This window comes from Ambystoma mexicanum, chromosome 1p (assembly GCF_040938575.1).
Source record: "Ambystoma mexicanum isolate Mex_15411 chromosome 1p, UKY_AmexF1_1, whole genome shotgun sequence".
Taxonomy (NCBI): Eukaryota; Metazoa; Chordata; class Amphibia; order Caudata; family Ambystomatidae; genus Ambystoma; species Ambystoma mexicanum.
Window position 1 is genome coordinate 171,642,935 of NC_090921.1, and position 288,358 is coordinate 171,931,292.

Here is a 288,358-nt window from a genome sequence, read left to right on the forward strand (position 1 = left end):
ATGCCGAAAAGTGCTGGGGCCAAAAGATTGCTGCGCCTGACTGATTGCGCCTAACATGTCACACCGGACAGGCCCGCGCAGAAATGGGGTCTACCGTGGAGGGGATTCTTCTCCCACCAGCCCTGGATAACCATGTCAATAAAAGGAGTTACAATACAAGGCCTCTGAGGGGCTGGTTCTGAGCGAGGAAATAGGACCTTCTCCCCTCCAGTTTCCGGCACCACCATTCTGAAGTGGGTGGACATATTGGAGGGGAGATGTTGTGCTTTCCAACAGCAACAGTGAGAGGAGTAACCAGGTGGGGAAAGGACAATAGAGAGGAGTAGTGAGAGCAGAGTAGAGGAGTGTCAAGAGACAATGAGGATAGGGAGTGCAAGACTGTCACCAATGAATGGGTACGACAAGACTGTGGGATTATCTTGGGTTAGGTCAAGCAGGAAGTCCTCGAGGGAGATAGATAAGGCTGCAGGCTTTATGCCTCCCAAGACCAGGGAAAGCTTGGATAGTACAGGTACCCTGGCTATAGTGAACCATTCTCGTAGCGCGCCTTCTTGGAGTAGGAAGCCATAGCTTCTAAAGTGGGGCTCAGTTTAAGGTCAAGGGAAAGGGCAACAAAGACCCACTCCTAGACTTGGAGCTGCAATTGCCTATTGTTGTATGGTATTTTTTTAATAAAAAGAAAACACTTATTTTTGTTGTCACGTGACATATTGAGAGCTTTGTCACAATGACCTATGAAGTGATCCAGCAAGCTCAACTTGCAGACCTAATGGAGACCCACAAATAATGATGTAATTTCCTGCTGAAAGAGTGGAAGACTATGGTTATGAACGGTAGCATCCTGTAAAAGGAAAGCCACATCAACAAAGACGTCTTCACAAATGAGTGCTGCCACAAATGTAACAGCAAGGAAAGTACATTGAAACTGATCATAAAGAGTTTCTATTAGCCAAGACAACCCAGGGCTGTAGCAGACAAGTGCCACCACTGTAGCAGATGCATCGTCTACAAGACCACTGCTAGCCCTTGAGCCTACCTGCACCACCTGGAGAGCACTGGATCTAGTCTGCATTGATTTCCCGGGCTTGAAAATGGGCAGACATCCCATAAGTCGCCAACCACTCCACATGGTCAGGTTTGCTCCACAAAGTAGCAACAGTTGTCCAGATGCTGTGGGAGAAGTGGCTTGGTCATCGTGGCTGGCCAGCTCACACCCATTCTGACTAAAGTGCTGATTTTGAGGACATGCTTATTAAGCTAATCTTGGTACTGGTGGGGATCAGGAAGACCTGAACAACTCCTCTCAAGTGCAAGGAGATGTTCAAGATGTTTGAGTTAAACGGTTCAACAGAAGACAGATGGACAAGAGAAAATCTGGTGGGGCCAATGTGTTGTCATACTGGCCTTCCATACAACTGCATCCAAAAGAACATCACCTGGTACTCACCATATTTTCTGAAGTTTGGTAGAGATGCCAGACCTCCTGTAGACTTATTTCCGACCTTCTGTAGATTTATGTTGGGGTGTTTCCAAATGGGGAGGCCCATAAAGTTACATCAGAAATGTTCAACAGCTCTGACAGCAAATGGATCAAGCCCACCAGCTTGTCACGTCTGCCACAGAGAAAACGTCTGAACACGGTAAACCCAGACATGACAGATGAGAATTTAAGTTCTCCAACTCCTAGATCGATTCTGATCCAAAGGTCTGGAAAACGGGATCGGTGCAACTTAGGAAATGACTGCGATTGGGAGACCTACATTGTTTAACACCAACTGCCCAATCTGCGGGTGTTCCAAACCCAAGAAGAGAGTAGACCCCCAAATGTACAAAGTCTTGTATGTAGATCATCTGCTGCTTATAGAAGTCCTCTAAGTAGCCTTTCCAATCCAGCTGGACTAGATCATTCAAGGACACCTTCAACTGTGAGACATCAGGTTCAGCAACATACTCTTGCTGTGTGTCACCAATGCAACCAGCAACCCCAGGAAAGGATATGAATGCCAGTAGGCCCATGACAAGGACATAGTCTCCAGTGACACTAGTAAACATTCTGAAGGAGGGGTTCCCTCCTGGTGCAATGTGCCTGAATATTCATAACGTAAACCCCCCTAATAGTGCTAAAGATTGCTTTTCCCTGGCAGACATGGGTGAGCCCATGAGAAGTGTATTACGGGATTTTACTCCACTCGCCAGCAAGGCCCAGGTCCAGAGGAGACACCTGAATCACCCCACACTTATAGCAGAGTGGGGAGACCTGTAAATGAACTAAGTGGTGAGGCACTTGAAGTGCAGTAAAGCTCCTGCAGGGCCAGTGAGGCTGCCTTATGGGACCTAATGGTGAAGTCTACAACCTGGTCTTTAGGGCATGTGTGTGGGGCATGGCCATGTAGAGGGCAGGCCACACCCACCACCTGCCACTTGATGTAGGGCACAGGGGGGCATGGGGAAGATCTCTTGAAGATAGCTTGTGGGCCTAGGGCAGTGGATTATGGGACAGTGCCAATACTCCCATTACTGGCCCTTCAAAGTTCTCCCTGAAAAAGGGGTGTGACAGTTTCTGCTGCTCTCTCCTCGGAGGAGCCATAGAGATTAATCAAAAGGGGGAAGAAATCCATTTCACCAGAGTAGACGCAAAGCAGAATTGTATTTCCGCAGCTGCCGCAGCCATAGGTCAGGCAGGTATACCAGCCCTACCATTGCTCCCTGTCAGATTCTACGAATGTGCCCCAGTGCGCGTGACAAAACAATATCCAATACGGCAGAGCAGCCTATTCAAGGCTCAGTCCACAACAGAGGGCAGACTGGGATGAACAGACGGGAACCCCCTGATGCCTCACCAGCCCACCAATCCCAGGTTCATCACAGTCATCACTGGCCTTAGCTGAAAGACAGAGCATAGAGCCCGGTGCTGGGTGAGTGCTCTGGGCCCTATATAAATACAGGGAAGGTGAAATACAATGTAGGCGTATGGGCCGGTGGAGGAGCAAGGCAGAGAGTGGGACGTGCAGGAGGAAGGGGTGTGGAGAGAGATACAGGTGCCTGAGAAGGTGAGGAGAGATCTTAGGGGGCAGGAGGTATGGAAAGAGGAACAGGGGCGTGAAGGTAAAGGAGAAGGTGTGGACATTCCTCAAAGTGTAGGAGACAGAGGAGGCGGAGAGAGAAGTAAATGTGCATTAGTTGGGATATGAAAACATTTGATACATCTGAACCTTTAATTATGAGGTTATTTTCTACTAAATAACAATCACATCATATGTGTATGTGTTGAAGCCGACTGGGATCAAAAAGGGGTATACATTGAATTGCAGTTACTGGGGATATTTACAGGATTTTACCAAATGAAAATAATAAGCAACTTAATAGCATTTTCCATCAATAAAAACAGGATCACCTCTCCAACAGTTCTTAGTTCAGCAAACCACAACCCAGACTCCCTACCTGCAGAGGATAATAAATCCACAGTCACTCGCAATCTCGGGAGGAAGTGCCCCTGACTTTCATGTTGGTTTCCTAGCTCCTTCGGTTCCAGTTGCCTGCTCCTCATTTCGGGATGTCGCAAGAGGCCGATTCCACGTATTTTGGGACCCACGTGCACCTGCACACTAGGCTTCACAAGGGGAAGGAAACGAGAGACTCAGTAAGGTCTGCAAAAACCCCAGAGCTTCTACCAGCGATGAGTAACCTGCCTTTCTTTGCAGCTTCTTGCTCTCCTTCTCCCTGTATTCAGGTTCTACCTATGTTCCACTAACCCCAAACATTATCTGCAGTTGGAAAAGTTCTTGGTCCTAAGGGAGCATTCTCTTTTCCTCCTCACTAACCTTTCTTTTTTTCTGTACCTCCTTGGTCCTGTTTCCTGTCTGACTGCAGCATCTGGTGTGCCGCCTCCTTGCCATAAGGGACCAAGGACAGGAAACCATCCCTCATCTCTCCCACCAGGACGTACCAAAGGCCGACAGAGAACTTTGGCATGGCGCAAGAGGTATTCATGACCCACAGTGCAAGATTGCCCTATGCAAACACCTTCTTGCCCCATGCGTCAAACCTTACTCTCCCTGGTGGAAGAGACGGGAAAGTGGAAGTCTTCAGGCTAGCCATTGTGACCTGAACCACCGAACTTTCAGATGAAGCATGGGAGGAAAGAGAAGCTGGGTCCGATGGAGTGGGACTGTGCTTCCTCATCAGATCCCAGTGCACTGCCAGAACAGAGGCAGGTTTCTCCAACACTTCCAATACAGAGACCACCACTGCCACATTAAGGGTAGGAGCGTTCATCGCCCAGAATATCACAAAGTTCATAGTGAACCTTGGACCTGGATGGAGCAGATAGCCCCACAGAACTGGCCTCCTTAGCCATCAAACAACAGAAGGAGGCGTGAGGCTTACATGGAGTGGTAGCTGGAAAAAGAGCTGGAAAAGTGTCTATCTCTGGGAAGGTGTCGAGACCACAGCCCCCTGCAAGTTTTTTGCTAGGTCCAGCACATCCTCACCTTCCCTGTAGAATTCCTCTGGGAAATCCCTCACCTACCTAGAACCCAAAGATTTGAAGAGGGAAAATGGGAGAGCCCCTTCCCCCCATTCTCATCCAAACCCTGGCCTAAGACATCACGGCCCAAGCACCCCCCGCAAGAGGAATTTGACCAGCTCACTTCCACACCAGATGGCAAGATCCACTGTGGCCACGCCCCACACGGCCAGGGAGCCTGCCAACTAATGAAACGACGTCCGGGCACCTCAAGTGGAGCCAACATCAACTTCATGGAGCAACTCGATTAGACGGCAACCATAAACATCATCATCGTTAGAGATGCCATGACGACATAGCCAACAGCAAAGAACACACGTGCCACCATGCACATTGGTCACTCACACACCAACCTACACGAAGAACATACTCAGTGCTATGACACAGAGGACACGTACACCCACGGACATGCATCGTTGTTATTTTTCACATAGGTCACCTACAGCACCGCAGAAATGCAAGATGCCAGAAGAGCTTGTGTATATGCTTGCAGACGCCTTCGCCATGTAGTACCACGAAGATGCCACCCTATATATATGCTAGTACACATGACACTCTGTCACTCCAGCAACCTCCATATTATGGACTATGTACCGCCACCCAGAAAATAGGCCAAAGTAGGCCGCAAAGCAAGAGTCCCGAAGCAGAAGCCTCTCAGACAAACACTGCAAAACGCTGATCACGCAGAACGACCTCCAACGACAACCCAAAGGCGAGGCCGCAATGTTGCCATCTGCATGCCGCGCTCCCCGTGCCAAGGTTACACCGGCCACTGCCAAATGCTCCTCAGAGCCGAAATACAAATCAAATGCTCATAATTCTGCTCCAGCTACGGTCTCTCCACACAAGACCAAGCCGAACTGACAAGATGCCAAGCTTACGACAAAATCGCTGGGGTCCCACAGCTGGGACACAGTCTGCAACAATGAAGTGACAAGTTGGAAACCTACAGCGATGGGAAAGACATGCACATCAGCCACTAGTCAGACCTGTCCATTGTCCGCCACTGACACATAGTTGCACATTGTTGCCAGCACCAGGTGCACCACGAGCTGGGAACGGTGATGGTCCCAGGCTTGGGGGCTCACGGGTGAACCAATCAGACTACGAGGGGCTCATCACTGACGCCATTACAATTAGCCAATCACCAAGTGTCCCCGTGTAACAAATTTGGTGTAGCAATTGTTAGGGACTGCCCAAGTGTACCACCTGACCGGTCCTTACCCAATAACCCTCTTTCCTATATGTAACCATACTGACCCTACCACTCAGGGAGCCAACCCGAAGTGGTGATAGGTTTTGGGGAAAATGTTCCCAGGTGACGCAGGTAGCACGTCATACAGCGGTAAAAAGGGCCTGCAAGCCCCACTGATGATGAGAGCCTCCCGGATGCCTATGTTCTGCGAGTTGTCCCTGCCGTAATAAACAGCAGTATCTACCTTGCTCTTGGTGTGTGCCTCATACTCGTTTTGGGACGCAAGAGGACTTAGGGTCTCCCCAGCCCCGGAGGTCCACAGATGGCCCTGCCTGCCCCCGGGAAATCACCCCGACAAGTTGGAGGCACTGCTGAGATCTGTTTGAGGTCTACCTAAACGAAGGCAATAACTACAGGACCCCTTGCGTCGAGGTGGCCCGGCAGCACGGCACCCTCTGCCGTTGCCCCATTTTGAGGACTACAGGACCATCGCGGAACTGCGAGAAGACCGGACAGCGCAATCCGGATACTGGCCGTCGGAAGCCGACTTGAGAAGTATCCCGCCCGCGGTTGGCGAGTGTCCAGACATGGTCCAGACGAGGGGAGGTGGCGAGCTGCTTTAGAGGGGTGCCCGCGGTGGAGCGGCCTCGGCTCACGAGGACTTGATGTGAGTATGGCACAACAATGTAATGTTGTATGGGAGGGGGGAGGAATTGTAACGCGGGTGGCGGGAGGTTGTTAGTGTGTTGGGGAAGGTTTGATTAATAAGCAACGATAGATGTGTGAGGTGTAGCGGGATAGGCACGAGGGCCGTCTCCTACAGCGTCACAGGAAAGATTGGGTGGGGCTGTGAGTACCCACGCAAGGCTAACGGGTTGCGCTGATTGGTCTAAATCGCGGGCACCTGTATCAAGGGGGAGGGTGTGGCTTTCCTATGAATTGATGTTGCAGATCAATGAAAAGATGAGGATCCCTACTAGTTGAGTGTTTCAGCTCGGCAGGTAGATGACGTATTCCCACAGGAGGTAGCTAGATTGTTTCCCAAGTGCAGAAGATATTTGGCTGGTTAAGCTCCTCTAGAGAGGGGCCGTGTCACATGCGAGGCGACGCAGCATGCGCAGACCGATTATAATTGTTGTTGATTACTCCAAACCAGACGAGGTGGGAAGACAGCTGTGGGATTAACGGGGAATAAAAGTTGAAAGAATATTGCACGATCATTTGTCTTGTAATTGTACGTACCAGTAGTGTCATTTTAGAGGTTGGTGACGTGACCCATAGGGCTTGTATAGGACACAACCACCATCTCGTTTTCATTCAAGGGTGGTGGAGGACAGGAAGTACGACTGGGGAGGGGCGACGGGGGAGAGGCGGCCGTGCACGGAGAACGCCGGCCACGCTCGACAAGGGGGTTGCACCAGAAGGCGGAACGGCCAGCGGGAGGAGACTGCGCAGGCAGTAGGGAAGGGGGAGGAGGAGCTAAGCTGAAGGTGTGCCAAGTAACGACAAAACGGAAAAGGTGGGACAGCTCAAGAGCACGCCGCACAGGGCAGGTAGCCGCAGGGGGCTTCGTGCGCCACGGCCGAAGGGGGCCATAGGTGGGGCAGCTCAAGAGCACACTGCACGGGGCAGGTAGCCGCAGGGGGCTTTGTGCGCCACGGCCGAAGGGGGCCATAGTTGAACATCAGGAAAGAAGGACAGTAAAAGCATTGCACGCTGCACGGGGCAAGTAGCCGCAGGGGGCTTCATGTGCCACGGCAGAAGGGGGCCATAGTTCAACATCAGGAAAGAAGGACAGAAAAAGCATTGTAATATCAAGATTGCCTTCCCTTGCAGCGGACAGTCGGAAGTCTCCAGTTTACAGAGCCAGGTAAAAGGGTGACATTGAAAAAGCAAAATTGTAATATGTCCACGTACTACGGGTCAGGGGCGGGAGCGGGATTAGGGCCCAGAGCAAGCGCTTTCACGACACCACTCCAACACATCTGCACGACATTAACACCACATAGAGATAAAATAGTAAAATACTGCATTGAATGGACACAAGGAACAGATAACAAAGTAAGGGTGCCGTGGCCGCCCAACGGCAGCTTCAACATGTTTACCCAACACTCCATGCTGGCATATCTACACAATACATACAAAGGAAAGAAGTTAGCAAATCATTTAGAGATTTTCAACCTCTGGAAGATGTTCCAGGGGTGTGCACCAGGAGTACCAGGAATCTTCCCAATGCAGGGGGTAAAGGAGGAGAAGGCAGTAAAGGAGGTGAAGGTGACTGGGGGAGGAGGGAGTACGGCGCCAAATAACCCATCCAGTACTGAAGAGAGTGAGGATGAATCAGAAGGATTGTTCGCGGTCTCAGAGGGGAAAGTGAAAAAGGAAGGGGCAGAGGAAACACTGATAGCCAAAGTAATAAAGAAGGAGGAAGGGGTGCTGTACCCAATAACAGAGCTGAGAGAAGCTGCAAGATCACAACTAACAGCCGCTGAGGGATATTCAAACCCTTCATACAGCCCACCACCATACACTCCAACAGATAGCTACCAAGAGGGGGTAGGGGCGAAGAGCAAGCACGGGGGGCACGAGGACCCTGGGAGATCTAGCGCACGTAGGACCAGACAAATGGATAGTGGCAGAGGTACTTCTGAAGCTCCAAGGGACACTGACAGGGGAAGAGGAAGGAGCGTTGAAAAAGGTAGGAAAGGAAGAGATGTTGGAAGAAAGGCTGGCAGAGTTAAGAGAAGTGCATAGCACGCCGATCAGACAGTTCGAGCAGGAAGCGCGGGAGAGAAAGGAAGAAAAGAAAACGAGCAAGGAAGAGAAGGGGAGGATAAAAGAACAAGAAGAGGAAAGGAAAAAGGAAGAAGTGCCCATAAGGGCAATAGCAGAAAGAGTGGCACGTATGGAACAACGGGAGATTAGAAGGAAGGAGGAGGAACGAGAAGAGAACGAGAGGGAAATGAGATTGTGGAAGAAAATTATATCAGAAAGCACGTGAAAATACGAAGAGGGAAAAGTTATAGAGAGGATAATGAAAAGGGAGGGAGGAATATGGGGAAGTAAAGAAGAGGAAGAAAGGATATTAGAAAAGGTGAGCAAGGAGGTAATGGATGAACTTTGATGAACTTTGTAGGAAAAAAGCAGAAATAGGTGGTGAAGTGGTAAAAAAGAAGTTTGAGGAAAGAGGAGAAGGGAGGATGGAACATGGGGCAAAAAAGTATACGCGCCAGAATAAGGAAGTAGCGACAACATCAACGCAAGGAGCCGCGGGTAAAGAAGGTGAGTAGACAGACATAGACTTAATAGATCTAAAGACAGTAACGGTGGGGGGAAAACGCACAGAGTGGGGATTGACATTCCCAGATGGATTTTGCAGCGATGAGGAGGAAGGTTTGTGCGGGATTAGGAGCGATGGGAAAAGGGAAAGTTTAGGTAAACTGTACATAACACGCACTGACTGCGGGTCGCCCTGCGAGTGTGAGAAAAGCGGAGAGCAAAACACATAAGGAATGAAAAGCAAGCAAATAGACAGAAAAAAACCACGGCCACTAACACCTACCCCACTACACACACCAAACACGCCATATGTCAACAGACTTAGAGACCTCCTGGGGCGCAAACAAGAAGAAGGAGCTCACCCAAATAGGATGGGGTAGGAGGGTAACAGAAGAGGTACCAGGAGCATAGGAAGTGACAGAACAGCATATTGTAACATTGACAGCATTGAAGAGTTACACGATGGTGGTGGTGGAAGAAGAAGATGAGTACCATGACATTACCACACACAGACGCACACTGGGGGAAGTGAGGGAGTACAATTTGATGCCTCTACTAGAGAGGGGGGGGGATCTAGACCACAATATGTCCCATGGAAACATGCCGACAAGGAAAATATAAAATGCAGACTTCCCTCTCTGAGTAGAGGAGCCAGGAAGTGGATATACGAGATGGAAAAACACACTGCGGGACAGAGGTTGGCGGTGGGGGACGTGAAGGGGTTGCTAATATCAATATTGGGGGATGCTGCGGACGACATTTGGAAGAGGGCGGGATTTCCAGGGGTAACGATAAGTGACACGTTACATGACGGGCGCCATTCGCCAACTGTAGGCACGCCCTACGGCAGGCATTGAGGGTCCAATACCCAGACACATCAGACATAGGAGCAATAACATCTCGCAAAATGCGTGAGACTGAGGACTCTGTTGATTACATCCAGGAGATCCAGGAGAAGTGGTGCCTGGAAACGCGGGAACCGTGGGACAAAACAGTAGCAATATTTTTCACATACTGATACAAGGGCTCCCGGAACAAGTACAGAGACAGTTAAAGAAATTAGTAGGAATGGAAGCTAAAGCATGGCCAGAAATACAGCTAACAATAGTGCACCACTGCAGAATGTGGCAAGAAAAAATGAAACAGAAAGAGGAAGACAGTAAGGCAGAGGAAGCGAAATTAGTTCAAAAAAAGTTATCCAAATATGCCATGGAGAGCGCACTGATAACGGCCCCCACACAGGTCACAGTAACTCAAGGCACAACACCACAACAGATAGCCCCTCCACAGACGACACAACAGATGCAACTGACACAACAGATGCCATCACCACCATTATACACAGCACAAATGGGAGGGTGTTATATGAACATGGGGAATGGGTACTTGGCCCACCCGCACAACAACAAGGGGGAGGGTTCCGGGGTTACAACCAATATGGACAGCAGGGGTACCAGGACAACACAGGGGGATTTCCATGGCAAGCACGGGAGCCACCGACATGCTGGATATGTGGAATGGTGGGACACATGTCACGCACTTGTAGAATGAGGCCAGCACAAACAGCTTGGGGGGGAACAAGGACAGCAGGGACAAAGTGGGGAATTATTAGTTTACCAACAGCAGCAACAACAGGGCACACTACCACAACAACAGGCACAACCGCAACCCCAGCTACAAGTTCAAACATACACCCAACAACAACCGCAACCACAGGCACAGCAAGCACCACTGCAACCACAGCTACAAATGCAAACATACACACCACCACAACAGGTACAACCCCAACCACAGCAACAGGCGATTACAATACAACAACAACAGGTCCAACCAGTGCAGCAGCTCACACAAATACAAGACAACGCAATATCATCCACCGACATACCCATACAACAAACACAGCTGGGAAGGGTGACAATATTGGGTCACAACCCTTACACAGGGAGCGGACAGTCACTATACCCACAATAGGACAGCCCACAGATGTCTTTGATGTGTCCCATCCTATCAGTAACACCTAACCCTGCGGAGGAACCACGCATACAGGTGGTGATAGGTGACAAAACATTTTCCTTCCTAGTTGACACAGGGGCTACTAGGTCTTGTATCAGGGAGGGAAAGTTCAACTTGTCAGTTGAAGCTATGCACACTCAAGGATTTTCTGGGGCTCGAGGGTTGGTTCCATTCACTGATAACATCTCCTTATCTGTAGGAGATCACAACATGTCTCTCCCACTGCTATATTCAACAATCACCAGTAAACATATTAGGAAGAGACATCATGAGCAGGTTGAACATGACCATCTCCTTTACTGAAAAGGGAATGGTATGCTCCACACCAGGCATCAATATGCTCACAGCACGTCAAATATTGCAGGCTTATTGTGGCAAAACAGTGGCCAGGGCAGAACCAGTAGATGGAGACATCTTCCAATATGGGACAGACATGGCAATAGCATGGCTACCAGGAATTGAAGGAAACATTTGGAGTAGACCAGCAGCTTACCTTTTTAGGCCCCAAACCCCAGCTAGTGAAAAAGAAGGGGCCATGATATCAGTGAGCATTGAGAGCATTGTGGCAATAACAGACTACATTGCAGTGCATGCCCAGGATGGGGAGGGGAGAGCATGGAGGGCGGTAATAGCACTAGCTGAGGGATGCCGACTAACACAAGTATCAGATGAGGAGCTATTCTAATACGACAATGGAGAGGGGGAGATGGTATTTGAAATGAGCGTCAACATCTAGTTAAAAGTGACATACAAAGAAGTAGCACAAAAAATAGAGGCACCAGCCACTACAGAAGTGCCATTTTACGTGGATGACCTAGCAGCAGTACCAGCATCTCTATGGACCACCAGTCCATATGACGTGGGCTGAATAAAAAGCATTGGAGGAGTACAAATAAAGTTGAAAAAAGGAGCAATGCTGCCCAGAGTGAAACAGTACCCACTATCTAAGGAAGCTGATGAGGGAATATATGAAACAATAACAGCACTAATAAATAGAGGTATACTAGTATCATCCGAGTCCCCATGCAACACTGCTGTGTACCCTGTGTGCAAAGCAAAGGGAGGGTCTTGGCGTTTCATCCAGGATTTAAGGCCCCTCAACCACATTGTAGAAGCAGAATACCCTATAGCGGCTAACCCAGCCAATATACTATGTGGAATACCAGCAGAGGCATCACAGTTTACTGTGATTGACCTCAAAAACACCTTCTTCTCAATGCCACTGCACCCTGACTTGCAAGACCTGACAAGTTTCACATACCGCAACACAAAATGGAAACACACAAGACTGCCACAAGGGTACTGTGAATCACCATCCATCTTTAACAGAGTGATACAAATGGATTTGGGTAACATTGACATGGAGAGCACGGTACTGCAGTATGTAGATGACATCATCATCTGCAGTGACACAGAGGAAAAGTGCAGGAAGGACTTGGTAAAGATGCTCACAGTGCTAGCAGAGAAAGGGTACAAGGTAGACAAAGAGAAATTGCAGTACTGCCAAGAGCAGGTGCTCTACATAGGCCAACTCATTTCACAGCATGGAAGAAACATTGCACCACAAAGGGCACAGGCCATAACAAACACACCACAACCACAGACAGTGAGAGAATTGCAGCAATTTTTGGGCCTATGCAACTACTGCAGGGCATGAGTTTTTGACTACAGCTCATACATAGGACAACTACTTAAGGCCCTCAGAGAAGCACAGAGGGGGGAGAAGAAGTTGGGATGGACAAGAGAAATGACAGAGGTGTTCAATGAAATAAAACATGCCATCTCAACCGCACCAGTACTGGCCACCCCAAACTATGAAGAACCATTTTACATATTCTCACATTGTGACTCAGCAATGATGATGGAAGTGCTGACATAAAAAACAAGCATGGGACACAAGCCAGTAGCATTTTGCAGTGGACATTTGGATCCTGTAATGTTAGGTCACTTCCCGTGCGAACAGAGCCTGGCCGCAGCAGCATTTGCGGTAGAAAAATCATCCTCAATAACAATGGGGTGCCCTACCACACTATATGTGGAACACGCCCTTTTTGCAATACTAAATAAACCTAAATCCACATTGACCACCCAAAGGGCAACAGGTTACGACATAATACTTTCCAAACCTGAATTAAAAATTGTGAGATGCAGTAACGTAAATCCAGCAAGATTAATAGCAGAGGTAGTAGAAGATGGCAACTACATCCATGATTGCACACAGGCAATTGAAATGTACTCAAGCACAAGGAAAGTTGAGAAAAATGAGGGGGAGAGGTAATGGACATTTATGGGTCCTCAACAATTGACCGGAGTGATGGGGTAAGAAGGACAGGAGCAGCAGTAGTACGACTAAGGGATGATTGGACTTACATCCCAGTAAAATGTGTCCAACTACCACAACACTATTCAGCACAAGCAGCTGAGCTGCTGAGCTAGTAGCACTGATTTTAGCACTCAGAGAGTAATGACAAGAGGGTGACAATATATTCTGACAGTGCATGCATCACATCAACAGTGCGCTCAGGGTTAATAAAATGGCAACGAAGAGGGTTCAGAAGAGCAGACGGCACCCCGGTGCAACATGCTCTACTACTCGCTGAAGTAATTGAGGAACCCAAAGAAATAGCCCTAGTGAAATGTCAGGCCCACACAAATGGGGATTATCCAATATCAAAGGGTAATGAAACAGCAGACGCACATGCTAAATATGCTGCGTACTTTGGCGAGACGTGGACCCTCCCAGAAAAAACAAAAAGATAAGGGGGGGGCAAGACCGATGTTGATTACGGATGGGTACACACACATCCCTGAAACTCAAATAATGGAATTACAAGCAGCAGCACCAATGGCAGAAAAGGAACTATGGGTCAAAAGAGGTTGCACAATGTCCCCCACAGATGCATTATGACAACAGAGTAATACAGGTAAAATAGTGATGCCCCTGGCCCTATTAAAAACAGCATTGGCCCAACTACACCACCCCCCACACACACAGGAAAAGAGGTGATTGCAGCACGAATAAAAGAAAACTGGTTCTGCCCAGAACTAAACTCACACCCTACAAACTTCATTAGCAATTGTCTCACATGCCAACAATTTATGGCCGGTCACATGCTGCAAGTGATCAAAGGTACTATACCCCAGCCTGAAGGACCCTTCCTGCACTTAACCTGACCAAACCTGAATTAACCTCGAAACACTTGTGTATAGGCGCGTTACAAATGCCATATCATATCATATCATATATCATATCATACCTACACATAGACTACGTTGACATGATCAATGGATGTCAAGGGTACAGATACATGATTGTAGTTGTATGCCCATTTTCTAGATGGATCGAGGCCGGTCCATGCTCCCATGCAGATGCTTTCAGAGCAGCGAAGTTCCTGGTGAGGGAGGTGTTCCCGAGGTGGGGAGTATGTGAAGTGCTACGGTCTGACAATGGCCCGCACTTTGCCAATGAAATGTTCCAACATATAACTGCGCTTTTGGGAGTAAAGCATAAGTTTGCATGCACGTATCATCTACAAGCAAACGGCGTCTGCGAATGCCTCAACGGCCTCCTAAAAGAAGAGATAGCAAAAATATAGCAAACAACAAAAAAGAGCTGGCTCTACTGCCTCCCCTTGGCCCTGTTTCAATTGAGAAATAGACCAGGGTCGGACCACCACCTCACACCCCACGAGGTGGTGACCGGATGCCAAATGCACCACCCACTCACACCACCCTCAAGAGCAGCAACAGATTGTCATAGTACACAAGATGTATTTGGTGAAGAAAGGTACGAATATGTCTCTTCCTTGGTTACTAGTGTAGCAAAACTTCATCTCTCAACAGATCGAAAGGACACGGGTCGGATCGAAGAACACTCAACAAGAAGAAACAACGACCGAAGAACAGGAACACACAGCACAGTAGACAGTAAAAGAGGGGGACCAAGTACTCCTAAGGAATTTTAATAGGCGTTGGAATAACCCGTGCTTTACAGGGCCACACCAGGTGGAAAAAGCAGCTCCTAGAGCTGTTAAGTTGAAGGACAAAAACATTTGGTCCCAACTCCATGACATCAAGCCCTACAAAGCACAGACCCCTCCGCACGTCAACGAAAGCGCCAACACATCAGCAACGACAACTAACAACGACACAGCCCAGACACCAAACCCCCTAAAGACATAAATAAACAATCACCCATAGCCCACCCCATGGTCACGAGATCCCAGGATAAAACAAACCCCGCTCCAGCCACCACCTAATAAAGAACATTGTCCAACGACCTGCAAATTTGCACCACACTGTGTAGACACGTGCATGCTCTCTTTTTTGTCTCGCACATGCAGGTACCGCACAATAATGTTGTATATGTAATGTAAAAAGAAGGAAATATACGTCACTAACGCATATGTCATTGCCCAGAGGTAAATGCTGTCCACAGAATATAGCACCCCAGAAGCACTGTCACACCAATTTGTTTACGTCATAAGGAGACCTAAACACTTAAAGAAAAGAAGAATACGTGTGTATTATAACACGTTCATTTTGATCATTGAGCAATCATTCCCACATCTCCACAAACACTTACCCGCCCTAAGAGATAGGACGGTAAGGAAAGCGTGGGAACAGCTTTTCGCCTGGGCTTTGACGATCATCTGATAGGGAGAGCTCGAGTAAAAGACACTAACAAATAACACATAGGGCCTCATTACGACCCAGGCGTTAAGGGTTAACGCCGTCGTTAACCCTTAATGCCTATTCTGATTTTAACGGCTGCTCTTAGCAGCCGTTAAAATCCATGGCGCTAACCTGCCATGATGCTAATTACGCCACCGTAATTTACGGTGGCGTAATTAGCGCCTTCCCCACTCCCATTATGCCCTATGGGGCAAAAATGGGAATGGGGAAGGGAAAATGGGAAATGGGGATTTACCGCCCCACTCACCTTGGAATGGGGCGGTAAATCCGCCATCAACCATGGTGTAAACATAGTTTACACCATGGTGGTAAAGTTGGCGCAATTAGCGCCTGGGTCGTAATGACCCCCATATTTTGTGAAATTTTCAGGCGGGCATCTATATCAACAAAGAGTAAAGTGGCTGCAGGACCGCAGCAAAGGTAAGAGTGATATATCAGTGATATTAGCAATTGTATTAAAAATGATAGGGATATTTGTCATCACTGGTCTACTTGCTGCCACTGTCTGGCAGGCACACTATGCCTCCTATGCTATGGCACCACCCTCTACTAATACTCCCCCTACCATGGCTGCAACAGGTACGGTATCAGGCGGTACAAGTAGTACAAAACACAACATAAGGAGAGATAAATGTAGTATCTATATTGATACCCACGGGGTAGACACATACCTTACAGAATCCACACACGTCTCGAATAACATGTGGTACCAGCACATGTCCAAAATTGGTAAGGGGACAACTAAGGACAACTGCTACGTGTGCTCGTTAATCCCATACGCCATGAGCGCATCGAGAACATTTGTGGCAACTGAGGTACCTGCAACATCAATGGAATGCTTGATATACTTGGCCCTGTTCAAAATACAAGGTAGATTTCAAGGAAGAAAAGCAACACTGAGATGGGAATCAAGATCTACGTACCCATATGAGGACAACTTCATCAAAACGCTCCCCATGTACGACAACTACTGGCAACATTCACAAGGGCTCAAGTACATGACAGATAGACCCGACAAAGGAGACACTAAGGAGGTTACATTGAACTACCCACCATGCGAATGGCACGCACCAGAAGTTGCTAGTGAACCCGGATGATGGGAGAGACCACTAATATTAATATACGGCAAGGTATACACTAAAGAAGGATGGATGGAAGGAGTTGTAGGAAGTAACAGTGACGTTGAAGAAAGCATCAGGGATGACAGTTGAAGAAGAAAACGACAAATGCTATACTGAATGGACAAGAAGTGCAGCACTGGTGACATGGTTGGATAAGGACGAGGAACCGATAGCAATACTTCCACTGACAGCACCAACTATGTGTTACCAGCATGAAGGAGAAGTAGACGTTGGAAGAAATAACGATTGTAAAAGAATAGTAAAGATTCCTGAGGGGGGTGCTGGAACATCAGTTCTGATGGATCACTATTGGGCCTGCGGAACAAAGGCCTACCACAGCTTGCCACCATTGTGGAATGGAGTATGCACTATAGTACACAAACGTACCATCCCTGGTAGTACCGCAAAAGCATGTCAACTTGGGGAATTTCCCTAGGATGGACGAAGGAAATAGAAGGAAGAAAAGGTCAGTGAAGGCAGGAGGAGGAAGGGAACGACACGGCAAGCCTGTCAAGAGTAAAAAGACAAGGAGAACCACTGACGGGGAATTACCTATACGGAAGGTCAGAAACAGCTTTGAGTGACATCCCACCAGAACACAGACTGTTTAGCAGAGCAGCAATGTTCTTCTCCTCCATAATACATCCAGGGATGCAGGCATATGCAAATGCGAAGTGGCTTCAGATTACCAGATGGGAACTAATGATGACGATTAACTCCACCGTCAATGGATTCAACCAGATAAAAGAAGAACTGAGGGCAATAAGGATGGTGGCACGCCAAAACAGATATGTGCTGGATCGCCTAACAGCAATGGAAGGAGGTGTTTGTGCAAAAATTGGGAGCTCGTGTTGCACATTTACCCCTGCCAATGACGCAGACAATGGCATGCTTTCTGAGGCAGTATTACAGCTTGCCAAGATGGAAGAAGTAGCAAAGGGAGTGAAGAAAGACGGTAGCTGGTTTTCCTACTTGTGGTCATGGATGCCATCATGGCTATCAGATGGTCTTAAGATTGTGGTGGAATGCATAATATTGGGAATGGCCGCACTGATGGGAATGAAGTTATGGAAAGCAAGATCAGCACGTACTACTGAAGAAATGATCGAAATGATTGGCATGCACGCCTTAATGCCAGCCGAATATGACAAATATGCAGACATCATCATAAAGGAAAGAGAAAGATTACGCCAGCAGATAATAGAAGTGGACTTATATCCACAATCAGTGAAAGTAGAGAACCCAAGGAACCCGAAGAGCTATGTTGGAAAGTGGGTCTATTGCAAACCCGGTGGTGGATGCATCTACATGTACTGGTCATTTGAAGACCACGTGAACCAGTACGGACACCTGGCAGGTATAACAAAGGTATGGCGAGTATGCAGAGACAAGAGAGTGGATAATTTTTTGGTCGACAAGTCGACCAGAGGCGGGACTGAAGAGGGAAAATGGGAGAGTCCCTTCCCCCCATTCTCATCCAAACCCTGGCCTAAGAAATCACGGCCCAAGCACCCCCTGCAAGTTGAATTTGACCCACTCACTTCCACACCAGACGGCAAGATCCACTGTGGCCACGCCCCACACAGCCAGGGAGCCTGCCCACTAATGAAACCACATCCGGGCACCTCAAGTGGAGCCGACATCGACTTCATGGACCAACTTGATTAGACGGCAACCGTAAACATCATCATCGTTAGAGATGCCATGACGACATAGCCAACAGCAAAGAACAAATGTGCCACCATGCACATTGGTCACTCATACACCAACCTACACGAAGAACATACTCAGTGCTATGACACAGAGGACACGCATCGTTGTTATATTTTTACATAGGCACCTACAGCACTGCAGAAACGCAAGATGCCAGAAGAGCTTGTGTATATGCTTGCAGACGCCTTCGCCATGTAGTACCACAAAGATGCCACCCTATATGTATGCTAGTACACATGACACTCGGTCGCCCCAGCGACCCCCATATTATGGACTATGTACCGCCACCCAGAAAGTAGGCCAAAGTAGGCCGCAAAGCAAGAGTCCCCAAGCAGAAGCCTCTCAGACAAAAACTGCAAAACGCTGATCACGCAGAACGACCTACAACGACAACCCACAGGCGAGGCCTCAATAATGTTGCCATCTGCATGCCGCGCTCCCCGAGCCAAGGTTACACCTGCCACTGTCAAACGCTCCTCAGAGCCGAAATACAAATCAAATGCTCATAATTCGGCTCCAGCTACGGTCTCTCCACACGTGACCGAGCCAAACTGACAAGATGCCAAGCTTACGAGACAGAAAATCGCTGGGGTCCCCCGGCTGGGACACAGTCCGCAACAATGAAGTGATGAGTTGGAAACCTACAGCGATGGGAAAGACATGCACATCAGCCACTAGTCAGACCTGTCCATTGTCCGCCACTGACACATAGTTGCACATTGTTGCCAGCACCAGGTACACCGCGAGCTGGGAACGGCGATGGTCCCAGGCTTGGGGGCTCATGGGTGAACCAATCAGAATACGAGGGGCTCATCACTGACGCCATTACAATTAGCCAATCACCAAGTGTCCCCGTGTAACAAATTTGGTGTAACAATTGTTAGGGACTGCCAAAGACTACCACCTGACCCGTCCTTACCCAATAACCCTCTTTCCTATATGTAACCATACTGACCCTACCACTCGGGGAGCCAACCCGAAGTGGCGATAGGTTTTGGGGAAAGTTTTGCCAGGTGACGCAGGTAGCGCGTCATACATCAGTAAAAAGGGCCTGCGAGCCCCACTGATGAGAGCCTCCCGGATGCCTATGTTCGGAGAGTTGTCCCTGCCATAATAAACAGCAGTATCTACCTTGCTCTTGTGTGTGCCTCATACTCCTTTTGGGACGCGGGAGGAGTTGGGGCCTCCCCAGCCCCGGAGGTCCGCGGACGGCCCTGCCGGTCCCTGGGAAATCACCCCAACAGGTTCCAGCCCAAAGGGGACCTGGTCACCTTCCTCGTCACAGATGTCGTACATCTTTGACATGAAGGCGTCCCTAGTGAATGGGACATATTCCCACAGAGCCATGGCGTCCATAACACTGGTTAGTAGTGACGACAAAGAAGACGCTGGTGCCAAGGCCGCCGCTCCCGAAGGCAGGGCCTGTCAGCACTGAGAGACCTCTGTCTCTATCTGGTTCAGGTCCAAGTCCTTAGGTTTGTGGGAGTGGTCCCCAGATGGTACCCAGCCAATCGCAACTGACGCAGTGAGACCCTGCTGCGCCGTTCCCTGCGCCTTAGGCTCCCAGGCCAGAGCCATCAGTGCCTTAGCAAAGAAGTCCAACATCAGGCAGAATTTCTCTTTTCCTACGGCGTGGAGCATTGGGTTGGAATAGGTACCTGCACCGGATGCTCAGGAGCCTCCCTGGAGAGGTGGCTCTTCTTCTTCAAAGAGGAAGACAAATGTGTGTGGGAGGCCTCACTCAGAGAGCGGGACCTCTTCCGATGTTTTTTCTTCTTTTCCTTGAATGGAGCTGCCTGTTTCTTGGGGCGTTGTTCTGCATTGTGCAACCTAGACCAAGGCCGCGGAGCATCACCCTTCGCCTTGTGGATGAATGTGAAGATCTTCGCTGCCTTTTCTCATAGGGTCATGAGGTGCATGGACAGGCATGACCCGCAATCTTGAGTGTCATGGTCCTCGCTCAAGCAGTATAGACAAATCAAGTGCGGATCAGAGACCGACATCTCCGGCTGCAATCCGTACATGGCTTGAAGCCTCAGACCTTCGACGGAGAATGCATGGTGTTTCCGAAAAATAAAAGCTTGATGAGCGTGTTCACAAGTAGCGAATAGAGTGCACTGAAAAAAAGCAACTGAGGCCACAGTGCCGCTATATATACTGACCCCTCAGTCAAGTCCGGCATAGGGCATGTAGAGGTATCAGTGAAGAGGACGGGAAGCCGCACTGATCCCCCATAGCGGCAGAAACTCTGCATTGGGATAGGGATATCATAGATGAGGAATCCTTGGGAGGAAAGAATCCATTAGAAAGCATACATGAGTGTTTTCCTTAATTACATGCATGAGATCCATTCAATTTCTTCTGAAAAAAGAGACCGGGTGACTTAACACCTTGTTTTGCTTTATTCTCCCTGTAAATGTTTTCTGCCACCGTTCTTCACAAGTGTTCCCTTGGGCATCCCTTAGATAATCCATTGCTCTGGTGGCTGACAACAAAGCTGGGCACACCCGTTTTCTAGAAGCTGTGCTTACTTGTAACAGAGAACCAGCTCACCAGCTGTCTCTGGGCTATGGGGCGGGGATGGTCCCCTGATGTGTTCCAAATGTAAGGTGGGACAAAGTAGAGTAGTTCCTGGTTACCTGGTTCTGCACTCTTACACTCTCCTCGATTCACTGAAAAGCAACTAAAGGGTATAATGAATTGAATATTAATCAGCAATTATTGACGGTTACAGAGCTTTACACCGTATCCATTATAGATTTACAAAGGTCTCAAATGGAATCATAGAAAAGATCAGAGAACCCAAACCATTCTACATATATGTAGACAAACCAAAAAATGCTAATAGCTTGGTACGAAAAAGTGAAGAAACAAACTGCATAAATACCTAGTGATCCATCACACCTCCAGGGATAAGAGATGGGGAGCAGTAGGTGTAGATAGTGCTGTCGGAGGGTATTTTTCAGCGGATCAGGAGATAGAGTTACACGCTACTTTCAGCGGGAATGTGTGTGACCCTGCAGGCATTGGAGTGCATGCGAGGTATTGCTGAAGAAGTAGGGTGCCCTCAGTGAGTCAGTGATAGTTTGTTGTTTTTGGCAGGTCTATGTTCCTCTTTAGAGTACCAGCAAGGTCTGTGGTTACCTGATGAGCTGGAGATGCGATCCCTTAAAACATGGAAGCAGTTATGATATTGAATAGCCTGTTCCCAAAGACAAAAGACAACGCTGTGCCAGCTTGCGACTGCTTATGCTGCCGGTCACAGCTGTGTCAGGAGTTGAATGCATGATTAGATGAAGAGGGGGACAGGGAAAACACTGGAAAACAGAAAAACAGGCAGCTGTGGAAGGAAAGTCAAATAATTAGTGTGCCAAACATGATTGGAACAATCCTAGGATGGTCTTTGGGTGGGGGTGGAGACGGGTGTGACGGGCAAATGCTCTGGTCCCTTGGCCCCTTACCAAAGCAAGTCATAAGTTAAGGCGAACCTTAGGATCGAACTCTCAAAACATCAATGCATATTGTGTAATTAGTGAGCCCATGCCCATCGCGCGCGTGCGTTTGATGTGTGTGAAATGAGAAAGCTACCATGCACAGAATTTTAAGTTGTAGAAACAGATCTGCTCACAGCTTTGTCGGTTTTAACCTTGTGACCTAAATGTGGTTGAAATGTAAGTGCACGCAGTAAAAAAAAACTGTAATTTCCTTTAAGTTTATTCATTTACACATTGCTATTACCAAGCACCAGAAGCCTACAGAGAGGGATAGCTGGTTAGTTACTATGCGTTCCTCCAAAATGTCTCATCAAGACTCTTCTCTACAATCGGTTAGTAAGAAGATATGTGTAACAGGATAAACAATGAAACACTGACAGAGAACATAGGACTACTACATTTCAAGAAAGGGAATACACATGCTCATTGCAGACTGAATATTGCAAAAAACAACCAACTACATACAAGATTTCAGGTGAACGAATAGCAAATATCCTCCTAATTTCTTCCATCGCTAGAAAATCATCACCTTTATGACCTCCTCTCATCTGAAGGCCCCGATATCCTCTTCATCACCGAAACCTGGTACTCACAAGACTTTCAACCCATTGCACATGAAGCCTTCCCTCCAGGCTACAATCGTATTGTGCATAACAGGACCAGCAGGGCAGGAGGCATTGCCATCCTGTACAAATCCTTCCTCTCCAACTCAGACTGTGAATCCCTCCTGGTATAATCTCTGCTCACCCCATCTCACACCCACATGTTCCTGTGCACATATGGACCCCCGGGGTACAATAGATGCTTCATAGAATCCTTTAATGACTACCTAGCAGCCATCTATGTCTCCCACCCCCTCCTCACAACATTAGGGGAATTTAATATCTGGTTTGTAATGCCACACAACCCCATGACATGATCCCTACTGGACAACCTAGAAACCTTACATCTAACACAACTAGTCTCAGGCCACACCCTTGATGCAATCTTCAGTTCACCAGACTTCATGACCACACTGCCACCTCACCCATTCAGCCATCTTATTCACTCTTTCAACTATACATACTCCCTCCCCTCAGCAGTCCAGTGGCCAACTACCCACTTCCACCTTTGGAGGAAAGTCAAAGTAACCCCTGACCTGGCAGATTCCTTACCTGTCCCCCTGGCCTCCATACACCTTCATTCGGGCCAGATCTCCCTCCGCCACTTTGATCTCTGGGTTTTGGAAGCACTCAGTCCACTCACCCCAGTTAGATCCTTCTCTAGCAGAGCAGACCTCTCTCCCAGATAATTCACCTCAGCCCTTAAAACTCTCAAATCCCACACCCACATCCTAGAATGCAGATGGCATTCAGACCCTTTGCCGTCGAACAGAATGGCATACTTCTGGCAGCTCAAAGTGTACCGGGCAGAAATACGCAACGCCAAAAAACCTATTACTGGAACGGAATCATCAATGTCCGAATCCCTCTAGAGAACTCCACATGCTTATCTCCAAATGCAATGGCCCAGCATGCTCCGCCTCCTCCCCCTCCCACACCCAACCAATCTGCGACTCAGATCACTTCCACAACATATGCCTAAAAAGAAACACTGACATCACTAAAATGGCATCGCTCGCCCCTCCCTCTCCTGTGGCCTCGACCAGGACATCAGAACCGCCATACACCCTTCTGCTCATCCTTGTCTCCTCTCTCACACGCTGCATTTCTAAAGCTATTTAATAGCCACCCCTCAGGATCCCCTCGATACGCCTGTCGCCTTACGCTAGTAAAAGAAATCCTAACTTCCACCTGTGCCGGCGACATCACAAAATCTATCGTCGGCACATCTCTAATTTCTGGCAGAATTCAAGACTTCTAAATAAAGCCCCTACTGAAAAAGCCTTCACTTGACCCCCTTGTCCCGACCAATTATAGACACACCTCAATTACAGACACACCTCAAACAACTGATTCATAGCTAAATTAATGGACAGAACAGCCTACTCTCAACTATGCCATTTCACAGAACCCAACCAAATCCTCAACCCCACCCAATCTGGCTTCAGACCCTTAGGAGGAACTGAATAGTCTCCATCTGAGATGTTCTTAGATGACAGACGGAGAAGGCGGCTCCAACCTAATTCCACTCGACCTCATGGCAGCCTTTGACAACATTGACCACCCCACCCTCAAAGACTCCACTCTCTCGGAATGAGGGACACAGCTCTGAAGTGGATACCCTCCTTCCTTTCCAATAGATCCCAAATAATACACGTCTCCTTCCTCCTTGAATCCCAACACATTTGCCCATGGCGTGCCACAGTGCGCCTCCCACTATTTACCCTCTGAGTCCTCTCCCGCACTCATTCGATCCTATGGCCTTCTTGCTTTACCTACGCAGACAAAACCCAAATCGTCTTCAAAATCCCAAAGGGCCCATTCTCTAACTCCCCCTATTTCACATCATGTCTCTCAAAAATAGAACACTGGATGACTGACAACCAACTCCTTCTCAACCCAGGAAAAACCGAGATCATGCTCTGCGGGAAGACCGCCCTCTTTCCCCAACCCACCCTTGGCCGCCCTCTCAAGGCCCACCACCTCCAACACAGTACAAAACCTCAGCTGCATTATGGATGCTGAACTGACCCTATCACATGAATTCCGTGACAAAAATCTGCTACCTACTGATGCACATTCTTCACTGCATCTTTCCCTACTTAACCTTCCCACACAGTCTGTGATCACTGCAGTCTTCCTTTCACGCTTAGACTATGCAAATGCACTCAATTGATCAATCAGATATTTTATTGTTTATTTTATTTTTATTGTTTTATGGTTTATTAAATACCTTTAACAATTTTACATCCACTTCCAACCGCGTCAATGAACAAACAAATCACATAAAATCATCACAAAACACATAAATAATCATATTTCCCCACATCCCCCAGTCCCGCTACTCTCAACCCTTCATCACCTCATGCTGCAGGGACAGGATTTCTTGCACAAGCCCCATGGCAGCAATAACAAGACTGTAATTTCCACCAATTAGGAGCCTTTCCCACCATTCTCGGTCAGATAAGGAGGTTAGGTTTTTCAGCTAAGTATCTGTTCTTATCTCTGTTAGAGATCCACAGACCACCATCAAATGATATGAAGACTCAGTGATGTTTCCCATCCCAAAGAATCTACATGTCGGAGTTGGAGCCTGTTTGCGTACATGTTGCACTTCTCTTGTTGGTAAGATGTTTAAGGGCAGTCTCATAAAAAGATCCTGCTAGAAGGTGGATGGGAATTTGGACAGATATGTAGGTGCTCCCACTCCAAAAGATAAAACTAGTGAGAGTTTATATTTAGATCTGCTAGCCAGCATATCAATCCAATCCTGGGATTTTAATTTGGTCTTAACCTTGTCAGGATTTGTTCACAAGACCTCTAGTGATGCAATTAGATGCTCCAACCTATCGCCACACTTTCTTTGCCATTTTTTACCAACCAATTCTGATGGGATCTAAACACATTTCTCAGTATCTCAAAGGGGAGGGAAATATCCAACATAACACATTTCCTGAAAAAAGAAATCAACTTCCACCTCACAATCAATTCCATGGTTTGGAGCCCCTTTGGTAAGTTCAATATTCTCCTCCAAAACCACCCTTCGAGCAGCCCCCAAACTGCCCATGAAAGGTTTACCAAAGCTTCCGCGCATACGTTAAAATCTGGATCACTTTTTGCTTATAAAAGCTCACCAGCGGGGCAATTGTAAATTTCATGTAATGTTTATAAAGGGCCAGACCTTGTGTGGCAAGTCTTTTAATTTTTGTCCTTAGAATTAGATACCAGGAACTCCTGCTTCCACTCTGGTTAATCAGTCGCTGAGTTGACCACTGGTAATCTCTTTCCCTTCAAATACCCAGCGGGCTGTTGTTTATTCCCTTTCATTTTTGCAGATCCTTTATTGGCTGATGTTAGAACCAGGATGTTAGGCTTCCCAATGTTAACTCCAAGGTTGTTGGATGCTGTATAATCCATCAATTGTGTTTGTCTACGCTGGAGACCTACTGGCATTTGGTCGATAAAGACCAAATCGTCTGTGTATAGAACCCATGGAATAGGCATGCCCTGAAGTTTCGGGGGAAAGGCTGAGATGGACTTCTGTGCCTCAAAAAAATGAGAGACATAAAGGCTAAAAAGTAGCGGCGCCAAGGTGTATCCCTGTTTTAATTCCCTATAAGTCTTGATTTGGTTAGTCAAACCACCACTTGACCGTCTCACCTCAATTGAGGTGTGTGAGTATAAATCTCTGATGGCATCTACCAGGGCGGGAGGGCAGCCCCAACAGTAGAGTTTAGCACAAAGACATTCTCTATCAATACTATTGAAAGCCTGCCCTAATTAGGAATTAATATATGAGCTTGGTAAAGATTATTCATTGTTTTTATAGTATACAGCAGGAATGGAACCAAGGAATATTAGACCAATGATCGCTGTGATTTTAATATAAGTCACACCGAGGGTTAGCAACATGAATAAAGAAATTTGTTGACTCCCAATGGCGTGCACCTCTTTTTAGAGATCGTAGGAAAGTAGTGAGCCAGGTTAGGGAAAGTCCCCTCTGGCTGTTCCCTGAATCCAACCAGGAACAGATTCCTTTTTCCTCATTAGGGACATTTAGTTAGAGCTCAGGACTCAAGCTATAGGTTTAAATTGTTTGAACAAAACAGATTCTGCCCATGATGTGTTGAAATGTATTGGGGAGGAGACAGAATCCAGACACCCATGTAACTCCAACTGCATTGACTAATTCGATGAAAGCCAAATAGTAGCTTGACTGGGTCTTAATTACGGTCATCTTCAGCAGGTTCAACAGAAAGATATTTAGGTTGGTGCCCACTCCCTTTACAAAACCTGACTGTCTAGGCGCCCCAAATTAATGGCCCATCTGTTCAGGTGCCTTAATAAAAGTGAGGCAAAGGTCTTGCCCATAATATCCAAAAGGGTTATAGGCCTCTAGTTCCTAGGGTCCTCCCTCATTCCCTTTTTACAAATAGGTACTATAGTGGTGGACCTTCAGGATCCAGGAATCGTACGCGTAGCCACAACCTGTTTGAAGACCATAAAAATGAACACTGCCAAGGGCTCCACGGCCTCCTTCAGCATAAAATCGGTCAAGCCATCCGGACTCGGGGCTGAGGAGGTGCTCAATCCCCTGATCCTAGATGCAATATCCACCACGTCAAACCCAATAGACCAAGAAGAGGTCAACAGTGGACTTATTAGATCAGGGGCAAGGTTACCTCCCGCAAAAAGATTTGAGAAGTGTGAAATCCAAGCACCTTCAGATACTGAGTTTAATTGCAGTGCAGATTGAAAATTACTGTTATCATTTATCAGGTCCCATAAATATCTAGTTATATGTACAGAGTGTTTTTAGCATGGCTTCCTGGTCCTGTTGATATATTAAGCCCCTAGCCGCAATCTGATAATTCCTAAACCTTTGTTTACGTTTTTTAACAAGGCGTTCCCAGCCCTCGCAACTTCTCCTCTTTAGTTTCCTTACATCGGCACAGAGGAGTTTCTTAGCCTCTACCACCAAACGGTTGAATACGTGCATGGGCTTAAATTCAGCCTTGTCATGTGGGATGGATTTTACCATGAAGTCGTTCAAAATCCATGCATATTCTACCTCAGAGCTGCCTCCCACCAAATGCCTTCCCAACCTAGATGCAAGGGATGCAACGTCCCCAGGCCTAATTCTGAATCTGTTTTCTCCCTGCATGATTTCCACACCCGATTGTGATGACATTTTAGGGTGGGTGGTAGATCCTGCACATCATGATCAATAAAGAGCATTGGGTTCACCATCAATTGGGCCACAGAGCACAAGATGTTAAATGATACAAAACAGTAACCCAAACACGCCCTCTGGTTCCCCCCCTAACCCACGTACACGTAGCAGGGGAGTCCCCCTTCGTTAATCCATTCAACATGTCAAGCCCTCACGTTGAGGTCTCTTCAATCAAGCAGCTGGCTCTTTTTGTTAGAGCATTTCTGGGAGCCAATTTTCCCTCTCCATCTAAAAGTTTGATATTTAAATCACCACACAAGACAATGTGCGGGTTGGTATATGTAATAAGAGATTAATCCAAGAACTTAATCACAGAATCAATGAAAACGTCCTCATCATATAGGTCCGTATTCCAGTGAAGGTTGACAACCACAACTATGGTAGCATTGTGGTCCCCATCCTTTTTTTCCAAAATCAATGATCGCACACAAATATTGGGATGATTTCCCAACACAACAAAACCCTTGCCTATTTTTATAAGGTTCAGGAACTCCAAGTACAGTCTGCCCATCAGGCCCTTCTGAGCCGAGTTTATCTAACACTCGAAATCGTCACAGTAGGGATTCTCCCTCAACCAGGTCTCCTGGAGGTACAGAATAAGAATATCAAATAGACCCAAACAAGGCTCATTGTTATTGAACAAATGGACAAAACCTCTAGAGTTCCAGGAGCCAATATGAAGACAACACAAGAGTGGAGCATCCTGGCTCTAGTGGGCACCTGGAAGCTTCAGAGCGCTGGTTAGCCACGGCCAATTTTGTAGGCCGGCAATGGAATGGACAGTCTCTCGGACTCTTTCACCCTCCGACTTAACTTGGAGGCCGATTTCACGCCCTCAACCGTCACCTTCAGGAGCACATATTGTAGAGGGTCTTGAGCTCCTTCCGGTTTAGTTTTTAGCTGTGATCCCAGGCATTACCTTGGGACATTTATCAGGCCTATGGAGGTCTCGGATAACGGCCGAAGAAGCATTCTCTAGGCACTTTAAAATGGCATCAGAATGATCACCTAGCTCAAAGCCCAGAGGCCACAAGTCAAGCCCGACCTCCATTAGAGCAGATTTAATAAGTGCTGAGTTTAAATGTAAAATAACCCTGTCTTTTCTTGTTTCGTTAACAAACTGAACCACCCTGATGTCATCTGAGTTAATATATCTCAGTTTCGGGGTGTGGTGTAACAGTTTCAGGACATTTCTCCTATTTAAGATTAGATTATCATTTGCAGGTAGTATATGCTCCAACATAATCAGATTTCCTTTTATCACCAATTCTTTATGTCTGGCCAAGTTAATAGCACTAACTCCCGTTTTATGGGGCTTCAGAGGGCCACTCTCATTATTTGCAATTTTTCACTTTGCGTTTAAGGCAGACCTTTTATGTTCCAGTGTTTCAAAAGTATCTGCTTTCCCCTGCGTATTGCCAGTTGGCCTCGAATGAAACGGAGAGAAGTCTACATACCACTCCCCAGCACAGGATAAATCACCTTCACGCAGTGAGGGTCTGTCGATCTCGGGCTCCATGTCTCCCGATGGCCCCTCATCTTCGTAAGTGCTGACTACCTCTAATAAATCTGTTATCCCTCTGTCGTTCAATGTTAAGGTTTCGCCTTTGTCTGGCAGTTCTGAAACCGGGGGCAAACAACGCACCACAGGCTTTGTAGCAGGGGGGACCGGACTTGGCAAGACCCTGTACTCCTTACAGTACTCTGCTGGCTTTTCGGAGGAGTCTTTAGATTTCTCAAAAAGGTGCTCGACCCATTGGATTTAGGTCTTGCCACAAGTTTTTGATGTTGGGATTTCTGTTGCACGGGTGGTACAGGCTTACAGGCTTAGGGTGTATCTTCACAGGGGGCAGTTGTTCTGGCTTTTTAAATATTGAAAAGGGCCCCAGGGAAATCGTTGTTGGTGTATTTGATGTTTCTAAGTGGACCATCGTGGAAGCGCCCACAACCGTGGTCTGTGAGGATATCCACAACCTTCCATCACTCACCGACTGGGGGTCCTCTGGAGATTTCTCACTTGGTGTTAATGCAGGAGGCCCGACGGGGAATAATACTGGGGTCGGTATAGTGGAATCCACTTTTGTTACCCATACGGATCTAGATGTGCTGGCTGCCTGCTGATTAAACAGAAATTGCCACAAAGGGCCCTCTGGCTCCATTATCTGGTTACAGGATGTTGTAAATTTATGGTAGGACTGCATCCAGTTGCAATCTTCCAACAAGGCCACATTAGTGTATTCTTATCCCCTTCCTCATGCCTGGCCAAGTCACACAATCTATTTTGCCATGCTAATGAGGGTTCAGCCTCTTTATCCAGTCTATTGTGGACCACATTGGCTAGATTTTACAAACAGATTAAACCGAATGAATCATAGCCAAAGAGTGTCTTGATCCTTTATAGTATCATTTAATGTGTTACACTGGGCACATAGACTACAACCAGATATGATACTAAAGAGAAATATGGCTTACCGGGACTGCAGCTTCGTCCTGGTTTGGATTGCTGTGCCTTGGTGTGAAGGACGATCCTTTGATGTAGTAAGACCTTCCTAATGATCAACCCCACTAGCTGAGAGGAACCTAAAGCTAGCGCATTGGATTACTGGAAAGGGAGCAGCGTTCCCTATTCCATGGAAAACCGGAGTTGTAGTGCTGCACGTTCTTACAGGTCTGAATCTTCTCCTAGAAAGAAGAGGACTGGACTCAGTATAGAATCTTTAACCAGCTTCCCCCCAAACTTCCTACTTTCCTTTGAATCAACCAATCCTATGAATCCCCTACCTTAGACTGGAATGAAGGTTAGTTTACAAAGGTAGCGGGCGCCCCTCTCTCGACAGAACAAGGCCTGATAACCTGTTCAGTGGTTATTAACCACTTGAGAGTTCGCAGCCACTGCTTTTACTCACTGTGCGTTTCACAGATGGGAAATATCCATTTGCATATCAGTCTTTGTCCTGCCCAGGGGCAGTCCAGCACCGAAATGCAATGGCAATTCCAACCTGAACGAGAGTACCACCAGCAACCCCATACACGTGTTTCACCCTTGTTGGGGATCATCAGTGAGGTGAAGCTGATGCCTCTCTAAGCACAGTGAGAGGGAGACCACGTCTGGTTGCCCCCAGGAGACCTAGGGTTACCAATCCCAGGTTCCTTGAAATTTAGTTTACAAAGGTAGCGGGCGCCCCTCTCTCGACAGAACAAGGCCTGATAACCTGTTCAGTGGTTATTAACCACTTGAGAGTTCGCAGCCACTGCTTTTACTCACTGTGCCTTTCACAGATGGGAAATATCCATTTGCATATCAGTCTTTGTCCTGCCCAGGGGCAGTCCAGCACCGAAATGCAATGGCAATTCCAACCTGAACGAGAGTACCACCAGCAACCCCATACACGTGTTTCACCCTTGTTGGGGATCATCAGTGAGGTGAAGCTGATGCCTCTCTAAGCACAGTGAGAGGGAGACCACGTCTGGTTGCCCCAAGGAGACCTAGGGTTACCAATCCCAGGTTCCTTGAAATTTAGTTTACAAAGGTAGCGGGCGCCCCTCTCTCGACAGAACAAGGCCTGATAACCTGTTCAGTGGTTATTAACCACTTGAGAGTTCGCAGCCACTGGGCAGGACAAAGACTGATATGCAAATGGATATTTCCCATCTGTGAAAGGCACAGTGAGTAAAAGCAGTGGCTGCGAACTCTCAAGTGGTTAATAACCACTGAACAGGTTATCATGCCTTGTTCTGTCGAGAGAGGGGCGCCCGCTACCTTTGCAAATTAGACTGGAATGAATTGGCCTCGATGAACCAATTGAAATCCAGGGAAACGAATCAGGAAGGGAAGTTAGTTAGGGTCTAGAACCCGTACGGCACGAGGGACGCACTAGTGTTGGGTTGGTGCACTAAATCCTCTGCAAAAAGTCTACGAGTCAAGTGCACGGGAAATGTAGGTAAGCAAGAGTCAAGTTCCAAGTAGTAATAACACAAAAAGTCCTGTGATGTCGAATGGAAGGAGAACCTAATTAAGAATGAAAAGCACAAAGTGTTGCGGTGTACAGAGTGGCTGAGACTGCAAAGTGTGTGCTCCCAGCACAAAAAACAAACATAGAAGCTGTACCTCCAGCAGGCAATTGGAGGAAGCAGTAACAGCAGCTGGGAGCTGTGCTACAGATGGTGCAACAGCACAGCCTAGTATATGAATATGCAGATTAAGCTAGATGCAGCAGAAGCAAATAGTTTGTAGATGCCGCGGGAGCCGTGCAGCTAATAATGCCGAGGAAGTCCGTAGATGCCGCAGGGACTATGCGGCTGGTAGTGCAGGCAAATAGCATCCGCAGCGGAAGCCACGTGACAGAAGAATTTGCTGTAGCAAAAAACCGCGTGGTCCGTGCGGCTGGAAGGGACAGTTGAAACTGGAAGTCCCAGGGGGAGGACGCGCTGCAGAACGAGCAGTTACTGTGACTCAAACTCAGTGATAACTGAATCGAGCGAAATACTGAATGCGATGTCAGAACATTTTCCTAGGAATGGGAGAAAACAACTGGAACAAGTTTTTGGCTGGTGCGGAGCAACCAGAGCTTCACGTTTAAAACACTAATTCAAAGCACCGGGCTCCCGCCACAGCTGTACTTATGTACGAACACACACACCCCCAGACACGTGTTCAGACTCACGTAAAGTGCTATTCTTGGGAAAGCAAAACCTAACAGTGAGAGCGGCGTCCCAGCAACTAGCACCGTCTCCGTGGGAACCACCCGGTGAGCCTGTAACGGGAATAGAATGGCCTGGCTGCCGTTCTATGTGCAAACTGCTGTTTTAAAGTGAGTGGATTATTTCTCCTGGAGGGAGAAGGCGAGTGAGCAGCTGGGGAAAACCTGGCAGGCATGACATAATGATTCATATAATTTAGAGAAGGGTGCTAGATAGATCATTAGGGCAGCCATAATATTGCTCTGCATTTGTAGACCTGCCAAATTAGAAAGGGATGCTACACATTCGTGGGTATTTTATTTCGCCCGGAGCTCCGAATCACTACCCTCTTCATCCACCAGGGAGACTGTAGCAGTCATGTTGTGTTGCAGAAGAAAGAGTTTTCTTCCATTATCAAGGAACTTTCAAGCTGAAATAGATTAGACAGATGTCTTCCCGGGACTTTTAGGTACCGGACAGTGACTCAAGTACAAGAGGAATTGTGGAGGGAGCTGAGATCAAGTGGCTTGTTGCTAGTCTTTTTGTGGCTTGAAATTTGTGTATATAGGGCCTCATTACACGGAAGGCGGTAAGGGTTAACGGTCATCGGTAATGGTACCGGTGACCGTTAACCCTTACCGCCTTATTACGAGGTCCCTTTGTGGGTAGGTACTTTAACGCCTGCTTTTTGCAGGCGTTAAAAACCAACCCGCAAAGGGACTTCGGTGCTAATTACGGCACCGCAAATTTGCGGTACCGTAATTGGCACCTTCCCCGTTCCCATTATGCCCTATGGGGCAAAAATGGGAACGGCGAAGGGCAATGTGGAAGGGGGAATTACCGCCCCGCCAACCTTGGAATAGGGCGGTAATTCCCCTTTCCACCAAGGCGGTGCCGGTATTTTACCGGCATGAACCATGGCGCTAACAGCGCCATGGTTCACCGCCTACCGTGTAATGAGGCCCATAGTTGCTCAATAGCACGGGATGAGCGCGCTGTCAAAGTCGAGGGGTGGATTTCATTTGTGGGAGAAAGGGTCTGTTGGACAGTTAATCCATACACCAATACTTGGGGTGTTTTATTGTCACCCCCCCATTGAAGACTCTTGTTGCATTCAGTGCTGACCTGGTGTCCACGCACATAGACGAGATTGTTTGGAGGGGTCGGGTTTGTACTGGCACAGTAGGAAGAGGCAAGTGATCATTTGCAAGTAAGTCCCGCGTCGACCTCATAACCACCCTTGCCTCAAATACGGCTCCTCCCCTTGCTTCCATGTTCCGACCTGAAGGACTGGACATTTGTTTATCTTCGATCATAATCCCGGGTATACTCTCAGCATGTTTACCACACACAGAGGAGGTTGGGGTGACAATGAAGTTAGAAGTTTTGGGGACCCATGGTTGGTTGGCTGCAGCTCACTCACCTTAGCCCGAGTAGCTGGATTCAGCAGATAGACCTCCTATAGTCTAAGCTGCTGGCGGGTGCATGGGCCTTCAGATGACATCCCTTGGAATACCAGGATCCGACTTCGTTTCAAAGTAGCAGCTAAATGGCTGCTTCCACTCCACTGACGATGCCGGAGACACGAGACACACACTGTGCGTGCTACGCGCTGCTGGTGGGTATTTGAGGTAAAGGTCTGCCTCCAAGCAGGAGACCGAATAGAAGACAGACTTCTCAGGATCAGCTCGAGCTCCAAAAGGGTGTCTTGCAGACACGAGACACATACTGCACACACCGCGCACGCTTCTCGCTGCCGGTGAGTATTTGAGGTAAAGGTCTGCCTCCAAGCAGAAGCGAGAATAGAAGACAGACTACTCAGGATCAGCTCAAGCTCCAAAAGGGTGTCTTGCAGACACGAGACACACACTGCACACAATGTGTGCCCTCCACGCTTCCAGTGGGTATTTTAGGTAAAGGTCCACGTCCAAGCATGAGAGAGAATAGAAGACAGCCCGAGAGCCAGAAGTGTGTCTTGCAGACACGAAACACACACTGCACACACTGCTATCAATAAGACATTTGTAGTGCGCACTATCACCAAAGGCATCATGGCACAATAAACTACGAGCGAAAGGAAACTCTATCATGCAAATAAGTAGGTTTTCAGTTCACATCTGAACAGCTCAAAATTTGAGGTACAACGTAAGGCTAATGACGGAGTGATCCAGAGTTACGGCCCTGCAATGGAGAAGGCTCTACCGCCCACATGCTCTTTACAATAGTTGGGTACTCACAATAGCACCACCTCCATAGATCTGGGTGGCCGACCTGGACAGTAACGCTGCAATTTATACTGAATGGCGAGGCAAACTTTTTCATTCAGGGCTCGATGAATAATAGAGGAGGCTTTAAACTTAATTTGTGCAGAGACAGGTAGCCAATGCAAAGATTTTCGGGCCTTCATAACATGATGACCAAACGGAATACCTCTAATCGAACGAACCGCAGCAGGCAATGAATAAGGTTTACCGGCTGGGAGAGATAAATGGCATAGCAATAGTCAATACTACCATTGAGGTATGCTGCAAAAACCTGAACATAACATTCTTTGGGAATAAAAGCATGAACCTTGTTTAATTGCTTCAGTTTAAGGAAGCCAAGGCCACAGACAGAATTGATCTGGCTACCCATCGCTAGCAAGGAAGAAATCTTAACGCCAAGAACACGGACCAGCCCCGCTGGAGTCGGCAACGGTCCCTGTGACGGTGGCCAGAAATCAGATGTCAAGTTTGCTGAAACACCTTGCGGTGAATGATTGAACAGTGCATGTGCATATCTTTTGGAAAATATAAATGGCACACTACACTAGCACGGGTCTAGACCATGGGGTCAGTAATATATATGTGTTACAAGATTATAGAAACTGGGCCAGCCTCCTGCTAAAAAAAGGCATTCATCACACTGCGTGAAGAGCTCAATGTGTGATGTCACAAGCAGTATTAAAAACACACACTAGGTCAGTATACTCATGGTAACAATTCAGCACTGGCCCCGATATCCCTGCACTTAGCAGTCTAGATACAAGAATCCCATGATCAATGGTGTCGAAGGGGGCCAACAAGTCTAAGAAGATAAGACCTGCCGTGCCGCCTTTATCCCTGTTCACGGTGAGATCATCCAGTGCTGCTACAAGGACTGATTCTGTCCCCATCAGGGGGTGAACACCCATTTGACAAGGATCAAGAAAGTTCTGTCCTTCCTGCAAGGATCCCAACTGAGGGGGCGACAACCGCTTCTAATACCTTTGTCAAGACGGTAGTAGAGAAATATGGCAGTAGTTGGATAAAACTGTAGCATCCAGTGATGGCTTTTTAAGCAAATAAATCACTAGAGTTCTTTTTAGTACAGCTGGAATCTGCCTGAAAGACATGTACAGCTTTGACAATAATTGAACAAAGATTCTCCAGCACCCGTTTGAATAACCGCAAAGGAATATCATTGAGGGGCCAGGCTGATTTAAGACCCGCCACCACGCAACTGATTTGAAAAGTGTTTGTGGGTGTAAAAAAATGAAAAGGGGTGTTCACAGTCTTCACAGGGAGAGATTGGGGGTCTCAACCAAAGCTTGTTCCGAGCTCTTTGCTCCTGCATTCACAATGTTCTCCGTAAACCCTTCAATAAAAACAGACAGATTGTTGCACAGCGTCTGTGAGTTAGAAGACACCGAGTCCATACTGGGTTCAGAGAGGTTTTTCACTATTTGAAAACGTTTTTTTGTGGCGCATTTGCTGTAGATTAAATGGCGGTCGTGAATTAGCTAATTTGGGTTCTTTAGGAGTTTTGTGATAGAAAGCACAATGTTTCTTAAACTCAACTAACAAATGCGGATCATATTGCCTTCTCCACCTATGTTCCGCTTGGCGGACTGAAATGAGGAGAAGGCGTAGTTTTGCTGTGAACCAAGGGGCTGACGGCATGGAGGCATAGCGGCCCACTTGAAAGGAGCCAACTCATTGACCACTATGTTCTATGTTAAATGTCGAAGTAAGTCTAGATATTTGCAATGGTGCCGGCAACATTCATGCTCTGTCCTACAGTAGTAGGAATTAACCTTAGAAAACAGGTTAATGAGATCGACTCTTGCCCAATTCCTTTGATAGCTTTTAGTGGGATATTTAAATTGTTCAGGGAACCCTGAAACCTTTCTAATAAAAAGGAACCACCCGATGGTCAGACCAGATCACAGGGTGGGAAGAGAACACGCACAAAGATTGTAGAGGTGTGACGATCGATCAGATATAAAGTGTGGCCCTTTATATGAGAGGCCCCCAGCACGTGTTGCACTAGCAACAGCTGGTTCATGCCATTCAAAACAGAACTATCAACTTGATTTGAATCTACTAACAAATACTCCATCTCAGCCGCAATGGATATTGGCAATAGGGAGCAGTTGAATTCCAACCTATATATAAGAGCCACCCCCACTGCCCGGATGCAACATATTCCTATCAACATGCAACATAGCATAACCGACTGGCAAAATGTGCACTATATAGGGACCGGACGAGTCCGGGAACCACGTCTCGGTTGCAAAGATAAAATCCAGGGCATGATTTGCAATAAAAGTACACGTATATGTTTTGTGTGCCACTAAGAACCGAGCATTAATTAAACAGGCTTGGGGTGAACTTCGGAAATAATTGTCCGAAGAGGAGCATGTGTATGATGCCAGCCTGCAAGAAACTGCGTAGTCGCTGGTACTAAAGCCAACAGCAATGAACGCGACATACCCTTACCGGCATTAGATCCCGCCCAGAGCTCGGGCTCTGCGTGGACGAGCGCAGACGGGCCAGACTTTGGGCTGTGCTCCATCACTGTGCTCCTGGCGTTGTATGCTTAAAACAAACACCATTGTATGGCAGAGACCAATCCCGGAAAGAGATCGGGAACAAAATGAAAGCAAGAAGGTACTTGATCCCAACTATGCATGTATGTGTGAAAACACAGACATCTGGGAGATGGAGTCCCGGCATGAGCCACCAGTGTCCCCCAAGTCCAGGCACACTTGGCGCCGCAAGGCGGAGTACAAGGAAATTAAATGAAAAAATGGGGGAAACAAGAAACTTTTAAGAAGGGAAAATGCTCATAAAAACATGGCGTCCAGTCACCAGCCTGGCGCAGAAGCGTATCAAAGGAAATGAAATGCAAACACACAAATATAGCAAATGATGAGAAATAAAACCCACACTTTGACGTGTGTAGCCATGTCCCTCACAGTAGCCCGATATCGGGGGCCCCGCATCACAACCAAGAATACTCCAATGGGTACAAAACGCTTCTTCAAGGCTCCTCCTTGCCCTCGGCCCTAGAGAACACATCACACACGCTCTATGCCCTTCACTGGCTGCTGATCGAGCAACGATAAACTTTAAAGGCAACGTACATCACCCACCAAGCTCTTCACAACTCAGGACCAGAACATCTGCAGCATACACGTTCACATTATAGACCTATCAGAAACCTCCTATCAGGCGCTGCGCTCCTCCTCATCATTCCAGTGGCAAAATCAACCAAATAGGGGACTCCTCTCCCTCAGTACAAGCACCCACCATCTGGAACTCAATCCCATTTACCATCCGCTGCATAAAACTAGGTGGCAGCCTTGCTTCGCTGGAACGTCAAGCACTCCATCACAACAGAACATAGCTGTATCCCGCCCAGGGCTTGTCCTTCCCACCTCCATATATCTGCAATAAACACTGCTCGACTTCACCCACCAAAAACACACATCACCACCTCCAATAGAACACAGCTGAGTCCCATGAAAAAACTCAATCCAGCTGTTCACATCATCATCAGTCTCCTTGACTCTCCTGCTCCCCTGATAATCTGTCACGGCACCCATCCTCTCATCTGATATCTATGGGCTACTATTAAGGACCCAGCCACTTCCTACCTACCTTTGTGCTGGCTATAAAAGGTACACAGGCAATTTCAAAATATTTCCTTCACATCTCACATGTCGGACTACAGTCCTCTGAAAGGCGTTCATCCCTGCAGTGCTTTGAGGACAGACTAATGGCAGTAGGCGCTATACAAATGCCATGTAACATAACATGGGACCCAAATGGACAGCAGGAAAGCTGGGTAGAAATACGAGCACACTTAATTGAGTAGGGGGGTGGAGGGGCTTTGAACGGTTACTCTTCGAGGAGGAAAGCACTGGAATGAGCTTTCTGAGGATGGCTATGTGGACGTGGGAGGCCGGGTCCTGCCTGGGCTGAGCTGGTCACTTCTGGATCTTATCTGCGTAAGAAAGGCTTTCCTCTCCCTTTTCTACCTCAGCCACAGTAACGTTTTCCAGCAGAAAGGACATCAGGGAGATCTTGGGCCATGCAAGAGTGTAGAGTCATCTTGCCATAGGACGTTTGCAGATCACTTTCAGGCAGCGTGTGCCCTTTCTGGGCATTGCTTATTCAATTGGGTATTTTGTGGAATAGCCTGTCTGCTTCAAAGCTTTTGCCGTTCTGGAGTCCTGCTGAGAATATCTCAGCCTCCTGCTGGGCTGGAGCTTCCGCCACTGTTGGAACAGGTTTCTCAAAATGGCCGTTCAGTGGGAAGCACTTTGTACTTATTCTGGAGGCAGCCTTGCCAGCATGAGCAGAGCTCTGTGTCTCACCCACTGTGGGTCAGACACCAGTGTCCGTCCAACAATTGGCTGTCTCGGTCAAGCCGGCTTTACCCTCTAATTCCCTCCTCCCCTTCCATGGTCACTGGACTCATCGAGGTACCGGGCCCGATGAAAACTGCCCGTCTCTGGTGTCCTCTAGGCTGCATGACCATCCATTCAATATGCAGAAACATCCCCAAAACTGGCCCCAGGACGCAGCCACCATCCAGACAAAGCAGTAGTGCCAAAGGCCTGCCTCGTTCCCAGAGGGGAGAACCCGGCAATGGGATGGGAATGCTAGGAAGAACGGGAGAAAAGCACATGGCCCAAACACACCTACCTGTCCCTTAACTCACTGTTTGTCAGAGATTGCGAGTGACATGCCAGACCCTAAGAAGAAAATGAACTCCCGCTTCCCTCCATAAGGACCTATAAGGGCCCTCTTGAATGGACCTTCCCATCCTACAGAATGGAGAAAACCCATCGGAATCTGCATGGTTGCTCGCTCTAGTGGCCATCAGAGGAGTCTGTAGATGCCGCCACCCTGGACTCAAGCCGCTACAGTAAATTGTGCCCGATCTTGACTGTCAATCGCATTTCATAGAGCTATGGTTTCAACGTATGCAGCGCCTAGACACTGCCAAACATTCCTTCTCCATTGCCATTTGTTCCTCATGTTTTTGCAAAATTGTGCAAATCAAAAATATGATGTGGTCTCACCTACCCTATCTGGCTATGTTTTTCGAAACGGTACCCCCCTCGTTAGTGACATCACTGGGCAATATATATTTCCATCCCCAGCTAGGGCTCCTTGAATAAGATAGCACATAGTGCCTATTTCAAAACCTTTCAACAAAGTCTCTTAAACGTGACTTGCAAGCACAGCCTTTGGTTTCATTTTCTTTAGCAGGCTGATACATGGACTGTGGGTGTCCCTTTCCCAATAATTAGTCACGGCAGCTATTGGACATGTTCTTATTGGTGCTCAAAAGAGGCACTTGCCCCTCTTCCAATGACCTTTGTAACAAAGGCAGTTAAGTGGTCTCCTGTTTCTGATTCATTTTCGCCACTAGGATGGCATTATTAGAGGAGCCTTGCTACTTTGACAGCAGCAACTACCAGGAGCTACCTTGGTATCACCAGACCCAGTGGTGCGATACAAACCTACCTATGTGAAAAGAACGCTCCTGCTTGTAGCATTGAGGAGCCCTGTTCACAAGAAACCAGTGCTACCAGGAGCTACCTACCAGACCCACTGGTGCGATACAAACCTACCTGTGTGAAAAGAACGCTCCTGCTTGTAGCATTGAGGAGCGTTGTTCACAAGAAACCAGTGCTACCAGGAGCTACCTACCATACCCACTAGTGCGATACAAACCTACCTGTGTGAAAAGAACGCTCCTGCTTGTAGCATTGAGGAGCGTTGTTCACAAGAAACCAGTGCTACCAGGAGCTACCTACCAGACCCACTAGTGCGATACAAACCTACCTGTGTGAAAAGAACGCTCCTGCTTGTAGCATTGAGGAGCCCTGTTCACAAGAAACCAGTGCTACCAGGAGCTACCTACCAGACCCACTAGTGCGATACAAACCTACCTGTGTGAAAAGAACGCTCCTGCTTGTAGCATTGAGGAGCGTTGTTCACAAGAAACCAGTGCTACCAGGAGCTACCTACCAGACCCACTAGTGCGATACAAACCTACTTATGTGAAAAGAACGCTCCTGCTTGTAGCATTGAGGAGCGTTGTTCACAAGAAACCAGTGCTACCAGGAGCTACCTACCAGACCCACTAGTGCGATACAAACCTACCTATGTGAAAAGAATGCTCCTGCTTGTAGCATTGAGGAGCGTTGTTCACAAGAAACCAGTGCTACCAGGAGCTAGCTTAGAGTCCCCAGATCCATTGGTGGGATACAAACATAACCAATTGAAAATTCAGTACAAAATAATATAGTTATCATCTCCCAAGAAAGTTAGGTTTGCGGCACGTTTGGTATTATCTCCTTGCTCTTGCATACTGGGTGGTGACAGATACCCAGGAGCTGCTTTTGGATCCTGCCAATCATATCTTTATTTGTTCATCCCTGACGTTGGAAACTGAGACAACCCGTCACAATGGAGGCACAGCCCACAATAGTTACATTTACCTAGGCATTCCTCCATGTCCATCTCCAACCTTGAAAATATTAGGTGGGACTTTGCAACCTTAGATTTCTGTGCATGTGACTGGAAGGAAGGGAGGCGTTGCATCCTGTGAATGAGTGCAGCTAGAATGCAAGCTAATATTTCTGTGCATGCGTCTGGAAGGAAAAGAGGAGCTGCATCCAGCGACTGATTGCAGCCAGAAAGCAAGCTAATATTTCTGTGCATGTGTCTGGAAGGAAGGAAGGCTTTACATCCTGTGAATGAGTGCAGCCAGAATGCAACCTAAGATTTCTGTGCATGTGTGTGGAAGGAAGGGAGGTGTTGCATCCTGCGAATGATTGCAGCCAGAAAGCAAGCTAATATTTTTGTGCATGTGTCTGGAAGGAAGGGAGGGAGGCTTTGCATCCTGTGATTGAGTGAAGCCAGAATGCAACCTAAGATTTCTGTACATGTGTGTAAAAGGAAGGGAGGTGTTGCATCCTGCGAATGATTGCAGCCAGAAAGCAAGCTAATATTTCTGTGCATGTGTCTGGAAGGAAGGGAGGGAGGCTTTGCATCCTGTGAATGAGTGAAGCCAGAATGCAACCTAAGATTTCTGTGCATGTGTGTAAAAGGAAGAGAGGCGCTGCATCCTGTGAATGAGTGCAGCCAGAATGCAACCTAAGATTTCTGTGCATGTGTGTGGAAGGAAGGCAGGCATGGCATCCTGTGAATGAGTGCAGCCAGAATGCAACCTAAGATTTCTGTGCATGTGTGTGGATGGAAGGGAGGCGTGGCATCCTGTGAATGAGTGCAGCACAGCCTTAGATTTCTGTGCATGTCTGTGGAAGGAAGGGAGGTGCTGCATCCTGTGAATTAGTGCAGCCAGAATGCAACCTAAGATTTCTGTGCATGTGTGAGGAAGGAAGAGAGGTGCTGCATTCTGTGAATGGGTGCCGCCAGAATGCAACCTAAGATTTCTGTGCATGTGTGTGGAAGGAAGGGAGGCATGGCATCCTGTGAATGACTGCAGCCAGAATGCAAACTAATATTTCTGTGCATGTGTGTGGAAGGAAGGGAGGCGGTGCATCCTGCAAATGAGTGCAGCCAGAATGGAAACTTATATTTCTGTGCATGTGTGTGGAAGGAAGAGAGGCACTGCATCCTGTGAATGAGTGCAACCAGAATGCAACCTAATATTGTGTGGAAGGAAGAGAGGTGTTGCATCCTGTGAATGAGTGCAGCCAGAATGCAAGCTAATATTTCTGTGCATGTGTGTGGAAGGAAGAGAGGCACTGCATCCTGTGAATGAGTGCAACCAGAATGCAACCTAATATTGTGTGGAAGGAAGAGAGGTGTTGCATCCTGTGAATGAGTGCAGCCAGAATGCAAGCTAATATTTCTGTGCATGTGTGTGGAAGGAAGAGAGGCACTGCATCCTGTGAATGAGTGCAACCAGAATGCAACCTAATATTGTGTGGAAGGAAGAGAGGTGTTGCATCCTGTGAATGAGTGCAGCCAGAATGCAGCCTTAGATTTCTGTGCATGTGTGTGGAAGGAATGGAGGCGCTGCACCCTGTGAATGCATGTGTGTGAAAGGAAGGGAGGCGCTGCATCCTGTGAATGAGTGCGGCCAGAATGCAAGCTAATATTTCTGTGCATGTGTGTGGAAGGAAGAGAAGCGCTGCATCCTGTGAATGAGTGCAGCCAGAATGCAAGTTAATATTTCTGTGCATGTGTGTGAAAGGAAGGGAGGTGCTGCATCCGGTGAATGAGTGCACCCAGAATGCAACCTAAGGTTTCTGCACTTGGGTGTGGAAGGAAGGGAGGTGCTGCATCCGGTGAATGAGTGCAGCCAGAATACATGCTAGGCTGGCATGGAGCTGCGTGGAACGTAGAGTGCTTGCCAGGGTGAATGCCCGAGTGAAAGGTTCATGAGATTAGCTGGTGCATGGGAGCTGAATGAGATTGTGCACCCGGTGTGCGTCTCCCTTCATTTTCTACCCACCCTGTCCTTCCTATCAATCATCCCAAACCTGTGACATGAACTGGAAAAGCAACTTCAAGAAGAACACAGAGGCTCCCGAATCCTTCATATTCCTGACCACCTCTCTAAACAAACTTTCAAAAAAGTCTACATTTAAGTTAAGAGACATAATTGATTGTTTGAAAATCTTCTGTTCGACTTGGCAAAAAAGGATCCTATCAAACTTTAATTAAATAATATATTGAATTGAGCCGTCATAATCGTACACCTATTTTCAGACCAAACATGTATTATTTAGAGGACGCAATTAGTTTGACATGGAAAGACCATGTCTGAGGGCTCTTAATAAAGTTGTACCTACGTGTCGACGTAACGTGAACCTTAGTGACCCACAAAGTCGGTCTCTCAGGCCCACAAAGCGAGAGCCTCAAAGTCAATAGTAGAGGGCCACAAAGTCAGAAGCAGGAGGCCACAAAGTCAGGAGCAGGGGCACCCGACAGGAGCAGGGGCACACGTCAGGAGCAGGGGCACACGTCAGGAGCAGGGGCACATGTCAGGAGCACTGGCCTACTTGCAGCTTCAGCGCCCCCTGCGCGTGCATCTGAGAATAGATGAAGAATTCCTTGGGCATTGCGTGCATATAGTTGTTGGCCGCAATCTGGTCATAGTAGTGGTACCCAATAGTTCTGCCCTCCAGGTTGGTGTAGAAAGGCCAGAATCCATAGAGGGTGATGCTGTCGCAGACTTCCATGGCCGCACTGACCAACATGATCCCCGATGACAGCCTTCTTACGTTCAGCCCTTGGGACATCCAGTATGCTGCTAGCTTCTCCAGGTACACTGGGTGGAAGGACACCATTCGTGAGCCCAGCCCAAAGTCGTCCAGTGTGTACTGCACCTTGAAGGCCAACTGGGTGCCAAACGTGTGCGAGAATGTAGGCATCAGAATGAGGGCACCACGGTATGCCCTCAGCATGTCTACAAAGGCTTTCCTTCTGTGGTTTAAACTTTGAAATCTGAAAGAGAGATGAGCAAAAAACAAGCAAGTCATTATTCTTTACGGGTATCTATAGCACTTCTGCTGCAGTTATGGGTGTGTGGGTGTGTCATTTGTGGCTTCTGTGGTGGAACAACAAAACACATGACACAAGGAATGTGTTCACATTATTTTACAGAAGTATTGAATTGGTTGAGAGAAAATCCTATAGAGAATAAGCGTTTACGTACAGCGAAGAAGAGGTGTCGCCCAGGACGAACTATAAAATGGCAAGAATGAGATTCGAGTAGTGTCTCAATCTGTGAGGAAAGCTTGGAGCGACTGCGCTTAATCAAATCTTGGCTAGCTCTGGACTGCGGCTCTTAGACAGTGCCTACATGAGGTATCCCCCTACCTGAGAAGTAACAATGAGATTCTGCTGGCACCTCTGGTTGGCGTATGTCCTAATGCTTCTTGGGGGAGAATAGTGAGTCAAGCCTTAGTGGATGGGTTGACATTTTGATTTATTTGTTGCAATTAGGTTCTCATACAAAGTGCCAATTTGCACTAGCCTGTTCTCCCGATGCGTGTTTCGACCAGTACTTGGTCTTTCCTTAGGCTGGGCTAAATGACATACAAGTTCTTGTAGAATCGTAAACTGTTTGATTTGCTACTTTGATTAACCATTTATAGTGTTATTACATCACACATTATCTATGTACAAAGAAAAGGAAATAGTATGTGACAGATGGTTATATTCATCGATTTATCAAACAGTAGCAGAGGGTTGGGATGTGAGGGATTATATAAGGGTTGATGTCAAAATAAAAGAAAAATGAAAAGAGGCACCATACAGAATTATCAGTAAGAGTAGCGGAGGATAGTCATAGCATGCAAGTTACATTTGCAATATACAGTGCAATGGTAAATTGGTAAATACATTTGTGTCTTTCTCACATTCTATTGTACACACCGGGCCTAAATTGTGTCTAACCTACTAATACATTGTATTTGGTGCATCCCGTGTCCGTGCTGTTATTTTCCACTATTGTTTCACCACGGCCCTTGATATGTTAATTAGAGGTTTCATTAAGGGACTAAGTGCCGCTTGTGACCGTTTAACCAAGGATTGCAACGGTATCTTTGCATGAAGAGGTCACCAGTGAACAGATATCTGTACATCTTGGTGTCACGTGTCATGATTAAATGTTATTAAAGTGATTCCTCACCTCATAGGAACCTGTTCCTTTAATGGTCTGTAGCGCGTAGCCATCGTGTTAAAGTGCTCCTAAAATGATAGTAGCCTGGGTCATATTTCTATTACATCTTCAACGTAATAGCCATCGCTTGATTCACAATATATCCATTACCTTAGTTGTCAGGTTATTGAAGATTATGCTGTCCCCGTTTTACCGAAGAACACCATCGGCGCGCCGCATGGTCTCAAACGCGGGCGCCATGTTCAGCGTTTGTTTATAGTGCTACGTCACGTTTGAGTAGGGTTGTCAATTCTATCCATGGAAACAAAGGTAACTCCTCTTTTCCAGGGAAGGGCCTACAAACCTGTTTCTTCAACAGCCTATCCTGAATAGCAGGGGATAGTGATACAAGCCTATGGTGTTAGGGGGTTTATCAACAGCAGAAATGGAACTATTGTCAGAACAGGGATCTGCAACCTTTGGCTCTCCAGATGTTGTGGACTACAACTCCCATCTGCTTTAGCCAGCATAGTCAACGGTGAAGGTACAAGGGAGTCATAGTCGAAAACATCTGGAGAGCTAGCAGATCCCATATTTAGAGCAATCTATATATAAGGTGTTGTTTTTGTCAAACTATAACGTGTTGGGGTTTCCTTCTTGGTAGAGATACTGCTGCCCTTCAGGTCTCTCAATGTAGGCTCTGTTCTACAGAGGCTGGCATGCTACTTTATCAGGTTCGCAGTCGTAGGATTATAGCACCCAGCCACTTCCTGATTCACAGACACAGTCCCAAAGACATAGTGCTTCGCCGCTTTATGTGTAACTCACAGCAAAGGTGCTAGAATGGTTTACTTTCACTCAGCAGTAAAAAGGATTGCATCCTTTGTTTGGCTATGAGAACCAACTCCTGGGTCAGTGGGGTAGGCTGTGTAGCTTTGGGGTGAGAGGTTTAAGGATGTATACTGGTAAAGTGTTATGTCACCTTCCCGAATGAGGGTCTGGTCTTCTGGTTGCTTCCTGTGCGACTGGAGACTGAGCGAGAGAGTGTCTCAGAGCAGGCAGTCAGACATGTGATTGGTTGCTGTAGTTGTCAGTTGAAAGGTTAAAGGGAAATTCGGAGTCAGTCCTTCCTTGATGTTTCCAGGGAGGGAACTCGCCTCTCTGGCCCTTAAGTTGATCCCCATCGGTCCTGGAATGAGTATCCCTTTGGTGAAGCTCACCTACGAGCGGAGAACAGGAATAGGTGCAAACCCGTGTCCCCCCCACCCCATATTGGAACCGGCCTCCGCCGAGGGCTCAAGGCAGAAGTAGTTGAGAAAATGGAAGGTGGCATTCTAAGCTGCCAGCTCATATTGCACGGCTCCCTGGATATCTCGGCATAGAGTGGCCCTGTATCATATATAATATTGCAAAAACATTAACACTGCATGTTGCATCCGGAGGTGCCTCTGTCAAAAGTATGATATCACTCATGGAATGTTTTGGAGTCAGAGTTCTGGTTTAGAAAATCAAAGCAGAACTGGTGTGGAATTACTATAAGCATCGGGGTGTGCTTTGATCCTATGCCAAAGGGAGGATCTGTATCCTTTTTTGGGATTCACCATTAAAATTGATTTCTTCGGGAATGTGTGAATTGGAGGGAGACCCTTGGGGCACAGGTTTTGAAGGCTTGAAGGGTGTACTTTACCTGTTTATCATGATGCTGGGGTTCGCAGTGACCAGATCAACCTTCTTCCCTGAGTCTTTCGTATAGTTGAGAGGTGGCAAGTTGAATCTGTGAGAAGAGACAGAGGAAATACGAATGAGTAATTCCTATCTTCGACAGCACCCTAAGAAAGGGGTTCTTAGCAGCCCTCATCAACCAGCACTCACAGCTGGGGGAATGTTATCTTGACATCTAAGTTGCAGGAAGGAGGCCCCTTCCTTTTGTTTCTTCTGTGCAAAAGGTCCCTTCTGTGCAATTGTCAACCTTTTCCCCATAGTGGAAAAGTAAATGAAAGAGTAAAACCAAAGGTGAAATTGCCTTTATGCTTTACTATTCAAGTGCACGATTGGAAAAGTGTAATGTTAACGCTTACAACGGATTCCTAATAAATCTGACTGCATCTACCAGTTAGATTCCCTAGGAATCCACGGATTCTCCATCAGTTGGCAGGCAGGCAGGATTGGCGGGGTAAGGGGTATTAGGGACATGTCAAGTTCGCTCTTCAACTCCACCTGCCAAATGTAAGAAAATTCAATGAACCCAAAAAAGTGGCTGTACAAGTTTACCTTCCCCTTTTACTGTTCCACATTACCTGAACATAACTTCTTCTTTCCCTCACAAGAGCCTGGAAACGAGTGTGTAACCCCCTTTTAAAACCACAGCGTTTTCCAACACAACCGCGTTGTGTCTGCCTGAATCTGCTTTACCATTTGGGGCTCTCGGGGGAGCCCGAGAGCCCCAAATGGAAAAGCAGATTCAGGCAGACAACGCAGCATTTAGCATTTCCCATTTGGGGCTCTCGGGCTCCCCACGGGGAGCCCGAGAGCCCCAAATGGGAAATCAGCTGCAGGTAGAAACACTACGCGGCATGTAAACATAACCGCGTGTGTTTCTGCCTGCTGTGGCTTTCACTTTGGGTCTCCGGTGCTCTCCTGGGAGCACCGGAGACCCAAAGTGATAGCCACAGCAGGCAGAAACACACGCGGTTGTGTTGGAAAACGCTGCGGTTTTAAAACCGCAGCGTTTTCCAACACAATAACGTTGTATTTATGTTTGCGGTCGCTTCAAAAGCGACCGCAAACATAAATACAACGTTTTTAAATCTGCGGTTTTATTTCTAAGTTTTCCGGGCTCCTCCAGCCCGGAAAACTTAGAAAAAAAAACGCAGCTAGTGCTTATTTTTTGTAAAAAAAATAAACAGCACTTACCGAGATTCAGCTGCAGCTTTCCTGCTCTGGTCTCCGGTCCGCGTCCTCCGAGTCCCGGCACTAATGAAGGGAAAGCCACCCAGCGGTAGACTTTGTTTACTACAGCTGGCTGGCTTTTCCTTCATTAGTGCCGCAAAAGCAAAAGCCAGCACAGGAGGGCCTCCATTTCACCAAATGGCTGCGCCCCTGTGCTTGCTTTTTCGAATTTTGACGTCAGTACTAATGGCCAAGCCTGACAATGAACTGAAATAGTTTCATATATTTTAAAATCGTTCTCAAAGAAAATGCAGCGATGGATGCGTTTTGGTTCCTTGATGTTTTTCTGGGAGATCACCTATTTCTTGTATGATTTTGGGATATTCCAATTTCTATGATGAACTGCACGTTTTGTGATGTCAGAGACAGTAACCAAAAGTCATGACTACAATTACTGGATAATTTGTGAGGGCCTTTCAGTTATTTTTCCCACCCTTTAGTTTCTAAGGTTTCTTGTTTTTTTTGGCCACTTAAAATTCAGGAAAACTACCATTCATAGAATTCCAAGCAAAAATAGGACTCGTTGGTGTTACCTCCTTGTCCTCATCCTAAGATCTATGCACGAGGTGACCCACCTATCTTTCAGGAACATCTTTTCTATTTTTACTATTTGTTTCCGGCATGTCCCTGCCTGGGAGTACAACACTCCCATCTTTCCGGCATGCCGCATGATGATGCCATGAGCCAATCCCGGTCTTACACTTTGCATGCTGATCCTTGTAGGCCCATACTTATAATGGGAGGAACAAAAATACCAGGCCTAGCATTTAACAGGAAGTGCCTGGGCTAGCACAGTTTCATGAAGTACATGGAGCGACCTGGCAGGTATGCAAAGGAGCCAAGAGCCAGAGGTGAGCGACGAATCAAGGACCAGTTGGACGATGGACCAGAGAAGCCAAGGATCCAAAATGCCAATGATGTGCTTTTATAAGTAACACCAAAAGTTGATGGCTGGAAGGGTTTGAACGAATCATAACAACGGGCACAGCTCTGTGCAACCCACCAGACCATCGTTTTTCAGCCTATCAAGCCATTACAGAAGGGGAAAGACCATATGCAAATCAGGCTTGGTTCCAACCCAAAAGGGGCAGGTCACACCCCTTCTGCACGAGACCACAAGCATCCCCAGACATGTTTAGGCCTTGTTGGGCATCATCAGTAATGAATAGCTTGAGTCTCTAGGCCCCGCAGGCTCAGGACCCACATCTGGTCATACCCGTTTCACTTGGGGTGACTAAAGCAAAACCAAAAGTTGATGGCTGAAAGGTTTTGAAGAAATCCTAACCAGAGGCACAGCTCTGGGCAACCCACCAGACCGTCGTTTTTCAGCCTATCAAGCCATTACAGAAGGGGAAAGACCATATGCAAATCAGGCTTGGTTCCAACCCAAAAGGGGCAGGTCACATCCCTTCTGCACGAGACCACAAGCATCCCCAGACATGTTTAGGCCGTGTTGGGCATCATCAGTAATGAGTAGCTTGAGTGTCTAGGCCCCGCAGGCTCAGGACCCACATCTGGTCATACCCGTTTCACTTGGGGTGACTAAAGCAAAACTAAAAGTTGATGGCTGAAAGGTTTTGAAGAAATTCTAACCACAGGCACAGCTCTGGGGAACCCTACAGACCGTCGTTTTTCAGCCTGCCAATCCACTATCCAGAAGAGGAAAGACCATATGCAAAACGGTGTCCTCTCTTCAGGTTGCTCTCTCGCAGCTCCTGTTGCAGAGCACAATTTACTGATGTTCCCAGACTGTCACGACTTACACGGCCCCTTGGCAACGGGCTGTGTAAGTCTTCTGGGTAGTTTGTTCCTTGACCGATCCCACCACGGCTGTCTCCAGGATAAGGGGATACCATGGGCCTCATTACGACCCAGGCGGAGGACCATGGTACTAATAGCACCACGGTCCATGCCAGTAACTTACCGACTCCGCCATGGAGAAAGGAGGAATTACCACCCCATTACAAGGTTGGCGGGGCGGTAATTCCCCCTTCCTCCATGGCCCTTCCCCATTCCCATTTTTGCCCCTTAGGGCTCAATGGGAATGGCGCTTGCGGTACCGTACTTAGCACCAAGGTCCCTCTGCGGGTCCCTACTTTAACGGCTGGTAAAACCAGCCGTTAAGGTCGGGTCCTGCAAAGGGACCTCGTAATCAGGTGCTAAGTGTTTAACGGTGCCGCAGCCTTTTACGGCGCCGTTAAACACTTAGTGCCAGGGTCGTAATGAGGCCCCATGTCTTGCCAGTGGACTCCTTACTCTTTCTTGCTCTCCTTCTGCGTCAAGGCTTATCCTCCCTGGAGCTAGTCTGCCCAAAGGAAATTGGGTAACAATATCCCACAAAGGCTTCTGGGACTGTGGGTTCACTCTGGAATGGGAAGGGGAAATACTGTGTGTCATTAGAGGATATCTCATTCCCACTCCCCAACTAAGTGGGGATCCAAGAGTCGGGATCCAAGAGCGATGGCCTTTCCCATGCCACCTGAGAAGAGAGGCCAAGGGGTTTACATGTGAGGACACCCTCACAATACCTACCAGCAACTCTGACACGGAGGTGCAACATATATCAAAGGGGTAATTCCCTCGGGGAATGCAACGGTCCCGTTGGGGCCGGATTAAGCAGTCACACCTCTTTCTGGGCAGCAAAGAGGCAAGCAGGGGCACCCCTGCCTGCAGACCCTCAACGATTGCATGTAATTTCTACAACAGTGGAGCGTGTTCTTGAGGACACTCATGCAAGTTAAGCATATCTGTTACACCGGCAGGGCAACCGGAAACTCGTGCAGCAAAAGGGCAAACAGCCATAGTTGATATACGCCCTGAGATAGCCCACCAACAATCAGGGGGGACGATAATGCAGCAAGGAACCCCAAAGGCACATCACCAATAAGCAGGCACGCATGCAACAAGGGGCTGAAGAAGTACCCCAAGGCTGAAGAAAGCGATTTGTTCTGCGGCTTTAAGGGGCTTTAGAATCCCCTACGCAGATCCTGCGACAAAAAAATGCCAGAAACTTAAAGTCAGTAATCGAATTACCCGATACCATAGCATATAAAAGTGAGAAAGAGTAATGAATGGGCCACATTTGTGGCTCCTCTAGCCACCCCCCCCTTCTCGACAACTCATTTTCTGATGCTATTGAATCTGCTTAGAATCACAATGCTGTGCATAAAGTCCGACATCTAGTGGCAATCACAGAGTATTGCATATTTATTTCAAAGATCGAAAGGGACTTCGACATGGGCCTGAATGTAACATTATCCCTAACCTAACTTGTAGTGTACACAAAATCTTTCACGCAACGGGGTTCCACTAGATCGTTTTTTTCCGCCTAACTAGTTGCACATAATGCAGAGCTTCTAAGAGTTTTATATTGCTGTTCCTGTTTCTTCAGCGACTTGCTTGCCTTTGACGACTACTCAACGGCTGTTCGATGCCTGATACCGTCTGTCGACGATCCATCCCTTGACTGCTCGGCGACTGTATTCCACGTGGCCATGGCCCTCAGGCCCAGTCTTTACAGTAGGGATAGTGGGGCCCTGTTCATACTGTCTTCTCTTGACAATGCCTTTTCTTCACCCATTCTCTCCCCTTTCTTTTGGTCTGGCTGCTATTTCCCTCTGCTATGGAGAGGATGCCTTTTAAATTGTGCCTGTCTTGCAACAGCAAATTTCCTTGGAAAGACACACACTTCTGATGCAATCAGTGTCTCCTTCGTAATCACAACAAGCATAACTGTAAAGCCTGTAAGCTCTTTCGGCTCAAGACCCTGAAAGACAGGTGTATGAAATGATGGGCGGCCTAAGCAATGCAAGCCGGTAGCCACTCGCTCCCGGTCGCCTCAGACGAGGAGCCTGTTGGCAGCCGCGGCTCGAATTCGGAGGCCGCCAACATTATTCTGGAGCCCTTGTGCTCCCACATTTCCATCCCTGACAATCATGTCACCAGCAGTGCTCTGGGAAAGCCACAACCCGATGACAGCGACACACACGAACCACCTGCTTAACCTTCTCTCGGCGGAGCTGTCGGGGAAGGCCTCTGCGCTCACTGGCCCGTCAAAGTCTTCGGCGGGTCCTTCTGACCTCCGCGGTTGAACGCCCCCTACTAAATCTGTTGCCTCTGACGAAGTAGCATCGAAAGCCGCGGTATCGCCAAAAGACACGCCCAGACGGGTCCACTCATTGAAAAAACTCCTGAGCTTTGGGAGAAGCTTTCCAAAGCTACTTTGTACATTTCAGACCCCAAGAACACCTCTTTGTCTGAGGACTATTCCTTGGCCTCTAATCCTCTTTCTAAAGCCCTGCACCAGGACCCAACACCTTCTGCACAGCCCTTTCACCCTCCTGATCCCCAGACTCCTCTGAATGGACCAGTAACAGGTTTGAGGCTTGTATGAATAAAATGGGCGAGTTCATTAATTTTTCATTTGATGATATTTTAAAGAAAGATACTGATGTTGACCCCTGTACTGTTCCCCCTAGGTGACAGAGGCTCCACTCCCCAGGTGCTCAATTCTCATCCCTGGTTGAGTCCCATCAGGTCCCCCAGGTGGATGTTTTCCTCGATGACCCAGGGTACCCTACTCAAGAAATGTTTTATGTCCAAGACTCTGAACCAGGACAACCAAGATCCTACTTATCAGGACCCCGACTGGAACCCAGTAGATGACCAGGGCACGTAGCCTACCACCTCCCACCCCCTGCATGACCCTGACCCGGTAAACATTTTTCTGGATGCTCCTTCTACTCCCCAGACCAGGTACTCGCCTCTTGACGACCAGATGATGTTCAATAACCTTCTAAAGAGGGCTGCTGAGAGGTTAATGGGACCTCCTTTTCGAACCCATGCACAAGGCTAGCCTTAAGGCCATCACCTGTAAGACTGCCTTCCTAGAGGCCATCATATCGATAGGGAGAGTTAGCAAACTGCAGGCCCACTCAGTTCAAGACCCATTTGTAACACAAAGACAAGGTGGTTCTGTGCACCAACCCAGGTTTTGCATCTAAATTAATCTTGAAGTTTCATGTGAACCAATCAGTCAAACTTCCCACTTTCTTTCAAAACCCCACACACTTGGCAGAAAGAAGCCTCCATACACTAGATGTGAAGAGGGCAGTAATATACTACCTTGAAAAGACTAAACCACTGAGACCAATTATTTGTCTCTGTGGCAGCTGGTAGAGAAGGGACCCTGTCTCTACATCAGCTATTTCCAAATGGATTGTAACATGCATCACAATGTGCTACACTCTTGCCAAAAGAGATCTACCCTTTAAGCCTAGAGTTAACTCTTCTCGGGGCACAGAGGCTACAATAGCATACTTTGCAAATGTTCCTCTAGATTCCATTTGCAAAGCAGCAACCTGGAGTTCTGTTCATACTTTAAGCCAACACTACTGCTTTGACACACACACTCCAAGTCTTAAAGGGCCTCATTACAAGATGGGCGGAATGGGATTAACAGCACCGGTAATGGTGCCGGCGCCGTTAATCCCATTCCGCCCTATTACGAGGATCCCTCGTGGGACCCGCTCTGGACGTCTGGTTTTACCAGACGTTCATTGCGGGTCCCGCGAGGGGACCAGGGAGCTAACAACTGTCCCGTTATTAACGGGCCAGTTGTTAGCTCCCTCCCCATTCCCATTGAGCCATATGGGGGCTCGAATTGGAATGGGGAAGGAACGGGTCCGGGTTCCCTGAAGGAGGAAATACCGGGCCCTCCAAAGTCGGAATGGCCCGGTATTTCCCCATTCAGGGAACCCGGACACAATTTTGGAGGCAGCCATGCCATGGATGCCTCCAAAGTCGTAATGAGGCCCTAAATCTCAGGTGGGACAAGCGTTGCTAAGACATCTCTTTGCTACTGTTCCTTCACATATCAAACCACCATCTCCTGGTACTGCTCACTAGTCTATGCACAGCATGTGAATCTAAGCAGATTCACAAGCATCAGAAGACATACATTACTCACCATAATCATATTTCTGATGATTGTATCTGCTTAGATTCACATGCACCCACCCTTACTCCCTTTTGATGTAGAAGGAACTGTGAGACAGGGATGGTATCAAGAGACACAAACTCAAAGGTATTCATTTTAAAACCTTTATTTACTAAGGTACCTGGATTGGTGTAATGCCCGACTGGCCATAACTCTAAAGGGATGGTTCCCTTAACTGAGGTTTCTAAAGGCCGTCGATGTCTAACAGTCCAAAATAAAAGTCTGTCTGTGTCTAAATCTATGCTTGCTCTCACTCTTTACCAAAAATGTGATGGGAAGTCTTTAAAAACAAAAATAGTGGTTCAACAAAAAATTGGAAACTGAAGTTAGTTTCAGGTGGTCTTCTCACCAGGTGTAGTTTGGTCAATGTCACAAAAATGAGTTCAATCAAAAAGGGCTGTTTGTAAGACCTTCTCCACAGAACCCTTGCAGTGATCTCAAATGCCTTCAGTGTCTTTGCGTTCGTTGGGGTTACCATAAAAGAAATATGACAGAGTTACCTTTTCAAGCTTCTCAGGGTTCTCTTCCCCAAGCTTCAATCAAAAATAACAGGTAAGGCCTTGCAGGGTTCCCTTTCCCAAGCTCAGGCCCCTTTCAACTTGTCCAAGTTCAAAACACCCCAAACCAATTAGAACAGTTCCTTGTGAGGCTTATCAGGGTTCCCTTCCCTGAGCTTCAAACCTTTCAATACTCCAAAATCAATACATCTCCAACTTGGTTGGGCCTCTCAGGGTTCCCTTCCCCAACCTTAGGCCTGTTTCAGTTTCAAACACCAGTTCCACTTGTCAGTATGTAGCTTTCCTTTTCAACACAGTTCTTTCACACATACTTCACTTGTGGGGTACAACCAGAGACCTCCAAAACTGCCTGGTTCTTTGTTCCTCCTAGGCGTGACCACTCTAATATGCAACCCCTCTCTTTATTTCTTACTCTTCGTGTAAACCATTCACCTAGAGGTGCTTCCAGCACCTCCTTCTTGTTTTCCTTGGCTTCTTGCTTCCCTTGGCTTCTTGCCCTTTCCCTGTTCTGTTCCGTTTGTTTCACCGTGCACTTTTGCACCTTTTTCACTGTGCACTCTTGCACTTTGCTTTTACTTTCTTGTGCTTCTCCTGCACGCCTAACTCATTGTCCTTTCTTTACCATGTATGTTTCGCATTTTCTCTTCCTCGCGCACGCTTTACACTCTTTAAACTCATGCCTTTTGCTTTTCTCTTCTTCCACACAGCTAGCAAGCTTCCTTTCTTCTATTTCGTTTCTTCTGCTTATTTCTTATACTTTGTCCTTCACACACTTTCCAACCTTTCCGCTCCGTGCCACTTTAAAATGGTGTCTTTCTCTCGCTCCGCTGAAATCCAACGCACGCTTACGAATTTCTCTCTCTCACCCACTGGGCAGCATTGTGTTGACAAGTGGATCCACTGGATACACAGATATAGGCTGCCTTCCTCCGGCTCCTTGGAGGCACTGCTCCTAGCCACGCTGTAGCCCCTCTCAAACCTTGGGCCAGCATCTCGGCATGCCGTTCTTCTCCATGCTGTTTCTTCTGCTGATCTCCACACCCTGGCTTTTCGGGTCTTCACAGCATCCCCATAGCTCCCAACCTTTTTTGTCACCAAGGCGGGTGAAAACACCCGATTTTCTTTTTGGCGGGTGAGAGGCCCATAGAAGTGAATGGGCGTAGGAGGGGCTTGGCGGGTGATTCATCAGCTTTCAAGGCGGGTGACACCCGCCAAAAGCGGGTGAGTTGAGAGCTATGCAACCCCGGCTCTCTCACTTCCTTGTGTGAAACCACACCTTTTATAGTGGAAAAAATAGTGAAGTGGAGTCAGTTGTGAGTGGTCATTATTATATGCCTGACCCTGTCTGATCGTATTAGTGGGACAACTTGAGGTCTTTCTATGGTAGGTTGCCCTTACTTTTCCCATGTTGTTTCTATGGGTAATCGTTACTATTAATTGCCTCCTCTCGTCTCAGTAATGGTTGGAAATGCAGAGGGAGAGATGGGGTGAGATTGAAAATACCCCATGGAGGCTGAGGGAGAGTAGGTTGGGGTATTATTTGGAGTGAGGGAATACCATGTCTCGCACTTGGGCATCCTCCGCCCAATCCCTCGTGACCCTCCACTTCTCGCTTATCCACCCCTAGGGTCGGGATCCAAAAGCAATGGCCCTTTCCTGGCCACCTGAACGGAAGGTCCTGAGGGAATCGGTGGGAGACTACCGTCAGGTTTCTCACAGAACATAGACATCTTACACCTTCTTTCTTCTGTACGCACTCACGCTTCTGTAAGGCTCCCTCCAGGCAGAACAAAAACAACCGGTGGGACCTCGACATGTGAAGGATTTTGGGTACACTACACGTCACGTTAGGGATAGTGTCACAGTCATGCCCATGTCGACGTCCCTTTTCGATCTTCGAAAAAAAGATGCAATACTTTGCGATTACCAGTAGATGTTGGACTATATGCACAGCATGTGAATCTAGGCAGATACAATCATCAGAAATTCGATTATGGTGAGTAATGTATGTCATATCGCTCCTGGGAGTGGTACAAAAAAAAAACAGAACAAGGGAAATACAGAAAGGCAGACATTAAGTCCACATTCAGGCTCCTGCCGGTCCACTCCGACAGCATGCCATCTGTTGGGGTTCCAGTTCAACAGGGACCTCTATTACAAAAGATGCATGTGCATAGGTGGTTCTATCTCATGCTCCTACTTCGGAACATTCTGCATATTTTGGAATGGGCGGTTTGGGGGACAGAGCCATTGTGCAGCAAGATACATCACTTGGACAACTTCCCTTTTGATGTTAGGAAGGACACAGTGGAGTATCAAACAGACTTAACTGCTTCCGTGTCAGTGGCAGCTTCACAGGGCGGACCCTTGCTCCTGACGAGACCTAGGCCCGACTCATTGCAAATACAGGTTTGCTTAAGTAACATAATGGGCCTGGAACTACCTATGGGCCGAGAAGTCCAACAACAATAAGGGATATTTTGGCCCGACAACATCATGTCATACCGTCTACTAGGGCTGGGCGATATGGACTAAAGGTCATAGCTCGATATGTTTGGGGTGAATGGCGATATATGATATTGTCGGAATTGAAACAATATTATGCCTCCTATCATAACAATTGTATGTGTATTGGCCTACGCCAAGTTGTCTAAACATCATATGCGAACAAACTCCACGGCAAGGTCTTGACCTTAGAGAAAGTAATGTAAGTCGCCATCTTGGATTAAGCCGCCATTTTAGGTTCTCTTGTAATATGGAAGTCACCCTGAATATCAAAATGGAGGCCGAATGGCATTCTGAGTAAGATTCTGGCCGTTGTGACCTCTGTACACATGAAAAATTAATATGCCTGCAGGCCACTTGTCGGGGTCGCGAACTGAGACCTTGTCCTACCGTTGACCTATATGTAAATGTACAACTATATCAGTGAAATGGATATATTACAGGATTGACCTGGTAAGGAACCCATAGACCTGTTTCACAGAATGGTTAACCCGCGAGAGGGTTGGCCAAGGGCTGGACAAATCGTATAAGAAGCCCGGGTATTCCAATGTGCGGTCTCTCACTAACACATCGAACCCTCGTTGAAGTTCGTTATTTTACTCTGAGAGCCGAATAGCTATCCGTTTGTCAATTGACTTGGTAACTATTGTAGCTTTTAAATAAAGCACTTGTATGTTTCTTTGTAACCTGTGTTGGTGTGTTTCTTTTTGGGCTTTCCGGCCTCATATTATTTCTCTGTTTTCACAGTTGGCGCCTGAATAGGGACCCTCAAGATTGATGCCGGATCATTGAAGAATTGACGCAGACTATCGAACCGGGATCGGACGGTGTGATACTGCAGGCCCGACCGAACGAGACGCGATAGGTCGGCAGCGCCGCACGATCCGATCCTTGGACGATAGTCGTGTGGTCTGACACGGCATCTTGACGAGGGTCCATTTTTGAGGCGGGCAGATTTGTCGAAACCACCAAACACAAGGTAAAATTCGTTAGGTAAGTTCTTTGGTAAACCGTACGGTCCTCCTTAGGTTTGGTCAGGTGTAGTCGTGACCCGATTCTTAATTTAACCCTGACAATTTGAATTTGGCGTATTGTATCTGCAGACACAATTATTGACCAGGTAACACCAATTTTTTGTGAAATGCCTGGGAAATTGTCTAGCTGCTTTAGGGCTTTATTCCGCAGCGATCGACAATCTTTGGAATGTAGCCGCCCGGCACCACAGGAGGGGTCGCCGGCGTGTACTATGTACTGTAAATATGGCATTGGAAGTATAGTATTTAATGATATTTGGCACAGACAAACCAGACATGCCTCCGAATTTCAGTGGCCAATCAATGGTAGTTTCGAGATCCCCCGTATTGAATATTTAGAATCGGTCTTGCTAAAAATGAAGGCCAGACCTGCAGCAATTGATGTTTTGCAGAACTGAAAAAAAGACAAATTCCGAAAAGGCGTTATTATATGATAAATAAAAACATTCAGAGTCAGTCAAAAATATGGATAGGGCTTTCTCACTCGGTATCCAGAAAATCTACCCCTCTAAAGATTTCCATGTTTCAGAAGAATTTATTGAAAAGTTGTTAAACGAACGCAGGCCTGGTGCCTCTGCGCCACCTCCGTATGATCCTCTCCCTGGTCCTCTGCCCATTCCTGTTGTTATTCCTGCTGTTATTCCTGTTCCCCCTGTACAACCTATTGTTCCTATTCCTCTAGTTGTTGTTTCTCCACCTATCCTACCACCCCTTCCTCTTGCACCGATAGTTGCACCTCCATTGAATTTGCCCGCACCTCCGCTCCCGAGTGGTTCTGTACTGACTGAAGTTGATCAGGGTGTGGGGTCAAAGATTGTCACTCGAAATACTGTTTCTACAGAAAAGAAACGGGAATTATTTGCACGGGCTAAACACTGTATGGAGAAAGGCGATCAAGCTGACGTTTTTTCCACATTATCCAATATGGGCAATTTTCCCGAGAAAAATGTTCTTATCGAAGGTTTGGGGACTCGTTTGTGTGTAATGTAGGGTAGATTACATAATACGGATCTCCCACAAGGGTTGAGGGATCTGAATACTTTAGTGCTTTCGAGGGACACAGAGGAGAAAGTACATGGTCATGTTGAGAGATTGTTTGAGTATAGGAGGGACTTTGAAAGATTACGGGATGAGGATGGTGACGACGACAGTATGTATGTACAGAAACGGTTCCTTCCGTGTCGTAGATCGGCATCTGAGGAAGTACGAATCTGTACCAAAGATGCAATACGATGGATCTCGGATTCATCGGCATCGCCAGATGAAGTATATGACACTTATAGTCAGTATACAGTAGAAAAGCAGAGGAAAGTGATTCAGGTAATGGTACACTACCTGCAGGATGAATGTGTAAGGAAGAAGGTTAGTTGTCCTATAGATTTATTAGGTATTTATAAAAGGGCTTTTTCGCCCGACACTTCTTTGACTGCCTTAGCGCTCGACCTGGTTCTGTTGCTCAGTAAGCGTTCAGAGTTACCTATATCTCAGCTGCCAATGAGAGAGGTTCCTCCGACATTTGTCCCAAAGGTTGAGATTCCCGCTAATGCTGGGACTGGTGCACCCGCTGTGGACATCCCTGCACATGATGTATTGCAATTTGTTCACGTCCCGTTTTCACGACGTTTTGACTATTAGACAATCAATTCCCGATATTAGGAAAAACCCGACAGGATTCTACAAAGAGATAGAGTCCGTTTTGCAGTCCTCTGTGTTCACCTTAAGTGATATTGACTTGCTATTCCCTGTACTCCTGCCCGTAGATTTATGGAAGCAGGTTCGAACAATAGACGATCTGCCAGAGTTGGGAGATACTTGGGCTAACATGACTAGGTTTGATGGGGAAAGACCAGCTGGTGAGAAACCACCTCAGGTAATACTTACTTTGCCTGATAGAATTGTCGCCAAATTGAAAACCATAATTCCTGAGAAAAGAATTATTTGGGACAAGCTTACGGCCTGTGTTCAAGGAAAAACTGAAGGTGCCACCAAATTCTTTAATAGATTCGAGCAGGTATTCTCTGACTTCAGTGGACAGGACTTGGGCACAGAATCTGGGAAAAGGTTGTTTGTGGACAAATGTGTACGTGGATTGTTGCCAGACCTCCAGTTACAGATTATGTCCTCTGAGAGCGCTTGGCAGGCGAAATCCCAATCTGAAGTTTTGCACATGGCTCAGTATTATGAGAACCGTGTTAATAATGAAAAACAGAAAATAGAGAAGAGGAAAGGAGATTTGAAGACTAAGGTATTGTTAGAACAAATTGTTAGAAATCCCAGAGGAGGTAATTCACAGACCAGAGGTCAGTATGTTCCAAAAGGGAACGTTCCCTTGGGTCCTGTGAATGTTAATCAATGTGCCTATTGCCGCCAGGAAGGTCATTGGCGTGCACAGTGCCCCGTCCTTCGACAAAGGTCAAACAACGCATTTGGGGGTATGGGTAGACGACCTAGAGGTCGCCCCGGAGTGGGGGGCCCTGATAGAGGTCAGTTCTCGCAAGATCCTCAGCAACCTTTTTCACGGGAAAATCAGGCTTCGAGTGTGGACACGAGAAATATATTTGATCACCCTTCTGCTGCCTACCTTTCTGAAGAGCTTTCTTCCGACGACATTTTATTTCGTTAGGATTGCCCGAAGCAGGGTTTGGAACCTTCACCTATTCCCGTTAATCAGAAAGGTCCCTACGTTGAATTGTTAGTGGGGAATAGGAAACATCAGTTTTTGATAGACACTGGAGCACAGAAGTGCTCCATTGATCATTCCCGGGTTCCAAACATTCCATTGTCAGGGCAAACAAATGTTTCTGTAGGGTTTTCTGGCGTACCAATTGCTTGCCCGGTTTCTTCGCCGGTGCCTGTTTCTTTGGGTCCCTTCATGGACCATTGTCCTTTCCTCCTGACTTCAAACTATGGAGAGAATTTGCTGGGGTTAAATTTGTTGAAGAAACTGAATGCAGTAATTCATTGTTCCTCTGACGGAGTGCGACTGACGGTTTCACCACAGCAACTTCCCAGTTCTCAGTTTTTGACTCGACCATTGCCTCCTGAGCTTAGCGTTGTCCCGGAATGTTTGTGGACGGTTGACGACAATGATGTCGGGGTACTGCAGGTTGAACCCGTTAAAATAGTTTTGAAACATGGAGTTAAACTACCACGCATTCCGCAATATAAAATATCAGTTGAGGGCGAGCGTGCTTTGAAGTGCATTGTCTCCGATTTTGTGCATCGAGGAGTGATTGAAGAGATTGCATGTAGCTTATGTAACAGCCCGATTTTACCCGTATACAAGAAAGGCGACAATGCAATCCCATACCGTTTCATAATTGATCTACATGCAATTGTGCCTCATGTGACAACGATACTAACGATGATCCCTGCTACAGCTACGCACTTTAGTGTTGTGGATCTGAAGAATGCTTTCTTCAGTATTCCTATACACAAGGAGAGTAGATATTTGTTTGCGTTCACCTTGGGGGGACATTCATTTACATTTACTCGTGCACCTCAAGGGTATACTGAAAGTCCAAGAATTTATAGTAGGGCTTTGAAAGAGCAGCTTGATACCCTTGAATTGCCACCAACTTGTACACTGCTTCAGTATGTCGATGACTTGCTTTTAGCTGCAGATTCTGAAAGTGCTTGCAAAGAAGGCACTGTATTGTTGCTTATTAATCTGGCTGAAAACGGTCATAAAGCTTCGCTAAAAAAAATTCAATATTGTTGTCAGGAGGTAGCCTATTTAGGCTATCTCCTTTCAAAGGAGGGGAGAAGATTGACACCTGAGAGAATAAAACACATTTCTGGCATGTCTGTCCCAAATACACAGAAGGAAGTCAGAGCCTTAATAGGTATGGCTTCTTACTGTAGGCTGTAGATCCCGAACTTCTCACTAGTGATAAAACCGATGTTGGCTTTGACAAAGAAGGGCATTTCTTCGCCGCTGCCATGGAAATCGGAACATCAACGATCATTTGAGCTTCTCAAAACTGCGTTATGCTCTGCACCGGTTCTGGGTACTCCAAATTATGACAAGGCCTTTGTGTTGTTTGTGCATGAATGTAATGGATGTGCTTTGGCTGTGTTAACACAGGAACACGCAGGGAAGAATAGACCGTGCGGCTACTACTCTTCCGCCCTTGATCCTGTCGAATGCGCTTTGCCAAGATGTTTGCGAGCTGTCGCTGCCCCGTCTGTAAAACAGAGTGAGGGAATGGTCCTAGGCCACAATTTAATCCTGATGGTATCTCACTCTGTAGATGTACTATTGAATAAAACCCAAACGCAACACCTCACCTCTGCACAGATGACAAGGCATGAATTAATTCTGTTTGCCCCTCACATTCAAATTAAGAGATGTTGTGTTCTTAATCTGGCTGAACTCCTACCTTTCCCGCAAAATACTGTTTGCGGTGACGAAGAATCACATGACTGCCTGTATACTACTGAACAGGAAACGAAGGGCAGGATAGACCTTATAGATACTCCTTTGGCCAATGCGGAAGGGGAGCTGTTTTGTGATGGCTCCTGCTTCAAACTCCCATATGGTACATCTACAGCTGCCTATGCAGTTACTACATTGAGTACGGTTGTTGAAACTAAGAATTCCGCATAACTCCGCGCAGGCCGCAGAGATTATAGCGTTGACCCGAGCTTGCAAACTCTCCGAAGGGCATACAGTAAACATATATACTGATAGCCAGTACGCCTTTGGGGTGGCTCACAACTTCGGGAGGCTCTGGTCGGAAAGAGGGTTCCTAACCTCACATGGGACCAAGATTCAACATGGTCCCCTGATAGTGCAATTGCTCTCGGCACTCTCACTCCCTAGGCAGTTAGCAATCATGAAATGTGCAGCATATCGTATGGTCATAGGTGATGTGGGAAAAGGGAACGCTTTTGCTGACCAGATAGCCAGGCAAACGGCCACAGACCTTAGCGCAGACATGTATGCTCTAAGGGAAACAAAAGATGCCTATGTAATGGATGAGGGTATTGGGTCTGTGCGAGATATCCAAACTGATGCCACAATAGAAGAATCTAAAGGGTGGGCCGAAGGGATGGGGAAACTAGATGACGATGGGTGTTGGGTGGATAAATCTGAAGGGAAATGGTTGCTCCCTGATTCATATGTGCTGGCGATGGTTACGATGGCACACGGTCCTACGCATGTGTGTGCTCAGTAGATCATGAAAATGTTAGAGCAAGTCTGGGTGAATGATAACATTTTGAAGATCGCACAGCGCCATGTTCAAAATTGTATGATTTGCTTACAGCACAATGTTGGGAAAGGGACAGTAACTCCAAGGGGTAGTTTTGGGCCTCCTTCTGTTCCCTTCGAGGTCATCCACTTTGATTTTATTGAGATGGAACGGTGTAACAATCTAAAATATGTCCTTGTGATCATTTGTGCTTTTAGTAAATGGGTTGAGGCTTTCCCCGTTAAGGATGCTACTGCCATGACCACTGCAAAGACTATGGTAAAGGAATTCTTTCCACGATTTGGGCTGCCAAGGGTAATTTGGTTAGACAACGGTCCCCATTTCTTTGCAGCAGTAATTTTGCAGATATGCACAGCGTTACACATTGAAAAACGATTTCACTCGGCTAGACATCCTCAAAGTGCTGGGTTGGTAGAGAGACATAACGGTATCCTAAAGAACAAGCTTGCCAAAACATGTGCCGGCACCAAACTGAAATGGCCTGATGCCTTACCTATTGTATTGTTAGCCATGCGTACCACACCTCAAACTAAGACTGGGCTCTCTCCATTTGAGGTAGTGATGGGGAGACCTGCTAACATTTGGGGCCTTCCGAAGCCCAAAACTCTGAGGGAGGTTGAAAATGTATTGCTTTTAGACTACTGTAACCAATTGACTAAAAATCTATATCTCATTTATCATCAGGTCCAGTCAGCTTTACCTGTACGGTTTACGGGCCCAGGACACAATATTCAGCCTGGCAGTTGGGTCCTGGTGAAGGCCTACGAAAGGTCTTCCTGCCTCGCGCCTCGCTGGCGGGGACCCTATCAGGTGCTGTTGGTCACCCAGACAGCAGTGCGGGTGGCTGGAAAGAAGCATTGGATCCACGCGACGCATGTCAAGAAACTTCCTCACCCGACGCCACACGTTACAGAAGAAGCAGAACCCCTCGCTGATGCTACAATCTCTGATCCTGGAGTAGCAAATAGCGCTGTGAGTGTGTCGGAGAATTTCTCTGACCACGTGGAGCTTGGGGAACAGTCCATTTCGTCTCCGCACTCTTTGAAAAGGTCACTTCCGGAAAACACTGTTTCAAGTTCTGCGACTTCTGTCGCCTCCGATACGTTGCTTTCCTCAGGAAGTGACGTTACCTTATTTCCGGATCAAACAGTACCTGGTACCACCAGGTACGACCTTCGACGAAGAAAATAGAACTACGGCACGGGTTTTGCCTGTGCATCTGGAAAGAAAGAGTCATTGAGAGTTTTTCTCTTGCAAAAGAAAGTTTTTGAAAAAAGGAAAAAAGGGATTCTGCTGGCTAGGGTTGGGGAAGGACTAAGAAGTTGCGCGACCGTAGTGTCACCAGCAACGAAGATTGGGGTTGTCGATTGAGAAACTACGATGCCTGCCACCTCCACCGCTGCTGCCCGCATTGAACTTGTAAATAAGGGGGTGACCAACTCGGACAACGAACAATGTGCCTGGGCCCCGAAAACGTATTGCTGTGTTAATAGTAATTGGAATTTGTATAATTACTGCTGTGGGACTTTGGTACTTCGAAGAGATGTACCCTCTAAAACCTCTACTGCCAATTGAAATTGTACCTACTGCTTTGACTCCCTCTGTACACCTTCATACTTTGTCACCTAGGGACTCCCAGCATAGACAAAAGTACCATAATAACACTTTAATGATAATAATGAATTCAACGTATGCCATTTTTAATAAGAGTAATTGCTGGATTTGCACCCATTTACCGCAACATGGGAACAAGGGGCTAGGATGGTATATTCACCCTTTACCTTTAACAACGGCTTGCTATGCCTCTCTTAGAGCACTATTCTTTGGCCGGTGGAATGACAGCATCTCGGGGAACTTTGATGGAACTAATTTAAATGATTTTGAGAAACGTGAATTGACTCCCCTGGGATGCTCGCTTTTTGCAAATAGAAGTAAACCTAATGTTGCTTCTATTAGGCCATCTGATAAACTATCTCTTCCTTTTCAAACTCTAATTGCCTTTAAAATGGCTCCGATAGGCAATAAGGACGCTGTGCCTCCTTCCTACTCTATTAACCATAGCCCCGATTCAGTCCCCTTTTGTGTACAAAGAAATGGCACTCGGTCAATGGGAGACTTTGAAGGTTGTGTGAACATTGTAAATTTGACCGGGGAGAACAGGCCTCTGTATGTAGGGGGGCCTGTCTATTTCATTTGTGTTAATACAGCATTTCCCTGGTTGCCCAGGGATTGGCAGGGAACCTGTTATTTAGGAATCCTGTTACCTGGGGTATTCATAGCTAGTACATTGGAAGTTTCTAAGGCTCGCCCACGGCGGGACGAGAACGGAGATACCCCTGGGCAAGTATTGGGAGATATAGCAAAATCAGTTGTGCCATTTTGGGGACAGATAGCAAATTCTGAAAATATTAGGGGGCTAGCAAGGGTACTGGAGAGAACCATCAACCGGACCATGGATATACTCTACAATATGACACTGGAACAGAAAGCAATAAGATTGGTAGCACTCCAAAACCGGATGGTATTAGATGTCATCCTGGCAGAACGTGGTGGAGTATGTAAATTAGTGGGGTCCGCTTGCTGTGTTTTCGTACCAGATTCCTCACCGACAATTTTCAAAGCAATACAGAACTTGCACATCCTTAGTTCAGAAGTGCATGTTGCTGTGGGAGATTGGAGTATTAGTGCTTGGTTCTGGGATTCTCTACGATCCTGGAGTTGGAAGGTGCTTTCTGTTATACTGGTTATTTTGTGAATCCTGCTATTCCTTTGTTGCTGTTTCCGATGTCTACCTAGTATATGTGCAATGCTAGGGGGATGTTGTGCTCAGGCAATGAGCACAATAGGGCACAAAATGTATGCCCCAGATACAGCATCTAAAGAGTTTGTGTTACAAGAGGTTCTGATGAACGACCTAATGGCTATAGATATTACAGATAATGATTCAGGATGTATGGACGACAATGCATGGAGTTATTTACAAAGACATTAGAAATGATATTAGCACTTGGCATAGGCCAAAAGGAGGGTTTGTCGGAATTGAAACAATATTATGCCTCCTATCATAACAATTGTATGTGTATTGGCCTACGCCAAGTTGTCTAAACATCATATGCGAACAAACTCCACGGCAAGGTCTTGACCTTAGAGAAAGTAATGTAAGTCGCCATCTTGGATTAAGCCGCCATTTTAGGTTCTCTTGTAATATGGAAGTCATCCTGAACATCAAAATGGAGGCCAAATGACATTCTGAGTAAGATTCTGGCCGTTGTGACCTTCGTACACATGAATAATTAATATGCCTCCAGGCCACTTGTCGGGGTCGCGAACTGAGACCTTGTCCTACAATTGACCTATATGTAAATGTACAACTATATCAGTGAAACTAATCGAAATGCATATATTACAGGATTGACCTGGCAAGGAACCCATAGACCTGTTTCACAGAATGGTTAACCCGCGAGAGGGTTGGCCAAGGGCTGGACAAATCGTATAAGAAGCCCGGGTATTCCAATGTGCGGTCTCTCACTAACACATCGAACCCTCGTTGAAGTTCGTTATGTTACTCTGAGAGCCGAATAGCTATCCGTTTGTCAATTGACTTGGTAACTATTGTAGCTTTTAAATAAAGCACTTGTATGTTTCTTTGTAACCTGTGTTGGTGTGTTTCTTTTTGGGCTTCCCGGCCTCATATCATTTCTCTGTTTTCACAATATATGTCTCGATATTGTTTATGTGGGTTAAATGCTCAGTTATGAGCCGCCAACTACATGTGAGATGTCACAAACACCTAAAGGCATTGATCAAAATAAAGTGCAAATACAGGGTTCCTCTTCCTGTTTCTAGACTACAAACAGCTGTGTACATATCAACTGTAAATAAAACAATATACGTAATAATGTGTGCGCATACAATATATATATATATATATATATATATATATATATATATATATATATATATATATATATTGAGGTTAATGATATTGTCTCATTCTATATTGAATTTGAAATTAAATCGATATATCTCTAAAACTCGATATATAACCCATCCATACCGTCAACTCTGAATACGCTGTTACAGAGCGCATGGTACATTAAGGGACCTAGTAAAAAAAAAGGTGTTGTATTTAGGAGAAGGTGTGTTTAGAGCAAGCCACATTGCTAGGGTCAAGAATGTGGCAGTTGATGCCCTTTCTCGTTTCCAGTGGACGAGGTTCTGTACTGCATGGCCCTAAGCCAACCAGGCGATGACTCCCTTTCTGAACGAACTGTGGACCTTTGCGCTTTTGACACAAGAATCCGGGCTTTAGCAGAGCTACCACTCACCCCGATAACAAAGATCCACCACCAAAGGAACAACGGTATGTTTGAGAATTTTAACTCACTAAATTAGAGGGGGCGTTGATCACAGGAGGGACTTTCCTATCGGGACAGCAATGAAAGGCCGGGCCAGGGAGGAACCATGGCAGTGGGACCACAGGGCCCCCAACAGATTTTACACAGCGAAGTTGCTATTAAACAGCATACAGGCTACTTGCCGCACGCCACTCAAATCCACGCAGTATAACGTAGACTACCCCACCTAAACATTTGGAGCACTTAGGGTTAGCCAAGACCCTCAAGTCGTCTTGTATGGGAAGTACCCCGCCCCGGAACTGAGCAAGCATGGTTAAAACCCGAACTGCGTCAAAGTTTGAACAACGCACTGTAGCATTCTAAAATAAACGTTAAGTGCATGTTGTGTGAGTGCACAGGGAGTTCTTTGGATTGGGGATCTGAGACCGAGCGATACATTTTAGCTGGGTGCCAAGTCCAAGAACGATGACTGCCGCAGGGCACCCACATAGGAGAGTGTAGGTGGTAGTACACATGTTAACATCACTGTCAGGCATGCAAAAAAATGGATAAAGAGGGGAAACACTGGAGTTAGCTACCCCGGGCAACGGCCATCAATGTCCGGTGATAAAATTAGCTCAGCTCATGCAGAGCAGACCAACGGGCGCAGTCTACTCCTTCACTTTGCTGCGGGCATGGAGGGGGAAGGAGTTCGTGCCAGAAGCATTTTGAATACTAGCGGTGGGGGTCACAGCGCAGGAACCACAAAAAATCGACAAGTACAAGCAATACGTCCGCCCCAGAACGGGCTACGACCCTGCATCTGTAATGTGTGTGGGTTTTTTAAGGGAAGAAGCCTGCCCGCCTAACCTGGCCGTTGGCGATGCAGAGTATACGCCAGAGGTCTTTACATAGAGCACAGGGGCTCCCAGTATAGGACAATGTTATCCCGAAACACTATGTGTGGCAACCACCACAGTGACAAGATCATTGTAAATAAAATAAGTATGTTTGTCATAGACAATTAATATCCAGGTACTACAAAAAGAAGATGTTGTTGCAGTGATTGTTGATATCAAATAAATACTTGAACAAACTTATGAATGTCCTTTTAATTTCCCCCAGAAATGATCCGCGTCTGGGTGATTGGACGCTCTTGCTGGTCACATGGGTGGGAGCACTGGGCACAAAAGCCAATTAGCCACTGTTCAAAGAAAGCTATTAGGTGACCCCGCACGCCTCCCAAATAAATATAATTAATTTAGGGGGCAACGACCTCACAGAGCTTGGTGGGGGCGTTCCTGTTACATAAGATAAAGGTCTCCTTACATAAGATAAAGGTCTCCTCAATAGAAATTGTCACCTTAATGGGGAATACAGAAGTAATATGGTCAGAAATACCACAAGGGGTTCCTGGAGGGGGGAGCAAGGTCACACAAAGCATGCGAAGGCTCCAGGAGGTGGATAATTGTAGCATTGGGAAAATGCACCAGGAGCCAAGGGTTGGTTTCCTGAGGCATACCTTCTTGAACTTGCGAGACCTACCTAACCGCGTGTCTGACAGGGTGCACCTCTCAGAGCAAGGCAGCATTTCCTACTCAGCACACGCGGGCACTTGAGGAATTGGATTTTAACTAGGATGGGTATATGGCTTAGGCGGGAGGGTTGTGGAGGGGGGGCTCTTAGTCATTGCTTACCTTCCTAAATCCGTGGCAGTGTTTCAAGATGATCCGAGCCATGATGGCTGCCATCAGGAAGAAGGCGACTGCACTCTTTCCGTACAACGGAGGGCAGTCAAAAACACTGACTGACAAATGGGGCAGAACATGTTGGTAGAACTAACTTTGCCCCAGAAGCTATCCATTCAGAAGTGACCTGAACCCCTCTACCCCCCTGGAAATAAATTGGCTGGGAGTGAAACCTTTCTCCCGGAATAAATAAAAAACGTCAGAAATTATTTGATGTAATTTAATATGCTGATTGTTTATAGATTGCTTGCAATAACTCTAAACAAAATGAATAAAGAACCTGCTGCCTTTTTAATATCCCATCACGTTTGTGTCTTGCCTTCTTTTTGCTCATGGGGATCAGAAATTCTGGTTGTCACGGCTATTGTATAATATAAAATGACCATGCAGCAGCCAATAAGAGGAAAAAGGCTGGCCAAAGCCCTATCCTGTCCACCCTCTCTTCCTCTACCTCCTCTTCCTCCTCAACTACCACCCCTGGCCTGCCTGAGGCCGTCTCTCCCCCTCCTTTCTCCTGTTCACCCCTGACAAGTCCCATCTATGAAAGTCTTGTCAAAGCAGTTTCTCCTCTGCTCTTCTAGCACCATCAAGGACCATATCGACACCCTTGCTCCAGCCTGGGCCGATTTCTGCATCACTCCTTTGCCACTGGAACTTTTCACTCCCCCCTTAAGCATTCTCTTGTGCGCCCCCTTCTAAAGAAGCCCTCAGCCGGTCCTTCCTCTCCAGCTATCGCTCGATCTCCATCACTCCTTTCCTGGGCAACCTCTTGGAAAAGCTGGCCATCTCTGAGCTTAATCTACATTCTGAATCTGTTGGTTGCCTCCAAGACCACCAGTCTGGCCTCATAGTTGCCAGAAGCACGGACACTGTTCTCCTGAACACCCTTGAAGACTTGCGCTCCAATCTTGACTCTAATCTCCCTTCTGTCCTCATTATCTATCCTCTGTTTTTGACGTGGTCAACCATGCCATCCTGCTCAAACATCTCTGCGTTTACTTTGGTATTACTGATCAGGCCCTGGCCTGGTTGACCTCCTTTCTCACTGACCGACCCTTTCAGGTACAACTGGGGTCTTTCCTCTCGTCTATCCCTCTCGCTCTCTACAGGGGTCTAAACTCTCTCCCTGGTTCCTCAATCACTACCTGGCCCCTCTTGCCCACTTAATCGCTACTTTCTGCTCCAATTTCCAATGTTATGTGGATGACACTCAGCTATCTTTCAGGCTCCCCTCAGCCACCCCTGCTTCTTCTCTCATACCAGACTGTCTGGCCACCATTCAGGAATGGTGTGCCGCCAATGATCTCTGCCTCAATGCCAGTAAGACTGAGATCTTCCTGATTGGGAAACCCGCTACCGCCTTTCCTCTCCCTCTCTGACCGCCTGCTCTGGGCCCTCTTCCTGCTCCTTCCTTTGAGGCTAAGAACCTTGGTGTCTGTAAAGCTCACCTGATTCCCGTAGAGGCGCCGGTCTTGACTGGGCATATACCGCATCTTCAAAGGTGATGTGTAACACACGGCTGGCTCTTTGGGCTGGACCTCTGTGCACTGTATGTCTGACTCGAAGGGTAAGATGTCTGCAGATAGAAAATATGGGATTAATGAACTGGGTTATTGAATGTCTCTCTCTTCTTCCCTTTCTCTTCTCCTGTAGAACCCCAAAGGTTAACGCTCTCACCTTAGGTAAGTGAACGCCGTGCTCTCCATCTGCCTCGGGGCAGGGTGCTGTAACCAGTTTCTTCACTGGATAAGGGGAGCAGGCCTCTTGACTTCAGAGGACTGCTGTCCGTCGTTTACTGCACGAACGGTAAGTTTCGAGTAATTCTAATGTCTTTAAAAGTCTGTAGTAATGATGTCTCTTGTTTTGCAGGGTTCCGGCGATGGCGGATGACGGGCCGAAGTGAGTTGAAGATGGAGCCCGTGTGATGAATAGAAGCGCCTGGAAGCACGTAAGTAAGCGCTTGTTGCCTGCTTCACGATGCGCTCTAACTGTCTTTTTATTTTGCAGGTACAAGTTCGGAGCGGCTGCAGGGTGCCGGAATACCCACTGGGTTAGATGTGGAAAGGAGTAATGGCACGTGAGTATTAAAGTTCCCCAATGTCTTTAAACGCACCTTGTTTTGTTTTTCAGATGCGGGATGCAGCGCCGAAGGCCTCCGGAGCGTGCGAAGAGTTGGTAAGCTTTTGTCTTTCAGATGCCGGAATGCAGTGCGAAGACCTCCGGAGCGCACGAAGAGTAGGTAAGCCTTTGTCTTTCAGATGCCGGAATGCAGCGCGAGGCGTTGTTGACAGCCGATGGACCAGGTAAGTGAAGCGCTGTCACTGAAGACCTTAATGCTAACCTGTTCTTTCTTGTCTTTATAGGTGTTGCTGAAGACTGGATTCAGGATGGTAAGCCTTTTTCCTTAGGCCCAGGATCAGATGCAGAAGACACGATGAGCGTTCTGCTGCAGAGGATGCAGAATAACGCAAAGCAAGATTCATCCATCGGGTGTGGTTTAAATAGCCTCCTGTAGTGCTTAGGTGTCTCCTTCCACAGCCACGCCTAGGTAAGAAAAGAGTTCCTGCTTTCCAGAAGAGTTCCAGTGTTCTGAACCTAGGGAGTGGCTCCTGCCCCACCCAACAGGAAAAGTAGTTCCAAACAGAAGAGGATCAGAGGCTCAACTGGCAGGCAAGTAAGCAGCATGGTCTGCTGCAGGTAAGTCCACCCAAGCATTATGAGCCCGGCGCTTCCAGCGCTGGGACTGGGCATATTTATGAGCCTGGTGCCACTGGCGCCAGGACTGGGTCCAAAAGGTCCCAATTGGGACTGGTTGGCACTCGGAACATGGGTTATGGATCTGCTTCCAAGGGAGTTGGGAAAACCCTGACCTTTTGGAAGCAGAGATCATGACAGTGTCATCTTCGACTCCACCCTCTTCTTTTCTCCACACATCTCTGACGTCTCTAAGAAGTCAAACTATCAGCTGCACCTCCTCAGAGGTAGGCTTCCTTTTGCCACTTTCCCCCAAAAGCTCACTGTCTCCAGAGTTCTGGTCCCCTGTAGGCTGCACTATTGCAATAGCATCATTCTAAATCTTCCTGCTTCTACTCTTTGACCTTTACAACTTATCCAGAACAGGACTGTGAGACTTGTCCTTGGCCTCAAGCCCAGGGATCATATCTCTCCAGCTCTGAAAAACTTGAGCAGAACCACCTCCGGTTCGGGAAGCAACTCAAGACCTTCCTTTTTGCTTCCGCTTTCTCTCTTCCTCTCCCCTGCTGATACACCTGACTGCTCTGCGCACTGGTCACCTGGTCACCCTCTGAATTCGGGCCCAGGCTCCTGCATATCCAGGTGCCCTTTCACTGCCTCTGGGATCCCCAGCACTTAAGGGTCTGCATTTACAACCCCAGAGTCATTTCTCTCTACACTTATGAGCCACCCGCTAGCTGCACTTGTGAGTTAACTGCACCTCCCCCTTCCCCTCCCCCCTGGCACTTCTCCTCTTCCTGCACGTGCGTGATCTGAATGACACATGGCCTAATGAGATTGTTATTTTGTCCTCCCTTTGGTTCCCCCTCCTTTTCTTGTCGTGCCTAGAAACTCTTGTGTACAGGCGCGTTATAAATGCTACATCATATGACATGCATTACTCACGTAATAGCATTTCTGATGATTGTATCTGCTTAGATTCACATGCTGTGCATATGGTCGGACATCCAGTGATAACCGCAGAGTATTGCATCTTGTCTTTCGAGGATAGAAAGGGAACGTCGGCATAGACGTGTCTGTAACTCTTTCCCTACAGTGACGTGTACAGTACCCAAAATCCCTCATGCACCGAGGTTCCTCCGATTGTATTTTTTACTGCCATGAGGGAGTCCAAGGCTTATCGTGAGTGAGTACATAAAAGAAAGTAGTAAGACGTCTATGTTCCTTCCATCCAAGCGGGGAGGAAGGGTGGGCGCATGTGAATCTAGGCAGATACAATCATCAGAAATGCTTTCACGGTGAGTAATGCATGCCTTCTGATGCTTGTTAATCTGCTTAGAATCACATGCTGTGCATAGACTAGCGAGCAGTACCCGGAGTTGTAGGTGGGTTGTGAGAAGGAACAGTAGTGAAAAGATGTCTTAGTACTGCTTGCCCTACCTGAGAATCAGACCTAGAATGAGTGTCTAGGCAATAGTGTTTTGTAAAGGTGGGTACAGAACTCCAGGTCGCCCCTTTGTAAATGGGGAACATTTGCAATGAATGCTATGGAAGCCCTAGTGCCTCGAGTAGAATGTGCTCTAGGCTTGAAGGGCAGTTCTCTCTTAGCAAGAGTGTAACAAAGTGTGATGCATTTGGCTATCCACCTTGAAATAGCTGACTTAGAGACAGGATCCCCTTCTCTGCCAGCTTCCACTGAAACAAAAAATTGGTTTGTTTTCCTCAGGGGTTTTGTCCTTTCCAGGTAAAACATGACTGCCATGTGCACATCTAATGTGTGTAGGCTTCTTTCGGGCATGTTAGTGGGGTTCTGGAAGAAAGTGGGCAGTTCTATTGACTGGTTCACGTGGAACTTGGAAATAAATGTAGGCGCAAATCGAGGGCGAGTGCACAGAAACACCTTATCTCTGTGAATAGTAATGAAAAGGTCTAGTACTGAGAGGGCCTGTAGTTCAGTAACCCTTCTTATAGAAATGATAGCCACTAGGAAGGCTGTCTTATAGGTAAGGTCCATTAGACTTGCCTTGTGCATAGGCTCACAGGGGGACCCATGAGCGTAGTTAGAACCACATTTAAGCCCCATCCGGGAGCTGGGTTTGAAATGGGGGGATGAATTCTCTTAACCCCTTCCATGAAAGCCTTGATAACTGGTATTTTCCACCACAACACTTTTTGTTGTGACATAGTGTAGGCTGAGAGAGCAGCTAAGTGAACCTTTAGTGAATTAAAAACTAGGCCTGAATCCAGTAAGTGGGTCAGGTACAATACAATGTGAGTAGGAGAGCAGGCAATTGGATTGTCGCCCCTGGCATTACACCAGATAACAAAGTGTTTCCATTTACTGGAATAGCAGTATTGGTTGTTGGGTTTTCTCGCTTCCCTGAGTATGTCCATACATCTCTGAGGGAGTTGAAGGTGTCCGAACTCTAGGACCTCAGGAGCCAGGCCGCTAAATTCAGAGTTTGCGGACATGGAGGCAGTGTTTCCCCTCTATCCTGAGACAACATGTTGTAGGGGCTGGGCAGTTTCATAGGAGGGGAGAGGGACATCTCCATCAAATGAGAGAACCAGGGTTGGCGGGCCCACATGGGGGCCACCAATATCATGGTGACTGGTCCCTGGTGCATCTTGTGCACGAACTTGTTGAGTAAGGGAGTCGGGAGGGAAAAGCGTAAACAAATTTCCCTGACCATGTTATCCAGAGCCCGTTCCCCTTCGAGCGGTTCTGTGCGTACCTGGATGCGTAATCTTGGCATTGAGCGTTCTCCACAGTTGTGAACAAGTCGATCTCTGGAAGCCCCATTCTGCGAAAACGTTGGAGACGATGTCTTCATGTAGTCGCCATTCGGACTCTACAGGCAGTGGGGAATCTCTGCTGAGCACGTCTGCCAGAAGATTGAGTTCCCCTGGAACGTGTTGGGACAACAGGAGCATCCTGTGTTTGAGAGCCCATATCCAAATGTTTTGGGGCAGCCCTGGAGAGTGTGCCCCCTTGTTTGTTCAGGTAGTACATGGCTGTGGTGCAGTCTGTCAAGATCAGGACTGCCTTCCCCTGTAACTGTATCTGAAAGGCTTTCAGTGCTTTGAATACCGCTCCAACAGATTTATGCGGTTGGACGCTACTTGTGGGGATCACACGCTGTGCACCGTCTGCTGAAGCAGGTGAGCCCCTCAACCTGTGAGAGATGCGTAGGATGATGAGAGCAGCTTCTACTGCGGGGGTGGTCAAGGTTTTCCCCTTCAGGAGGCTTTCCCTCGACCACCACTGCAGAGTGAGAACGAGGGCTGGCAAGACAACTACCAGATCTTCCCATTGTCCGCTGGCCTGACACCACTGGCTGTTGAGCCACTCTTGCATGGGATGCATGCGCAGACACGCGCGAGGAACTTGCAGGACGCCATCATTCCCAACAGTCGCATGGCCTAGAGCCCCTAGAAACTGTTTGACTTGACTGGGGTCTAGGCTGGATTTCTGCTTGTTGATGGAGAATCCCAGACTGAATAAGAGGTCTATTGTCTTCTGAGTGTTCAATAGGTACGTTTCGTAGGACTCCTCTGTTATGAGAAAGTCATCGAGGTAAGGGTAAGCCGGGACAGATAGTCTGTGCAGGTGTGCTTTCGCTACTGCCAGTACCTTTGTAAACACCCTTGGTGCTGAGGCAATGCCGAAGGGGAATACTTTGAACTGATACTTGTCCTCTATCATGAACCTTAGGTATTTTCTGTGCACTCGCAACATTGAAATATGAAAGTATGCATCTTTTATGTCCAGTGTTGCCATGTAATCCCCATGTTTCAACGGTGGGATTACTTCCTGTAAAGTGACCATACAAAACTTTTGAGGTTTGACAAACTTGTTTGCTGGGCGCAAATCGAGCACAGGGCGCACGGTGAGATCCTTTTTGGGTACAAGGAAGTACGCTGAATAAATACCCTTGTTTACCTGTAGAATATGGACGACTTCTATGGCGTCCTTTCCGAGAAGGGTCTGCACCTCTTGTAGTAGGATTTGCAGGTGGTCCGGCATCAGGCATCTTGATCTTGGCGCTCTGAATTTGGGTGGTCGGGCAAATTCTATACAGTACCCGTGGACGACCATCTTGAGTACCAACTGGTCTGTTGTTATCCCCTCCGGGGTTGCATGGGAGGGCACCTGGATCCACAGGCCATTTCTGACCAGAGGCCGGATGGGCGCCTGTGAGGTTGGAACCTCATCCTCTACCTTTCCCACGCCGCGTTCCTCTGGGTGGATAAGTGGTGGAGGTATTAGACCCTTGTCCTGAATTCCAGTTGTATCCTGCACTATACTGGTTCTGGGAAAAATGACACTGCCCACGAAAGGACCGGCGAGAGCCGCTTCCTCTCTGAGGAGAGGGTTTCTGGGTAATCTGTTGAAGGGACTTGATTGTTTCATGTTCTTTCTTTCTTTCTTTTTTGAAGAGCATCGTTCACTGCCTTGCCAAACAGGTTGGTCTCCTCAATGGGTTTGTTAATCAGTGCTGCTTGGGTCTCTGGTTTAAAATCGGAGATCCTCAGCCATGCATGTCTCTTGAGGAAGATATCTTGTGCCAGGGCTCTCCCCGCTGTCTCAGCAGCGTCCAGAGTGTTTTTGAGCATATTCTGGTTCACCTGCTTGCCTTTGGAAGCGAGCAACTTGGCCTTTGTAGGTTCTGCCACTTCCTGAAGGCCTTCTTGCAGAAGGTTCCACTGGACAACTGCATAGCTGGCCAATAGCTTTGTGTTATTGGCTATATGGGTGGTTATTGGCTATATGGGTGGTAAACGCAGCAGCCGTTGTTACCCTTTTTCCCAGTGCATAAAGTCTGTTGGATTCCTTATCGGGTGGTGCCTCTCCTGTAGACAGGGAAACACCAGGCTGATTTCTAGTAGTGGTAACCACTAACAAATCTGGAGTGGCATGACCCTTGATGTAGGCAGGGTCGGTCGGAGAAGGCCGAAACAGCTTCTCCACTCTAGGGTTCACCGCCCTGGTCTGGGCCGGCCTCAACAAAGAAGGTGACAAGCTCCTCTTGATTGAGTTCAACAAGGGGATGGCCTGGCTGGCCGGAGATTTTTCATTGAGTATATCCTCCATGAAATCAGTATCTGGTAAGGCATCTTGAGTGGCGATCTGAAAATGGTCAGCCGCCTTCTTCAAGATGGCTTTGAACACCATCTGGTCATCCACTGGGGAGGCTTGCTGAGCCGGAGTGGTGGGGAGTAATCTATGCACAGGACATCGGGTCATTGGTGGGAGTAGGGGACGTCCAGGGTTCAGCATCAACCTGAAGGCTGTCCTCCCAATAGTCCATAAACCCTGTCTGATCATCCACATTGTAGTTTTCCAGAAAGGTACCATCTTCATACTGATCATAACATCCTCATTTTTGAGGACACAAGTAAACTCTTCATATGGATCTTCCAAGGTCCTTTGAAACTTGGATACAGGAGTAGAAGGAAAATCTTCGAGGCTTCTTGGGAGCAAGGGCCTCAGAATAAGACACATTTTTCTAATCTGTCCATACATCCCTCACATTTCTCCCTGGTCCATGAGGATGACCCACAGGGGTTCAGGGGAGGAAAGGGTTCATCTTCTTCCCTGTGACGGCGAGATTTTTCCCCTAATGTGCCTGAAAAAGGCACACGACTCTCAACGTAGTCCTGGCGTGGTTCGGAGCGATGTGGCGTGTCCCTCGACACGTCTCTCAGCCGTTCTTTGTGCTTCACCGCCTCCTTCGACGGCTCCTTCAGTCTAACTGCCAAAGTAATTTTTGCGATGTTATCAGCAATGGTCGGAGAAGCTGGGCGGTCTACCGGCTGAACCGGAGGCTGAGCGGTGGATTTCGAAGCCACAGGATGAACCGGGGGGTGCACCGGCGGCTGAGCGGTGGATTTCGCCGCCACCCAGGCCTTAAGCAGGATCTGTGCGTCCTCCTGGAGCACCTCAACGTCCGCATTTCTTTTAGTGTGAGCGCCCTTTACTTTGGATTGCCCAGTCGCAGGCCGCGACTGCGGTTGCGGGGAAGGCTGCCGATCAGAGGATCCCGTTGATCCCGTTGGCGCTTTGGTATGCTTCGACAGTGCTGTGGAAGCTGTCATGATTCCTGCCCATCATGTTCCCAGCCCTCCAAGATGTCAGGCTGGAGCCAGGCCACGATCACCTACATGGCCCTCAAGGGCCTCTCTATCCCTCCAAAGACCCACTTGGAGTCAGACTTGGCGCTTGTGGCACCAGACTCACTCACTCCCATAGGATAACATTGGGGATTGGATTTGTAGTGCATTGATGGGGACAAGATGGATGCCCCCACATTTTTCGGTTCCCAGATCTGCATGTGCAGTCTAGTCTTTTGGGTGTGGTTTAGCCCAGAGACACCTGGGATACCCAGAGACTATTTAAGCCATGCCCAGGCTGAGAAACATGCTTTGTGTTTTCTGCACCTGCAGCGTGACACTCACCGTGTTCGGATCGGTCTCCAGTAGGACTGCATCTTTCTTCTGCGCTCAGTTCCTGCAAGAACAAGAACACTGTTAGAAACAGCCTTACCTTGCGTCGCTTCTGCCCATCATTCATCGCTCCTTCTGTTCTGCGGGCATCTTCGGCAGTGTCATTCCCATCCCGGCACGCCGCTTGCTAAGGAAAAGGGAAAAGAGCAGAAAAAAGGCATTAGTAAGCATTCTGCAAATCTTCGCTTATTTTTAAATACTGTACGAGCTTCAAACACTTACCTGAATCCCAGCCGCTCTGGGGGAACTCTGTCTCCGGAACTTCTCATCCATCTGCAGGAGGGAAAAGACACTCCAGGTTAGCGTGGAAACATCCATAGGCGCCGCATACCGCGCTTACTCACCGCATTTGTTCTTCATAACTGGCATCCATGCTGAAAACGTTGCGGCACCTAAAAGACACAGGAAAAGAACTCAGTTCAATACAAATACGAAAGGGGTGCATCGAGCATCGCGCTCTCACTCATCTTCAGCGCTACTCATCTCAGCAGCACGCCCCCTTCCCCGGACGCCGGCCATCATCTAAGGAAGGAAAGGAACAAAGTTAGAGAACTGTTCAAAAGACTCATTATACTTCCCTGTCTGACTCTTGCCAGTGAAGTAACTAGGCAGCAACGAGCCCGCATCAATGAACACACCCCTGCGCTGAAAGCAGGACGGAGAGCACACAATCCAAGAAAACAAGGTGAGCTGTGGATCAAAGGGAAGGGTTGGACCCCGGGGAAGAAGGGGTTCAAGCACACAGAGACAATAGGGGGTTAAACTCTACCAATCCTGTGTTTCAGGCCCAGTCTCCAGTCGAATAGCCTCCAGGGAAGGGTTCGAGGTCGTAAGAACAGACTGAGTGATGTCCCCATGGATACCAGGTGAGCGTTACAAAGCAGAACTTTGGGTTGTGTGTTTGGTGTTATGATCGGTTGCGCCCCTGTCGCCGGGTGTTTTCCCATAGCGTGACTCACGTCAGACCTTGTGGGGTCGGGGATGGGCGTCGCGGACCGAGAGCATTCCGCAGTTAGGTCAAAGGCTTCCGACATGGAGGCCTGGTCATCGCTAGCTCCCCAGTCACTTTCGGTGGTGCAACAGCAGGGGAAGAAATTTCGGCCTGCGACATGCTGTAGGCCACCCACTGCTTTAAGCGGCGTTCCTCAAGCGCCTTAGAGCGCAGGAATCTACAGGCCGCGCAACTTGCTTTGTTGTGATCGAGGGGCACACAATTGTTGCACCGAGCGTGCTCATCCTTCCAAGGATATTTGGCCCTGCACGAGGGACAAAATGTGTCTTTTCCATAGCAAAAGACAATTAGAGCGATGACAAAACACAGGGAGCAGAGAGGGTGAAAGAGGAAAGGCATACTTGTAAAGGATATGTCCACCCCGACCCCACTCTACCTACTGTGTAGGCCGGCCAGAAGGCCTGGCAACGTGGACGGCAGCGCCGCCGGGATCAACAGGCCTCGAAAGTCTCCAGCAGTTTACGGCGTTGTTTCACAGGATTCAACAATCAAAGTGACTTAACAGGAATAACGACAAAGTCGATAATAATGACAATAACGCTATCTCTATGTAAGAGCTCCGCATTAGGACAACCAGTAATCTGGGCGGAAAAAAACAAGCTGAGGGACTTTGGCGCATGAGGGATTTTGGGTACACTACACGTCATGGTAGGGATAGTGTTACAGAGACGCCTATGCCAACGTCCCCTTTCGATCCTCGAAAGACAAGATGCAATACCCAGCGTTTACCACTGGAAGTCGGACCATATGCCTAGCATGTGATTCTAAGCAGATTAACAAGCATTAGAACATATAATTCTAAATAAAAGTGTGGGTTGAACTAGCCAGTCATAATTTCAGTTTGGTTGGTAAAGAAGCTCAGTGAGTTAATGCATGAGTGGCAGAAATCTGTGTCTAACCTGAAGGCCATGTGCATGAAACCCAGCACGGGACAGACTCCAATGCAGTCAATAAAAAGAGTACCCTTGAGTTTAGTAGAAGGAGTACCTGTTATGTACGTGCCAGGAGACTATCAACATTGCACTGTGCACTATATAAAAGGTACAAATTATCATTATTGAGAGGCACCACTTGGATTTGACTAGATTCTTCAGAATTTACCTGAACACAAACTCGGCTTGGTCGATCTGCTGTCCACAGCAGCTGTCCACTAAGATGGCTCCATTCCCGACCACCGCACATGTCTTGTAGGCCTTTCCAGAAAAAGGGGATTCCTAAAGACTCGCAAGATGAAGCACAAAATATTAATCAGCCCGTGGCTTTGTTCATTAAAGACATTAAAACACGAATACTATATCAATTCACCTTCTTTCTTATCTTTTTTTTTTAAATCATTCCTTACATAGATAACCTTGATAATAAACAAGGAATCCATATCACAGTTTTTGGAAAAGAGACTCCATATATTGCCTAAAGAGCTCCAAGATTCAACGCAAAACTCACAGGAATGTGCTAAATTTTAGATAGGTAAGCATGAACTTCAGGCCTTTTCTTATGGTTCATACCCTCCCTCCATCATTACTGCCATACAGCTCAATGAAATGCCCTCATTTGGTACTCCACATGTAACAGGAGAAGGCTGATCTTATTACACAGGTGTTGATTACATGTGGTTTAGGATCCTTCACAGTGAGGGTTGAGTGAACTTCAAGCCCTCGTCCAACCTTCCTGCACTACCTCCACCTCCAGGAGTTGAGCTCAAGGAACAAACAACACACCACAACTCAAGATATAAATGTCACTTCATGAGGTAAGTGTACCCCAACGCATTCACTAAAATGTATACATGACATCGGAAGGACTATTGCCCTTCCCATGTAGGCGGCAAGAGCGTGTTTCAGCGAGCTGGCCTGTTGTGTTATGACTGTAAGATCACCTAGCACTAATCAGCTGTACCTGCAACCTCACTTTTAGGATTAATGACCCTTCTACAGCTCTAACATTAAAGCCCCTATCCTCCCGTCCTCCAATAGCACTGCAGCCTTTCACCCCGGGAGGTTTCCCTTGTTACTGACACCTCTTCTGGTGCCTGTTTAACAGTTCTTAACCCCTGAATAGCGGCCAAGTTGTCCTTTGTCATGACCAATACTCAGTGGCATATGTAGATTTTCAGCTGCCCTAGGCCCAAATAAGTGCATGCACCCCCCCCACAACTTTACTTCACCTCTGCACCTTCACCAGATTCCGCCCCTTCAACAAAATGTGTCCGCGTTGTCAAAACTATGCCCCTTCAGCCTCATCTTGTCCCCCATTTTGGATCCAGCACATTGTAAGGGCGTTTTTAAGGTTGCAGAGATTAGAAAGTTATGGCTTCACTCTTCTATGTTATGTTAGTTGAAAGAGTTTTTTCTGATCTCTGCTGCCTAAGATTTGGAGAAGGCAGTTGAGTGCATTAGAGGCAATTGTTACGGCTAATTGTCTACTTTTGGATAAGTCCGAATACAATCTTTTAGACGAAGCGATAAGAACATAAGCTGTCTGCCAACTAGATACAAGTGAGACACGATTGGCATTGGTTTCAATGCTAATATCTGGTTTCTCTCACAAATTGCCTGCTGTCACTCTGTGAGAAACACCTAGACTGGTCTGCAATATTAATGCAACATATCTAAATATCTACTTCCGGTCTTGTCAGATGGTAAAGTTTACATATGAAATATATGCACGTGGTGCAGGCACATCTTATTAAAATGTTGAATAAAAAGAACTCAACCCCCCTTTCATGGTTATAGCTCTGGTGTTAGCAAGGGACAAAATGGAAATAAGGCAAGGTACCTGCTGCAGCCAATGTTCCAAGGCATAAAATAAGCAGTGTTGCATAGCAATTTGCTATGCAATTCTGAAGGTTTGCTAATCACATAAACACTTGTGTAGCAAAGTTAGCTATTTAAGTTGCCCTCTTCAATGAAAGTACAGCTCACCCTGCATTCTTCTCTTGCCCTCTGTGCTATCTTCACCCTCTTTTCTCTGTTCACTTCAAGTGCTAATGGAGGGGAAAGTGCAGCAGTAATCATCTCATCCACTCGTAAGTGCCAAAGGCATGTGTAGTAGTGCTAGGCAAGAATTTCCTTTTCAAATAATTGCAAACCTGAAGTAATCGGGTTGATACTTTTATTAAGCGTTCTTTATCCTGCCTGGAAAAGACCAGTATGTGTCAACATTATATCTTTTAAATTGACGGTCATGCAATTCCATTCCTAAAATGTAAGTTATTACATAATGCACAATTACAGTATTGATACTGTAAAACACTGCATCATCTTCATGATTTACTGTACAGTTTAGATAAGTGTATCTGAATTTCATAGTGTCAACTATATTTCATTTTGGTTGGTAAGATACATCCTGTTGACTAGTACATTTTTGAGAATTGTACATGATCACATTATCAAATGATCACATGCTTTTGATGGCAAAAATAGTTCTGTAACCTGCAGGTTGCATACATCTTGCAACTGGTGCTCAACTCATGACCAAACCCTACTCTTTGACATTCTATATCATCACCCTGTTGCTTTATACCAGGTACCCTGAAAGTGAGATGACCACAAACTACAATATTCCACGTAGTTTGGCCAGTTCTCTGCCTGCTAAACAATCCACACTGCTTAGTCTTTCTTTCCTCTTACATAATAAATACATAAAGCAAACTAAATGCTTATACAAAGTAGTAATCAATAGTTCCATCCAATCTGTACATCTACCTATCTACTTCAATACCAAACACTGCAGTTAGCCTCTAGAGCTCGCTTTGTTTTGAGTGTATTATATATTACCACCTGCAGTCGACAACTAGCCAAACAGCCTTTTTTTAATCATATCTATTTATTTGTGTCCATTCATGTGGCAAACCTTTTACATTTTACAGACACTTATCTAAGGCTCGCAAAGTCTTTTCACCCACTCGCACAGTCGATTACATTTTATGAAGGGTGAGTAGCATTTACAAGAGATGTTTGAAACTTATTTAACATTTACTTTGGTTGCAGAAAATGTCAAATACAAGTTTCAGTGTGCATTGCTGGCTCCTGGGTTGCAGCATTGTGCTAAATGCAGCATTTTTGTAATGACATGCACCATTTTACAGAAATCACATTTTAAATATGTTGTCCTCCGTTGCTATGGGTCGAGTGCATTTCTCTTAGGTTGAATAGGTAAACTGAGTTACCCAACCTGGAGGTTTAGCTGAAGTTTAATGAATTTGCAAGGCCTGTCTCCTCTCAGTAATGTCCAATTTCAGCAGTACGCAAAACTGCTGTATTGTTGGTAATTTCATGTCTTTGGTACAAATAACGTCTGGTGACATTAACAATATTTGTACAAAATTGCTAATCAAATGGGTCGGTTTGCTAATCAAAAATATTTTAATTAGCAAACTCTGCTAATCAATTCTTGAAAACTAATTTATGCCATGATGTTCCTCCAACCCCTTGGCCTGGAATGCCATTAAAATATAGTAAAATCACAAGTGAAGTTCGTAAACTCTGCCTGGGCATAAACACATCAGTAGAGTAAAGGCAGTTAGAGAAGATTCTTGGAATCTTTGGCTGTGCATTCTCTCTGTGAAGTAATGGATAAGGGCGACTCTGAACATTCATGTGTGGGAAGCAACAGCATTCCTCGTAGCTGCACAATGCAGGCTGCTTTTATAACAAATGAAGTGGTACATACTGTTTACATCATTGCTGTTTGTGCAATTGCTCAAAATACCCAACACTCCAAGATTAAAATTGAGCAATGGATTGGGCGTTTCAGCACAATATTACCATTGGGGGTGGGGTTTAAGCAATGGGTTTTACCAGATTGCGTTTAAGGTAATTTTAAATATTTGTTAACTCAATCGAGTTGGTTGGACTGTAGAATACCTAGGAACATTTTGAGATGTCTGGGTATTGATATAGATGTCCTGCTGTTGTTTGAAGTATTGTTTCACAGTAAAGGTCCTACCTCGTATTTAAAGATTAGTTCGAAACATCGCAGTTATGTATTGTGTGACATACTTTGCAGTTTGTTGTCCTGGTAGTACTGAGCGTGCAGCAGAATGTTATGAAAGACATATGATAAACCCATTAGGGATGCCATTTGCCTGCTTAGCACTGAGCAGCTTCTGTAAAGATAGCTGAATGAATATTTTTATGGGACACCTTTACAGCTGTGAAACAGTGTGTACCTGTGGCACATAGTTCCTGTTCTCACCTTTCTATGGCTTTGGGTATCCTTTCACAGGTTTCTTGATGCACTTGCACATTCAGATTTACCCTTCGTCATTTTAACTTCTCTACGATCTATTTCATGCTTGCAACTTTTGGGCGACCACATACCTCTGAAATGTGGGACCGGGACGGAAATTAGTGCTTGCTTCTGAACATCATTTTAATGCCATCTGTGCTTGACTTAAGCATTAGGCATACGTTGAATATTGTAAAATGAACCTTTACTTTTCTGAAGAGAAAACCCTCATTTTTGCAATGGTTTAAAAAATGCATGTCGTATATTTGAATATAAAAAGGGATTGCTTAACATAATGTATGTGTGTATTGATTAGAAAGAACTCTAAAGATAATGTGACGTTGCACCAACAAAACCAATGAGGTTTGGGCTGTTTTGCATATTAAAGAGCATTTTGGGAGGATAAGAATGACCAAAGCGCTTTGTATCTGCCATACATGTCTGTGAGAGTTGTATGACTTAATCACTAAATATCTAAAGCATGCTGGGTTTGGTATGCGTTTCATTTTTAGTTTTTTTAAACAAAAGTCACCCTAATAATAAAGCTTTTGTAAATATCAAGCATATATAAACACGTTTGGCCATCACCAACTTCAGCTGTCAGAATGGAATGGCTACTAATATATCAAAATTACTCACAGGGGGTCATTACGAGGTGGGCGCTAAGGGATTACCGGCACCGGTAAGGGCACCGGTGCTGGTAATCCCTTACCGCCCTACTACGAGGTCCCTTAGCGGGTCCCATCCTTAACGCCTGGTTTTACCAGGTGTTATGGAAGGGACCCGTTAAGGGACTTCAGAGCTAATAACCGGCCCGCTAATTGCTCCATCCCCATTCCCATTGAGCCCCCTGGGGGCTCAATGGGAATGGGGAATGGTTCCCGGAATGGGGATTTACCGGGTCCTCCAAGGTCGGAATGACCCGGTAAGTCCCTATTCCGGGAACACGGACCCGGAATGCGGTAAGGGGGTAGCCATGGCATTAATAGCGCCATGGCTACCTCCAACCTCGTAATGAACCCGACAGTTTTGTGAATCAGCCATAAACAAAACTAGCGTTAAATTTAACAAAAGACAACCAGTAAATTGAAAATGAAATGCCTCTCCTCTGGCAATCTGCAGGCCTAGCAGGCCTTGTTGTAAATACGTCTATGCCAGTGCTGGCTTTTCGCCCGACAGAACGAATTGTGAAGCTTAATATGTACAGATATTCTCAGTATGAGCCTACAAGTTAGGTCATGCGCACTCCTGTTGGTTAAAAGGCAAGGACGATCGAAAAGAGTCACACATGATTTGGGACCACTTGGTAGCGCTGTAGTATTTCTGTTTGCAAATGCACTCTGTGCCATCTGATGAAGAAGTTTGAGGGACTACGAAAGCTAATGCATTATTCCATTTCTGCATAGTATTTTCAGTAAGTCCAATAAATGGTACACCTTCTGTAATTTTCAACCTGGATCAACACGGCGCCAAAGTTTTCTTTGCAAATGGAGAAAGGAATTCTTACCATGGTTGAGAAGTAAAACACACTAGTGGGCCTCATTACAAGTTCAGCGGTGTAGTAAAAAAAAAACATGGTAATGCAGTGTTAACAATGTTACCACTGCATTACAGTGATATTACCACACGGCCGAACAACATGTTTGGAGTTAAGGCAGAGGAAACAGCTCCAGCAGAATGCGGGAGCTAATTCTTTTGCCTTACTGCCCAAAAACAGCCAAATCAGCGGTAATACCATCAATACCCCCATGGAGTCCTATGGACTCCCATTTATAGGAACTAACACCACCTACCACCACTTGGTAAGACCGCCGGACCAAGTGGTAGTAACGCTAATATCGTTTGGTGGCATCTCAGTGGTATTACTGTTGAGATACCACCAAATTCGTAATGATGCTGTCTGTGTTATGTTCCTGAGAAACATATGGGCAGGCCAGGGGCGCGGAGGGGTGCACCACAAAGACTAAAAACTGCTGACGAGTGTGTCCTTGTCCCATGACGCAGGATCTTCAGCGCTGGCACACCAACATTGTCTGAGTGAATAGGGGCACTCTCTTCCACCCTCCCCCTCAACATAATTGGCCTGGTGACTGGCAGTGAGGCCCTTGGTCACTACACATGACCCAGCCTTTGTACTGCACTATATTCAGGCAGACCCACTCACCGAGGTGGGTCTGAGGCATTGAATAAATCAATCCACTAAGGGCAAAGAAAATAACATGTTTTTCTTCCTCTATTGTTAAAACTAAAAATTGGGTGCCCTTGAAGATGGTAGTAGGTGGGACAAGAGAGACAAAAGAGGCTGCTACCAATGCTGACACTTGGTTGGTTATTGATTTACACTAGTTGTGTCAAAGTATTGTGACAATAAAGCTTCCGATAATTTGTAAGCCAAAACTGTCACAAAAAACACTGATACAAGATGTGAACAAGAAATGTAATATTGTTTTTAGAAAAAGGCGAAAAGTCTAGTGCAGTTAAAATTTCCTTTTGAACAGGAAATGGAAGAAAATACAATCGAAGCGAAAAAGGGCAGAAGCCGGTGTCAAGGAAAGGAAGGACCCAGTGAGGACGTGAAGTAAGAAGAAGAGAGATGGTGGTGGAAGGCCAAGAGACAAGGTGAATACTATTAACCATTAATAGTTCTAAAAAGCTATTTGGCACATATATTGATCATCAAATATTTGTGGACATTTCATAAGTGACAATATAAATTCCTAGGTTTTTACAAACAAAGTTTTTTGCAGCGTAGTCATTTTAACAATGATTGTTTCAAGTGGATAACATGAAAAAAGAAAAAAACTCATCATCAATTTGAATGGTAGGAGGTAATTATTCCCAACTCATATTCATTTCTGTCCTTTGAATTCTAAAGGGGTTTCTTCAAAATGCAGGGTCATTGGGTCTGCCTACGTGACATGAAATGAAACTTAATTCGGGCTGGGGTGAGATTGTCTTGAACGTGGTACAGACAGGCCCCAGTGTAGGTCACTTTTCTGCGGCGTTCAGGTGTACATGGCCGCCTTCTTCAGGGCGTGGCTTATAAGACCATGTGGATACATTTATATGTGTATTAGGACTAGGCATAGGTCGGTAAAATACTATGAATAAATCAAGAGGGGATGGGTTTCGGTTTAAAGAAATGTCTTCAAGGGGTAAACTTACCCTGGGTAACTGAGCACCAAATCTCCTATTCCGGGTGACTTGGACGCAATGTCAACGGTTCGTGGGGGAGATACACATAGAATACAATTCTGGGGATACACGAGAATCATTCAGGCCACCCAACCCGACAAACAAGGGGGAGTGTTGTTAGAATTAAAGGATGGGCTTGACCTATCTATTCTGAGAAAGGAAACAGATGACCAGAGGAGATACTTAGCAGTAGCTCTGCAGGGGTCGGGGGAGGCCTACACGGTGGCGACACTATACGACCCCAACACAGGCCAAGACGCCTTCATCCAAAAAGCCCTCACTCGCCTTGAAAAGTTTGCTAAATCACACATTATACGAACAGGGGACATTAACATGACCTGGGACCCCACAACTGACAGGAGTAAGTTCCCTCAGCGATCACAAGTGTGGCCCTGCCTGGACTTCAAGCGGAAACTTCAGGACCTGGCATTAGTCGACACATGGAGGGAGATGGAGGGGGACAGGGAGGGCTATATCTTCTATTTACACGCACAGCGGTCACACTTAAGGATCGATTACACCTGGCTCTCCAGAACCTTGCTCTGGAAATCGATTGACATTACAATAGGAGCAATCATTATTTCAGACCATGCCCCAATAACCCTTGCCTAACAAACAAACCCAAACCCGCCAAGCCTCTGAAGGTGGCGATACCCGACCCCGCTCTTTAAAGATGTAATACTAGCCCGGGAAGTAGCTGAAGAAGTGGAGAATAATAAAGTTGAGGATACCACTCCGCAGACATGGTGGGACACCTTCAAGGCAACACTATGAGGGAGGATCATATCTATAAAAGCAAGAAGGGATAGGGAGCTGAGACTGGAAGAAGGCAAATTAGAGAATAAGCTAAAGGACATAATGGCAAAGATGGGCTTGGCACAGACACCAGCCATTAAAAAGGAATACAGGTCGATACGAGGGCTGTTAGACCTCATCCAGACAAGGGCAGCAGAATGCAACTTACTGTGCCTTAGGCAAACATATTATATCAAAGCTAACAAGTCGGACCGGCTTCTAGCTTGAATGTTGAGGAGGGAGGAAAATAACAAAACAATCCTAAAAATTAAAGTTGAGGGAGGGATGACTAGCACTAACAATAAGGTCATTGAAAGAGAGTTTAGGAACTTCTACACCAAGTTATACAGCTCAAACAATCCATCACCGACACGACAGTAGGCCTATTTAAACAAAATCGAGATGCAACAAATATCAAAGGAGAAGAGGGAAGTCTTAGAAGGGGAGATCACAAGGGATGAGGTCAGGGCCGCAATAAACTCCCTTCCTATGAATAAATCCCCTGGACCGGACAGCTTTGTAGTCGAATTTCATAAAACCCACAAAGAAATCCTAATACCACACCTCACGAACCTATTTAACCACACCGGAGAGTGCAAAACTCTACCAAAATCCATGGAAGAGGCAAAGGTGATCCTAATACCCAAAAGAGGCAAGGACCCTACTGACTGCGGTTCTTATCGCCCCATCGCCTTGATAAATGTCGATGCAAAAATCCACACGAAAATGTTGGCATCCAGACTCCAACGGATCGTCCCTAAATTAGTTCAAGCCGACCAATCAGGCTTCATTAGAGGTAGACAGACAGGGGACAACGTTAAGAGAATTGCACATCTAATCGAGAAGATCCAGAAGAGAGGACTCCCTGCTCTCCTCGTGGTAGTGGACGCGGAAAAAGCTTTCGATTGGGTTGAGTGGGGATTCCGCTTTGAAACCATGATCAAGATGGGATTCGGGCCCAAATTCCTGGGCTGAGTCAGGGCCAAATACCATCACCCGCTCCTCCGCCTCTCCATTAACGGGCAGATCTTTGACCCTGTAGCTGTCACGAGAGGTACGAAGCAGGGATGCCCCCTGTCCCTTATACTTTACACCTAGAACCCTTTCTAGAAGCCTTAAGAGCCAATGAGGACATAGCAGGTATACCTTTTGGGGGGGCGGGGAGGGGCATCCACAAAGTAGCCGCCTTCGCAGATGACATGCTCATGACGGTGACCCAGCCAGAGACCTCCCTGAGGGCAGTGGATAAACAAATCTGAAATCCTCAGCCTCACCCTTATGACCACAGCAGAGCAAAATCTCAAAAAGACTTTTCAGTATAGGTGGGTTGAAACCTCCATAACATACCTAGGGGTAAAACTGGCCAAAAAGGTGGGAGAACTATACCAAGCAAACTATCCTCCCCTACTGGAGAAGCTCAAAAATAAAATGATCGACTGGGGCCCACTGTCAATATCATGGATGGGGCACATGCATGCCCTAAAAATGGTAGTTCTCCCACAACTATTCTACTTTTTTACGGCCCTTCTGATCCGCAATTTTTTAGAACCCTCCACAAAATCACAAACCAATTTGTCGGAAATAATAAAAAAAACGAGAGTAGCTGCCAAATTAATGAGAACCCCAACTTCCCGAGGAGGAACGGGGGAACCAGGCTTCAGGGCCTACTATGCGGCCGCCCAAAAGAGGTTCATCAGAGACTGGCAAAAGCATCACCGAGGGAAAATATGGAGACCCATGGATAGGGCTGTAGCGGGGGGGGGTTTGGAGGGTATCTAATGGAAACCCAAAGCAAACAGCCCGGCGCAAATGTACGGTAGCGCAATCCTAGCAGCGGTGGGCGACACAGGGGACTACGCAGTAAAAAGGACATGCATAACCACCTACCCTTCCCCATATACACCACTATTTGACAACCTGCAATTCTCTACGGGAAATAAAACACATGCCTTTGAGGTCTGGCAACAAGGGGGATGCCAGAGGGGGGACCAGGTTAAACTTTTTGAACAATGCAAGGCTGACTTCGGCCTGTTGGCAATGCAGAGGTACAGCTACACCCAACTGAGGCATTGGCCGCTACACCCCACCATGAAAGAAGCCGGGACCCATCAACTAACCCCATTTGAAAAGTACCTAAACACAGACCCTGGGGATAGGAGAGTGGTTACGTCAATATACAAACACATAAAAGAGGGAGAGGACCCCCGACAAGAGTATACATGCATAAATGGGAAGAGGCCACAGGAAGCACGACAGAGGAATCGGAGTGGTCAAGTCTGTGGGTGCAGGTCTCTAAACTATCAATATTCGAGATCCCTACAAATTAGAGAGATATGGTTGAAACTAATATTCCAGTTGCACTTAACACCGGTCAAGCTACATAGAATATACCCAGGGACCTCACAACTATGCTGGAGGGGTTGTGGAGGAGAGGGTACCTGGGGCCACAAATGGTGGGAATGCCCAAAAATAGACACCTACTGGGGAGGTATTCAGGAAGCTATCGAGAAAGTCCTAGGGGTCAAGATTGGAGGGAACAGGGGACTAGCATTGATAGGTCTCAACGGGGTACTAGAGGACATCACCTCGAAGTCAAACCGCAAACTCTATATCATTATAATGATGGCGGCAGCGCCCGTGCTGGCGCGCAAGTGGAAGGCAAAGGACTCCCCAAAGAATCACGGGTGGGTAACGAAAATCTGGTCATTCGTAGCTATGAAATGGCTTACCTACTCGATACAATGTGAACTTAGCAGATTCTGCACAGACTGGTCAGGTTTACTAAGATACTTACGAGAGGGTGCTTGTCACGCATGGTGTCCTAAGTCTATGTGCCTCCTGGGGATTACAGAAACTCCGGGGGAAGGTGATCCTTGAAAGACTTACAGCAGTGATCTAACCCGCAGGAAGACTCAGAGGAGAATGTCAATACCACACCATGACCACCCCGAGGAGCAGTGCCAGAGCAAGGACAGTACCCGGATCAGGGAGGGGAGGGAGGAGGGTCAAGGGGGAGGGGAAACCCTCATGTTGGAGATGTTAATGTTAAAAATGCAAATAAAAACTTATTGGAAAACAAATTACAATTACATAGCTCACAATGGCATTAAAATGTTGTTCAGCTGCATCCCAAACTGATTAATGCCTGTTGCCTTCCAAGCCGGCAGGGGTTTCGGAGAGGGAAGGAGGATGGCAACAGAGGGTGGCAGGGAGGGCCACCGTGGGCAGGGTCGCAGGTATATTTCTTTGGCCCAGGTTGTCTATGGGTCTCTCAAGCTTCCCTTATACACCCCCTGTATAAATGGTCCATGAAGGCAATGCAGGGAGTTGGAAAGGTCATAGGAGGGTAATTAAAAAGAAAGTTGCAGATGGACAGGTATCAACAATTGGGTTTGGTTTCATATGGTGGCTCATAGTGACTTGAGATTTTCTATTTTAGTGTATCAGATGTATATGTTTATGCATTCTGCTGCTTTTGATATACCAGAGTGCATGCAGGAGCAACATACTCTCTACTTCTACTTCTTCCTCCTTCACTAAGACTGATTATCAATGGTCCTCAGCTTGTGCCCATGTTACCAGTGTGTGTCATCAGCCTGTCATCAGAACAATTGCATTCCACAGTCCCTATCTAGGAAGGTTGCTGACTTCCAGTTTCCAAGCCCCGTCTGTCCGTGTTAAGTCTTGTCATCCAACACAGCTTTAACGTGAGCATCATTCCAGGAAGCAGGAGGCAAATTAGTCGTTTAAACGGTGTACAGTGAAAAAATATCAAATTGTTTGCTAAAAATATATATAGGGTGGGGTAAGGGATTAAAACTGGTGGGGAGGTATTTAGGGTAGGGTAATATAGCTAGGGACACAAGGGCTTGTGGGGACCCCCCAAACAAAAAAAAGATAATTGATATTTTTTCATTATTTTAAATTAGTTTTAAATGTTTTCGTTATTTTTTCATTCGTTATTAACACATGGAACTGTTTAAACTGCTGAGCTGTTTATTTATTTGCGCCAAATATTAGTAAGATCCCCTTGTGAGTGGACACTGCAGGACACTCTTGCTTGAGGCATATCAAGTATCAGTTATATTTAGATATAATGCACAAATAAAATGTTAAGTCTGTTTAACTGCCTTATAGATAACTTGGTTTGGTTTGTGGTGATTTGAAACACAATTTACTTGCTGTATAAGCGCCTTACAAATGCATAGGAAATAAATAAATTGGTTACGGCACACATTGATTGAGATTGTTATTTTCTGCGAGATGCACGTACTCTCTGGTTGCCATAATGGGTATGTTTGTTAACAAATGGGAGCAGATCCTTAATAAATGCTCGGTGGATTTGATATTACTCACCATAAAAGAGTTAGCAGTGAACATCGACACCCTCGAGAAAGAGATCAAAGAACCTTCAATAGAGATCACAGCACATTGATAGCTTCAGTGATACACTATCCGTCATCAATAATCGCTTAGAGTCATACAAGAGTGATGTAGAAGCAAGGAAGATCAGAAATTTCAGAAGAGACACCTACGATTACTTGAACAACAAGTTTTACACATGGACAGATGAATACCAATTCCAACCTACAAGTGGTAACAATCCATTGACTAATAACAGTAGCCCAGATTCTGACGCGGTGTCAGAAGAGAGACCTAAAACAAACACCAACCCACTGCAACCATCAGGCAACACAGGAACAAACACAAGATGGAAAAAGTGCGAGCACTTCCGGCTCTACATTTTTAGGCACGGGCCCCAGAAGAAAAGAACAAGGAGGGGGAAGAGGAAAGGGCCAAAGGATGCAGATGAGATTTAAAATGCAACAAACCTAGTGGTGAACTTATCCATCAGAGTTATGACAGTTCATGAAACCAGGATATTACAAAAGGGTCTTAAGTTTGTTCCGACTTACAGTACTAACATTTTTAGCACAAAGATCGAACTTCATAAATATATTAGGAAACTTAAACTAAAGGTTTTCTTTGCAGAACTAGACACTACAGAAGAACGTCCTGCGGACGAGCCAGAATTTATTGAATTCAAACCCAGAAGTACATTTACTGCACCTATTAATGTACTTTCGAAAGAGGTTTTCAAAAAAATGGTTTTGGCAGATATAAAAAAACTGCATTTTGGCAAAGCTAAACACAAGAACCTCAACAGAGGAGAACTGTCACACGTTCGTAAGCTATACACAGACCCTGATATTACCATACAACCAGCTGACAAAGGAGGAGCATTGATACTACTGAACACAAAGGATTACCGCAATGAATGTGAACGGCAGCTCAATGATAGATCTATCTATGTGAAATTACAGCAAGACCCAACCATTGAAATTATGAAAAACAGATAATTCTCAAAACAGCCAAGGAGATGGACTGGATCTCAGATAAAACCAGGACATTCTTATTAACTACCCATCCACAGACAACTCACTTCTACTTACCTCCAAAGATACATAAGAGTCTCATCAATCCGCCGGGGCTACCAATAGTAGCAGCTACAGGCAGTATTCTCCAACCATTAGGTACTTACATAGACTTTTTTCTCCAACCGATAATTCAGAAAACATCAACATATATCAAGGACAGTACCCACTTCTTATAGATACTGAGCCAACACAACTGAATTAGCAGAACATCCTCTTTACTATCGACGTATGTAGTTTATCTACTAGCATTCCCCATGATCTTGGCCAGGGAGCTGTTGAATGGATTCTCTTACAAGAAGAAACAATTGGTGCAGCAAAGGAATGTTTGATGATATTACTGGAGTTTATTGCCAACAACTCTTATTTCCAACACAACAATACTTTCTATCTCCAAAAACCTGCACAGCCATGGGAGCTACCACGGCGCCGGCCTACGCAAAGAGCTTTATGTACAGATTTGAAACCCAGCACATTCTAAAACATCCAGTATGGTCCAAGAACATCAGTAAATGGTTTGTTACATAGACAATATTTTTGGAATATGGTAAGGTGAGTACGAACTGGAAGAGTTTTTTGCTTATATCAACACCATCGATCCCAGAATTCAAATTAGATCAGAGATAGGGAACCCAGGCATACATTACTTAGGCGTTTTAATTGACGTACACGATAATCAGATCTCAACAACATTGTTCACTAAACCTACCGATAGGAACAATCTACTGCATAGATTAAGATTTCACCCACCACAGACTCTTGAATGTACCCTACGGTCAGATGTTAAGAATTAAAAGAATAGTGAGCAATCAATCTGAATGCGATTCACAATTGGCTAAACTATGCACCAAATTGAAGGAAAGGGTATACCCAGACAATGGGCCTCATTACGAGTTTGGAAGTAGCCATGCCGTTCTTAGCAGCATGGCTACCCCCAAACTTTGGTCCGGGTCCTGCAAAAGGGGATTTACCGGGCATACCGACCTTGAAGGGCCCGGTAATTCCCTTTCATGGGACCCGGACCCAGTACGTCCCCATTCCCATTTGAGCCCCCATAGGGCTCAATGGGAATGGGGAGGATGCTAACAACGGGCCTGTTAATGACGGGCCTGTTATTAGCATCCTGGACTGCTAGCGGGTCCCGCTCTGCACGTGTGGTCTGGCCAGGCGTCCAGAGCGGGTTCGCTGCAGACCTCGTAATGTGGTGGCCTGAAATGAACGGTGTCAGCCTTGTAATGAGGCCCAATGACTTGATATTGCCAAGATCCAAAACTGAGATAAAGAGACGGAAGACTTCTTGAACAACAAAACGACACAAAGTGCACCTCCAATAGTGTTCATCTTGAAATTCTCTACCCAAAGTTATCAAAGCAGGAAATGCATCATCAGATACTGGAACATCCTGACCAGTGATGAAAGGACAAAAAACCTATTTAGCAATCCACTTACCTTTGCTTACCAGAGAAGGAACAACCTAAGGAACGTACTGGTCAATAACAGAACTAATGTCAAACTGCAACAGAAAATCAGGAACATAGGAAACTTCCCCTGCATGAGCTGCAGAAATTGTAATAACATCATTAAAGGACCAGCTGTATTTCACCCCAATACAGGAGAAAAAACACCATTAAAGACCTACGCAACCTGCCTCACGGAAAATGCAATATATTGTATTCAATGCCCTTGCAGCATTTATTACATTGGGGAAACAGGAAGAAAAATCAGGAATCAGGATGAACGAGCACAAATCGTTCATAAGAAATAAGAACAATGCCTCAGCAGTAGCTAGACATTTTAATGAAAAGGGACACAGTGTCCCACAATTCAAATTTCAAGTACTTGAAGACAAGATCAACACAAGAAGCCAGAGAAAGTACTTCAAAAGGCTCAGGGCACAGAGAGAAGCCGCCTTGGGTCCAAATGTGATTAATGGGACTTGAATTGCTTCCTTTGACATACTCTTAGTATGATAACTTGCAATTTGCTCAGAACATTATAAAGTCAAAGACTATGATGTTAACTGAGGTGTACCAATAGTACTGGAGTAGATGTAGTTACTGTCCTTCCAATCAGAATAAGAGTTAGGTATCAGTTAGAAAGGCTCAAGCATTTATTGGATAGAGTTTATCATACTGTAAATACCAGATAAATTGTTCAAGATGTATTCATCTAGGAGTCACAGAGTGTGACGTTAAGATTAGGACTGATATAGGTTTAGTGGTTTAAACGAAGCACACCCAAACAAGACTGAGGTTGTTACAACTACCATTTAACAAGCCATAGGCTAAAGGAGTTAGCATTGCAGAGGTTTACCGCATAGTTGAATCCGTTGCATGTGCTTTAGAACAGACACAGCCGAACGTGTAGATCACTTCTCGGATACAGCTCCTTTGAAGAGATTTTCGTGTATGACGTTGCAGACCGACCTTCAACCACCATCCACAGCTGGCTCAAATGAAGACTTTCGCCATGGCGTTTGCACAGTAACCTAGGTGCACACCCACCCCATGCAACATCGTCTTTACCACAACCAATGTCCTGAAGACGGTTCGGTGCCTTTAGCAGCGCTGCTCAATCAAAACAGCCACTGCCTTGTTTCTACTACGCACCGAACCAGAAACACCAACAACAACCAGTGTGTCGACAATGTTAGCGCATTGCTACTTGATTTAGCAATACATGAAGTAACAGTCACTTGTTTTACTAACCCACTCATATGCATACCACAGTGTATTCTACTATGCATAGATCCAGAGCAAAAAATAATAGTTGTTGTCATAAAGAGAAAGTTTAATTCAACATAACATAAGAGACATATTTACATAAATAGACACGTGCTACCTGAGGCACATGTCTATTTATGTAAATATGTCTCATGTTATGCTGAATTAAACTTTCTCTTTATGACAACAACTATTATTTTTTGCTCCCGGTGATCTCTTTTGAGCTAGCATTTATCTAGCTCCACTGCTACTACAAAGGTGACCTGCCCTTACATCAATGACAAGGGTAGCCTTTGACTCTAAATCTCCTTTGAGAATAGACACATACATATTATTTATTTTTACGACTAAGTGTCACAGTCTGCATGGTTGAAACATGCATAGATGCCATTAAAATGCACTCTTTTCTTTCCCTTAAGTATATCTCACAATAGTGTATGGATGTCCATCTACGATTTTCTCTAACATAGTGCCACAACCAGCTATAAGCGGCGATGTACCTTCACATTGAGTATCTGTTTATATATATAGCGTTCAGAGTTTGTCTTTGAATTCTAGTATCACAAACAGAATGAGTATTGCACCACAATCACTCCCTCACAAGATGGCCACCCATTTTACTCATGCAGATTGCAACCAATGTCTTCTTTGTCCATGACTATTGTCATCATTACCGTACAAACAAGGGCTCACACAAGCCCTCACCGGCATTTCATTCAGGACGCTGTGCACATATACCCTCTGTACAAAGGACAGTTCCTAGATGAGTGAATTTATAGGACTGGAAAGGTAAGATTTGATAGTATCAATTATAAAAGTGATCTCAACCGCGCATTTTGTTGCTGACAAAGATCTAGCAACATACTTCCTTATGTTTCTGTCATCCACAGAAGGCATCTTTAATTATCTCTAAGGTCAGTACATACAAAATGGTAAGCTGCATGATCTGCACACAATAGACCACTGTGGTGTGTTTTTTTAGACATGTAGAATATGCACAGAGTAACGACCAGTCCTCACTTTATAAGTTTCCAACCGCGGTTTGTAACAAGCACTGAGTCTCTAATGAAAGTCAAGACCTGTAGCTCCAACACCCTCATCTTGGCACGTAAAATAGAAATTGTAAGGCTGTAAAACAACCAGTTGGTAATGCTTTAAAATCCAGATGAACATTTTGGAATGATTTAAATGATTTAAGGATTGTTACAGTGGTTGATATATGCTGCCATGTCTTTTTCTGATGTTCTCATTTTTTGTTTTCTTTTCATTAACCTTCGTCTATGTTGTGTTTGCTCTTGTCACGTAGCCTGCATGCATTCATTATTTTATTTGACACTTATGTATGGTTGGAATATGTACCTGATTGGTAAAATGATGTGGTAAATTTACCTAAAATGGTGTGTCTCTATCAAATTAGCAACGCCCTGATGAAGGATTCATTACAGTCCGACATCCATTGGCATTTTTGCATCTGCAAATAAAATATGGATATATTTGTTGTCAAGGAACCATTTTGAACTTCAACTTCAGTGGTCTATAGCGTGTGCAGCCCACACCGATGGCTATCTAGCCTAGATATTTTTCCTATGTTATGGGTTGAGTCAAGGAATCCCTAGTACTTTTACAGTTTCCCAATCATTCCCTGTTCCAGCTGTCAATGATGGGGTGAGAAGATCTGCTTGATGATAGATGACATGATGATATCATCTGTGTAGCTAGTGGCTTTCTAAGATCCTATATATTGGTGAGCAATAGATGAGGAACGAGCACCATGTGAGGATGAGTTAGGAAGGAATAGAGAGTTTTTGGAGGAATTCCTGTTCAGGTCTATTTGGTGTTTTTTGTATCTCATTGATAAAGAATATTCTGATGGCTATGCATCTTTCTACTGAGTGAGGTGTGGGTGGTTCACGTAATGAGATTATGTTTTTGGCTGATGACCTAAAATATTTACTATCATCTTGTGACACAGCATTCAAGTACTGCTTAGATTTGGCAGTAGATATTCCCTTTATTGTTGTAGGTCTTTTTTTGGGAAGGTGATGTCCATGGCAGCTGGGTTATGCAGCATATCATGTTCGTTTAGATGTCTATTTGGTCAGCATTTCTGCCGTGGGCATTCCAAGATGTAGAGGGTTTTGGCTTGCTTGACTTTATGTCAGAGGACAGGCAGGTAAGTACTTGGTAAAACAAAATCTGCGTGTGCGGCCGGTACAAATATGGAGAGGTTTGTTATATCTTGCTAGAGTCAATCTCTGTTTCTAGAGTTGTATTGTTGAAAGGGATGCAAGATGCTCAGAACAATCTAAAGGGAATGGTTCCTGGCAGGATAGTGCTGAAGTGAGGTTATAAAAACTGGGGTGTTGCTTTTGATATGTGTTGGAAATAGGCAGTGTAAGGGCAAGGAATGACTGATATTTTGGGGTTTTGGGATCACCCTCAGAAATGTGTTGTTGGAGTGGTAAATAGATGCAACTTGTTCAGAGAAATCCTCTGAAGAGCTTGTGGCAGCTGTGAAATATCTAGATTAGATGAAATGTGGGTGCCTTTGTTGAGGAGAGGGGAAAGAGGCAGGAGAGTCTTTTAAATAAGTGTATGATGTTGAGTGTTGTACATGCAGCAGAGCCACGAAGCTAGGTTGATAAAACGTACTCAATTTTCTGCTTTCCTTGCGCGGCCACATTGTTCCACAGAGAAGCTATCCAGGGAACGTTGAGAGAATTTGGTGATTTCTTGCTAATGTCATCTGGGGGTTGTAAGTGCTGATGGTGTCTTCGAATCCTGGTGCACAAAGAATTTCCGACTTTATGGAGCATGGGGAGAAGGATTTCAGGTGTTGGGAAGTATGAGGCAGGATTTAAGTTTATTCGTATTTGAGTGGAATTTTGTGAAGGAATACGTGCATTCCGAAATGGTTGCTTCAGCGCGCTATACAGGTAATGGGGAGGGATGGGAAGAAGACATGAATTCAGTCAGCTTTGGGAAGAAGGGAAGTTTGAGAAGTCCAGACTGAAATCACTGTCCCAGTTACCTTAGGCGAATTGAAATAGGGACGTTTCCGGTGATCTTCTGATCTCTATAGTGTCTCTTGCTTTTGGTGGAGGGATTGTAGAGAGAGTTCCACAGGGATGAGCACTGTTAGTGGCAGAATCTGCCACCAAAATGTTTGTGTCAATGTTGGTGGTTAACCGGCAGGATTTTGGGAGGCTGAGCATAGGTGTGTGGATACCGGGTATTGTGGGAATAGATTAGTAAGCAAATCAGGCGTGTGTCTATTCAAGGCTTTATTGACCGAGCAGAGAGTCATGAACTGTATATGTGGCTTGGTTTTCAGTTAGTGTAGAGTATTCAGCATTGGTGTGAAGGGATCTGATTTCTTTAGGGCAAAGATGAGGCAGGCTGCAGGGTTTGACGCTTTTGCAGGATTTGTCCATGTTATCCAGCATAGGTACCACCGCATTATTTGAGACATGACATGAACTTTAGGGCTTGTCACAGGTTGTGAGTGAGGATAGTTTTACCTGGTGTGAGCTGTTATAGGGGAAGCAAGAGATGAAGATGGAGATGGATGGAGAGGAAGGCTTAGCTACAAGTTCCCATGAGCAATGGATTTATTCAGTTCTTTTGTGGTGACATTATCTAGTGATCAGGTGCCCTTTCATGGACATTTGCTCCACCTTTTACATTTTAATGGAATTTTGAAGTCAATTTTGGGATTGGAGAGATTGTCACTTGATCAGGGAGCCGCTGACATATACATAAAGGAATCAATATCAGAGAGAGCGGAATATTTGTATCTGTTTAACTATATATAATTGGAATATTAGGGAATCTGGAAGACTCCAGTCAGTGCTTGATGGTGCAGTAGAACATGGGTTTATGCATGATGATGTAAAGCTCTCAAGCTGCGGGGGGCCCTCATGTGCCATGCTCAAGATGGCCACAAAGGTCTAGAGCTAGATGGTCACTATAATGTGTTTATAGCTTGAGACGTGAGCAAGCTTTTGCTATTAGATGGAGAACTGCTGATGTGGATCTCAACATGAGCATTTTACAAATTTAGTGATCTGGAATCTCCTGGAACATGGAACTGTTGTACGGCGACTCTGGCATACTGCAGGCGGTCAGCAATGTGATCCTGTGTAAGTAACTGCATAGTATATTCTATTTGTGCAGTGCTGAGGATGATCGCGATCAGTGTTGCAGTGAGAGCCACAGCATAAAGACCCTGTCTCTGGTGCTCCTGTAGTGTGTCTGCATAGCTAATGCGTGGCTTAGGGGACCAGCCTGATCGGGGGCGTGTGCTGCAGTGCTGCACACAAGGAAGAGTGGAAATTATATGTACCTGGCCTGATTTCAGTGGCATGCCCCGCTGCCAAGTATCCTGGCCTACTACGTTAGTGGAACAGCGGCGAACAGACTATCCTTGCACTACAGATTTTCGGGTAAAGGTGAGATTTTCCTACAGTGAGGTTATATGACCCGCCTATACTCCATCTCAATAAATTGCTGCAATTTGCCTGTATCTACACACTCTTCGGTTGCATCAAGCTATTGTGTGAGTGTTCCACATGATAATTATCATTTCTGTGGCATCATCTTTGGAACTAACCTAAATTTTCCCCTCAACCAGACTACCCAGCATGTTGAATTCATGACAGGAGCAGCGTCAATCCAAACTAGACAGTTCAGCAGTGAAATCAACCAAGATGAACACCCCTCTCTCCACCCGGGTCCAGGGACCCTCTCAGAGGACCTCACAGAGGAAAGGGATACTGATGTCAAGTCACTTCTGAGTGAATTGAAGGTGGCTAGCATGACTGTAGACCAGAAGATTGCTGCATTGGCCATAACATTGCAGGTTTCACAACATAAAGTGGAGCAAATATTTTGGTCAGATGTCGGAATTAAAACAACAACTTAGTGATGCCGTCGATATGGTGAACAGACAAGACACAGGTATTATGGCACTGCAGAGAGAGCTGGGAGCAATACAAGAAAAGAAAGAAAACCTGGAATAAAGCTCAAAGAGGAATAACATGGATTCTGACACTCCCCAAAAATGACATTCGAAGATCAGCCGAGCAATTCTCTGTGAAGATTAATCCAAAAGCCCCAGGCAAACCTGATTTCTCTCAACATTTTCTGCTGGAAAGGGCATACAGATCACTCGGGTCTATGCCTGCCCTAGGACAGCCACCAAGGCCCATCATTGCCCTCATATTTAATACTATGATCACAACCTGATACTTCAAGCTGCCAGGGAGATGGAAGAAGTTCTTTATCTGAACGCATTGTTGTAGACTTTTTGTATATAGACTTCAGTCTGAAAGTGCAGGCTGCACTTTGCACCTTTTCTGAGGTGAAAAAGGCTTTGCATCAGAAAAGGAGACACAATCAGATGCTCTTTCCATCAAAGCTTAAAGTCATTTATGGTGATGAAGTCCACTTCTTTACTTCTTCTCAAGATGCTCAACAGTTCATCACCTCACAACTGTATGCAAACTGATCTTCCCCGTCATCTGGGCTTGATAAGGGGATTACATGTCTTATGCTGGATCATTGAAACCAATATTACAAAGATACAAGTTGTCAGAGCATCGGCTCACTGGTTATCTTTCTTCATTGGAGAGTGGCCAATGGCCACATGGCTAAATGTGTTTTTTTGGCTACTGTTTGTTTCCCATGAGGTCACTTATGACTTTTGCTCTATTTTTGTGGTGGAAATGCTTACACTGTTTGGGGCATTATGAAGTGAGTGTGGGTGCTTCTCAGAGGGTGTGATGGTGTTTTTGTTTACAATTTCTTATCATGAGACATAGCAGGGCTTGCTTATTTGAACTTTCTTGAGAATCTATGATGTAGCCTAGTTCATGATGCATCTTAAATGTGTCACGTGGAATATCTGTTGGTGGAACAAAGGGATCAAGAGAAGGAAGATGCTGGCTTACAAATGTAGGCACTCCATTAATGTCCTATTCCTACAAGAAACTTACCTGACTGACACAGTACATGGCCTAATAGCAAGCGACTGGGGTCCGCCCTCTTGGTGCTCCTCCGTTAAACCAAATCACTCCAGAGGATTTATGATTTAAATCCATAAAAGCATCCCATTTGTTGATGAATATTTTTAATCAGACCGCAAGGGTAGATTTGTGCTTAAACACAGACAACTCAGGAATACTCCATGTACTTTAGTGAAACTGTATGCACCTAACTTTGACTTTCCAGAATTCTTACAAGCTATCCTTGGGCAATGTGCATCATGGTTTAAGTTGCTTACCTCTAACTATTGTTCTCCAGCATTGGTCTGGCATAGATTAACATAGTCATGAATATTCTCAGTCGTCAGGCTGAGAATTCCCGGTAAAAGAAAATACAGTTTTACTTGCACTTAAAAACTATTTCTCCTCTAAACCAATCACTGTTCTCTGGGTCATACTGCTCCCATCCAATGGCAGTCCTCTCCTTAAGCCCCGCCTCTGGCAGCCATCTTCAGATTTGGTAAGCATGTAAAGTGGCAGTATGACCAAGAAGAGCAGCAGAGGGGCCAGTGGGAGGGTTCTCATGTGAATCCATGAAAGAGCCATGCTGGAGATCAAAAGTTACAGGTAAGTAACTTGTTCCTTCTCCAGCATGGGGATCTGGCATTGATTCACATGCTCATGAATAACAAATACATAGCAGTACAACATTACACAACCACGGGAGGTGGCAAGGCACAACAGAAGCAATAACGCTTACCTCCGGAACAGACTCACATCAAGCGAACAGGTTGCGTAGCACGTCTAGGCCGTGGACCGCCAGGTAGCAGCCCTGCAGATAACTATAGGGGCACACCAGACAGGAACGCCATTGTTGCAGTGATCGCTCTGGTCGAGTGGGTTCCCGGACAGCTGGACAGCAGTCAGATGGGCAACCAATGACAGTGTAGGATTCAGCCGGAGAGCCACATTGAGATGGAAGCCTTTGGCAAAGCCTTCCCATGCTTCACAGGACCAAAGTTCACGAACAGTTGTGACGTCTTCCAAAACCTCTTCATGCGTGTCACGTAGAACTTCAGGGCACGAGCAACGGCCAGAGAGTGCAAGGCCCTTTCCGCTGGCGACAATGATTGCAGGAAGAAAACAGGTAACACCAAAGGCTCATTGAGGCGGAATTCCGACAAAACCTTTGGCATGAAAGAGGGGTGCATGTGCAGTACCACCCTCGATTCGTGGAAAGCCATGTACGGTTGCTTGCGGGATAGGGCCTGGATCTCCCCTAAACGTCTGGCAGAGAAGATGGCCACATGGAAAGCCGTCTTCCATGAGAGAAACTTGAGTGAGGCCTGATGCATAGGCTCGAAGGGGCCTCAAAGAGTCTCGTCAGAACCACATTGAGTTCCCACGTTGGGGCAGAAGCCTTCACCGGCGGGAAAGATCGGAAAAGCCCTTTGAGAAACTCCTTGACGAGTCTGTGGGGCCAAAGCTAGGATCTTCCTGGAGATCTGGTGTAGCTGGAGATAGCCGCCAGATGCACCTTGATAGAGGCGTGCGCCACATCAGCTTTTGCCAAGGATAGCACTTATGGAAGCATCTTTGGAGCCGTGACCCCCAGAGGGGTAATCTTCTGTGACCGGCACCACGTAGCAAAATGCTTCCACTTATGGCCGCAGCACTTTAAGGTCGACGACGACCTGGCCTTGGCGAGGACCTCTCTGCAGTCCGATGGCACCAAATAACCACCAAACTTTAAGGCTGCAGTAGCCAAGCCCTCAGGTTCAGAGATTGCGCCTCCTGCTATAGTGAGAAAATCCGTAACCACCGACAACTTCACTGGATGCAACGCTGACAGGCTGAGATGGTCCGGATACCATATCTGCCTCAGCCACGCCGAGGCTATTAATATCATCTTACATTGACACTGTCGGAGTGTGTTGATGACTCGTAGCAGGAGAGGGAACGGAGAAAACGCGTACAAAAACAGTCCTGGCCAAGGGAAGGATAACAAGTCCCCCAGGCTCCTTGGCTTGTGGAATCTGTTGGAAAACTTCTGGCAATTGGAGTCACTTGACGAACAGGAGGTCTACCTGATCCAGACAAAGCTCCCACTAGTGGCAGGAGCACAGTTCCCTGCTGAGGGAGTCTGCAATGATGTTCTTGACTCCTGCCAGGTGAAGAGGGACGAGGAACATCCCCTGTCCGACGACCCAGTGCAACAAGAGACCGTAGGAACGACTTGAGGGCCCAGAACACTGCCCATAGCTCTAGGATGTTGATATGCAGATCTTTCTCCTCCAGCAACCACATGCCTCTGGCGTGCAGACGTCCGGTGTGCACTCCCCAACCCTCCAGGGAGGCGTCCGTGATGACCATCTCGTGTTATGGGTGTTTTGAAATCCCGTGACTAGGGCGATGTTGGAACGGATGCCCCACCACTCTATCACCCATCGGTACTCTTCTTTGAGAGGGATCTTGTCCGTGAAGCTTCCAGAAACTTGTATCCAACGGGTATCCAGGAATTCCTGTTGGGGTCGCCTCTACAACCTGCAGAGACGGATGAGGTACATGCAGGATGAAATCACGCCCAGTAACGATTTGACGGCCCACACCATTGCCGTCTTCATCGACGACAGCCATTGCAACTTCCTTGAATGGCTGGCAGCCTCTCTTCTCAAGGTGATGCCAGGCAAGACATTGTATGGAGTCTGGCGCCTAGGAAGAGTGTGTTCTGCAATGGCGTTAAACAGGAATTCGGATAGTTGATGGAGAACCCCAGATCCATCAATAGTCGGACGGTTGTCTCTGTGTGGTCGCCGGCTAGCACCCACGAGTGGGCGCGTACCAGCCAGTCGTCCAAGTACGGGTATTCGTGTATGCCTTGCAGACATAGATGAGCTGCCACTGGCGCCAGGCATTTCGTGAACACTCTTGGGGTCGACTATAAGCCAAATGGTAGGGCCTTCAACGGGTAGTGCTGGCCCTGCACAACAAAACAGACATTTCCAATGGTTCTTGTGAATGGGGATGTGGAAATAGGTGCCCTCCAGGTCCAACGATGTTAAGAAGTCTCCTTTTTCCTTTTGGCCGAGCGCATACTGCAAAGTGACCATCCTAAATTATTGGGACTTAAGTCTCCAGCCACCTGTCTTCTTTCTTACTAGAAAGTATCTGGAATAGACTCTGGAGCCGAAGGGGAACTAGCTCTATCGCCCCTTTTCGTAGCATGACTTGTACCTCTTCCAGAAGCTGAAGAATGTGCTGCTCCTGACGGGGAAACGAAGGAATCCGCAGACACCTATCTGTCAGTGGTGATCTTTCTCCACTGGCTGACGAACCACGTCAGCAGGCCTCCCACCAGGGTGCACAAGTGGGGGCCCAACGTCCTGGACGGTTCAGACTTGCTTGGGCACCGGTGGCCTGCCTTGTGGGCGACGGCAACGCTGTTCTCTGCTACCGTAGGCCTGGAAGCAGCCTCTGTAGGCTTCTTTCGTTGTAAGGCTGTCTGTATGACATTGAGAACCTTTTTGAAGACCTGCTCGATTTTCCCCTGGAGGAGCCAAAAAGATGACGAGAAGTGCACATGGAGAGTGTCGAGGGAATAGGCCCTCTCCAATTCCGTCTTGATGGCCTGGAGGGACTCGTTGACAGCCTTCACAAACAGATTTTCCCTGTCAAAGGAGCATGTCCAGCACCTTCGCTTGGACCTCGTGACGGAAATTAGTGGCCTTCATACATCCCTGTAGACAAAGGCAGACACTGTTCCCCATTTGCCAGAACCCTGTGTCGGTGACATCCACTGCCACTGTGAAGGCGTGATCTGACGCCACCTCCCCCTCATGGAAGAGGGCAAGGGCTTCCATCCTCTTATCGTCGGGGAGAAAATCCAAGATCGATCCTAGCTTGTACCACAATTCCTTGTCGTACCTGGGCAGGATTGCCAGCTCGTTGGCTGCTGTGATTGTGGCCGCTGTGGTGTAAAGCACCCTCTTCCCCAAGGCAGCCATCCTTTTCCCCTCGCTGTCTGCAGGGACCAAAGACGAAGACGGGTTAACCAACCGTTTCCTCGTGGCCCCCCGACACCACTCAGTCCGGCGATGGTTGCGACCTCAGGCACTTGGGTGCGCAGTCAGGCACCCTATACTTCTTCTCCGGCCTATCCCGCTTGGCCGAAGCTGTGCAAGGGCTCATGAGGGCCAGTCCCCCTTCCCAAATATCATCCAGAAAGGGCACCACCATGATAGTCTTCCTCTTGGCCTTGCGCCTTTGATACAAGAAGCCCTCCCTCTTGGTTTCCTTGTGCACCAGCTGGAATAGCTCAGAGGCCCTGGTGGTCATGGAGTGGAACGAACCCACCTCATCCGATGGGGACAACCTATGTGGGGCATCCAAATAAGGCGATTCACCGTCCGCTGCACCGATGTCCTTGTCATAATCCGTCATCATTGCTGTATCCGTTCCAGTGTCTGCATCTGATGGGGGATTTGGGGGCCCGACATGGTGAAGGAGGTTAATATGGGGGCATCAGATGACGCTTCCTCTTCTATGTTGGAGGTTGACCGAGGAACTGGGGGACCACAGGAACCGGCGCAAGAGGCACTCTCATCTGGATCTATGACACCAAGGTGTGTAGAGTCGAAAGTATATCAGAGGAAATGTCCCTTGGCCAAGAAGGCAGAACAGGAAAACTAGGCCCTGCGCCCTCATCGCCGCTGTTCTCCTTGTCCTCATAGACCATATGCAAGGACTCCTGATCTTCGTTGTCCATGGACAAGATCTCCATAGTTTGGGCGACGACCTGGGAGGGCTGTTTTGGAGTCTCCTGCCGCCCCGCCCCCTTATGCCCCTTTTTCCTCCCTGAGGGCTTTGAACTGGGACCTGGGTCAGTTTCAGCCCTTCTGGCGTGCTTGTCGACTTTGCTAAGGGCCCTGCGGTGGTGTCGCGCCATAGGCGCAGGGATACTTTCTGCACTGTGGGAACTACCTTCGTAGAATCAGCCCCCGTAGCTGAAATGTTCATTGTAGCCATCGACGGAGCCGCTGACGAGGTCTTTGTGCCACTTGAGCCTGCTTGGGCTGCGCTGCCTTCTCCTCTGTACGCGGCTTCTCAGATTTCTCCCGTAGCTTAGCCAGGGAAGATGACTTGCTCTATGAAGAGGAGCCTGATGGTGGGCTGGAAATGGAGGCGGAATGTGATGCTGATCACGCCCTATCCACTTGGGACTCGCTACGGAGGCGAACCCGGTGGACTCGGACTTACGGATCTTAGCCTTATCATGGGCCCTCACGGATGAGGCGCCCTCAAAAGACTTAGGGCATCATTACACGGTAGGCGGTAAGGGTTTACCGGTACCGGTATTTTACTGGTACGGTAAACCCTTACCGCCTTACTACAAGGTCCCTTTTCGGGTTGGAGAATTTAACGCCTGCTTTTTGCAGGCGTTAAAAACCAACCCGCAAAAGGACCAGGGAGCTAATTACGGTACCGCAATGTGCGGTGCCGTAATTAGCACCTTCCCCATTCCCATTATGCCCTATGGGGCAAAAATGGGAATGGGGAAGGGCAATGGGGGAAGGGGGAATTACCGCCCCACCAACCTTGGGATAGGGCGGTAATTCCCCTTTCCACCAAGGCGGTGCCAGTATTTTACCGGCATGGCCCAAGCTGCTAATAGCACCTTGGTCCACCGCCGTCCGTGTAATGAGGCCCTTAGAAGTCTGCTCCTCAGATCGGCCGGTCCTGGACGAGGCATTACCCTGCTCAGAGCAGGGGTCAGAAGCCTTGTTCGTGTTAAGTGTTAAGCCATACCACCAGCCTGCTATGCCTGTCCTTTGCCATTTTGTTAGAGAAACCGAGGCATATCTCACACTCTACTTCCTTATGATCTGGGTGAAGGCAGTAAAGCCATTTTAAGTGCTTGTCGTCCACAAACACATTCGGAAGCCCACCATTGATGTAGGGCATGAAGAGTGACCTTCCCGAAGTAGGCCCAAGAAGAATCTTGGATGGATCTTCGACCTTGAGGGGCGTTGAACTTCACCGAGAACGGGACCCCGCTGTCAGCAGATGAAAAAAAAGCACAGAGGCTCTTCAAAACAAAAATTTAACTTTTAAAAAAAAAACGAAAAAACAAACATAGTTTGGAGAGCAACTCGTGGACTCCTAACACTGAAGCGTGCAGTAAAAATCTGAAGCTGGCAGCCAGAGGCAGGGCTTGGGGAGAGGATTGTCGTTGGATGGGGGCAGTATGACCCAGAGGACAGTGATTGGTTTAGATGAGAAATACAGTTTTAAAGTGAAAATGAAATTCCCAGGATTCCCACCCTGCCAACGGGGAACGTTCATGAGCATGTGAAACAAAACTAATATTATGGTTGTTGGGGAATTTAATGCTGTGGCAGACATCTGACTGGATAGATGCCTTTTTTGCGCTCTACAAGTCTATATACAATGCAATACAATAGATCATCTACAAAGTCGGTGACCATCGAAATTAGCTATAGTGTTATCTGACGCTATGGCTTTTTATACTTTAATGGATGATTGCAGGTGCAGACATGGCTCTGATTGGCAGTACACATAGCATTCTACAGTTCATGACTCTCACACTATAATCGATCATTATATGTCATTTATACCGTGCCTATACACAAGTGTTTCAAGGTGCGATGAGGCAAAGGAGGGGGAACAGAGGGAAGACAGAGACAACGATCTTACTAGGCCAGGTGATATTGAGATTGCGCAAGTGCAGAGGAGGGGTTATGGGGAAAAGAGCAGGGGAAAGGGGCAGGGTGCAGTGCAGCACATAGGATAACCAGTAAAAATAAATAAAACAATAAATAAAAAGTGCGGCCAGCTTGTGACAAGTGGAAGGGTACGTGTAGACATCAGGTGTCAAGTGCTGGTAGGGGGCTGTGGGGATACAGACACAGCCCCACGGTGCAGGGTTTGCCAGGGGGCAGTGCAGGTATGCAACTGGTGAGGAGGGGTACTGGGCGCGAGATCGGAGTGCAGTTTCAGTTTCAGCCTGGCAATCAGCAGCAGAGAGGAGGAGAGAAAGCGGAAGCAAAGAGGAAGGTCTTGAGCTGCTTCGGATCCGGAGATGGTTCTCCTCAAGTTTCAGAGAGGTAGGGGGCCTGTTCCAGAGGGAGGCCCCAGCAGAAGAAAGAGATCTACCAGCAACTCGTTGCTTGGAGAAGCGACTGGCCCTGAGGGAGTTGGAGGCAGATGTGCGAAGAGCTCGAGAAGGAAGATATTTAGGGAGAGAGAGTTGAAGGTATTGAGGCCCCAGGCCCCAGAAGGCCTTATGGACAATCATTTGGTTGGTTACCCATTCCCGGAATCTCTTGGAAACGGAATACTTCCTAGAATATGTTCAGCTCATCCCCAACTATTCAGTTGACTGACCTACCATTTTGTAAACAACCTTAAAGTTGAAGAATAGCACACTCGTGGAACCCGATTTCATGCATCCATATGTGAAGAACTATAATATTTTAATAGAAATGAATGACAATGCATTACTTACCGTAAAAGCATTTCTGATGGTTGTATCTGCTTAGATTCACATGCTGTGCATAGGTCTGACATCCAGTGGTCACTGCGGAGTATTGCATTTTGTTTTTCGTAGTCGAAAAGGGGACGTCGACAAGGCGTGTCTGTAACACTATCCCTATAGTGATGTGCGGTGTACCCACAATCCCTCACGCGTCAAGGTCCCTCTGTTTGTATTTTTTCTGCCCTGAGGGAGCCTTCTAGACATGAGTGAGTACAGAAAAGAGAGAGATATATAAAGGATGTCTATGTTCCTTCCATCCGAGCGGGGAGGAAGGGTGGGCGCATGTGAATCTAAGCAGATACAACCATCAGAAATGCTTTTACGGTAAGTAATGCATTGTCTTCTGATGTTTGTTAATCTGCTTAGAATCACATGCTGTGCATAGACTAGCGAGCAGTACCCGGAGTTGGAGGTGGGTTGTGAGAAGGAACAATAGAGAAAAGGTGTCTTAATACTGCTTGTCCCACCTGGGAATCAGCTCTAGAGTGGGCATCTAGACAGTAATGTTTTGTAAAGGTGTGTACATAACTCCAGGTTGCCGCTTTGCTGATGGACTCAAGGGGAACATTTGCAATGAATGCTATGGATGCCCCAGCGCCACGAGTAGAGTGTGCTCTTGGCTTGAAGGGTAGTTCTCTCTTAGCAAGAGTATAACAGAGAGTGATGCATTGAACAATCCATCTAGATATAGTGGACTTTGATACTGCATCTCCTTCTCTTCCTGCTGCCATCGAGACAAAGAACTCATTAGTCTTTCTCAATGGTCTAGTTCTTTCCATATAAAACATGACAGCTCTGCGCACATCAAGTGTATGCAGGCTCCTTTCTCCTAGATTTGAGGGATTTTGAAAGAACGTTGGTAGTTCTATTGACTGGTTGACATGGAACTTCGAGATGAATTTCGGTGCAAACCTTGGGTGTGTGCGTAGAACCACCTTATCTCTGTGAACTGTTACAAAGGGGTCTAGAACAGAAAGAGCCTGTAGTTCACTTACTCTCCTAATGGAGGTGATAGCTATCAGAAAAGCAGTCTTAAGAGTGAGGTCTTTAAGAGTTGCCTTGTGCATGGGTTCAAAGGGTGAACCCATGAGCCTGGTGAGTACCACATTTAGGTCCCAGCCGGGAGCTGGGTTTGCTATTTGAGGGTGTATCCTTTTTACCCCTTCCATGAAGGTCTTGATCACTGGGACTTTCCACCATGACACTTTAAGTTGGGAAGTGGTGTATGCAGAAAGTGCCGCTAGGTGGACTTTAATAGAATTGAATACTAGACCTGAGTCCAGCAAATGGGTCAGGTACAGAACAATTTGTGTGGGAGAGCAGTCAACGGGGTTGATGCTTCTTCCTCTACACCAGATGACAAATCTCTTCCATTTGCTAGAATAACAGTGACGAGTGTTAGGTTTTCTAGCTTCCCTGAGGATGTCCATGCACCTTTGTGGCAGTTGCAAATGTCCAAATTCTATGACCTCAGGAGCCAGGCTGCTAAGTTCAAGGTTTGAGGGCATGGGTGCAGTGTCCTGCCCTTGTCCTGTGACAGCATGTTGTACGGGCATGGCAGTTTCACTGCTGGAGACAGAGACATCTCCATTAGATGAGCGAACCATGGTTGCCGGGCCCACATAAGGGCCACTAGTATCATGGTGGCTTGTTCCCGGTGCATCTTGTGCACAATCTTGTTGAGAAGGGGAGTCGGGGGAAAAGCGTAAACAAATTTCCCTGACCATGGAATCGATAGACAGTTCCCCTTGGACTGGTTCTGAGGGTAACTGGAGGTGTAATCTAGGCATTGTGAGTTCTCCAGAGTTGCGAACAGGTTTATCTCTGGGAAACCCCACTGTGTGAAGACGTCAAAGACGATGTCTTCGTGTAACCGCCATTCGTACTCTGCGGGCAGGGGGAAATCTCTGCTGAGTTTGCCTGCTAGCAGATTGAGTTCCCCTGGTACATGTTGTTACAGTAGGAACATGTTGTGCTTGAGAGCCCACTTCCAGATGTTCTGGGACAGCTTGGACAGTCCTGGAGAGTGGGTTCCCCTTTGCTTGTTGATGTAGTGGCTGTGGTGCTGTCCGTGAGGACCATCACCGTCTTTCCTTGTAGGTGTTCCTGGAAGACTTTCAGTGCCTTGAACACCGCCTGTAGCTCCAGTAGATTTATGTGCTTGGATGCTACGCTCGGAGTCCACACTCTGTGAGCAGTCTGATGGGATAGGTGAGCCCCCCATCCTGTGAAGGATGCGTCTGTGGTTAGAGTGGCTTCCACTGCGGGTGTGGCAAATGGTTTCCCCATTAGCAGGTTTTCCTTTGTCCACCACCGTAGCGAGAGAACCAAGGCCTGCAAGACCACCACTAGATCCTCCCATTGTCCGCTGGCCTGACACCACTGGTTGTTGAGCCACTCTTGCATTGGGCGCATGCGCAGGCGCGCGTGAGGTACCAAATAAATACATGACGCCATCATTCCTAGCAATCGCATTGCTTTGCGTACCGTCACCTCTCGACCTGCCACATATTGGGGGATCTGAAACAGCATGTTTTGGACCCTCTCGTTGGAGGGGAAGACAAGGCCGTCCTTTGTTCGAATTAGAGCCCCTAGGAATTGTTTGATCTGGCTGGGGTCTAAGCTGGACTTCTTCTCGTTGATGGAGAAGCCCAGTTGGAACAAAAGGTCTACAGTCTTTTGGGTATTGGAGAAGCATGTTTCATAAGAATCCCCTGTTATGAGCCAATCGTCGAGGTAAGGGTATACTGGGATGGACAACCTGCGCAGATGGGCCGCTGCCACTGCCAATACTTTCGTGAATACCTTTGGTGCTGATGCTATCCCGAAGGGTAGCACTCTGAACTGGTAGTGTTTGTCCTCGATCATGAACCTGAGGTATTTTCCGTTGCGCCGGCAACATTAAAATATGAAAGTATGCATCTTTCATGTCTAGTGTTGTCATGTAATCCCCTTGTGATAGCAAGGGAATTACTTCCTGTAAGGTTACCATGCAAAACCTTTGGGGCTTGACAAATTTGTTCGCTGGGCGCAGATCTAACACAGGGTGCATGGTTAGGTCCTTTTTGGGTACAAGGAAGTACACTGAATAAATACCTTGCGTTACCTGAGATAGAGGCACGACCTCTATAGCTCCTTTTTCCGGTAGCTGTTCCACCTCCTGTAGAAGGATGGCGAGGTGTTCTGGTGTCATGCGTCGTCCCCGTGGGAGTCTGTACGTTGGGGAACTGTTAAATTCTATACAGTAGCCGCGGGGTATGGTTGAGAGTACCCAACAGTCTGATGTTATTCCCTCCCATGCTGGAAGAAACTATGTTCACCGGCCCCCGACCGGCGATGCATGGGAGGGGACCCGAATCTTCGGATCATTTGCTGTTATTGGCCTGGGAGCCTCTAGGGGTAGAGGCCCGACCTCTCCCCTTGCCACGGCGTTGGCCTCTCTGATTGTACTGGCCACTATTACCCTGGTTAGAGGACCAGTGTTGGCAGAGTATTGTTGTTGTTGATTCTGCTGCTGGCGTTGGCCACGAAAAAGGCGCTTATTGCCATAGCCGCGTCTATTAGGTGGCCTAGAAATCTGGTCAAGGGTCTTGATAGTGTCAAACTCCTTTTTAGCATTTTCTAGAGCCTCATCAACTGCCTTACCAAAGAAATTGGTATCCTCTATAGGTTTGTTGGTCAGGGAAGCCTGAGTTTCAGGTTTAAACCCCGAATTGCGCAGCCAGACATGGCATTTGAGGAGAATCCCTTGGACTAGGGAACGGCCCGCAGTCTCTGCAGCATCTAAAGTATTTTTAACGATGCTTTGGTTTACTAGTGTCCCTTCCGTGATGGTGGCCAGAAGGCGTTTACGCAGGGGTTCTGGTGCCTCTTCAGCGTCGCTACGTAGCTTGTTCCACTGTGCGTCTGCGTAGCTTGCTAGTAAAGAGTTATTGTTAGCGATCTTTGCTGAGAAAGCGGCGGAAGCTGTGATTCTCTTCCCCAGGGCATACAGCTTTTTCCCCTCCTTGTCTGGAGGTGCCTCACTGGTGGACAGAGGCACCCCTGCCCTCTTCCTTGTATTTGTTACTACAAGGGAGTCTGGTACAGAGTGGCCCGTGACGTATAAAGGGTCAGAAGGAGATGGGCTGAAGAGTAAAAGAGGGGTCAACCCCTCTGACCAACGCAGGAGTGGATAGAGAAGGGCTGATTCTTCTTTTCACTGAGGCAAGGAGAGGAATGGTTTGACTGACAGGGGGCTTCTCCTTAATTACTTTTTCCACGAAGTCAATGTCCGGAGAGGTCTCCCCTGTGTCTAATTCGAAATGCGCTGCTGCTTTGCGCAACAGTGCATTAAACGTAGGCTGGTCATCTACAGGAGATGTGTTCCTAATAGGCGAGTCTTTGGGAGGAGACAGGGTTATGGCATCAGGGTCAGAGTATGCTGATGGGGACTGCCAGGGGTGTGAGGTAACTATTTCTAGTTCTTCTCTGAAGCCCCCTGCACCTGTATCTGGGTCTTCTTGAAACCCCTCCTCCTCTAGGTTTCGTTCTTCCTCTACACCCAAAAACTCATCCTCTTCTTGAAAATGTTGTTCCTCTTCAGTGAGGTCATACACATTTAATTTGTCATGTGAAGGATTAAACAACCTAGGAAATTTGACCCTGGGGTCCTCCTGGGGTCCTTCCCTTGGTCTTTTGGGTGTTGGTGGGTTTTGGGTTTCCATAAACCTTTCCATCTTCTCCATGCAGAAATGGAGTCTCTCCAGAGTTTCATGGGGTACCCCTGAGTAGTCTGGGGGGGGTGGGGGTGGGTGGAATTAGTGTTTTCTGCCTAGAAACTCTTTGACCTCTTCCTCAACGTCGAAGAAAGGTTTCCGTCGCCTTCTGAAAAGCCTTCCGGTAGGTCAGGAGTCCCTCTAGATGAAGGGGGTAATTCCTGGCTCCCCTTCGGCTTTTTCGGCGTGTCTTTAGCCCTTTGTGCGGTATCCGACGTGTCTTTCGTCGTCCGCTTATGGGTTTCGGCGGAAACAATCCTCGCTAGGCTCTCGACAAGTAAATTGTCTGTGGAGGTTTCTGGTCTCGACGTTACTGGCGTTGCGCGTTGAACTGCGACGGGCGCTCTTACATGGAGCGTTACGTCAGATGTTTTTGGGGGAGCGCCTTTATTTGTGGAAAGCCCAGTCGCTGGTCGCGGCTGCGTTTGCAAGTGGGGCTTTAGACTCTTACGGTCTGAGGTAGACGCCGGGGTGCCCTGCGTCTCCTTCGGCGCTGATGGATTCTTCGTCTTCGACGAAGAAGAGCCGTGGGTTGTGTGCTTATGGAAGTGAGTCTTTTGTGCGTCTTTGTCGCCGGCGTGTTCATCCCCATAAGCAGGGCGTGAGCCGAGCCCGTCGGGGCTGGGGACGGATGTCGAGGAGCGCGAGCGCTCCCTCGAGAGGTTTAAGACTTCCGCAACGGAGGTCGTGTTATCACCTTCCTCGTCACTTTCGGCGACGGTGGCGGCGGGTGAGGAATCGGACATTCCTCATGGCATAGGCCGCCCACCTCTTGACTCTACGTTCTTTTAGAGTTTTGGGTTTTAAAAGCTGACAAGCCACGCAGCCGTCTTCTTTATGATCGAGGGGCAAGCAACGATTATAGCGTTTATGCTTGTATGTCCAGGTGTACTTGCCCTTGCAGCGCGGGCAAAATCTAAAGGGTGTCCTCTCCATAGCTGAGGCAATAATAGGTGATAACAACCCCGAGGGAAAGGGAAGGGAAAAGGAAAGGCATTCTCGAAAAGAAACAAGATAGTTCCACCCCCACTCTCCCTACTGTATGTTGGCCGGCGAGGCCAGGCCACGTGTTCGGCAGCGCCGAAGGATCTCCTCCGTCTCGTCTCCTCCGTCGAAGATCTTGTTCGGCGGAGAAACAGCTTTGCAGCTACGTTGAGAGGAGGGATCTATGTGTTAATGTAATAAGTCAGGACCAAGGTCCAGGAAATATGTTTTGCAATCTCTCTCGAGGAGCTCCGCGTAAAGGCGACCAAAAGCCGGGCGGAAAAAAACAATCTGAGGGACCTCGACGCGTGAGGGATTGTGGGTACACCGCACGTCACTATAGGGATAGTGTTACAGATACGCCTTGTCGACGTCCCCTTTTCGACTACGAAAAACAAAATGCAATACTCCGCAGTGACCACTGGATGTCGGACCTATGCACAGCATGTGATTCTAAGAAGATTAACAAACATCAGAAATTCAGTTTCAGATTACGACACATTCTGGGTATCCTTTCAGGTTTGCCTGCGCGGTGCCTCAATAACCAAGGAAGTTGGGATCCTCAGGTGTGTTGGGAAAATGCTCTAAGATAAAGGGTCAGCTTAGGGCTCTCGAGCATCTGCCTACTGTGAGCAAGGAGGATTCATAAAGGTAACAAGTTAAATGAGCTTGCTGAAAGAGAAGTCAAGTTTCTCTATAAGACATCTGCAGCCAGGAGGTATATAGAGAGTCAGACAGACCAGGGAAGCACCTTTGGTACTTATTAAAACATGAAAGGGACATAACTATCATTTGTGGTTAGGGATGAACATGGGGTGCTGCTGCAAGACATGTCCTCCATTGGAGAGTTCTTCAAGACAGGCCTCACAATCTGCACCACTGAGAGTAATAAATGGGATTCTGGGGGTATGTGGAGAATTGAGGGGCAAGTTACTTTTCATGGTTGGTTCGTAGCTTGCAACTTGAAATGTGTACCCCTGCTTTAAGATATATTATGAGTCCTTATACATTTCTTTGCTTTCTCGCTACACATCTGAGATCTGATTCCACTGAGAAGATATCAAGATGGTTTGGCTGGAGAACTAACAGGTCCCGATGGGCTGTTAGACACATTTAGTATGAAATATTAAGATATTCTGGTCCCTAAACTATTGAAGTTATATCAAGGTTCATTAGATAAGGGTGACCTGCCTGTTATGACTAGGTAGGCTAACATAAAATTGTTGTTTAAACCTCACTAGGATAACAGTTTGGGTCCTCATACAGACTCCACTCTATACTAAATACTGATAATACCTTAGCAGACATTTTAGCTCACTGGCTACAACCTCCAACAGCAAATGCTGTGCTGCCTGATCAAGAAGGGTGTATTGCAGGGAGCTCGACTAGCCACAACTTATGCAGATTGGTTACCATACTAGACCACCTGAAGGAAACAGCACTGCTTCTAGACATTCAAAAGGCATTCACTTGGCTGCAAAGGGTTTGGACGCTGCTTACGATGGAAAAACTCTCATATACCCTGAGGGGAGGGAATGACAGTTATGAAAAAGACTGAGGTATTGTGCTGGAATACCTCCAATCTGACTAAATGTTGCAATGGTGCCCGCACAACACAAGGATTTTGGACCTATTTAAGGCATGAGATGCTTAGACGACTCCGAGGGGAACCTCTGGCGGGTAGAGGGAGGGGTGAGGGGTATTATCTTTGCTGTTTGTTTGAAAATGGAAATAAATAATTTTAAAAAGCATTGGACTCGGTTGAGTGATAATTTATAACTGAAGTCCTGCGTACAATAGGGACAGAGAACTTCATAGAAATGATGGGGTTGCTTTCCACTAACCGTTCAGTTAGTATAATCACAAACTGAACTCTCTCAACCAAATTTATATTATGGGCCTCATCACGAGTTTGGCGGTAACCCTTAAATCCAACGGTAGCGCTGTTACCGCCGGATTTAAGGGTCCGCCAAATCATGGCCTTGGCGGATTTCTCCCCAGCTCTGAACTGGGGGGAAATCCGCCGAAAATTCGCGCTCATACCGCCGGCGGGAAATCCCCATTGAGCCCAATGGGGAATGGGGCATTCCCGAATGGGCTCAATGGGGAATGGGGATTTCCAAATCCGCCAAACCCGTGATACGGCGCTAATAGCGCAGGTGGGTCTGGCGGTAGGGCAGATAGCGCCATCGCTATTAGCGCCGGCGTTACTGCCCAACTCATGATGAGGCCCTATATCTGAGCATACGCTATCACCACTTAGTTGCAATAGAAATGGGGATTAATATTGATGTCAGGGTCTTTAATGTATAAGAGGAGGTTGTCTGCGTTAAGGGAGGCTAAAAGAATTATGTTACATATATATATTTTTAGTGTCCCTATACGCAAACAGCTTCCTATTATACATTAGAGATATCAATATTAACCCCATTCTAGAGGGAGTTGTTAGACATGGTGAGGTTTCAGGACTGAATATAAATAAAAGTAAATTGGAACTCTTCCCAGCTACTCCTAATACTATAGTTACTACAAACTGCAGTGGTCATCCAACTGATATACTCTTCGTAACAGAGTTCTTGAAGAATATGAGAAAAAGGCAAACAATTGGGCAAGCTGCCTACTGACATATTGGATAGTCTATTTATTGCACATACATTTTCTCCCTTAACATTTATACCACTTCTTGAACATTCCAAATAAACTGCTAACTTTCCCAACTTAGAAGAAGAAAACTTTCTTGGGTGTGGTGTGAGGCAATACGGAAGCTCGGGGTAAATGGGAAGTTTTATTTTTTATTTATTTGCATTTTTACTTTTACTTGACCCCCTTAATGCCAGAGATATGGGTATGCCCAATTTAGTATTGTATTATTTGTTGACTCAAACATTTTTCGCATGATATTGGTATGCAGACTCTAAAATGCCAGTACATGCATGCATAGAAAAGGGTCTTACACTCATTGGCTAGAGCCTTCACTGAAAAGCTGCGAGGTTACACTTGAGATATTGACGCAGCAGATACGACAGTGTGGGCTTTTGGAGACTTTATAAGCAAATGGTAATGGGCAGATGTTTTTCATCTCAGTGCTTCCTTGAGAAAATAGATGGCATCCTGTAACCTGGGACATTACGTTGAATAGAGGCTTTGCAGCACTGGGTCTGGTTAAGTAAGAGGATATATATTCCCAGATGGTATGTTTATTGCGTCCGAACTACATGCACAAATGTCATGTATGCTATGTGGTATATGAGGTGCCATTATTCATTAATTTCTGCCTTCCTTCCCCACGGCTCCCCCAGATAGCACTATCCTTCGGCTTATCTAGAACTCAGAAGAAGCTCAGGGTCTCATCTCGATGTGATATAAACTGGCTAACTCTTGCAGACAAGCATGTCCTGTGCTTAGGAGATGCTTGGAACTGCAATTGGGACACAGTGGAAAGTACCCACTAAGCATGCGAGGTCTATTTCCCTAAGGTATACATGCAATATCAGGCAATTTATGTTCTTGCTCCAGTACCAGTATTATGACACACCCATTAAACTTGCCAGCCAGAATCACCACAATATGAGACATGGATATGGATATGTTGCTTTTAATCTGCCTAGCTGAATTTGTGGGACGTGGGGATAGAAGGCTTATTGGTCTGGCCTGTCTAATTGCTTAGGCGCTGATCTCTAAAGCATGGATGAAAGGTAAGGCTCCTCTGTTACAGTGTGGATGTTCTGATTAGTATGGGGTAATGAACTTGAAACGACTATCAGAAAGTGACGTTGATCCAAGAAACCTTAGATCGACCCAGTGGGTAAGTTAAGAACATACCTGGAAAGTAGATCATAAAATAATGGATAGGTGTTGATGTTTATTTTTATATATGACCTTGTCTTTTATCCTTCCATCTGTATGGATGCACAGATACTACCAGGCTTGGCAAATTCCAAATTCTGAAATATCGCACTAGACCTGTAAGGAGAATTTCTTAGTTTAAATACTCGACCTAAGAGAAATGTACTCTCACCTCCCCCTCTCACCCCCCCCCCCCATTCCGCCACCCCCCCAACCCCTCATGGTGTCAGGTGAAAAAATACTTGCCAGTGCTTTCTGTAAAATAGTAAATGCCACAATATGCACACTTCATATTTGGTGCAATACTGTCAGGTAGGAACAGTGAAACCTTTCTTTGCCATTTTCTGCAAACAATGTTTGTTTGAAGTAAATGTCAAATAAAAGTTTCAAATATCCCCACACTCGTCTGCAAGGTCGAGTACCAGGCAAATGGTACTCACCCTGCATAAAATCTTCTCACCAATGCAAGTGGGCTAGTAGATTTTGCAAACCCCCATTTCATATTCTCATTTGTTGGGCTCCATTGCCTTCACATTTACTCACCTTTTAAATACAATATGGTATGTCACTCAAACCTCCTCACATGTTAATATAATGTATATACTTTCTTGTGTATGTTCTTTCTGAATTTAAACATCAATAAAAAGAAGTTTTAAAAAAAAGGCTCCCAAAATGCTTTGTCTATTCCATTGGTGGTTTATTAATACCCATACAGCCATCAAACATGGATTAATCTATGTGCCCTTCCTCTCTGTAATGTTCTGGGGGTGCTTGTGGGCATGTGTTCACTGATGCTACCTTTGGAAACATGTTGAATATCTCTGTTGTCACGTTGATTTTTACCGACTTCTGCGTTTCGTAGACAATGTTCTCGCCAACCCGGGTGTTCTCTTGGGTCACGATTAACCCATGAGAAGAGTTGCAGCATTGGTTTATCTCCGACCTGTAGTGAATGGAAAGGACCAGGATATGTTTAAAGAAATTAATGACAGAGATTATTTCCATTTATTAAATTATGCTACAACCCCCTTATCATCCAAATGAGAAATCAAGGCATTGTAAATGTACACATTGCTGTAGTAATTAAGGCTCGGTACTTCTATGTCAGGACAGTGGGAGTACTGCGTCCCCTCATGTCATTTTTCTGACATAAAATCACTGATTCGTTCTTTTGTGTCGACGTGTTTAGACCCCAGGAATGCCGCCTTTCTAAAGCTAACCATGTTTTTTTACATATCTGCTCAGTCACTGCGACCTGCACTGGCTACCTGTGGTCTATAATAAACGGAGCATGCCTGTTATGGTCTAGAGCACTCTGCAGACACAAAGAACACTATCTGGAATCTTGTGTGGAGCGACAGAACAATCTAGCGCAACATTGGGTCCTCCTAGTGGATGCGCCTCGCAGTATAATCTGATGCCGAGAGGTTGCTCATTCTTGCATACAGACTTTGACAAAGTTCTCTGTCTGACTGTGGGGACAGTTAATGGAGTGGCCAAGTGCGCTGGGGACTCCACATCTAGATCATGATGTACCGGTAGGGGAAATATGGGGAAGATTTCCTGGTCAATGCCACATTGTCCCAGCCACATGTGCCCGGTAGAATGTGAGATCCTGGCCTAAACAGTAATGATGCTGCGGTGGCTGTCACTGTCATAAAGGAACGTTTTAGAAACACTTACACATGCAGAATAGAACGTTGAGCAGGTTGGAAACATGCCTTGGTTGATGCACATGCTAGAGAAGACGTGGCTCTAACGTAAGAGCTGGGCACTGGGTCAGAGCAAGTTGGGTCAGAGCAAGTTGGGACCATTCAAAATGGCAGACCAGGTTCTTAGAGCCTCAGTCTGTGCCCCACAAAACACTAATCTGATTTTTGGCCAATACACCTGGCATAGGGGGACTTAATATGAACTGCCAATAGACAGGAAATGGGAAGAGGCTAAGCAGGATAAGCAGGAAGAACCCAGCCGATTAATACAGAACTGCCAATCTCAAGTTCCCCATACCAAGCAGTTGGCAGAGTAAGAGCTGTATAAAGGGAAGCAGGGAAAACAGGGGAGTGTGGGAGTTAGTTATTCATTTGGGAACTGATTGTGGAAAGAGCTGGACCTGAGCCTGAACCAGTAGACTGAGAGAAACAAGAGACTGGAGCACGGAGCAAGTAGAGCAAGGTGTTGAACAGTGGCAGTCAAAGAATGTGAAGGTAGCCAGAAGGACGGAAAGAGATAGGGAATTGTAGATGATACTGTATGTGGTGAAGGATTCTATGAGGTTATCCAAAAGAAGGGAAACAGAAAGAAGAGATTCAGCAGATAAGACGATTTAAGGAGATCAGAAGAAGTGAACCCCAGGAGTAAGGAGAGTTGACCAAAAGGGGTGAAGATGAGGGATGCAACATTGGTATTTTAGAGAAAGAAAGTCCCCAAAGTGGTGAAAATGAAAAGACACACATAAGACAGATGGAGGAAAATAATGAGACATCAATTCACAAAGAGTGTCAATAAGAGAAGGCGTTGGAGAAAAGAGACAAGGAGGAAGTTTATGAAGGAGTTAACGAGAAAGAGGTTCTACGTGAAATCACCATTCTTACTAAAAACCACCCAATGATGAAGTAGAAATAATGTTTTTTTAATTTCACTTGTGGTAAGGCTGAGCAATGACTCACGTAACATCACATACATGTGCTTTAAAAAGATGGTTTTATTTAGCATCCTAGTCTACAAAAGCATCTATAAAGAAGTGGCCAACAGAAAGCCCCAAAGCCTAATATTAATGAAACATTAGCCTCCTGGATACACTGAGCTGTAACATAAAATTCCAAAGAATGACAAACAGAAAGTTTCACACACCCTGCCCAAATGTATAATCTTAGTGTAGCACAACAAAATGGAAAAGGTCTCCTGGGAAGGCTCGTCCATTAGCCCTCTCATGACTCCTCAAAGGCTTTCAGGCTTTTCTGGTTTCTCTTCTCAGGCTCCACCTCAACTTTGTAACTTTTCTTTATAGGTTGACATTTGGTTTCGGACTTTCCCAGACTTTAGTTTCTCTGAATTCACTTGAGGTCTCTCCCAGGCATTGCGTTTCTCAGCATTCACTTTAGATCTCACCCAAACATTGGGTTTTTCACGATTGACTTCAACAACAATGGGTATTCTTCCCCCCTCATTCTTGGTCATTTCTTTCTTCTTCAGGAAATCCTTCGTTTTGAGGCTTCCTTTTAGTTTCACTGCTTGTCTCAGGAACCCTTCACATGCTGCCTCCTTCATTCAAAATAGCCTCTTGTGGGTCAAATCTCTGTTATACTTTTCTCCAGTAACTGCTGGTCAATCGCTAAAATAGGCACTCTCTCTTGACCCAAGGAGGAAACTTGTTGGCTTCCTTCCAATCTTCTGTCTCTTCCCCCGTTTCTGGGTTAACCCGTTCTCTTTTATCGTCCCTCTGAAGGCTGAGTATCCGTCCTTCGGAATAGCTGGGGCTGCAGTGGGTTAGTTTTGGTGTTTTGTTTATTTTAATCACTCGTGGTGTGCGCTTCCCTATTGGATTTTCTAGTCCACTTGAATGATCCCTTGGCTTTTGATAATGAGGAAATTCCTCTAACCTGTTCTTTATGCATCTTTATATGTAGCTCGTAGCATTGCCATCTTGGAATACATTGTGCCAGAGTTTAGGCGTTCAGTGTTCGACTGCTGCATCGCTGTCTATCTATCCATCCACTTGGATGCAAGTTAATCCCCTCTGTTCTTTAGTGAGTTTTCAAACCTCTTCTCATGGGCTTCAGTTTACAAATGATGTGCCAATCTGACAGAGTCTAAATAGCACGTTGCCTTGCAAGGTTTTACTCTGGGGAACAAGTAAAGCAATCTGCTCTAGACATGCCCTGGATAGTCGACAGTTACCATTCTCATTTTACGGTGCATTCGAATTTAGTAGCAAGGTTTTCTGATAGCCTCTGATGGTACGGTTGTAAGTGGCTTTAAGGAAGGCATCTGCGAGGGGCGTGGCTAGCTGCCATGTAGTGAGGTTGTGTCTCTGGTGAGCTCCGCTAGATGTGCCCAACATAAGCTGTTTTTACGCCGAATCCTGGAACCCTGGAGCACGTCAGCTACCCTGAATGTTGCAGACGTTCTTTTCGATGCAGTGAGATACTTTTACTGAACCTGGGAGAGCCAATAAGCGCCTCTACGCCACAGATTGGAGGCCGCTAACTGAATGCCAAGATGGCGGCTCCCACGCGCTAATCCCCTGGAGGGGCTCGAGAGCATACGCCACCATTGAGTTCGCCTGAGACCTGTAGGCGAGACCGCGGTACAGCTGATCCAACTACAATGCTGCTGCAGCGGTTATAGACTTGCTACGGTCGGAGACCTGAAGGCGTCCTGAGATCCTGTTTCGGAAGATCCCATCGGAACGGGTGAACTGCCGAGAGGAGGAGCGGAGGCGCACTTGGAGTGTGTGCGGGCCCGGCAGCTGCGAGATGCGAAGGCCGGACCCGCCTGGGGGAGCAGCTCGGATTGCGGGAGACACCGGTGGCAAGCCAGCACCGCAGAGGTGAGCGGGGTGGGTGTGGGCCAGGCTTGACATCGAGGCGCTGAGCCGGGCGCGGCGGCCCAGGGCACCCTCTCCCCCCCCGGCTCTACCAGCGTGAGAGAGGAGGAACCACTCGACCTTGCCGGGAGTCGGGCACCCCCGTCCCCGGCTTGCATAGACTGCCTAGGAGGGGCGGAGAGGCCTGGAGTAACGCAGGCACCGACCCCGGGCATCGGAGGCCCCCTCTTCCTCCCATTGTACCACAAGAGAGGAGTCAGTTGATCGAGACCCCCGGGGGCTGTGATCCCGATCCTCCCCTGCGTGGGATTCGACTTGTTGACTGAGTCCTTCCATACGCCTGCATTCTGATGAGATTTGCATTTTTTCTGCACTGGGAGCCATTGTAATGCTGGATGCCACGCTCAGATATTAGATAGACACAGCTCTGCCAACCGGCTTGCAGCCAGGATCCGCAATTTGGCAGACGCAACGGCAGCAGGACAGGACATACGCTCAATGCGCGGTAGCACATACTGCCAAACCATTATAGCCTAACTCGCGCAGCTACCCACCCGCGTAGGCTACCTACTGTGAATTGCTGCGTCCCTTGCGTCCACAAAGTATTCGCCTAGCTGCACCGGACTGAGCCTTCCCCCGCCGCTCCCACGGCTGGTCCTACGGCCAAGGGCGCAGGTCGCTGTGCCGGACTTTGGGGTACCCTCCAGCCCGTACCGCCTGTGCCTAGAGCAGGGAGATATCACCATCCGACAAGATGTCTGTGAAAGGGGCGAGGTCCAAACAGCACCAGACCACTATAGACACTTTCACGGCCAGCGGATCCACAAGGCCAGCGAGCCCAAATGGTGGAGCGCCAGAGAAGCTACCTGACCACACAGACGTAGCGGCTGAACCTAGTAATACCCAGATACTGGAAGCCATTAAGATATTCCAGGCTACAATGGAGAACAAAATAGACGGTGTGGCAACAGATCTGGGCCTTCTGTGCCAGGATGTCCGATCCCTAGCCGGTAGGACAGAAGCGCTTGAAACCCAAGTCCGGGAAAATACTGAGGCAAAAACCCACCTCCTCCGTGACGTGGATGAACTACAGCAAAGGGTTAAGAATATGGAAGATAGGGCTGAAGAGGCTGAGGGACGGGCCCGTAGGAATAATATAAGACTCCTCGGCCTGCCGGAGGGTATCGAAGGCCCCGACCCCACCAACTATGTCGAAAATCTCCTGCTGCAGGAAGTCGGAGCAGGGAAGCTCACACAAGGCTTCACCATTGAGAGAGCCCAACGGTCTCTAGCCAAGAAACCACCGCCAGGAGCCCCGCCTAGACCAGTGATTGCGAAGGTTCTAAACTACAGGGACCGTGAGGCCATACTGGCCTTTTCTAGGTCTGGGGGCCAGATCGAGAGGAACTCTGCCAAAATTGCCATCTACCCAGATTACACCTTCCAGGTCCAAATGAATAGGGCACAGTTTATACATACAAAAGCCAGGCTGAAGGCAGCAGGTTTGCGCTACATGCTCCTATACCCGTCAAGATTGAAGGTACTACACAATAACAGAGCCCACTTCTTCGACACACCGGCACAGGCCCGGGACTGGATGGACGAGCAACAGATCCCTGATATTGAGGCACAAAGGCGGAAACCGCTCTGAGTCCCATCAAGCCAGGCTCCAGGGAAACCTCGTTGGACTTGTGCTATGTTTGGGGATTTCACAGTTATGGGGTCAAGTTTGGGGACCCGATGTTACAGAGGGCTCGAAGACAAAGGGGGGAGGAACACGAGAGGTTAGAGCCCATGTTGAGAACTTTAATCGGAAAGAGCCGAGACCACAGGAAAATTCTATAATAGATTCATCAGTAGCAAGGCGTGGACCTAAGCAGAGGACAATCAACAGATACCACGACACCCATGGCTAGAAACATTAACGTAATGACGTGGAACGACAGAGGCATGAATAACTTTGTTAAGCAACGCCGGATACACACATATCTGCGTAGATATAAAGTGTGAATCGCCATGCTTCAGGAGACTCACCTAACAAGGGATAAACTAGAGACTATGGCCAAAACATTGCGAGGAACCCTGATTGGATCCCCCTACTCCTCATACGCTAGAGGGGTCCTGATATGGATTGACCCAACCATCCCTTTTAAGGTAGTGAACACCAAGACAGACAACGAAGGCAGGATGGCACTGGTGCATGGTACCATGGATGGGAGGGAGATATGCCTGATTAGCACTTACGCACCCAACCACGACGCCACAGCTTTCTTCCACTCCCTATATTCTAGGATTGGCCCCTATGTAGACTGCACCGTGATTTGGGGAGGGAGATCACAATTGCACACTAGGCCCCCTGAAAGACAGATCTGACTCTAAGCACTCCCGCCCATCCCCCCCCCGCCAAAATAGTGTCTAAATTAATAGCCCAACTGGCACTCTGCGACCTGTGGAGGGAACAGAACCCCGAGAAGAGAGAATACTCCTTTTTCTCCCCGCCTCACAACGTCCATACTAGATTGGACTATTTCCTTATAAGCCAGGGGCAGCAAGCTAGGTTTAGAGATGCACATTACCTGCCGAGGGTGCTGTCAGACCACTCCCCCATGCTGGCCACCTGGGAGATATACCCTCCCAAACCCCCAGTTCCCACGTGGAGACTAAGAGCTGAGGCCCTTCTAGATACAGCCTTCCGAGAACATATAAGAGACAGTACTGAGGAATTCTGGCAGAACAACCTAGATAGCGTAGACTACATCGGTACAGCTTGGGAGGCTTATAAAGTTGTTATGAGAGGAGAGATGCTAGCTACAATCGGCGGTACCCTGAAGTCCATCACTACCTCCCTAGAGGGCACAGAAAAAGAGCTGAGTATGCTGGAGAGTAGGGCAGACTCGACCCCGGAACAAATACAGGAAATAACTACCAAGAACGAACTCAAATGCAAGGGTAGATGGGAGACCGAATTGGGAATAGAGTTCGAAGATAAAGCATGGGAGAAGATAACCCATTACCACAAAAAATCTCTAGGAATGCCCGCCTACAGCTCATCCAACTCTACATTACCAACAGAGCCTACCTTACACCCGAAGCCATATCAAGGTTCAAAGGAGCCACAGACCAGACATGCCCCAAATGCAACATGCCAAAGGCTGGAATGAGCCACATGTTCTGGGGTTGCCCTGCGGTTCAGAGGTTCTGGGCCCAGGTGAAGGAAAGGGTGGCAAATCCGGAGATAGTAGTTGAAATTCTCGACCCAGCAGCTTGCATATTGGGGAGCTACAAGAGGAGCAGCAAAAACAAGTCCCTTAATAAGCTCAAAGACTTAATATATATAACGGCGAAAAGACGCATAGCCATGGGTTGGAAAAGCGCAAAAGACCTAAGTGAAGCCCTCTGGTGGGCAGACCTCATAAGATGGATATCTGCTGAGACTGCTGCTTGGGAAACAGCAATCCAAGTACAGAGATTAGACTCCAGCGAGGAACTACTCCGTTGGGTGGCATTAACTGTGCCATTGCTCCACCCAGCGGCGCAAGACAACGCCTCAGATAGCACAGACAGTCCAGGCCCGTCAAGGGGCCAAAATGAAGATTGAAGTTCTAACTGTGGTCTCAGAGGGAGTGGGTGGGGAGGGAGGGGGGGCATGTTATATGTTTCTTTTGAATCACTCATATGGAAATGATTAATCAATGATCTCCTGCTTATATCATTGTTGTAAAGCTAATAAAGAAATAATAAAAATAAAAAAGGAAGGCATCTGCAATAGCCCTGAGGTTGTAGTACTGCATTTTGGTGGGGTGGCGAGCCTCTGGGATCCCTCTCCTTCCCCACCTCCAGGAGGTGCATTGGACAGCACTTGACCAACCCAGTCCTTCAGCATCTCGTTCATTCAGCGCACCACACACTAGACAACATATTCTAGGACCTGCATAATTACATAACCTACCTCCAGTACTAGAATAAGTGGGGAAACTTCTGGATAGTTGTTTTGCTTTGTCCGCTCTGTGGAGGGACCTCAGACTCACGTACCCTATTAAACAGACCCAGCAAAGTACTTGGACTCACAGAGGCAATGAAGCACACTTAGACCAATAGTTGGAAATAAAAAATTGTTACAGACCCTTTATTCACACACTATATACAGACACACCCAACTAAAACATAACATATGGTGGATTCTACATAAATATAGAAAAAGAGCGTCACTGTTAGTATGGTTGCAGAAGACACCTTCATCTGGGCCACCACAACACTGCTTAGTCCCAGAGCAGGTAGGCAGAGAGATCAGTTGTTCTAACAGGGCCTGGAGCGGAGCGTCCTGCCTCTCAGCGAGACTGCATCATCCGGAGTCCCATTCTCTCCGATTTTTTCTTGAGAATACCTTTCCTTGAGGAATACCTCTTTATGGGGAAATCCATGCCCCTTCTTGGTTGCCAGACTGCCCTCGGCTGAAGGGCAGACAGCAAGCATTAGGAGCAAGAAAAAATGCAGCTAGAAGTGGAAAAATCCAGCTTCTCTCCCTCGCTTTCGTTCCCAGCACCCCTTACCACTGCACCTGCAAAGCTCTGACTCCCTTCCTGGCTCGTCCTTCAACCGACAATACAACAACTATCCTTCACAGTTAGCTCATCTGACATCATTACATGTGAACTTGCAACCGTTGCAGAATTGACGTTTGCTTACTGAGCCCACAAAAACATAGGCTTTTGTTGCTGTAATGGAAGTGAATGTCCAAAATGGCAGCGTACCGGCGCCATGTTATTTAGCTCATTTTCGCACACACACTACAATAGTAGAAGAAGAAAAACAGGAGAAAAAACAAACCCACTCTATAGCGCAGTATTAAATAGTTGCAATGTTTTCACATGTTACAAAGGTGGGAGAGTAGAGAACCAGAGAAGACGCTGGAGAACTATGACAGGACTTTCTCTTCCTTACATTTCCGCTTTCCTTCCCATTTCTCCTTACCAAGCATAACCCACAGTGGGCCTATTGTTCTTGGACACAATGGGTTTGACTTGCTAGGTTACTTGCTGTCTAAATGACAATGGATATGCCTGGCTTCAAATATTTACTGTGAGGGATATAATCTTTGTAAGGCTCATATTGAAAATGATGTGTGCTACGTCTGTGAAAAGTCAATAAATAAAAGTTACAAAAAGAAAACAAAAGGCCATTTTGAAATGTTAATTATGGCCAAATGATCTATATTGAAAACTTAGTTTTGTTCCTAGTTTGCACCATATTGTAAGGAACCCTTATTAAATCCCCCCAAACTTGATGTTGAAGTTTTTTATAGTATTTTGATTCATGTCCATGATGTGATAGGTCCCAAAGGTTTGGGATGCTGTGCCTCCTGCCTTAAGATGCTCACTGCTGTTCTCAGTATTCTGGATTCATGTTGAAACTATGTTTTCCATTGGGCTTCTCTCACCTGATAGTGTTAATGGAGCCTTTTCATGATATACAGTGTTTTTCTGCTCCATTAAGTTGAAGTGTCTTATCCCTTTAAATAATTAATGATTGCTGCAAATGGTGTCTGATCCGAGTCAATACTACAAACACTGTTTAATGGAGTTATTCCCGCAAACACAATCTGTCTGGTATGCTATAGAGACTTACAAAGGGCAGCATACATCTTGAAATGGTACCAGCGTCGTAGAAGGATCCACAAACGGCGTACCTGACCCAAAATTCAAAGCCAGGGAGACACTATCTGAACTTTAGGTGATCAGCAATAGGGCAGGGGGCAATAGACAGTGTATTACACAGTTTAATTGTCTGGATCGATAAAGTTCAGCCACCCTATCTTTCGTATCTGAATCAAGATGTCACAAAGAGTTCAGCAGAGGCCGACCGCAGCACTATGGGAGGAGTGTATTGATGGAATATGGCCCTGATAAAGAGGAGGCCGTATTATAGAACACTTTGTGCATTAAGCAGAGCCGCTTGCTGCAATTAAGTGGTTGCTGCAAATGGCGCCTAAGAGGGTGATTCCTGCAATCGCAGATTGATCGGGGAATTGCTGAAAAACACTGGCTGATGGTGGTCATTCCTCCGAACATTGTCCGATGGGATTAATTCGAACAATGTCCGATGGGCAGAGGGTACCAATCATGGGATGATGCTTATCCTTATGGCATAAAAACATCCCCATGTAACATTATTGCTACGTGCCTCATCACAAGTATGGCAGTGGGGGTAAAAATAACGTTAAAACTGCAGTAATCCTGTTACCACTGCATTACTGCACAGCCGTACACAACTTTGGCAGTGAAGAGAACTTTACCACCAAATATAGGTGGATTGACGCACAGTAACACCGAAAATCCACATGGAGTCGTATGGACTCCAAAAATAGGAATTACCACCACTTGCAATCCCAGGGTAAAACTGTAGGTCCAAGTGGCGATATCTGATTTGGCAGTATCTCGTTGGCATTATCACCAAACCGGGAAAGAGGCTCTATGTGCTTTGGAATGTTTACAAAAAGATACATTAGCACCCGGGGCGGGGGCAGCAACCAATCAGGATGCTTGGAAAACATGGGCTGAAACTGCAGATCTAAACCTGTGTTCCGAGCAACCTGATGGCTGCTTCCCCCGCCCCTCCATCTTCACTCCACCATCCCTTCTGTTCTTCTTTTAATCCCCTGCCCCCATTTACCAGATTGCTGCTGCCTCCTCTCGTTGTGTGCTGGCCGCCAATGAAATGGAAGAGGGCTGTGTACGGAGTCCCATCTTCCAGCTCTGTGGTGGCCATCTTCGTAAAGTATTTAGCTTGAATGAACGGGACAGCACGAGGCGTCCTATTCCTTCACACAAAATACAATGCTCTCAGCACCCCGGGTTACCAGATTGGCCACCGAGGGTGCTAATAGCATTCATACCCTCTACGGCATGCCGGATTGGGTGAAATCAGCCCAGGGACTCTTATTGAAAGCACTGGCTACGCTCAGGTCTTTAACTCAGACCCTGGGCTGATGACATCTGATCTGGCCTGCCGGTTCAGGTGTGAATGCTTAATTACGATACCTCTAGAAGCCATTTAGATCATAATGGTTCATATACACTGGGCAAAAGGCTATAGTTTGCATCCCATGTGGAAGTTAGATTTCTGCCACACTATATATGAACTCCTGCTCACGGTTTGTTTCCTGATAACGAAGAGCTATTTTAAACTCCTGCTTATCAAATCTTTATTTTGATCCCTGCATTGTGTGATGAGTGATTAGGAAAAATATTGGTTTGGTGGATATTATGGTGATTAGAACCCAACACTGTCTAATTGTATTATCACTGAATAACAATGATTTTTTTTGCAATTGCTAGGCAGTACAGTCTGATGTGGTGATTACTACTATGTGGTAGTTTCCGTACAACACTAGCTGATGTGTGGATACCTCACAATACAAACTGATGGAGTCTTTACTGAAAACAATTTCAGATGCATTGATTACTACACAAAACTGGCTCATGCTGTGTTAGTCGCACCTTATTGGATGATGGGGTGTTGGGCAGACAGACAAAACACATGACACACGAAGTAGGTTTTAAACTTGGTTTATTTGTAGTTAGAATGTGGTTGGGTTAAACACTATAAGGACTGGTACTTAATCTACAACTAAACAGGGTTTTCTAATCTTGGAACTAACTAAGCAAAAAGGCATCAGAATGGCTAACCTACAAGGTGTCCGTTTCTTGCAGTTTTAGGGATAGAAGACAACCACTTCTTCGCTCTCAATCTAGTTTAAAGGATGTAACCATTACGTGCTTCTTTGCTCAATTCCCAGTCACAGGGATTTAGAAACCAGCTCACTTCTTTGCCCATTTCACAGTCACAAAGATCAAACACCCCACTGGCAATTTTTATTTTTATTTAAAGTGGTTCATATTGGTTATACATTTTGACAACCTTTAGTCCACAATATAAAAAGAACAAACAAACCATGTAACTTCGTGCACAGTATACATTCCGCAGCTGAAGAAGAAAGTAGTTTACTAGATCTTCCTTTACTCTTCCAGTTTTGTTTTATCACTATTAAACATTTGACCAGGGCCAAGGTTATCAACGTCTTCTCTCCTGAGAGCAGAACTTTCCACCAGTCCTCTCCGGTTCTCTGGCCATATTTAGTGATCACCTCCCACACTTTCTTCTTTGCTGTTCCAGAGCTTGACAATCCATCACGAGATGTTTTGTGGATTCTTGTGAATCGTCAGCTTGGCACAATCTACAGGTCAATGTATTACCATCTGATTTACCCCAATTTCTTGTCTGCTTGGTTTGAAATGAATGCAAACGAAATCGAAAAAACAGATCCTTGAAAAAACAATTTGGGAAAAGTTGCAGGTACCTCGGTAGGGTGTTTAATTTACGGCTTTCCCCCAGTGGTTTCCCATGAATTCTGTATTTCTGTCTTTCGGCTTGTGTCTGGATCCAATCCTGGGTAAACAGTTTCATCTTGGTTTTATCTGGGTTATCAATGAGAGATTGGGGCCGTTCCTCCATACCAGCTAAGAGTATTTTATTGTTCCCCTCCCATTTTAACAACACAGGCTCCTTTTGATCAATTAGGGCTTGTTTCAAGCATAAGAAACCTCCTTTCACCTCCTCTTGAATACTTTTTCTATAAAATGTCAATGTTTTCCATTCAGCTATTGCCCTTAGTGAGGTGAGTCCACGTTCCATCCTCACAGTTTGTATTGGGGTGCTTGTAGGAATGTTCAGTGCCCTTTTCAGAAAGCGCCTTCTATTTTTGCCCAATTCCCAGGATTGAAATGAAGGGAGCCCTCAGCTCCGTAAATTAGGATTGGTGACACTTTTGAATCAATGGAATCCTTGAGTAGCCACCGTATTCTTTTAGTAGGATCTTCCCTTGGCCTGCTAAATTCTGTGCTTTCCTAGTATTTAGGCATACTCCCAAATAAGTGAGGGAGGCAACCACCGGAATCTTCATTCCCTTGAGGTTCCATGCTTAATGTTTTTGCTTTCCTTGTCGACATCCTAATGGAAGAATGAATGATTATTTTGGGTTGATAATTAGCCCATTTTTTTCGATGTATGACTGTAAGGCGGCCAATTGTCTCTGCAACCCAACTGGAGTTTGGTCCATGAAAACCACATTATCGCCATATAAGAGTCTCTATACTTCCATATTGGCTATTTTTGGAGGAAAGCAGGTGATTTCCTTGAATGCTGAATCAACATCAGAAATAAAGTGTTCAAAGAGGTCCAGGGCGAAGGGACATCCCCGCTTCAGGCCCTTGTTTGCGGCAATTGCTTTAGTTAAGAGCCCCGCTGCATTCAATTTTACTTTTATCGATGTCTCACTGTGCAGATCTTTGATTGGTGCCAACAGAGAGGGAGGGCATCTCCACTGATGTAATTTGGACCATAGTAGCGGGCGGCTCACTAGATTAAATGCTTGCGTTAAATCTATAAACGCAATGTACATTTTCTTGTCTCTTTTGTTTTAAATACAGGCTTTTAACAAGTTCATTAGGAAGATGTTAATACTTGTACCCATACCTCTTTCGAAACCAGATTGCCAGATGTCCATATGTCCTGAAGCGATGGCCCATTTTCTTAAAGGCTTCAGTATTAAAGAAGCAAAGATTTTCCCTGGGATGTCTAGCAGGGCTAGAGTGCGATAGTTAACAGGATCTGCCCTAGCCCCTTTCTTATGGATTGGGATGATGATTGACTAATTCCAAGATTTCGGGATCTTCCGAGATTTAATTATGTATGTGAACAAGCTAGACAAAAAAATAAATGAAAAAAAGAAATCGCCCATTGATCTATATCTTGTTTTAGGATTACGTTACTTAGGCCGTCAGGTCCCGGAGCGCTTGAATTTGAGGATTTAAAGATAGTTTCCACAATTACACCAGGACTGGTTTCGATCATGTCCCACATCAGACTTAAGGGTGCATTCGTCCGGACCCTGTCAGAATCAATCTCATCAAATGATCCAAAATAGTTTGTCCAGATTGCTGCTGGAATTGGATTTAGAATTACCGCTTCCTGTGGGATATCCTGCTGGTTTATGACTCTCCACATCTCAGCAGTGTTTTTGGTGCTGACCAAGGTTAACATTTCCTCTGCATCATTTCTCAAAATTACTTTTTTGTGGCGATTTAGCCAATTGTGGTAATGTTGTCGAATCTTTTTCCCGGAGGTTGTCTGCAACCGACAAACTGTCCTTTTTAAATAAGTCAATCTTTTTTCTCATGCTTTTTTTCCATTTTACAACCGTTGGGTCGTAAGCATGCTGATGTGGAGTCAGATCTTCAATGCATTGGCCAGGTTTAACCTTGAACAGGTTAAATAAGCCCAAGTAATTTATGGGTCTCAATTCTCCATCCGATTGAGCATGTAACGGCCATTCTCAGTTGATTAGTTAGTGTCAGTATTTTTTTCGGGGCTATTTTAACTCTGTTCCTCCCCCTAGTTACTTCTACATCCATGTGATAGGAAATCCCCTGGTTTTGGTGAACAGTGATCAGCTTTGCCGACAGTAGGTTATGATCACTCTCATCCATATGCTCCACTGTCAACCTATTTGCCACATCCACCATCTCTCTTGAGATGCATATATAGTCGAGCACCTGGCTCCCGCTCTTCCCCTTTCCTGTAATCTTTGCCGGAATGTCACCAATGGTGTTTCCATTCATCACTGCCACATCTAGTGATTCAATGATTTCTTTCCACATGATCCCTCTTTTTTCTGCGGCTGTGACCCTAATTGGCTGATGTAAAATTGGGGCTCCAAGCTTATCCACACATACTGCGTTCAGATCCCCACAGATCACATACCAAGGTTCATTCCATTTCAACCTGCATTTCTCAATCTAGTTAGCCACTTGAGTTGGAAAATTCATACTTGCTATACTTGCCGGATTCCAGTACAAGTTGAACAGAATCAGAATTTTCCCCTCTTTTCGGTTTTGCCAATCTATTTTCCCCACCACTATTTGTATTAGCGGGGTTGGTAGCAACTCTTAAAGGACCGTAAATTGAAGTTAGTTTTTAATCAGTATGAGTAGACCAGACATAGGCCGGCCTTTCTCTCCTTTGGTCGCCAGATTGAGATGCAACGAATATCCATCTATCAGTGGCAGCGCTCTTAACCAGGTTTCCTGCAAAAAAAAATATTGTGTTCTTTGACTTTATCGCCTCTTTGGTCAGCAGATGTTTAAATCCCCTTGTATTCCAACTTGCCACTGTAAGGGGTTTCAGACAAATAGTTTGTTGAGTCTATGGCTTTTTAATTTTACCTGCGACCATGTTCATCAGCCATTTACAATTTTCTTCAGATCCATGTCCTCCCCCTCTCTCTTCTTCTCTTCTTAAGGTCGTTCTGTCTCGGTCATTTCTCCTACTATAAGGACTCCATCTAGGACTGTATCTGGAGACCCCATTATCCTCTCTCCGTAGAGTTCACGATTTTTGATCTCTCCATCTGCTCGCAGATCTTTGGGGTCGATGCCTTTCTAAGGACCTCCCTTGTTTAGCTACACCCATTGCTGATCTCTGAGGTCTCCAATCATCTTTGTTGTAGGTGGGGTATTTTCGCTGGTCTTAATATAATTTTTTGTTCTGCCAAATCAAACCCCAGCGGCCTAAGTAAGGGTGCTTCATTTTTCAAAAGCTGTGTTATGAGGGGAGTAGTAGGATAGATAATTACTCTGTCCGTTCGCTCGTCGTCCGCAAACTCCACTATTGCCAAGTCATCGGATGTCAGAGGTCTTAGCGACGGGACATGGTGAAGTAATCTTAAGATGTTCGCTCTATTAAGGATGAACCCATCTGATTCCTGGGTCATCCTTTCTAAAAAGAGGCCGTCTTGGTAGCCCCACGTTCTATTTGCCTTTGGTCCTCCTTGATCTTGCCTTGACTCGCTGTACTGTGAGTTCAATCTCCCCTCTCTTCTTACCAAGGGGCGCAGTAGTTTTAATGGCGAGATTCTTTAGGATCTGACATCTTCAATCTGGTTATTGACACTGCTATCCTGTGCAGGGACAGGTTCACTCGTCTTTGCCGTGGATGGGCTTGGAGTTTCCAAAGGATCCTTTGCCTTTATTAGTTCTGATGGAATTGTTACTTTATCCTTCTTTGTTATAAAGTCTGGCTGGGCTTTACCTACAAGCCATTGATCTTTTGGTTTTTCTATTTGTAAACATATAGATTCTTTGGGGCCCTCAAACCCCACTAATATATCTTCCTTATTGATTTTGTCTGATGATTCATCCTCAATACTTTCCTCTTCCTTCTCGGACTCATCAACCGTGGCGTAATCTGAAATTTAATAAGTTGACATGTCCATCAGGTCTATTGCTGGGCTTTCGTCTTCCTCTATAATTTCTAGCCTTTTTTCTTTACTCATTTGCGCCCCGTCATGATGTTGGTTTGGAAAATGGCTTCCCGGCTGCAGAGGCTTTATGCTCTTCTCTGGGATGGATGTAGTTTTATTAGTAGGAACTGATATGTTATTAATACATTTTTTAACTACCATCCCTCTCTGGTTAGCCAGAATTTTCTGGTTTTTTTTGGTTTCAGAGTTGCCTGTGGTTTCCTATTTTCCCCTTGGGGCAGGGGCCCTTTAGCCCTTGGGGCAGATTTGAGTTGCCCCCTATCTTTACCTGTTGACTACCTTGGCCTTTCATACAGATTGGGCACACTGGTTTCAACGAGTTGTGTGGTGGAACTAGGTTTTTTTCTTGTTCCAACTGCTTCTCTCCCCCTACAATAACCTCTGAGGCTTTCTGCATGCTGATGTTTTTTTCCAAGATCATGTTTGGAGTTAACTCTGGGTTAGATCATTCGACTCCAATCTCTCCTCCTCTCTTGATGGTATTAGAGTGGATAGGTTGAGGCGACAAGTTTCCTTTTCCCCTGCCCCACTATCACAGGGTTATTGGTTTATTTTTCTTCAAATGGGTCGTTAGTTCCGTCAGTTATTTTTTCGTTGAGGGTCTTGATTTCCTGGGAGTCAAAAGTCCTTGACATCCGACACATTTCCTTATCCTTAATTAAGGGGTCTAAGATTGTGTGGAGTAACCCTGTGACAATTGCCATGCTTGAGTCCATGGGCCTCATGAGGACTACGGCGCTAAACCATGGTGCTATCAGCACCATGGTCCATGCCGGAGTCCGCCATGGCAGAATGGCGAATTACCACCCCATTCCGAGGTTGGTGGGGCGGTAATTCCCCATGCCGCCATGGCCCTTCCCCATTCCCATTTTTGCCCATAGGGCTCAATGGGAATGGGGAAGGCGCTAATTAGGGTACCGTAAATTGCGGTACCGTAATTAGCACCAAGGTCCCTTTGCGGGTCCCTACTTTAACGGCTGGTAAAACCAGCCATTAAGGTCGGGTCCCGCAAAGGGACCTCGTAATTAGACGCTAAGTGTTTAACAGCGCCCCAGCCTTTTACGGCGCCGTTAAACACTTAGCGCCTGGGTCATAATGAGGCCCCATATCTTTTTGCGTGGCTGTTATAAAGGCTTCCGCAAATATCATTTTGGATGTCAACATGGCTAGCATTGTCGTTTGATCCTTCAATTGATCACCTACTTGTTCATACAGCTTCATGAAGGGAGCCATGATAGCCGTCTGTGTCCTTATTATTGAAAGTTCATTATCTTTTTCTACTTTTTCCTGGTTTTCCTTCTTCTCGTTCTCATTGATCACGTCTTGAGTTGTTTGGCTTGCTGCCTCAACCCCCACTTTATGTGATGTTAACAATGTATCTAGTGCCGATTAATCAATGAGACTACGCTCCTTGGGGCCCCCCTTACTCAGAAATGATCGAGATACATCCAGCGTACACTGATTGATTTCTTGGGGGTGGAGGGGTTTGTTCAGAACCAAAGTGTCTGCATCCCCTAAGTCTAATCTCGGGGTCTGTTGAGTGATTGAGGGATTCTTGGGGTAAGACATGGTTGAAGTATCTCTCTCCAACGTTGATGCAGATTCCAGCAAAAGCTGATCTGGGATCTCTATTCCCAAGCTACCTCTAAATCGTACCACACCCTGTCTGGGAGGCACTGTCTCTGGGTAAGAGAAGTTATTCCTGGTGGTTAGATCAAAACTTGGTCAAGCCTCTTGGTTTCCATATGTTTCTATCAGGGTGTTTGTAAGGCAGGGCTGCATGTTTTCTGAGAGGCATAGGCCGTATTTTCGTCTTCCCGGTGTTCATGGACCAGTGTTTTAGTGGATGAGGGCTTTCCCCTCCTCCTGTTAGTGCAAGTTGGCCACAAAAGTCATTTGAAAAAACCTCCATGTTAATCGTGGGGACAACACACACATGCTTCCCCCAACCCCTTTGACCGTCTGGTTATCCCCATGGGGGTGGAAATCAGTGGGGCTCGATGCTTCCTTCTGATGGAATGTCTTACCAATAACACCATCCCCCTCGCTGTCTAACGGGGCCATGCGATTCTCCAATTCAAACAGTGGCTCTTCATGCGGGTTATGATATGATATGATATGGCATTTGTAACGCGCCTATACACAAGTGTTTCAAGGCGCGATGAGGCGGGGGGGGACAAGGGGAGACAGACAACGATCCTACTAGGCCAGGTGTCATTCAGATCGCGCAAGGGTAGAGGGGAAGGGAAAAGTGCAAGGGGAAAAGGAGAGGGGAAAGTGCAGTACAGGGTTGTAGAATACAAGATAAATAATAAGGGCCAGCTGGTGACAAGTGCAAGGTAAGTGCCGGGAGGGGGGGCTGTCGGGATACAGAGACAGTCCCGCAGTGCAGGGGTTGCCAGGGAGGCAGTGCAGGGAAGAGTGGCTGGGCCAAGGACCGAGATCGGTGAGTGGCTCAGTTGCAGATTCAGTGCAGGTTCAGTGATTTTAGCAGAGGAGAGGGGGAGAGAAAGCAGAGGCAAAGAGGAAGGTTTTGATGTGCTTCCGGAACCGCAGATGGTTCTCCTCAAGTTTCAGGGAGTCAGCAAGGCTGTTCCAGAGGGGGGCCCCTGCTTTGGAGAGAGATCTACCCCCAACTCGTTGCTTGGAGAAGCGGCTGACCCTGAGGGAGTTGGAGGCGGATGAGCGAAGAGCTCGAGAAGGAAGATATTTAGGAAGAGAGAGTTGAAGGTATTTTGGCCCAAGACCCCAGAAGGCCTTGTGGACAATGCAGAGGGTTTTGAACTTAATACTCGCAGCCACTGGGAGCCAGTGCAGTGATTTCAGTCCTGGAGAGATACAGTCCATGGGCTTGATGCCAAGGACAAGTCTCACAGTCCTGTTCTGGATGAGTTGCAAAAGGCGGAGAGTAGAGGCAGGCAGATTTAGGCTGTTAGAGTAGTCCAGCTTCGAGAGAACCAGGGCACTAGAGACAGTGAGCTTCTGGGGGAAGGAGAGGAAAGGAAGGATACCTCTGAGGAGGTGTAGCTGGTAGTGTGACTTCTTAGAGACGTCATAGATGTGAGGAGAGAAGGAGAGTGTGGAGTCGAAGATGACCCCGAGGTTTATTGCCTTGCAGGTAGGAGCAGGAAGAGGGCCCAGAGAGGCCGGCCAGAGAGCTGCAGGGAAGGAGGGAGTGGGTGAGCCGATGAGTAGAATCTCTTTCTTACTGGCATTAAGGCAGAGGTCGTTGGCGGCACACCATTCATGGATAGCAGAAAGACAGTCAGAGATGAGGGAAGGGGAAGAGGAGGCCGAGGGTAGCCTGAAAATGAGCTGGGTATCATCCGCATAGCACTGAAAGTTGGGACAGAGAGCGGCGATGAGGTGGGCAAGAAGTGCCAGATACTGGTTGAACAGCCAGGGAGAGAAGTTAGATCCCTGGGGAACACCACAGGTAGAGAAAAAGATGTCAGAGAGGAAGGACCCCAGTTGGACCTGGGAGGGTCGATTGGAGAGGAAAGAGGTCAGCCACGCCAGAGCCTGACCAGTGATACCCAAGTTATCACGGAGACGGTTGAGCAGGATGGTCTGGTTGACAGTATCAAAGGCAGAAGAGAGATCGGGCAAAATGAGAACACATGGGGTGTTAAGAGTCAAGGTTCGAGAGCAGGTCCTCACGGATGTTCAGGAGAGCAGTTTCCGTGCTTCTGGCAGCTCTGAAGCCAGACTGATGGTCATGAAGACTACCAACAGATTCGGCATGGAGATTAAGCTGGGAGATGGCCAGTTTCTCCAGGAGCTTGCCCAGGAAGGGAGTGATAGGTTACTTGGCTTTGGCAAGATTGGGGATAATGAGGGCTCCTGAGGGGGCTTTTCTGTAATCCTCACCCTGTCTTCAGGTCCCTCAATAATAGTCTTGCAATTTGCAGGTTTGGATTTAGCTATTTCTGTCATTACAGTCTCAGGAGGGACCTTCTCCGAAGCTGACTTAATCACCATGGGTTCCATCATGTGGCAAGCCGTACTTGCTACGATGACTATATTCACAGTGTTAACCGGGCATGGTAGAGACTTACTCCTTTCACTCACCACTTCTACCACCTCCAAGGCGTTGCTGTCGTTTATGGCCCTCTCACCGGTAGATCAGTGTCCCCAAGCTGAGTGGATCTTCCACTCCAGAAACTTCCAATCTGTTTCTCCAGGTCAGACCTCAATGCGGTTCAATCGGTTGAATCTCCGGGTCTGCCGATGTAATTATGTGTGACTCTGCAAGCCCTGCTGATCCAGCGGTGTCCATTGTTCAGCGGGCCCCTCTCCGCCGAGCCCCTCGAGCCTAACACTCACCCAAACACTCTGCCATGCTCCACTTGTGGCGGGTGTTTTGTGCCTTTGGCTCCTCCTTCTGGCTCCGGCAAAAATAAATATCAATAGGCAGAGCCAACAGACTAGGCAATGGCTCGTAGCAAAAAAATGTAATGGCCCACACTTGGCCAAGCACTCCGCTGGCAATTTCTTCCTGCTCCAAGCCTCTAGTACCCCAGCAGATTCATAAGAGATATAGGGCTGCGTTATAAGTTGGCCGGTGAGCTATAAATGCCTTCACTCTGTTCTGCCCCTTCACCAGACTCTGACCCCTTGACCAAGCTACCCCTCTTCACCACCATCTTGTCCCAGCTTGGCTCTATAATAACATAAGGATGTTTTTAAGGCTGATGGGATTAAACATGTATTGCTTCCACTCTAATTCAAGCCTGTTATCTTCTATGGTATGTTGTAAGAGTGTTTTGGGATCTCTGCAGTCCAGGATTTGGAGAAGAAAGAATGTTCTACTGTTGAGTGCAAAATAGCTACTTGTTAAGGCCAATTGCCTTCTTTCGGTTAGGTAAAAGTACGATATCTAAGAGGAAGAGATCAGAACATATACTGTCTGCCAACTGGACATAAGTGAGGGAGGGTTGAAATGAGGAATTTCGGTTTCAGTGGCAATATCTGGTTTCTTACGAGTCAACTGCTTCACCACATGAGAAGCACCTAGACCAGCCTGTAATATGAATTTTTCAGGCAGCATAACTAACAATTTATACATGTGCTCTTGTCAAATGGTAAACTTTAAATACAAAATATAGGTTGGTGGCAAAGGCACCTATTAAAAAAATGTTGATTAAAAGTACCTAAATCTTCTCACAGTTCTAATGAGACACTGCTGCTCTTGTATTAGCAAGGGGCATAACAGGGCTGCTGCAGCCCATGCACCTCCAATCCCTTGTGCTGGAACGGCATGAAAAGATGGTCAAATCACAAGGTCAATTTGGAAACTGCTTGGGCATAAAGACTTCAGTTTAGTACAGTGGCAGCTGGTGAAGGGACATAAATATATGTTCTAGATATACCACAGTGACCGAGCATAGCGAGGGAGCCCGCACCAATAAAGAAGGGTTTGGGGGGGGGGGGTTCTCCCACTGAGAATTCTTGTAAAAATAATGGGTAAAATGGTGCATTTTAGAGCACACTTTTTTTTTTAGAAAATTTGGATTAAAAGCCAAACAGACCACCCATTTTTTTAAATTAGATGGAGTCCAAAGAGAAAATGTGCCAGTCGCACTTGAAGAGTACGTAAGGTATACCCACACCGTATAATTCTGACGATACTGAAAAAATGTTAATCATATGTTCCACCAGGCACCTCAAAAAAATAAAAATCTCTAATTTTGAGTCAAAATCACTTTCTTTTAAAAATGTTAATATTTTTGATTAAGCTGAAAGCCAAACGGTTTGCAATTGGATTGTTAGGGTACATCATGAAAAAAATCCAATAGATGTATGTCACCAACAGTGCACATGAGCAATTCTGCAACACATTTACATGATGCCTTTTCGCACAAGATGTGCGATTATAGAACGTTTTCATACTGGCTTTGCCAATACATTTCCACAGTGACTGCACCATTATACCCTAGTATTCCCATATAAGAGCATACTCATGTTTGCTTTGCGCATAACACCATACTATAAGAAAACATGTCCATGTTTGTTCTGCCAATAAATGGCAGTATCCCCACGTAAGAACATTGTCCAGTTGGATTTACCATTAAAAATGCATGCCAGGTATGAAAACATGTCCAAACTGGCGGCACTAAAATGCCAGTCGAGCTACATAATAACACCTATCATGCTTGCTTATTCAAAGATGCCCAATACAAAATGTCATACCACAATAAGAAATGGCTAGACTGGTTGCATAAAAGTGTCAAATCCAGCTACACAATGGGCCTCATTCCGAGTATGGCGGTAAGGGATAGCGGCCACCGGTAACGAGACCGGTGGCGGTATTCCCTTACCGCCATACTCCGAGTTCCCTCTGCGCCCTCGCCCTTAACGCCTGCTTTGAGCAGGTGTTAAGGGCGAGGGCGCAAAGGGGCCTCCAAGCCAATAAAGGTGACCGTAATGAACGGTCACCGTTATTTGCATCCTCCCCATTCCCATTGAGCCCTATGGGGGCTCATTTGGGAATGGGGAAGATCCTTGGTGAATGGGGAATTACCGCCCCGCCAACCTTGGAATGGGGCGGTAATTCCGCCATCCACCAAGGCGCTGCCGGTCCGGGTACGGCGTCAACCAAGGCGTTAATAGCGCCATTGGTTAGCGCCGTACTCGGAATGAGGCCCAATAACTCGTATGCTTATTTTATCAAAGATGTCCAGTACAAAATGTCTTGCCACAGTAAGAATAATACCACTGATCCTGCTTGCTTTAATCAAAGATGCCCAATACAAAATGTCCTGCCGCAGTAAGAAATGGCTAGACTGGCTGCATAAAAAATGCCAGTCTTGCTCTGCAATAACACTAATCATGCTTGCTTTACCAAAGATGTCCAATACAAAATGTCATATAACAATGAGAAATGACTAGACCGCCTGCACTAAAATGGCAGTCTAGCTTCATATTAACACTTATAATGCTTGCTTTATCAAAGATGCTCAATACAAAATGTCATGCCACAATAAGAAATGGCTAGAATGGCTGCATTCAAATGACAGTCTAGCTACATGGTAACACTCAAAATGCTTGCTTTATCAACCATGCCCAGTAAAAAATGCTGTGCCTGCTCCATGGTGTGCCAGAGTCTTGCACTCAGACATATTCACATTTGATGAATGTGAATATGTGTTATTGCAAGGCGCTGAGGGGCCCATGGGGCAGATGCGTGTCATGAGCTAGGGTCCCAGGGTACAGCCATGACATTTTTTTACTGCGCATAGATGCCCACTAAAAAATGCCATGCACGCCCCCCTGAGGTCCCGAGCGCCTTACAGGCACTCATTAATTGTGTGTGTGCGAGGTGCTGGGGGGCCCAGTCATGGTATTTTTACTGGGCATCTAACAGATGCCCATTAATAAATGACATTCATTCCCTCATTTCCCTCCAGTGCCTCACATACACAGATAATCAATGATATGTACATGTGAGGTGCTGGGGGGCTAAGGGGTAAGGCTTCACATTGCATGTGACGCACTAGGAATCACAGGGGACTGGGCTGGCATTCTTTACTGGGCATACCCAGTAACAAATGCCAGGCCTGCCCCCTGAGCCCCAGTCCCTCCCACGAGCAACGTGATTGTGTATATGCATGGTGCTGGGGGGACACAGGGGTCAGGCATGGTATATTTTACTTATATTTACTTCTTTTTTATCATAGATGGGCAGTAAACAACATGACACACCTGTCTCCTCGGTCCCAAGCTCCTCCCAAATGCAGACAATCAATGTGGTTATGTGTGTAGGCCAGGCAGTGGGGTCCAGGGGGCGAGCATGGTATGTTTTACTGGACATCTACCATAGATGTCCAGTAACAAAATGCCATGCCTGTCCCCTGGGCTCCACAGCGCCTAACACATGCACACAATCAATGTGATTATGTGTGTGTGCGCGAGGTGCTGGGGTGCCCAGAGGGCAGGCATGATTTGTATATAAATATAGTGAATTTTACTGAAATTTGAGACAAACATATAATAACACCAAAGAACTTGGTGAGCTATCCCACATCAATATTTTAGACCTGATGTCCCCACCTCCCATAACCTTCTGCCCGCCCCCAAGGAAAAGAAAAAGTCAGACACCCTGTTCTTAAGGTGTCCAGGCTCCAAACATCATACAAAATTCACACATATCCGAGTGTTTACAGTTACACGGTATACAACATAACTTTCACATGAGCATAAGTAACACATTAGAAGTACATTGTGGCCGGGCTGAGTCATACCCTGCATTCCACCAGTCTCCCAGCACTTCACCCAAAAGGGCCCCTAACTGCTGCCACTCCATTTCTATGGAGGCACCCCCCTCCTCCCATGGATTGCTGCCGTGATCTTTTCCATCAGATACAAATCTCTTGCAGTCCCCGCCCATTCTTTCATCGCCGGGAGTGTCACCCTCTTCCAGTGCCTAGCACGGACTGCCCTGGCTGCCAGGAGGAGACAGTGTTCCAGTTGGGGGAGATCGTGACATCTATCCCTCTGTCTCTCAAGCCCAAAAAGTACAAACATCAAAATCTGATACGCCTTCCCCCACACCCGCATCCCTGATCCAACCCAGGACCCATTTCCAGTTCATTTGAACTCTGGGGCAACGCCACCACATATGCCAATAGTTTGCCACTTCCCCACAACCATGCCAGCACCGAGGATTCACTGTGGGGAACATCTGGGAGAGGCGTACCGGATCATATTGCCTGGCGAGATATCGACATCTTAAATGCCCTCTGACACATCTGTCGCCAGAGGCTTTCATCGAACTCCATACCCAGGTCTCTCTCCCACTTCAGCCGAAGTCCCTGAACTACACCCACCTTTGATTCCAATAAAGCCCCATAGAGGCGTGAGAGAAGTCCTTTAAATTATTGTGTCCATAAAGGACCCTTTCTACTGGCGTGAGGTCCCTCTGGACTGCCTCTCTCCATTTCTCAACTGTGAATGTAGCCTTTAATCTAAGATAGAGGAGTGGGGACAGTGTCCCAATGACCAGGGCCTCTTCAAGTTCTTGAATGCTAATGAATTTCTCTCCCTCCACAGTTGGCCCACCCACGCCAGTCCTCCCTCGAACCATGTCCAATACCTTTCAACCTCAGGTATTACGTCCTGTACTAGCAGGGCCCAAATGTGACTCATCGGTGAGGGCCATGTAGTGATACCCCCTCTGTCATTCCCCCCCGCTCCTAGCACCTCCCAGCAAACCCCAGGAATGGGTGTTCTGATTCTCTTTAGGAGTCTTGCCTTAGGGGTCCAGAGCCATTCCCCCACAGTAGCCGGGAACAAATGTTGATTTTCCAAATAACCCCATTGTTTCCCATGGTCCTTTCTCAGATGTGCGACCATTGCTCTAATTTGTGCAGCTCTGTAGTATTCCATCAGATCTGGGAGTCCCACACCTCTGCGATCCTTTGGTATGATCAACGTTTCATAGCTCACCCTAGGTTTCCGTTTCTGCCAAAGCAGCATGGTATTTTTGACTAGACATCTATGATAGATGTCCAGTAAAACAATGCCATCTCTGTCCCAAGGGCCCCACAGCACCAAACACACATGCACATTATGTGTGTTTACAATGCACTGGTGGGGCAGGTATGGTATTTTGTCCTAGACATCTACCATAGATGCCCAGTAAAAAAATACTATCCCTGTCCCCTGGACCCCACAGCACCTCAGAAGGAGAGAAGATTTTCACTGGTGGATGGGGCAACAAAGGCATTTTTAAAATGCTGTTGTACAAACCTCCTCGCCCCACTCGCCAAAGTCAGCTCGGACCAGCAGCGCACGCAGACACAAACACACACACACTTTTACACAACATACACACAGCAAGCACGATCTCATTCACACCAGCTTCCATCATCATACAGTCACCTAACAAGACAAGCATGCACACATCCATACGCTCAATTTAAATAAAATACATGAACATAAACAAACTTACCTTCTGCCGTGTGTCTTTCCTCTCCAGCGCGCCAGCCCCTGGTAGCATGATGAATAGGAATCAGGAAGCTTCCTGGTTCCTGCACATGCGTGAAGGGGCCTAAGCGTGGGTGACGAGACGCCCTGCTCCAGTCTACTCAGGCTGTAAGTGCGAAGAGACACAGGAGCACCCCCTTACACATACAGACATGCAGTTTCCCAGCCAGCATTTCCAATGAGCCATGCAAGGCTGGGGAAGCAAAACACCCCTAGCATTGCATGGCTCATTGAGTTTGCACGGCTGGGGAACTGTAACTGTCAAAGGGAAGTCATGTTTCTCTTTGTCAGTTCAGACTCTCCCTCAGCTGAAGAAAACTGCTGGGGAAGCGCTCAGTATTTCACTGGGTTGGCTCCACCATAATGGGCGACAGGGGGCCAAGACCCAGTGAGTGGACGCCGCCTCGTCCATAGTGGACGAGCCACCCCTGGTGTATTAAAGATAGAGGGAGAAGGTGCTAGGAACCATTGGCTGAGCATTTTCATGGTGGAGTAATGGAAAAGCATGACCCTGAACATTCACAGGTGAGTAGGAACAGTATTCTTTGTGGCTGTGTAGTGCAAGTTTCCTTTATAAACAATTTAGTACATACTGCTAACATTATTGCCCAATACCCCAAGAGTGAAACTGAGTAATGGGTCAAGTTTTCCAGCACCACATTACCTTTGTGGGTGTGGGTAAGGCTATGGGGCTTGCCAGCTTGCATTTGTGGTAATTTAAAATGTTGCTTCATTAACTCCTTAAATTGGTTGTACTATGCACTACATAGGAACATTTTAAGACTAGCAGGTTATAGATATAGATATCCTGCTGGCATCTGAGGTACTGATTCACGGTAAAAGCCCCTTCTTGTATTTAAAATCTATAGCCTTTACGAATTCAAGTAAATGTTACTTATAAACATAACTGTTATGCGTTCTGTGGCATACTTTGCAGTTGTTCTCCTGGCAGTATTGAGCATGCCGCTGAACGTCATGAAAAACCAACAGGGCTGCCATTTGCCTGCTTAGCACTGGCCAGCTTCTATAAATATGACTTAACCATATCCTGCCAGGACACTTCAGAAGTTTCTTCTTTATAGCTGTTAAACACAGTGTGTATCTATGGCACCCTGTATTGTTTCTCTCTTGCCCTTCTTTCGCTTTGTCTCATTTCACAAGCTTTTTTTATGCAATTGTGCATGTAGATTTTCTCTTTGTACAGAAGTTAAAATGGCAATCTTTTTCATATTTGTTCTGTTTAGGTGACCACATACCTCTTAAATGTGGGTCAGGTGAGGGAAAGTAATGCTTGCATCTGTAGTGACCAACATTGGGAACTCTCTGCATGACTTAAGCATAAGCATGGGTTTAATATTGTAAAATCATGCCTTATTTATAACCTTAACTTTTGCAAAGTCATAGAAAATGCATATCATGTGTATTTGAACATGAAAATGATTACTTAACAGGGTTTGTGTGTTTATATGAAAGAAGTCCAGTGAGAATGTGGAGTTGCAGTAATAAAACCCAATGAGGTTCTGGACGCTTTGCATATCCAGGGGCATTTAGGGAACATAAATGACATCAGAACTTTATAGCGGTGATATATGCCAGTGAGAGTGGTATGACTAAATCACTACATGCATTATACACGCTTGGTTTGATACATATTTCCTTTAGTCCCCAACAAAAGTCATCTTAACAATGAAGCATTTGTGAATATCTCAGATTCTCACTTCAGCCCTGCTCTATGAGGAAACACTATTCCCGGGATCTTTTTATGGTTTGGTTCTCCTCCAATGCATACACAGAATGCAAATATAGGTTAGACATAGGTTTTGAGGGACTCAAAGGGGATCATGTCAGCTCCCATCTTGTGCAACCCCAAGGTAGCTTATGGCTCTGCGAAGAATGCGCGGGAGTGGATTGGAAATGGTCTGCCTTACTGCCACAGTGCTCCACAGTTTGTCTACAGTTGCTGCTGACCAAGGAGTATCACCATTCCTGCCTGCAGTGTGCTTATAATCCCCAGGCTAGCACTGAGCGCTGCAGAACCTTTAGCCCCAGTCAATGATCCAATCATTTGGGGACTTGACAATTTTCGAACGCAAACTCACCCTTGCAGAGCGAAAGCAGTCGTCTGAAAATTGGTGAGTGCATTGACATTAAGTCATATTGAGTTATATTGTTCCACGGGCGTTCTTTTTCTCTGGTCAATGAAGATCTCTAAGACACGGAAATATGGCCTGCACTGTGAGAGTTCGGGAGCAGGAAACAGCATGCAGCCTGCTCGCCGCAAGCACACATTTAAATAGCCCCCCCTCTCAAAAAAGGACAAAACAGACAGTAGCCTGGACGGGCGAACAAAGATCACAGGCTACTTTGGGGTGGCTCCTACACCCCAACCCCATTTAGCTGCTAGTCCAGGGGTTATAGCTGGCCAGGTTGTGAAACCTCATGGCACGAATGAGAGAGAGAGAGGTGGTGAGGGGAGTGGTGTCTTCCCCTGTGTAGAACAAATAAACATGGGAGGGCTAAGGTTGTTAACAATAGTTAAAAGTGAGCTTTGCCCAAGCAATATTATTGCCTAAGCTTTATTGGCCAGTATTGAAGGTGATTATACCGTAATTAAAGTACGTACTCTCGCTAGAGAGATTAAAATGTGCTATTAAGACTCAGCCTAAAAAGGGTAGATCCAATAATTCATAGATCTCCTGCTGGATTCCTCGTTTCAGCCTTAGGGAGATTTATAAATTATTGGATCTACCCGTTTTTGGCTGAGTCTTCATAGCACATTTTAATCACTCTAACGAGAGAACTTTTTAAAATTACGGCATAATTCACCTTCAGTACTGGTCAATAAAGCAACCATTGCCAAAGTACCGGTTGAGATTTGCCTCTACCTTGCTTTGCTCTCTTTTTGCTGTTACATACAAGAAAAGCCCCTTTCCGGCTCTCCTGTCAATATTACGACTACTCACAAACATAGAAGTACCAAAGTTGTCAGAGAATATAGTACAACCATAGACAGAGTGCAAACAGTTGAGAAACTAGAAATTGATATTCTTTTTCTCCATTTCTTACTCTATCCAATGTTAGATAGGCAGCCTACCAGCGCTGCCTAGGGATATAGGCTTAGACAGGTAGAGGTAGATAGTTTCTCTGTCCCCCTTTACCTCTTTAACTCTCTCTCTACCATTCTTTGGAAGACATACTAATGCTGAGTAGTGCTAGGTTCATAGCTAGTCTAAGAAGATACATTGATCTCCTAGACACACAACAGGTTGGAACTAGTTGCTTCTGCCTCTCTCACCCTTGAGACATTTCAGAACTATATATCACTGAAGAGCATTATATATGCCCTTTGTATAAAGACAATTAACCTTTTGGGTGGTTTGTCTTCCTCTGTGTGACAATAATAACTCCCAATGAAATCTGTGCTTGGGCTATCAAAGACACCTTGTGCGCAGTTAGCCATATTATGAACTCCTCGGACAATTACAATAATGTCATTGGGTCTCTGCTGTCTGCCACGCCAAATCTGGAGTAAATGGTTTCCTCTTCTAGCTCTTCAGAAAGTGATAGCGAGTCACATCTCCCACGTTAAATGCAGGTGCCTCTTCGTTTGATGCCCTTTACTCCCTCTGCACGAGTATGGCCAAAGAATAGCAAGATTTAAAATGAATACTCGCAAGAGTAGTGGATGCCATTCTAGATAGCTATGATGTGATCCATGATGACCACATGAGCAGTGAAAGGACGGACGACCAGCCAAGTATATTGCAAACAAGTGGCACACAGGAGACAGAAACGACCAGCCCAGAAAGAACTGAAATCTACTGACATCTACTTGAATGAAACGACACCAGGGTCAGTCATCATCTTAACTGGGGCTGAAATGGCACCTGGGAAGCGCATATCGGACGCCAGATGTGATGAGGAAGCTGTACCATCTACACCCACCAGCGAACCTAGATCCATGACACCTTATACACTGCCCTATATTAAGGTAACCAGCAAAAAAAGGCAGTGGGGGCGATGATTGCCCAATCCCATTAAAAGGCACAAATAGATCAAAAGCACTGCTAAGCAACCAGCTACTTGTGCAAATCCAGTAGTTACCTGCAAATGTCAACCGACGAAGGCCCGCTCCCGTTGAAAACTGTAGTGATACAAACTCTAGAAGATGGCACAGTATCTTGGGTCCGACTGCAAAGGCCAATGGACAAATGGGTCCAGAAGGGTCCAACAGCCCAACTCATTCGGGCCCTACAGTGACCTTTGCCAGTCACAGTAAGTCACCTGAAATTGCCGAGGATCTACCTCAACCTTTGGTAATGGAAAACAATAACACTTGCTTAGCCACTTGGATGATGTTGAGTGCCTTACAGCCCCAGTCACAGTTAGGGGGTGCGCAGACTATTGCACCACAACTGGAGTGGGGACCGCTAGAGTACTTTGAGAATGAAAGCTCCCACTGAGTGGGTACAGGAGCGACTCCCTCCCATTTAATACCGCAAGAGGTCTTACCCCTTGGAAATTGGGCAAAGCTAGAGGAACTGCATCCAAAGTATTGAAATCCCTTCATGATTCACTCTTGGACTTATGGCGCAGAATTTCACTTTTGAAAAACATTGGAACGGAAGATGTTATTCATGTCGAGTTACCAGACATAGAAAGTGCAACGAACTGGGCAGTCATTGAATTTGTATCCCCTGCAGTGGTAGCCCTCTTGCGCTCGTCTTAAGTGGATTTGAAAAAAGTGGGCTTCCAATTTACAGTTTGCTGCAAGCATACTGTCAATAAACGAGCAACAAGACTCCTTTGGATCAGACACGCTTGGTGCTGCCTTCGGTTCTGACCACACATTGCACTGAAAGAATCAGCTTACTGTCTTCCGTTGCTAAACCCTTGGCTAAGGCCACTGGCCTGAGAGAGGTTGACCAATGGATCCCCGATTCATTTGATGCCAGTCAATATTGAAGACTTCAAGCAGGAAGGAACTATACATGGTTATCTTGGAACACAAGGTCACAGCTCCCTTTTAAACAATCCCTTGGGTTTGTCTATTATCCCTGCAAGTGAAATGCTTCTACTTCAGGAGATGGCTTGGGGGATCGTTCAGTGTTGATGGTTATATCATTGCATGCAACCCTGCAAAGCACAATCCCAGAGGTCGACCGATGGGGGGGGATTGGCAATAGGGGACAGGTTGCAGCTCCATTTGAAGGTCTTTAAGGCCGGTTCTATGCTTCCATATGTTCTGTCTGCCTCCTAGAATGATCTGGCCCACCCTACTGCTAGACTCCAGAATAATCTAGTTAAGGTTATCGGCCGATGTTATGCTCTGTACCCCAGAGGGCATGTAATAGTCGCAGGTGACTATAATGCTTGTATACACTCTTGGACACACATTCCTGCTTGACAGAAAGTTAGAGGCAGAGTTACCCTGTATTCAACTCGGTGGGAAAAGGAGTGATAATGGGTGGGGCAGTTTAATACCTTTGATTTTGCATGCCTAAATAGGAAGTCCAGGGGCGGAAAACACAGTTGGACTAATGACAGGGCTTCATCGAGTATTGATTAGGTTTACATTGATCAAGCACTGTGGTCTCAATGCAGTCACTTAAATATACTCTGCTCAACCATAAGTGATCATGCCCTGATCTCCTGGACACAGAACATAGCTGGTCCCCGCAAAATCAAGCATAGTTCCCCTAACATCAGAGTTATTGCGTGGGGAAACCGGATCATTTGGTCTGACAGCAATGTTAGAAAGGTAAACTTATTAATTTGCTCTGACTTTTTGTGGCCCGAAAATAGGTTGGATCATAATAACTGGGACTTGCAAGCGACCATGGTATCTCTTAAAGAACGTCTACAGTTGAGTCATGCATGGGGTAAGAGCAAAAACAAAATACCTGGGTTGTTTGATATCGCAATCCACCAGAGAAAGAAAACCGACCAAAAAGCCAGAGCCTTAGTCAAAGGAGATCCCAGTTTGTTTTGTGCAGATAGTGCAGCCCTATTATCTGCGATCTCAACCAAACACAAGAATTGGTTGAGACTGCACTGACATTCAGTGAATAACACAAACTGGAAATTTCTGTTTAGGCTTTTAAAGGCTAATGCTACTACGAAGTTTTGGGCAGGGTATAGGCAATTCTCTGTGGGTAACTCGACGCAGGATTGAATCATATTTGATGATTAAATGGTGAGCGTCCCTCCAGAGACACCATTATGGGAGTTGGAATTGTCTCAGGATTTGAGGCAGACTACATTTTGGAGGTCATAAAGAAGCTGAAGGCCTCCAGGGCTCCCAGCCCCGACACAAATGCGAACGTGGTAATCAAGGCAAACCCTACTTTTTGGGCAGCCCTTTTAGGCCAATTGTATTTACGGATCAGGGCCAGCGGTAGGATTCCTGCCAGTTAGAGGAGTCCATTTTCGTTCCAGTGTGTAAAAAGAGCGGCACAGCACACCCCTCCAACTATAAACTGCTGGCCATGTTAGATTTAAGTTAAAAAATATCTGCTTCGTTGACGCTGAAAAAATGTAATAAATGGGCTTTTTAAGAAATTTTAAAAAGAGAAGGGGCTTTTTAAGAAATTCCAATCTGGATTTAGAAGGGCGCACAGCACGTCTCATAATAGATGTGTCATACACTATCTAATATTAGAAACAAACAAATGTTTAAACAGAAGAATTTATTTCTGTGTTATCGATTATACCAAAGCTTTCGATTCTGTGTCACACCCTCTACTTTGGAACAAGCTCAAGCTCTGGGGTGTAGACTTGTTTCTCCTATATTTATACAGTGATACTACTGTGGTCCTACGCCTAAACCAGAAAGAGGCGATGCATCTTCACCAATCGGGAAACTAAAACAGGGGTGCGTTCTTGCACCCCTATTATTCAATCTCTATGTCTCTGATTTTTATGATGTTATGAAATAGGTGCAAAACTCCCCCACATCCCATATAGGAGGTATATTCGAAACTGGGTTGTCTTATGCTGATGAAACAGTGCCTATGGACTATACCCCAATAGGAATTCAAGGATCCATCGCCGCCCTCTCTATCTTTGGTGCCGCTAACAACCGGATATTAAAACCTCCAAGTCCAGGATACTGATAATTGGAAGTAGAGCCAAAATAAATCCCACTTTATTTGGAAATTAGCCCAGACTACTATAGAGGTGGTGGATCAATACATATATTTGGGCGTGCCAATTAAACCTTGCCCTGCCCAGTCCTTTTACAGCTACTATATATCATCTAAAGCCTTAAAGAAGTGGTCTGTATCCATAAATGGCAGAAGAAATCTGGAAGGACTACTTACCATCTATCACACCAGTACCATTACTGGGATACTCTATGGACTGCAGGAATTATCTGAAATCCATGTGAAATGGTTGGAAAGAGTGGAGGGGAAAATGTTGTGGTCCATATTGGGTGTCCCTAGCGTGGTGCCAGTTGAGGGACTCGGGAGTGAATTGGGACTCACCTCTATTAAATCAATTTGGTTTGCTCAACGCTGTAAGATCCTAGTACAGCTGTTGTCCTCCAACGAAGATGTAAATACTTTTTTGTGTCGGATTGCCGTGAGCATGTGTGAAGAGAACAGAATTTCTTTCCTAAAGAAGTTGCACAAATCATCATTAGTGCACTTAGACAATACAGTCTTGCCTTTGGAACAAATGCTGACTCTGCCTTATTCTCTTTCTCTGTTAAATAAAAGGACTCAAGAGTGGGATAGGGCTAACAATTTGTTAAAACTACATGGGAAAAAAAGATTTTGTGAATATTGTATGCAAGGCTTCCAACCAGAATCCGCCTGCACGTAATTGTTTAAACTGTGCAATGGGAATCTGAGAAGATTTATCATCTACTCGCGATTCAACATGCTTCCCACATTTGAATATACCCGATGCTGGTCCAAAATCCCGCTTGAGGAAAGACTTTGTCGAGTGTGCAGTAGTCACATGTGATGAAGGCCGAAACATATGCTTGTGGTCTCATGCAGAAGAGATGTGACCTAGCAGTTCGGGCTGGACTGTCCCTTTTGGGGTGGGACCAAACCTGATTTCCATATTGTCTTTCCCCTTCTGTAATCGCTTGGCAGGTGAAGAACAATTGTTTGGAGTGTTGCCCAGAGCAATGCCAGAAGTTAACATTCATTCTGAACATTCCAAGCATCACCTCTTTGTTTTGGCTTTGTCACCCCGAGTGTGATGTGAACACCCAGACGTGGCTCCCGTGCCTGCTGGTGTCATGGGGGGTGAACAGTCGGTCCAAGAACTGCTGTATATGGTAATAACCACTGACCTGAATCAGACGAGGCAGCTGTCTAATGAAACCCCCTGGGAACTCTGCCTCCCTCAACCTGTGAGATAGGGAACTGTCTGGAGCAAAGAAACCTGATGTTAGGAGTTGAGAGCGGTGAATCTGCGGTGTCCCTCCAGGCGAAGCACTTGCAAGTCGAAGATTCCTCCAAGGTAACTGGTGGGGTGTTTCTGATGTATAAGAGAAGGAAAGATGTATCAGTGTTGGAAGGGAGACCTTCGGAATTGGATGTACCTTTAGAGGGCACAACAGAACGGGATTCAGGATGTCGTTGCAATGCCTGGAGTTCTAAGTGGTAAGTAAACAATGTGTTAGAGAAGGGAATCTGAGGGGACGGCAACAAGCAGATATGAGGATCTGTTGTTCACCTGCACTTATGGTCGTGAGAAACCTCAAAGATGGAACGGTGTTGAGAAGTCTTGGTATCGGAGGTAAGCGGGTCTCTGAATGTTCTCGTGAGTGTTGAACATGGGCTGCATGGAGAGATAGAGTCAGTAAAGCGGGACCCGAAGGGTAGAGTTTCGAAGTGATATACGCAGACCGTTCTTACCGTGTCTCCGGTGAGAGTGTAGCCGAAAGAGAATCACAGAACCAAAGACCCTGCAGTTTGTTAATCGACAGCGTGATACCGAACAAGCGCAGGACATGAGGGAGATGATCGAACAATGAGAAATGCTGTATGAATCCGATGGCGTTTCTTTACAGAATAACCTGTGAAAAGGGGAAAGCAAAGTCAAAGAACATCAAGAAGGAGTAGAGCAAGGGTTCCCTAGGAAACGCACTTATGATGCGCCAGTTGTGGGAGTAGCGATGTGCAGAGCCACAGTCGCGTTCCTCTGATAAGCTGGGTCAGAAGGCAGCAGAGGCGGAGCACGTCCAGATGCTAGCACGTTAAACAATGTATGGGAGAGCTGGCAGCCATCTTGGTAGGGATAGGGCGTGTTGAAGCCACATAGCGCATGCCACCCCGGCGCCACCAGGACCAGCGCCTGTAAGGGGTCATGACAGTATGCCCCCCCCCCACGCAGAGGTGCACAACCGGGCTTGCCCGGATGAAGACGATAGAATATGCTAACCAAACAGGGGGCATGCACCCCAGACGCAGGTTCCCAAGACCTGTCTGCTGGGGTATAACCCTTCCAGTCCACTAGGAATTGGAGACGAACCCTGTAGTAACGGGAGTCGCAGATACCAGAAACCTCAAACTCAGGGCCCCCGGCTGTGGTCACAGGAGGGGGGGGTGAGAAGAAGCCCTGCGATGGAAACAATCAGGGAGAGCAGGCTTAACCTGGGAAAGGTGAAACACCGGTTGGATCTGAGACCAAGAAGGAGGGAGTTGAAGTCGCATAGCTGCGGATCCTATCAGCTGTAGTATCTTGAATGGCCCAAAATAGCAAGGAGACAACTTAGATGGAACTAGGCGATGAGGCAGGAAACGTGAAGCCAACCATACAGAACCACTGACCGATTAGGCCGGCGCAGGTGTTCTCGTCTGGTCAGCATAGTTCTTAACCCAGTCCTGAGCATCCTGAAGGGCCTTACGGGCAGACAATGGCCTTGCTGAATGTCCATGATCAAAGCGTCAACATCCGAGATCAGGGAGGACGAAGGAACCGTGGTCGGGAAGCAGGATGGATAAAAGTCATAAGTACAATGAAAAGGGATAGTCTTCAAAGCTCAGTGAGGGGAGATATTATACGCAAACTCCGCCAAAGGGAGAAAGCTGACCCAGTCGTCTTGGTCGGCGGATATAAAGTTTCGTAAGTAGCCTTCCAGGGTCTGGTTCAAACGCTCAGTCTGCCCATTTGTCTGTGGGTGGAAACCTGAACTGAGGGCACACTGGATATTGAGCAGTGAGCAGGCCTTCCGCCAGTATTGGGACGTGTATTGGGGGGCCCAATCTGAGACTATAGTGTCTGGTAAGCCGTGTTGTGCAAAGACAGTTTTGATGAAGATCCTGACCATCTGAGCTTCAGTGGGAACCCCAGGTAATGAAACAAAATGGGCCATTTTAGAGAAATAGTCCATGACTATCATGATCGTGGTGTGTTTGTCTGAAGGCGGGAAGTCTACAATAAAGTCAGTAGATATTATCTGCCATGGCCTCTCAGGGATGGGCATGAGACAAGAGGGCTGTTGGGTGAATACGGGGTGTCTTTGTCAGGAGACAGACTGTACATGAAGAGACTTTCTTGTACATCCATAGTTAAAGTGTGCCACCAAAAGTGTCGTTTTAAGAGAGCTAGCGTGTTGGAAACTCCTTTATGGCCCTCAGCCGGTGATTAATGGCACATGCGCATTACTTCGATTTGGAGTGCAGGGGTAGGGATCAGCAAACGGTGGTAACCCCTTTCTGAGGTTAGACTGTCGTTGAGCCAATGCCAGGCATTCGACCTGATGTGTTAGGGTTGTCTGTTTGATGGTCTGTAGAAACCCGTAACGACATGAAGGAATACAGCTTTCGGGAAAATCTTCTCTCACTGAAACTTAGCTGTTGAGTGATCCTTCCTTGATAATGCGTCCGCACATACATTTTGCCTGCCAGGAAGGAATGTGAAAAGTATATTGTAAGGGGAGAAGTAGTGAGTCCATCGGACCTGTCAGCTATTGTTAGTCTGAGCATATTGTAGTACCCTGAAGTTTTGATGGTCAGTCCGGACCTCAATTGGGTACTGTGGACCCAGCAAGAGGTGTTGCCATTCTTCGAATGCCTTCTTGATAGCCAATAAATCCTTTTCTAGGACCCATAATTCAGCTCAGATGGGTTCAATTTCTTTGATAAATAGGCCACAGGTGATTCTGAGCGGGAGTCATTTTCTTGCAAGAGTACTGCTGCTAGAGCATGATGCGAGGCGTCTGTCTCGAGAATTAACATCTTTCCTTGATCTGCAGTGACAAGAATTTGTGTTGTAGAGAACAGTTGCTTGAGATGGTCGAAAGAGGCTTGAACGTGGGAATCCCAAAGAAAAGGTGCACCTTTTTTGAGCAGTTTCGTAAGGGGTAAAATGATTTAGGAGAACTCGGGATAAACTTCCTATAGAAGTTTGCAAATCCAACAAAACGCTGTATTTCTTTGACCGAGGTAGGCGGCGGCCAGTCCAATACAGCGGTGACTGGAGGGATCCATCAAAATTCCCTGAGCAGCCAAGATGTAACCTAAATAGGACACTTGGGATTGATGAAACTCGCATTTCTGCATCTTACAGTATAGATGGTTTGACTGGAGATGACTTCGGACCAAACGTACATGTTGGATGTGCTCAGTTCGGTGGGGGGAAATACCAGGATGTCATCTAAATAAATCACTACGAAATGTAGAAGTACATCTGCAAATAGATGGTCCATGAACCTTAAAATTGCGGGCGCATTCTAGAGTCCAAACGGCATCACATGATAATCATAGATCAGCGATCCTGATTAAATGATATGCTCCTTGAAGATCTAATTTGGTATAAATGGTGGCTCCATTCACAGCATCCAGGATATCAGGTATCAGAGGCACCGGGTAGCGGTCCGGGACTGTAATCTTATTGAGGCTTCGATAGTCCAAGCAGGGACGTAGCTCTTCTGTGTTCTGCTTAGGTATAAGAAATAACGAAGCGCCTGCGGGTGAGGTGGATTCGGAAATCAAGCTGTTTTGTAAATTGGTCTGCAGGTACTCTTTAAGGATCTTCTCCTTTAAGAGAGCATGTACATACGGTCGTAGGGAATTGGCTGTTCTGGTACCAATTCGATGTGGCAATCGTCCTTTCTATGCGGAGGAAGAGCAGCAAATTGTGGAGTGGAGAATACTTTAGCGTATTCTGAGTAAAAACTAGGAAGCCCACATATCTGTCTCAAACTAGCTGGTGAGGTAGACTGAGGACATGAAGGAGTGTTACGTATACCAAGCGCATCCTGGGATAAACAATGAGAAATGCAGTATTCAAACCCTAAGAATATGGTGGCTGCTGTCCAATTCACATAATGGTTGTGTAGCCGAAGCCAAGGCAATGCCAGAATCAAGGGAAAATGGGCTGCTCTTATTATGTCGAAGCTGATGTGTTCTATGTGGGAAGCGATCTTGCATGAGATGTCTTGGATTGGTTCCTTGATGGGTCCGGAAACCAATGGGACACCAATGGGCTTCCATCCACTCCCTGGACCAGAATAGAAACTAGTTTGGTGATACGACCAATACCTTTGTCTCGGGCCCATTGATTGTCAACAAAATTACCGGCGGCACCACAGTCCACCAGGGCCGGGACATCTTGAATAATTCTTTCCCATAGATGTAATTGCAGGCGTACGACTACCATAGGGGTTTCGATGATCTCAGTGTTCTGAGGCATCAAAATGGGATTTGGGGATCTTTTCTAAGTGCGTTTGAGTCGTGGTTCCCCTTACGACCGGGCTTGGGAGTTTCCAGACCTCCTATGGTTAATTCTTCTAGGGGGGTCCACAGGACATTCTGAGACCAGATGTTCCGAAGAACCACAATACATGCATAATCCCTTTGTACGCCATTTGTCCCTTTCCTCAGATGACAATGGTCCCTGTGTTGTTCCTAGTTGCATGGGTTCTTCTGTGGGAACAGAGCGGGCAGGGGTACACAGGCCTTCGGAACGTAGCCAGGAAGTCTTGCCCCATCTTCTTTCATGCTGGCGTTCCTGTAATCTGTAATCTATTTGCATCGGGAGTGTGATCGTGTCCGCCAAATTGGCGGGTCAAGGAATCTGAGATCTCATCTTTAAGGTCATCAGTAAGACCACGCCTAAATAAAGTCAAATAGGGCGTCTTCCGGCCAAGCCGTTTCTGCTGACAATTGTTTGAACTTTGTGATGTAGGTCAATAGATCTTGCGACTGAACATGTTTCTCAAACTGTTCACAAATGCTGGGTATGAGTCCAATATGGGGTTGTTGGACGTTACAAGTGGAGTAGCCAGGCTAGTGCTGCACCTGCGAGATAGGAGATTAGGAATCCAACCTTGATTTTGTCAGATGGGAAATAATTAGCCTTCAATATGAACTGTATGGTACAGCTGTATAAGACCTCTTTGAGCTTATGGGGATTTCCGTCATATTTACCCCCGGGTAAGGAGGTGGGAGGGAGTTCGGGACCCAAAGTGAAGCGAGCTACCTGTTTTCTAAGGTACGCATTTTCCTGCTTCAGGTTCTGTACTTCATGGGTAAGGGACTGTATGGCCGACATTAGCTGCTGCATCTGATCCATGTCGTCTGATTCTGGGCGTCGCTATCTGTAATGGGGGGTTAACAGTAGGTCCGAGAACTGCTGTATTAGGTAATAAACAGACCTGAATCAGACGAGGCAGCTGTCTAATGAAAACCCCCCTGGGAACTCTGCCTCCCTCAGCCTGGGAGACAGGGAACTGAGGAGTGCAGAAGTCCCAGGGAAAACATCTGGGGCAAAAATAAAACGATGTCAGGAGTTGAGAGCGGTGAATCTGCGGTGTCCCTCCAGGCGAAGCACTTGCAAGTCGAAGATTCCTCTGAGGTAACTGGTGGGCTGTGTCTAATGTATAAGAGAAGGAAAGATGTATCAGTGTTGGAAGGGAGACCTTGAGGGAGACCGTAGGAATTGGATGTACCTTTAGAGGGCACAACGGAACAAGATTCAGGATGTTGCTGCAGTGCCTGGCGTTCTAAGTAAACAATCTGTTAGTGAAGGGAATCGGAGGGGACGGCAACAAGCAGAAATGAGGATCAGGTGTTCACCTGCACTTATAGTCGTGAGAAGCCTTAAAGATGGAACAGTGTTGAGAAGTTTTGGTATCGGAGGTAAGCGGGTCCGTGAATGTTCTCGCGAGTGCTGAACATGGGCTGCAAGGTGAGAGAGTCAGTAAAGCCGGACCCGGAGAGCGGAGTTTCGAAGCGATATACGCAGGCCGGTCTTACCGTGTCTCTGGTGAGAGTGGAGCTGAAAGAGAATCACAGAACCGAAGGCCCTGCGGCTTGTTAGTCGACAGTGTGATGCCGAACAAGCGCAGGGACATGGGAGAAGGCGATCGAACAATGAGAAACGCTGTATGAATCCGATGGCGTTTCTTTACAGAATAACCTGTGAGAAAGGGAAAGCAAAGTCAAAGAAGGTCAAGAAGGAGTAAAGCAAGGGTTACCTAGGAAACGCACTTATGATGTGCCAGTTGCTGGAGTAGTGACGCGCAGAGCTGCAGTCACGTTCCTCTGATAAGCTGGGTCAAAAGGTAGCAGAGGCGGTACACGTCCGGAAGCTAGCATGTTAAACAACATCCTGAAGGAATGGAGAGAGCGGGCAGACATTTTGGTAGGGATAGGGCGTAGTGAAGCAGCATATCACATGCCACCCCGGCGCAACCAGGACCAGCGCCCGTAAGGGGTCATGACAGCGGGCCTAGAGACGCAGGCTCCTCCTCTGATGAGTAACAACATGGGCGAAACATGTTTGGGGATGCTTGCGGTCTCGTGCAGAAGGGATGTGACCTAGCAGTTTGGCCTGGACTGCCGCTTTTGGGGTGGGACCAAGCCTAGTTTGCATATGGTTTTTCCCCTTCTATAATGGCTTGGCAGGCAAAGAACGATGGTCTGGAGGGTTGCCCAGAGCAATGCTAGGAGATCAGATTCATTATAAACCTTCCAGCCATCACCTCTTTGTTTTTGCTATATGGTTTTGTGGCACCCTTTAATACAGAGCCCATTTTCAAGGCCATCTGGCGTCAATGGAGGGGTTAAAGACAGGAGCCTCCATTTACGCTGTCAGATATTTTCATGGTTTTTGAAGACGTAGTTACTTTTCCACCTACTGTTTGCTCTCCATCTTAAAAAACAACCTTGTTTAACTGCATCATGAGAATTTCATGCTGGCGTGAAACCAAAGATTTTCCATGGAAACTGCCCGATTTTTGCAAAAAGCAGGTGGTTTCCATAGGAAATCATTGTAAACGCTGCCATGCGTACATGTGTAAAGAGGCTTCCTCCGCCTCTTAACTCTGCTTGGCCATTTTAAGACATTGTCATTTAACCTTCCCACCTCCTCTCTTCTTAATCATCCACCGCATTCACCAGTCTTAATTTGTATTCCTAACTTCTTACTCCTCCTTGACTCATTAGAATACAAAGAAAGACTGATGGGTGAGGAGAATGACAGAGGAGTGCGAAGGAGATCTGAGGAGGTGAAATTAGGATGACCTTAAAAGGACACTAGTGTTTTCATTTTAGGACATCTTCACGCCACCTTTTTATCCCTCAGTCACCCTCCTTACTCAGCAGTTTTCCATTTTTATTCCTGACATCTGATTCCTCATCACTTATTAGGAATGAGAAAAAAAAAGGAATGAGAAGAAACATCTTATAATAACAACGAAGACAGAATAATGAGGGGGAACCTTGAGGAGAAATGAAGTTGTCCTATAATGGATACTATTTTGTTCCTTTTAGGACATCCTCATTATACCTCCTCATACCATCTTCACACTCCTGAGTCGTCTTCCTCATTATCACGTTTAATTCTTAGTCCCAATATATGGAATTAAAGTGGATGACTGAGGATGATCTAGGAGTGAAAGGAGAAAGATAAAAGCCATTAAATGAGGCTGCACCCAGTGCTTTGCAGTGGCATTATTGAAATGTTTTAGAAGGATTAGGCCAGAGAAATTGTGCTTATCCAATTTGGTTGCTATTTTTTTATTTCAATTTTTGAATAAACTTATAAAGATCAATTTGAAATTCGATAAAATCTGTGCCTACCGTTGGTGCAAAGGATAGCCCCCTGTTAAGTACAGATAACTCAGTGTCATTTAAATTCCTATAAGAAAGATTGATCACAAGATTCTGCTCTGTCCTCTTGTCGATTGCATTCTGGTGCTCGATCTGTTCTGTCTTCTTGTCTGATCTTGACCTCTGCTTGTCCCTACGTCTGCCTCCTCTCCTACCTCTGAAGAAGTTCTCAGATTTTGCATCATAAAACTGTCAAATTAATTCAGGCATCAACAAATTATTCCAGGCATCAACTATGAATTTAGCAGGGATTTTGTAATCGTACCTGTAGAACTCTTTCTTTTCCCGGTTTTCCTGCCAGGGGCATCTCTGCAGCTCTGCCGCATTTCTCATTATGCTTTTTTCACCAATCCTAAGAAAATAGAAACTAAATGTGAATGGAGAGAAATACAAGGCACAGTTATAATCTGCAGCACTTGGTCTATGTGATGCCATTTAGTTTGGATCCAAATTCCATCATGCAGAGAATACCAAGGCACAGCTGCCAAGAAGCCCTGTGTAATATGTGACCTCATTAGTTAGTCCTAGCTTTTCACTCTGCATTATGTTGAATGGCCCAGCAGGTTGTGTCACAGAAAATAGTGTTGGCTAAAAATCCAGATCTGAATGACTTGTGTGACAAGGTCAGAAATCTGACCTTTTCATAAGGGGACGGGAACCCCTCGGCCTTGGGTGGTAGGCCTATTAGGGTGGAAGACAGAGCCAGTTCTACCAGAGAGGAGGACGGTGGTGGGTTAGAAGGCCCATTTCCTATACCCTTCTTGAAGTGCCTTCGTATCACTGCATACCTCTGAAAGCAAATGCTTGCCAGTCTTATTTATATCTCTGCAGGCAACCACACATCACAGAAAGCTGGACGAACCACCTGCAAGAGCTTCAACCATCAAATCCTCCATAACCAGCATTCCATCAGAGGAGCTTACTGCCCCGCGATAGAAAAACGAAACTGGCAATCTGAGGCAGCGACCAACCAGATCTCCAAAGAGTAAAATCCACTCAGGTTTTAAACATGACCAAATAATATGTACATAATCTGCATTCAAATTTGTTGTATGTGAGCTTTTCTCATGCATATTCACTGTGCAAACCTGACTGCGTTCTACTATTCAGCGGGTTGACAAGTGTATCCTTGGTCCATATTCATTAACATTCAATAGCCAAAGCTCTGAATGTCACAACAGTGCAGAACCTTTGTGCATAAACAAGTGGCTCAACTTGGATGTCGCACTCCTGCACACTTCCTCATCCCCTGGTAAGCTCAATGCGACATGCACTGGAGGTGTACTCACTTTTTATGCGCTGACAGGGTCGCGAAGATCCTACGTAATTTCTGGCATTTTGCTTTTGAATGGGTTATTGTGACCTCAGGAGACCTGGAAAACAAAAGCAATGAAGCCAGCTGATCCAAAACCAAGAACAGTTGTTTATTACTGTAGCTCAAGTCCTGTCCATTATAAACATACTCTACAAATTTGGTACGTCACGTAGCATCTTGCTAGATTTAGATCAAGGAAATACATCGAAAATATGCCTTGAGAATCTGGGAGTGTTTCAGTCGTTTCACATTACACAAAAATAAGTATTCTGATTTGCCCTAAAGCAGTGGTCTTCAAAGTGGGGGCGGGGGGGCCAAGGATGTTCATGGAGTGGCCAGACTGTTTAAAAAGGAATTCAGATGACTCTTTTTGATATAAAAAAAAGGATTAAGGTGACTGCTTTTAATAGAATATATAAGTGGTAGAAAATCAACTGCTTATATTTTAAAGAGCCTGTAAAGAGTTATATTTTAACTACGAAGTGCAAACAAGGCACTGAAATCTGAATGGACCCGGGATGCTGTGCATCATAAATTCTTCCCGCATGTTGGGAGGCATTCGCATGGATTTCTATGATGGTGCAGATCTTAACACCTTTGACAAGTGTAGCATTTTGGACCCTTGTTCCGCCTGTCAAAGATTAGAAAATCGCCCGGAGTGGCAAAGGAGGCATCAAACCATCTGTAAAATATGTATCCTTGGTTTTAACACCCCCTTTATCATGCCAATCACCTGGAAAATGAGGGGTATGTAATAGTATTTCACAGGTAGGGTGCTGTCATGAACGCAGATAACTGACACAGTATCTGTCTAAATGGTATTCATTGAATCAATATGAAAAGGAGGAATGACTGCTTCAGGCATGCGACTGATTCTTCCCCATTTCTCCTGGCCTTTGTAGAGGTAAGTATCTCGTGTGGACTCTCATAATACTATCAGCCTCAATGTTACTCTTTGCAGCAACATCAGAAAAAGGAATTCCGATTGCATCATGCATGTTTGGCCTGTGCCTGTTTCTTCCCAATCCCAACATGCCCTTTAGAGTTAAATTCCCACCATAATCCATTTTCATTGCAATATTCCCTACCTTAGAGGTACTGATGTAAGCAATCTCAGAAGAATAAAGCATGCTTGATATGTGACTGCCCCTGCCCCAATCAGCCTGGCCTTTGTACAGGCTAATGCTGGCTACACGCTCTCCTTATTGTATTATTACCAACCTCAGTACTATCTTTGAAAGGAACCTCTGTAGGATGTAGTGATGGATGATGCATGGCTGAAATGTGATTAGCCCTTCCTCAGCTGAACATGGCTTTTTCACAGTAAATGTCCTCCATTAACTCTGATGATTGCAATATATCACCCATCACCCTCCATGGCGACCGCTTAAGCAAACTTAGCAGGGTGAATGGCCTTTTTAGAGGTAAATCCTTGCCATGAACTCTAATTATCACAGGCGTTGCTAGGGCAGAGGGGCCTGAGGGGGCTATAGCCCCGGGTCTTTTGGTTAAAGACCTGTGTAAAAGCTCTGGGGCTACAACCAAAAGGCTAGCTTGCTCCCGAAAATCCCGACATTAGCGTAACCACGCATCATTTCCAGACTTAGCAACACCCCTGCTCATTATTGTGATATTACCAAACCCAATGGTACTAATGTCAGCAGTATCAGAAAGATGAAAAGCAGCCTAGGCATGCCTGACATGCGATTCACTCTGCCCCATATCTAGTGCTGCAGCTGTGCTATTAAACTCACAATTACTCACTTCAGCAGTGTTTTTTTGCATTCGACTACAGAAGGATGAAAAGATGAGTAATTCCAAAATATATTCAAATGTGTGACCTACAGATCTCCACAGAAGATTCATGAACCTATAAGGTATCTTAGTACTAACCTTAAGGTTGGTCTTGTAGCAGCTACCTCTGTTCCAAAACATCATACCATTCATTCCCAAGATAGATTTCACAAGCTTTGTGCACGCCCTGGTCCTCTCCCAACTCGGGGGTAGGATCACTCTCTTTGCAAGTCTCTGGACCCCCCTGAAAGTGAGGTGGAGTGGCAGTTTTAGCAAAAGAAACCCTGCATTTCTTTAAAGCTAGTTTTGAATGTACGGGCTGTGAGTCAATTCAATTAAAACTGACCCATACACCCAACAAGTGTTTGAATATTATTGTGGTCTACAGACCCCCTGCACTATCCTCAGATTTCGATAATGAGGTGGCCAGTCAATTCAGCAAGTTAACCTCGGTAAACTCTGCCACCATATTAGTAGGTGATATGAATAGGTGGAGGGGGGATCCGGCAGATAAAGAGGCATTGGCATTTGAAAAGTCCTTGAATAACATGGGCTTTTATGTTATTAACATTGACCCGACCACACCCCAAGAGAACCAGCTGGACTGGGTTTGCACAAACAATGTACAATCAGAACACGTCACTACTGAGCCGTGTATTTGGTCCGATCACAGTCTGGTTACCTTCGAAATAACACTAGAACCACCCCCCAAAAGACAGGAAAACCCACACATAGTAATCCGGAGTAGAAATTTTAAGAACCTAGGGCCAGCACTCCTAAAACCATGCCTACAGCAAGTCCTAGAATCTTTTGTGGAAAATGATAGCTGTGAGACTATGCTAGCAAAATACAATTCTGGGCTGGAAAAATTAGTAGATAAGCATGCTCCATTAAAAAACAAGTCTGTTAGGAAAAACAACAACCAATGCAAATGGTACAGTGACGAAATTAATACACTGAAACTAGAAAAAAGCGCCAAAGAAAGAGTTTGGTTTCGAAAACAATCACAAGAGAATAGAAATGACTGGAAACGCAAGGACCTAGAGTATAGAAAGGCAGTCAAAGAAGCCAGACTAAACTACTATAATAGAGAAATAGAGTCAGCTGCTAACTCTACAAGCAAACTTTTCGAAATCCTCAAGTCTATCGAAAAACCTAAGGCACTCTCACTACCACACAATCCTTCTAAAGAAGATTGTGAGAGAGTACAAGAAGCATTTGCTGCTAAAATATCAAAAGCCAGAACGAATATAATACAGGCAAGGGAGTCCACTATTATGGAAACCTGCACCATGGAAGAACCTAGACCGAACAATGGAGAAGGCTTTCAGTTCAAAGCTATAATGGAGGAGGATTTTTGTCTGTTATTGTCCAAGATGAAACCCACATCCTGTGCGGAGAACATTCTGCCCACAAAAATCATCCTGGACAATAAAGAGCTTTTCGCACCTACCCTCACTAAAATAATTAATGCCTCATTTTCCGAAGGGAAAATACCCAACAGCATTAAAAAAGTAACAATAACTCCCTTGGTTAAAAAGGCAGGCCTGGATCCGAAAGACCCCAGCAACCTATGCCCTATAACAAACTCTAATTTTGTACTGAAGATTCTGGACAAAATCGCCACGAATCAGTTACAAAAACACATGGAGACTTTGGAGATGTTACACTCACAGCAATCGGGCTTCAGAACAGCACACAGCTATGCTCGACCTACAGTCCCACATGTTAGAGCTGATAGAACAGGGCAAATCAGGGATGCTTATGCTTCTGGATCTCAGCGCAGCATTTGATTTAGTAGACCATCAACTACTTCAAGTGGCACTAGATAAGATCGTAGGCTGCTCTCCATCAGCACTGGCTTGGATAGCGTCCTTCCTAAGTGATAGGATGGCACGTATTCATTGGGGAGACACATTCTCTGATGCAGCTCTCATCATTTTCGGAGTACCGCACGGAGCCAGCCTGTCTCCTCTGCTTTTCAACATTTATATGCTTAGTCTCTGTGACTTATTAGAAAGCATCGGTGTGTTTTTCACTTACTATGCCGATGATACTCAGTTGGTTTTCGAAATGACGGGAGATTACACAACAGACTGCGCGAAAATAGAAGAAGTCTATAAAATCATCGACATCTGGATGCAGAAGCACTGGATGTGTCTTAATAACAGCAAGACCGAGCTCATGATCTTTGGTTCTAAGCATGTAAGATCCAAATTGGGAGACCAATATAGGGCGTTCATGATAAAAGGAGCCAAAATTCCAGTGCTACCCCAAGTTAAAACATTACAGATGCTGGTAGAAGCATCAGTGGGGGCCGAAGCTCAAGTAAATTATTTGCAGAAAAACAATACATACTACTTGAGACTGTTGAGAGCAATCAGACCCTATATAAGTGAAGCTAACGCTGCAAATATCGCAAGAACGACTATTCTGTCCCGTTTGGACTATGGCAATGCAATACTAGGGGGCGCCAGCAAGAAGGAGTTGCAACGATGCCAGGTTATGCAAAATGATGCCGTTCGCATTGTTAAGAAAATCAAATATGGAGAGCACATATCGGCGGCAAGGAAGGATCTTCACTGGCTCAGAATTGAAGAGCGAGTCCTCTTCAAGGCCATGACGATCGTTCATAGATGCCTACATGGCAAGGCCCCAAAATATTTTAAGGGGAAATTCTCTATCTACACACCTAGGAGAAACCTGAGATCAGCCGACATAGGCCTCCTGGTCGTCCCATTGGTCAAACGAGCAGCAGGTGGTGGCAGAGCTTTCCCAACTAGAGCGGCTAAGTCCTGGAACAGCCTACCAGTGAATTTAAGACCGGAAGGTAACTATAGCAAGTTCAGGAAACTATTGAAAACACATCTTTTCCAATAACTTTCTGACTCTACAGGGCCTCCTTAGGTAGATATATGACTGACCTGTTCCTCGCAATCCAACTTTGGTTTATCCTACAGTCTTAATAAGCTACTTTTATTCTCAGGATGTCTCCGCGCCCTGATGCCTGCGGGCTGTCGGCGCGTTACAAACACATAGAAAGAGAAATAGAAATGAAAGCCATCCAACAAACCTCAGACTGCCTCATCGGAAGGAAACAGAAGAACATTCATCAGATCACAACTATCTCCAAAGAGACCCACTCTATTCTTCTACTTAACCCACTCTACTTCCAAGACCATCTCCATACGTGGCAGAAGAGGTTGTCATCTCCAGAGGCCAATGAAGTGCAAGGAACCAAGTAATTGCCAGATTATAACCAAAGATCTGAAAAAAGGCAAAAGCTACTTAACAGTCCCCTGCTACACCCACAGACTATGGAACGGGATAGACATTCAAATCCACCTGCCCCATTGTGTGGGGTTTAATGACAGCCCCAGGGTCAAATCAACTGAAAGGCCATGTTAGGCTAAAAATGTGCAGAAATACATTGTTGTAATGGGAAGGCACACTGGCAAACTGGAAAGCAAGAATTAAAAAAGAAAAGCAACACTGCTAATGTGCCTAGTGAATTCAATGTATGTAATTCTGCAGTTGAAACAGGGAACTTGTGAAAAATGAAAACAGGCTGCAGAAGGGAATTGGAAAAGGCACATTGTGAGTTGACAGACAAAACGTTTGCTGTGTTCAAATAAATTTAAATATAATAATTCAAAAGGGCTTTGCATGCCATTGTCAGAACTTGTGTTGCCTCTTTTTCAACACTAGCAGCCTTGCTGACAAAAGAAAGATGCCGTGAAAATGTGGGCATTCTACAGTTTGAAAGCAAAGGAACTGTTTAACAGTGAAACTCCCTGGCTTAAACCATTCAGATGTAGATCATGAAGTGAAGTGGACGTTGATGTCATGATGAGAGATATTAAAAGGCTTCATGTGAAAAGTAAACGCAACAGATTGAAAAAGCAGTATTTCATATTAACTGCCACATTAAAAAGGGCTCATGTGCCCAAAGAAATGTAACCTTCACAAATATGAGTGCCTGATTCTAGAGGCATGACTTTAAGTTTCTATTTCCGGAGAAGGGCCGTGTCTATTCAGGACACGCAAGTGACCAGAAAGGGCTTTTATTGGGGCCTGTTCTCAGAGATAAGCAAACAGATCTTCCATTAGCATTGGGAGAAGAAAGGCTGATGGAATAATTTCAGGCTAAAGACACCAGTGGGACAGCTGACAGGAACAGATGCCTAGAACAAGAACCGAAACTTAAGCTGTGAAAAGAAAGTCAGAATCATATGTATGAAAGTAACTTTATGATATAGGTTTATATTAGAAATCAAGTATTGCCAAAACTTTAGGAACCATGATACATGTATCATTGTAAAGCTTATCTCAAAGACATGTTATTGCCAAAACTTCCATTAAAATTTGATTTTAGGAAACCCTGCTAGGACCTAAAATGTGTTTCTAGCTCCCAGAAAATGTTATGAAGCTGAAAGTTGGGGAGCTGGTAGCTTATTAGATATTCACGTCGAAGAATTTTGGGTTGATAACGGTTATGATTGTTGTGTAAAGGGTGGAAAAATTGGCATCTGAACCTGTAACCTCCTGCAGAGATGGGAGTTAGTTCATCAAGCGGCTGGATTAGAGGAACCCAACAATATATGTTGTTATGTTTATTTGTAAAACACTTGTTTTTGTCATGTAGTGACTTTTTAGGGGAAACATTTAAAAGTGTAAAATGAAGACTCTGTTGGGTGGGTTCATCCTTCCCATCAAATTAACTTTATAACTCCATCGGCCTATCCACAGAGAGGGGCTGGGTCTTGGGGGTGGAGAGGACCATAAGGGTGCAATAAAAATTCAGAACCAATAAACTGACACCTCCTAATTTTATTATTTCAGAGGTGCAGTTTAGAGGGTAAAAAGGCATCGCACAATGTGAGAGGGGAGAACTGCCTATAAATCATCTGGGTGAAGACTGAAACACAGGGACGTCATTAAGGGGTCGCCAGAGATCGCAAGAGCGACTGCTGCCGATTGACCGGCGACCGCTGTCACTCTCTGTGATTTCCTCCAATCAGAGGAGGAGGGGGCGTGGCCACCGCTCAAGCGGCGCAGTGTGCTGGTGGCCCTCCATTTTGTGAGCACTGCAGCCAAGCCAGCGTGCAGCAGCAGCCTCGTGGTTTCTCTTGGTGCCAGCAAGTCCAGGCCAACTAACTTCTTCCAAGCTAACACACAGCAGTGAGTCAGTCTGTGTCGTGTGTGTGTGTGACTGAGGTCGGGGGGCGGGCGGGTGTGTGTGCGCTGCTGGGTGGATTAATGTTGCTGACGTGTGCGTGTGCCGCCGTAGGCCCCAGGCTGAGGTCGGATATGTGCTCTTGTGGTATTCCCCTGCGGCCGCCAGGACCAGGTGGAGCCTAGGTTGCGTGTGTGCTGTGCTAGCTTACTATTTGCCTGCGGCCGCAGACGGCTAGCTTAGCACCTCAGGCGACAACAGCTACACGTGCGTGTGTGCTCGGCAAAATAAAATCCCCTGCGCTCCCGAAATTTTGGCCTGATCTTTACTGCTGCTTTGCGTAATCGTGCAGCAAGCTTTTTCCAGGAACTCTGATGACAAACATTATGGTTCATGTCTTCTAGACGAACATAGCTTGCTGACCTTAACACGGCCGTTGAGGCCTGATGGATCTACTGCTGTTATTAAGGGTGATTGCGAATGCAGCATCAGCATGCAAAGGGCGCTTGAAGCAAATTCATCAACATATTTTTCAGATTGCTATCTAAACATTCTTTTCAAATCAGGATGTTGAAGGTGAGAAAGGGCCATTTGTCTATATGCAGTGTGCATAAAAAGGCGAATTGAGACACTGCTTTGCAAAGTGACACAGTCGGACGCAAGGCACAGAGGCAGCATTGCAAGAAGATGGCTGCCAGAATCTGGTCCAATGATCATTACTGGAGGGAAATAAAATACGCAGTGTTCTAGGCTAACTATGCGGCATTGTGCAGGTTGGGATAAACATCTACGCTGGCAGTGGCTCTGCTGAAAGGTGACACTGGAAATTCTTATTTTCCATAGTGGATGATTTTCTTCTGACATTCGTTTTCGTCCGTGATTTTATTGGCGGTCATTTATATTGTTTCGGGGGTGGGGGTGATTTCAACTTTTGGTGGAGGAGTCGAGGCGAGGACCGGTTAGTTTTTCAATCACAAAAACATACTTGTGATGTTGCCGTGTGCGGCACTGTTGTCGCTAATTACCGTATGGGTACGTAGGTCTGACTTTTGCCTAATTTTAGACCCGTCAGCAGGTCCCTCAAATGTACACATGGATACATTTTGGTCAGTGGAATTTGCAAGTGCCGGCCATATATCTCTTGAACTGGGTCTCCAAAATCTTTGCTAGTGGACTGGATTAAAGTGTGGACATGGGGGCCAGAAAATGACTGCTAGAAGCATTCTATTGGTTCTCAGGAATATGCTAGCAGAATTACAGCAGGACCTTTTCACATAATGTAGGCAGGTCTGCTGTTATGATTGGTTCTTTATTATTATTATATTATGATTGGTTCTTTCTTAACACCCAGAGGTTTCTAAGCGTGGACCCGGGGATCGAACCTGTGTTGCTCCCGCGTCGTCTTGCTTCCAGTTGCCCCTGAGCTAGGAATCTGCCCCACAGACTTTCGAGTTGCTCAGGTTTAGCCACCCCAGTTTCTCCCCATTAGAGTTCCTAGAATCTAGACAGTGGCCCCGATTTATAAAGCATCATGTGTGTCCCGGCCTTGCAATATTCTAAAATGTCATTGGCAAGGAATGTCAACATATGATGTACTATGGCATTTATAACGCGCCTATACACAAAGTAAAACACAGTACCATTGGAGAATGATGAAGCTTCTGTCTGCCTCTTTCCATAGAATTTGGGGTTTTGTGAATTTACCTCATTGGCGAAGGAGCCTGCATTCAATAAAGCAACTAAGTGCGCTGCACACATCTGTAATACCTCAAATACTTACACACAATTGGAGCTAAAAGCCTAAAATCTGATTCCTCAAGCAGAATGTAATCGGGGTCCCAACACACTCCACTGGCAGGGTGGCTGCGGCCAAGGACAGGGAGCTGTGCTTTCGGGGTAGGGGTGTGCATGCATGCAAATGTCTGCTTGCACTAGTCTGTGTGTGCGTTTGTGGGATGTGGGGGGCCTGTATCTGGAGTGCTGCAGGGCTTGGTTGGCCCAAAGCAGGGGGCTTTATCTGGAGTGTTGCGGGCTGCGCTCTCGGCCCCCTAGGAGTGTGGTCTGTGCGCTCCCTGATATCTGGAAGGGACCCCTGTGCCTGGGGTGCTTCTCTGGGTCCGTGCTGTGGAGGTGTGTCTGGAGTGCAGGGTTCACTGTCTCTCTGTGGCCTCCCTTCTCTCACGCCTCCTTGACTGGGCAAGTGTGGTGGGAGTCGTGGAACCCTACGGGTCCCTCACACAAAGGGGACAACATGTAGACTTTTCAACAGAGTCACTTCGCAGCACAATCGCTCCTTACCTGAGACAACTGTCCTTCTTGCATCATCATTGAAACGCCTCCTACGCAGCAGAGATTATATTGAGTTGCTCGGTGCTCGCTGGAATCCAACTCTGTGCTTTCAAAATATAATCATCATAAAAATAATGGGCCAGTAAATATCTGTCACAATAATCAGTTCTGCCTCTGGGTAAATAGTGAGGGGTTACGCTGCACGCCCCAGTTTCCCAGTGTATGGCCTCACATGGTGATGGGACGTCACCATCCACCTCTTCCCAGCCACATTAGGGTCACTGGGTGTAGGGTATTCAGTTTCAGGAGTATAATTCGATAATATCACATCACCCCAAGTGCTCATGTGAGTGAGGGGAGGCTAGATGTGCCGGGATGAGAGGTACTACAGGCTCCGAGGATGCCGGGAAACGGATGGTGGAATAGGCTGCTGGGTGGCCGGATTGCAAGGTCAGAAGCAGGTGCAGTTAATGGCAGTCTGGAAAGCACACCCCTCAGTGCGTTCAGTCAGTGTCTTATCTCTATGATAAATGATAATCTGGTGTGGTGTTGTACAAATGATTCTTCCATTCTGATCATTTATTTTTATTTTCAGACCTGCATCTTCATGTGGAGTTCCTTCCTTCGCCTTACATGCTATTAAAACAGCAGCCTCGGACACATCTGTCAAGTCACTGTTCTGCTCAATCTGGTAAGAAACTACATTTTAAGTCCTATGATCAGAGTGAAGGGTTGGGCATTATCCCAAAATCTATACAATGGTACGAATTGTTGGAATGTGTACCATTATGGAGAGGTGAGGGGTGTGGAGGACAATGAACATGTAGGAACAGAATCCTAGGCATATAAAGAGTGTTGGGGAGTGTGGGAGTAATGCAAAATGCAGCCAGGAGTTTTTCCCGATAAAATATGGGGACAGGACTTATGAGGCTTTTGGTACTGAAGTTGGAATCGCTCAGTAATGCACTGTATACCTTGAACACATTTTGAACTAATCTTTTGGCAGCCAAAATAACACAAGAAGAAGAATTATTAAAAACTGTGGATGCCATACATGTTTTCTGGTGAAATATTCTCCCTCTACCCTTTTATCCTGGCTTTCCCCTATCCCCATGCCCACCTATCCGTCCCTGTCCCCCTAGAATGTGATTTCGCTGTGTAGTCCTGTTGAAATAACAGGGCGGATCCACATAAAGAGGGGATTTGGGTTCATACACTTCGCGTGGCAACATGGACCTTGACACTGCTACATATGATGATCCATTCTTGTATGAAATGTCACAATACACTGATATCGTAACCATATATTTCTCAGTGTACTGTGGGATAATGCTTTATGAGGCCACTTCCCGTGATGTCATGTGGAGGGCGTGGTCAAATGACACCACTTCCTGAGGGGCTTGGTCAAATGACATCACTTCCTGTGATGTTGAGTGGGGGTGTGGTCAAATGACATCACTTCATGTGATGTCACTCTTGTGGGCGTGGCACTGTGATGTCACTTCCGCTACCCCCGGCATTTTGGTGAAATGACGTCCCTGCTGAAACATTGCTACAGTATTAACCTTGCCTGGGAGACAGCAATTGGGAAAGACTAAAAACTGACTAGGCCCTATGACAAAGAGATGGGTGAATGCTGGAGGGTGATGTCTGAACCTGGAGAGGCTGTTTGACCAGGCCACTGTATTCCCCTGAGAAGGCATTCTTGATGCCTTTCCTGAGCACCAAAAACCGAGAATTTCAATATAAGAAGCTTGTTTAACAGAACCAAGTGTGGGTAATTGTTTGATTTAATACCTTCCCCTTAGTTAATGGGCGGGGGTATGGAAGTATATCCTTCGTACATATGATAAACAATAATTCAAATAATTCTCCTACAGCCAAATATCACAGTGTGATTTTGTTAACATTACAAATTAACAAATGTCATTCCCAGTGTGGCTCAAAACTATAATCTGTTAATGTAATTGGTTACACTAATTTTTCTTGTCAACCTCAGACTTCCCTAAAGGAAAGGGGTACCCTTGTCTAAAAATGAAATTCCCAACTGCCACCATTCCTCAGACCTGGGGCCGCATCGGGAGTCTGAAGGTATCCCGGCGGTAATACCGCCGAGATACCGCGAGCGCAAATAGCGTTACTGCTACTCGGTCCGGCGCTATTTGCGTCTGATCATGAGAAGCGGTTGGGCATTTACTGCCTATTCCCCATTGGGTCCTATGGCCCTAATGGGTTTGGGGGGCGCTATTACCACCTGCGGTAATTGCACTTGCAGCAACAGCACTGAAAACAGGCGGTAAGTGGGAATTTATACCTCCAGCTTTTTTTCTGGAGGTAAAACTCCAACTTACAGCCCAAATCGAGATTGGTCCAGCCCTTGAATGCAGCGGTAATAGCATTACAGCCACATTTAAGGGCTACCACCCAACTTGTAATGAGTCCCCAGCTTTAAGCAGATGGGTGCTGAATGTAACTTAAGTCTGGGTTTTTGGTGTTGGGTAAGAGAAGTGCCTTTGTAAGTGAAACCAAGTGTAATTCCTAATTGAAAAATGAACTCTTTCCTGAGAGTGAGAAAGTTACCATAATAGAAGAGAGATTTTGTATGACTTCAGGGTGAAGAAGGGTTCTATCCATCCAAAATATTATCAAAAGTCTGCTGTGCTGTCAAAACTGCAAGAATGTTTAAGTGCGCATGGGAATTAAACATACAAAGTGCTGCATGTGTGAAATTGCTGTTGAAAACAGAAACATTTTGCATTTGAATTCAAATATAAACATTATCTAGGAATGCTAACGCTCTTATAATGCTCCAAGGTATTGTTTAATTTTCACAAAAAGATGTTTGTGGGACAGGAGGTTGTGACTGTTTATTAGGCCTGTGTTCCATGTACTGTGAGAAACCTGAGGGTATTCTCAATCCTATTCCCCATGGATCCTCTGCGCAGGTGGCCAAGGAAAGGCTGTCATTCTTGGATCACGACACTGGGAGTGGACAGGCGAGGGAGGGTCACCTGGGTGGAGAGTCTGTGGGGACTGGGAGTAGTGGGTTGCACCTGGGAGAGACATGGTACCCCCCTTTCTGTAATAATGACTAAACCAACCCATCCCCCATCTTTATGGGGTACTACAAACGCCCCTGAATTCTTCATACATGACTACAAAAAGTACTGAGACGAGGAAGAAGCAACTAAGAGCAGAGAAGACTAGTTGCTTTTACCACAGGTACTGGCATAAAGAAGTGGCCTGATGAGAGCAGTGGAGGTCAGGCCTAGTCCCTTAATGATGGTCAGGCAAGGCTAATTGTGAACTCGAACCTGTAGCCTATTAAAGGACTGCAGGTGCATGAAAAGCCCCACCAAATGAGTGTAAGAGAGTAAATGGTGACAGGAGTGGTGGCGGTGAATTTGCAGCAGCAGAGAGACCAATAGGAACAGCAAGGAGCTCTCCGTGTGCATCACGCGTATGGTTCATGACAAAGGGGCCCGGGAGCTGGGGCTCTGTGGAACTGGAGGAAGTGTGAAAGTGGAGCCGTGCTGGAAGGCTGCCCCTTTTTCTATTGCTCAAGGTGCTTGTTCTGCTAGCGCCACAAGCCGACCCAGAAGTGCCTGAGGGGCAGGAGGTGGAGCCCTGAAGCAAAGACCCGAAGGCCGGAAGATCTGCACTGCAAGTACTCGCATCAAAGCAACCAGTGAGTTTCTAGAGAAACAGAAACCGTTATGCGAGTGCTTGATGCTACGGGTAAGGATATTTTGCATCAGATTGATCACTTGATTGGAAGGCACATTTTCAAAGGTCTCAGCTTAGAATCCTTATGAAAGGACGAACATCAAGACTCGTTAACTAATAAAGCAGAGTGAATACGGAGTGGTCGCGTGCAGATGAAAGCACTTTTTCGAAGTTCTCTGAATACTGTGCACATATAAAGCCAATTACAAAGACAGATTACAATACGTGACGAATTGAACAAGGAGAACAAAGTTCCTTACAACCTTAACAAATTACTGAAGTGGCGAACAGAGAATAACATTTTAATCCTAAATCTGCATCATTTTGGAATCGCATTGAAGGAAAATCCGCTCCTATGAAGAAAATAAGAGAGATTAAGTTTTTTCCATATAACTAAATATACTGGACCTCATTACAAGTTAGCCGGTCCGAAGTCAATGGTGCCGGTAGAACCGTACCAGCACCGTTTACCGGATCGGCTCATTCTGAACCGCGATGGTGGTAAGACCATCACGGTAAACCAACCCCACAGTCAAAAAGCACCCAATATCTCCATGCGCGGGACGACTCGGCGGCGTACACCCAATCACCAGCAACGTGCAATATAGGGCACATTACGAGTAGCATGGACACGGAAACAAACACCGTGAACACTGCACCGGTACCACCGGCACCGCAGACATGGCGTTAAACAGTGGCAAGTGAGCTCCAACAGGCCCCATGTGTGCACAATCAGGCCAGCTGCACATCATAGGCCACTGGAAGCCTACAAAAGGCCCACACCCAAGACACCATCCAACACAACCATGGTGTCAGCTGCCCAACCTGCAATCAGGCTAGGCAAATCAGGAACCCGGTGGCCATCCCAAACATCAATGTGCAGCAGGTACCACCCCGCAAGCAGCCACCAATACCCCGCATCAGGGCCTCACCCTGGAACCTGACCCCAGCCCATATACATACATTATACCTGCTTGACAGGGCCTCCATCATATCAATCGTCACCCTCATCGAAGAAGACTGGTGCATTGGCATCCGGACTGCAATCCCTCCCCTGCTGAAGGTAATCTCTGTACTGCATTTTCTCGCCACTGGAACCTATCAGCACACTGTTGGGGAGTTGCACGGGCTGTTGGGGAGTTGCACCCTGTTTTACCAGGATACTCATCCAGGTACTGGATGCGCTGCTGCGCCATGCGTCAGACCACATTGCCCTACCCCTTATCCCTGCCCAGGTCAATGCCACCAAATTGGCCTTCCATGCCATTGCCGGCATGCCCAATTGCATTGGCGCATTAGATTGCACGCACGTGGAGTTGACTGCCAGACATGCAATTGAGGCGGTGTATTGCAATCGGAAGCAATTCCACTCACTCAACGTCCAGATGTTTGTTGTTTAAAAACGCCCAATAGCTTGTGACAGACGACGCACGGAGGTGGCAGTACTCTCACTCTGGAGATGTGCCTCCTCCCTTTGGAGCCTTGCCTCCTGAAGCTGTTACCCCACAAGTTGCGTCAGGGTCTCCTGGCGCTGTTCAATGCGCTTTAGCCGGGAGGTGAGTTCTTGGATTGAAGGTGTGGGGGAGTGATCGGACTGTGCAGTCCAATGGGGCTGAATGTGCCCAGCTGCTCCGGTGTGGTGTTGCCACCCTCATTGCCATTCCCAGGCTCATCACCGGCATGATGTGCGTGCGCACTTACTAGACTGGCAGTCTCATTGTCGCTTGTTGGGGCACAGGCAGTTGTGGCTGCACTGGAAGTGGCTGCCGGGGGCTGTGACAGTGCTGCATGCTGTTCTGCAGGCGCAGCGGGAATGGTGGTGTCCGTGGTGTTGTGCACCGGCACCGTATTTTGTATTTGTATTCGTATTTTATTACTTTTATTGCGCACTGGACCCAAGGGTATCAGGGTGCATTGCATAAGACAGCTTGCCTGGTTACAGATAGTACATTTGCATAGGTAAATTTACATGAAACAGCAATACTATCTAAGATAGGATGATGTTGCATAGTCAGGATAAAGATAAAATGCTATATACAAAATATGGTGAAGATTATTACAGATGCTACATTAGCAAAAGTGCATTTACATAATGCAAGGTATAGTCAGGATTCAACTACGATGCTTTGTACAATTTATGGTCATACATTTATTATGTACAGGGTAAATCGTACATTTAATATATACAGGGTCAATTAGGAGGTAGAAAGGAATCGGGAGGAAAAGGGAATCATGTGCCAACTTGCTGGTCTGAGTTTTTGAGCCACCTTATGAGGTTCTGCCAGAATTGTGGGTAGGATTGATGTTCTCACAACTGTAGCAGAAGCATGGCTGACAGAGGTGCTGGCAGTGACTTGCTGGGGTTGTGTCGTCCAATGGCCTTTGCAGTCCCCCTTGGCGTTGGCTGTTCTGGCCCATCACTGTCAGTTGAAGTACCTGTGGGGGATTGTAGGGCATACCGTTAGTGGTGTGACAGGATGTGTATGGGCCAGTCACACGCAACACACTACTCATGCTTCATCCACTTGCAAGTACACTGATTGATGGGTGCTGCACTCAGGTGTGTGGATCAGGGCTTGCACTCAGTTGCATGCCGTCTGCATGTCCAGGTGGTGTTGTCACATGGGGGTGCTGGGTGTGGTGGGGTCAATGGGGAATGTGTTGTGTGCCTCTGTGGACCTGGCTTGGGTGGTGGGACATTGCTGGTCTTCCTTCATTCACACTCATGTCTTTGCACTCTGTGTACCTACCAGCCTCAGCAGGTGTGTCTGCTCTGGCCTCAGCTTCTCCAACACCCTCAATCCCTTCGAGGTCCATGATGCTGCTGCACCTCTCCTCCCATTTCTGCAGCTTCAGTGTGGAATGTGGTCCCCCTCCTGTGGCACTGCGGTGCTACCTGTGTGCTGCCAGCAGGTTCCTGACCCGCAGCTGCGGATCATCCCACCACTTGTGGCTGTCCTTCACCGTGCGCACTGTCACGCCCACAGCTATGCACTTCTGTGCAGCCGCAGACCAGATCCCCTTTCTACTCTGCTGCATGCCGCGCCTCTGGTCTGCACTGAACAGCACAGCTGCATTGTCCACAATGTGCTCCACAAGCACGGTCAGTTCCGCCTCGCTGAGGCGGGGTTTGCGCTGCCGGATGGCTGGGACCCTTAATGTCATCTCCAATGATGTTGTTCAGCAGTCACAGGAGCTGTAGGCCTAGTGGTTCCAGAGGATTGCAGTGGATTGTGCTTTTAATAATGGCCGCCGCTCTCTTTCCGGTTTTCGCGATTACGATGTTAACGGTAACAGAATTTCTGTATCCGCTAATACCGTCATGACCATGGCGGAAATGGGTGTACCGCTACCATTGTCACTGGTGCATCCGTCTCCATGGGTGTTACCGTGAAAGCGTTGACATTGTTTCCCCAATGGTCTGGGGCACGCGACCGACAAACTGTAATCACACCTTCTTCCGCATACATGCAGTCGCGGAAACTATGTCACTGCCATCACAGTCCCGGGAGGATAGCACAGCGGCAGCGTGCGCGTCTTGGAAGCAAGACGACACAAAGCAACAACAGGTTCGATCCCCGGGTCCGCGCTTAGAAACCTCTGAGTGTTTAAGCGCGTTATAAATACGTAACTAAGACAAAGAAAAAAAAAAAAAACACAATTACACAACTAAGAAAAACTAACAATTCCTGTAACAGCGCCTCGATGCCTGCGGGCTGTGTGAGCGCTTTATAAATGTAAAATAAATAAATAAATAAATAAAACAGTAAAACCGGATTCCGGGCTGGCTAACTTGTAATGAGGGCCACTGTGTGCTAATACCTAAAGTGAAGGAAAGTTACATTGCAAGCAACTTTCAAATATGTAATTTCTACAGAAAAATGAAGTATAATTACAAAGAAGCCAATGAAAAATAAACTATAAAGTGTGTGCAACTTTAACAAGACGAGCAAACCCAATGTGCATTATCTCCCAAAGTCAAAGGCACTTTGGGAAGTGAACTTTAAAAGGAGAATTTAACTGAACTGCCAATTTCAAACACAACCTTTTGTGGTACAAAGATCAGCTATAAGCAGAGGGTCCAAGTGTTGCACAGAACATTAAGGAAACACCCTCATATTAATACATCATTGAACTTGTGCCTTTGGGAAGGGATCCCTGAGGCTGGAATTGTGTATTTGTCCTGGGGACGGAGCCTCAGGATATTTTGTGTTTTGGAACTTGGGGAAGGGAACCCATAGTATTGGCCAAACCTGTATTACTTTGGAACTCAAGGTAATCCTAAGACTTTTTATAAGATCAGCTTTACACTTGGGGAAAGGAGCTGAAAGAAAGCAGCAAGCTGAACCAGGCTCCAAACTTTATGCTGAACACTATTTTGTTGGTTCCTGACATCCCTACATGTTGTCTAAGATTAGTTTTGAGGGCAAATATAGGTTTTGGACACAGACAGATTCCTAAGTTGACTTTGACTTTTCCTTAGTTTTGGTTTGGTAGGGAAATCCCACCATAGTATAGGGCAAGATAGGTGTTTCTCTATCCTGACATTTAAGTTAATAAAGGGGTTTGCTATGAACTTCGAATCTGTTGTCTGTGTCTTACTACAAGATGCCCTCACAGTACATGAGACTCAAAAGTGAAATACCCAATAAAGTGAGCTTTTGTATTGAAGATTTGTTTTGTGCCACAGAGAAGGTGGAGTGTGTAATCATTTGGTGAAAATATCTGTTGAACCTATTATTTAATGTATATTCTTTCTGTACCCCCGGCATGGTTCTTGGCTTATTGTTGGCACAGGGGAAGGATCAAATTGGCCCTATACGCGTCATAGACAGGGCTAGCCTGAACAAAATGAATGATATCTTTGGGGATGCTTTAACTGGGGGGTGGGAATGAACTCCCCATGTTAAGGGTAGTCTCTAACTATATCATTACAGTTGCTATAAAACTTTAAAAAAAGAAGCCTCATTGCTTCAAACATCTGACAGCATCGACGTCCAACCTCGCACACTTAATTCCCCATCTATCAACTACTCCTGTTGTACCTCTCTGCCCCCTTCCCGTAGGGCACTCTATTGCTTTAGAACAAGGATTGTTTTATATAAAACAACAAGATAACACAAAAACACCCAAGGTCCTGCTTGGAGACAAGAGAGCTTCTGGTGCAATGAACACCTTGGTTGAAGAATCCTGCTAAAGACTTTTTGTGCTCCAGTCGCCACCGGCATCCTGTGTGGGTGCTGTAGCCCCTGCCATCAACTCACTTCTGGACTCCTGATGCCTTTGCCCCTGGTCAGTAGTTTCTCTAATGTTGTTGCCTCAAAGTGTGGGTGTTTATTTTGGAAAGAAGAAATAAACCAAGATATTGGACTCACACTTGATTGCTCTCCTTGGTGGCGTGAGGGGTCAGAAATGTGAGGCAGACAACTTTTTAAAGAATTTTTAACTTCTGCCATTTCATTAAATAAAACCGGTTAAATAAACGCCTTGCTATCGCTAGCCTAACAATGATTTCCCTGCTTATAGTAAACTAAAAGGGAAACACTCTAACCAAGGGCTCTCTAACCCTCCCACTAATGCAACAATCAAAACAAAAAAGGTATACTATGACAACTCAATTCAAAAAATGTATACAACATATAACCTGGTTCACTGTATAACCAATGTCTCTTGTCATGGACTGGGTGAACTCTCCTTCTCCAGATCCAAACACGGATTTTCTTCACAGTTCAAAGGAAAACCAAGGAAATCCAACTTTAACACAAAGTTCTGTTGTTTCAATGAAGTAACTTGTCAAAGTCAAAAGCTCTCCCTCCTAATGGAATAAGAACTCCCCCAAAGTATCTTGAAAGGAAAAGTCATAAGCTCTCAGACCTCCTGAAATGAGAACTCCTCCACATCAAATGGTTTGGACAGAATGGTCGGCTTCAAGTTTGACAACAACAAGTGGTTTGGTCTTAATGGTCTGCTTCAAGAATGACTGCAAGAATGACCTCAATCAGCTTTCACAATTCTTCTACCAAATGGCACAACTTAATATGTTACTTTCAAACAGGACTGCACTTCAGCACTTGTGCCTACTTCCTGGTGTAAACTTTCACCAGGTTTCCTCAGGGCAATCACCTCTTGCCCTACGGGTCTACTTGCCTGCCCATCTACCAAAACAGATGTGTGCTTCAATGATAGCTTTCACGGTATAATAACGACGGCTTAAATGGCCTTCTTTATCATAAGCAGGTTAACAGCTTTCAGGGATTAGAACATTCACATTGATCCTTATCAGGACCTCTCCACAAACGATGCTCATCTCCCTCTGGAAAACCACCTCCAGAAAGCAGGCTGTTTGCCACCTTTCTTTCCCTTCTGCATCAATATCAACAATAGTGTTCGGGATAGAGTCCTCTCCTGCTTCTATTTTGGCTGTAGCAATGTGACTCTACATAAACCACAATGATAGGTAACCTTGAACCTGAATGGCAACCTTTACAACCTTGGGGCTTCTCACTATTTCACTCTTGTGCTTGTGAACCTTTATTGTACTGACATTGCCAGTTTCTCAAGGTCTCCTGGCTTGGGTATTGGTGGTATGTCTGGGTTTCTAATACAAGCTCCCCACCAGCTTGTTGGTGTTTACCCAGATTCACATTTTAACTTTTGGACCTTGTTTGGTTTACTTTCAGCCGCTTTAGCAAGTCTGCAACAGTTCTGTATTCATAAGATTTATCAGTTTGCCTTTTGAAAGGTGCAATTGTTCGGTATTCACAAGATTTTTTAACTTGCCTTTGTGTGTCTGTAACAGTTCAGTATTTGTGCTGCTCATTAACTCGTTTTTGTCCGTTAACAACAGTTCGGCATTTGTAATGTTGCTCATACTGCCTTTCACCCGCATGGGAGTGGTCCTGCCTGCTCTGAACACGCGGCCTGCAACGGAGCACCCCAGAGTCACTCGCGTGGCTTAGACTCACTGGCTAAGTCGCTTCCAGGTGCTCCTCTCTGTGTTTGCAGGACTGCTGCAACCGTGGCTTCTCCCGACTAGGTGCACCTTCTCTCTTCAGTTGCAGCCGCCTCCGCCACATTGATTTGGAGTTGCTGCGACTCCCGAGAGTCTCCGGTGCAACTGTGCCACGTGAGACCTCTCGACTGCTCACACTACGCCTGCAAAAGCTCTGCACGACGTAGTCTTCCTGGGTTATGCGTTTCTTCAACACACACTTCCCACTGCGCAACCTCTGCAGTTTCGGATGAGAAAGGCACAGACCCTCTCAGGACTTGCAACGATCCCAGCGTCTTCCTGCTCCTCTACTCCTGTCTCCCGCAGCATACACAGCCCTCACTTGCCTATTATGCCTGGGAGTCTCCCTCGGGTGTAGGTCATTCCTGTTAATTAGCTGACCATTTCTACATCTTTGTTCCTCTGTATCCCTCTTCCTCGTCTCAGTACTGAGTGATTAATGGGACTTGAAGTCCTGAATGAAAGTGTCTGTTTTCTTTACTCTTTCCAATTTACAATAAGCCATCAATATACTGGGATCTCAGAGAAAGTTCCTCTGGACCGGTTTCCTGTCCCATGTAATCCTCCCACAGAACACCAACCCCAGGGACAGGAAGGATCTGCCTTTCCCTGGCCACATGAGGAAGGTCCCAGGCTGAGGTTTTTGCGGTGGGATTCAATACGGATTCATCACAGGTTTCTGGGCTAACCTTTGCCAGTATGCCCTGCATGAGAGCGTGAGTCAATGAGCTCTAGGTTGGGAGTTGCCTCCAAATGCGCTATGTTGCTGACAATGAGGTTCTCAAGCTGTGGTCCTTGCAAGAGTTAAATATTTCGCAACCTGTGGCAGACTCACAAGTTAAGGTGCCGGTATGAGGGAGTGCTCCAAAGAAAATGTGATGCTATGTGTGGTTAATGAGGTATTTATGTAGCTACTAACCTTACCTGGTTAAGGTAGCCAGTTTGTAGTAATTGAAGGACATCCTTCTCAGTGAGCACTGTGGAGGATGAGTGGTAAACGACACGACTTTATGGAGGATACACACCTCTGCTGTAAGCAGTGACATATTTCTCAGCAGCCACCAGGTACACCTGATTTTGATTTGATTTGATTTGCATTTATAATGCGCCGGAGCCCACAGGCATCAGGGCGCAGAAAGAAATTACGGTAAGAAGTGTTGAAAAACAGAAGGATCACAGCAGATGGATAGTTATCTGAAAAGGATGGTTTTAACTCCTTTCCTAAACTTCAGAAGGTCTATTTCTGCAAGTAAAGGCTTTGGAAGTTTGTTCAATAAGGAGGCAGCTTGAGTCGAAAAAGACCTGCCCATTCCTCATACCCGCTTGCTCATTTGAACCCAGAGACAGATTCCATCACTAGAACGGGTGGGCCTGGTCGAGTTGTTGATTTTAATATATTATTTGAGATAGCTAGGAGCTTTTCCAAAGAGGCACTTGTGCACTATTGTCAATGCCTTGGATTGGATGCACGCTTCCAATGGACAGATATGGGGTTGTATCTGGGTAAGCTCTTGATGATACGTACCGCATCATTTTGTATGACCTGAAGTCATCGAAGACTGTCTTTACTTGCCCCTAACATGAGGGCATTACAGTAATCTAGTCGAGGCATCACAAGCGCTCATACCAACGTAGCGCAGCTAGCCTCTAACACATATGGTTTGACTAGTCTTATAAATTGTAAAATATACTGGACTATATTTGCTATGCTTTCTGTATTTGCATCTATGTTTAGTGATGATTCAAACACCACTCCCAAGGTCTTAACTTTGTCCACCGTTTTGATGAGATGACCTTTGACGCAAAAAGCAGCTATGATGAGCCAGCTTAGATCTTGCCTGAGATGACCTAAAGAGCATCATCTCTGTCTTATTTGCATTAAGACACATTCCTTTAGTAGCCATCCAATGTTGAATGGCAGCATACACTTTGTTAATGCGGTTTAAATCATCTAAGTAATGACCGCTTAGTTCAAGGACGAGCTAGGTGTCATCAGCATAATTTGTAAAATGAACACCCAGCTGGTTCAATAGATCACAAAGCGGATGGTAGTATATGTTAAAAAGAGAGGGAGACATACAGGCACCCCGAAGGACGCCTCATTTTAGACATTCCTCTGGTGACCATGCATTGACCCATGCAATCTTCGACATACAGTCTGACAGAAATGATCTAACCCAGACCAAGGCATTATCTGATACGCCCCCTATGTTTCTCAGCCTACCTATTAACCTGTCATGATCGACAATGTCAAATGCTGCTGATAAGTCCAATAACATCAGCAGCCCTTGCCCAAAGTTGGCCCGGAAACCTGATTGCCCACAATGAACAGCTTCCGAAGTTTCCAAAAAAACTTGAAGTTGCAATGTAAACACTTTGTCTGAAACCTTCAGAAAAAAGGGGGCATTTGTAATGGGTCTAAAATTGGAGTAGTCCTTTAAGTCGAGGCCAGGTCTTTTAAGTAAAGTGGTCACAGATATCTTTTTAACCGCACTCAGTACCCAACCATCCCTAAAGCTGGCATCGATAAGGCAGATAATGAATGGGAGGAATAGACTTTTATTTTCCAAAATTACTTTAGCTGGGAAGATTTCTCCTGTGCAAGTAGTGGGCTTCATAGGAGACAAAATGTTAATTAACGCTTCCTGTGTTATACTCGTAAACTCAAACACACAGGGATTTGATTGGTTAGTATTTTCAGCAGGGGTGGAGCAGTTAATTTTATCCATCCTACCAAGACTAGTCTTAATTTTAATTTGCGCTGCTGATATCTTATCTGCATTTTATTAGGCTGCTTAATATTTTTGCAGTCGGCATTGGAGGGAGAAATTTGTTTGACATGGATGCAGGTTTTTCCAGATCCCTAAGGATCTGAAAGAGTTTCCCCGAGTTATTATCCGCTTGTACAATCTGATTCTCCAGAAAGGATTTTTTGGCAAGAAAAATGTCTACCCGGTATACTCTTCCGATAGCCTTCCATTTGTCCTTATTAACCTGGGATTGATCCTTCTTCCATGCTCTTTCAGCCTTTCTTTTATCCTTTTTTAGAGCATGTATAGTCTCACCATACCAGTTCTGGTCATTATCTTTTTTTTGGATAAGCTTGGTGGTAATATGCGCAACACTGTCCAACATGGCCAAAATTCCCACACCAGGTGACTGGGGGAGTCCGAGACAGAGGTAGATGCCTTAAGGAAAAGGAGACAAGATTCTAAGTCTTCTTTACAAACTTTATTAAAGTTCCTACTTGTTACCTTATGTAGTTGATTGGTTTTTTGAGTAAACAAGCAAGGAAACCCAAACTCACAAGAGAGTGATCAGAGTGATATCTTCCACAGATCCACACCATCTGCACACTCCCATTCCATTCCTCATTTTTGCACACACAAATGCACAAAAATCACACACACGACAAAACAAATGCACACACGCGCTCACGCACTCACACAGTTAAAGTGGACTAAAATGGTGTGTTCGTCAGGCACTTATCCAAAAGAGATCCCCTGAGCTGCCACATTGGTACAACAACTCCCTATGAAAACCATCTGTAGCCCATCCCCCAAACTATATTGCTGGGACTGAAATCTGAGCCCTGCAGGTTACACAAAGATCTCAACAGCCAATTCATTAACCTGCTCTGCTAACTTACCAGATCCTCTTGCAGTGCATCTGCATTTACTTATTATTTTATTTATTTAGGTTTCGTGTAACATTGCATGCAAATCAATAATCACTTCAGAGCACATAAACCACAGAGGAGATGGGAGAGAAGAGCAGGGGAATATGGTGAAGAAGCAAGAAATATAGAGTTAATGGATCTTGGGGAAAAACAGTCATTTATTTTCTTTCTGTAAAATATGGGCGGGCAGGAAGTTCCATAGAGTAGGACCTTCAAAAGCAAATAGTCTTCCTACCGGCCATCATTCAGAGACTCTTGCCACGTCTAAAGGAGCGGAGTCCTAAGATCTGAAGTGTCTTGCTTGACGACAGGCCATGATGAAGTTCTTGAAGAATCCAGGGCTGCTTTGTGGGTCATTCAAAGAAGTCTGAATGTGAATCATGAGGCGCGACAGAGGCAGTGGAGTCTAGCAAATGTAGGGGAAATATGACCATGCGTCTCAAGGTTGTATATCAGTCTTGCAGCTTTACTGTAGGGGGTCTAAAGTTTCACAAAGGAGGATTTTGGGAGATTGGAGTATAAAGAATTAGCAAAATTGATCCTGGACAGGATTATGGTTCTAAGGAGGGAAGCCCTATGAGAGGAGGAGATAAACATGAGATGTTGCATTCTAGCTCACATTGGAGGTTGCATTTGATCTGCTGCTTAATTTGGTTGTGTATAGTCAGTCCATCGGCAAATTGGAATCTAAGGTTGTAAACTGATTTGGAGGGGAAGGCAGTTGGTTTAATTCAGTAGTCCAGGTCAGAGAAAATGATGTGTGATGTGAGTTTGCTGAATTTCATCCAGTTCGAGCATGTATCGCCTACAGACAGTTGTGGAAGGAGGCGAAAAGTGAGTAATTTTTACTAAGAGCTTGTCCAGAGGTGAGCCTAGCCCCCACCACCAGATGTGTTTCTTCTGCATGCATCTGGACATCTGGGATGAAGGGTCTGATGATATCCACAAATGGGTTCACTGATGCATTAAAAAGTATGGGGAAGTGACGAGCCAGGAGGAACTCTGCAGTGTTGGCCAATGTGATGTGAGAAAATAGGCCCAAATCGAACTTTTTAGGATCTGCCAGAAAAGAAGGGTTTTAGCCATGCAAGGATAGAATGGTGAATCTTTTTTTTCTTTTAAACCTTTATTTATTGGACTGTCATGTAACAAGTGGTTTACAATATTACTGATCAGTCGTCGGGACATTTCAGTGCATTGGTTCTAGGACAACATACATGCCATGCAACCATTAGCAGAGTTTCAAAATAGGGATTGCCTTACTGCCACAGGTTCTTCAGGCTAAATATAATGCAACAACAAAAATGAACCTGGGCGAAATGAGATCAGAACATCTGTACACATTTAAACAATACCAGGTCTTGTCAAAATATATATATATTTATTTATAAACAATTTACACAAATATTTATTGTTCTCAACATCCCCATTTAAACACCACCATTCATTCCATCATTCATTCACACTCTCACTATACATGTCAATATTCCACACTTGTGGTACTCAGACCACCTACAACCAATATATTAACATAAATTTCAACACCTCTTGGTGATTACAGTAAGTGTTAATACAAAAACAAATAGCATCCTGCTTATTTGCTGTAACTCAACATATTTTTCGGTCGTCACAATAGGCCCCTAATTTAAGCCGGTAAATATAAGCGACCTTCTTCAGGAGACGGATGGTTCTGTTGCAACCAGTCCGAAATGTCAAAAGGTGGAGGATGTCATCAAACCTCAATCTCCACGGGAAATAATGGAGACGCGCGTTTCGCCCAGGTTCACTTTTGTTGTTCCATGCAACCATTAGCTACATTGTGGCGTGTAGAGGAATCAGCATCATCCAACGGTACAACGTTCTTTCATCATCAGGCATTTCAAAGCCTGCAGTTTAAACGTGTTTGACAGTTCATCAAATTTTGGGGGCAGGGGAGTTTGGGAAAGGGCAGATAAATGGTTGGGGGGGTGGCTATAGGTTAAAATAGGTGCGGGCTGGGGGAATATAGGGGGGCCCCCAAAAAAATGTAAACAATTTCGATGAACTGTCAAACACGTTTAAATTGCAGGCTTTGAAATGCCCGACGATGAAATGACATACAAACCATCCAACAGGGGGTTATCAGTCTCCATTTGCAGCAGCATCAGTCCCGGTACTCTCGTCCCCATCCTTGGTACGTGCTTGATAGCACCTAAATGGCCCCCAGATGTCTTTGGGGCGGCTTACAGGAGCGACATTCAAAACATACCCTCCTCCACGTCGTTAACATACACCAGTTCTCGCAACCTTTCCTCTCTGCCAGGGAAAACTTCGATTTCCAGCATTTCAAAATACATTGTTTTGCCACTGCACATAAAATGTAAAAAAAGTGATGTGTAACCTCAGACGCTTTGCACAAGTCACCCAATAAAAACAATCGGTGACAGGGTCGGTGGGATTTCCAGTATTTTGTCCAGTGTTTCCACCACCCTACCCCAAAATGCCAATATCTGTGGGGAAAACCCAGTACATAGGGAAAGCGTCAGCTTGCGTTGCCCCATATTTCATACATGCGCTCCTTGCATCGAGAGAAAACCTGACCACAAAAGTGATGGGTGGAAGGTTTCGAATGAATCTAAACCACTGGCAATTGCTCTCGCCAACCTTCCACACCACCGTTTTTTAGCCCGTCTGCGCCATTGCAAAAGGGGACCAGCCGTGTGCAAATCAGTCAGCAGCTGCCGCCACCGAAGGTAGCAGCCCAGCCCGAACTGCTAGGCCAGGTCCCCTCTGCACAGAAAACTAAGCAACCCCAGACATGTTTCGGCCTTGTTGGACCTCCTCAGTGAGGTGCAGCCCGGTTCCCTGTGGCGCAGCGAGCAAGGGACCCACGTCTGGGCATACCCTCTCTCACAGGGAGAAACAAACTGACCACAAAAGTGATGGGTGGAAGGTTTCGAATTAATCTAACCCACTGGCAATTGCTCTGGGCAACCTTCCACACCAACATTTTTTAGCCCGTCTGCGCCATTGCAAAAGGGGACCAGCCGTGTGCAAATCAGTCAGCAGCTGCCGCCACCGAAGGTAGCAGCCCAGCCCGAACTGCTAGGCCAGGTCCCCTCTGCACAGAAAACCAAGCAACCCCAGACATGTTTCGGCCTTGTTGGACCTCCTCAGTGAGGTGCAGCCTGGTTCCCTGTGGCGCAGCAAGCAGAAAACCTGGCCACCCTGGCGGGAGTGTAATGGAGATGGTTTAGAATTAGTAATTGTATCAAACCGAGGCCGGCATTTAGGGAGAACGACTTTAGTCAGTTGGCAATATCTGATCCATTGGACATATTCCAACGGCCTACCCAGGTCTCTTTCCCAAACAGCCTTCATAGTGTTCCTCTGATGTAGGTGCGTCTGCAGAAGACCATATATTTTAGACACTCCACATAGCACCCCCCTCTCCTGACAGAATCAGATCCATGCACTTATGGGTTTTTGGTTCTATGGGAAAGGAGGGCCATCTTCCTCGAAATGTGGTGTACATCTAGCTATATTGCAGAATTCGGAGAGCGCAACTACCCCAATCTGCAAGGTAGGTCTTCAAATGCTACAAAGCGCCCCTCAGGGAACATATCACCAATTGCCATTTGGCCTATTCAATCCCAAATCCTCCTGGTCCCTCTATCGAATTTAGAGCTAAGCCCGAGAAATTCCATAATAGGATCGCCTTATGATATGCCTCTTGAATCTCTAGTTTGCAAAATATTCTCCAGCAATTGTTGACTTTTGATCCGAACCTGGTTGAAAGTACAAGAGTCAATAGCCCTCATTACGTGTCTGGAGGTAACCGTGCCGGCATAACTTGCAGGTAGCTGCTGGACGTTTAATCTTATATCCTGAGATGTGCGCAAAGCTATGTATATCTTCCATGATCGGGCCCAAATTTTGTTCAGGGCCACAAACATAATGTGTCATCTGCATATAGTGAAATTATTTGAGGCAGACCTGTAATCCTGATCCCTCTGTGCCCATGCGATTCTCGAACCAGCGCTGCCAATGGCTCAATTGTAAACGCGAATAACAAGGCGGAGAGAGAGGGCACCCCCTGGACTTTGGGTCAGAGTATAATAGCCTTATACTTTGCAAGAAATAGTATATGACTTATGCTGTAAATTGACATCAATAATTCTAAGACATATGTGGAGGTGGGAGAAAGCACCACAATGACCATTGAAAGGCTCCTAATATGCAACGTAAGTGAATATAGAAGGTGGAACGTGGATTCCCTATTAGCAGAAAGGCTCTCTCCGCATGAGTCCGACGCAGCTATGCTCTGAAAACTCAGGTTCTGAATCCGGCACAAATTACCAAAAGGACACATTACCACTCATCTGTAGCACTATTGCTTTACTATTTGGAACAAATAGTAGAAGAGGTATTTCTTTCAAAAAACTGCAAAGCGCACATGCCGATACCTTATGACAGCGCTCTGCTTCAGGTCATTCCTTTAGTCCACATCAGGACTGATTTATTCGCTAGGTGGACCTCACATGTCACCTGTTGTGCCTCTAAGAAGACCTGATTTGTGGTTGAAACAAGTTTTGGCTGGTTCTTGAGAATTATTTAATTTGCTTATTTATTGTACATGTATCACTTTACAGACTTCATTAGCCTTGTTGTTTTGAAATACTCCAATCTTATGACTAAATAAATCACACTTTTGATGCCTAACACACCTCCTCCATGCGCATAGTTGCCTTTGGTCCTTGGTCACTATAAGTTAATATAGTTCTGATATAAGAGAGGCCTTACTGAAACGTACCCAATTCAAGATAATGCATGAAACCAGCTGATGATAACTGAGGAGATGTAGTCAGGCAGATGCAAATATTGTTTGTGTTCTTTGTACATGTTCTGTGCCCAAGAACGTCTGGAAGATAATATGGGACTCATTCTATACTTGTACAGAAGGGAGGCTCAAGTGGGAATCCTAAACGACCATTCAAGAATGGACACCATAACCAAACATATGACCAGCATGGTTAATGCTGCCTTAGTGACCAGACCATCAAAGTAGGGATTAGCAGGCTACAGAAAGGAAAAGCACACTGTCATGATGCCTGCCCCCGGAAGACCAGACCAGGCCCAGCAGCCCCGGAAGCAGGCATCATGCCACTTGGAGCATGTCCAAAAGCCCCAGTTAGGGGCGGTTTGGGTACAGTCCTGGCGCCTATGGCGCCAGGCTCAAAGATAAAGTCAGTCCTGGCGCCGTGGGCGCCAGGCTCATTACTGATAACTTACCTGAAGCAGACCATGCTGCATACTCACCTGAGGCAGACCATGCTGCATGAAGACTCAAGCCAAATGAGGCTTAGGAGGGACTATTTTACTGAAGGGACTATTTTGTTACTTGGGTGGGGCTGTGGAAGAATACTTACCTGGATCTTCTTCCAAGGCTATTTAAACCACGCCCGGACAGCCACACGTGCTTTGCGTTATTCTGCTTGCTGCAGCGTAACGCTCACCGTGTTTTCAGCAGCTCCAGTCTTCAGCCACGCCCGCTTCAGTCCTGGGACTCCTGAAACAAGAAGACAAAAAGGATAAAGGTTAGAATAGGAGTTTTAACTTAAATCCTTACCTGAATCCTGATCCATTTCGCCAATGAACTGAAAGACAGAAGTCTTTGAAGCATCGCTTCAGATTTCTACGGCGCCGTGCTGAACTCACCTGCTTGGCGGTACTTCAGCATTCCATCACGCTCTCTCCATCTCGCGGCCGCCCTCCGACACCTAAGGAGACAAAGACAGCAAGGTGAGCAAGGGGACTCTCTAAGGCCATACAAGCTACCCCCAAGGACTTACCTGATTTACCACGGGGGGTACTCACCTCATTTCGGGTCGGCGCAGTCAACTCTGCTTCATCGCCGTACCCCGGCCCCTAAGGGGAGAAAGCAAGGACAATACCAGTTACCCACCCCCCCCCACAAAACTTACCTGATTTACCACGGGGGTCTCACCTCATCTCGGGTCGGCACAGTCAACTCTGCTTCATCGCCGTACCCCTGCCCCTAAGGGGAAAAACACAATAGACTTACCTGAATCTTACCGAGTGCCATTTGGAAATCTTCGAGTGGATTAATCGGCAACCTGCAAGGAATCGGACAGAGTGAAGAGCAGACATTTGAACTCTTATGAACAATTGGACTTTAGAGTCAATACTGGAACTCACCAATTCCTCTACGCCAGTGAAGAAACTGGTCATCAACGCGCCTCTGCGGTCGACGCAGGATGGAGAGCTCATCCTTCCAAACCATCAGGTGAGACTAAGGAGGGGACATCAAGAGTGATCAGTGGGAAGGCAACGGGAGTGGGGAAGGTGGGTTGTCACTCAATTCCACGGGTGGTTAATTCCTCTTCTCCTTTGCAGAAGAATATTCTTGCGAGCCAGACAAACTAGGCTGAGCGGGCCAGTCCAGTCAGTCATCTCGGCGCTACACGTCACGCTGGTGGAAATAACAGCGGCCCAGTTCCGGTCGACGCCCCCGTGGGAACCAGGTGAGCGTAACACACACAAGTAGAACGTCTGGTTAAGTGACTTATCCACTCTTGCCAAATACACAATGATAATGTATAGACTAAATGATCGGTAGCAGATCTCCTATGACATCAGGACTCCTTTCCTCTCCTTACTGGAAGGTAAATGACTCCATGCCTTGGTTGTGGGAATGAAATATACTCTCATCCACTATCTCCATCGCTACCGAGAACTGATGATAATTTATTTATGAGCTTATTGTTCTTGAACACAGGACACTGAATCACATTGGAGGTTAATAACCTTCAAACTCTGTTAAACTGACGTGCTAACATGTTACAATGATATGTGAGATTGTGGGTTTACTAAACCTTATGTTTCTTTACTGCTTTTATGCATCCATCGCTTATCTGTAATCCTACATTTTGAAAACAGAGGGCAACTTAAAATGGTTTTCTGGACTGTCTCCTACATAAATCTTTACAACTACTCCACTGCTTCAGAATAAGAGTATTTGATAATATTTCCAATAACATCTTCGTATTCATTTAACTTGCTTAAGCTATTGTAAGTTGATTTAATAGGTTTAAGTTGTTCAAGTAATTTCAGTGTTATTCAGCTTGCTCTATATTGTTTTTTAAAGATTTCTGATTGCAGTTATTCAAACCGCGTTATATCAGTACTGAGCATTTTCCTTGGAAATGTGACATTTTTATTAAATTAACTGCTATATACATGTCCATTTTTATGATAACAGCAATAGATTATTGTGAAATGGTACACATTTTATTGTATACGAATGTGTGATAATGAAAACTATATTTGGAGTAAACGAAGAGCTGCAATGGTGACTCCTTCAAGCCTACATCACATTCAAGAGAGCCTGCATTACATACAAAATCAGTCACACCCATAATGTTACTCTAGTAGGTCGTGACACTCAGTGTCTTCAGAGGCCAGGGTGCCACCACAAATCATAATAGTGGCACGTTGAAAATAGGGAAAAAAAACAGTGAACAGGCCTTTTCTTACTATGCATTCCGTCTCCGGAACCAATTACCAATGCAGATAAGACAGGTCCCCTCCAGCCTACACTTCAGGAACCACCTGAAGACTCTAGTCTTCAAAGATGGCTTCACATAACCCTAATGTTCCCGGTATTGCACCCCTCTTCCCCCCCCCCATGTTCTCCATACCCATCACAGCTCCTCTGCTACCCCTGCACTTGTTAGGCCATGGCTGCATAGTGCTGTGTGGCTTCTCAGCTATGTACATACATCCATTCATAATCCAGTCTGGGATTTTCCAACAAGATTTTCCAACAACATCATTCTGCACTTATACCAGCTCTTTTTATGGGCCTCATAGTGTCATTATACCAAGAGTCAGTGCCTAAAAAATACAACTGTAGAAAGTGGTAATTCTGGATGTAGTATCATGAAGTCCAATACAGACTTATGACATAGATTCCATACTATGTTGCGGAAAACAAATGCGGGCCTCAAAATCTCAGGTGAGGGTAGTTCTATAAATCTTTAAAGGCAGCACTGAGGGATGAACAAAAACAACAGACAGCACACCCTACCCAAACAATGGAAGATTGTTACCTCACCCCTTTGTAAACACACTTTAATCAGTACAATTCCTCCGAGTCTAATATTATTGCTCCTGGTTCTGTTTTTCTACATCTTCAATAAGTATACATCTTGATAAGTATTAACGCCTGATGGCCCTCGATTATTAATAGGCGCTATTCAATACAAGCCTTGCTTTTGTAAATTCCGCCCCACGGAATCAGCCATTAAAATGAATTTCCAAAATAAAAATTTGGCTGAATAGTACAATGCCCGGTAATGGCAATTACCAGGTGGTTTGTCACTATCACCAAACTGGTATCCAGGTCCTATGTCTCTTTTCAACAAGTGAACTAGCATTGATTTGAGTACATCTAAGCAGTCAAGGAGTAATACTTTCTTTTAAAATCTCAAGATATTGGCCAATTTGGCTAAATGCAATTTTTTGGTCTGTAAGGTAACTATATGTACTGGCCAATTATTTAGTCTGATAAAAACCTTACTATGCAGACAATGATTAGTAGACCAGTAGAACAGTAATTCTTCTGGGCAATAAAATTCCTCTACTTGCATACTCAGCAAATCCCATCTTATCTTGGCGTGGATGGGCACAAAGGGCGCAGAGCTGCATCGTACTGCAGTTAAATATGCGAACGAAAGCATGCAGTTACGGAGTAGAAAATGGGCTTAAAAGCAATGGAAAAGGTTTGAGGCACCAGGCTAACAGGGTGTCTTTATAGGACAACACCAGTGGGAAAACAGTCAAGGATTAGAGTAACCTGGTCCTAAATTGTCAAAGTATCACTGTGCAGTCAAACAAGCAGACGGAAAATAATGTAAAAGAAAGACGCAAATATTTTCCCCGAATGAGAGTTTATTGCAGCCTATTGAAAATGTATGCTGCTGCAGCTTTAGCACAACCTATCTCACAATTAAGAATGAAAAGATATTCCATTCCAACATGCACATAATTATTCTTTTGCTGGTTGTTCTTGCGTTTGGCTGTTCGATGGAAGCTAGACCCAATGGCTTGACTCTATCCATGAATACTCTGGCTCACCCAACCCTACAACAGAGTCATCTTACTGGCAAATCTGCTCTCGCCTGAATTTCCTCTGTTCCTCTGCCGCTGGGGGTATATTTTGACTCTAAGCTTCTGCGCTCCTGCTGCACCTAACTAAACAACCGGTTTAGGCAAATATGCCCCTACCTCTCAACTGACAATGGAGGCATTATTGCTTCAGTCCTAATCAATGCTAAGTTTGATCATTGTACAGCCTGCTAGATGGTACCTCTGACCCCAACATTGAAAAAATGCACGTCACCATCTGGGGCGGTCAGGGCTGTCCTCAGCACTAGGAAACAACATGTTACTGCAGCCAGACATAACTTATACTGGCTTCCAGTAAACATAGAATTCTTCACAAAGCCTGCAACATGACCTATAAATGCATACATGGAATGGTGCCCAATCAGAAGGGTGCTACGGTCAAATGAACACCATGTTCTTGCTGTGCCGTGGTACAAACTGAGGAAATATGGCAAACTCAGTTTTCATTCCCTTGCCTCACATTCATGGATCGAGCACCCTCTCTCTCTCTTAGATCCATTGCTCATCTGGCTCCCTTTAGGAAAGCAGTTAAGACCAGTGCTTTAAGTGGGGTAAGAAATTGAGGGGGGGCCCTCATTTGGGGGCGTGGCATCCGCTGTGGGCGTGGCCTAAAAGTGCACAAAACATAGTAGGGTGCGCAAACAAATATATAAATGTAGTAGAGCATTTATATATTTGTTTGCGTACTAGTATGGTTTGTGTATTTTTCAAGCCTTCTTTTATAAACATTGCAATGTTACATATTTCTATGTTTATAAAAGGTGGCTTGAAAGTGTACAAACCATAGTAAGTTGCGCACACTTGTGTGCTTACCTTACTACGGTTTGTGTACTTTTCAAGCCACCTTTTATAAACATAGACATTTGTAACATATTTCTGTGTTCATAAAAGATGGTTCTACGTTTATAAAAGATGGCTTGAAACGTACACAATTCAAGGCATCTTTTATAAAGATGTGCCAAAGGAGACAGGCACCTCGGGCTCAGTGATCGCTGCTCTGAGCAGAGATCACAGAGCCCAAGGCGTCTTTCACCCTCTGGGAACCCGCGGGCTCCGTGATTTAATCTACATATTAAATCATGGAGCCTGCGGGTTCACAGAGGGTCAGTGACCTGGCGATGGCCAACAAAGGAACTGTAACTTCCCTGATGACCCCTCAGATGGGGGGGTCATCAGGGAAGTTACAGTGACTGACAGAAGTGCCAGCCAGCCTCAGCGACGCTGTGGCTGGCTGGCACTTCTGTCCACTTGCCTAACGTTACACTGGCGGGCGCATCTCCCGTCGCGGCTGCGGCCGTGGCGGGATAATGCGTCCTGCCATGGCGTGGTGCGATTGGGGGGCCCCGGCAGGGCCCTGGCTCAGCCCCACTTTTTGGAGACTGGCGGGGCCCGGCCCCGGCAGGCCCCGGCCCACTTAAAGCACTGGTTAAGACCCTCCTCTTTAATAGAGGAGTAGATTAGGTCTTTTTTCCAGCTGCTGCCCCTTCTCCATCTCTGGTTTTTGTCTGTCTTGTTTCTTATGTGCACCCTGAGGGTGTGTCGGTGCATTACAAATGAAAAGGCAAAGTACAAGGTAACTGGATGGCTGTCCGCTGCCTCATGCTAAATTCTTCAAAAACAGAAGTTATCTTTATCCTGACTTCCAATGTCTTCCTCATCCTCCCCCCTCCTATCTCCTTCCTACCTTGGAGTCCTCTTTGATATCACCCTCCAATGCAACAATTCATCACTAGTACTGCCTCGGCTTCTCATATTAACCTTTTAAACATTTGGGAAATGCATAATTCCTTAATTACTACTCTACGAAGATGCTAATCTCGAACCTCGGGCTCAGCCAACTTTACTACGGCATACTCCTTGCCCGTTATCCCCACTCTTGACAAAGTCTTCAAATTCGCTAACAGGTACAACCTACCCAGATCCTCATATCCTCCCCCCACCTCTACCAACTGACACCGTGCTGGGTAGCTCTCAATGCAGAACTGCTCTCTTTCAAGTTCCTTCTCCTAGTCTAGAGAGCTATCAATGGCCTTTTTCCCGGGTACCTAGCTGACTGTATCTCTGTCTACTGTGAGAAACCAGAGGGTGTCTCACCCACTAGTCCCCGGGGATGTCTCTATCAGGTGGCCAGGGCACAGCCATCGTCTTTGGATCCAGACCCTGGGGGTGGACCAGTGCGGGAGGATCACCTGGGTGAGGGGTCTTCAGGGAGTGTCAGTGAGGCAGCTGACGGTAAGACGCAGTATTCCCCCATATTTTGTTTATCCAACCGATTCTTGGTTTTAGGATGCTCCGAGGTCCCAACTCCCCCTCCCCCTGTTTACACAAACACTGGGCCGAGGAAAAGGGTGACTGTGTAACAACATTAACTTTCACACATCATACTGGCCATGTCCCATTTATCGGGTCAGGCAAAGCCAGGCACTGAATTCTAAGTGCATCCACCTGATACCAATTAGCTCTCCTCACACGAATAAAGGGCAGAAACCAAAGACACACTCTGAGCAAGGCGGAACACGAATACGAGCAGGGCTTCTAGAACGAAGGCAAACCTATTGGAGCAGAGCGACGGACCACTGGGCGAGAGCAGCGGGTCGGAAAACGTCAGAGTTCCCCTACTGGAGGTCGTTGCCTCGGACAGGCCGCAAGAGACCCGTGGAAAGACCAGATCCCGCAAGGGAAAACTACATGTTTCAAGGACGCCAGCGACCCTCCTGAGTGAACGGCAGATTTGTGGAGGCAAGGCCACGCCTGTGGTACTAACCTTGACTCGTGAATTGGAAACCGTAAAGCAAAGAAGAAACACACCCAGCCGGTGAGTTGGCAAGCAACTGTAACGCTCACCTTGTATCCACAGGGACGCCGCTCGACTGGTCAGGGATGCTTCTGGGAAACTGCACCTTCTCTGGAGTTCGTGCTGCCAGGGGTCCGTTCTAGAAGACAGAGGTGGATTTAGCTACTACTCCTTCCTTCGCGACCCACCTCCCTGTGTTCCCCTTGCAGTTCCCCTTGGGACTTCTCTCACCTTGGTGTTCGTTAAGGCGCGCTCTCTGTCCTGCCGTTCTGGGCAGGGGCGCGTTGTCGCCGGGCCCCGTTCCGGCGAGTTACTTCACTGGCATGGGCCTGGAGTCCAGACCGGCTGCGACTCCACTTTTAGGTAAGTCTTTCATATTAAGAATAAATGTCTGTAATTGTAGTTGCTCCGAATAACCTTCTCCTTCTTTCTTGTAGGTGCTGAAGGGATGATGGTGGAAACTAACTAACATTGGTGGCAGAGCTCGGGAAGGGTAAGGATGCAAAAGCGCTGTGCAGAGAGCGTCCTTGTAAGTTGTCTAACCTGTGCTGTTGTTGCTTGCAGGTCGCGGGAGGAATCCTGGAAGAAGCAATCAACCAGAACTAGTCGCCGGTGGACGATGTTCGAGAGGCGATAGCCTTCCAGAAGGGTTTGGTAAGTAAGCTTACTTGATGTCTTTATTCTCGTCCTACTTCCCAGGGATGTTGCTGGAGGAAGATAAAGATGACCAAGAAGACTCCGGATGGATGGAGGAGCTGAAGCTGGGCAGGTAAGGATGGCTGAGGTTCTTCGTCTTCTCTCGCCTGTGCAGGCCAAGGTGCTGAGCAGGACCCAGTGAACGTCACGCTGCTAGAGCAGAATAACACGAAGCGTGTGTCTCGAGTCGGGCGTGGTTTAAATACCCACCAGGTATCCCAGGTGTCTTCGGGGCGAGCCCCACCCTGGATGCTAGACTGCTGATTGCAGTTCCCCATTGGTCCTTGTGGTGGCTGCCATGTTAGTCCATTGCCCATTGAAACCCATGCCTGCCATGTGAGCCTGATGCCAACGGCGCCAGGACTGACTCCAAGGGACCCGAGAGGGGCTAAGTAGGGCCCTTCGGGCCTTGTTAAAATACTGTGGCGAGGGCCAGAGAACCCGAGTTCCTTGGCCTGAGGCTAAGGTCGTGACAGCACTCTCCCCTAAGGCCGCTCTCAAGGTGGTTCTCCTGTCCGGCCCCGGCTTGGAGGGATGCTCTCGATGAAAACGTTGAAGCAGGCGTGGAGCATGTTTGTACTCACTGGGCTCCCAAGTTCTGTCCTGTGGACCGTATCCTTTCCAGTCCACTAAATAGTAGAGTTTTGTCCTCACATACTTGGAGTCCAGGATGTCCCTTACTTCGTATTCAGGTTCCCCATGAACAATTACGGGTCCTGGTGGAGTAGTTATTCGGGTTCCCGGCTTGACCAGCTTCAGAAGATATACATGGAACATCGGATGTATCTGCATGTGGGCTGGCAGTGTCAGCTTTACAGCAGCTGGATTAATGATGGACTCAACTGGGTATGGTCCTAGAAACCGTGGGCGAAATGTCCGAGTCCCCTTTACAGGTATATGTTTGGAGGCTAGCCACACCATATCCCCTACCTGGCAGTCAGGGGCTTTAGTGTGATGTTGGTCCGCGCACCTCTTCTGGCGCGTCTTGGCTTGTCGCAGGTGTTCTTGAGCCTTCCTGAAAGCCTGTGAGATGGTCGTGTGGAGGGTTGAGACGGCCGGCATTTCTAAGGTCATAGGGACGTCTGGTTCGGAAGTGCGGGGGTGTCTTCCATATACCGTAAAGAACGGCGTTTGCCCAGTGCTGCTGTGCAATGAGTTGTTATAGGCGTATTCAGCGACCCATAAAAGATCCTTCCAATCCCCTTCCGACTGGTGAAGCATGAAGCGCAAGTACTGCTTGAGGGTTTGATTCGTTCTCTCCGTTTGACCGTCTCTTTGGGGGTGGTGGCTAGTCGACAATCGGATGTCTATTTGTGCCAATGAGCAACACTTTCTCCAGAAGTTGGACACAAATTGGGTACCACGATCCGATATTAAAACTGAAGGGAATCCATGCAGACGCACTACGTGCGCGAGGAAGATCTTGGAGCGACCGGATGCATTTTGCAGACCCTTGAACGGGAAGAAGTGGGCCATTTTAGAAAATAAATCCACGATCACCAGGATGGTGTTGTAGCCTTGACATGAAGGAAGATTGGTAATAAAGTGTAGTGATTGCATGTGCCATGGGGCCGGTGGGATGTCCAGAGGTTGTAAGAGTCCAGCAGGTTTTTGCTTGGAGGATTTGTTCTTGGCGCAGATACCGCAAGAAGAAATGAACTCAATTACATCCTTACGCCATGTTAGCCACCAGTAACTTCTTTTCACCTTAGCCAAGGTTTTAGCAATTCCCGGGTGGCCTTCCATGAGGGAGTCATGGTACTCTGAGATTACCTGTTCGGTGTGCAGTCAAAATATGGAGAAAAAAAAAATGTCGAAAGCCAAAAAAAAAAATGTTTAAAAAAATAATAATAAAAAAAAAACGTCGAAAAAAAAAAAAAGTGTCGAATAATTCTGTTTTTTATTTATATTTCTTTTTTGGCTCTCGTATGTAAAAAAAAGGTAAAATAAAAAAAATAAAAAGGGGGGTTGGGGAGAACCCCCCATTTCGAATAAAATACGTTATAAAAAAGAAATTCGACTTATTTTTTTTTCGACTTTTTTTCTCAATATTTTGACTTTCGACCTTTTGATTTTCGATGTTTTGACTATGAACTGATAGTTTTTGAAGTTCTTTCAACGGTACAAACAGCCGGTTTCTGTAATAAGGCAGTTGGTCCTTCATACAGTAGTGATCCCCTCTGGAACCCCATTCTTATAGTTGCTCCTGGGTTAAAACTTGCCGGACTTCGTATAGAAGCTCGTCCTGAGTCATGGTGGTTGTGATGCCCAGGATTCTGTCCCCTGGGATAATGGCCATGGGGTCTGGAGGTATGTGTGCCATCTCATCGATGCCCATGCGAGAGATGGCATCAGCCTTGCCATTTTTAACCCTGGGTCGGGGTCACATAGTCATACTCCGCAAAAAAAGGGCCCAGCGTAGCTGCCGAGATGACTGAGCTTTTGTATCCTTTAGATATTGGAGATTTCGTTATTACGGTGATGGTGTGTCTGGCTCCCAACAGGTAGTGTCGCCAAGCCTTGAAGGCGGCCTTAATGGCAAGTAACTCTTTGTCTGTGATGGCGTAATTGAGCTCCGGCGGTGAGAACTTCCAACCCCAGCATGCACCGCAGGATGTGAATTGAAAGTTAAATAGAGAGTAAGACTATGCAGCCTCAGCATGGCAACACTTACCAGCATTCTACTCACTTGTCCACAAACCAGCACACCAAAGGTTACAGTTACACACAGATGTACAATGTGCTCCCCCAAACATGGCATGTGGTAAATGCTGTAAATCATAGTATGGGTGAAGTCCCTCTTTTTTGTTCTCGGGGGTGTATGACTCATGAGGGAGTAATCAATTAGAACAAAATACAGGCGAGTACAGGCTACCCCACCCTTTAACACCATATGGTACAGGTAGGAACCAACAGTGGGACAGATGTAAAGATCACTCTGTCGAGGTCAACTCAATCTATAGTGACAATAGCATCTTCAATACCCATCTCAGGTGCTGGCATCGCTATATAGATGACATGTTCCTGATCTGGAGGGGCTCACTGGAACAACTGAATGACTTTAACTTGGTTAAACACACATAACCGCTCGATCGAATTCACGTTACATCATGACGTGGCCCGCATCCCTAAAACTGAGTAAAACTTGATTGCCACCACCCTATACAAGAATACTTCAGACAAGAACACACTATTGGCCTTTAATAGCTTCCATCCCTTGGCCCTCAGAGAAAACCTACCCTATGGACAATTCTTGAGACTGCGCAGGAATTGCAACACAATGTCAGATGTTGACAGTAATAGCAAATATCTAAGGCTTGAAAGAGATCCCACAACACCAACAGACAAATGATGCCTTTCAAAACAGCCCTGAGACCAAAAAGTGGACAAAATAACATGCAAAATCAGGCAACGTATCTGCGAACATAGATCCTATCTCAAAAATCAAGTAGCAAATAAACCCATGGTGACACATTTCAAGGCAAAAAACCACAAACAGACATATTCTGGTTCATCATCCAGATGGTCAAAAGTCCACCCCGAGATGGAGATCGGGACATGGAACTCTGAAAAACAGACCAAATAAATGGATCTATCGTCTAGATTCGGTAAAGAAAGGACTGAATGTGGCCATCGAATGGAACCTATTTTTCAACTAATAGCCATTCATGACATCCTTCCAACATCCAGCAACTATGTGCGAGCCAAAAATGGAGTCCTCACCCTTTGTTTGCAACGGGTTATCTCCTTTAGCCCACAAAAGAAACCAGCTGGTATTTCATATCCACCTCCCCTCTTTCAAATGTCGGCTCCTCCATGTGAACTGCTCCCACATGGAAATTCTCTCTGTTGACAAGCTACACTACATACAAAATGTTCAGAATATTTGTAGGAGTTTTCACTGCAAGTTGTTTCTGTAGGCACATCTCGGTCCAAACCCAAGGGTTACCTATTCAGCCTCGCCGCATTCCACACAACCTTTCTCATGTGTTTCAGACTGTAATTACCTGCACGCAGCCCTAGATAAGGGGCGTATCTTAGCTTTATACGCATGTAATTAAAGCCATTACGGAGCATTTAATTTTCTTCTGCATACCATTTACGTTGTATTTATTTTCCTTAAAAAGCATACTTATGTTGATGTAAGGATTTACATATTGCCATGTGGTGTTATTATGCAGTTTGTGTTTTTGGAAGTAAACTCTTTAACACATCCTTACTGTAGGCCTTGAAATCCAAACTATTTGTACTGAGTAACGCTTGGAAGGTATGTGGTCAAATTTGCAGAGTGGATTAAAATCCCTGCTTCACTGTTCAGCCAAGGTTTGCGATCCTGGTCACCTGTCCCCATACTCCACCCTTCCTCCAGCCCCATCTGTCCGGCCATCCTACTCCCTCCTTTTTGGATGCAACCAGAGGACCACTAGTTCCTTTTCTCCACTTCCACCACTGATGTGATTAGCGGTCATGGGCTGAATTTGCTGTGATGCGTGTTATGTCCGAGATGCAGATGCTTGGCTATCTAGGAGGAAACCTATTGGGCAATCAAGACTGCTCCCCTAGGATGGAAGTAGAAGATGGGGGAAGGTACAGACAAGTCTTTAATACTCGAGGAGTTCATGTGAAGTTATATTAAACAAGCAGCAAGGAGTAAGCTTGAGACAAACTTTGTCATGTGCATTACATAAATGGTCACTACTATTAATGCTACAGGCCGAACAGTGGGGCAGAGGCCAGTCAGGCTTTTTTAGTAGTAACTAGTTGGAAATAAAGCACTTGTAGCAATTTCTATTTTTGCTAAAAAGGCACAGTGGCAAAAGTATTTGTCCAGGATCACACACTTTAGTGTTGAAATAGGGCTTTGGGACCAGTCTTCAACTTATGCACTTGCCTGCATTCCTTCCTAACTGTAATTGCCAGAATTATGGTTTTTGGCTTTGTACACAAACAATAAACCAGTAAAACTATAAATATGCCGACCATAATGTGATTCAGCTCGCATGCACTTTTTGGTTATTTGAAGTGAAATTGCTAACTAGTGTCTGGCGATCCACATTAATTTCCTGCAGCAGACAGCGGGAAAGGTAGATTAGCAGTTTGTGACTTTTGCTAAGATTATGTGTGCAAGTTCCTGTAAGTAAATCATATGCCAACAATTGCTTACTCACACTCCCTCTGCAGGCAATACATCAGTCTCAATGCATAGTAGTTCTTAACAGAGTTTCTAGGCTCTAGAATTTTGAAAATGAAGCTGTGTAAGTACCAGGTACTTACAAGTTATTTTATGGCAGAATATTTTCCACAAGTGTAATAAAATGGTTAAAGCCATGCCAGACAACTTTGATCTACAACTCTTTTGGGCTACGGGTCTGATTTTATGTATGCATTGGGTGTATGTTGGATATGTTTTACTCTCTTGCAGAGGGGAAAACTCATGTTTACTCTCTTGAAATTGCATTTACGCTCCAATTTGAAAAATCATGCTTAAAATACTCCCACCTCAAAATCTTATCTGGAGCACTGCCTGTACGCTTTAAAACAGATGTAATTCCTGCGTCCTTTGTTGCTTGGCAACGACAGCCCGAGCAAAATTTGGGCTGCCAATAAAGTTTGCTGAGCACCACACAAGCTGGTTCAGCCATGTACACATGAGCATATTCGCGACAGCGCCCTGCCGACTGGGAATCCACTAAGATGTGACTCCCCAGTAGGAACTTAAGTAATACCTATGTTCTGCGAATTATTACATTGATTACCTCCTTGCATAGACTAAGCTGTCACGGATTTGCAGGCACCTTTGCTACACATAGCATGCCAGTAATCAGATTGTGCAATAGCCACGGCATCAACTTTGCCAAGCAACGGCCGCCACTACCAGACGGCTTGCCACATGCCGGAATTAAGTCCTTCTAAGCCCTAGAATGTAATTTGCTACCTGCATAGACAAATCTGTCTCGGGCTTGCAGGATCTTCCGCTGCAACCAGCGTGGCAATAGCTAGCAGTTAGTTGGGGCAGCAGCCACAGCGTCATGTTGCTTGGCAAGAGCCACAAGGCACTGCCAATGCATTTGTGCGCCAGGCAGCTCGCCACACGACTTCTCCTTCCTTATTTTGGAGAACCGCCCCATCACACATAACTAAGAACCCCCTTTCCGTCATGGCATACCATGCAGCCTCATTATGACGACCTAGTCCACCGCCATAGCAATACAATATGGCGGCACAGCTTACAACAAGCCCTCCTCCCCATACACACTGTTGCAAGCCTCAGTACAAAAATGAAAGCATCTACATCAGAACTCGTTATGTTCAATACAGAGCTATGAGCGCACAGTAGAACAATGAACACCTCTTCTTTACAGCTGGCCTCCTGATCACTGAAAATGTATGCATAGCGTGATGAGCAGCACATCAGCATAGTCCCAGAGGAGCCTCTGTAACCACATAAATCAGGTGAACTACAACTCCCCTTTCTGAATTACACCATTAATGAGAAAGCCAGTAATCCAGTAAGGAGGAATACCAATTTTCCTCTCTCGCCCCTCTGTGCAGCCATTACCAGAGCACAATCAACGCACAACACTATACGGATGAAAGTCCAATAAGAAATTAGCCCAAGACACATAGAAGCAATGAAAGGTAGGCAGTGATCCACAGCTAAAGGGTACTTGATATTGCTCTGTTCAGGTCATATTGACAGGTACTCTATTCCTACAGCACTTTTATTTTATTCTGTTTTTATCTAGATTACAGTACACATTGAGACCACATCACATTCAGCGTCACAGTCCTGAAGAAAGCACGGAGGATAGCCTCGACATTCGAACTGACATTTCGTTCAGTCATCCCTGAGCTGGAAACACAAACTGTGTCGACTAATGTAGTGTGCTGAGAAAAAGAACAGTACACAAAAATCACTTCAATTACTAACCTCACTATACAATGTTGTGATCCTTCTTCTATTGTGTGCAATAGATTTGGTATTTAATAGAAATGCTGTTAGACACATATCCATGTGCTGTTTTAATATTGGTGTGTTATGAACTTTGAATACATTTTATTTGACCAGATTCAGACAATTACCTATTTACCTACGACAGAGTGATCTTTACTTCTGTCCCACTGTTGGTTCCTACCTGTACCATATGGTGTTTAAGGTAGAGTAGCCTGTACTCACCTGTATTTTGTTCTAAATGTGGTAAATGCCTGCACTACCCACTCCACTTTATGGCCACAAACACATGAAGAGAAAGTGATGACACAGTGCTGAGGGGGGGTGGAGGGGGAAGGAGAAATGGGAGTGGGACGGGAGTCTGACATCATTTCCCGCCATCCATGCCTGAATACTCACATAGGAGACAAGACTAAGGAAAAGGGAATTAGAGGCCACATACGCAGAATGCACTCCATAATATACAAATGTGAAGTTGGGGATTACCACCATGTGATGGGAGCAGCAGTAAGACTGCTCACCCCACTCCTGTCATCCCTCAACTATCGGCATATGGAACAGCATTGAATGCCCATGGCAAGGACAACTGTCAGAGACATTGAGCAGATACAGGAATCTGACGCATATCCCCCCTCATGCAACATATGGCACTTAGAAACATGGTGCAACAATGTGCAAGGACATAGTGTCAGGGACATGATTGTACACTGTGATGTTGCACATGGGCATCGTTGTCACATACCTGTCACTGTGTGTGTGTACTCATTACTCCAGTAAATGACCTCTTAGGGCAGTGGTTTTCAAACTCTTTATGCAGAGCCCCTCACTGAATAAAAATAATGTTTCCGAGCCTCCAGGTCCTCATTGAACCAGAAAATTGTTGCTGCCCCCGATGCCATATTTGCTCATATTTACTATTGAAAGCAATACCATACTCCACTTTTGAAGAGCCTCGCACCTACTCTGGACATTCTGCTGGGCCTCCTAGGGGGGCCGGCACATTAGTTTAAAGTCCATTGTCCTAGTTGCATATATGGGGTGTGATGTGCGAAAAATGCATAAAAGCCTTGTGTAAGACTTGTATGCATGTTTCTCATGTCACGTCCCATTTTTAAGCGTATATGCATGGCGGAGAGGAGGGGCGGTATGCAACTTGCCTTTCCCCAGTCCCTTCCTCTTTGGCATACAAATACTCAGCATTAGCACAAGCATAGATCATTCCGGTGTACATGCTGGGGATCCCTGTAGGGTCCGCCGGCATAGGGCTCCACTGTAAACACCAGCTGCCATGAGCACATGGCAGCTGGGGTTTACTCAATTTGCAGTCACATTGCAGAAGGGAAGGTCAAATGTTTCCATACAAGCTTGTATGCCGCCAACCCCTTATGCACTCCTTTCTGCAAATTAGGAAATATTGGCAGCAGGACCTGCCTGTGTGCAAGTCTACATGTAACGGCTCCCTGCCGCAGAATTACGTGGAGACTGGGAAATTATCCTCTGTGTAGGCAGCACATTTGATGTACTTGTGTACGATGCCCATATGACAACATTCGCCTGCAACACTAACATTGCCTTCTCATTCAGAGGGGATGGAGATTGAACAGAGGACGAGGAGGAGGATGCGGAAGAGGATGATGGTGACAACACAATGGAGTAGGCAAGCCAAAATGACCAACATTAGAGCGAAGGCGCCACAGGGCACCTTGTCACTACCACCTAACACCATCGAGCCCAGGCCCTCAACCAGTGAAACATCGCTCATGCATGGCCACGGGGACCAGGACACTGTCACTGTGGCCCTATGTTCCATCCCGCTACTTTGGCCTGGGGCACCCTGGTGGAGGGCATCACCACCCCTCCTGTGGAGCCATCTCTCCCCGGGGTAGGGAGTGTCCTGCACATCTTCCAGGGACTTCATGAAATCTGCCAACTGCAGCCAATGCATGCAGCATTTCAGGCCCACATCCTGTTCGCATGGGACATGCCTTGTGGCTACGTGTCTATTGGGAGACACCATCGAGAGACTGACAGCCATGGAGCCAGCCCAGTGGGAAGGAAATGCTGGAGGCTTGTCTGTCACTTGTGCCAATGTTGGTTGATGTCCAACAGTCCTTGGAGGATGTGCACCATGAGCCAACAATTGGGGGGAATAGAAGCCGGCGGAGGCACAGAGAGCAAGGAGGGAGACCAGGGAGAATGCTCTGCTTACCAGGGAGCAGGCGGCTAAGCTGGCATCAAAGGCCTTGGCTGGCACCTGGGAAGATGCTCAGTTTCTGAGTGAGCCGGCGGCTGTGCTGGTAATTGAGTGCATGGCTGGGGCAAGGGAGGATGCTCGGATTGCCAGAGGGAAGGTGGATAAGCTAGCATCAGAGGGCTCGGCTAGAGCTAGGGAGGATGCTCGGCTTGCCAAGGAGCAAACGGCTAAGCTGGCATCAGAGGGCTCGGGTTAGGCTAGGGAGGATGTTTGGCTTGCCAGGGAGCAGTTGGCTAAGCTGGCATCCGAGGTCTCGGCTGGGGCCAGGGAGGATATTCGGCTTGCCAAGGAGCAAGTGGCTAAGCTGGCATCAGAGGGCTCGGCTGGGGCCAGGGAAGATGCTCGGCTTGCCAAAGAGCAAACGGCTAAGCTGGCATCAGAGTGCTCGGGTTAGGCTAGTGAGGATGTTTGACTTGCCAGGGAGCAGATGGCTAAACTGGCATCCGAGGTCTCGGCTGGGGCCAGTGAAGAAGCCACAGTGGCCTGATAGCAGGCCTTCAGACAATGCTGCCAGTGCTTCATCAGCGGCAGCGCACCATTTGGCCTGCTGTATGGGTTCCCTCTGCCGCCAGATGGTGGACGTCAGCCTGCAGCATACACAGTCCCATATTGCCATCATCTACTTCCTGGCCACCAGGAGCACTCCCAGGCTCTGCTGTACAAATATGTGAGCAGGTATTCAACCACATCTTCATCCCTTTCCACCTCTGCCACATCCTCAGCACAGCAGTCACCTGCAAGGCCTACTCTTACCCCTACTCAGCACATTTGCCATCGGACGTTTCCCCAGCCACCTATTCCTACCAGACAGGGCCCTTAGGCAAAGCGGCCACGCCAGGTTGACATACACCCCTCGTTTGCTGCCTTCCCCTAGTTTCCCTTTCCAAATTACAACTGCATTCGTGTTGTTTATGATGCGTCTTTTCTTTTTCCTTTTGCGTTTTTCATTGTTGGACCTGATCTGCACACATCATCCATGGACTTTTCCTGGGACTTTGTTTTTCTGGACTTTGCGCTCTTATTGGAAGTGCCTTGGACTTTATCTTAAGGCTTCTTTTACTGCATGGCACATGATTCCTCTTGTTCACTCCCCTATTTGTATTTCGTGTCCAATGCATATTATTGGATGGAAAAGTTGTGTTAAATGTCCTTCAGGGGTGTGTGGCTCATTTGCATTGATACACTACCAGCTACCGGAGGACGTTTTGCACTACTTCATGACAGAGCGTGAGCCCATCAATATTGTCCTGCTGCTGCCCATGTCCTCGTGGATGTCTCTGGATACCATTGGCCTCGTCATCAGACTCATCTGTAATGGCGTAATCGGGCAAGAGGATGTTGCGTCTGATGGCCACATTGTGCAACATGCAGCACATGGCGATGATCTGGCACACTTTTACTGGGCGGTACATGAATGCACCACTAGATCAGTGCAGGCTGCAGAATCGGTTTGTTAAAGCACCAAAGGCTCTTTCAATGATGGGCGAATGTGGGCATTGTTCTAAAGCTGTCCCTGATGATTGCATGGATTGCGCCGTGAAGTCATCAGCCAGGGGCCGATCAGGTATCGGGCATCACCTAGAGAGGGCAATGGACAGACTACAGTCTAGTGCATTCAAGGGCACGGTAAGTGTAATGTGGTTGTCATGCTTGTCGTGGCCATTCAACTCATGCATCAGTGGCAGACAGGTGACAGACGGGCCTTTATGAGTGACATGGCCATAGACAGGAGTGGCATGCTGTGCTTTCGAGCGAGTATTGTGCATAAGATGCAATTCACATATGTTGTACCATGTGCATGTACAGCATTCCATGTCCAGTGTGCACATGTGGGACATTTTGTGCACATTGATTCCGCATTATGTCTTGTCATGTTTAGGTCTTGTCTGAATTATGTCACATGTAGAATGTCGGAAGTGCGGAATGTTGCTCTGTGAGTGAGTGTGTCACCCATGGCAGTAGCCTTGGGTGGTGGGAGCAAGTGGGCTCCCTCTCTGCTCCTGTCCTTGTCCTTTCATCGGATGTCATTCTGAAGAAACTTAATTAAGGAATGTATCTCTGTTACCTGAGCTGCCTCATATAGACTCACTCTTAACAACTGCCGATGACGATGGGATGCTGCCAGTGTGGTGCTAGTAGGCACTTCCCGGAGGATGCTGGCTGCTCATAGAAAAGAGAGAGCACCCTCTGCAGACACGGTTTTAAGTTGTTAAGCTGGCGATTACTGTGGAGTTCTGACATGAGGGTCTGCACACCGACCAGTGAGTGCGGCCAAGATGGTGCAGGGAGCTTCAGAGAGTATGCTGTGGAGAGTGAGCCCGGGAGCATGATGTTAAGGACTTGCGGATGCCACATCACTCGTCCAGAATTGTAGAAGAAAAACTTGGGCCCATCAAAGACTCCCCACCGCAAGAATGGAAGACTCAGCCATGGGGCAAAGTATACTGTCTTTATTATCCAAAACAGACAGGGATCATACAGGACAAATAATTCTCCAGCATTCTCTCAGCTTCCGAGCCAGTGTCACACGGTTTTATGAACGAGTGACGTCACAAAAATCGGGTCCATCTCAAAAACCTTCAGGGTGTCCTCATAGGTCGGTTTGAGCTTACTGTGTATACAAGAACTATACAATAGTAGGTTTATTGGTCCCCCATATCAGGTGGCTGTGCCTGAGACTGCCCCTAAATGTTGCTAACTACACTGTTGCAGGGTCGCAGGAAGACCATTGGCCCGTGCAAATTTCTACACTACCTCACAAATGGAGCTGCTTGATTGGCTAGAGCGTATCCTCCCAGACCTGGGACCCTGCCTGGTCACAGAGCGGAATGTACCTTTTCAAGGTGATGGGAAGGTACATTGAATGCTGTGTATTCCATATTGTTACCACTGTCTGATCACCTAAGCCTGAGAGAGTGCCTGCAGGTTGCAGTTTTGGTGGGCAACACTTGTATCATTCCACTCCGGCTCGCTGGGGACAGCTTCTCTTCCCACCATGAGTAAATGAGCATTTTCCTGTTCTGATGGGTCACGTGTGAGAGGACCACAAAACAAAGCTCTTCTGTCTGCAATTATAAGGATTTTATTCTGAGTACTTGCAGATGGCTTGCTGCCTCGGGAACCAGGAATGTTCCACCTGCCACTGCGCCTCGTGCTGCAGGATCATGTCTCCCCTTCCATGTATCTGAGGCTTGTCTCTCCAACCTGAATCACTTTAGTCACCCTTTAGGTGCCCTATGTGTCTTCATAGCTTCTTATGGTTAGTTGCAATAAAGCATATGCAAGTATGGTCCACATATATTCTGCATCATGTGGTTTTGCTTTGCGAAAGAAAGGAAAGGTTCTTAGCATTTTGTAAATGTGTCTGTCTTCTACCTACAGGAGTTATAAGCATGTTTTTCATATCTACGAGCAATAAACTAGTGCAGGTTTGTGTAGATTCATGCATGGATGCATATTTGCTTCATGGCTAACGCTGCTATGTCGTGATGTCCCTAATGACGTCATTGATCCCTGGCTTCATTGCCAGTCAATCTGATCCATTCATGAGACCTGTCTCCTCGAACCCATGAACTGTATACGGTTTAAATTGCTGTCATGAGAGAATATCTCTTGACATATATGTGATATATTGGTGCAGTTGGTGACTGGCCAAAGAATGAGTTACACCTTTCATTCTTCATTCTGCGGTTTGACATTCACATAGGGGTCATAAGGGCCATTCCTGGAACCCTCTCTTCAACAATGTAGAGAGTGAGTCTGCCATAGCTTCTAACTGTTTGAGGCTTGAAGAGGGTGTACTTCCTTCTCCAGAGTGCCGTGGTCGGGATCCCATCTGTCCCCATGGAGCTCATGGCATCTTGGCAGCATGGAGCGGCAGTGACTGGCAGTTGCTGGCCCTTTGGAGTGCTGGAAATCCGTGCCCCCAAGGTGCGCTGGTGAGTGATGACGTCACCTTGGTTGCTGAGGGTGTTAGAGTCCCACACCACAGTCCGAATTCCAGCCGCAACGAAAGATTCCATCCAAGTCCAGTTTTGAGATTAGAGGAAGGGATGTGGCGGTGTCTCCGGCATGTGACGTGTATCCAGATTCGCCTCTTCAGAAAGTGTTACATCCGTATTTTTGGAAGGCCACTGCTCGACTACTATGCATGCCCATGGTGCTTTGGGATACGGAACATGAGACTGAGGTCCAAGAAAGAAAAAAGCAAAATAAATACGGACCTGATCCGGAATGGAACTTTATTATGCTGTGAATAATGGGAGTTACATCTAATGCTTGGCTTTAGGGATGTCGCATTCCGGAACCTCACGTGAGTGATAACAGGCAGCGAGAAGGGTACTGTACTTGGTTGCCGCCTGACTGGCAACACTATTTGGTTAGTTTGTCGCAGCAGGTTTTGTGAATTCCAGTTTATTTCTTATCCTGAGCGAGTCCAGGTGCTCTGCTAGGCGGCAGGCTGGATGCTGCCATTGGGGGGCTTGTAGGCACTTCCCAGAGGACTGCCAGCTCATCTCTTTGATGCATGACCTATGCTTGCTTGAAAGGAACTTTGCACAGAATATGTTACTAGTGAAAGATTTTTCTGGTCACACTGATATACACTAATGTTTATTTCGTGTGTTGCGGTTTAGTTCCACAACATGCTTATAATTTGGAAGACCTTAGAGGATGTTGTATATGAAAATATGTGGTTTTCACAGCCTGAAACTGTTCGGAATGAATGATGTCACATGTAGAATGTTGGATGGGCGGCATGCTGTTCTGTGCGTGAGTGTTCCATCCATGGCAGTTGAAACCATGTAGCCTTGAGTGGTGCGAGCCAGTGAGCTCCCTTTTTGCTCCTGTCCCTGTCCTGTCCCCTGATGTACTCCTGGAGAAACTTAATAAAGGAATGTATCTTAGTTATCTGAGCTGCCTCATGAAATCTCACTCTTAACAGTATGTCATGGTGGGAGCGGGACAATGCAGTCAATGAAGCTCATTAGGTTGCTCTGTGTAATTAGCTGGAAGGGACCCGTTCGTGTAGACAGACACATAGTTGAGTCTCCACCAAAGAATTGCTGTCTTTTTGCATGGCAGAGTGTAAATGTGGTGGCGTACAAGCATGTGTGCCGTCTTTTGCCCTGAACGTTTGTACTCCACTCTGCAAACTGAGTAAACGCACCTGCCATGTACTTATGGCTGGCAGCATATACAATGAATCCTAAGCCTATCTCATGGATCAAAAATGTCCCAGGTGTCTTATGTGAAGGAAGCAAGGAAGGGAGAGATGGAGGGAGGAAGCAAGATCGGGAGAGATGGAGGGAGGAAGCAAGGAAGGGAGAAATGGAGGGAGGAAGCAAGGAAGGGAGAGATGGAGGAAGGAAGGAAGCAAGGAAGGGAGAAATGGAGGGAGGAAGCAAGGAAGGGAGAGATGGAGGGAGGAAGCAAAGAATCAAGGAAGGAAGCAAGGAAGGGAGAGATGGAGGAAGCAAGGAAGCAAGGAAGGAAGGAAGGAAGGAAGGATCAATTTAATAGAATATCTAGCATCGGCATTAGGGCTGGCAATCCTTAAAGTGCTTGATTGGAATTAACGTTTGATTCATTATTCATTCAAATAATAATCTGGATCAGTCAAACTCGTGCAGAGATGCCATGTTTAAAAATAAAGTGAAAACAGAAAAGGCTGCCAAAATATCAAGCCAGGTACGCCTTTTACCTCTTCGAGCAGCTGAAATTAGGGATTGAATCTATGCAATCATTCTGAACCTTAGCCCCAATTTGTTTGACTTAATCAAGTCTAGTCAAACCCTCTTTGTTCCAACTGGTCCGCCACCGATCCCAGCAGGTGAGGCTGTTTATAGTTGTAATGCATGCAATTTGATTGCAATACTCAACACATGATGCCACATAACTTGGCTTTTCAATGGCAATAAATGGCATATTGTGTGAGAAACTGGAATGTCAAAGGGTTTCCTACCCTGATGTGACTAACCGGGCATATGATAGCAATACCTGAAAAGACAGAAACCACGTCACAATGCACAAGTCAAAAAGACTTTATTTACGAGGGTTTGGAATAAAAGGTTGCGCCTTTAACTCTTAACATTGTTGAACAAAATCTCCTGTTGCTGTTATCCTTCAGTGTCAGCTCTGTGATTAGGACTGTAAAAGTTCTCAGGGTATCATTGAAAACATTCTTTACCATTTTGTTTCAAAATTGAACAGCTCATACATTCTTAAGATCACACAATAAAAATCTAAAAAGGAAAAAAAAAGTATTTTTTATATACAAGACTAAAAGATATTCGAACATCATACATTTTCACCTGAAAACAACAGTATCGCCTCACGTTGTGAAGACTAACATTAAAGGACCAAAAACTGCAGATTTTATTGAGAGCACTAGTACTTACAAAATTGAGCGATCAATTAAATATGTACTAGGAAGGGACATCAAAGATAGTGACATCCACATTTTATTTATTTGTCCTTTCCCAGTGGAGGATTTTGTCTGATCAGATGGACATTTGCCTTTCTGAAAAGTAATCAACACCCAAAAATTAACCCAAGAGAGGAAATTATCCTATAATGTTGCTGGCAAAGAGTCAAAAGTACATGCATTTTGGGGGGCTCGAGAGCACGAACATGATGGCGCAGGCTAACGTTGCTCCACACTAGACGGACGGTTTCATCTGAATACAGCTCGTTATGAATCGCTCTGGAGCTGGGCCGAGAGTAGCAGATTCCCCAGTGACCCTGAAGCTTGATTCCCGGACTGGGCGAGTGCTCCATTCTCCTGGAACCGGGTCTGGAAGATTTGTCGGGTCAAGGCACGGCGGGCTTCCGGGGCTGCCATAGACACCCTAGGGTGCCACTTGTGCCGCGCTGGCCTGCTCTACTAAGGAGACATAGGCAGCAAGTGCGGGGACGGCAGATGGGTCCCCGCTGTGATCGGGACCTTGTTCACCATGTCAGGTGAGTGTGTTGCGGTCGGCATAAGGATCGCACGCAGGCGTGATGATGTGGTCAAAGGTATTTATTCTATTTACACACACAGTGTCAGCATCTAGTCTCATTAGTGCGATCAATGCCTTGGAAGCATGAGTTTGTACAGTCCCAACAGGAATCACCTGTGTGCTGTGTGATCTGATAAGTCTGTGCAAAGCTGTGACCTGGAGGGAGCGCATTGAGCTGCTGTCTTCTCGCAGGGGTGAGCGCTCTTAATGAATCTTAGCGGGCTCTTCCTGCTAACCCCTGCCTCTTGGAATATTGCAAGGCTTCCGCAGGACTTCCTGTGAGGTCCTTTACTCTACATACCTCATTTTCTTGGAAAGCGTTGGTTATTCCATCACGTTGTCGGTGTATCTTCCTGGTCTTCTTCTTTCTCTTTGTAGTTGACTGCTCTCTGTGCTCCCCCCCCCACTTCTCTTTGGACTGGCTTCCACTTGCAATGGTGTCCATTCATCCTGCTCCGATTCATGTTCAAGTTGCTGTCTCATTGTCGACTTCTCCTTGGGTGAGCTCTCCTCTTCGGCTCTCTGCACATGTATTGCTGGGCTGGGTGTTTCTCCTGCTGCTTTTTCGTAAAGCACCCCCTTTCTAAATTCTTTCATTTACCACCTTGGGTGTGTACTACACGATTTGTTCCTCGCTGCACCACTTTTACTGGTCTGCTGAACTTGGACCCTGTCACGGGGTCTCTATGTGGCATTTTAATCTTTTTTAAATCCCCCTCGCGGTCTGTGCTCTGTTGGGGCTTATGTCTTTCGTCACTGTATCTTTTCATGTTCGCTTTGCTCTTCTTCACTCGCCACACCAATTCTACCATGTCCATCCTTTCATCCTCTCTTATATTTGACAACCATGGCGGAACCAGCATGGACGCTGCCCTACATCCTCTGAGGAGGTGGAATGGCGATATGTTTGTGACCCCATTGGGAGTAAGACGATGGGCAGCCACTGCTTCCTTAACTGTGGTATGCAGATCGAGACCCGCTGCAGTGGCTAACTGCAGGTCCCCATTGATAAACCTGTTGGTGCGTTCGACCAACCCATATGCGTGTGGGTGATGTAAGGCAGCTTTAATCAACTAGATATTGTTCTCGTTCGTGAAACTCCTTGATACGAGTTGAACTATGTGGTCGGTGACCACTTCTCTTGGCAACCCTTCTCTTTAAAAAAAGATTTTGGGAACTGAATCACGGTAGCTGTGGTCATGTTGGATACAAACGCAGCTTCTACCCATTTAGATAAGTAGTCCACCAGTACTGTGCCATACTTGTGCTCCTGTTCCATTAGCTCAGGCGGGCCTACGAAGTACATGCCCAATTTTTGCCACACTCCTTCTGGCACTTCTGTTGGGTGTAGGGGCGCTTGTTTTATTTTGAGTAGCTTGTCGCTATTTACTCAGTCATGACATCTCCTTGTCGTTGTCCATATTTCTAAGTACATTCCTGGCCACCAATATGATTCCCTCACTCTCCTCCTCATTATGTTGTTTCCGAGATGGCCGGCTTGTGCCCTGTATATGATGCTTCTTCTCATTGCTACAGGTGGGATTATCTGATCACCTCATTCAAAGATCTCATCTGCTACTTTCCAATAAGGACTCAACCCTTCTGGGACAGATTTTTCATCAAGCCACCCTTTCCTGGCCCAGTCTGTGATTTTTGTTGTGGTGGCATCTTTGGCTGCTTCTTCTTTCCAGTGGCTTCTGCTCATTTCGAGGAATTCTCAGCTCCTCAGATCGGTGAGCGATGCAACCACACATTCATCTTGTAGAAAGCTGGTCTCTGTGTCTTTGCGCACTGGCAGTCTGGACATACAGTCCGCTTGGGCATTTTTTCCACCCTGCTATGTGCTGTATTTCATATGTGTATTCTTGCAGCTTTGTTGCAATGCGAGTAAGCCGGGGTTTGGATGTACAGGTCCCTCCTGGGATCAGTAGGTGCACTGGGGGTTTGTGATCAGTAACGAGTACATATTTTGTGCCCCAGACGTATGTGCCAAAGTAATCTACGGCCCACGCACATGCCAACATCTTCTTTTCTATGGTGGAGAATTCTTTTCTGCTTGCGACAGTGCTTTAGAAGCAAACGGACAATGTGCTCTTCATTTCCTTTCTTCTGTGTGAGCATCGCTCCTATTCCATACGCGCTGGCATCAGTAGTGGTCATGTATTTCCATTGAGGATTGCATGATTGCAGGCAGGGCGCATGCACAATGCCCTCTTTGACTTCTTCAAATGACTTGGATTGTTCTGCACCCCAATGGTACTCCACACCTTTCTTGAGCTATTCTCTCACTGTGCCGTAGTCTCTGATAAATGTGGCACAAATGTTGCATAATATTCGGATAATCGCAGAAACGATATCAACTCTTTTTTACTGTTGGGGAGGCACCTTCACAATGGCTTGCAGCAGATCTTTCTTTGGGCCGATACCTGCCTTGGATATGGTGAATCCTAGGTACTCTACTTCGGCAGCCTCCAGCACACACTTATTATAGCGTAGCCGCACTCCTGCTTCTTGAAACTTTGCCAACACTTTGCGGAGAGCTGTATCATGTGTCACTTTGTCCTCTGCATAAATTAAAATGTCGTCTTGGAAGTACGAAACATTCCCAATATTCTTCAACAGGGAGTCCATCATGCGTTGGAACGCAGAGGCCGCAGATGACAACCCAAGGCCATTCTGGTGAACTGATACGTTCCAAATGGTGTTATGAACACAGTGAGGGGACTGGACAGTGTAAGATGATCTGGTGGTAGGTGTCTCTCATATCTCATTTCGAAAAGACTTTTGCCTCATTCATCAGCAAAATCAGTTCATTTATATTCGGTAAGGGATAACTATCGCAATGCCAACCACCATATTTGACAAGATCCACCCCAGACCAACCCTATAACGCAAACCTGTACAACTATTCAACTATTCGCCTATGGATGTAAGAAACCCCTACCAGTCATAGGACACTTCAAAATCAACCTAACCTAGTAGACACCGGGAGTGAGACGCTATTCAGCTGCCCAACTGCCGAAAAACTACAGCTAAACCTATTCACCTTCGCAATCCACTCCAGAGAAGTCGACCATCTGCTAGACAAACACAAGAAGCTGTTCCAAGGCATTGGACACCTAAAAGTGAGGACAGTAAAACTCCACATCGACCCTACGGTAGAGCCAAAAGCCGTCCGGCACTGACAAGTTCCATTGCACATGAGAGCGGCAGTAGAGGTGGAACTCAACTACCTTGAGGACCTCAAGATAATCGAAAAGACCACAGGCCCCACACCATGGGTATCCCCCATGGTCATGACAGCAAAGCCCAAACAACCACAAGCTGTACGAATTTGCTTTGACATACACCTGCCCAACGTCACTATAGGGCGAGAAAGGCACATTACCCCAGCGTTGGACGATCTCATAGTAAACCTCACGGGTGCCACCATATTCAGCAAACTAGACTTAAGATCAGAGTGCCATCAGATCCGGTAGGCAAAGGAGTCGAGATACATCACAACTTTCTTGTCACACCTCGGGCTACGGAGATACCGCCGGCTCAACTTTGGAATCTCCTCTGCAGCGGAGGTATTTCAACATGAAATCAGGAAGGAGCTCCAAGACCTCCCTGGAGTCACCAATGTCAGTGACGATATACTAGTCTATGGCAAAATGGAAGAATAACACAAGAAATGGCTAGCACCAACACTCCAACGACTGGAGGAATCCGGGCTGAACCTACATCAAGAAAAATGCGAACTTGGGAAGTCAACGCTCAGCTTCTTTTGATATGAATTTAATGACAAAGGAGTGTCAACAGGCACCTGCAAAGTTGCCAACATCAAAAATGACAAAGCTCCCACCAACGCAACAGATGTCTGCAGCTTCCTAGGCATGGCATAGCAATGTACTGTGGCCGATTCATCCCCGACCTGACCACCATTGCCACTCCACAGCAAGAACGAAGTCGACATGGGAATGGAGCGAAGTACAAGAAGCAGCATTTCAGAAAATAAAAGATTCCCTGTCCAGCGACACCACCATCGCTTTCTTTGACAGGTTGCAGAAAACAGAACTGCAAGTTGACGCCAGCCTGGTTGGCTTCAGAACAGTACTAACCCAGAGCGATCGAGAAGGAACTGTAGTTCCCAACGCCTTTGCCAGCAGGGCACTTACTCCAACAGAGTGGGACTACGCTCACATTGAGAAGGAAGCTCTCGCCATCATATGGGGATGCATACATTTTCATGTTTACATCATGGGCCCCCTGGTGAAAGTGTTGACAGGCCCCTGCTCCCAATCTTCAAAGGGTTGGCACTGCACCCCCCCAGCCGGAATAGAGCGCTGGATGCTCCATCAGCAACAGTTCGATCTAGAAGTATAGTATCGAGCAGGAGCCAACAACTCCACAGATTTCCTGTCACAGCACCCAAGACCTGCCACCGTGGTGGAATGCAAAGCGGCCAAAGAGACAGAGGAGGACGTATGCCACAGCATCAAAATTGCCAAGCCGAAAGCGATGAGACTAGAGAAAATAGCATTGGAAACAAATACACCTACCTTCAAATAGCCAAAGAGGCCTTACTGACGATTGGAAAACCTTCCTCACAGCTGTCACTCATTGAACACCACAAACACAAGAACTGATGCAAGCGCTGTTCGGGATCAGACATGAGCTGTCACCGCATCGTGGTGCCATCCAGCATGCAAGAGAGAGCGCTCCAACTCGTGCACAAAAGGCACCAGTGGATCGTGAAGACACAAGCATTCCTCAAGTCGCAGGTGCAGATGCCAAACAAAGCAAAAAGTCATATCCCTGGTAGAGACCTGCACATCATGCCTAGCCACCCGCTGACCAGGACTACCAGTGCCCATGATCTGCCCACCCAGAAGTGAACACAGATGGGAGACTGTGAACTTTTGCACGATCATACCGATTAGTAGTGGTAGATGAATACACAGGATACCCGGAAGTCGAACCAGTCATCTGCACCGTTGCAGCCTCCGTAACAACCACACTGGAGAAAATGTTTGCCATCCATTGCATACCTTTGTCGCTCAAAAGTGACAACGGCCCACCGTACAGAAGCAAAGAATTCAAACGTTTCATTCACAACATAGGAGTCTGACACCACCACATCACACCGTACTGGCCCCAGGCCAATGGAGACGCCAAGAGATTTGTGGCGTCCATCAACAAATGTGTGTGAATCGCCAAGGATAGAGGGCAACCATGGCTTCCGAACTATACCGGTTTCTCCGGTTGTACCGACAGAATCCCCACTCGGCTACGCAAGTGAGCCCTGCAGCCCTCATGTTCGGGGTATCCATCCAGACGGGCTTCCCCTCTACCACTCCTGGTGCCCCCCTCAAGCAGACGTAGAATGGATGGAACAGAAGAGACAGGAGCACAACGCAAAAGAAGACCACACAAGGAGAGCAACACCAAGCCACCTACAAATAGGGGATACTCTGCTGATCAAAAACCGAGCCCCTCCCAGAAAGATGGCACTCCCTTACGAATCACTAACCTGGACCATCACCCATCGAGACCATGGGATTGGTAACCGCATCCCGAGGTCCAGGGACAGTTACAAGGAATGTGTCCAATTTCAAGCTGATACCAGCCACCACCTTGCAAGAGTTTCACAAATAAAGCACTGCCACAGGAGCAAGCCCCATGACAACTGAGCTAGCACCCCAGTCAGAAGACCAGAGAGAACCACCAGAATCACCACGAGAAAGGGCACCGAAGCAGAAGAGACTCTGACAAACCCCACCGAGTCAACCATCCAAAGAAGAGAAGATGGGGGACAATACTCGCTCCACCGGGGTACCGTACCCTCCCCTCGGCTACGCAGATTCATCCTGAATTGTTGATTTAATCCTCTTTGTCTGCTAAGCGGCACATTGAAGATAGCACCTAGCCCATGTCTGCCTTATAGTACACGGTTAGCTGTTGCCTCAGGCCTGTTCCTTTGCATTGAATTGCCTATCTATTTAGCAACGTATTCGGTACTTAGCCTATGCCTGCCAAATAGTACATTGTTATTGGTATTTGCCTTAGGCTTGCTAAACTGTGCATTGAAGTGTTCTAGTTAGCATTGAATTAAGCACCCCTTCCATGCCAGCTAATCTTAGCTCTGCATACTTTTCCCTCTAGGCTTGATGCCTACTGAACACAGATACGTTATGTTGGTTAACTATCATCATTATCCCTTTCTGCATCGTCCAAGATAGCATCCCATGCACAGGCAACCACTTCCTAGTATACAGAAACAGTCTCTCCAGACTGGCATGCCCTAGACATTACCCTGTACCTTGCCCAACGCCATTCCTCCCACCCACTTCATAATTTCCAACCAGCGTAAATTACGCCTACAGTCCCAGTCCCACCACCAGGATCTCTGGACGAGAACCCTCTCTCACAGATCAAATAGCAGACCACTCGCTCTTTACTAATACTTCATCAGGAATCAAAACCCACCCTATCGATGGTAACATGAGATCACTCCGCCTTAGATCACGTAGTAAATTACTCCATTGCTGCCAAACCCCCTCTCCCGTGACACCCAAACCACCCAAGACCAATAACCACAGGATTAATAAAAAGTACAAGTCACCTACTGTCTTGACTGCATTAAGACCTGCTAATGCCTCGCAACCAAAGATACTAAGACTGTAACTGCAGCTGCTCCCAAGCCAATTAGTAGCTTAAAAGGCGCCCTCATCAATGCACGATCACTAGGAACTCATGCAATCGAAATCCATGACTTAATCATTGAACAAAATCTGGATCTACTAGTAATCACAGAATCCTGGCTCCACAAAACATCAGGACCTATGCTAGCTCTAGCAATCCCGCCCGACTACACCATCCTCAGAGCGGATAGAACCCATACCACAGGAGATGGCGTAGCCATCATTGCCAAGATTAACATACAACTCAGATCGAGTACTATCGAAGACATTGCAGGGTATGAACTATTGCTAGGTAAACTCGCTATGAATGAGAACACCACGATAAACATTGTAGTGATATATATTGAACACCCAGCTCCAACAGTCACCCAGAAATAGACATCCCACTATTACTTGCACCTCGCATTAAACCTAACACGAAATACATTATCCTTGGAGACTTGAATCTCGGGTTCACTGATGACCAAGACGATAAAACTGAATTCCTATACTCAGCACTCAAAGACATGAACTTCATACAACTAGTGAATTCTCCTACGCATATCAAAGGCAGAATCCTTGATTGGATCCTCTCACTTAATACCAGACTAACTATTGATGCAATTAGTCCCCTTGGATGGACGGACCACTTCTGCATAAAATTCACGCTCATGAATGATGAACCTTGTCCTACTTAGACTAAATTAAAGGTTACTCTCGAATCTAGAAACTCCTGTAAGCTCACTGTAGTGAACTTTGCCCCACCCTCACCAGAACACTAGAAACTAACCTGGTCGTCAGTAATGAACCAAGCACCATTGCGGTCTACTACCATAAATGCCTTACCCTTACTATCGATGAAGTAGCGCATATAACTACCAAAACGTGATGCGCTGACAAAAAGACACATCTCTGGTTCAACGAAGAATTAATTTCCCTAAGAAGAACCAAACCTTCCATTGAACACGCCCACACCAAACATCCCACCCCGGACTCCGCCAAAGCCTTTAAGGACGCCAAAACAATTTAGAACACAGCCATTATTACCCACAAAACCAATGATAATAACACACATATCAGTAATGCTACTTCAGACTCTAAAGAACTTTTCTCCATCCTTAGAGAATTAGAAAATCCCACCCCTAACACAACCACGGTAATTTCTAGTAAAGAATGGTGCACCACTATACAAGACGCACTCGCTTCCAAAATTCCTTTACTACAAAATAAAATAACCACCAAAAGACTGTTATTAGCAGATAAAAATGTCCTAATCACTAACCCCATCCCCACCACTAATGAAAATAATAATTCCCTATTCCACTTCACCCCGTCACGCAGGAATTAGTGCTCAACACCATCTCCAAGTTAAAAGCCTCCAACTGCAAAGGGGACAACGTCCAAGCTAAATTAGTCAAAAAGGCACCAGTATCACACCCACTATCACCAATTTTGTCAACTCCTCGTTCAATACCAATACAGTCCCAGCCAGCATCAAAGAAGCTTGGGTCACCCCATTGCTAAAAAACCAACTCTTGGCCCTACAGTACCAACTAATTACCGTCCAATAACAACAGTCCCATTCCTTACTCAAACTCATTGAAAAAATAGCATACACACAAGTCCAAGCTCACCTCAAACAGAGCCTCAAACAGAGCCAGCTCCTCGGAACCAGACAATCGGGCTTTAGGCCCAATCACAGCAGGGAAACAGCCCTCCTAGACCTCAAAATCCACATGGATACCATCAGAGATTCAGGGAAGCTCTGTATTCTCTTACTATTAGACCTGTCCACAGCATTTGAACTCGTTGACCATGACAAACTGTGTACCTCACTAGCCAATGATTTCAACTTCTCCAAAAACGCTACTTTGTGGGTGAAATCCTTCCTTGCGGAACATACTTCTCGAGTTGCAATAGGTAAAGAAGCTGCTGATCCCATTCCAGTACCCATTGGAGTACCTCAAGGATCCTGCCTCTCTCCCACACTCTATAATGCCTACACGAAGCTCCTATTCTCGCCATTAGATGATATGGGTGTCATCTACACTAACTTTGCAGATGACACCCAGATCCTCATACCCATCTCAGGGAACTACAACCAAGACACAGCAACTATTAACAAAATATACGCTATGATTCAAAATTGGATGGCACTAAACAGTCTCTGTCTTAATGACGAGAAGACTAAAATTCTCATCGTAGGCTCCCAATCAAAAATAGCTGCCCTCCACTCAGATTACTCCTCTATTAATATCGATGGCACCATGATCCCAGTACTTAAGCAAGTAAAAACATTAGGTGTATACTTAGACGCAACCTCACTATGACCAAACACATCAGTAAACTCGCATCATCCACGGCCTATACATCCAAACTTATCGCACTAAGCCAACAGTTTCTGACTCCTACCAATTGTATCATCCTGGCTGGGGCTCTGATATTATCCAAATTAGACTACTGCAATGTACTACTGCTTGGGACTCCCAATAGTAATCTTAGTAAACTGCAACTCTTGCAAAACAAAGCCTTAATTAAGAGCAGCATTAGGGATTAAAAAGTTTGATCACATCTCGAAGGTCAGGAAGGATGCCCACTGGCTTCCCATCAAAGCCAGAATTATCTTTAAAACACTCTGCATTGCACACAAATGTCTTGCCAAAAAAGCCCCTATCACCTCAACAATGCCTTATAGAAAAAAGAACCCACCAGAACACTGAGATCAAATGACAACCAATTCCTAGTTACACCCCGCTACAAAACTACGAGAGCGGGGTGTAGTAGTTTCTTTGTCCTGGCCCCCAAACACTGGAACTCAGTCCCCATCAACATCAAACAAGAGACATCCCTCCTCAGATTTAAAAAAAACGACTAAAACTTGGTTATTTAACCAATATTAGCAAATGGGTTTTCTAACTTAGTCTAGTATAATGCCCAAATTTGCAATTTGTACATTTTTGTGTACCAACGTTTTGTATTTTTCCTCCAATTGTAAATAGGTACTGTACCTGCTACAATTGTATGACCAATGCCTAAGCTGTCTGTAACCACACTGTGATACCCCAGGGTCTGGGCATGTAACAAATGAATAAAATAAATAAAATAATAAATAAATTGCATTTACGGACAGGGGAGAGGCGGTGAAAACCGGACTAGAAGCAACAGGACTCTGAAGCCGTAAGCTATGAAAAGAAGACCTCTGGACACACAACATGAGTGCCCTGGTATATGTTCTAGAGTATGTGTTTGTTATATAAGTTGGGGAGGGATGTGATGATCACATGACAACAAAGCACATGGCCGCAGAGGACCACGTGATGTGGCCAATAAAGAGTAGTGGGAAAGCCTGCAAAGGGATTGCCGCTCCGGACTGCTACAGTGTGTGTGCATCTCGTTCTTTTCCTCCACGGTGCCGAGCCCCGCAGTCCCATACAGAGCATCACACTTGGAATACCAAATATTCCATAACACAACGGCCACAAAACCACCCATTGTGCCCCATTAAGGAAACGAGTCCCTGATAAGGGCTTGTGCTCATGTCACATGTCAGTGACCACTTCAATAAAAGGGATGAGCTGTTTCCAGCTCATCGTTCGCGACCAACTGACTCCTGTCTGCTGTGTTGCTCTTTGCAGTGCATTCCTGGCGCTGCGTAGCACCCTGGCAGGCTTTTTCAAGTCAGTGCCCCTGCCAGGCAACTCTGCACCATTTGCTGGTGCCCCTGCCGGGCAACACCAGTGCTGTACATGCGGCCTGGATGCTCCCAGACCATGGTCTGACTGTGTGCCCACGGTCTAGTAGGGCGATCCCTGCATCCAAGTATGTCGGCTGGGTGCCCCCAGTATGGGGTGTCACTACTCCTGGGAGCATGGTATCTCCCACGGCTCGTGTTCATGGCATGTGTCAGTGACCATGTCCCCTCATGAATAAAAAGAACGAGCATATCCGCTCGTGAGTCTTGGACCAATGGACACTGGTGTGCTGTGTTGTTATTGCCAGCGCCATGTTGGCGCTGTGTGGCTGGCTGCGGCCTGACCTGCAGGACCCTCCAACAGGACAGTGCCCCTGCTGGGCAACACTGTTCAGGATGCCTCGCATTCATGTTAGTGGATCCCCTGCCGGCAACTCTACCTGCATATGCCAGCAGAGCCCCTGCTAGGCAACTATGTTGAGAGACGTCAGTACCCCTGCAGGGCAACGCCGGCGCTATCCTGCATCTCGACCTGGGTGCCCCCAGGCCATTGTCTGGGTCCGTGTGATCACGGCCCATCAAAGTGATCCCTGTAACCTGGTGTGGTGGATGCCCCCACTGTCCCACAACAATGATGTCAAAGTGTGTGCTGGGTGACCCCAGCTATGGACGGACTGGCCTTCGTGACAGCAGGTCCAGTCACAATATTGGCCACGAGGAGGTGGAGCCTTCATGACCAACTTGGCTGTCCGGCATCTAGAGCTGGGCCCTCCGAGGGATCAGCATGGTGTTTTCCCCCAGAGAAGGAAATTAGAGGAGGAGCCCGCGAGACCACCGTGGCTGTGCGGCGTCTACACCGTGGCTGTCCGGCGTCTAGTGCTGGGCCATGCGAGGGGTCGGTGTGGTGTTTTCCCACCCAGAAAGGAGAGAAGGTGCCTGCAGAACTTCGTGTCTGAACCCGGTGCCTCCGAAGTCCAGACATAACAATGGCGATGAGGAACAAAGAACCCCTGCTGTGCCCTGCAAGTCATCTACAGGGACGTAATTTCACCAAAATGCCAGGGGTAGCGGAAGTGACATCACATGACCCTTGACCTCTGATGACATTGCAGGAAGCGATAGAAAACAACCGTTTACCCCTTGACAAAACAGGAAGTTGCATCGCATAGCATTGTTTCTAAGTACACTATGAAAAATATGGTTACAATATCAATGTAACGTGCTATACATTTCGTACAAGATTGGATCACCATATGTATCGGCAGAAAAAAAAATGCTATAACTGCAACTTGCGAAAAGCAAAATACATACTCCGAAATAGATGCTTATTCTACTCTAAATGCTTTTTGGAGGATTTTGTCTGTATCATGAATTCGTGGTGTTTAAGAACAAGTCACCCCCCGCAGTGTGCTTAAAATGAAACTTTAATGAGGCTAGCAATTATTGTTTAAAATTCCAGAAAGACAAATTGTCATTCCTATTCTTTCTTATTTAGGGTCACTACTCACTTGTGTAACCCCCTGTTTTTTTAAGAAGCTTGAACAAGAAAGCCACCCAGTCGAGAAACAAAGGGGCACATAGCTTTGGCCACAGCACAGGATGTTTTTTATTTTTTTTTAGGGGTGGCCAGGGAGACCACAGGGGTAGCAAGGGAGACCTCGGGGGTTGCAAGCGCGACCCCTGGCGATCCATAAATTATGTCCCTGGTCGTCTACTCTACATTCAGTGTTTGTTAAGGAAAAAAAGGAACAGGCTGCAGTGATGTCCTGGCAGCCGCACCTGTGTCAGTGAGGACCCCCTGCCTGGGAGAGTAAGAAGGGCAGCTGGATCCGCGATCCGAGGGGAGTAAAAGTTAATGGGGGTTGGGGGGGGGAAGAGTGCACGCTCCAGGAGCAGCGCTGGCACCTGCAGCGGCGTCCTGTTTGCTTCCGAGCCACAGGAAGAGAGTTGTCCCCGCTCTGTGTTCCGCGTGTCTGGGGTGAAGCATGAGGAAGGTAGGTGCGGTGCGAGTCCTGCCGCACTAAAGCTAGAAAGTACAAATGTCGCTTCCTTCTGGAGTGGCATCGAGGGGCCTGCTCTGTCGTGGCCGCAACGTTGTGCTGTTGAACTCGCCTAAAAGATCCCGGCCCAGTTGCCGGTGAAAAGCGTAAAATGCTCCATGATCGGAGCTCGAATTAAAAAAAAATAAAAAGCGGGATTAGGAGAAAATTGCCATGCTGGCAGCGCCAGAGCGATCTCGGCCCAAGAGACGGCAGTGCGAGGCACTCTGGCCATGAAGGTGTGAACACACAATGAACTAGAAAACACGACGGGGCAGGTTCTTTTTTGCGTATTCCCTGACAGATGGCTCCTCCAACGATGGGGGTAAATGCAACCAGACAACCCATCTCAGAAGCTGCAGACGGCAGTCTTCACACCCTCATGGAGGAAGAGCGTGATATGCTGCTCTTTTATCTGCAATAACAAACCAGAGGTGAACCGGGTCGGAGCTTGTAAAATCAGAAATAATGAGAGGGAAAAATGACCCAGGCCCCAGGCCGCATAAAATGCGGGACGATGAAGGGTCTCGGAGTTTAGGCGTGGGGTGGGGGAAAACGGCGCGAAAGCGTAGGGAGGGGCGTCCGAACGGCGCCACAAGAAACAAAAGCCCAGGAAGGGCAGGAAACAGCACCTGGGAAGGTGCGAAATGTAACAGCAAGGGGTCAGGGGGTAACTCGGCCGCCCCCAAGAAGGAACAAAAGGCAGGGGGGGTATAAGTAAGCCTGGAAAAGGAGAGGCGGCGCAAACCAGGTAAGAGCTCACCTCTCTCGGGTAGGCTCTTAGTGCCTGGATAGGGGATGTAAAAACGTTTGCCACCCAACCCACCCTACAATAACAACGGAAGAAGAAGGGTGCAGGCATGAGCAGGTACGCTGAGTACTCCCTCGGTACACGGTCCAAGAAAGAAGGAGCAAGCGGAAGTAAGAACGCCGAGTAGTCTTTCGGTACACGGTCCAAGAAAAGAAGGAGCAGGCAGAAGAAGAAACGCCGAGTACTCTTTCGGTACATGGTACAAGACATGTCGTAGGCGGCATGTGCCCAGGAACGAAGGCCCAGGGATAACAAGGACTCAGGAGGAGCCTTGGGCAACTTCGGGACTGGACACAAGGTGCCCAAAAGCATATGGCAGTCTAATTATTTTGTTGTGTTGTATTTTCTGTAAGCAAATAAAATGCCTACGGCCTACATCTTTTCCATACACATACATTGTCTGTGATTTATTGCTTAGGTAGGGATCTGGTAAGAGAAGCAAAGTGAACCCACACTACTCAGCCTATAAGAAATGACGCGCTGCGCGTCAGTGCTACGACTATAAAGTGTAGGGACCACCCTGCAGATCCAGGTGCCAATCAGCACTTAAAGGAAGTAAACCCGGATCAGCCAATGCGGTGAAAGAGTGAGCTCCCACCATCCGAGCTCTGTTGCAATGTGAACAATGTTGTGCATTTCCCGCGCGAAGGAAGGAAAGGAAAGTGCCTGATGTGCGCTCTGGGCGCACATCAGGCACAAAAGAATTGAAAAGAACAAAAGAATTGAAGCAGTTCAGACCGAAAAAGAGGGCTATTTTACCATTCAGGAGAGGCAAACTTTAAGAAATAGGAAAGATGACGTTTTCTCAAAGTAGCTCCTGCCTGCGGGATGGGAGATGCCATGTTGTGTGCTCTGTGATCAGGGCTGAGGGGAAAGATGGGGCGACCTGAACTGGCACATGCCCCAATGCAGAAGGACATGAGGGTTGCCGCTCTTAGGAGTGCTTGTGAACCCTCCTATGCCAACGGTGTCGCTGCCTGGTGGGGGTGCCACCAGTCGGGCCTTTGCCGGCCCCTGATCTGTGGAAATAACTGTCTTGAACTGAAATTTGCACAACTCTGAACTAGTTTCTTGCAGCACTGCAAGTGCTTAAAAGGAACTCAGCAGCATTCATTGTTGATGTTGTGTGCCTGCATGTCATGTATATGCTCAAAGTGATCCCAGTTAAGATGTTTATGTAAAGCTGTGCTCCTGCATTCTGTCTGCCTGCTTTGTATGGGGCCAGGAGTTGATAACTGTGTCATTCAGTGGTTTGAGTGCCACTCACCCAGGTTAATAAAGAGTCCTTTAAAAACGTGGTGGAACTACCGACGCGCCACCAGCAGTCCACCAACCCTGACTGTCACCCTCAATGTGTACAAATGATCAGTATTTTTGTTTGTAACTGTCAGAGCATAATTGTAGTTGATGGTTGTCCCAACCTGAGAATCAATGTATGTGGTTATTGTTTGCACGCATGATTCCAAGTAGTGCTGTATGTGAATGTTAATTAATTTGATGTCCAGTGATGCTTGTTATTTGTTTGTTGGTTATGAAAAGAGAGGAATGTCATTTTGTGCCCCTTTAAGGAAATCCGTCCCTGATAAGAGCCTGTGCTCATGTCACATGCCAGTGACCATGTGAACCACTTCAATAAAAGGGATGAGCGGATTCCTGCTCATTAGTCGAGACCAACTGACTCCTGCCTGCTGGGCAACACTGTCTCTGAGGCCCCCAAGTCAGCAGAGCCCCTGCCAGGCAACTCTGCACCCATTTACTGGTGTCCCTGCCAGACAACTCCGGCGCCGTATGTCACGACGGACGGTACCCCAGACCATGGTCCGACAGTGTGTCCACGGTCTAGTAGGGTGATCCCTGCATCCAACTGTGTCGACTGGGTGACCCCCAGCAAAGGTGTGCCGGGATCCTGTGCCCTGCGTCCAGGACACAACACAGAGGGACGGTTTACACCCACTAATCAAAATTGGCGGACTCTGACCACCAGTGTGCTCCCTCAACTTGTGCTCTGATGTTTATTCAAAGAAACTGTAAGGAGCTTCCCAAATACAATGTGTCAGCCAATACCTTTACATGCCAATTGCTTTATTAAAAAGCGTGTTTGGGTTTGATTGCCATTTTAAGATAACACACTGGTCTAAAGCCGTCTTCCATAATATATGGTGGCCAACAGTCCTATATTTTGCGGGACTGTTTTGATTTCAGCGGTGTGACCAACGTCACAGCTCGGAAAGCACAGGGGCTCCTCGAGGTGCCGCTTTGTGTCAACAAAGCATGACAGTCAGAGCTAGTGAAGTTGATGGCCATAGACAGAGGGTTAGGGCGGTGAGGCGGACTACTGCCCAGTAAGAGGTGCAAATAGCGGGTGATAATAAATAGGAGTGGAGCATAACGCTGCATGCTGTGTGAAATAACGACTCAAGCAGATGACTAACATGTGCATTTTATTTCACTGTGAATACAGTTTTAAAACACACATGCCATTTCTTTAGACTTACACGCCTTCTCAGCTGAGTTCCGCAATCTTCCATTCACGGTGCAGAGAATAAAGCTAGAACCATGTTCTTTTTGCTCAACATATAACAATGTATATAATGTCATGTATGTACTTTTCAAGGCATTGTCATTAAAATAATAATTATTTAATCTAACAAATTAAAATGAAACCCTAACAAATACGTATATGGAGGTAGGGCTAGGAGGCTAGGCGGTCAGGTGCTTAAATCGCAGAATGAGCCCAGGTCCTGGTCCTGGTCACATTTTTTAATCTCACTGTGTCTCATACGAAAGGGGGGGGGATCGTCAGAATCAACTGGAATGGCAGCTTTTGCTATAAAAAAGATCTTGCTCGTTGTGTGTGTTTCTAAACTGTATATTTCTTACATCATATTAATAATAGTGACCTTCATATATTTACACCCCCAGAGATGTCTATTGGCTTACATTTGCAAAACGTGTTTTAAAGTCACTACCACCGATGCCCTAGATAATCCCAACGACGGGTGTATTGTTACTTACCGTGAAGACGCTGTTGATGATGTACAGTAAGTACACATGCATATTGTAGGGACTAAATCATTTGATTTAATAAAGAAAGGCCTTACCGTTTACAAACGAGTTCCTCTGGCTCCCTGTCTGCTGGGCCACTAAACACAGAGTAATACAGGATGCAACTCGTGCAAGCGACTAGCATCACCGTCAGAAGTTTCACAGGGCGTCCTTTCAGCGGCATCCTTATATAGGGCCGTTTGGCGAATACCCGCAAAATCACGGGAGGGTAGAGGCGTGCGGGTGGCGTCCGTTCGGGAGCAGGCGGGGCTCGACGTCGAGTTGCGGACTTAATGCGCCATCGTCCTGGAGCGCAGCGTCGCGTGCGTCCCGCCGGGATTAGGACACCAAGTCAGGGAGGCTTTCAAAAGGACGGCGAGCTTTCTGTGTAAAGTGTAAACGCGCGTAGAGACGTAACTGCTCCTTCCAGTGTAAATAGTTCCAGGAAGGCGAGTTGAGTTCACCAGGACCGCTCGGCTTCCCTCCCAGCAGAGATACTGCATACCAAGTTACAGCTAACCCTACAATTGTCTGGACCTACCGCTACAACTGTCTGGACCGTGGCCAGTTTTTTCGACGCTCTCCAGTTACTGTGTACGTGTCTCATTGGGTCGTTATGGGTGTGGCAGTGTCTTCCACCAAGCCAACGAGTCCTTACAACCTTACTTTCCCTTTACAGAGGCTAACAGAGCAAAGTCACACATTTACTAATACCGGGGAAGGGTGGACTTTATACACACTTGACTCCATTATTTTTATTTTTTAGAAGGGTTGCTCGACAGACCACACCATGGGCCTCATTACGACCCTGGCGGAAATCGAAAAACGATGGCGGAAATGCAATACCGCCATCGAATAGCGATCGGTGCGACTATGACCCGTCACCGCAAAGTACGAAGCCATTAGCGACACCGTAGTGAACGCCAACGCTAACTGCACCAAGTACGCGCGCGCGCGCCATGCCAAACCGTAAATACCACCATGGCGCAAGGGTACGCGAATTCCGACCCTAGCGGACATGTACCTAACGCCATCAAGCATGGCGGAAAGTACCATTCCGCCATGGTGAGAAGTACGGCATCGCGAATCAACCGTAAACGGCCCCACTGAGTGCCTGTACACCGCTCCCTGCCCACAAAGTACAACTCCCCGTAGGTGCAATGAAGTCACAATGCAACCAGTGAAATGTACAAGTCACCCATGCATGCCAACGAACAAAAGATTCACAAGAGGGGCCAATGGGAGCTGCAGGGCACAGATGGCACGAATACAGAAGCCATTCCAATGGACATGACCACAGTCCCCCCCCCAGAAACGCACGCAAACACAGGCACCTGTGACCAGCAATATTCCGAAAATCACATCATTCCACCAGTCCACCTGGCTGACCGGCATCTGTTACACAAAACCCAATCCCCCGCCCCTGAGCATGACAACATTCAAACTGTCATATTGGCAGCCCCCATCCCTGACCTCACTGGGCTTCGTAGGCAAACGCGCCCAGCACAGTACCACGCAACTAAACTCCGAAGCTGGAACCCAATGCAGATCTCCTCACAATACATCGCTCCCCAAATAGGAATATGCCACATCACTCGCAAAGAAGAACGCTACACGGCCCATATCAGAATAGAAATTTAATGCACAACAAAATCACCAAGCCCATACAGCCATTAGGCCATGAACTCCAAAACACATTTCACCATTGTGGGCTGCATCCGCAAGAAATGACCAGCTACTACTTGTGTGACGCCCTGTTCCATCATGGTACACAGAGCCACATTCACGTACGAAAAGGCAACATGGAAACGCACAGAACCGCAGGGCCGTCCCAATGGGGAGGCACTAGTCCAGCTGAAAGGCCGAAATGTTGCTCCGAGCCACTAGTACTGCGTAAGGGCATGTGGCCCATTGGCGATCGTCCCATAAGATCGTAATGCTGCTCCACTGATTAACACGAAGCAGCAGGTGTCGGGAGTAAAAGCCATCTGCAGGAGTGGCATACAGATGGCAGTGGCAAAAGGGGAGGAGATACCTGTCAACCAAAAGAAAAGAAAAAGAACAGAATGGCCATCAGAACTACATTCGAACAACTCACTTCAATGATCACACTAAATCCACAGCCATATGCATGCTAGCCCACTCCAAAGGATCATCACCACCCCAAAACCACTTGCGACTCATAACCATCTATATCGAGGTGTAAACACCATCACAAACGAGTGTACCTGTGCATGCGTCTGTCAAAACAGAATCCATCAGATGGGAATGTTAACGTGCATGGACACAAGTGTCTGAAGGCGCGTCGAGACAGGGAGGGCTCAACAAGGCCAGATAGACGATGGTCCCACTATGGCAGCCCTGCATCACATAGCGCAGGGGAGGCGGATAGATTCCAAGAAGCCCTGTACATGGCAAACTCTGTATCAAATCATCTGCCCATGCATCCATTCATCATTCCCTCATCCCGGTATAAAAACGCCTGAATATTTACTCACATAACATTAGAAATATCCATTGAGTCTGTGCGTTATGCAGCCTGCAAAATCCACAGTGCCCCAGGCCGTAATTCCAGTGTTGTGAAGTAACATGTATTTGGGAACGTCCGGCCTCATCGCCCACGTCGCTATTGCGCATCCCAAACTATTCATATCAATCATTGCATCCTCGCCATGGCCCCTGTCTCAAGGACATTGAACAATAGAACGTTATATTTGCAGTCAGACCTGTGGGCATCTCCTCGCCGCTAGCTGAAAACCGAAAGCGCCGCCCTTCGAATTCCTCATTTGCAACATCACGTCGAAAAGGCATCTGTGGCCGTTTGAAATCACAAATTAATCCATCTAGTGCGGCTGTGTGTGAAAATGGCAACTGCCTTCACCCACAAATGGGACGCCCCGCCCGTCGGTGCAACTCGGTACAGTGATGCATGAGGGCCCACCGTTACTCGAGTACTACGTTCCACTGACCCTTCACAAGTCTGTTCGCGACTGCAAAGATTGTATGTGAAACAATGGGACCATAGCCGAATGTACATATCAACAAATGTTACACGGCCATCGGGTACAAATACATGATTGCAATAGCAAGATGCCATTCCTCGAATTGCAGCGTTGTGTGCGGGACGTGCTCGGCCAAAGGGGAGAGCAGCTTGCACAGGTGGAATGAATCACCACAGGTGGAGGCCATACAGCCTGAAAACACATAAATTGCACACCCAGTCTCCTCCCACAACCACACCCACTCCGAAATGCTACCGGCAGGACTCGCGATGTTGGCCCTGGGGGACCTGATAGCACTGCAAGTACTCCAACTCCAAGAAGAAGATGAACACCAACTACAACCGGCCGCACGGAGGGGACGCAGGAGGAGGAGGAGGCCAAGGCAGGGCCAGCAAGGGCCGCCAGCACAGCCACTACCACCACGCAGGCAGCCCGCAATCCCACGCCTCCGAGCACATCCGTTCAACCTCACTGATGAGCAGATCCACACCCTCTACCGTTTGGACCGGGACACCATAGCCGCCATTGTGGACATGACACAGGCTGACCTTGTCAGCATGATAGATAGCCCAACCGCCATCCCACCCCTACTGAAGGTGGTGTCTGTACTACACTTCCTGGCCACAGGCACCTACCAGCACACAGTCGGACAGTTGCATGGCATTTCTCAGCCACTGTTCTCACGGACACTATTGCAAGTGCTCGATGCCCTCCTGCAGCACGCAGACGACTACATCTCTCTACCACGCTCGGAGCAGGAAATTACCAACACAAAAGTGGGATTCCATGCACTTGCCGGCATACCGGGTTGCATTGGTGCCATCGACTGCACCCATGTGGAATTGGTCGTCCCACATGCCATGGAGGCCCAGTACCGCAACCGAAAACAATTTCATTCCCTGAATGTACAAATGGTGTGTGACTCCAACAGGATCATTACACATTGTTGTGCCCGATTCCCTGGATCAACCCATGATTCTATGGTCTTGAGGAACTCTACAATACCACGCTACATGGAGCGACACGCAGGGAACAGATCCTGGCTACTCGGTGAGTCTCATTACATGCATGATAATGTGGGGTATGTGATTCGGCAATGACCTGGCAGGAAGGGGGGGGGTGTGCGTACGTAGCAATGGCATTCCACATCATACGTTTATCGTCCACATACAGGTGATGCTGGATATCCACTGAAGAGATGGCTCCTCACACCAGTCCGGAACCCACGGGACCAGCATGAGGAGGACTACAACCATGCCCACTCACGTACCCGTGTAGTCATTGAACAGGCATTCGGCCTACTGAAGACTCGTTTCCGCTGCCTCAGCAGGTCTGGCGGGGCACTCCTGTACCGCCATGAGAAGGTTGCAAAGATGGTGATGGCATGTGTCATGCTCCACAACATGTGCGTACGTAGAAATGTGCCCATGCCCCCTGACGCAGAACTGCAAGCACCTGAAGATGGTCATGATGAGGGTGGGGATGTGGCAGCACCTCAAGGAGTCTGCGAGGCACCGGAGGGCCGTGACATTCGTCAGCATCTCATTGATGCATGCTTCTAGCACTCACGCCTGGTGGCTGATACATGGACACGGTACTCGTGGCACTGTGTGTGTCTGGTACATGCACAATATGGACTGTACGCCTATGATGGCCTAGTACACAAAGATCATTGTCCACACATCTCATTGGTTGATCGTGCACTGTTTATGGCATATGTGATATCATGTTGAACACCCTATCGACCCGCCACCCAAGTGAGCCCAAAACACCCCCTCCACCCTCCTACCTCCCCCCCGAACACCAGTGTCCAAAGATGCTCATTGTCAGTGGGCTGTCGCTATTGCAAGCCCCCTCTGCGGGTATCAGGGGCACCCCTGCCTGTGGAGCGCAGGTTCCTCCCAGATCTACGTTGGGGGCTGCCCTGGACGGAACTTGCAACGGATGATGTCTCTGCCTGCTCACGTCCATGCATGTCCCTAAGTGTTTGTGAGAGCTCAGTGAGCACACGGCGCACTGCGGCAAGTTCGGCACATACGTCTTTGGACGTCGCATGCAGTTCCCCCCTCAGGCTCTCGGTGCTTCTCTCCATTTGGACTCTCAGGCTCTCGGTGCCACTCTCCATTTGGACTCTCAGGCTCTCGGTGCTACTCTCCATTTGGACTCTCAGGCTCTCGGTGCTACTCTCCATTTGTGCCCTTAGTGTCTCTGTACTTCTCTCCATTTCTGCCCTAAGTGTCTCAGTTGATGTTTCTATGTCTGCCTTAGTGCCCCCACATTCATCGGCATGGTCCTTGAGGAGCGTGGCCAGTTGCTGCTGTTGCACGATTAACTGGTCGAGGGACTGTTGCCTCTGCTGGGCCATGGCCATTTGCGGGGGTGTCACAGAGGGGCTGTTGACCTCATGTTGCCTTGCCACAGGGCTTGTGGGGGATGGCCAGTCGTCGTCTTGTGGGTGCCCCTGCGTGGTATCCTCATGTTGTACGGGATGGGACAGACAGGGGGATTGGGACAGGTCATGGATGGATCTGACTTCGACATCCCCGTCTTCTGTGTCGGAGCATGCTGCCATCAATGGGGTGTCACCTATGGTGCTGCTGCCACCAGAGGCAGTGCGTTCTGTGGCATCCGTTGGGGGGACCTGTGGTGGTGGTGTTGTGGGCATGCTGGCTGCTGGGGTGCCTGTTGATGTTCCCTCCTCTGTGCTGCCACCTGATTTGTGCTGCTGCCGTGTCTTGATGCGTGCAGCTGAGGTGGAGGGTCTTTGGCCGTTGGTCTTGGCCCTCTTTGCAGGTGTGCTGGTAGGGGTGTCCTGATGCTCGTCGTTTGGATCGGACCCTGTGGTGGAGTAAAGGAGGGCGAGGGTTATTAATGGGTCTGTGGGAATTGGAATGGCATTGTATCACATGCATTGGGGTGGTACCTGAGGGTGATTTGGGTCGGGGCCTTGGAGGTGCTTTCATTTGTGTGTGGAGTGAGGGTGCAGTTGTTTGGCAGCCTGCAGTTAGGGTGTGCCTGCTGCACGTGTAGTGGGTGTTTTAGGGGTTTTTAATTATTTATGTATTTATTGTGAGTTTTAAAGTGCGCTATCAGGCCGATGTGTGTGGACGTTCTCCTGGACATGTGTTTCTGTTGCACTATGTGGACACATGGTACTTCACATGATTGGACATTGTGGATTTAGCATTGTTTTATTTGGCCCACCTACCTGAATCTTCGGATGTCTGCACTCCTTTCTCCATCCCTCCGACTCCCTCTATGCTCTCCATTCCAATGGTGGAGGCACAGATTTCTTCCCAGGGGGTCAACTTGATGGGTGATTCAGGACCTCCCCCGGTGGCTGTGGCAATGTTGCGGTTGGCAGAAAGTATGCTGCGGACGCGTATCCGCAGGTCGTCCCATCGCTTTCTGCATTGCTGTGGGTTGCGGTCCCCACCGCACTTACCTGCTGTGCCACCAGAGCCCATATGGCCTTCTTGTTCGCAAGTGCCGTCCTGGTCATTTGCGTGGAGAAGACGACGGCAGCATTCTCCTGGAGGGTCTCTGTTAGCACGGTGAGTTCCTCACGGGAGAAGTGGACCTGCCGCTTGCGGTCGCACGCTTTCTTCGCTACTTTTCCCATTTTTCTTGGTTTCGCTAGGGTGGATGACGGGTTGGGGTGTGTTTCAGGGTAGTGTTTTTAGTGGTTGTGTGGATTTTGTGGTTTTATAGGTGTACGGCGGGATGTTTCCCGTTCCGGGCCCATGTTTTTACTTCCGTTTCCGTATATTTACGGTCACCGTACTTTCCGGTTGGCGCTCACTGCGGTGTCCGCTGTGATGGGTGGCGGTATTGCATCTAGGGCGCCGTACGGCGGCGGTGTGGGCCGTTTTGGGGTCATTTCCGCCATCGCGGACTTTGCACTTCCGCCATGGCGTGGTGCTCGTGCCCGATGGGTCGGAATGGGCCGCACTTTGCTCCATCGTGCAATGGCGGAAACGCTATTTACGCTGTGGCGGTCCGGTCAGTCACTTTCCGCCAGGGTCGTAATGAGGGCCCATGTCAGTAACAGTTCATTAACAATAACTAATCCCCCACACTAACGTGAGATGGGGGTTTAGATTCTATTAAAGACAAAGAGGCGATTATTATGCATTACAATCTTTACTCTCAAACCACAGCAGCAAAGAAAATACTTTTACAAACAAAAAAGTTTCCACAACAGAACTAGATAGAGTTCAATGTCAATGTATGGGGAACTCCCAAAACCATCATGGAGGACAGGTCATGCCCTGCAGGGGACCAATGAGCAGGGACCCTCCTCTACATATGTCCATTACTCTACATATGTCCATTACTCTAACCCCAACCCCTCTTTCTGCAGCTGTCTTGCACCAGAAGTCCAATGAAACGGTTGAACTGCGTAGCGCGGAGAAAGGATCCATCGAAACTGGAGAACTCCACCTTCCCGCAGCCTGAATCTATGCCGAAGTTCTTCTGGAGAGGACTTAATCACGCACTCCACAACTTGTAACTGCGAGCCACACTCCTGATCAGAACCTCAACTCGTAGCTGTAAGAACAAGCAAGAAGGGTGGGTGGTTGGGAAGAACAACAAACCAAAGAATGTTCTTACTTGAACCACCTGTGTACATGCGTATCACAATTGACATATATCATATCATATACGGGGTGGGAGGGTGGGATAATAATCGCCTCCTTGTCTTTAATAGAATCTAAACCCCCATCTCACGTTAGTGTGGGGGATTAGTTATTCTATGACAAGACAGGAGGCTCATATTATGCAAGTTCAAAGCCCTTGCATCTCATTAGTACAACATGATCCATACAATAGAGCCAATAATAAATAAAATAACTAATAGGAAAGGAAACATTTTAAAAGCCTTTTTTAAATTAATCAGCTGACCGCAAGAGGATTGCCTAAGACTAGGCTGCCCGAAAAACTGTCTTATAAGGCAGTCAAAACCTGCAAGAAAACAAGAAAAGTGCCAATTCCAGCGTTCCTTACAGGGCACCAAAACCAACTGGTTAAAAGAGGGGAAAAAACATTGAACAAAGTTCTCCTATACTAATAGGTTAGGACAAAACTCATCTGAAATAAACGCCTCCTTTGTCCAGTCAAACATTTAAAACACTTAAATTCATACCATCTTTGGGAACCTGGATAGTGTAATAATAAGCACCTAACACTTCTAGAGATAAAGAAAAGTACCCCATAGGGGTGAAAGACTTGTAGGATCCATCCCATGCATTAAAGGAAGATATCGCATTGGAAACAGGGCATGTCACATCACTACACTGGAGAACCAAGTGGGAAAGACAAATCTTCAAAAGGTAAAATGAGAGTAAAAAGACATTTTGTTAACTTGTAATAGGTCAACCCATCCTGAGCGGAGCTGAAAAGCAATAGACTTAACCCACAATTGTCTTCAGACATATGAGTATACTAAGGAGGGATGACTCCTGGAGCAGAATGGAAGAGAGGGGCCCACCTGGGAAGCTAAAGCTGTCAAAACGCCAACACGGAGACCTACCGACCTCCCGAACTCTTGAAGGAGGACCTAGCTACCATGACAAAAGGCAGATATTTACAAACCTGATCCTTAAGAGGCCAAACTTGGCAAGGAGAAAAAATGTATCTTACATCCAATCGCCACCATTATAGTGATATCTAAACCCCCTTGTAGATATACCCGGTGCTTGAACCTTGTTCTCCCTCCCTGGGTGAAAAAAATCCCCATAGGATCAAAAACTAACCGAAGGAGGACACCTAAATGCCAAAGTCTTAGCCAGACTCTAAACTGTAAAGCTCTGAGCACTAAACAGTTAAACTGAAGTTGCCCACCAGAAGAAGTCTAACCTCTATATCAGCCAATTTTGAAGATCCATGAAGCTCACAGCACCCTGAGCTGGCACCTTATTGCAAAAACAAACTCTTGTGAAAAAAGCAGGTGACTTGGTTCTCCTAGTAAACATACATATCCCAGCCCTTTGAGAATCGTACTGGCAGACAGCTTCTGATAGTTAATGTAGAGACGCTGGAACGCATCGTGATAGAGGGTCTTAATAACTTGGATGGGAGATTAGTATCACTCCCAGACCCCTCTATCCCACCAAGGGATATTAAGCCTTCACAAATGAGGAGAACCCTCCACTCACTTATCCAAGGGAAAACCTTGCAACCTAGAAGAAGGCTATCCTGAGGACCATTAAGGCCCCACTTTACATCCTTAAGAGAAATAAATACATTCTAACCCCTCTAACCAATCCCCTGACCGTGGACAGGCTCCGCTTAACTTATTGAAATACCAGGAATTTGCGCAAAGGAAAAGAACTGGCGAGAGGGAAATGCACAGTGCGAGTTTGCACAGGTCACGAGCCAGAACTCCTGTAAAAAGGAAACAGAAACCATCGGGAGCAACAAGAGGTGTATATCATGATGCAATCTCCCCCAGGGATGGCGAGAAGGGGAATGAGGGGGAAAAAGACTCCTGTATAATTATTAATGCCCCGCAAATGTAGGGCTGTGAAAGAAAGTCAGGGACACTGTCCCCACAAACCCTGAGGTCTGAGTTGCTGTATTCGTGTGAGGGTGACTGGCCACTAAGGGAATCAGGTGAAGGAAAAAATTAAACACATTGTCCATAGCAAAACAGTACATATATAGTACTACGAACCCACAGGTATACGAGTGGTGCTTATCACTACTATGAACGGTGTGGAGAGAGGTGTCCACTTATCGATCTCAGCAGGATAAAGACTTATTCAAACCTTTCCAAAATTAGGAATCTGTATCAGTAGGGTCAGCACTAATATGAAAAACAGCACTCTATTCGCTGCACTGTAGAAAATTATATATATATAAAGATATATATATATATATACACAGCGAAAGAGGTCAAGCAACGCTCTAGAGGGTACAGAAGCCTGCTTAAACTCCTCGAGCAGAGGAGAAATTGCAACACACTGTTAGACGGTTAGCTGAACCATAGGCCAAGCTTTGGGAGGAAACATGGGCAGGTGCCATAAAGTTATTATTTGGCCATTCGGCTATCCAAAACCATCAAGTGTTTCCAAACACTTCCTCCAAGTAGAACATGGTTGCTCAAGTTGCCATGCAACAAACTGAACAGTTACCCTCCAGCTGACCCTGTCTCCACCAATAGTCCAATAGAATAATGAATGTCCATGGGACACATAGTAAGGGAAACACGTCCCCACTAAAGAGAGCCTCGAGCCCTGCAGACCTCAATAGAGGCAAATCGCATCATCTTTTCATCCTTATGTTGGGAGAAAAATACTGCAGCTTAACCAGCCCCGGTATTGGGTGGAGCAATTGATATCGGGGAAAGCAAACCTAAGGAAAGGACTGAGTTGTCCTGCAACTAACTAAGGTAAAGGGCGACAGAATTTTAACTAAAAGACGAAGGTTAACACCAGAGTGATGGCTAGAGAGGAAGGTAAGACCCCCCATTATGAGTCTGTGCACAACAACCTTTATACACTCTTTTCTTTAAAGTACTCAATAAATAATATAAAATATATAAATTATATATATAAGATATCCAAAGAAGAGGGGTTACGCCCTCACAGGGGTCCGGACCCCCGGCCTTTATAGAAGCTGATACCTACTGAGCTATGCAGGCTACAGACCTTTCTGAAGATGCCAATGTGTTCCAGTCATCACTTAAACATATTGTTTATCAAAGTACACTGAGTTAGTGCATCTCAACTGCTCACCCTAGCAGGGTGTGGCAACGAGCAGTACACGAGGGGGCACCTCGCAGTAAAACTCAGGCAAAACCTGAAACCGAGCAGGTTATGGTATGTTTACAGAAAAAACAATGACATCCGCCATATGCAGCACTTAAACAAAGTTGCCAACCTTAAGGGAGGAAAAACACTGAACAAGTGCACCTCCAACTGCTCGCCCGAGCAGGGCGTGATTACCAGCAGTACTCGAGGGGTAACCTCGCATTAGAACTCAGGCAAAACCTGAACTCGAGCAGGGTATGGCACATACCAGTTACTGTAATCATCAAAGTTGCCAACCTTAAGGGAGGAAACACTGAGAAGCGTACCGCAAACTGCTCACCCTAGCAGGGTGTGGAACCAGGCGTATACGAGGGGCCACCTCGCAGCAAAAAACACAGGCAAGACCCGCCCCCGAGCAGGTGACGGTACTTAACCTGGGAGAAAAAGGCATCTGCCACCAGCCGCCCTTAAACAAAACTGCCAAGTTTAAGGGAGGAATACACTGAGCCAATGTACCTGAAACTGCTCACCCCAACAGGGTGTGGAAATCAGCAGCAGACGAGGGGTTAACCTCGCAATAGAACTCGGGCAGAACCTGAAACCGAAACAGGGTATGGCACCTACAGTGAAGGCAAATCACCCATGCCGTGAGCCGCACTTAAATAAATAAATAAATAAAACCAGCAGAATGGCAGCGTATGAGGCTCTTCCGTAGGCGAACTGGTGTAAATATAAGCTGAAAATATCAAATTGAAACATGACATAAAATATCCACTTTTAAATATATATATATATATATATATAAACACATGTAACTACATATACATATAAATACACATCCATATGTGTACACTTGCAATGGCGGGCAGCGAACCCAGCTCCCTCAGTATGGTAAACCGGCAACCTTCCCCTTGAGCTATGTCGCTTGTGTACTGAAACAGAAGCCTTCATATATATATATGAATATATATATATATATATATATATACTAAGGAATATAATAGAAATGCTCATTAACGAGCTACACCAACGAAATGAGGGCCTAGCGAACTGCCTCCCAGCTGGGTCCCAAGAACATACCTGACCTGTGTGCATTTGGTTTCAAACGCGATCAGCGTATAAATGAAAACCACACACACACACACGCGACGCGTGTGAAGAGAAATGAAACTACACGGAGCTGTATTGCCACCGTGACAAACATATGGGCAATGCGCACTGGACTTGCCATGTTATTATTACACACAAGTTAAACACCGAAGGTAGGATACGAACCTGTGTAACAGGCCATGTTATTACCCCAAGCTGGATCCTTGTGCAGTGAGCTATGTGAGAGAACCCACACTTCCCCTGAGGGGAAAGAATGTTAAAACAAACGTGGGCAGGGCGTGCTGGCTCCGGAGACTGGAGGCAGCCTCGCTAAAATAAACAAATCTCCCCTGAAGGGAAAGAATCCCACGTGTCGCCGCCTGAGATTTATGAGGCAGGTGACTGTGATTACACTGAACACGGCGAAAACACCGCTCACTGCACTCAGCCAATTACTCATAGTACAAGAAAATACAACACTCTTTCACTGGTACAGTGCAATAAATCACTTTCAATATACATAAATAACAGAAAATAACACTCTAAACTCCATAAATTCAACACGAAGTCAAGAACTAGGAGGAGTGACTTAGCTTGTGGATTTCAGCAGCAAAGAAAGAGGGGTTGGGGTTAGAGTAATGGACATATGTAGAGGAGGGTCCCTGCTCATTGGTCCCCTGCAGGGCATGACCTGTCCTCCATGATGGTTTGGGGAGTTCCCCATACATTGACATTGAACTCTATCTAGTTCTGTTGTGGAAACTTTTTTGTTTGTAAAAGTATTTTCTTTGCTGCTGTGGTTTCAGAGTAAAGATTGTAATGCATAATATGAGCCTCCTGTCTTGTCATAGAATTAAGGCTATTTGAACCCACAAATACATTGGGCCTCATTACACGGACGGCGGTAAGGGTTACCGGTCACCGTTAATGGCAACGGTGACCGTTAACCCTTACCGCCGTACTACGAGGTCCCTTTGCGGGTTGGAGGATTTAACGCCTGCTTCTTGCAGGCGTTAATATCCAACCCGCTAAGGGACCTCGGAGCTAATTACGGCACCGCAAAATTGCGGTGCCGTAATGAGCGCCTTCCCCATTTCCATAGAGCCCTATGGGGCAGAAATGGGAATGGGGAAGGGCAATGGCGGAAAGGGGATTTACCGCCCCTCCAACCTTGGAATGGGGCGGTAAATCCCCTTTCCGCCAAGGCGGTGCCGGTATTTTACCGGCATGAGCCATGGCGCTAATAGCGCCATGGCTCACCGCCTACCGTGTAATGAGGCCTATTATCTGACTAAGATATGCAAATGGTGGTGACGGCATAGCTCTCAACCATTTATGTCGCAAAAGCGGGTGAAACCACCCAATTTTACTTTTGGCGGGTGAGAGGCCCATTGAAATGAATGGGCGTGCATGAGGTTTGGCGGGTGAGTCCGCTGTTTACAAGGCGGGTGACACCCGCCAAATGCGTGTGAGTTGGGAGCTATGTGACGGTGCACGCATGGCCGTAATTTTAGGGGGGACAGGGGTGTTTGCCCCCCCCCAACTTTCATTGCACACTATTTTGTTCCCATTCATTTGGCTTGGGGACCTTTTCTTCAGATGTCATGTCCCCCCCCAACGTTTTCAGCAAAGTTACTCCACTGGGTGCGTGGTATAAATACCATTAAGATTATTCTACTTGTGGGAAAATCCTAAAGATCTAAAGTGGGCAATAGGAAATGGCAATTAACTATAGGAAGCTCTGGAGCATACATGCCACCCCTCCCGATTTTTCCTTGAAAAAGAATGCTATTTTCTCCCGCCTAAAGTAAATCTTTGCCCAATGCATTCCTATGTCAAAATCTTTGATTCCCGATATTTCTGACGTAATCTCCCGCACAGGTGGGTTGAAATGTTGGCATGTATGCTGGAGTGAACTGACAGTTGCCAAGTATATCTTTATAGATAAAGGTGAATGTATGTATGTGTGTATGTTCATACATGCCAACATTTAGATGCACCACCTGGGAGGGAGAGTTTCACAGGGAAATGGGGAGATGCATATTTCCCCATAGGAATGCATTGGGGCTACAGTTATTTTAGGTGGGAGACTGTCAAAAATAACAATATTTTTCACCTAAAAATCGGGAGTCTCCCACCTAAATTGGGAGGGTTGGCATGTATGGTATGCGACAATCAATATCAAGAGCTTCTGAAACACAACAACGAACAGAGGACAAGAGCACTTTCTCCAGGGCAAATGAGATGCCAGAGCAAATTGAATTAAGACTTGCTGACATGAGGACAAGAACAAAACAGAAAGGTGATGGGGAAAAACCATATGCAAATCAGGCTTCGTCCTACCCCAAAAGGGGCAGTCCAGCCCGAACTGCTAGGTCACATCCCTTCTGCACGAGACCACAAGCATCCCCAGACATGTTTCAGCCTTTTTGGGCGTCATCAGTGAGGAGTAGCTTGGGTCTCTAGGCCCGGCAATGGCACAGACGGGCTAAAAACGGTGGTGTGGAAGGTCGCCCAGAGCAATACCAGTGGTACAGATTAATTCAAAGCCTTCATCCCATCAATTTTGTGGTCACAGTTTGTCTCACTATGTGAGAGAGGGTATGCCCAGACGTGGGTCCCTTGCTCGCTGCGCCATAGGGAAAGAGGCTGCACCTCACTGAGGAGGCCCAACAAGGCCGAAACATGTCTGGGGTTGCTTGTGTTTCTGTGCAGAGGGGACCTGGCCTAGCAGTTCGGGCTGGGCTGCTACCATTGGTGGCAGTACCTGACTGATTTGCATATGGCTGGACCCCTTTTGCAATGGCGTAGACGGGCTAAAAAATGGTGGTGTGGAAGGTTGCCCAGAGGAATGCCAGTGGTACAGATTCATTCAAAGCCTTCCACCCATCACTTTTGTGGTCAAATGAGGACAAGAGCAACATCCTCCAAGTCACGAGACACCAGAGCAAACTGAGGCAAGACTTGCTGACAAGAGGACAAAAGCAACTTTCTCCAGGGCACATGAGACACCACTCGATCAGGACACGGGCAACACGGGGTACCCCAGCTAGTTTAAAAATAAATAAATATATATATATATATATATATATATATTCAAAAATAATGTCAAGGAAAGATGCAGGGTGGTGGATACAGGGTACCTCCACCTTTGGCCAAAACATTGCCCAAGGACTCACGACCATTTGCTGAGTTTAAAAAATATATTTCCTTTATTAATTACAAGTAGTGCAAATATTGAATAAAAAAGCATACATAACATTCCCTGATCAGACCAGGCATGAAGCAGCACTCACCCCAACGGGTGGAAAAGACACCACACGTTCCGCTCGACTCGCAAGCTTCCTCAGGCTTGTAGTTGTTCCCAACTATTGTTATCTCGTTTTTAAACAGCCTCGCGGGCCCTGCAGTGGGCTCCTCCCAACTGCCACTCACACGTCACGCGATCGCTAGTTTAAATGAACGCAAACTCTATGATTCCGTGTGGCAGTAGATCCACCATTTTGAAGTGTCCATTATATAATGGAACATAGATGAATAGGTTGTACAATACAATTATTCAAAGGCCAACTGAGTAATGGGCTATAACGGTCGCGCGAGCAGCAAATATGAGAGGAGTCCAACCCCAAGGCGGTGCGGGATCAAATATACCAACATCATGGCGGGATTGTGCGCCAGTGCGCTATTATGATATTTGTTGCCTCACCTATAGAGAAAAAATTCTCCAAGGTGAGTCAAACAGTACGCATTATGGGGTGTGTGTACAAAAACAACTACAGCTGTCACAGCTCAGTTTCTGTGGTGTCCGCCTGCACAGCGTATCTAATGGGAGTAAAAGATCTCACTGAAGCCTGACTAGTCAATCTTCATACACTATGGGGCTGAGCTCAGTGCATTGTGTGCCTGCTAGTCCCCAACTCGCCTGTCATCATTATGCATTAGATCCCTTCTTTCGTGTCTTTAAGACAAACCCTGGTGTACAGGCTAGATATATATAGCTTTTAGCTTACAATGCACTGATTTTGGGCACATACCTCTTTTATAATCCTGTCTTCATGCATTTAAATATCATGTACATGTATTATTCTGCGCTTTTAGATTGAACTAACTAACTGTGACATTTCACATGTTTAGTTACACGTTCATTGGAACCTGTTGCCTACGAAATTGATATTCCAGGATCAAGGTGCTCAGTTTTAGTGGGTCTGCTGCACAATATTGGGAGATATTTAGGACTTGTCCTAATAGGCTAATATAGCCTTTTTAATGTTGCACCAGCACTTTATACATGCACTGAAATTGTGATTATTGAGTGTACTGTACAATCCCACATGGGATGAGATGCATTTGCACTTTACTCTTGCACTTTTTATCCCAAGATGCACTTGCACTTTTTGGCGAGTTGGGGACTAGCAGGCACACAATGCACTGAGCTCAGCCCCATAGTGTATGAAGATTGACTAGTCAGGCTTCAGTGAGATCTTTTACTCCCATTAGATACGCTGTGCAGGCGGACACCACAGAAACTGAGCTGTGACAGCTGTAGTTGTTTTTGTAGACTCACCCCATCATGCGTACTGTTTGACTCCCCTTGGAGAATTTTTTCTCTATAGGTGAGGCAACAAATATCATAATAGCGCACTGGCGCACAATCTCGTCATGATGTTGGTATATTTGATCCTGCACCGCCTTGGGGTTGGACTCCTCTCATATTTGCTGCTCGCGCGACCGTTATAGCCCATTACTCAGTTGGCCTTTGAATAATTGTATTGTACAACCTATTCATCTATGTTCCATTATATAATGGACACTTCAAAATGGTGGATCTACTGCCACACGGAATCATAGAGTTTGCGTTCATTTAAACTAGCGATCACGTGACGCGTGAGTGGCAGTTGGGTGGAGCCCACTGCAGGGCCCGCGAGGCTGTTTAAAAACGAGATAACAATAGTTGGGAACAACTACAAGCCCGAGGAAGCTCGCGAGTCGAGCAGAACGTGTGGCGTCTTTTCCACCCGTTGGACTGAGTGCTGCTTCATGCCTGGTCTGAACAGGTACTGTTATGTATGCTTTTTTATTCAATATTTGCACTACTTGTAATTAATAAAGGAAATATATTTTTTAAACTCAGCAATTGGTCGTGAGTGCTTGGGCAAAGTTTTGGCCAAAGGTGGAGGTACCCTGTATCCGCCACCCTGCATCTTTCCTTGACATTCTTTTTGAATCTATTAGAGCCTAGCCCGCTCTAGCCCAATAGCACCAGCTCAACAATGAGGCAGAGCGCAGTCTAGGGGCTAAAACTGTTTTTCCTATATATATATATATATATATATATATATGGAAGCAGACTCACTAGGTCATCACAGGAGCCAGAGAGTTCTTGCCTTGTTGGCTGTCAACTCTTTAGCCACGCCTACTCACAGATTATAAAAGCTTCTCTCCTGCTGTTTATAGCATGTGACTTGTCTGTCACGCCAAGATGGCACCTGTGACTGCTGAACTGGATCTGTGTCACTGGTGGAGCAGGCGCAACAGATCCAGATACTGATACAGCACAGCACAGTTGTACAATATGCTTTGGGCATGGAGCTTATGAAAGGGGAATCTGATCAGCAGATTACCGTTTCAGAGATGGAATGTTAACCATTAATGTTAATGTTAAAGGTATTTGTATCCCACACCGTCACCACCGGAGTGGGCCCCAGGCGCTCTGGCAGATATGAAAAGGAGGGTGTGTAAAAGAGGGGGGAGTGTGGGGTAGTGGGGATAGGAAAGTGAGAGATGTGATGTCCTGTTAGTGGCTTCAGTTCTGTGTGCACCGTTCGCTGAGTTTAGGTGCGGGTTCCAGGTCGGTGCGACTTCCCATGTGCTATTGTGCAAGGGTATGTGTTGTTAGTCTGTTGTTGCAGTGTGGTGAAGTGCGTGCAGATTGCTGTGCAGAGTTGTGGTTGTGTGAGTTTTTGTATGGGAAGTGTATGCAGATGGTTGAGGTTTTAGAGTTGTTTTAGCAGGTGTTCCTTACCACTTTGTGTTTGCTGTTCTGTGCTCAACACCTATGATTGTCCTAGGTGTTTGGTATTGTAGTTTGTCTGCCTAGTTGGCAGGTATGTTTAGGGTTGGAGTTTTCATCTGTGTTACTCAACTGGTATGTCTACCTGGTTGTTGCAGGTGTGTTCCCCACCCTGGGCTGACGATGTTTGGATTAGGAGTTTCTGGTCACTCATTGTCCGTCCTAGGGGGTTCTTACCTAGCTGACTTTCCTATGTGGACTAGCTTCACGTGGGCATGGGTTGTGGGTTGTCCTCCCCCCGCCCTCCGGTTAGGGGAGATTAAGTCAAGATCATGGGCTAATCCCTAGGATTCTTGATTCCCATTATGTGCATGCTTCCTAGCCGTTTCCTTCTGTCTCTGGCACAAAGAGCCAGGTTTTGAGTAGTTTCCTGAATTTCAAATGATCCCCTGTGTTGCGTATGTTTTTTGGTCGTTCATTCCATGGTATTGCTGCCAGGTGAGTGAATTTTTATGCTTGATCTGAGTGGTCTTGTCGTTTGGTAGACGGTTATTTTAGGAACTCTGCTCCCTGGCCGTGGATTGTTCTGTGCATTATGAACTTTGTTTTGAACTTTATTCTCTGTTTTATTTGTAGCCAGTGTAATATTTTAAGTGCTGGGGTAATGTGTTCTCTTCGTGGTAGGTTAAGCAGGAGTCTGGCCGCAGCGCTTTGGATGCGCTGAAGTTTCTTTAATAGTCATTCTGGCATTCCTAGTTGTAATGGATTTTATGACACGGCACACTCCACCTTCCTTAACAAACACCCTGTGTCGCAATGAACCATGAACCAGGCCGGTGTGTAACAAAGAAATATTTATTTATTTTTAAAATTCAAATGAAAAATCAGAGCGAAACAAATTTTAGGGCAGCAGCCACCAACCACGGTGTGGCAAAACAAATGCCAATCTTATAATACAATTAATTCAATTTTCTGACATCATCTGCATAAACCTTAAATAGAAATGGAAATAAAATCACTTTTCTCCACAAGCATAGATGGCACATATGTTATGCACTCCCCCAAACACCTGCTAACTAAATTCTGTGTGGATGGAAAGCAGTGGCATGGATGGATTCAGAAAGAAGAGGGAAAAATGAAAACCTTAAAAATGAGCAAAATAGCATACTCGGATTGCACTTGTTACTTATAGATCAGTTACAGTTGCGTCAGGATAGTTAGGACAGAATTTCATGTGGCTAAAGAGACAAGGAAGCTGACAGGTTACTTACTACGCAGGGCACTAAAGCAACGTGAACACAGGTGAGAAAATGGATTTTGGGAGGAAAACAATGCAACAAAAATCACACTTGGCAGAATTGCAATTTCTTATTTCACACAGAGTTTAAACTAGCAAACAGCTGAGGAAATGGGCTTAGCAATCAAAATCGGAAGTCGTTTTTTTGGGATGGGAAGCAGACACAGAACAGATAGGATACTAAGGGGAAGGGATGACTCTTTAAGGGATGGTGATATGGGTTTTTTATGGGAAATGTAAATCAGATGTTTAAAGGAAGCAAAATACACAGGTAAAATTGGTTTTGTTAGCACAATGATTAGTTGTACTGAAACTATATTTTAAGGCTATAATTAGTAAAAACACTCAACAAAATTGTTACTTTCGAAGTACAACAATAATGAATGTGAATTTTCAATGGGGAATTAATTGATTTATTTGAAATTATACTGGGGATTTACACAGGTAACTGAAGGAAATAGAAAAGAAATATGCTAACAGATATAGACTAAACATATTCTTATAGGGGAAGGGTGAACAGAGGATACAGGCAATTTGGAAAATGACTAGGGTTTTTATGGGATTTTAATAGGATTGAACAGGATGCAAGGTGAAAGAGCGGGATATGCAGTTTTTGGGTACTGGCTGATGTGATACTTACAAGGTACACTTGAGTTGGACAATTTGGACAGCCAGCAAGGTCTCTGGACAGCGACGCCTAGGATCTGGTCATGGGCAGCAGGGTCAAGAGATCTGGTTATTGGGTCAGCTGTTCTCTCCTGGATGGGAACAGCTGGGCAAGGTCTGGTCACTGGATTTTCCTAAAGGGGATCAGCAGCCTTTCCTCCTTTCTCACTGGATTATTGGGTATGCCTGGGGTGGATAGGTGGTTCTGCCTGGATCTGGAGTCTTGGAATCTTGAAGGGTGAATTTTGAATGTTGAATCTCTGCGTGTCACCCTATTTACCCGTTATATAGCCAGAATGACATCAGAGAATTTTACAATCTGGGCGGAAGTACCCTGGACCTACCCCCCTGAATGGGATAGGCCAGGCTATTGGTGTCGCCGCCTCCCTCTGGGCTGATTGGTCCAAGGGAAGTGACCTCACCTTAGGCGTGTGCATTTTTATGACTCCCTTTCTCTCACAAGCCTGTTTTTCACAAAAGTGGGTTATGGAACAAAACTTCATATTTACAATAGTCACCATCATAAAAATCTTATAGGCAGATCCCATATTTCACAAGAAATATGCCGGTTCGAATGCCAATTCTGTGCGATGTTGCCTCGTCCTTGGGCACAATTTTGCTGTTTTCAGGAGAAATATATTAGCTAAAATTCTGCAAATGGCTACACATAAGCATAATAATATTTGATATATTTTCCCCAAGTTTAATATCTGTGCCATTTATGCTTCTCCCAGAAATGCATTTTTTCCTGCCATTTCACTTCACCAAGTGCCAGAGAGATGCACATAGCCTTATTGTGCTTGTCCAAAAATCACATTAAAACTGTCATAATATCACATTACTGCTTATTTAGATTGCAGGGAAAAATGTCTTCAAGTATAAATGTCCTGTATTGTCAATGAGGTGGATTTGCCAAAGATGTGGGCGGCGCTGTCACCCCCACAGTCCAAATTGTCTCCCCTGGGTCAACTTGTACAAGGATTTCCATGACACCCCTTTGAAGTCCTCCTGTGGATACTGGGAATGAATACAGAGGAAATCACACCTCTGAGACAAAACACAGGGCTTCACCCCATCCTTTGTCCTTGGGACCTGTGATTATCACACTGTCAGGTCCATAAGAACAGGGCACATGTCCTTGCAGACTTAGTCACTGGTAGGTGCGAAATTAGCCTTGCTGCCAAACTGGTTTTATAGAAATTCCTGGGTCTCAGCCAGGATGATTTGTCTTTTGGGGGGAAAAACAGAGCACATTATACATATCTTTGCAGCCCCTCTCGCCACATGCATAATTGTGTTTCTGTGCGAGCTACAGTATTATTTCACATTTAGCTTTCCAAAGGTCATTTTCTGCTTTGCAAAAGCAGATTTACCCATGTTCTTTTTCTCTCATGTTCATTTCACAAAATACATTTTTTCCGCACACAGCTTCCTTTGCATTTACTTTCTGAAAGGCTTTTTTATAGATCTGGTCAGTTTCTGGACACAGAGATATGTTTGAAAATGGTTTCTTGGTAATTGACACGAGGCAAGAGACAGCATATTTTCTTTGAAGTATTTTGCGTGTGTTGGTTTATTTCAAAACGTAAATCCAAGCTGTGCGGGCTTGAAGCAGAATTCTTTTGCTTTTCATGGACCTTACTGATGAAACAATGCCGTTCTGGGAGGAATGGCCTTATTTGATGGTGTTCAAAATGAAATACACAGACAGGGCTGTGTTTTAATAGAACAAAACTGTGTGATATTTTATTTATTTTATTTTACATTTATAAAGCGCTCACACAGCCCGCAGGCATCGAGGCGCTGTTACAGGAATTGTTAGTTTTTCTTAGTTGAGTAATTGTGTTTTTTCTTTGTCTTACTTACGTATTTATAACGCGCTTAAACACTCGGAGGTTTCTAAGCGCGGACCCGGGGATCAAACCTGTTGTTGCTTTGTGTTGTCTTGCAAGACGCGCACGCTGCCGCTGTGCTATCCTCCCGGGAATATTTGAAATGAAAGTAGCACCAGTGCGATGCTGTTTTAAATGTAGGTCATTTTCCTGTGCAGCCTTGAATGTTTAAATGACAGAACAGCAATGCACAGCCATTCTTTTTTTTTTTTTTTTATTTACTTGTGTTTTAATCTGTACGATTTTTACAAGTCTGCCAAGCAGCAAGGCAGAAGAAGACGAAGAAGATGAGAGAGAAACTGAAGAAGAAAGAAAGAATGGGTTGCGGTTGACAATATTACATCACGGTCGTTCACTGGTTGATCTTTTTTAGTGCTATATCTAGCAGCTTAACAGTTGCCAAAGTCCATCTTGTGGTCTCTCCCGCAATCACATGGTTCCACATGGTATCTTCTTCCGCAATGAAGGAACCTGTTAGAAGAGGTGATAGGTAAGCCATTCTTTCTTGTCTCATTTGTATGCACGTCATCACCAAGTGTCTTAAATTTTCGGGTTGATCGGGGCTCTTACACAGACAATATCCTTTAGAGCCAGTAGAAGATCTAATAGGTCATTAGCAGGTTCAATCGTGCTTTCATGAAGTTTTCCGCAGGGATTTGTCCGGAAACTTTACACAGTAGTTCATTGGAACTTTTACTTTGTTGAAAGTGGAAGGGAGATGATCCAACAGTTTCTTTCCATTTGCTTTATCGTTTGTGACAATCCAGTCTTGATTTTCCATTTTGACTTTTACTCTTTGAGGATTATGCTCCAGGTCTTCTTCTGTGCACGCTACGTCATTCAGTTTGGTTTTTTGCGTTGCCACCCATGTATTTAGCGCTTTACACTTTACACCTTTGATTTCTTCTGCAATCAGTTGGTAGATCAGCAGAGTGTCAGTCAGCAGCGTTTTCCTCAATAGTTGCATTGAGCTCTGCTCCACGGTTTAGGCCAAGGACAAGAGCCCCAACTCGCGCCTGATAGCTGCCATAGACGTCAATTTGGGAACTCTCAAGACTGCCTTCCATAGGAGACCTTCCAGTTTTGTCCATATCAGTGTTGGCATATTTAGGGTGGCGTCCATTCCATATATGAGCAAGGGCACTACTTTAGTCTTGTAGAACTGGATAGCTGGGACAAGTGAGAATATGCTGAATTTGGTATCAATGGCTCTTGTTTGTGCGGTCAGATGCTTAGCTTTTTCCCAGAGCATCTTCTGCATCGTGGTCTCCTGTATAGATTCATCGATCAGCACTCCTAGGTACTGAAGTGGGTCACAACTTCAATTTTGGTTTTGTCTACAAACCAGTTCAAGTTACTGTTTGCTGTCTTTTTGTTTTTTGAGTTTTTTCCCTGCGTTTTCCGAAGATCAGAATTTTTGTTTTTGTTTTATTTATTTTATTTTTATTTTTTTATTGTTGAATGTAATCAAATGATTGATTTTTACAACATTCATGAAAATGTCCTTCGTCTTGTCCAGGTTTATCATTCTAATGAAAAATAATTTCTTTAAATGGCATGTAGTGTTACTGAAATCAGAGGAAAAGATGGGCCATGAAGATTTAAACAGTTTCATTTTTCTTGATCAATTTCGTTTTTCTTTAGCTCCAGTTTTTCTGTTAGCTGTTTCAGGATCTTAAAAGTGGCTAATAGCCATGATGTTCTGTCTCCGCTGATCATCCTTGCCCACCATATGTCTTCGTCAAAAATAGTTGAATGTCGAAGAAGGTATTTTATGTAAGGGGACCTAACCTCCTTCGTTTCAGGGCATGACAAAATTAGGTGATGGATTGTCTCTATGTTCTTGTGACAGAATCTACAGATGTTAGTCGGCGTCAGACCTCTGATGTAACGTATTTCATTTGAATCAAGAAGGTTCAGTCTTGCACGCATTATTAGATTTGGTGCCGCACGACTAGGACATTTTTTGATGTAAAACTGGAGTATGTTTAGTTTCTTCTATATTGGTGGCAGATGAGATGTCAATTTGCTTCCGGTTGCTGCATTTAAAGTACGGATCCAGTCCATCGCCTTTATTTTTTTAACAATCCTAGATGGATTGCAAATCAGATCGTCTTCTGTGCACTCTGTGCTTTTTAATAGAGTAAGATTTTCAGTTTTCCATGCGTTGAGCAGTTTGCAATTTGATGTTTGAATTTCTTTAAGCACCAGCCCATGGAGAAAAGAAGGATTTGGTAGGACACATTTCTGATACAGCATGAGTGTATTGCATTCAACAGTGCCTTGCAAGGAAAGCAAACTTAATTCTCATTGAATTAACGTCACTGGGGTTGAGTTTGGCAATCGTAGAACCGTCCTCCAAAAGTAAGCTTCCAATTTGGGCCACAGAGTCTTGGGCAAGTTGGGCATCGCCTCTGAATCATAAGTCACTGTAGGAGCCACCTTAGATTTGTAAAAATGTAACAGTGGAATAGTTGAAAATTTGCCAAATTTCCTATCAATGGCTTTCCAAACTTCAGATTTTTAAGAAGAGAGCTTCTTGCATGGCCAGCCCTTTTGTGGAGTTATCAAGGACCACACCAAGATATTTGAATTCCTTAACTTTCTCGATGGAAGTCTTTTCTAATGACCAATTGAATTTTTCCAACTTTTTTGTGGCTTGTTCCATAATCATTATCTTTGTCTTTTCGATGTTAATTTCAAGATTGTTTTCGATGTAAAATTTGTGCAGGTTGTTAAATTGGCGCTGTAGTCCTATCTGGGTCAGATCGAGAAGGATAAGATCATCAGCGTACAATAGTCTGCTTATATTTGTTTGAGTAAGTTTCGGTGGAAATTATCTAACATGACCTTCTGAATATTGGTAGTCCTCCATGTATGCCAGGAAAAGAGGAGGGGCCAAAGGGCACCCCTGCTTAACACTTCTTCTTGTCTCGAATTTGGGCTGATAGAAGGCCTTGTTGAATTAGCTGCACTTTGATGCTAGTGTCTGTATGAAGAGTTTTAATCGGGTTTAGAATAGCTTTTGGAAAGTCCCAGGCTGCCAGTTTTTCCCAGAGTCTAGTGCGGTCGACTTTGTCAAAAGCCTGGGAAAAGTCTATAAATGCAGTAAATAGTCTGGGGCTACCCTGGTTCACTTTACTTTTCAAAATAGTTAGCAGAAAGATGTTGGTTGCAGTTCCTAGGGTTTTTTTAAGCCTGTTTGAAAGTTGTCATTACATGGCGCATGGGAAGCCCAGTTTTGGAATTGTTTTAGAAGTAGAGATCCGAAGACTTTTCCTATTAGATCCAATAAAGCAATTGGGTGGTAATTTATAGGATGATGCTTGTCTCCTTTCTTATATATAGGAACCACAATTGCAGAGAGCCATGACGGAGGGACAGATTGAGAAGCCACACATCTAGAAAAGACGGATCTTATTAATATTGCCCATTCGTCCGGAAATGATTTTAAATCAAAGTTGGTGATGCCGTCGGGACCCGGCGCATGTGACTTTTTGAGTTTTCTGAGGGTATCTTGAATGTCGTCGATGTCATCCAGTTTCGTCCAATGGTGGAACTGGTTAGGACCTTCACTGTCGTCCTTGGATTTTTGTGCAGAAGGATCTTCAAGTGGAGATTCCATAGGAAGTTCAAAAAGCCGTCTAAAGTGGTCAGCCCAAGTGGCTTCGCTGATGCTGTTTGTAATTTCCAGACTGGTTTCCGCAGACAATTTATTCAGTAATGACCAAAATTCCCTGGAGTTCTTGGTGCAGATTTTTTTCAGGATGGCTTCCGCGTCTTGTTGATGAATTTTCCATCTGTGCGATCTCACCCATGCCTTGTATTTTCTAGTAGCGTTTTGGATAGCTACGTTCCCTTCTACCAGTAGAAAGCTTCTTGCAGATCTCTTAACTTTCCTTAGGTCGCGACGTTTCTGGACCAGAAGTATGTCGTACGAATGATTTGTCTTTCGTAGATTTTCATTTTGTTTTCTTCTAGTCTTTCTATAAGGTGACAGCAAGGGAGCGTAGTCAACTGAATATGTATTGAGGGCGTGGCCTGGTTTCTTGTAAAGGTTTGTAAGATCTTTAATATTATTGGCTGTAAGACGCAGTCTGTTTCCCTGAGGATTTTGTTCTAACCCCATTTTCATCCTGTCATGATTCAGATGGAATGACTTCCAAGTGGTCAGCAAGATGTTATGGTCGCTGGCAACTGTCTGAAGAACGTCAAAGGAGGTCGTCAAGGCCAGGATGGGCTCGGAAACAAAGATGTAGTCAATAGTTGACGTTGTTTTTCCATTTGTCCATGTAGCTAGACAATCATTGTTTTTATATGTCATATCCAGGTTGCAAAATTTTCTTGACTTCATCAAGTTAAGCCACTTTTCAACACGTTGTACACCAGGCAAGGATTTCTTGTTGATTTTTTGGTTACAAGTTGCGTTAAGGTCTCCACATATGAGGATGTGATAAGTGTTGTGGATAGACCGTACTTCGTCAATGGTTTTTTCAATTAGTTCAAGGAATCTTTTTTGGTTGATTGCTGCTGGGTTCCAGTACACGTTACGAATTGCTATGGAAATAGGTTGTTGTTGAGGTCCTTCTGGAAATTGTTGCGACCAGGTTAGTAAGAGTGCTAGAAGAGAAAAGTTGGCAACGAGAATAGTAGACACTGAAAGACCTTTATCCATCCGGCAGGCCGTTACCAAACCCGAAGAGGGTCGGCCTGTTGGGCCTTTCGATGCTGGAGCCAAAAAAAGTTCATATCCATCAAGCAAGGGTTTTTTTGTCAACCAAGTTTCTTGGAAACACAGTAAGTCAAAGGAGCCCAGATTTACATCACTGGGAGAAGTTAGATGTAAATAACCCTTTGTGTTCCAGGAACCAAGCCTAAGTTCAAGAGGTGCGTTCTCGATGAATGTCGGCAATGCTTTCGAGAGGCTCTTCGGCTGCTCTTTTGACCGCTGCGTTGATAAAGCTTTCGGTAGCCAGGCCCAGAAGCTAGACGAGGAGCGGATGTTTTCACGTGACTCCAACTGGTTACCTTTCTCAGTTAGAATAATTTTAGAGGGCTTTCTGTAGCTTTTTTTTCATTCTTTGTGAGAACTGAGGTTGCCTTCAGATTCCTCTGTGTTTGAATCTGCTTCTACTGCACTAGGTAGAGTTTGATGATCCTGTGAGATAAGTTGATTCTTAGACGAGAAACTCACTTTTGAAGTATGGAACATTTCCGTTACTGAAGATTGTGAGGAGGTTCTTGGTTTACGAGAAATTTTACTAGAAATAGATTGAGTGCGTCGATGATGATTATCCTCGCTATTTGTTCGTACTTTACTTCGTAGTGGTTCAGAGCTTTTGAATTTTTCCTGCTCTGTCGAATCGCTGTGTAGCGAAAGATGGTATCGTAGGCTTTGGAAGTCCCTCTCTCGGTCAATCAGTGCGTTTTTGATTCTTCTTGAAAGAATATGTAGATGGCAGATCGCTCTTCCGTGGTAATGGCTAGGTTCTACTATCCATAAATCATCTGACTTAATTTAGGTTAGCTTTGGGATAAGATGCATCAATACCAGACCAGAGTACCTCCTCTGTTCAGTATGACTTTGTCTCGATTTTCTTTGATTTGCTCCAGTTTGAGAATCCATTTCCCAGGCTGTTTCTCGAACTTCGATGATTTTTGATATTTGTTCGTTTTCGATCTATAGTGCTGGGCTACATAGATTTTGTTTTGTTTAGGACTGACCTCCCGTTTTTGGGTTGTTAGTGTCGATATAGAAGGCTGCGTAGAAGTAGAAGCCGGGCCCAATGTAAGAGAGCAATTTAATAGTTGCTGTCCGTGCTCTTTTTGCCTCATTTTAGAATTTCTTGTCCTTTCTTTAGGGTTCTGTTTTGTTATCTGGTTGTTTGCCGTATTTGGCCTTAGCTAAGTTCTAGTTGACACTGATGCTTCAATTTTCTTTCGCCGATCCTCTAAGGTCATAAAGTGCGGGTAAAGATCTTCTCTCGGCTACTATTTACTACTGGATTGTTTAAATGATATCTCAGTAGAGAAGGTTTATTTAAATCGTCAGCAAGCTGAGCCAGGGAACGTGTGGAAGAAGCATCCAAGTGTTCTGTAAGGTTCATCAAATCGGAAATTTAGCAAAAAATCTTCTGTTGTATTTGGGGAGTTTTTTGCTTTTTGATTCGTAGGGGTGTCGTGGAAGTTTGCACAATCACAATCTTTTTGTGACACTTCGGTACAGGTGATGGATTCTGCCATGGTTGTAGAGACAGGTTTATGCACAAAGCTAATTGTTTTTTTGAGAAGTGTTTTCGGGTCAACGCTTTCCGAATTCCCCAAAGAGCGGGAATATTTAGAAGTTGCAGGCTCAAAGATGGAATAAGTTTGATCTTTCGTGTTAGGTGAAGGTTTGTGTTGTTTTTCTTCTTCGTCAACTAGTAGGACAGTATTTGCATCTGGCCCAACAACTGTTTTTGTTGGTGGTAGTTGAGATTTTTTATGAGCCGATATAGTTTTCACAGGCAAAGAAGAGTTGGCCGAAGAGTTTGCGGTCAAGTAAATGCACGGACTTGGAGTGGTTGACGAATCAGCTTGCACAATTTGAGAATTACGTTTGACCAAATGGCTCAAGGCAGTTTTGATTTTCTGAAGGCGCAAAGAAATATCGACCATGTCTGGACATGGCGAATCTTTGATTGCCTTAGCTGCTTGGGCCTTAATGTGTCCTTCTAGGAAAATGAGTTTTGTGTGAATCATGGCCTGTAAAGTTGTGTGGTCCTTTAGTGTGCCGTAGAGTGATTCGTATAGTTTAGTGAATGGCGCCAAAGCTATTGTAGTTGTGGACATGTATGAGAGTAAGTTTTGCTTCTTTAAAGGCGTTTCTTTGGTGCGTATTGTAGCATTTCGGTGCAGGCCATGCGTAGGGGTTGAAGGGACCGGGAAGCCTAATCTGTCAGAGCTTAGCTCAAGATCTTGAAGTGAGGTTCTTCTGTCTCTGTGGTCCTGAAGAGGCGGTTTTTGATGAACATTTTGATGTGATTGAGGTTGAATATTTTGGCCCAAGACAAAGTCTTCCGGAATCAAGTTTAAGTTTACATGGTCTGGTATAATCTGTGTGTCCGTTGTGACTGGGCACACAGCACGATTTTCTGTTTGAATGGGACTAAGATCAGGGGAAACTGGCATAATCATTGGTGTCACATCTGGTCTTCTTTGTTTGTTTGGGGGTTGTAGATCAGAGACTGCGACAAGCAGTTCAGCATCCGTTAGTTCATTCAGTAGACCAATGCTCCTACCCCCTTGCTGTTTTTTTAAAAAAAAAGTTTACCAAGGAAGATAGGGGGGAAAGAGCAGGTCAGAGTAGTGTCTCCGTGTTTGAAGGCTGTTTAAGTTTTATAGGCTTATGTTTTTCAGTTCTAAGTCTAACACATCCTTTCCTCTTTGCCTGAGTTGAATTTTGTGTTGAACGGGGGCATTTCTTTAGGTTTGGGCCTGCGTTTTTGGCCAGTAGTTGTAGCTGCTGCTCTCCGGGGGGGGGGGGAGCGTGGCCCCAGCTCCGTAACAGGGCTGTTGAGACCCTGTTCCGATGACGCCTCGGATTCTCCTTTCCCTGAGCAGGTTCCTTCAGGACGAAACAAGAGGTCCGCCAGGCCCTCTGCTTCCAGCGGGATAACCCGCGGCTGGGGGCCCTCACCCTCCACATGGACGAGAGCTCGAACCACACAAGCCGAGGTAGCGGGGCACACAGAGGCGTCCCGCGACTCTGCGCCCGGCACAGCACACCGAGCCCTCCGCTCCACGGCCGTGCTCTGGATCGCGGCGGTAGAGGGGGCCAGGGAGCCATAGAGCTTGAAAACTCCACCATGGTCGCCAACCAGCTGAGGGCCGCAGTCCACAGAAGGCAGCAAGGGCCTGGTCCCACACCTGCCCAAGGACAACGACCCGACTGCAGACTCAGCCCCCCCTGCGGGGAAAGCCCGTGAGCGAGCGGGAGGTGACCCGGCGGGTATATTGGTGGGGCTGCTTGTAGAATTTTTCTCGGGGCTTGGTTGCGAGTGCAGCCCTGTCAAGAGCTGTGATGAAGTAGCCAAAGTTTCTTGGATTTTTGATGTATCGTTAGGTGCTGGACTCCAACTGGGTCCGAGCAGGTGCAGAGGAAGCGTTGTGACTTTTTTCATCACAGTTTTCAAGGGTCTGATGGTATTTGGCAGTAGGTCCATAGAATCCAGCGTTTCAGCGTGCAGAGATTTTTCTGTCTGACAGGCATGACTGCACGACTGCCACTCTCCGCCTCTCCGCGTCCGCTCCGCTGTCTGGCTAGGCAGATGTAGGTGGGTCAGAAACTCCTCCTCAGAAACTCCTCCTCCCAAAAGGAATGAATTTCCAAGATCTCTTCAATGTACCGTGCTAAATTTGTCAATTTTCCCTGCAGACCAATTTGGGTTTGATCTACTTAGATCAAATCATCAGCGTATAAGATTTGTGAGACTGATGCTTTGCCAATTTTTGCTGGAAAAGACCTTATCTTTGCTTTAGAGTTTTTGTAGCCCCTAAGAAGGCGAAAAGTGCCGGTGTTAAAGGGCAGCCTTGCTTCACTCCTCGTTTGGATGGTATTTCATCAGACAGTGCGCCTTGCCTATTTAGGCGGACGGGACGCGTAGCTTTGTGTTTGTATGAAGAGCAATCACTGGCTCCAGAATTGAGTTTGGGCAGTCCCAGTTTTTCAGTTTTGACCATAATTTCGTTCAGTCAACTTTGTTGAAGGCTTGTGATACATCGACAAAGGCTAGGTAGACTTTGGGGGTCCCTGACTTGACGTTTGATTTTAGTATATTCAAGAGCAGGATGTTTACACCTGTAGTTCCGGTTTTTTGGAAGCCCATTTGAAAATCGTCGACACATGGTGCGTTTCTGGCCCATTGCTGGAATAGAGCAAGCAAGAGGATTGCGTAGATCTTCCCGATAATATCTAGGAGCGCAATTGGTCGCGTAGCTTTGTGTTTGTATGAAGAGAAATCACTAGCTCCAGAATTGAGTTTGGGCAGTCCCAGTTTTTCAGTTTTGACCATAATTTCGTTCAGTCAACTTTGTTGAAGGCTTGTGATACATCGACAAAGGCTAGGTAGACTTTGGGGGCCCCTGACTTAACGTTTGATTTTAGTATATTCAAGAGCAGGATGTTTACACCTGTACTTCCGGTTTTTTGGAAGCCCATTTGAAAATCGTCTACACATGGCGCGTTTCTGGCCCATTGCTGGAATAGAGCAAGCAAGAGGATTGCGTAGATCTTCCTGATAATATCTAGGAGCGCTCTTCTCTGCAGCCCTTTTTGTAGATCGGTATGACTACTGCTTGGAGCCAGAAATCGGGGATCATCTTTACTTTACCACTATGGGCAAAAATGTTGCTGATCACAGCAGCCCATTCACTAGGGAACTGCTTTAAGTCAAGGTTCGTCAGGCCGTCGGGGCCCGGTGCTGTGGAAGATTTTAATTTGAATATAACTTTTTTTGATCTCCTCTTCGTCTGTCAAATCTGCCCATATTGTTGATGGGTCCAAGTTGAGGATTCGGGTACTGGCAGCGGGAAGAGCAAACAGTGATGAGAAATAGCTTATCCAGTTTGCTTCTGAGACAGAGTTTGAGAGCTCGTTTATATTTTGGGTAGCCGTTCTTTTGATTAATGCCCAGAAGTCACGAGAATTTTTAGTGCTCAGTGTCCTTAGCATTTCCTCAGAGACTTTTTGGTATATTGGCACTCTGATGTTTTAGCCATGTAGTATATGTCTTTAATTCGTTTTGAAAGGCCGACCACGCTTCTGCTGTATTCGTTGTTTTGGCTGTTCTTTTCAATTTCTGCAGTTGCCTTCTTTTCAGGACCACGCTCTTGTCATATGCGTGTCTAAATTGACCGGTAGTTTTTTTGCATCCTGTGTGGCCCTACTCTGTAGGCCAGTAGGAGTGGAAGGTAATTTGGTCTTGCTCGTGTTTTTTGCGGTGAGTTGTATTTTGCGTTTAACTCCCATCACGTCCGCTGCTATGAAACGCAGGCGTGTTTGCTGATTGTGTACTAGCACATTTGAGCTGTAGTTCTTTTTTTTGGGGCGGCTACCCCACCATGACAAAGACAGCAAATTGTGATCTCTGTGTTTGGTTCTTTGCACCTGGAAAGTCGCCATATAAGGTAGTAGTCCATGGCTTACAAAAATGTAGTCAAGAGTTGCTTTGGAGTTTAAACGTTCCCAGGTGGGAATCATATGTTGATGTGGATACAGAAATGCAACATTATGAAGATTTCTAGAGTTCATTAGACTCATCCATGCTGTGCCTCTCTCTTCCGTTGAGCAATGTAGTGGTTGCATGGTGGAATTTGTGGAATGTTCAACACATTTAGCATTTAAGTCGCCACATATGATGACGTCTCTGTCTTCGTATTCGACGTAAATGTTATCAACCTTTTTGGCGAAGATCACGCAAAACCTTTTTTTCGTTGTTTGTTGAGGGTTCCAATATAGGTTAATGACCGCTAACTGCGTGGTAATCCATCGTTCTGATCCTGGCGCTTTGTGGGCCCATGATGTTAAAACAGCCAGCATTTCATATGATTCCCCCAGTTTTTCTTTTGCAGTTATTCCAGATCCTACTCTGATCGCTGTCAGTAGCCCCGAGGATGGACGGCTCAGCATGCCTTTTAAGGCTGGTGATATCTCCACCGTAAAACCATCAAGTGAAGGTTTCTCCACCAGCCATGTCTCCTGTAGGCACAAGATATCGTAGTCCTCCAAGTCAATGGTCCCTGCGCTCGTTAGATGAGTATGTCCTCTGGTGTTCCAGGACCCCATAGTCCACGCTTCCTTAGGCGATATTTCTGATGTTTGTTGGAGTCGAGCGGAGATAGATGTAGGGGACGGGGGTCGTTGCTAACTCTCTGCTTTAGGGTTGACCGCTGTTTTGAACCATTTCCAGGGTCCTGTGGGAGTTTTCTCATCAGAGGACCTGCTTTGACCTTCAACGCGTGCTTTGTTGTCTCTTTCTGCTGCTCCATCAAGTGGTAACGAAGTTCGTTGACGACTCAGTGGCACACCTAGTCTGGTGCTTGTGATGCGGGAGCATGGGGAGGTCTTATGTCTCCTGCCCCCTTCGTAGCTTCTGTGTTCCGAGTTGTCGTAGGTGGACTGGGGACGTCGGATGAGTCTATCCTCCTGTTCTGCGCTTGATCTATGGTGGTTACTGGCCGTGGATCCGGGGCTATTGCCTCTACGCTTATGTCTGTAGAGATCCTCTGTTCTCGAAATGTATCGATATTTGGCTTGATGATTTTCTTTGGCTTTACAGCCATTCTGAAGGTGAGTTGTTTTCTTGTTTTTCATGAAGGTATTCTTGGGGTGGCTGTGTTCAACTCTTGCCCCATATGTGCCCATCAGACAAAAGCACAGCCATTTTTGGGGGACTGCTGAAATTCAGTTTTTGTTGTATGGGGGTTCTGCCTTAGGCCTTAAATGTACCCCACAGATCCCCCCCTCCGCGCTCTGCCGCAACTTCTTGTTGAGGGAGAGTAGGGCAGAGAGTTCTCTCATCAGGGAGCGACAAACAAAGATTTCCTTCCGTCTTTTGGTTGGAGGGTATGGAGCGGCACCCCCTTTCCTTCCTTCCCTTTGCAGGTCCCCGGGGAGGTCCTCACCAGGCTAGGATGTAATGGAGTTAATTATCTAATAGGAGATAGATAAAAACAGGTTTTAGGATATTTAAATGACAGTCTTCGAGGAAGATTTACAACAGCGGAACAATGCTTACAGTTACAATTTTCTATGTTCTTTTCCTTACATTTAGACAATAATATCAAGCACATTACTCCGTAGAACAAAAACACCATTTGACTTTTACAACATCTTGGTTTTATTTTTACTATAACAATAAAGAAAAATACTCACGGTTATATAGCTATACCTATGCACCTACATATAGCTATACAAAAAGAGCTAGTGCAGGTGGCGCCAGCTTCCCCTACCTTACTGCTTTACATTGGAACACCCTTCCCACCTCTCTGCGAGCTGAAAGAAGGTGAAGCCATGAAAACTACCTTGTTCACCTAACCAACCCCATATGTTTAAACTCTCATGACTAACATGTATGATGTACTATGGTGTATGATGTATTATGATGGTATATGATACTCCTTATCGCTTATCACAGGATCTTGCCTTACTGTAACCCATGGCACAACCTGTACCGGTACCTGTAACTAAGTTCTCCTACAAGTAACAGCGCCACAATGCCCCTGGGCTGCCTGAGCGCTATATAAATGTAATAAATAAATAAATACCTATGCACCTACAGAGTTCTTTCTGCTTTTTCTTTTCCTTGCTCCTCATTATTCAAATGTCTCTTCTGTTTGATTTTCCTTTGGGTCATTAATCAGCTGAAAAGTATGTCTGGGGTGACAACTTTTTAACTGATTGATGTGGACCCATCTCTCTTCTGACAGCTCTTCTTTGGGGATGCAGATGACATTTTATATACCATTTCAAAGGGGAGGAATTTTCTCTCCTTAGTCTGGTTCCTACTTGGTATTCTTTTTTAGTTGTTTTTAAGTCATAGTGGGTTTTCATCCCCTCTGCCGATTTCTTCAGATTCCGCTGAGCATACGCAAAAGCATGCTGAAGGTGTTTTCTTAGATTCTCAACATATTCATGTGTTGTGGAGGCGTTTATCAGTGTCTGCTCTTGTGTTCTATAGAGTAGATGCTGAGGTAGCACCATCTTTCGCCCAGTCATTAGCTCAAATGGAGACATTTTGGTCGCATATGATAGTTTAGATCTGATGGCCATCAGGACAAGCGGTAATCGGATGTCCCAACTTGGCCCAGAATCTGCGACAAACTTCTTGCGAATGCTCACAATGGTTTTATTGTACCTCTCAACTCCCCCACTAGTGGACAGCGGTATGCACTATGGAGTTTCCTTTTTACCCCAACTATCTCCCACATCTTTGTCATCACTTCACTGGTGAAGTGGCTTCCTCAGTCTGACTCCTTTGGGGAAGGCCAAAACGCGAGATGATGTGGTTGTTCATCAGGGCAGCTGCTGTTTCTGCCTTGCAATTTGGGGCCGGGAGACATTCCACCCATTTGGTAAACAAGCTGTTAACATGTACTTGTTCCCCTGAGAGGAGCGAATCATTGGCCCGATAAAATCTACTTGTAAATCTGACCAAGGCAGTGTCAACCCCCTCTTCTGGAGGGGAGCTCAGTGTGTGAGTGAACTTGGCTGAAATTGTGCATACAGAAGACACCGCTTCAAGTATTGGTTGAGGTCCTGCCCGATGTGTTGCCAGTTTGCAACCTCCCGCAAGATTTCTAAAGTAGTCTGAAACCCCTGATGACCACTGTGGCGGCATCATGGGTGTGACTTAGCATCAGGCTTCGGAATGAGGTAGGTACCACCCACTGGTCACATCCAGAAATGGATCCCCTTACCAACAAACCATCTTGGATTCAGAACATTTTGGGACACTTCATCAACACCCTGAGGTCCTACTTCCCAATGTAATCGGTTTGGTAAAATTTCCCAATAATCGGACCCCCTTTGTGGGCCGTAAATTAATCAGCATCCGGGCTCTACTTACTTCACTGGGCAGTTGAGTTCATTGTGAGCAAGTGTCTGGGACCTGAGGACAGCAGTGACCTTGATTTCCCCCAAAAGGGACTCGATTTCAAGGAGATGCCCCCTGGATGGCTCTAGTTTTGGCCAACTGATCAGCCAGGTTGTTTCAGTTTTGTCTGGTCCCTCTATTCTGGAATGGCCCTTAAACCTTTTCCAATAGATGGTCCTCCCATTAGAGGTGACCAGACCATCAATATTTTGTATGAGCTTGCCATGTTTAAGCGGTTTATTATTGGCACACAGCAGGCCCCTGGTTCTCCAATTGATCAGGTGCTCCACAAACCCATACCGGACATAATCTGAATCAGTGATTATGACCAGTTCGTGGAGTCAGTGTTGCATGGCAGTGAGGATGGCCTGATGAACTGCCATCAACTCCGCCACCTGACTACTGCGGGGACCGGTCTTGTACACAGAAGAGGGCTCCGGGGCATCATCCACCCAGCTATTCCCAATGCCGGCCACCAGTTGCTTTTCGCCGTTGTTGTCAACATGGTAAGAGCACCCGTCCACATATACTGTGGGCATCCCCTTGCACATGTCTTCTTCATAGACCTTGTGCAGGGAATTCAGGTACGCCTCCATGTTGTCTTGAGTGTTGAGACTTTCGTCCTCGAGACAGTTTTGTTGGGCACAATCATGAAAGTCAGCCAAACCTTGTGTGAGGGGGCTCTTCTTGTTTTGGCCATATCTGACCTGACCTCCACAGGAAAGCCTTGCATGGACAGAAGCCAGGGAATAATTCTGGAATTACTTACATTTCCTGCCTGGATTCTGTCACTTTGGAGGTATTGCAAAGGCTGGTGTGGAGTCTCCACTATGATGTGCTCTTCCTGGATAAACGGGTGCTAGTTTTTCAATGCCCACACCATTGCCAGGAGTGCCTTCTCACAATCATTGAATTTTACCTCCACAGAGGATAAAGTATTACTTGCATAGGAGATGACTTCATTGACCATGTCATGCTTCTGATATAATACTGCTGTTAAGCATGTATTTTCGAACCCCGTCTCCAAGAAGAACTCCTTGTTTTTGATGTGGTAAGTTAGACAAGGCGCTTGTGAGGGGCTTGTTTTGATTTGTTTTACTGCCTCGGCTTGTTCTGAACCCCACTCCCACTTGACCCCCCCTTTAACAGATGGACCAGGGGTCTTGTAACCTCTGCGTAATACTCAATGAACTTCCTACTGTAATTGGTCAGTCCAAGAAGGCTCCTTAGTTCACACAGAGTTGTGGGGTCGTTCAGTTTAAGTAGTGCTTCCACTTTCTTTGCCTGGGGACAGAGACCCTCAGGGGTGATTTCATGTCCCCAGAAGTTGACACGGGTTCTACACCACTGTGCCTTCTGGAAGTACAGTTGTGCTCCGGCAACCCTCAACTGGGTCAGAACATAGCGGATTTCCGCTATGTGTTCCTCTATAGTTGAGCTTTTAATCAGGACATCATCCACATAGGCCAGGTTACCACTTTCACCCAAGTCAGGCATGGCCTTGTGTAGGAAGATGTTGAATACATTGCCAGAGTTTATGTATCCGAAGGGAGTCCAGGTCCATGTGTACTGCTGCCCCCCGAAGTTAAAGGCCAGTTTGTACTGGTGCTCCCTACTGATGGGTACTGTCCAGTATCCATTGGTCAATGATGGTGTACACATTTGACCCCTGGATCTGGGCCAGTCCCTGGTAAATGGAGAGAAGAGGCCATCGGGACATGTGGACCCGTTTGTTCAGCTCCCTAAGGTCTGCGCAGTCTCCATTTGCCATTTGGTTTTGAAATCCCCAGTACCGGATTACTGAAAGTACTGTACACTGGACAAAATATTCCAGGTTTTTTATAATTTCTGTAAGGGACTCAATAGACGCTAGAGGCAAGCGATATTGCTTCACGAATACAGGAGTCATTCCAGGGTCCGTGGGAATTGAGATCGTATGTATCTTGGTACGATCGCAGTCATACGAGTCCACAGCAAAGATATCTTGAAAATCTAAAAACACCTGTTTCAACTTTTGCTTTTGTTCCTTGGTCTCACAGGCATCAGCGAGGTTGACCCATTTTTCAACCGTATGTTTGAAGCCTGGAAAGACCTCAGGTTTTGCGATCTCCGCAGCCTCCTCCAGCTGTGTGGAGAGATCTCTGGTGAGGGTGTTGACCTGGACAGAGGGTTTCAGGTAGGAAAGGCAGTCATTGTGGACCTGGAATAACACCTCATCCTTCCTGATGTCACAGGCCATCTCCCCCCTTAAGGACAGGAAGATTATACTAGTAAATTCCCCCCTTGCTGTGTGAAGATCCTTTTTGGCGGTATGTCCCCGTCACAGTCATAGCAGTCATTGGGGATTGGTCCTATAATTTAATTCCCTAAATCCAAGGAAAAAATGCTGGTCATCAACCGCCATTCCAATAATGGTGCCTACGCCCAGAGTGATACTCCTAGGGTCGCTGTTATCTACCAATATTGGAATGGTGTTGTGTTCTACATCAACTAATGGTGTTGGTTTAACCCCAACCTCTTCTGTTGGAGATGGGCATTGAGGTGTACAAAAGCATCTGTATTTTGAAGTTTCTGTTCTCTCTCAAATGGGAATTGTCGGGTCCATTCTGGGATGGTGACCTCCTCTCCCATTTGAACTTCAACCGCATACGGCAGCAATTGAGCTCACCGAAATTCCTTTTCAGAATCATCAAATCCCATAGGGGTGTCCCCCTGTCGGGAACAGGCCTTGTAATTGATAAGATCCAAAATAATTGCGAACCAATTGAGAATGTCACTGCCTAAATAAAATGCAGCAGGGACATCTTGCGCAACCCAACTATTATGCTCTATGCTTTTATCACCTATGAACATTTTTAGCATACATCTGCTAGGCAGGAGATGTTTGGAATTGGGTGTTTCCAGGACTATTACCCACTTATCAATCAATTTAAATGTGGGGATGGTCAGATCTTTTGGAAGTTTCCTGAACAATGCTTCGCTGATGAAGTTTTCTCTATTATTCAGGCACACTCTGGCCGAGAAGAGGCTCTCTCTCCTCATGTAACTGAATAGGGAGGAACAGCTGTTTCTGAATATCAGCCAAGCTTTGAGCTGGTTTTTCATCATTTCTGACCACAGGACTTGGATTTTCAGATTGGGGATCGGTATACAATTTCAAGGTATTTTCTTCCAGGGTGGAAAACCACTTGAAACTGGAAGGAAGGTTGATTTTCAGGAATGGAGAGGAGTTCCCATCACCAGTTTCTTGTCCTACAATAACTACAGTAATGTCAGGTATTTGATAGTTTTATAAATGGAATTCAATTTGGTCAGATTTGTGTTCAACCATGTGGAATGTGCCATTTAAACTGACATAGTTGATGCTTTGTTTTGATTTTATTGGCCGGTTAGTCTGGGTCCAGAGGCTCTTGTTCACACAATCTATCAGGGGAGACAACCTCAGAATGAGGTCATTGCCTAATAGACAGGGGGTTCCCACAGAGTTAAGACTATGACTGGGTGCTTCATCTTGTGTTGCCCAATTTTAATTTCCAGCCCGCAGTCTCCTCGATGGGATTTTCATTCCTGTAGAAGTTCTGGAGTGGTCCAGGAAGAGGGGTGAGAGGGATCTGGTGTCTCCCCCGTTCCTGAATTTAGCGGCTCAAAGGCCTTTTTGGACAGAAGAGTGGCTTGGGATCCAGTGTCCACCGGTGCTGAAATTGCACATTGCCCTTGCACTCGGACGGGGGCATAGAACCTACCTTCTTTCTTCTCCAAGGGGCAAAGGAAATGGGCATTTTGAGAAAGCTGGGCGGTTAGTTTCTTTAGTTTAGACTCGGACACTGTGGGATTTTGGACAGTTTTCTGTGTCGGAGTTTGGGAATCTGGAAACAAAATTTGGCATTCTGATATTTGGGGAGTTTCAGGCTTCCGTTACTCTCTTGATTCTGTGCTGCCCCCCTTCTTGCAGACAGTCACCAAAATTGATTTGGGGGAGTTGGGAATCCCCTTTTTCCTCTGATTCTGGGCTGTGCCCCGCTTCTTGAAGGCAGTCACCAGCATTGGGTTGTGGGGAGGATCCCTCATTTATTGTGTTCTACGGATGACAATTCTGGGGTTCAGGGATGGGCGATTCTGAATCAGTCCCCACACCTACCCAGTCTGGGTTCTGGTCTCTTGGGACCCATTTTTCTTTCGGAGGAATTCCCACATCCTTGAAGGAAAATACTTTCTTCACAGAATCCTCCAAGGATTCTTCCCCTTCAAACTGGAGGACACTGACTTCCTCCACAAAATGGGCCTTTTTGGTCTCTTTGTTTCTCCGACCCACCCTCTGATCCCTGGGTTGCAGATTTTCGGGGGCAGGAGATTTTAGTTCCGGGGTGTGTAGAGGCTTTTCACGGGTGAGGAAGGAAGCTTCCTCTAGGGCTTTACATCGCTCTTCCTCCTGTGACTCCTCCTCTGGAGCCGGTTGGTTATCGGGGTTCTCTCCCCGTCATTGTTCTGGGTTGCCAGACCCTTGGTTGGAGTTAATCTGAGCCGCCATGTTCATCTGAGGGTTCTGCTGAGCCCTCAACATGCGACTCAGATTGAGTCCGGTTCTGGACCTGGCACTTCAGTTGGGACAACCGGTCCGGCTGGTACAGGGGTCTTGAGTCAACTCTGGATTGCTCTTTGGGAAGGGTAACTATCCCTTCTCCCAAGTAACCTGGGTACTGTGGGTTCCCCTGGTAGCCCTCCACCCTTGGCCTCCCCTCTCCAGGATTTGGTGTTCTGGACTTCTGAAAGCGGGGAGACTAAGGAGGGTTGTCCTGCATGTAGGGGTTTTGAAGGTACCGGGGGAAGAAACTTGAATTTGGAGGATTACTGCCCTCCTGAGGGAAGTTAGGAGGGAAGTTCCCTGGAGCCATACTTAACTGATTGGATCGCACCCCCTTGGGCCGGGGGAGTCCACACGTACCCCAGAATAGGTCTGTTGCCCTTATACCTAGGGCTGATGTAATTGCCAGAGTTAGGGGGCCCATTTGTGGGGTACCCTACCTGACTCCCACCTGCTTTCAAATGATCAGACGGTCTTCTCTGCCTCTGATTTGGTTGGTTTTGGGAAGTTGTATTTTTAGGCCCCCTCATTTCTAGGTCCGAAATGGGGGCAACATTCACCTCTGCCACCTTGGCAGCAGCGGGGGTGTTGGTTGGTTTGGGGTTTCTGGTTGGATTTCTGTTTTCTACAGGCTTTTGGACCTCGTAGATCCGGGTAGCTTGCTCTATTACCCAGTCCAGGACACTGTCATCATGGAAATCCCTTACCAACTGTGTCATGATATATTTTGGGAGTGCATGAAAATAGGTATTTATAAATTCCCTACTATTCGTGCGCACCCGCCTAGTAGTTTGCCTAGTAGTTTGCGCAAATGCCCATTTTAGCTCCTGAACAAATTCTCTTGGGGCATGATCCTCTGCACACTGCAGATTGAAGGCCTCCTTGGGGGCCTACTGGGGGTTTCTGTGTGTGGAGAAGTGCTTCAAGATGGCCGCATTGTAGGCGGACCACCCTGAATTGTTCTGATCTTCCAGCTCAGCAAAGAAGCTGGAGTACTCTGGAGAGAACGTCCATTTGGCAAATTCTTTGCAATTCTGATTATTCTTAATGTCAAAAGAAGTCATCATCTGTTCAAATAGCTCCAGATGCTCCTGAACATGAAAATCCTAATAGCTTTAATCTGTTTAATGGGATCTTTCACCAGAGCTTTCTTTTGCTTGTTAGCCTTCTTTTGCCGCTGTACCTGAGTCCATTCACCCTCAGACTATGAGCTGCTGCTATTTGAGGTCCCCTCGTTATCTTCTAGGCGCTCCCTAATTCTTTGAGCTTGTGAGTTTCTCCCAGAATGATGGGGCCTAGTCTCATCTCCCCTGTTGTGCTTTGGGCTCTGTGGGTCACTCCCACTGGACTCCCTCTTTGGCACAGGAGAGTAGTCTTCTGACTCCTCCCTGATTCCAGGGTTGGAGCAGAATCCCCCCGCCCCACTGCCCTGATCGGGTTTAGGTTTTTAGAATACTCTTGAGAGGCCTCAACTTAGACTACTTTTTCTCTGCAAAGCGAGCTAAGTGGTTCCTTTGTAGGTGATGTTTCTGCAGGTCTAGCTCCCTGGTTTTCTCCTCATAGGAGCTTTCCTGGTCAGATCCCTCAGCCAGAATATTTTTGTACCTGAACAGGGACGCCCGTCAATCAGTCTCTGATGGACGCTAACCTGTCAACTCAATCATGCTGGGCTTATTTAGTCTGACTGCCCCATGGTTTCGGGTTCATGTGAACCTGTGGACATGAAGTGCGCAGTGCCTTGTTCATACAAAGTGGTAAATGGGTTTGAGGCCCTTGGTACAGAGTGCATCACACTGTGATCAGGGGTTGCCCCGCCACTCTCTACTTGTTCGGGGTCCCTCAAGTTTTGCTTCAGCCTAGCACACTCTTTTTCTAACTTACCAAGTTTCTCTTTGTCAGCCCCTACCTCTTGATAGTAGGCAAAGACCCAAGCCTTTTGCTCTGCTATCAGGGCCTGTCTGACCTCTGTTACCTTCTCTTGTGCGGCTACATGGCCCTGGAGTCTGCTGTTCTCCTCACAGAGGACCTCATTGCCCTTTTGTGCTGCCTGTATTGCCTGGGTACACAGACTATTTTTGTTGCAGGAGATAGATCTCCTGACTCTGCACATTTCTGGCTTGGGTGGTCTCTTCTAGATCACCTTCTACTTTTCTTGTGTGCCCCAATAATTTTTCATATTCTACTTTTAGTTCATTCAGTTCCTGGAGGTCTAACTCTCTTTTCTGTAGGTCTGTTTTTAATTTGCACACTTCCTGGTATAGGGCATCTTTTTCCTGATACAGGGTGCCAACCTGTTCAGTCAGTTCATCTCTTTGTTGTTTTATAGCGCCTAACTTCTGGCACTCTTGGTCAAATTCTGTTTGGGAATGGAGTTTGTTAATAATTAATTTATTACTCTCCTCTTCCAATTTCTCAATCTGTTTTTGTAAAGTAATGATCTGTTCTGAGCAGGCTCTGTTATATGTTATTTGTTGATTCAATTTTCGTTTACTCTCTTCCAAAGAGTCAACCTTTTTCTGACACTTCTCTTTTAATGTAGCTAATTTGGCCTCTTGCTCCAAATTGTTTTGTTGTTGTACAGCCAACTCCTCTTTTAACTGTTTTTTTGTTTGTTTATTTAATAATGCGTATCAAACCCTGAGATAACAGGGCGCAACAGTTACAAGAATATTTAAAGCTTAGTTACAGCAGAAGGTTATTACAATACATACATTACATAAATATATATATACATGGGTACTACAAGGCAGATAGTCTGGAATACAAGGTAAATCTATAACAGAAAATTATAAGCAAGGAATCAGGGTGGCATTCAGTGGTGGGTGGAGGTTTATGAGATATCCTTAGTGCGGAGCCAGTTCAGAAGGTTGCGTCTAAAACTAGTGCAGGGCTGGTCTTCTCTCAAGGTAGTGGGTAGTGCATTCCAAGCAAGAGCAGCTTTGACTGGGAAGCTAGCTCCTCCAGCTTTAGACAGTTTGAACCTAGGAATTTCTAAGCAAAGATTGTTAGAGGCTCTAGTGTGGTGAGTTGAGGTTCTTCTGGTAAGTCTAGCAGAGATATAGGGAGGTGCAGCATTGTTGAGTTCGATGTTTGATGTGGTTTTCAAGTTCTACCACAGAATTTTGGCAATTTTGCAATTTTTCTTCTGCTAGTTTTAATTCACGTGGGTTTGATTTAAGAGGCCAGACTGGTTTTGGGCAAAGGTTATACTTTCTCTGTATTTTTCCTCCATAACAACCATGTGGAGGTATATGTAGGCAGTGAGATAGACCATTTTAAGCTGCTCTTCTTTAATATTCTGAGTCATCTACAACTCAGTCAAGGCTTGATGTAACAGGCCGCTGTCCTGCCACACATCCATGTTTATGGTGGTGACCTTTTGCATCATGTTGGCTTGCCAGGCTCCCTGCTTCTGCTCTGCCCATTCCCCTCTAACAAATAGTTTGGACAGCAGGTGCTGCCTAGCTATAGTAATCTCTACGGTGGTCATTATGAAGAGTGTTCTTCCTTTATTTAATTATCTATGCAAGGACAAATCTATACTTTGCTTTTGTCTAGTTTAAGGTTAAGTTTACTTTATTTTTACACGCAGGCCTGATACCTAGGGTATACGTTTTGGGCTGGCGCTTTTACATTGTAGCACAGTTTTCTAACCACCAACAGTATCACTACCTCCAATGAGTTAGCCTGCTGTGTTAAGCTGTCATGGGTGTAAACACTTACTTCAATCACGGCACGAGCTCCCAGCGTGTAACGAATATTATGACACGGCACACTCCAGCCAGAGACTTCTTCCACTGACAGTGAAGGTGGCGCACAATGAAATATGCTTTTTTATTTTTATTTGAACCCTGGATTCTTTCTTAAAGAGGCACCCAACCCATCTCACACCCACCTTAACAAACACCCTGTGTCGCATTGGACCATAAAACAGGTCAGTGTGTAACAAAGAATATTTATTTTTAAAATTCATATGAAAAATCAGAGCGAGACAAATTTTAGGGCAGCAGCCACCATGGTGTGGCAATAAAAATTTAAAATCTTATAATACAATGAATTCAACTTTCTGGCATCATCTACATAAACCTTAAAAAGAATTGGAAATAAAATCACTTTTCATCACAAGCATAGATGGCACATATATTATGCAATCCCCCAAACACATGCTAATTAAATTCTGTGTGGATGGAAAGCAGTGGCAAGGAGTCAGAAAGAAGGGGGAAAAATCATTTTTTTTTAAATTTGACCCACCACTCCAGAATGGGAGGCCAAAACGAAAAATGAAAACCTTCAAAATGAGCAAAAATACCATACTCAGATTGCACTTGTTACTTATAGATCAGTTACAGTTGCGGTAGGATAGTTAGGACAGAATTTCCTGTGGCTGCACGGAAGAGACAAGGAAGCTGACCCGCTACTACGCAGGGCACTAAAGCAACGTGAGCACAGGTGGGAAAATGGATTTTGGGAGTAAAACAATGTAACAAAAATCACACACGGCAGAATTGCAATTTCTTAGTTCACACAGACTTAAAACTGACAAACAGCTAAGAAAATGGGCTTAGCAATCAAAATCGGAAATCCTTTTTTGGGATGGGAAGCAAAGACACAGAACAGATAGGATACTAAGGGGAAGGGATGACTCTTTATGGGATGGTGATATGGGTTTTCTATGGGAAATGTAAATCGGATTTTTAAAGGAAGCAAAATACACGGGAAAAATCAGTTTTGTTAGCAAAATGATTAGTTCTACTGAAACTATATTTTAAGGTTATAATTAGTAAAAACACTTGACAAAATGTTTACTTTCGAAGTGCAACCATTATGAACGTGAATTTTCAATGGGGAATTAATTGATTTATTCCAAATGATACTAGGGACTTACACAGGTAACTGAAGAAAATAGAAAAGAAATGTGCTAACAGATATAGGGCCTCATCACGACTTTGGCGGTAACCCTTAAATCTGGCGGTAGCGCTATTACCGCCGGATTTAAGGGTCCGCCAAATCAGGACTTCGGCGAATTTCGCCCCAGCTCTGAGCTGGGAGGAAATCCGGCGAAAATTCGCGCTATTACCGCCGGTGGGAAATCCGCTGGCGGTAAGAGCGCAAATTTTCCCCATTGAGCCCAATGGGGAATGGGGCATTCCCGAATGGGCTCAATGGGGAATGGGGATTTACTTTCCCGCCGAACTCGTTATCCGGCGCTATTAGCGCCGGGGAGTTCGGCGGTAGGGCTAATACCGCCGGCGGTTACCGCCCAAGTCGTGATGAGGCTCATAGACTAAACAGATTCTTCTAGGGAAAGGGTGAACAGAGGATACTGGCAATTTGGATAATGACTAGGGTTTTTATGGCATTTTAATAGGATTGAACAGGATGTAAGTTGAAAGAGTGGAATATGCAGTTTTTGGGTACTGGGCGATGTGATACTTACAAGGTACACTTGAGTTTGGCAATTTGGACAGCCAGCGGGGCCTAGCATCTGGTCACGGGCAGCGGGGTCAAGGGGTCTGGCTACTGGGCCAGCTGGGCTCTCCTGGATGGAAACAGCTGGGCATGGTCTGGTCACTGTGGACAGAGGGATGGGTCAGCTGAGCAAAATGTCTAGTCACTTGATTCTCCTCAAGGGGATCAGCGGCCTTTCCTCCTTTATCCCTGGATTATTGGGTATGCCTGGGTCTGGATAGGAGGTTCTGCCTGGATCTGCAGTGTTGGAATCTTGAATGGTGGATTCTGAATGTGAATCTCCCTGTGTCACCGTGCCTACCTCTTACATAGCCAGAATGACATCAGAGAATTTTACAATCTGGGCGAAAGTACCCTGGACCTTCCCCATGAATGGGATAGACCAGGCTATTGGTGTCGCCTCCTGCCTTTGGGCTGATTGGTCCAAGGGAAGTGACCTCACCTTAGGTGTGTGCATTTTTATGACTCCTTTTGTCTCACAAGCCTATTTTTCACAAAAGTAGGTTATCGAACAAAACTTTATATTTACAATAGTCATCATCATAAAAATCAGATTGGCAGATCCCATATTTTTCAAGGAATATGCCTGTTCGAACGCCAATTCTGTGCGATGTTGCCTCGTCCTTGGGCACAATTTCGCCATTTTCAGGAGAAACATATCGAAAATTCTGCAAATGGCTACACATAAGCATAATAGTAGTTGCCATATTTTCCCCAAGTTTAATATCTGTGCCATTTATGCTTCCCACAGAAATGTATTTTTTTCCTGCCATTTTATTTCACCACGTGCCAGAGAGATGCACATAGTCTTATTGTGCTTGTCCAAAGATCACATTAAAACTGTCATAATATCACATCACTGCTTATTCAGATTGCGGGGAAAAATGTCTTAAAGTAGAAATGTCCTGCATTTTCAATGAGGTGGATTTGCCAAATATGTGGGCGGTGCTGCCACCCCTACAGTCCAAATTGTCTCCCCTGGGTTAGCTTACACAAGGGTTTCCATGACTCCCCTTTGAAGTTCTCCCGTCGATATTCGGAATGAATGCAGAAAAAATCACACCTATGAGGCAAAACACAGGGATTCACCCCCAGCCTTTGTTGTTGGGAGCAGTTCTGCCTGGCAGTCTGGGAGAACCAGTAATTATCACACTGTTAGGTCCATAAGAACAGGGCACATGCCCTTGCAGCCTTAGTCACTGGTAGTTGCAAAATTAGTCTTGCTTCAAAACTGGTTTGACAGAAATTCCTGGGCCTCAGCCAGGATGATTTGTCTTTTGGGGGGAAAACAGAGCACAATATACATATCTTTGCAACCCCTCTCCCCACATGTACAATTGTGTTTCTGTGCGAGCTACAGTATTATTTCACATTTAGCTTTCCCAAGGTCATTTTCTGCTTTGCAAAAGCAGATTGACCCATGTTCTCTTTCTCTCATGTTCATTACACAAAATGCATTTTTTTCCGCACACAGCTTCCTTTGCATTTGCTTTTTGAAAGGCTTTTTATAGATCTGGTCAGTTTCTGGACACAGAGATATGTTTCAAAATGGTTTCTTGGTAATTGACACAAGGCAAAAGAGAGCATCATTTTTTTGAAGTACTTTGCGTTTGAAGTACTTTGCGTGTTTTGGTTTATTTCAAAAAGTAAATCCAAGCCATGCGGACTTGAAGCAGAATTCTTTTGCTTTTCATGGACCTTACTGATGAAACAATGTAATTCTGGGAGTGATGGCCTTATTTGATGGTGCTCAAAATAAAATACATGGACAGAGCTGTGTTGTAATAGAACAAAACTGTGTGATGTTTGAAATGAAAGTAGCACCAGTGCGATGCCGTTTTAAATGTAGGACATTTTCCTGTGCAGCAACAGAACAGCAATTCACATCCATTCTTAATTTGAGTTGTTTTCTCTGGATTCCTGTGAATGAAAACAAAATGCAGCTATTTTTGGAGTGGCTGTGTTCAACCATTGCCCCATATGTGCCCATCAGACAAAAGCACAGCCATTTTTGGGAGACTGCTGAAATGCAGTTTCTGTTGTAGGGGGGGTTCTGCCTTAGGTCTTAAATGTACCCCACATAGCATAGGCTGTTGGCGTAGTCTCCTCTGGACATGACAAGTGTGATGATGGTGAGTGTTTTGTGTGTAATAGGAATGGTAGGATCCTTTTTTCTGCGTGTAGGAGGAAGAAACATTTCTTGATTATAGCATTTACTTATGGCTCAAGTGTTAGTTGGTTGTCCAACAGGACTCCCAGGTTTTTTACTATTGTCAATGCTGTTCCTAGTTGTGTCGGCCATGGGATGTAATGATTGTTTTCCCCCTTTTTGGATATGATCGTTATTTCTGTTTTGCCGGGTTGAGTTTGAGGGTGTTAGTGTTCATCCAACCATAGAGTTTCTTGTAGGCAGACTTTCAGCGTTGTCTTTCCTTCCTGTGTATTTTGTAGATGATCTGTGTGTCATCAGCATAGTTGTAGCATGTAAATCCGTGTTTTTTAATTGTCTTGATTAGTGGCATTGGTATATGTTGAAGAGCAATAGGGATAAATAGGATCCTTGTGGTACTCCACAGGTGGATTCTCTTGGAGTTGATTTGAAAGGTTTGATCCACATAGTTTCTGTTCTGTTTGTCAGTGATTCCTATTTATTCTAATCTCCCGATAAGGCTATCATGGTTGACTGTGTCAAATGCTGCAGAGAGATCCAGAAGTATTAGAGCAGTGCTTATGTCTGAGTCTGCATTAGCCTTTAGATCGTCCCAGATTGATAGCAGTGCCGTTTCCGCTCCTCTCATTGGTCTGAAGCCTACTTGTGCTTGATCCAGCAGTAGGGGTTCTTCTGTGAATTCTTGTGTTATTCTATAGACATATGTTTCGAGTAGTTTTGCTGAGTAAGGGTTGTGTGAAATGGGCCTGTAGTTGGAGAGGTCCTCCACGTTTTCTGCTGTGTCCTTGAGCAGTGGCTTGATGTATGCTGATTTGATTGATCTTGGTACTTACCCTGTTGAGAGTGATTGGTTAAAAAGGTTTCTGTAGTATTCCAGAGGTTTTCCTTGTGTGAGGATTGATTTGTGTATATTTGGAGGGCAGGGATCTATGAGGGATCCAGCTTTGTTGCTGTTGCTTACTAGTTTTACGAATGTGTCTGTTGGCATTTGGGGGAAGCTTGGGAGTTTGTTCTGGCGATCCACGAGAGACTCGATAGTATGAATGTTGTAGTTGCTTGGTCTACTTTGTATAATCTGTTGGATGGTGCTGATTTTGTTTTTGAAATTATCTGCAAGGTTACTGCATAATTTCAGTGAAGGTGTTGGTGTGTTGTTGCAGCCAGCGGTGTTTCTCATTTCGTTTATGATTTGAAACAAGTCTTTTTGGGTGTTTGCGGCTTTGGTGATTCTGTTGTCGTAGTATTTCTTTTTGACCTTATGGATTTCCTTTTTGTATTAGTGGATTTGTTGTTGGAATTTCTTCACCAGGTCATTATTTTCCTCCATTCTAGTTCTAGGTTCCTGTTTTTTCTTTTCATTTTGCTGAATAGCAGGGTAAACCATTTTGTTGTTGCTCTTTTGCGCAATGCGGTGAAAGGTTTTTCCCTGGAGGTCTTGTCTATTGTTCTGGAGAGCTATGTCTGCAGTAGTTCTGTCTTTCTGTCAAGGTCAGCTTCTTCCAGAGTCGTTGCTGGTGGTTTGTTCATTTCAAGTAGTTCTGCTAGGTTGCTATTTTTGATGATCCTCCAGTTTCTTTTCATGATAGTCAGGAGTTTATCGGATTGTTTGGTTTTTGATGTTGCTAGTATGATTACGAAAGGGATGATGCGGTGGTCACTCTAGAGGATCTCTATTGGTGGTGCACTGGTGATGAGGTTTTTGTTGGCAAACATTGCATCTAGTGTATGTCCTGCCGCGTGAGTTGCTCTTTTGACGAGCTGATGTAGCTTCATTGGGGGTCATTACGACCCGGGCGCAAAGGGATACCGGGCACCGGTAATGACACTGGTGCCGGTAATCCCTTTGTGCCCTATTCCGAGGTCTCTTTGCGGGTCCTTCCCTTAACGCCAGGTTTCAGCAGGCGTTAAGGACGGGACCCGCGAAGGGATACAGGGGTCAATAATGGTACCGCAATTTGCGGTACCGTTATTGCCGCCTTCCCCCTTCCCATTGAGCCCTATGGGGGCTCAAATGGGAATGGGGAATGGCATTTCGAATGGGGACTTACCGGCACCACCACGTCGGTGGTGGTACCGGTATTGGTGCTAGTCATGACGCTAATAGCGCCATGACTAGCACCAACCACCGAGGTATCCCTTTGCGCCCGTGTCGAATGACTCCCATTGTCTTCTGTTGTTTGGTTAGTGATTTGTGTGAGTTAGCGGATTCTTCGTCAAACCAGATGTTGAAATCTCCAAGGATTACCAGGTGTTCCTGGTCTATGGCTAGGTTAGTGATGGCTTCAATGAAGGTGCCCATGAAGGTTGCATTGTATGTTGGTGGTCTGTATACCAGGATGCCCCTCCTCCTCTTTTGTTTTTTCTGTTTGCTTGTGTGCACTGGAAGTTGTTAGGGAGGTAATTATGGAGTGTAATTTTGTAGTTGTTGTCTAGCCATGTCTCGGTTGTGAATAAGATGTCGATACATCCGTCGCACAGTAGGTCGTAAATCTCTGTGGCATGCTTGGACATTGATCCAGCATTGATTAGGTTGCATTGGATCTTTTTGACGTGGTTATAATAGTTTTTTTGATCCTTGTTTTGTCGGGCGGTTGGCTGTTTCGAGTGATTCTGTGTTTTTATCGTAGATAGGTTGGGGATCTGTGGCGCCTGCTTCGTCGTTAAGGCAGTCTGTTAGGTTTATGGTTAGGTTGATGATTTCTTCTGTTTCATCGTCTTCTATGTTTTGATGGGGTTGCTGGCGGTGCCCTTTTGGTTTTGTGATGTACGGAGTGAGGACTTTGGATTCGTACCTTTCTCTTCTGGGGTCCTCTCTTCTTTTTTTGCGGGGTCCCATTTGGGTGTCAGTGTGTCTGGACTCAGTGGTGTTGGAGTATCGAGGTGTTGTGGTCAACTCTCCAGATAAGGTGCGAATAAGGCCTTTTTACACACAGAATTCTTGTCAATACGTCAATTTTAATTCTTCCTTGCATACCACTTACCCAGGCTATTTATGGCAGCACCCTCATAAATCAAGGAGTTCACGCATGGCAGCTTGGCCAGCAGTAGCTTGCGTAGACACTTTTTATTTTAGCATTGCACACAGTTCCTTGAAAGAAGCAACTGGGATGAATCCTGGTCTGTTGATTTTTTTAACACTCTCCTCTGTTAATGATTCTATCAAGATCATACTTGCTGAGTAATGTAGACGGGAATGTGTTTTGTTCACTTTGTTCAACTGCTTGCGTTTTGTCGGTTACAGTGTTATTAAAGTATTTTAAATCATGAACATGCTTTTCACATTGCTGTAGGACACGTTTTATTGGGTAAAATGAAAATTGTCTGCTTAATTGGGTTTATTAGAGGCAGCGCAGTTGCAGCAGCATGGGCATTTCATACTTTGTTTTCTTTTCATCACAGAGGCACATGAATTACATTTAATGGCTTGGGGTTGTTGGCATTTCAGGGGAGCCTCCCAGCAAGCAGTTGTTTGGCATTTGTGAGAAGGAAAAGCTTTTTGTGTTCTATATGAAGATGTGTTTTGTTTAGTCTTAAGATGGCATGAATATGCGTGCCTGAAAGGGCACTGTACGTAGTCTGTTATCTTAGAGAGCAAGGAATAGCTAGGCATGTGGTCTGAACTTTACTTTAACTCTCTTTTTGACCACCCACCTAAAGTAGATATAATGGTTACAGGTAGAAGCAGTACTGTATATATTGTCAGGCAAAGTAGCCTAATTTATCAGCAAAGCTGCTATAGGCATGTTGTGGCACAATGCCAGTTATTCACAGCAGGGCTGATTGCATCATGCCCATATTTCTTAGCAGGGGTGCTATGTTTTGGAACAGTAACTACATTTCTTAACAGAGCTGCTGTAATGACACAGCATCAACCTGTGCTGGCATTTCATGTATAGAGCAAGAGTACTGAGCAAGAACGGTGTCTGAGCTCTTCCCACCATCCTCCTGAGCTGGTGTGATACAGAATGGCATTGCTGCCATATACTTCAATCCAACCTGCTCATTCTTGCGCTTTTCAAAACATCTGCTTCTCCCATGTCCAATTACTGAGTGCCACTGCCAAAAATCTAGCCCATTTCATAGCCTCATTAGGAATCTTCTGACTCATGTAAAATAGTCCAAATAGGCTTAGAGCTTTTGACATGCCAGTTATATCAGGTAAGCCTCACATAGAACTGCCGGTGCCCTAACCCTGTGGGCCTTTCTGAGTCACCATCCTGTTGGTAAAGATAGCTCAGTAGGTCAATTACCCTGCTGCAGAGATCATTGTGCAACTTGTTCGTACGACAAATCCTGTTGATAGGCTAGTTAATGCGTCTGCATCAGAGTTATGTGTTTAAGATGTGTTTAAGATGCAGATAACTTCAAATCTAACAGAACGGACTTAGCATTCAGCTTATCAAAAGGACTACTAAATGTTCAGTGATTCAGCACACACACACACACATCTCATCAGGGATGATATACCTGTCATGAATCAGAACACACATCTCTCATCTGGGCTGCTATACTTGTAGTGGCATACAGTGCTGGTAAAGCATCTGCATTCAAGAAGGTGCTGCATCTGGTGAGACAAACCTCTAACTCGTATGATTCCCAGCCTAATGGCCAAAAGAAGGTTTGCACACATCTAAAAGGAGCACCCAATAGTAAAACTGTGTAAAGAGAAAAGGCTTTTTTTGATATTTATTGGTGCTGTCAAAAGACAAACAAAAAACAGGAGAGGAAGAGCAACTCTGAACCTAAGCAATACAGGAGAACAAAGTGGGGCTGGGGCGCGAGGGCGAGTGAACAGAGAACATACTAGACAATCCAAAACTGGAATTCAAGCAACAGGAAGAGAGACCAACACACACAATAGGGTAGAGAGACTCCCAGAACCCCCTTTGTTTTGCATATTAAGTAACTTTGGGTATCACCCTAAGTTACATGGGGAATCCAGACGTGGACCCCCTGCTCACTGCTCTCAGAGAGGCACAGCTCAACCACACCGATGATGCCCAACAAGGCTGAAACACGTGAATGGGGTTTCTGTTTGTACTCTTGTTCAGAGGAGAATTGCGTAGCATTTTGGTGCTGGACTGCCCCTGGGCAGGACAAAGACTGATATGCAGGGATATTTCTTCTCTGTGAAAGGGACAGTGCGCAAAAGACTTGCAGGCCGATTCATGGAATAATTAGCGCGGCGCAAGTGGGCAAAAACGTGCGAATCGCAGTGGAATAGCGAAAATCGCAGTGCAAGTGCGAAAATCGCACGAAAAGCAGCGCACGTCGATTCATGGAAGGCCGTGCGCGAGAAAACCAGCGGATGTGCGAAAATCGCACAGGCCACAGCGAAATTCGCACATAGCGCGGCGCACGCAATAAAAGTAGGCGGAACACGGGCGTAACACTCGGAATGGGGAACAACTTGCCAAAACGTGGGCGTCACGGGGGAAGTACAGGGCACAAGTGCGCGGAACGCCCACACGCTCGCCTACAACACGTATTCATGGAATAGAATAGGGGAAAAAAGCGCACGCTCAAACCAGCGCACAGGCACAAACACGACCGCCACAAGAAAGGAGGCGGTAGCATCTCTGCGGCTGTAAGAAATGTGCGCCAAAAGGTGCGCCAACAAATAGCACCTATATACTGCCATGATGAATGTCCCATACTGTGGCCCTCCAGGAAAAATGACGTGCAAAGGGGTACCCACAAACACGGACACCCGCTGACAAAAAATACGTGTGCATGTATACCGGGGTGCGCTTGAAGTGTCACACGCGATTTGCAGGGTACGTGCATCACAGGGGTTCGCGTGAATTTATTCACGCGATCGGGCCTGGGGGAGCGGGCTACGTGTATTACAGGGGTTCGCGTGAAGTTCCTCACGCGATCGGGCCTGGGGGAGCGGGCTACGTGTATTACAGGGGTTCGCGTGAAGTTCCTCACGCGATCGGGCCTGGGGGAGAGTGCTACGTGTATTTCAGGGGTTCGCGTGAAGTTCCTCACGCGATCGGGCCTGGGGGAGCGGGCTACGTGTATTACAGGGGTTCGCGTGAAGTTCCTCACGCGATCGGGCCTGGGGGAGCGGGCTACGTGTATTACAGTGGTTCGCGTGAAGTTCCTCACGCGATCGGGCCTGGGGGAGCGGGCTACGTGTATTTCAGGGGTTCGCGTGAAGTTCCTCACGCGATCGGGCCTGGGGGAGCGGGCTACGTGTATTACAGGGGTTCGCGTGAAGTTCCTCACGCGATCGGGCCTGGGGGAGCGGGCTACGTGTATTACAGTGGTTCGCGTGAAGTTCCTCACGCGATCGGGCCTGGGGGAGCGGGCTACGTGTATTTCAGGGGTTCGCGTGAAGTTCCTCACGCGATCGGGCCTGGGGGAGCGGGCTACGCGTATTACAGGGGTTTGCGTAAAGTTCCTCACGCGATCGGGCCTGGGTGAGCGGGCTACGTGTATTACAGGGGTTCGCGTGAAGTTCCTCACGCGATCGGGCCTGGGGGAGCGGGCTACGTGTATTTCAGGGGTTCGCGTGAAGTTTCACACGCGATCGGGCCTGGGGGAGCGGGCTACGTGTATTACAGGGGTTCACGGGAAGTTCCACACGCGAATAGCCTGGGCGCGTGAATTTGAGGGGTGCGCGGGAAGTTCCACACGCGAATAGCCTGGGAACGTGTATTTCAGGGGTGCGCGGGAAGTTCCACACGCGAATAGCCTGGGCGCGTGTATTTCAGGGGTGCGCGGGAAGTTCCACACGCGAATAGCCTGGGCACGTGAATTTGAGGGGTGCGCGGGAAGTTCCAAACGCGAATAGCCTGGGCGCATGTATTTCAGGGGTGCGCGGGAAGTTCCACACGCAAATAGCCTGGGCGCGTGTATTTCAGGGGTGCGCGGGGAGTTCCACACGCGAATAGCCTGGGTGCGTGTATTTCAGGGGTGCGCGGGAAGTTCCACACGCGAATAGCCTGGGCGCGTGTATTTCAGGGGTGCGCGGGAAGTTCCACACGCGAATAGCCTGGGCGAGTGTATTTCAGGGGTGCGCGGGAAGTTTTACACGCGAATAGCCTGGGCGCGTGTATTTCAGGGGTGCGCGGGAAGTTCCACACGCGAATAGCCTGGGCGCGTGTATTTCAGGGGTGCGCGGGAAGTTTTACACGCGAATAGCCTGGGCGCGTGTATTTCAGGGGTGCGCGGGTAGTTTTACATGCGATTTCT

The 288,358-nt window shown here is 46.3% G+C and overlaps 1 protein-coding gene across 1 annotated transcript; it reads right to left on the bottom strand.

Annotated features, from left to right (window-relative positions):
* Positions 1-43,290: 43,290 nt before the first annotated feature.
* Positions 43,291-234,099, bottom strand: LOC138487339 (alpha-2,8-sialyltransferase 8E-like). Its single transcript, XM_069613988.1, has 7 exons — positions 233,647-234,099; positions 164,752-164,835; positions 163,728-163,814; positions 121,270-121,414; positions 81,070-81,182; positions 47,138-47,224; positions 43,291-44,291 (listed from the first exon to the last, which is right to left on the bottom strand). The coding sequence occupies exons 1-7, from the start codon at positions 233,772-233,774 to the stop codon at positions 43,829-43,831; spliced, it is 1,107 nt and encodes a 368-aa protein (XP_069470089.1). The 5' UTR covers positions 233,775-234,099; the 3' UTR covers positions 43,291-43,828.
* Positions 234,100-288,358: the final 54,259 nt, after the last annotated feature.

What these genes read in the sequence shown, in the direction of transcription:
- LOC138487339 (XM_069613988.1), bottom strand. Translation starts at nt 233,774, where the DNA reads ATGCCGCTGAAAGGACGCCCTGTGAAACTTCTGACGGTGATGCTAGTC. An exon ending in GAGGAACTCGTTTGTAAACG is followed by an intron (nt 164,836 to 233,646) that starts GTAAGGCCTTTC and finishes TTTGTTTTCCAG; the next exon opens with GTCTCCTGAGGTCACAATAA. An exon ending in CAAGCCGAGTTTGTGTTCAG is followed by an intron (nt 47,225 to 81,069) that starts GTAAATTCTGAA and finishes CTCTTCTCACAG; the next exon opens with ATTCAACTTGCCACCTCTCA.